Source organism: Podarcis tiliguerta (assembly GCF_965153285.1).
Source record: "Podarcis tiliguerta genome assembly, chromosome: 10".
In the NCBI taxonomy this organism is placed as follows: domain Eukaryota; kingdom Metazoa; phylum Chordata; class Lepidosauria; order Squamata; family Lacertidae; genus Podarcis; species Podarcis tiliguerta.
Genome location: NC_139543.1, coordinates 55,123,549 through 55,411,906, shown reverse-complemented (window position 1 = coordinate 55,411,906; position 288,358 = coordinate 55,123,549). Strand labels below are relative to the sequence as shown.

General features: G+C 44.7%; 3 protein-coding genes and 1 long non-coding RNA gene across 11 annotated transcripts; 2 read left to right on the top strand and 2 right to left on the bottom strand.

Moving 5' to 3' along the window:
* Positions 1-29,529: 29,529 nt before the first annotated feature.
* On the top strand, positions 29,530-86,690 carry WASHC1 (WASH complex subunit 1). 3 transcript variants are annotated; one of them, XM_083401527.1, is made up of 11 exons: positions 29,530-29,685; positions 49,414-49,568; positions 72,517-72,628; positions 74,939-75,085; positions 78,162-78,298; positions 80,138-80,273; positions 81,045-81,249; positions 82,235-82,381; positions 83,136-83,294; positions 84,036-84,104; positions 85,897-86,690. In XM_083401527.1, exons 2-11 carry the CDS (start codon positions 49,420-49,422, stop codon positions 86,046-86,048), a joined length of 1,413 nt encoding a protein of 470 aa, XP_083257653.1. In that variant the 5' UTR covers positions 29,530-29,685; positions 49,414-49,419; the 3' UTR covers positions 86,049-86,690. The 3 variants fall into 3 exon arrangements, with proteins under 3 accessions (XP_083257653.1, XP_083257651.1, XP_083257652.1); XM_083401525.1 differs by lacking the exon at positions 29,530-29,685 and adding an exon at positions 40,165-40,230; XM_083401526.1 differs by lacking the exon at positions 29,530-29,685 and adding an exon at positions 49,040-49,135.
* Positions 86,691-88,101: 1,411 nt separating this feature from the next.
* Positions 88,102-122,263, bottom strand: DDX11 (DEAD/H-box helicase 11). 6 transcript variants are annotated; one of them, XM_083401440.1, is made up of 28 exons: positions 122,117-122,246; positions 120,517-120,614; positions 116,635-116,781; positions 115,829-116,047; positions 114,620-114,706; positions 113,950-114,107; positions 113,262-113,313; positions 112,591-112,698; positions 109,760-109,847; positions 107,919-108,124; positions 106,912-107,064; positions 106,736-106,782; positions 105,805-105,884; positions 104,393-104,437; positions 103,739-103,806; positions 102,137-102,175; positions 101,261-101,381; positions 100,539-100,673; positions 99,998-100,110; positions 96,275-96,347; positions 94,539-94,642; positions 93,738-93,887; positions 92,322-92,390; positions 92,057-92,157; positions 91,235-91,319; positions 90,044-90,119; positions 89,428-89,582; positions 88,102-88,255 (listed from the first exon to the last, which is right to left on the bottom strand). In XM_083401440.1, the coding sequence occupies exons 2-28, from the start codon at positions 120,535-120,537 to the stop codon at positions 88,208-88,210; spliced, it is 2,748 nt and encodes a 915-aa protein (XP_083257566.1). In that variant the 5' UTR covers positions 120,538-120,614; positions 122,117-122,246; the 3' UTR covers positions 88,102-88,207. The 6 variants fall into 6 exon arrangements, with proteins under 6 accessions (XP_083257566.1, XP_083257565.1, XP_083257564.1 ...); XM_083401439.1 differs by lacking the exon at positions 120,517-120,614 and having other exon boundaries at positions 122,117-122,263; XM_083401438.1 differs by lacking the exon at positions 120,517-120,614 and having other exon boundaries at positions 122,105-122,253.
* On the top strand, positions 94,649-95,734 carry LOC310658984. The gene is made up of 2 exons (XR_014502564.1): positions 94,649-94,798; positions 95,163-95,734. It is a non-coding gene; the product is annotated as an uncharacterized lncRNA (long non-coding RNA).
* Positions 122,264-131,136: 8,873 nt separating the features above from the next.
* On the bottom strand, positions 131,137-287,930 carry TMTC1 (transmembrane O-mannosyltransferase targeting cadherins 1). Its single transcript, XM_083401442.1, has 20 exons — positions 287,388-287,930; positions 275,332-275,509; positions 269,749-269,822; positions 264,418-264,594; positions 262,823-263,029; positions 226,512-226,593; positions 225,904-226,007; positions 215,134-215,323; positions 205,095-205,216; positions 192,465-192,629; positions 190,658-190,771; positions 173,098-173,241; positions 159,154-159,262; positions 153,486-153,588; positions 146,925-147,060; positions 146,175-146,319; positions 144,640-144,777; positions 143,566-143,688; positions 142,787-142,864; positions 131,137-141,687 (listed from the first exon to the last, which is right to left on the bottom strand). Exons 1-20 carry the CDS (start codon positions 287,714-287,716, stop codon positions 141,553-141,555), a joined length of 2,853 nt encoding a protein of 950 aa, XP_083257568.1. The 5' UTR covers positions 287,717-287,930; the 3' UTR covers positions 131,137-141,552.
* Between the last annotated feature and the right edge of the window lie 428 nt (positions 287,931-288,358).

Genomic DNA, 288,358 nt, shown 5'->3' with positions numbered 1-288,358 from the left:
CTTGAAGATACATTTTGAAGCAGGCCTCCTGTTGGAGTTAAGACAAATAATCTTGCCATAGTTTGGTGTCATCTCTAGAGAGATTTAGAGTTTTGTTTGAGTAATGAATGTGAGGCCTTTCTTTTACGAGTGTACTACTTTCGTATCAGGATCCTGCAATGTTATGAATGTTGATGCTGAAACTTCATATATTGTACCAACGTTATTCAATATTTGTTTCACATGTATCATTTTATTTATAAGGGGCCACTTTGTTTCTCTTCTTTACCTTGTTTTGTTATCTCTTTTTGGATTTGGTCACTCTCCACTGTGTTTTGGATTGCTCAGTGCTAAGAGCATCTGCTTCACCTGCAGATGGACCCAGGTTCAATGCCTGGCATTTATTTATAGGGCTGGGAACACTCCTCCCTGCCTAGAACCCTGGAGAGCTGCTGCCAACCAGTGTACAGAATACAGAGCGCAATGGCCTTTCTCTGTATTGGGCCACATCCTCTATTACTTCCCACACCCTTATATTCCCTGATGCAGCTGTAGCATCTCTTGCCTACTACTGCTGTCTTCTTCTTTCTTCACCCTTGCCTTCTGGGCAACACACCTGGAGCCTTGTTTTTTACAACAGGTGGGGAGGAAAGAGGACCACCAGATGGGAGAAACTGCAGCTGCTGAATTGTCTCTCACTGTGTTGGGAAATTTAAAGAGACAGTGAAGATATCTAGGGCCCAGCAACTCAAACTAAGCTCTCTTCACTTAAGATTGGCTCTTGTTCTTTTAATTTCCTCAGGAAAAAAGAAGGCCGGATTTCCTTCTACGGACCACTTCTGGACCAGTCTTCTTACTGTGCTCCACTCCTTATTCCTGCCCCCTTCAATCTGGCTTTGCTTACCAGTTTGATCCCTCTCCTCCTACGTATCTCTGCTTCAAACCTATTGGATGGATGCCTAAACTAGCCTCCAGTTTTCGCTGCTTCTTAATGTGTTTCTGGTTTTACTGTTGCTCAATACTTGTGCCCTGATCCTGCTTGCAATCTTGGCAATGCTGATCCTATTACACGTTGACCAACTATCTGCCACTCAGTTCCTGTTCAGCCTCGCCCAGCATTGAACGAGCTCCCTTAAACATTCCTGCATTTCATGGATACTCATTCTCCCATCCATTCTGAACAAAAGAGAAGCCCAAAGAGTTTTTCTTTCTCGAGGAAGAATGGCAGTGGTTGATGTAGGTGCCTTTCTGCACTTTGGGTGACTGGGGCAGTGGGGCAAGCTTGCACTGTTTCATTTTCTTCTCGTTAGATGTAGCAGCCATTCTGTGTTATGGTACACACCATGGTAGCCATTTTGTGTCATGCCATGCTTCCTACAGCAATCATTTTGTAATGGCTTTTGTAATGTTTTGTAATTTTGTAATGACATCCATAGCGCTTTCTCAAGATTCATAAATGTACCAAGTTGCCCAAAATCGCTGGCAGCTCCTGCTGCACAAAATGGACAAGAAACGAGCTTCTGCTCTTGAGTAAAAGTTCTTGTAGGCATTAAAGGGAGTGGTTTGAAAGTGAAAGGAAAGCTCAGTAATTCTAAGCACGGTTTATGAGCAGCAGTGACATAAGTCATTTATGGTAATACTTCCTTGAGAGCTTGGCTCAGCACAGGATGTAACAAACCTTTTAAGTACATCATTCATTTTGGGGCCATTAGTATCAAAAGTGCTACTCACAATCTTGACATTAAACATGTACAAGAGCACCCAGCCAAATCCAGAGGATGCCAATCTCCTTTTCACTTCAGTGGGATTCTAGGGAAGCCTTGATGTGCATTTGTATTAAATTGAAATATAAAAACATTTAGTATTTTTTTCTTTCTTTTTTACCACATCTATTTCATCTTGGTTCAACCCCCAGTATCTCCAGGTTGGGACTGAGAGAGAACACTGTCTGAAGTCCTAGAGACCCACGGCCAATCAATGTAGACAATACTGAACTAGGTGGACCAATGGTGTCACTCGATATTAGGCAGCTTCTGATGTTCCTATGACATGCCTTAAATCAGTTCCTCTATTCACAATGTTTAGATGAGGAATGATGTTGCTGGTGCAGCCAAAATGGCATCACATACATAGGGGGGTGGGGTGGGGAGACCTGCAGGCTTAGAGGAAGTACAAAAAAAATATGTTGCGGGCAGGGGTGGAAAAACCTTTTAAGCCTGAGGGCCACATTCCCTTCCAGGTACGCTTTCAGGGGCCACTTGTCAGTGGTGGGTGGGGGCAGAGCCAAAAGTGAGCACAGTCAGAGGCAAAATGGGGGGGGCGGGTTGTATCAGATGTGAAGTTTACTGGCAGCCCATTCAGATGGGCAGAGTACAAATAATAAAATATCATTATTATTACCTTTGTACAGTAGGCCAATTTCCGCACACACTCGCACACCATCCAAGCAAGCCAGGGACTGCAAGGACCCATTTTATTGGGGTAAAGCCACTCCAGGAGGGAACAAAGCAGGGCTGGTGAGGGGTATGAAGGGCCAAACGGGGGGCTTCATTTGGCCTGAAGTTCCCCATCCCTGCTTTAGGAGGGAAATCTAAGCGGATGGGAGGGAAACCTGCAAAATAGCCTAATGAGGACTAAAGATGCTCAGTGGGCACGAAATTCTGAGGGATTGTTGGGTGTGGGGAATGTAATGGAGCATCATGGAGGAGGATGTGGCTGGCTGATTAGAGCAGGGTACTGGAGCACACTGTGTTCCAACGTATTTATGCAGGTCCTACTTTTTACATAAGTTATTCATAACTATCAGAATGGTAAGTGGTGAGTGTTCTGCTCTACAACCCTTCCCACCATGCTAGGTAATATCCCTGCCACTCTGTCCACTGGCATTAATACTCCATCACCTGGTGAAAGGTTGGGTGGGTGCTTATGCATAAAGAAGACTATGCTATACAGATTAAACAGATTTAATGAGAACAAAGAGGTAAAAATAAAAAGAATGAAGACAAGTAACTTGCAGCGCTCTTCACCCAGTATTAACTTCACCCACTACTCTTTCGGTAACTACTGTATTCATTCAAAGTGCTAGTTTTGACCTAGAGTGCTCAGGACTCCAATATCTTCTGGAACACCTCTTGCAATATGAACCTACCTGGACCTTTGATCTTCTGAGGCCCTTCTCCAGGTTCCCCCTCTGAGGGAGGCTTGGAGACCAAAAGGTGATGAGAATGGAGAGGATCTTTTCATTTGTGGCTCCACAACTGTGAAACTGTCCCTGGTGAGATATACCTGGTGCCTTCACTAACATCTTGGTACCTGGTTAAGGCTTACATTTTTTCCTAGCTAGGCATTTAATTATTTTGGTCTGCTGTTGTTGGACTACAACTCCTATCAGGCACAACCAGCAGGGCCAATGGGCAAGGGTGGTGGGAGTTGTAGACCAACCATATTTGGAGGGCATCATGTTGGCTTTGCCTGCAATGTTGTTGTTGTTGTTTAGTCGTTTAGTCGTGTCCGACCCTTCATGACCCATGGACCAGAGCACGCCAGGCACTCCTGTCTTCCACTGCCTCCCGCAGTTGGGTCAAACTCATGCTGGTAGCTTCGAGAACACTATCCAAACCATCTCGTCCTCTGTCGTCCCCTTCTCCTTGTGCCCTCCATCTTTCCCAACATCAGGGTCTTTTCCAGGGAGTCTTCTCTTCTCATGCGGTGGCCAAAGTATTCACGATCTGTCCTTCCAGTGAGCACTCAGGGCTGATTTCCTTAAGAATGGATAGGTTTGTTCTTCTTGCAGTCCAGGGGACTCTCAAGAGTCTCCTCCATGCCTGCAATAGATTGTATGAAAATTAGCCAGTTTCAGGGTGGGCTGTTTGCCTGAGCAGAAGAAGCAAGGGTAAGCTACAAATAACATCACCCAAAGTGCAAAGTACCCATCTCCTGGGATGCTAGAACACTGGATTTGTTCATCAGCTGGTAACGCAGTGTTTAAAATATGCATACATCCATGTACCAGTAGTCAAATAAGCTATTTTAAAAAAGCATTAGAGAAAACAAATCCTTTCTGGTTAACATGCTTCACATTTGTCTAATTTATAAAGCAGTATGTCTCCCCCTTGCTTTGGATATTTTTTCCCCCCTCATAACCGAATGAATTAACAATGAAACAGCCCCATTGAGCCTGTATCCAACATACTGTGGAGTTTTGTGGCAATATTTTGAGGAACTTTGCAGAGAATGATGGAAATGGCAGGTTAGAGATCAAGCACGCATGCAGATAAAGGAATCTCACATACAGAAGATGTTATTAGAATTGGGCTAAACACACACAAGCAGAGCTTGCTTCTCTTGGTTATTTGGTTAAATAAAGAAGAATTCATTTGAACCTTAGATCCAAACATGGGGCAGAATTCTCTCCAGTAACAGAGATCCCCAGCAGAGGTTTAAAAACACAAAACATGCAGCAAAGGAAAGCATGGGACTATAGGCTGTTAGATCTGTTAAATGTTCCATTTTATGTCACTTACGGTGTTTCCCCTTTCTACAGAAAAAAACACGGTTTGGTACGTTAAAATTGTTCTTAGTTACAAACTTTTTAAAGGTCAGATTCATGCATTTCTCCATACAGCAGCAAGAAAATACAGGCAGAAATATTGTGTTGTAGAATATGGTGAGAAGCTTCTGAACACGTGGTCTGAGATTATAGCAATCAAGCTCACACATCATATCTGGTTGGGTTCACATGGTGGAAAAGAGTGAACAAGAAAACCTGACATCCTTCCTTCCCAGGTGAGAGGGCGTGACCTAGTTAAGTCTAGGAGAATAGCTTACTCTATGGTCTTAACTCCTTCATGTATTAACTAGAACTAAGCATGTTGGTTAAAATGATGTTGAATTTCCCACAACTACTCCTTTCAACCTCCACAGAATCCTCCATTCAGGTCCTACCTGTTTCCATTGGCCCTGCACAACTAGATGAATGCTCAAGAATGGGCCATGCTAGACAGAATAAACACCTTTCTCCCTCCTTGTTATAATACTACCAGGTATGTGTGGAGCCTGTACTGGGCATAGAGCAAGATCCAAGATGGAAGCTCACATTAGGACAGAATTAAAGGAACATGTGGCCCTCCAGGTGTTGTTGGGCTCCAACTCCCGTCCAAATCCCCAGGCATCATGGCCAAGGGTCAAGGATGATGCAAGTTGTAGTTCAGGAACATCCAGGGGGGCAGTGGTTGCCAAATCTGCAACAGGACATGTGTGCCATCACCTTAACTTTGGCAATGAATGCACAAGGCAGCTGAATAGGCAGCAAAACACAAAGACCTGGCTTTGTTTTGTTGGGACATTTGTCAGGATAGCTATAATTACATGTGATTTCCAGCCATCCTCCAAGTAACCAAAGGCAGAATACATGAGGAATATTCCATTTTATCTTAAGAACTCTGTGAAGTAGATTAAGCTAAATAGAGTAGGGCCGACTCTACCACTAGGCAATAGAGTTATGTGTCATGCAGTTTGTCTTACATCCCTTAGGATACCTTGCTGCCCTCCGGTACAGTGAAGTACTTTGACCCAGGAACAGCATTGAAGTAAAATTCATCTATCACTCTGCTCAGCTTCTGCCCATATAATGGGGGAGGCTTAATCTTGTCCTTTGTCTCAAGCAACAAAATTTATTGAGCCAGTCTAGAGAAAGTGGCAAGCACAAGGTACCCCATGAATAAAGATGGAGAATGTTGAACTTGGACCAGGGAGATACAGGTTCAAATCCCAAGTTTGTTATCTTCACTCCCCCCCCCCCATTGTTTTGGTTTGTTCCCAAACAGTAGTCTGTGGACTGCCAATGGCCCATGGCATATCTGTGGATTTGTGGCAGAAGTTGGGAGAAGGCACATCTATCACATTAAATATTCATCTTGAATTTTAATTGCTTCTTTTATTTCTTATGTTGCATTTTATTGTTTTACGCTTGGAATTCCATGGAATATTATAAAAGACAGTGTGTAAGAAATAAAAGAAGCAGTAAAAATACAACCGAAAATTATACATCATCTACCACAGCTCATGATATTTGCCACAACGGGTGAAAAACCCATTAAGTGGTATGCCCAGACCGTCAGCAATTTACTAGCTGTGGAGAACAGGTTTAGGAATCAATCCACATTTGAAGTACATCCAATGCATATTTAAAACATATGACATTCCCCCGGAGAATCAGTAGGAACCATTTTTTGTTAAGGGTGCTGGTAGCTCTGTGAGGGCTACAGATCCCAGAATTCTCTGGGGGAATCCATGTGCTTTAAACGTGGACTGGATGTGCTTTAAAGATCAATGCTGAAATACACTGTAGTAAAGTTAGTATATTCTTAAAAGCCATTCCTTGGTCAAGTAAGGGAGTGAAGCCTTGTGGGAAACCAACAAGCCACAAGGACCCTGGGAAAGGAATTCTGTTGCCTTAACCCTAGACTAACAGGCGTCCAAAAGGAACAGTTATGGTAAGGGAGGAACTGATTTACTGAAGGATCTAACACCTGGGTCCTACGCTATTCGCATTTTCTCACTGATGTTATCTCCTAAGTGGTTACATCTGCATACCATTCAGGAAGGGAGGATACCCCTTGATCTGGCTCTGGGTTCTTAATTGCTCCAGCTGTCTAATGTTAGATTGATTAATCAGCAAGTCAGTCATTGGTGAATTTGAAAATAATCTAAAGTTATGATTGGTCTTGGGGGTCCGTTCCCACGTGTGTATTGGGGATAAGAGACTTGAGAAATGAATGGTCAAGTGCGCTATGCAATCCGCATTGAGCCCGGCTAGAAGCTACATCTAATTAGCCGCCTATTGTGATGGAGAATTGCTGTTCTTTTCATTTACGGACTTAAAGACTTTTCTATCCCAACCAACAAGTGTGTGCTGTAAGTAGAAAGTTAGTTATATTTTACAATGTTCTTATTTTACTTCTGTAACCCTCAAGTGATGTGCCTGCAAGTTTGCAAGTGTTATTATGTTCTTCTTTTTTAAAATAAATCTTTTAAGAAAAGAAACTGTTTAGTTGTGTGCCTTTCTGGGAATTAGCTAATCCTTGCCTTACGCTCTGTGACGCCTACTGTATGTATTTCTGCCTGTAGTTACAAACTGCAGGGTTGGGGGAACCCGGCACTAATTTGAGGCGCAGCCTTTCCCCTTGAGGCTGTGGCTTGGAGTTCCCCAGGTTAAAGGGGTGGTGGCAGCTACCAGTATATTTTGTCCTGTTTTGAAAAAGACGTAACCTCCGCTTGCCTGGGCTACTCAGGGCGTCCTGTCTTGCCGGAGAGCAGAGACTGGGTAGTGTGGCCGAGTGGCAGAGGGCAGGTGGATGGTAACGTTACTACATGTTGGCAGCGTTGTGGGATCAGGACATTCACAGAAAGGCACTTTGATTTTTTAAAGCAACAACTGGCACGTATCGCTTGTGGTTTACAGGTGGTTTGTTATTTTGGTTAGAGATAGTCAGGAAGGATGGAGGAAACCGGAGGGTTTCAGGAAAGTACCATGAAAACATTGGATCAGTGGGGAGTGGTGGGAGACGATAACTCTCTCCCGGTAAACCAACCCCAAGCTGCGCGTTCCCCAGAGAGATCCGCTTCCTGGTTTTCAGACGGCCCTGAGTCCGAGGGGGAGCGGGAAAACGCCAGCCAGTTAAGCACAGTGCGGAAGGGTCAGCGAGAGTCCGGAATCGCAGAAGGGGCGAGGGGCCCGCTAGGAACCCAGCACGAGGAAGTGGGAGCCGGGATGGCCGCCGCACGTCCTAGAGAGAAGCCTTTTGTCTACACAGAGCCTGGAGGGATGGAGTTCCCAGAGGACTACGATCTGGAGTGGGTGAGAGATCCAGAGGTTGGTGGATTCCGTTGCCGGGAAAAACACCCAAAGATCGGCCAGTCCATTGTGTTGGCACCGAGGGCCTGCCGGACGGCAGGGGATACCCAGCTGCAAGAGGTCAGCCGGATGGCGTATGACGACCAAGTGTTTGAGAGGACTGCGGGAGACTGCCGGCGAGAGGTACCACCGCCTGATGCTCGCCGGAGGGTGAGACAGCAGTTTAGCCCGGGCAGAGTCTACTCGCCAGTCAGGGCGCAAGAGATGCGCGTGCCAGTGCGACGGTATGTTGCAGAGGCAGAGGAGGAGGAGTTTTTTCAGAGACCCAAGCGTGAATACGCAACGGCTGCTGAACCGCTACGTCCAGAAGGGCGGAGATCGCGACATCCTGCGTCCGGACAAATGCCAGACCGCCAGGAACCGAGGTATGAATATGTTCCGGTCAGGGGGGAGAGTCAACGCCAGCAGTCCCCTCCTGGAGTGACTTTGAATACACTAAATTGGAGAGTGTTCCCAAAGTATCAGCCACCCACTGATGTTCTCAGTTATTTGAACCTCTTTGAAGAGACTTGTAAGGACATGGGGGTTACCCCAGACTTGTACATGGCTGTTCTGCGTCCCTTAGTTTGTGCGGACCTGGCAGAACTCATGGGGCAACTCCCCTCAAAGGAACGTAATGACTACGAAGGGTTCAAACGGCTTGTCATGCAGAGATATGGTTTGCACCCCGACAAGTATCGAAAAGCTTTTCGGAAGGTGGAGAAAGTGGGGCTTACTGACAGCATTGCCGTCCATTCAGCTAAGATGGCTCAGAATTTTGAACTGTGGCTCACGGCTGAGGGGGTGTTGGAGGATGTTCAAGGAATTAAACAGTTATTCTTAATTGAACAACTAATGCGTTCCCTGCCCTCGGAAATCGCCAGCCTGGTTGCAGACCAAAAGCCACGGTCCTTGGCGGAAGCCACCGCCCTTGCTGAGTCATTTCGGCTGAACCGCGAGCACCTGGCTAATAAGGGACAGAGTAACGCCTACAAGCCGGCTGTTTCGATGGGAAGATCTGCCCCTCCCATTAAAGAACAAAGCAAAGGGTTCCCTACCCCTGCAAAGGATTTTGTTGCTACAGGGGGGGAACGGGTTAAGTTGTCCCCGAGCTCTGGACTGTGTTTCTTATGCAAAAAACCGGGACACGTGAAAGCCGCTTGCCCTCAGCAGGGTAACAGAAAACCTCCTGTTTTAACCTCCACCCCTGCCGTACGAATGATTCATCGGCCGGAGGAAAATTGGGAGGAGGAACAGCTGACTCCTGGATTGGGAGAGAGCCAAACCCTGGAAGAGAAGGGTGGGGTGGTTTCTGATGTTGCTAAGGTTGAAAATCTTATAACACCTGAGCCAGCTCTTACAGTGGGGCCTATAAGTACGGGGCGTAAATTAAAGTTCCCTCATGTGAATTGGGCCAATTTGGAGTTCTCTGCCCCTATTGAAATCAATAAAACTGTTGTACAATCTTATCGGGATTCAGGCTCGGATGTGACCAGTGTGTCCAGGGATTTAATTCTGCCTGGCCAAATGCAGAAAAAACCCTTGAAAATCAGTCCTTACGGGGTGGAAGAGATCTTTCAGCCAACAGCTATAGTTTCTCTGAAGTATAAAGGCTACAGTGGGGATCAGCTTGTAATTGTGCATGATCCAGAAGTCTACAAAAGCCCAGTTTTGGTGGGGAATGATCTCGGGTTCCAAGTTTACCTGTTGCAGCAGTCAAAGGAGAATCCCGTTGCTATGGTGACCCCCCCCACTCCAGCCCAGTCGGGAATCTCGGCTGAGTCAAACCCAGGGCTGGAGGGAAAACCTGGAGGGGAGGGAGAGTTACCCATTGTTACTTTGGAGCCCATGAAAGACTTTGATGCTCCTGATGAACTGGGAGATCTGGGGGAGTTTGCAGCCGAACAGAGAGCAGACCCCTCCCTGCAGGTTTGTCGGGAGGCGGTTGATGCTCCCCTCCGAGGAGCAAAGAGGGCTCAATTTGTGTATAAAAAGGGACTTTTGTATCGCCAATTTGTACCCACTAAGAGAAAAGACAAAGACTTGGTTTTGCAATTGGTGGTTCCAGAAAAGAAGCGCGCAGCTGTCCTTAGCCTAGCTCATGAAGATGGCTTAGCGGGACATATGGGTGTGCAAAAGACATTAGAGAGACTGACTCGCTATTTTTACTGGCCTGATGTGTACCATACAACTAAAGCGTATGTGCGTTCTTGTGTGATATGCCAGAAAGTAGGGAGTGACCGCGATAATTTGCCCAATGAGTTACAAAGTGTTCCCTTGGAAGCAAATGTCTTAGAAAAATGGGGAGTTGATTTGGTGGGTCCTTTACCTAAGACCCGCTCAGGAAAGCAATATCTGTGTGTAATAATAGATTATGCTTCACGTTATGTTTGGGCAACGAGTTTAGCTAACACTTCAGCTAATAACCTGGTGAAAGCTTTGATCACGGCCTTTTGCTCTCTGGGAATCCCCAAGGTTTTGGTGAGCGATTTGGGTACTAATTTTATGGCTAAGTTAACTCAAGAGGTTTTGCGATTGTCTGAGATTCGACACCATACCTCTATTGCGTACCAACATCAAGGAAATGGGTTGGTGGAAAGGGTGCAAAAGACCTTAATTCAAATGTTGCGCAAGTATGCCCTGGCTCATGGTTCCAGTTGGGACCAGGATTTGCCTTTGGTAGTGTCTGCTTACAACGATGCACACCAGAGGAGCCTGGGGTTTGCACCCAACCAGTTAATTTTTGGCAAACTGCTGAATACCCCTCTCTCTATGCTCCGTAAAGAGTGGGAAGGGTCAGAAGAGGAGATAAAGCTGCCTTCTGTCAGCGAGTATTTTGCCCAATTAAAAGGAGCTCTGGCAGATACTTGGCAGTTGGCCAAGGAAAATTTAGAGAATGCCCGACAACAGCAAAAAAGGGTACATGATGCAAAGGCAGTGTGTAAACAGTTTGAGGTGGGAGATCAGGTATGGATTTTGAGACCATCTCGCCCCCACAAGCTGGCGGTGAAATGGCAGGGTCCGGGGGTTGTGGAGGCAAGACTGAGCTCTGTGCGTTATCTGGTGAGCTGCAAGGAATTGCACCCCACAGCTCGCGAGTATCATGTTAATTCCCTGAAAGAATATGTTGAACAAAAGATCTCTGTGTTAACCATCTCTCGGAGTCAGGAAGAGGTACCGGCTGCACCTGCTGACCTTTTAACTGAATACAAGGAGGCAGGAGATCTTTCCACCGTGTTGCAGTTGCCCACCTTAACTGAAACTCAAGCTAGAGAGCTTTATGAAGCACTGCAACCTTACAGCAACGTGTTTAGCACCAGGCCTGGCAGGACTCACTTAGCCCAGCATCATTTTGTTACCGGGGAAACCCCCCCTATTTCCTCACGTCCTTATCGAGCTGGAGAGGCTCATATGCAAAATATTGAGTCTGAGTTGAAAGAGATGCTGGAGCTGGGAGTTATAGAACCGAGCCAGAGCGCCTGGGCTTCTCCCATTGTGCTGGTTCCGAAGCCTGATGGCTCTATTCGTTTTTGTGTGGATTATAGGAAAATTAATTTAGTCACTGTCCCTGATGTGTTCCCCCTGCCTAGGATTGACACGTTAATTGAGAAACTGGGACGTGCGAAATTCATCACTGTTATGGATTTGACAAAGGGGTATTGGCAAATCCCTCTATCCCCAGAAGCTTCTGAGAAATCTGCCTTCATTACCCATGTAGGCTTGTACCAGTTTAAAGTGTTGCCGTTTGGACTACGAAATGCTCCTGCAGCCTTCCAGCGGTTAATCAATACTTTGATTCATGACATGAGTGAGTTTTGCTGTGCTTATTTGGACGATCTAGCCATTTTTTCTGAATCGTGGCCTGAGCACCTTAAGCATGTACAGAGAGTTTTGGCCCGGTTGCAAGACGCAAATCTGACTGTTAAAATGTCAAAATGCCAGTTTGCTCAAGGAGAAGTGGTGTATCTGGGATTTAGAGTGGGGTCGGGAAACATCAAATCTCTGGAGGCCAAAGTGCAATGCATCCAAGAGTGGCCTCGCCCTGTGGTGAAAAAAGATGTGCAGTCTTTTATAGGGTTGGTAAATTACTATAGGAGGTTTGTTAATCATTTTGCCACATTGGCTACTCCTCTTACCAATCTCTGTAAGAAATCACTGCCTGTCAAAGTGGAATGGACTGAGGAATGCCAAAGAGCTTTTGATCTGTTGAAATATGCCCTTGTGAGTTCTCAAGTTATGTTAGCCCCAGATCAGAGACGTCCGTTTGTGGTACAAACTGATGCCAGTCAGACCGGATTAGGAGCTGTGCTGCTCCAAGAAGATGCAGAAGGAAATTGGCGACCCGTGGTTTATCTGAGTAAGAAATTGATAACCCGGGAACAAAATTATTCAACCATCGAAAAGGAGTGTTTTGCTTTGGTCTGGGCTTTGACCAAACTAAGGCCTTATTTGTGGGGTAATATATTTGAAGTTCAAACTGATCACTCCCCACTTTGTTGGCTAGAAAGAGTGAAAGCATCCAATCAGAAATTGCTCAGGTGGAGTATGGCCTTACAGGATTTTCAGTTTAAGGTCACCCACATTGCTGGGAAAGACAATGTAGTTGCTGACACCTTGTCTAGGATGTACCAATCTGTTCAATGAAAAAAAAAATATGGTTGAATTCTCAGTTGGAAGAACTACTGATGTTTATTGTCCTACTACTGTGTAAATATCAGACTGGGGATGCTGCTAATGATTTTTTTTTTTTTGTGCTGCTGTCTCCCCAGCCTGGACCACTACCTCAATGTATATAGAGAGAGATGGGAATTATGGGACTTTACCCTATAATTCCATCTTAGAGGGGAGGGTGTAGTAAAGTTAGTATATTCTTAAAAGCCATTCCTTGGCCAAGTAAGGGAGTGAAGCCTTGTGGGAAACCAACAAGCCACAAGGACCCTGGGAAAGGAATTCTGTTGCCTTAACCCTAGACTAACAGGCGTCCAAAAGGAACAGTTATGGTAAGGGAGGAACTGATTTACTGAAGGATCTAACACCTGGGTCCTACGCTATTCGCATTTTCTCACTGATGTTATCTCCTAAGTGGTTACATCTGCATACCATTCAGGAAGGGAGGATACCCCTTGATCTGGCTCTGGGTTCTTAATTGCTCCAGCTGTCTAATGTTAGATTGATTAATCAGCAAGTCAGTCATTGGTGAATTTGAAAATAATCTAAAGTTATGATTGGTCTTGGGGGTCCGTTCCCACGTGTGTATTGGGGATAAGAGACTTGAGAAATGAATGGTCAAGTGCGCTATGCAATCCGCATTGAGCCCGGCTAGAAGCTACATCTAATTAGCCGCCTATTGTGATGGAGAATTGCTGTTCTTTTCATTTACGGACTTAAAGACTTTTCTATCCCAACCAACAAGTGTGTGCTGTAAGTAGAAAGTTAGTTATATTTTACAATGTTCTTATTTTACTTCTGTAACCCTCAAGTGATGTGCCTGCAAGTTTGCAAGTGTTATTATGTTCTTCTTTTTTAAAATAAATCTTTTAAGAAAAGAAACTGTTTAGTTGTGTGCCTTTCTGGGAATTAGCTAATCCTTGCCTTACGCTCTGTGACGCCTACTGTATGTATTTCTGCCTGTAGTTACAAACTGCAGGGTTGGGGGAACCCGGCACTAATTTGAGGCGCAGCCTTTCCCCTTGAGGCTGTGGCTTGGAGTTCCCCAGGTTAAAGGGGTGGTGGCAGCTACCAGTATATTTTGTCCTGTTTTGAAAAAGACGTAACCTCCGCTTGCCTGGGCTACTCAGGGCGTCCTGTCTTGCCGGAGAGCAGAGACTGGGTAGTGTGGCCGAGTGGCAGAGGGCAGGTGGATGGTAACGTTACTACATACACACTTCTTGCCTCACAGCTCAATCTCTACTTTTTTTTACGTTTATTACCTTTTGATAGAAGGTTAGTCATGGACTCCAACACACTTTAGATAATGGCCTTTTGTAACTCTGGAAGCCAGTACTTACAGGGTTTAAAGCTGCCTTTTTCTTGTTTTGTACACGATTAAATCATTGAAGGACAGATCTGACTAGGAAACAACTCTGGGTGCATTTATTTTTTGCTTGTGAATTTCCTGTCTGCTATGTTCTCTTGCAGAGATCAGCACATGAATACAATACCCATTAACGGGGGGGGGGGGGGGAGTCATCCAACCATGACAGAAAGAAATATGATAAAGACAAAACACATTTGCAGAAGGGGGAAAAATTGAAGCCCATCCGAAAGAATAGATGCCTCTCTAAATCATGACCAATGAGTGTAATTAGAATAATAAGCGCATCTTATCTATGGCAGAGCCGTTCATCACAAACCCTTCCATAGATAACAAGTTGCTTATTCTTCCTGCCCTCCCTTCATGCGGAGAATCCCAAAAACAAATTTCAGTTTTCTAGCCAAGTTGACGTGAAAATGGCTGCCAAGGCCGACAGTGTAAATCCAATCCATCTCTCAAAGGGAAAGTCATGTTTATCAAATTAAATGAGAGTGGAGAAAAAGAGAGGGAGAACGAGAAACCAGCTTTTGTGTTCTGCTAATAGGATACATAATGCGTATCATATGCATATAGCCAGGGAGGCCAAGAGTGTAAAGAAAATGTTAGTGGTCCTGGCACGCTTAGAGTGTTTTTGCACTTGGCAGTTCGTCCCATCCCTGGGTTACTGCTGAGCATGCTTCTGCCGCTGGAAGCAGCAGGAATGGGAAGAATTTGGCCCTCAAGATGTTGCTGGACTCCAGCTCCCATCAGCCCCAGCCAGCATGACAGATGGTCAGAGACGGTGGGGGTTGTAGTCCAACAACATCTGGAGGTCCCAAAGCTTCCCATCCTTGCTTGGGCTTGATTGTGTTGTTGTTGTTTAGTCATTTAGTCGTGTCCGACTCTTCGTGACCCCATGGACCAGAGCACGCCAGGCACTCCTGTCTTCCACTGCCTCTCGCAGTTTGGTCAAACTCAGCTTCAAGAACACTATCCAACCATCTCGTCCTCTGTCATCCCCTTCTCCTTGTGTCCTCCATCTTTCCCAACATCAGGGTCTTTTCCAGGGAGTCTTCTCTTCTCATGAGGTGGCCAAAGTATTGGAGCCTCAGCTTCACGATCTGTCCTTCCAGTGAGCACTCAGGGCTGATTTCCATAAGAATGGAGGGCTCGATTAACTCAGCATTAAATTACTTCTGGGATGTATGCAGTGTGTGAGTCCTCTATTTCTGTCTCCCCTCTGCACTTTGCCAGTGTGGGTGACTCCCTGGTCCTGAATGGGGTCCTCCCCTCCTGCACAACCCAAAATTGGCATTGGGGGGTTGAGAGAACCCCCCCCCAAAAAAAGAAACACGTTGGGGGGAAGCTGCAATGCTTGCACAGATAGGATGTTCACCACAGGCCAACACTGAATGCTACCCATAGAACACAGTGATACAGCAAGTATAATAATTCCCTCTGCAATTTCCTTCCATGACAATGAGAATAAATACAGAGATAACAACAGTATAAGCTTAGTCTACATTGCAAGGTTGTTGTGGGGATTAAATGAAGAAGGGAGCAACTTATGTACACCACATTGAGCTCCTTGGAGAAAAAGCCTCAGGCAATTTCACTCTCTGTGAAATATTTGGAAGCAATTCATATTTATGCAGGGGTGGGTGGGGAGGAATCTAGCCTGCTGCTAATTTCCTGTCTGAGTGGTGCAAAGATGTCTTTGTTTGAATGACAGTCGAAATTAAGCTGTAAGCAATTTTTTGCAAGCAAGAGCCCACAGGGGAAGAACTACTTTGGTATGCTAAGCCATGCTGGCCTTGATCAATGCCTAGCAAACTGATCAGTTGAACTGAAGCAGTCAACACCCCTTGAATGTCCCAGAAATCTGAGGAAAGCATGGACGATCAGCTGCCTAGGGGCAAGCTTATTCCACATGCAAAACTAATCCACTAATTGCTTTCACCAAAATGGAGGGGGGAATGTTAGCATAGCTTTGTGACAGTAATTGAACCTAACCACTAGTCATGATATAGGGTGAAAATCCCCCCCCCCCCACTTACTATATATATACAGGGGCAGTGCGAACAGCCTTTAGAAAATGTATTGTTCTATAAAATTAATGTGCAACATAATAGATGGCCAAGAAGTTAAACTGGGCAACTGTAAAGCATTACAACACTAGTCAAAATCAAAACTAGTAATTAACATCTTTTCAAGTGACAGTCTCTAGGAAGCATGTAAATTTGTGCACATAGCTCTCCAGGCATGCTAACATTAGTATGTTAATCACGCTAAGTACTTCATGGATTTGTGTCCCTAAACAAATATTTCAGGTGAACTTCTTTTGGCTATTGGGATTTTTAAATTTATTTTTAGATATTTACTTAGTAAATGAAATTAAAATAGCATTCTTTTACAGATTTGTTTGCTAAATAAGTCAAATCTACAGATTCCACTGATTTAAGGCAGTAGAACGTCATCTGACCGCGCCCCTCCCAAAAAAAATCCTGTATCGCAGACCTCCAGCAGTTTATACCCTTCCAACGCAGCATAATATCTCAAACTGTGTGTCTGATCAAGCTTATTGTTTTGCAAAAGTTTAGAGGAGGACCTGAGGTGGATTAAAATGAAATGAGGTGGTGAAGCTAGCAAGAGGTCATCATCTCTGGGTGTCTATTGCATTCACACATCACGGTAAGCCAGCCTTCCCCAACTTGTTGCCCTCCATATGTTTTGGATGACAGCTCCTAGTATCTCTGACCATTGACCATGCTCACTCTCACAAGATGTAGCAATGTCCCCCAACCTGAGTGGCTTTAAAGGAGAATTAAGCTAGCCATGATGGGTATGTTCTCCCTCCACAGTCAAAGGCAGTATGCCTCTGAAGTCCAGTTGCTGGGAGTCCCACGTAGTGAGGAGAAGAAGAAGAAGAAGAAGAAGAAGAAGAAGAAGAAGAGGAGGAGGAGGAGGAGGAGGAGGAGGAGGAGGAGGAGGAGGAGTTTGGATTTGATATCCAACTTTATCACTACCCGAAGGAGTCTCAAAGTGGCTAACATTCTCCTTTCCCTTCCTCCCCTACAACAAACACTCTGTGAGGTGTGTGGGGCTGAGAGACTTCAAAGAAGTGTGACTGGCCCAAGGTCACCCAGCAGCTGCATGCGGAGGAGCGGAGACGCGAACCCGGTTCCCCAGATTACGGGTCTATCACTCTTAACCACTACACCACACTGGCTCTCCAAGAGTGCTGCTGCTGCATTCAGGTCCTGTTTGTGAAATTCTCTTTATTTACTTTTTTCAAAAAAAATTATTCATTTTATAACACAAATAAAAAACACAAACAGAAAAGGCAAACAATACAAACAAATTCTTGTCATATCCTTATTTTTCTAAACATTGTTAAGTGGGCTTCCCCAAGTCCCACCTATCTGATTTTCATTTTACTTCATCTTTAGCAGTTTACATATATCATAATTTCTAACCATCTTTTTTTTTAATCACACTTAAAATAACTGCACATTTTATCTCTTACAAATAATACTATTTTAAAATACCCTATCTTCTACTTCTAACCCTACAGCCTATATCCACTTCCAAAGCCATTCTAAGATTTAAATATTAGCATATTTTTTCAAATATTCCTTAATGTGAAAATCTCATAGGCATCTAGTTGACCCCTGTGAGAACAGGATCCTGAACTAGATGGTCTTTTGACCTGATCCAGGAGAGTTATTCTTATGTACTCATAGGACAGCCACAGAGACGGTAGCAGTCAAGGTTTTCAAAAAGATTTGATAGTCCAGATGAGTCCGATGCAGATCTGTTCTGGTGTTGCCCAGAGCTGTCTGTATAACCTTATTTAAACTCTTTGCTTTCAAAAAAATGCGGACTTTTTTATTTGACTGTGTTTCTTTTTTAAAAAAAAATCAGTACATTGGCACTTTCTCCACAAGGCTACTTTTGCAGTCGCTTTGTCCTTAATGCTCTTTGACTTTGCTGTCCGAGCCTTATCAACGCCCAGCCCACTTTGCCATTTGCTGAAAAGGTCAAGTTCCAAAGTTCTTTTGCACACACTGCTTCCCATAGAAGGAAGGCAGATGGAAAGAGCTCCAGGGGATTTTGTGCTGGAGAAGAACCACCTTGAATCACTGCTCAGGAAAGGATGCAGCTTGACTCCACGAAATATAGGTGACAGTTGCAAGGAACAATTCTGTAAACCCCACGCTTACCCTGATTGCATGATAAATTATTGGGGACACCTTTTAGTTGGTCAAATGTTTTTAAATGGGTTGATCTAACCGATGGATGTTTTAAATGTTGCGTCCCTATCTCAAATGCTCTTCCTCTTCCTCTTCTTCCTCTTCTTCTTCTCCTCCTCCTCCTCCTCCTCCTCCTTCTCCTTCTCCTCCTCCTCCTCTTCCTCTTCCTCCTCCTCCTTCTCCAGTGTGGTGTAGTGGTTAAGAGTAGTGGACTCATAATCTGGTGAACCAGGTTCGCTTCCCTGCTCCTCCACATGCAGCTGCTGGGTGACCTTGGGCCAGTCACACTTCTCTGAAGTCTCTCAGCCCCACTCACCTCACAGAGTGTTTGTTGTGGAGGAGGAAGGGAAAGGAGAATGTTAGCCGCTTTGAGACTCCTTCGGGTAGTGATAAAGCAGGATATCAAATCCAAACTCTTCTTCTCCTCCTCCTCCTTCTTTGGCGATCACTTGTAGCTGAGTAAGATTGTCTTCCATAAACACGGTTTTAACAATGAGTCCGTAAGTGACTGTGGAGGCCAATTCTGGATCCACACGTCCTTCCACAGTGGGGACATTGGTTTCTGGGCGGGAGTTGATCATGGTGTGGATTTGCCAAGTGTCTTCAAAGCACATGACACCTTTGGGGTAAAGGCTGTTCTCCAACTGGAGCGTTCAGAGGCCAGTGTTTCCCAGTTGTCAGTGTTTATGCACATGCTATAGCACAGCCGCAGCACTGAAAGATAAGCAAGAGGATTCTGCTCATTGCCAGACTAATTGCCACCCTTCACCATAAGGTCCCAGGGCAGGTTACAACAATATATATATAATATACAAGTTTGAAATCATGCTAAGCAATTTGACTAAGGGCAGATCCACACCATGCAAGTAAAGCACATTTAATGTACACTGAAAGCATATGACTATAGCTTTCCCCACAAAAAACTACAATTCCCAACACCCTTAGCAAACATATCCTCTGCTACTGAACTTGATGGATTAATGCATTAATTAATTATAACTCATATGGTTAATTGATCAACATTTTGGGTTGCAGCCCAGATTTTAAGTCCGTACATGTTGACCTTGAGTCTTCTTCTTGTTGTTGTTTTTGCTGTTATCATGCAGAAGTTTATAGGATGAGCCCAGTCCTAGTTCCTTGAGATTCCTTGATGCAAGGATAAAGGCAGCCAGAATGCTCCAATTCTAAGCTCTAACAAGCTACAGTTCCCAGGATTCCTTGGGAAGAAATCATGTAGCTTTGGATGTATGGCATGCACACAGCCTTAAATATCAGATGAACTGAGCAAGGCCAACCTTGTTCAGGATTTGTGTGGGACTAGTAGATGGATATCAAGGGGGAACACTGGAAAAATGTTGTGCTCCTTCTGGGGTAGTTTGCCCACCTTTGGTCCCCACCCTGCACTCAGCTCTCACCGGCGGCTCCTAGAAGCTATCCATATGCAGCAGCGGCCACACCCTGGGGACAGCTTCGACAGGCAGGCTAAACCAGGTGAGGGTAGCCAATGGGTCTCAAACCCTCAGCAAATTAGGGACTTCTTCTGCATGCAAAGACAGACTCTGGGCAACTGAGCAGATGAGACCAATAGTGGGTCCAATGGTCAAGGCAGTTTCTGCACAGGAAGTGAGGGACAGGTAGGATTCATCAACCTGGGAAGGTAACCCATCTAGGAACAGGACATTTCTGATCCTAAACCTCCACTGCCTTGCAGGATATCTTCAGGGAGTGGGGAAAGCTAAGGAACAAACTACACAAATCTGGAGTGGAGTCCCTAATACGGTTAGATGGCGCCTTATATGCCTCCTTTGAAGCGCAGTCTGGTTCAAGTATGGGTTCAACAAGGGCAAACAGGGCCTTTGAAGTTTCCTAACAGCAGTCAGCACCTGAACAGCAAATTAAACAAACCCACTACAGGCCTGAAATAGCATTCCCCACCCCACCCCTCTGACCAATTAGATCCATTCTTCTTCCTTAAAGAAGGATGTACATGATTACTGCTCTAATTTCTCCAATCACTTGCAAAGTTCTTTGCTTTCTTTCTTGTATTCACTGGTAATGTTTCTTTATAAACATTTATAAATTGCCACTCTGCTATAAATCACTCGAGGCAATGCACAGTATGTGAAAATCACTTACAGTTTACAATTCTTAATTATTTTTTTAAAAAGAAATCCCGGTAATACAACAACCTGCAGTGAATGAAAGAGAAGTTGCAATTAAACAATCTCCGTTAGGTACCGCCAAAGGCCTGTTGGACAGACTTTCATTTTTCTAAAACTCAAGATAAATACAGATGCCCATATAAATCAGGGTCCACTGCATCTCTCCCCAATGGCTTGAGCCAGGCTTCTGTTCCATCTGCCATTGCAATGTGTTTGACAAGCACAGTGACCAATGCATGGAAAGCAGATTTGTACTTCTGTTGTGCCCCTGCTTTGATACTTCAGGCAAGCTGTCTATTCTTTTTATTTTTATTTTTATTGTCATATGCAAATTTATTAAATTAAACATAGATCAATCTCTCGCCTTTCAATTTTGTTTAAAGCTGAATCAGTTTCTGAAACATTGAAAGATTGCTCTGGGGAGGAAGGGGAGTGAGTTAGTGGTTTCACCATTTCCCAGCCCAAACAGATTTGGTTACAGGTGGAATGTGAAGTGCATTTCTCATTTATTGTACAATTCTCATTTATTGAATGGGTTGAGGTTTGCATAACAAATTTGGGAAGTAAGGGCAGTTTTACCCAGAATAGACATATTGAAATCCATGGACATGAGTTAACTTACTTGAATACCAGCCATTGGCTCTATTATTCCCATTATACAAATGAGAAACTAAGGTAGAACAAGAGCAATATGTCCAAGGCAGAAGTTGAAGAAAAGCCAGGAGTGGCCAGGAAATCTCTTAAGGCAGGGGTAGCCCTCTGGATGCTGTCGGATTACAATTTCCATCATCCCTGACTGTTGTCTGTGTTCAACAAAATTTGGAGGACACCATGTTGGCTATTCCTGTTAAGGTTTGTATATTTTAAAAAATGAAATCATAGGGGCAGAGGAAAACCCAGTGATCTCCCAATAGCTTTTCAAGTGAATGAAATGAGAGCTAAATGACATGTTACTCTGTGTTCCAGTTGCAGTTTGGGATCTGGAAGCCTCCAGGTAACTTTGATCATGGGACAGTTCTGAAGTAGCTGGCCTGGATGGGTTAAGCAAACATCAAATCTATACAACAAGAAAAACACACACACAAAAAAATATATAAATAAATATTTTTTTTAAAAAACAAATCTTTTATGCAAAGGCTAATTGAATGCACCTGGCAAAGGACAAAGAATGAGCAGATTGCTTGTCAATGAGCATTAAATATCACTGCATGTACCAGCCAAGGGGGGCTTTGCACAACCCTTTAAGCAGTAAAGGAAGATGAGTTTCAGGAATCTCAGTGGCCACCAGCATCACTGGCCATAGGTGTTGCCATGGAATGCATGGTCCTCAAGGACCCATCCTTCAGTCTGTCAAGCTCCAGACCCCACAGGCTGTGGAGAAGTTGAATGAGGGCCGAGGTGGACTGGCATCTATCTTGTCCCTGCTTGGGGCTTGTTTGCTCAAGCAAACTGTCAGGGCTGGGACCTGGGCAGCCATCTGGAGCGAGTCGAGAGTGGAGAACTGGGAGTTGGGGGGCAAAGAACAATCCAGTGGTGCTTCAATGCGGTCACTATTTTTGGGTGGATTCAAATGTGTACTGGCAAATTCCCATCATCCCTGACCACTGGTCCTACTAGCTAGGGATCATGGGAGTTGTAGGCCAAAAAACATCTGGAGGGCTGAGTCTGAGGAAGCCTGCTCTTATGCAACAGACCCACAGTGGAGCTCTCCATGGTCAAAGGTTGTAATACTTCTCAAGAACAGTTGGTGGGGAGTGCGCTCTTGTGCTCAGCTCCAGCTTGCGGGTTTCCCACAGACATTTGATTGGTCACTTTGAGAACAGGTCGCTGAACTAGATATGTTACTGGCCTGATCCAGCAGGCTCTTCTTATGTTCTTATATAACCCACATTCCTCCCCAAATTGCATGTAGTAAACCTTCACCCATGACCCAAGCACAAGAGCATCCCCCAGTGCTTTCCAGAAACTAGCATTCAGGAGTATTGAGGCTTCTGATCATGGAGGTAGAGCATAGTCATCATAGCTAGTATTAATTGATAGCCTTATGTTTCATCAGTTTGTCCAACGCTCTATTAAAGCCATCCCAGTTGGTGACCATCCTGTGAGAGTCAGATCCATTGTTCAGCTATGCAGGCCGTGAAGAAGGACTTTCTTTTATCTGTCCTGAGTCTTTGGACATTCATCTTCATTGAATGTCCATGAGCTTTCGTGCTGCAAGAGAGGGGGGACAACTGTACTCTGTCCACTTCCTCTGCACCGTGCAGAATTTTATGAACTTTTATCATGTCCCTCTCCTTTTCTCTAAACTAAAAAGTCCCAAATGCAGCAGCCTTTCCTCAAAGGGGAGCTGGTCTATCCCCTTGACCTCCCAGAAGAACAAGTCAAGAGGAAAGATGGGACGGTGATACCAGGGGGGAAAGGATGTTAGAACTCAAGTAGACCTTGATGCTCAAAGAAAGACCCACTGAGAAACCTGGGCAAGAGTGATATCATTTCTGCTGGCTCAGGCTCCTTGGTTCCCACTTGATGGCCACCTATGGCTCAGCTCTGCCTTTAGCTCAAATCTTGGAGTCGTTGATGCAACAGGCTGTTCTCTTTTGATGTCCTTCTTCCAAGTCTCCCTACATGTCTTTTGCCATTCTACCAATTGGCATCTCTTCAATGGCAGTCCCTCATGTCAGCCTTCTGGAGATCTTTTGGCTCCTCCAAAAGAGCCATCACAGTTCATTGATGATAATTGCATTCTGCCCGTTTCCTTCCTTGCTTGCTCTCTATCTGTTCCATCTCCAACGTCTCAAGTTGAATATTCAAAAGTATTGATTTTCTCCAGGCCACTGACATTTTCAGCGCAATCCAGATTGTTTTATCCCTAGCAGGCTGACAACGTGGTTGCCACTGCAGAAAATGATGTCATCTGCGTATTAGGGACACTGTGCACTCAATTCAGCGTTTTTACAGTTTCTGCAGTAACTGAGAGGATTATCTAGAGATGTCATGTCAGGGCTAGTTCAAATATAATCAGCAACAGGTCACGCCACACTAGACTTTCAATCACCACAGCATTGTATCATAATGCATTTGGCAACCAGCTTCCTCTTAACAATATCACCTATACCCCATAGCTGAAAAGCCAAGGGACACACACAAAATGGTGGGGACCAGTCCTACCATCAGGCAAAGTGAGCCAGCTTCGTCCCTGCTGAGGGCAGGGAGTAACAGCAGGGTGGCAGAAGAGAAAGGTGTTTGTGGCATGTGGTCCACCCTTTGCACTCTAAACAAGCCTGCTGCTTTGGGAACAATGGAGGGTGTTGTTCCATTACCACTGCAATGGGCCAGAGACTCAACTGCTAGTCTTCTGAGCTTTGTACACAACTGACTCTCTCTGTCTTTTTCAACCTTAGGTCACCAAATGTTGTTGGACTACAAATATCATCCCTAGCTAGCAGGACCGGTGACCAGGGATGATGGGAGTTGTAGTTCAACAATATCTGTGGACCCAAGGTTGAAAAGGGCTGGAGCGGGGAAGAAAGAAGAGAGAGGAAACATTCCACACAGTGCTTCACCACAGGTGACTGAACCTAGTGGGTGCCTTCGGATATGTATCATAGATTAGTTGGCTCTTAATCTCGGGGCAAAAAGATTCCTGCATTGCAGGGGGTTGGACTAGATGACCCTCATGGTCCCTTCCAACTCAACAGTTCTATGATTAGGCACCCATAATTCTTACCAAGAATTTTCAGATCGTTGAGGCCTGAGGCCACCTAGCAAGTTCACAGCAGAGGTGAGATTTTAATGAAGTACTTTCTGGTTCAGCTTGGCTGCTGTGCTAAATAATTTCTAGGATCTCATCGTACACGTAAACACTACAGCCTCAGTTCATTGACTCTAGTACAATCAGGCAATTAGATATGTTAAAGGTACCCCTGCCTGTACAGGCCAGTCTTGACAGACTCTAGGGTTGTGCGCCCATCTCACTCAAAGAGGCCAAGGGACAGCGCTGTCCGAAGACACTTCCGGGTCACGTGGCCAGCGTGACATCGCTGCTCTGGCGAGCCAGAGCCGCACACGGAAACGCCGTTTACCTTCCTGCTAGTAAGCGGTCCCTATTTATCTACTTGCACCCAGGGGTGCTTTCGAACTGCTAGGTTGGCAGGCGCTGGGACTGAACAGCGGGAGAGCACCCCGCCGCGGGGATTCGAACCGCCGACCTTTCGATCGGCAAGCCCTAGGCACTGAGGCTTTAACCCACAGTGCCACCCGCGTCCCACGATATGTTACTGATAGCTTAATACCCATTAGATATGTTACTGATAGCTTAATACCTTGATGGTACAGTGTTAATTCCCTGTAGCCCAGTTTTTTGGGGTTTTTTAATGAAATATCCCAACCTGCCTCATTCTGGGGTTTCTTTCTATCACACCACCGGCTTCCTTCCCATTCTCAGCAGGGTCCTGTGGTCTTGACAGCTGCCAGTTCCCCCCGTCCTCTTAACGTTGGGTTTTCTGAATTGGATTGAATTGGATTTTTATCTGAAGTAATTGTGAAGCACTTGAAGAGCTTTCCATCAGCCACAGAATAAATAAAAATGGGTTGGAATAGATTGGATTACTGCTGCTTCATCCGCTCCCTTCTTTCTGGTTCTGACAGGCTCCTACACCCACACATGTGCTCCGTGCTCAGAGTTGCTTACAGCTCGTTGTCTTGCAGGCCTGGTCAAGACACGCAGCAGGATGAGGTGGCGGAATGAACTGAATTTTTTCTTTGGCTTATGATTGCGTTTTTGAAGGCTCTCCTGGGCTATAGAGCCCTCCAAGAATAGAGGAGGAGGAGGATGGGCGAACAGTAAGGGAAGTTCTTATGCCACCACATGATATCCTGAGCTTGCAGGGCTGGTTGTGAGGACATTCCACCTCATAAGGATCCACCTTAGCCTCATGACACCTGTCCAAGCATGTAGAAGCCTACCCCTTTGGTACTTTGCCTTCCCCTACACCTGACTAAACTACCCTCCTTTTACACCTCACCCATCCCCTCACCTTTCCCTTCCCAGCTTGCCCCCAACATCTCTGTGAAACGCCTCTCACCACCTTCCTTAAACAGCTTGCCTGGGCTGCCTGCCACCCTGTCGCCATGCAGACTGCAGCATGATGGCAGACTTACATGTCTGTCTGTCTGTCTGTCTGTCTCTCTCTCTCTCTCTCTCTGTGTGTGTGTGTGTGTGTATTGCTTTCAACTACTCTTTGTGCACCACACCAGCCTTTCAAGTTCATGTTCCACTATTATTATTATTGTTATTACTACTACTACTACTACTATTATTATTACTATTAATACACCACTGCTAGGTCGTTCATGGGAGAGCTGAGAATCACTTTTAAAAAAGGATCCCCCTACCTGCAAATGAATCAGTCAAGGAACTCAGCCAACTGTTCATTTATTTCAAATGCGTTTTAATTGCTCGGAATCACAAAGGAGTTCTGGAGGGAGGAAAGAGCAAGCACGTGAATGAGAGTCACCGCTTCCCAGCGACTTCCTTCATTTCTTCTCTCTCTCTTTCTCCCCCCCACCATTCAAAGCAGTAGTACACAGAAGTGGGAAGACAAAAGGAAAGGAAAGCAGAGGGGATACTGTGCTGCAAGCTGCAGGCCCCCAGAACAAAATAGGAAACAATGCGTTTGAGAAAAGATGGGTTCTGAGAATGCCAGCACACCTACCTGCTCAAACTGCAGCAATTTACACCCACGTTGAACATTCCTTTCTTACTGCTGGTATTACCACTTCAACGGGGAACAAAACTATTTCTTTTTCTCTCTGTTTTATCCCAGGCTGCAAAGAAAAGTTTTGTCTTGCTGGCAGTGGCGTAGCGTGGGGGGTGCAGGGGGGGCCGGCCGCACCGGGCGCAACATCGGGGGGGGGGGCGCGCTCGCACTCGCAGCTCTCTGCCCCTACCTGGCTCACTCACTCTCTCTCACTGCAGTGCTGGCTGTGCGAATCTGATCCGAGCCGTCGGGTCGCCGCCCACTGTGGAGGGGAGGGTGCCAGACGTGCGGCGCGGTGCGGTGCGGAGAGAGAGCGAGGGCCTATCTGGGGGAGGGACAGTGCAGTGGGGGGGCGCAAATTACTGCCTTGCCCCGGGTTAGGGGGCGCAAATTACTTGCCTTGCCCCGGGTGCTGACAACCCACGCTACGCCACTGCTTGCTGGTATTTCCCTGCATCGAGTCGGGCCAGGATTACCCACAAAAGCCTTTCCCCCCAGAACAGTAGCCACACACACCTCTGAATTGCTTTGATTTATTTTATGTATGTAAAAACATTCATATACAGCTCTCCTTCCTGTTAGGTTTTCTGGGTGGTGTCCAACCAATTAGGTTGCAATACAAAAAAGCAGTAGTAAAAGAGAGACCGCTGTGATGGACCATAAACGAAGTGCTGCTGCCCCTGCTTGTTCCACTTGCCTGGGTGGAATGTGTCACTGAACTGTGATATTACTTGTTTACATTAATTAATTAATGATAGTGTCTCCAGCTTGCCTGGGTGGAGAGAGAGGTGCATGGAAATCTCTTGACTTTTGCATAGCTGGAATGCAGCAGACTGTCCATAGGTAAGAATCACATTCATTGCTCTATGCCATGGGTAGGCAAACTAAGGCATGGGGGCCGGATCTGGCCCAATCGCCTTCTAATCTGGCCTGCGGATGGTCCGGGAGTCAGCGTGTTTTTACACGAGTAGAATGTGTCCTTTTATTTAAAATGCATCTCTGGGTTATTTGTTGGGCATAGGAATTCGTTCATTTCCCCCCTCCAAAATATAGTCTCCAAACAAGGTCTGAAAGACAGTGGACCAGCCCCCTGCTGAAAAAAATTGCTGACCCCTGCTCTATGCCTTGCTGCCTCTGATCCCAACCACCATTGTCACATGGTTTCCAAAAGGTTCCTCATGTGCACTATGGGTTTAATGTTGAGTATAAACATAAAGCTAGCTGTCAGAACACTAAGGCAGGAGAGATCGTATTGATCAAGAAGGAAGTGCTGTATATCCACTTCCACCAAAAAGTGATGTCACCATACTTGTTTTGTGGACACAACTAATCACCTGTTGCATTTTTGCTCACACTACAGCTGTTAAGAACAACAGTGTCAAATTTCTTGCAACATAAAGAACAAAAGGCTAGCATTTACTGTGTTAAATGTGGCCTAAGTGTTTGTGAATCAGATGCATAAAATGTTACCCTTAGTTGGCATATACAGTGGTACCTCAGGTTAAATACTTAATTCGTTCCGGAGGTCCGTTCTTAACCTGAAACTGTTCTTATCCTGAAGCACCACTTTAGCTAATGGGGCCTCCTGCTGCCGCCGCACCGCCGGGGCACAATTTCTGTTCTCATCCTGAAGCAAAGTTCTTAACCCGAGGTACTATTTCTGGGTTAGCGGAGTCTGTAACCTGAAGCATATTTAACCCGAGGTACCACTGTAATCTACACAAGGAGATACTGATAGGGGTTGGGTTAGGAACTGTATCCTGTGTGTCTTTGGAACCCCTCTACCTACAATTTCTCTCTGTGATGTGTGTGTGTGTGGGGGGGGAGATCTGCCAATGGCGACAATTAAGAGCAGCCTTCTGGATCAGGCCAATAGCCCATCTAGTTCAGAACCCTCTTCTCAGTCATCAAACAGATGCCTGTGGGAAACCAGCAAGCAGGATTCGAGGACAAGAGCACTCTCCCGCTCCTGTGGTTTCCAGCAACTGGTATTCAGAAGTATTGCTGCTTTTCACTGTGGAGGCACAGAATAGCCATTGTGGCAAGGCCTCTCCTCCATTAATTCATCTATTTTAAAGCCATCCAAGTTGTTGGCCATCGCTGCCTACTGTGGGAGCAAGTTCCATTGTTTATGTGTTGGCTTCATTTGTTTGATGAAATAAGCTTGTTTAGTCGTTCAGTCGTGTCCGACTCTTCGTGACCCCATGGACCAGAGCACGCCAGGCACTCCTGTCTTCCACTGCCACCCGCAGTTTGGTCAGGTTCATGTTCATGAAATAAGCTATAGTTCATGAAAGTTCATGCCGGATTAAGGCTGCAATTCTATACAGTACACATTTACTTGGGAGTAGGTCCCGTTGAACTCAGTGCTGGGTTTCCCTCAGAATAGACATGTGTAGGGGTGCACTGTAAATCCGTTATTCTTTGGCACACCACATTAAGGAACATAAAGAGAGCCATGCTGACCTGTAAGCAAAATTCCAAAATTCATAATAGGGAAATACATTGATTAGGCCAACCATAATAATAATAATAATAAATTTTATTTATACCCCACCCTCCTCAGCTAAGACCGGGCTCAGGGCGGCTAACACCAAATATAAAAACAATTGATTGAAATACAGCTTAAAAACCAAGATTAAAATACAACATTAAAACATTAAAATGCAGCCTCATTTTAGTGGAAACTCAATCAAAAACCTTTTTGGGGATAAAAACGTCAAGTCTTCACCAAGGCTAACTATCCAGACTGGTCCTACATGGGCCAGAAAAAAGCCAGGGATGTCCCCAATTAGGAGTTCAAACACAGAAGGAGAAAGGAAAAAAGAAAAAGGGGGAGGGAATCAAACTGATTCCAAGCCAAAGGCCAGGCGGAAAAACGTCCACAAAATAATGGGCAAGCTTTCCAGCAGGGAGGGGAATTGGCAGCAATGAGGCTCTGGTTGCACCAAGACCTGCTGAAAAGAAGAAAAATACAGCGGTTGATATTTCTGGCTATAAAAGCCCCCTAACTTCTCTCATAAATTTTATTTGTATGCTAACTTTCCATAGTTCAAGCCATGCCCAAGGCGGCTTGGAATATGAAAAAAGTGCATAAGTCAAACATAACAAAAGTAGTCATAAACATCAAAACATAAAAAATACACAATTTTCACATAAATCTCAAGACCTAAAAAAACACGTAAACAAAATTAATACCGATAACAGCAACAATTCCCAGGCCCTTAAATTACCCCTGCCCAAGAGTCTCTCTCCCTGAAAACAGACGGTTGCTTATTCTTATAAACTATACTGGCAACTTTGCTCCGCGCTTTATACTGTATTAAGAAGGTAGGCTGCAGAAACGTGAAAGGCACCACGCAGATCGCAGCAAGAGGACGCCGAGACCGAGTTCGAGAGATCAGGTCTTTTGGGACCTTCGAGAATCCGTAGGCACGCGGAGCCTCGGCAACGGCGGGCGGAAGCAAGAGCCACTGGAGCCGGTGAAGCAGCCGAGAGCCCTTGTTGGGGCGGAAGTGAATTTAAGGTGTGGGCGGAAGTCCCGCGTCGTGCTGCTTCCTCGCTGCGTCCCTCACCTCCTCGGTTGCTAGGAGCGGGGCGGCCTGCCTCGAGTTTCTCCGTGCAGGTGAGAATCCGGGAGGGTCTCTCGCAAGGCTCGCCCACCGGGGCCCGAGCTCAGACGGGGCGGCGGCCTCGCCCGTTCACCTCTCTCTCTCTGGGGCGGCGAGCGAGGGCCTCTCGTGGGGCAGGAGCAGCCGCTTGGGGTCTGGCTCTAGGGCAGGGCGGTCGGCTGCTCGTTTAGGGCAGCTGCCTTTGAGGAAGGTTTGGATGCGAAGGGCCGGAAAGGGGAGCGGGCTATTGGGAAAAGGAATCCGCGTGCCCTTAATTTACCACGCCAAGCCACTTTTTATCCGTGTTTTATGAAGAATAGTTTCCCAGTGCCCGTCGCTCGAAAAGACAGAATTCCAGCCTCCCTCTCCTCACCTGCAATGCATTACAGAGTGATTTTCTCTCTCACACCCACCCTCGGGTGTCTTGAGGAAATAGGGCTGCGCTGCTGTTGTTTTTAACAACAGCGTTTTTCCTATAAACCGGCAGCCTTTTGCAACGTTTTGTCCCATGTTGTTATTATTGTTGTTGTAGTTTATTAGATTTGTATAGAGTCGGACACGACTAAATGACTAAACAATAACAACAACATACCCCCCCCCCTTCATCTGAGGATAATAGGGCGGTTTACAATCTTCTTTGTCACCATATCTCTACACTACAAACTGGTTCAGTAATTTTCTCCCCACCACCACCACCTGGGGAACCCTGACAACGGTAGTTCTGTGATGGAGCGAGAGCTATGTCTTTTTATTTTATTTTCATGATTCATAGCTTGCTTTTTCTTTTGTGTCATGCAGGTGGGGGACCTGTGGCCCTCCAGATGTTTCTCCCATCATCCCTGAACATTGGTTGTGTTGGCTGAGGTCAATGGAAGTTAGGAGTCCAGCAACATCCAGAGGGTCACATATTCCCCATCCGTCTATAGCGTATTTGGGGCTTCCCTACAATATCGCACCTGCTGACTGGCCCCAGTTCAGCTTACGCTGCAATCCTCTTCACACCTATCTGGAATTATGCGCCTTTGAACTCAGTGGGATGTGGTTCTGAGTAGTCAGTAACAAGCTGAACGCAAGTTAGTGCTATGGTGTCATTGCAAATGAGGTTAATGTGATTTTAGAACCATTGTTTTAAAGTTATGGGAAGCAATAGTTCCACTTTGTTCTGACTTCATCTTGAGTACTGTGACCAGGGTTTTTGGCACCACACTGTAAGAAGGAGTTGCACACTAGAACAGGTTCAGAGGAGGGCCTGCAGTGCTCATTAGCATGAAGAAGCATGAGGAGAAATTGAAGGAACTGGATATGTTTAGCAAGAAGATGGTGGAGGGGCTGATAGTATTCTTCTAGGGCTTGGAGGGTTGTCATGTAGAAGAAGGTAAGGACTTGTGCTTCCTCAGAGGGCAGTGCTAGGTCAAGTTTCAGAGGGTATAGTTTTATTGAACTTCTTGATGTTAAAATCAGTTTGATAATGGAACAATTCAGAGTATTGGGGGCTCTTGCTTACTGGAAGTGGGTCGAGCTGTGTGTTGGGAGCACCCTATTTGGATTTCCCGTATCAAACAGGAGGTGGACTGAATGGTCTATAAACTGGATGGCCGATATCATTCTATAATCTATTTGTAGGATTGTGCTGTTATCTTCAGCAAGCCTGAGATAAAATATGCCTTTGAGACTGTCCCATGGGACATGGATACCAAACAGAGAATCCTCAGTATCCTTGCCAGTATACATGATTCGTTGGGTGGCACCATGACAATTAATTTAGTACAAAAGCAATGTGATTTGTGCTGTGAATGTGTTGTGTGTTTGTGACTTGACTTGCACAAGGCTGTGTGGGCTGTTGATTGTTTAAAGGGCAACTTGTATGAACAAAACATTGACCCCTCGTAGCTTATAGGGCTTGTGTGTTGCCCATAGAGTGTTACCCTAACAAGATGTTTCCATGTGAGAGTTTTTTTATTACTTGTATTATTTGCAATGAGCATGGGAAGCCTACATGGTTACAGTGTACATCTGGTTGCCTTCTGTCCCATATGGATAACATTTATACACACATGAAATTGCACTGGATAATTTCAAACATGTTTTTTTTTTAATTGTTTGGAAAAGCCTCAAACAGATTTTATGCTATAGATGAAAACTAATATAGCTGTTGAGACTTCCACTCTCAAGAACTGTAGTACCTAGGATTTCTGAGTGAGAAAAGTTCCTTTTAACTTGTCTTAGTGCTAGCGTAATAACATGGAATTTGGATGTAATGTTAAACCATAGTGTAGTGCTACGCAAATGAGCCTTAAGTTCATGCTCATGGCTGTGCTCTGGTGCAGAAGCAAGGAAATCAGAAGCATCTGTTTCTGTTTTCAACTAGCCTCAATTTGTCAAAGGGTATTTTCTGATCTTGGATGGTTTTGGAAAAACAGTGGTTAAAATAACTACAGTTTGTCCCAGTTCAGGTGAAATGATAACCTGTGGTTAGAGAACTGGATGCTTCCAATCTTCTTGTTTCTGTGTTGGGGTGGGGGAGGTATGCATGAGTCTCAGGACCATAAACTGTGGTTTAGTGTTGTATCCAAATGCAACTACAGAAGCCGCCACGTGAAATAACAGAGAGCACTCTTTGTGTTTGCCCACTTTGACAGCAGTCTCTGAAGTCTCTACCAACTTTTGTTAACTGAGAGGTCAGAGACTGAACTTTTAGACTTTCTGCGTGCAAAGCATGTTCTTTGTCAATGAGCAATGGCTCTCCAATATTGCATTGGCATAAATGCTGGGTGGTTGACCTTTCCATGTTGTTTCGGACAGCTTGGATAAGCTTGGACTCGCAGGCATTGGGAGTTGCTTAAATTTATTTTGATTTTGTTTGAGAAATTTTCTTCACTATGATACTTTTAAAGAAGACTTTTTGTGTATTTGGAAAAGTTGTCCAGATGCTGAGGTGCATCTCATTGAGTGCACGCTCCTACTAAATGTGGCATGAGTACCTTCCCTGGGTCCCTCTCTCATCTTATTTCTGTGTGGCTTCTTGCTCTCATCTAACATTCATGGTTCCGATTGGGCTGCATTTTGTTCCCAGGCCTAAGTGCTCTCACTTCTAGTTTAGAGGAACAGTCGCCTCAGCCACAGAAAGAGGATTTAATGTAATTTGTGCAAAGCCATGTTGCCAGCAGTTGCGCAGAGTCAGAAATCCACATATTAACCATTGAAGTTGTCCATAATTACCGGTATTTTCTTACAAGATAAAGGCAGTCTGTGAAATAAATACCATGTGTACTGTCGTTTAATGCGGCAGCAAAATTATTGCATGTGTTGTGAAAGGGATTTTCTTAGTGGCATAAATGCAGTCCTTTTGAAAAGGAGTCCGGCTGGCTTATTTAGTAGATAATCATGATTATCTGAGGTGCTAGTTATTTGCCCAGAGGTACGTTAACTGAAAACAGATAGCCTGCAGAAAGAATGGAAATCATTTATAGTGTATATACAAAATTATTGTAAACAAATTAAGACGTTAGCAGGCTTAATATAAAATGTGCAGCAGTGGAAAATAAATGTATATGGAACATAAGGGATAAATAATAAATTGGTTTAATTTGGAAATGCAGTAAAATATTATAAAAATAAGGAGCCACAGAAAGAGGGGGAGGGGAGTCAAAATAAGATAGATATGATTAATTGTTTGCGTTTCAAGTTTTTTTTGATGTTGTAAAACTAATTTTGTAAAAAAAAAATTAAAAATGAAAACAGATAAACTGCACACAGGGTTTGAGTGCATTTTAAAGCCTATCTCTTACAATTCAGCAAAATGTTTACAGAGCCAGACTTCAGTCTGAAGATTCTAGCTTGTCCATTCATTTCAGTGGGTTTTCTCTATGACTTAGTCACATACCACCCACTGTATAGTCACCTACCCACTGAAATTATTATTTCGTGCATCTGACAAATGATGGCTTGCTTCACAGTACCATATCTTGGTCATTCTTTCCACGGTCCTGTAAACCAATTCATATTCTTTTTACCATATTATAGATAATAGGGCTGCTGTGGAGAGATGTTGGCTTACCTCAGGAAACTATGGTTGAGCAAAAATCTGGGACTTTTTATATAAGCAGAGTCTTCCTCCATGGCTCTTTTCTCGAATTATCATCTGGTTTCCTCATCAATATTAATGTTACTGTTCTATTATACCTATTATACCTGCAACATATATCTTACCTTACACAGCTTTGGGCATAAGAGATTGTACTTGTTGTCTCCACAGTAATTCTTTTAAAAAATAATAAAGAAGAACCACCACCTTCATAGATTAGCCTAAAGCCTTATCTATGAATATATTCTGTTTCCCACAGTGACTAACCAGATACTTGTGGGAAGCCCATTGATAGAACATGAGGGCCATACTTTCTCCCTCCTGTTCTTGCTCCCCTGTAGCTGGTACTGAGATGCCTACTGTATTTATGAGACATACAATCTGATTCACAGCTCAGTCTCTTAACCATTAGAGCAGGAATGGGAAATCTCTGGCCCACCAGATGTTGTTGGATTACAGTTCCTGTTATAGCTCATCATTTGCCATGGGATTTTGAGTAGACGAGCATCTGGAGGGCCACCGGTTCCCCATCCTTGGAGAAGACTAAGCCACCTGAAATAACGTTACTAACCACTGATGACACTAACTCTGCATTTTGATCCGCAAACACTGGGGATCTCAATCAACCCTGCCTCTATCCTCTCATTACTAATGTTTATAAAATGAATACAGGCGCTGCTATGATGAATGCCTTTGTTGTGATCGAAATTCTCCACTGCCTAAAGTAAAATAAAAAAAAGAAATGACTCGGTGAACTGTTAATAGCATTTGCAGTGGTGTTAAATTTTAGTTTTGTGCTCAGAGGGAGATTGCTGAAAGGCAGACGTGCTGTGGAAAATGCTGTTACAAAGCCCACATCAGCAGAGGTGGGCACAGCAAACACTTTTGCATGCTGACCCGTAGATCTGTGTTGAGATTTTTGTAATGTATGTGGAACTCTTGAGAGGCTGAACAATACCCTAAAGAGGCGAGTTTAATACTGCATCTTCAGAGTCCTTGAGAGGAGTGGTTCTGTCACTGGTAAAATAAAATAAAAATGTGGTCTCCAGATCTTTTTGGCAACTTGGCTGTGTCTGCTACTTCTTTCTTTATTGAGGTAGATTTCACTATACAATAGCTGTCCTTGCAAAATGAGACAGTCTACACAATGACCACTATCAACAGTGCTGAGATGAACATTTCTACTATATTCTACTAATACTAAACTCTGAGTGTCAATCCTTGAAAAAGAGGAGTTAACATCAGGCTCAGGGGAAACCTGGGGTTTGTTGTTGTTGTTTAGTCGTTCAGTCGTGTCCGACTCTTCGTGACCCCATGGACCAGAGCATGCCAGGCACTCCTGTCTTCCACTGCCACCCGCAGTTTGGTCAGGTTCATGTTCGTAGCTTCGAGAACACTGTCTAACCATCTCATCCTCTGTCATCCCCTTCTCCTTGTGCCCTCCATCTTTCCCAACATCAGGGTCTTTTCCAGTGAGTCTTCTCTTCTCATGAGATGGCCAAAGTATTGGAGCCTCAGCTTCACGATCTGTCCTTCCAGTGAGCACTCAGGGCTGATTTCCTTAAGAATGGATACATTTGATCTTCTTGCAGTCCATGGGACTCTCAAGAGTCTCCTCCAGCACCATAATTCAAAAGCGTCAATTCTTCGGCGATCAGCCTTCTTTATGGTCCAGCTCTCACTTCCATACATCACTACTGGAAAAACCATATACGGACTTTTGTTGGCAAGGTGATGTCTCTACTTTTTAAAATGTTGTCTAGGTTTGTCATTGCTTTCCTCCCAAGAAGCAGGCATCTCTTAATTTCGTGGCTGCTGTCACCATCTGCAGTGATCATGGAGCCCAAGAAAGTAAAATCTCTCACTGCCTCCATTTCCTCCCCTTCTATTTGCCAGGAGGTGATGGGACCAGTGGCCATGATCTTCGTTTTTTTGATGTTGAGCTTCAGACCATATTTTGCGCTCTCCTCTTTCACCCTCATTAAAAGGTTCTTTAATTCCTCCTCACTTTCTGCCATCAAGGTTGTGTCATCTGCATATCTGAGGTTGTTGATATTTCTTCCAGCAATCTTAATTCTGGCTAGGGATTCATCCAACCCAGCCTTTCGCATGATGAATTCTGCATATAAGTTAAATATGCAGGGAGACAAAATACAGCCTTGTCGTACTCCTTTCCCAATTTTGAACCAATCAGTTGTTCCATATCCAGTTCTAACTGTGGCTTCTTGTCCCACATAGAGATTTCTCAGGAGACAGATGAGGTGATCAGGCACTCCCATTTCTTTAAGAACTTGCCATAGTTTGCTGTGGTCGACACAGTCAAAGGCTTTTGCATAGTCAATGAAGCAGAAGTAGATGTCTTTCTGGAACTCTCTAGCTTTCTCCATAATCCAGCGCATCAAAAATGCGCATCAAAAATGGTTTACAGCACTACAAAAATGTTTTGTTAAAGGAAAAAAATGCATAAAATCCCCTCCCAAACTGCTCAGTGTCTATGGATGGGTAACTCTGGGGTGGGGTGGGGGCACACAGAAAGCCTGGGAGGAAATGCAGTAGAATATCCTGGCTAGAACCTTGCAGAGGAGCACTCCATGTGGCAACATTTTTTTCCTGCTCTCCGTAGCACAAAGTTTCTCAAGTGTTTCTGCCAGCCCTCCATTCACAGGCCAGACTGACCCTCTGCATCCAACCACGGACGGTGTGACAACTAACCTTTCTGTACAATCTCCTATTGCTGCTGTGGCTTCAACTAGGCTTCAGGCCCTCATAGGTTGGCTATGAGATGTGTGAAAAAGCACATGAAAGGTTTGCTGTGCATTTATTGTAATCCTTAGATGAGCATCCTTGTGAGACGAGCTGCAAACTCACCAAGGAGTTGGCAAGCACCGTGGTCCACTCTAGATCCTGCTCACTTGTCTTAGTGGCTTGGCCACTGTCATCAGCCACAAGCTGCTAGAATGAGGATCAGAGGTTGACAGGACTTTTCTCCTCATGGCAAACCTTACAGGACAAATCAGAATAACTTATGAGACAAGCACTTTGGGAACCTATTTCCTTGCTTGTCTGCCTGCATTTTTTGGTGTCCATAAAATGCAAACTCCTGTTTCTAAGCTCTACTGCCTGCGCTAATTTGCTCCTGTTGCCTTATTTACATTGATTACTTTGGCTCCTTTGGTTGCTTTATACTTTGTTGGCTGATTTCCCTGGTTCCATCAGATCTGTTCTGCTCGGCTGCTGTTCCATTGCCTTTGGCAAGTTTACAATTGTGGCTGACTTGTTGCTGCTGAGCATAACTTTCCCCTTCTGTATGTCCACAGAATACAGTGGTACCTCAGTTTACAAACTTAATTCGTTCTGGAAGTCAGTTCTTAAACTAAAGCGTTCTTAAACCAAGGCACACTTTTCCTACTGAGGCCTCCCACTGCCAGTGCCCTTCCACTGTTCGCTAACCGGAACACCTACTTCCAGTTTTGTGGAGTTTGTTCACCGAATTGTTCATTAACAGGGCTGTTCGTAGACCGAGGTATCACTGTATATCGGAAGTGTTTTCTCTCCCACACCCAAGTTTTTGGGTCCCAGTTCTCTCTTTCGCCTCCTATCTTAGAAATACAGCTGCTTTTTCATTTGCAGAAACCCACTGCTTACTTAAATATAACTTTAATAAGCATGTGAGTCATAAACTATGGGACAATAGTACTGTGTTTGAAAAAATCCGGGTGTAATATACATCTATTCTGTTTCTTTTCCCTCCCACCCACAACTTTTGGGGCCCAGATGGGCTTCTCTCTTACATTGGTCCACTAAATGTACAGTTTTGTAAATCTTGTTTGTCCCTTGCATGGGGTCTTAACAAGCGTGATATCTCTGCTGGGTGTGATATCTCTGCTATTCAACTATTTCATTATCCCACCTGGTTCCTTTAAAAACATTTTTACTAGTCTAAAGCTGAAATATTAGTGGAGCTAGACATTTTTTTCCTCACACACCAATGGTATTGATTTTGTAACCTCATTTTTTTTCTCCTCTAACCATGCCCACTTAGTACCTATTCCTAAAAAAAAAAAAGAAAAAAGATAATTTTAACTTCTAAACATTATAATTGGCACCTACCACTAAACCTTATGACTGCCTGCAAAGAGAATACATATATTCTCAGGAGTGGCCTATTAATAAGTACTAGCAAAAGAGCTGCTGCTGGGATGCTTATGTAAAGGACAACTTAATACATAGCGGATAATGTCCTCTTTCCCACTGAGCCCCCAAGTGCAGAAAGTTTGATCAAAAGGTGTGTTACAGGATATCCCTTCCAGAAAGACAATGTATATATACCGAGTACAAAGCTATTAAGGATTTCCTTAAAGGTAGCATGGTAAAGGCTATAAAACTTTTGGCCTGGAGAAATAATGTCCTTTTCAACTGGGAACAAGCCACAATGGCCAGGTTTGCACATTAACACTAAGCCAGAACTTATTTGATCATGTTGCAAACCAAGTCCAGCCGACTATCTATGGTTTGTTTCAGCTAACAAGCCATGATGTGAAGCTATGATTTGTTGCTGATATATGATCCATGGCTTACTTTTAACTGTGGTTTGGTGTTACATCTGAATACAGTATTAGCCTTATTTAACCATGGTTTGTTTAGCTACCCCACCCCAAACACTCATCAAGTTACAATGGCCCAGGGCAAGAGCTGCTGGAAAACAGACAAAGCTTTAGTGAAAAAAGATGTGACTTGTCTGTGGGACAACTCATCATATTATTGCATGCCATCCCAATCTCTGAGGGGTATGAGATTCCAGGTATTCTAGGAGCTTACCCTAAGGTTGATGTTTCCTTTGGAATGAGGTACAGTGAAGACTGTGGTGTCTTTATGATATATGGTTTATTTACAACCTGAGCCTCCAATGGAGGGGTTCACAGCATTAACACCCCAAGATGATCTGTCTTCTCCTATAGCCATAGCCTTGGATTTCAGCGGAAATCGCGCATGGCTCTATCTCTCGGTCTTTTCAGTCTGCCCCTTTCTCTTCCGGCTTTTAGCTCACATAACTCAAGTCTCCACTCTTGCCTTTTGTCTATTCCAGCAATTGAATCAATGCTGGATCCAGGAATTAGAAGCAGAGCTCAGGCATACAGCTTACTCCTGCTCCAAAAAAGCAAGCAAGCAAACCCCCAAACCCTCATAGCGGTATGTTGAACAAACCAAGACTAAAATGGGCCATAGCTTAGTATTATGCAAAAGCAGTCACTGGCAATGTGATATACATCCCATATTTTGAATAAAAGGAGACACCCCCCCCCCTTTGAGCAGCTGTTTTACTTTACCTGGCAGATTACCTTCATAATGTTGCAGAACTCTCATTGCCTATGTAGGTCAGCTGTCTCTAGCAGCCAATACTTTGTGTGGGTAAGCGTTCTCTGATTCATCCATCTGATTATATTTCCTCCCTTGGATTTTTCTGGGGAGATTGCCAGCATGGGTCTTGTTGGTCCTAGGGGTTTGTGTTCTCTCGCACCACAGTCTCACACCGTCCAAACAAGAAATGCCACATCTCATTTTGCAGGCTCAAGGAATCCCCACGTTTACGTAAATGTGTGATTTTCTTTTTCCATCTTTCACTTTTCTCCCCAACGAGGGAATGGGCAGGGAAAGAAGCATGCAAACCCAAGACTTTCTTCCCAGATACAATTTGAGAGTGGCAGAAAACCTAAGTGAGCCTGCACCTTTGCAAGCGCACTGCTGTAACTGTCTGCTACTGTAAAATGTATGCTTTTCCAAATTGGAGAAGTTAATGAAAACGTCAGAAGCTTTGACACATTTCATCTCATGCATCAACATAATATAAACCATTCAGCTGAAGCAAAATATTTAACACTTGTCAAGTGTGCTTGTTGGAACTTCATTTAATGCCCCATCCTTGGTAGCTGGATTCAAGTCAGTCTAGTTCTTGCTCAAAGGTACAGGCATTAGTTGTGAAGATCCCAGGAGAAGCACTATTAAAGGGATGGACGCTCATGGTTATATGAAAGAATTGCTGCTTGCAAGATGAACTAGGGTAAAAGTGGGCAACATCTTCCATACTCTCTTATAACAGTGAATCATCGGGTATTCACAAAACATTTCGCAGCATGAAATGTTTTTCTTGTAGAATGGGAGAAGGGGTATTGTTTTCCAGGTAGGTAGTCATGTTAGTCTGTTTCCGAAAGAGCAGCAAAGAGTCTTGTGACGCCTGAAAGGCATAACACATTTTATTCTGACAAAAACCTTTGTGGACTAGATATCCATAAAATGTCCTACGTTGGGAGGCATGTATACCCATGGTTTAGGAGGGATGTGTGAGAATCTTAAGCTTTGATACTAGTGGGGTAAAAACCCATTATCTCTATTCAGGCCACAGGTGATAGAACTGAACGGTGGTTTCATGCTGGCTTCTCCCTTTGAAGTTCCTTTGCTCAAGAACGGCCGCTTTAAGGTAATTATATAGGTGGAATAGCTCAACACTTTTGCTGAAGTATAGTCAGCGCTGAAATTTTCATAGGAATGGGAGCAGGAATGGAAAAAGATCTGTTTGAATGTAGCAAAGTATTTTTTTAAAATGGTTAAATCTCATGTAGGTCTCTAGGGAGCATTTAGGCCTCAAGGGAGCACTTATGCTCACCTTTTGCCTGATGAATGAGAGACAGTGCTTACTTGACTTGTAAAATACAATGTAGTAAATTGGGGTTGTTTACAGCACTACATGCACATTATCTCTGTAATCCTTATAGCCACCGGGAAAGCTAGGCTAGTATAATTATCCTCTTAATAGTGGCTTTCTTAAGGGCTGCTTGTGAGTTCATATCTGAGCTATTTGAACTGGAGGGTTTCTGACTCACTTAGCTGTAGCTTGTGAATTTTTATTTTTTAACCCAAAATGCAAATTTGGCATCTGTTTTTTTACAGTCAGCTTTCTTTAGCTTTGTCACAGCTCAACAGGCAGCTGCCTGGACTGGCAGAATTTTAGGAGCACCAGGGTTATCATCCCATCCCAGAAAAACAGGGATTCTGCAGATTTCAGTTCCTTTTTCTGCTCTATGCAGGTAATGGGGATTTTAGTGAATATGGAGCAAAGAAGGCAAATCATACTGTCCTTTGGTTCCCCCCCAATGCTTGAGATACGCCAGATTATGCTTCATATCTTAAATGTGCCCTTGTATTCAAATGAGGGATGGGACGTGGCTAGTTATTATTTTATTTATTTATTTATTTAATAAAAAGATATACCGTATTTTTCGCCCTATTGGACGCACTGGCCCATAGGACACACCTAGTTTTTTGGGGGGGAAATCAAGGGAAAAAAATTTATTTCCCCCCCAGGTTTGCGCAGCCATCCCCAAGCTAAAAGAGGGAGACGGAGCGCTCCGTCTCCCTCTTCTGCCTTCAGGGACAGCCCCTCTAGCCTCCGTGGGGCAGCGGCTTGCCCCGCTGTCCCCCGAGCTTGTGGGGCTGGCAGGGGGGAGAAGCAGGCTTGCTTCTCCAACCCCCACCAGCCTCCAGATCAGGTCGGGGAATAGCGGGGTGGCGGCGCTCCGCCTCCCCGCTATCCCCCGAGCTTGTGGGGCTGGCAGGGGGGAGAAGCAGGCTTGCTTCTCCAACCCCCACCAGCCTCCAGATCAGGTCGGGGAATAGCGGGGTGGCGGTGCTCCGCCTCTCCGCTATCCCCCCGAGCTTGTGGGGCTGGCAGGCTTGCTTCTCCAACCCCCACCAGCCTCCAGATCATCTCGGGGAATAGCGGGGTGGCGGTGCTCCACCTCCCCGCTATCCCCCAAGCTTGTGGGGCTGGCAGGGGGGGAGAAGCAGGCTTGCTTCTCCAACCCCCACCAGCCTCCAGATCAGGTCGGGGAATAGCGGGGTGGCAGCGCTGCACCTCCCCGCTGTCCCCCGAGCTTTTGGGCTGCAGGCTGCTGCCCGCAAGCCTTGCGAGCCCACGGGACCTCCCGTCGGGCTTGCAAGACTTGCGGATAGCTTCCTGAAGCCCGGAGAGCGAGAGGGGTCGGTGCGCACTGGGATGCAGACAAACACATGCCATGATGCCCTGAATGCCCGTGGCTGGCTAGTGTAGTGATATTCAATTCCACATTCTGTGATCTATGTCAAACGCATGGCAAAGCAAAAACCCTTGCCACATAAAGCAGGAATAGGTTCTGTGGAGAGGCTGTTGGAGAAGTATCAAAACTGAGTTCTTACCGCTGCCCCACGCTGCACGTTAGAAAAATTAAAGTAAAAGTGTCATATGAAGACACAGTAGAGTCCATATCTAGATAAGGAACATGTCGTCTTCCCAAACTTGGCTTCATAGCTATTTTCTCTCTCCAGGAAATCCAGGAACTAACAGTCATGTGAAGTTGCAGGAACTCTCGTTCAGTGTTTCAGTTTTGGGAGGGGAAGCCACTTTAATCCAAAGCTGATATAGAAGTATGCCCCGCCAGTGTAAAATAGGCCTGGTTGTTTTTTTAATAGTTTTCTCCCTTCCTTTCCCATTCACGCTTATTTCCTACAAACCAGAGAACATTCCCTCTATATCTAGTCACTGCCAACTAACCTGTAGACACTGCATTGAGTACAGTGGTACCTCGGGTTACATACGCTTCAGGTTACAGACTCTGCTAACCAAGAAATATTACCTCGGGTTAAGAACTTTGCTTCAGGATGAGAACAGAAACCGTGCTCCAGCGGAGCGGCAGCAGCAGGAGGGCCCATTAGCTAAAGTGGTGCTTCAGGTTAAGAACAGTTTCAGGTTAAGAACGGACCTCCGAAACGAATTAAGTACTTAACATGAGGTACCACTGTACAGGAAACCCTATGCAGCCTGACCATGGCCAAACCCATTATGCTCATCCCACCAATCTTTTACACTTGGCACTAAAGAGAGAATCTGTGCTCCTTACAAACTGAGGCAGCCCTGAGTGCTTCTATATTCTCTCTCTCTCTCTCTCTCTCTCTCACACACACACACACACACACACACAAAGCTGCAAGGAAGTGGGTCTTAATAGCACCTAGCAATCACCAGTAGGAAACACCCCAGTGGGAACGGCTGCCAAGGGACGTGTCCTATTTCTTCGGGCCCAGCTTTTTATTTGCCCTGGAAATCAATAAGCTAGAAAATAAAGGCAGGTTGGGTTGCTTCTGGACAAAGATTATCTCAGGATGGGGTCAGCACCGAGGTTATTAAGAGACAAAATTGCTTTCCAGCACTAAAAAACAATTTGCTTTGCTCTCCTGCTGTGCAGCCAAAGAACACAACCTTGCTGTTTTCTTAACAGTTTACTCTCGGGAGAAGGAAGAGGAAGGCTATAACTCTTGTCCACCCTCTTTAAGCTACTGCAAGTGTGTGCTTTATACCTGAAAGTTAATCAGACTGGTTCTCAATGAGAATAATAAAGATGCCACAGAATACCCACGCCACATTCGTAAGAACTCGATAGTTTAGTGTGGCAGCACCTGCAACTCTGGAACTCCCTGCCTATTGAGATCAAGCAGGCGCCTTTACGGTACTTTTTAAAGCACCTGATAAAAACATTCTTGTTTAGGCAAGCCTACCCAGATGCTTAGAAAGCTGGAGTAATTTTAATCTGTTTTAGTATTTTAAATTTTGTATGTTTTAAAGTATGGCTGTGATTTTTTCTCAATTTTATTGTTTTATCTTTTTGTGAACTGCTGTGAGGTTTCTTACAATCAAGCAGTGTACCGTATTTTTCGCCCTATAGGACGCACTTTTCCCCCTCCAAAAATGAAGCTTAGGTCAGATACAGAAATATAACCACCATGCCTTCCAAATTCCAATGAAAATCGCTGAGAAATGGGTACAATGGTACCTCGGGTTACATACGCTTCAGGCTACATACGCTTCAGGTTACAGACTCCACTAACCCAGAAATAGTACCTCGGGTTAAGAACTTTGCTTCAGGGTGAGAACAGAAATCGTGCTCCAGCGACGCAGTGGCAGCAGGAGGCCCCATTAGCTAAAGTGGTGGTTCAGGTTAAGAACAGTTTCAGGTTAAGAATGGACCTCCGGAGCAAATTAAGTACTTAACCTGAGGTACCACTGTATTCTGAATTCACCTCCTAAGAAAAGCCCTAAAAGGGGGATAGCCAATGTGGTGCCCTCCACATGTTGGACTACAACTGCCCATTGGCTCTGCTGGCTGGGGCTGATGGGGGTTGGAGTTCAACAACACGGACTGTCTTTTTCTTAAAAGCGCTTTTTAGTGTGGGGTAGGGAGTTTTGTGTCTGACTGTGAGGCCTTGGTGCCTTGCATCCATGGGACCAGATAATGGGGAAGTTAGCTTTGAAGCTGGCCTTTTCCAGTGTCTTGTCAATTACTGAAGAAAATAGGAAAGGATGTCAAAATGGCTAAGGTGTTCCTTAAGATCGGCACTTATCTGTCTGGAAGGAAGTATATTGTGATTGAAAGGACAATGAGGGTGAGACAGCTCTTGCTTCACTGCTCTCTTTCTGAAAGGTGATATGCCAGCTTCTTTTCAATAAAATACCTGGGCAAATTTTTAATTTATATGCAGGTTAGTGGAGTCCAAAAGCCCCGCCCCTTACAAAACGGAGATCCCTGTGTTGAATTTGATCCATTCAAGACTGGTACATACCACACCACACCCTGACAAATCCGCTAATACTCATTGGCTCCCCCAAACCTGGCTGGAATTTGCTCAGCAGCAACCCCGGGGAACAGGGATTTTAAAGCTTTACCAATGAAAATCACAGACTCAAGGGTGCACCTGAAACAAATCACTTAGGTTTTTTTGTGTTCAGAGCTTAATGGTAACATGAAAGTTTATAGAATTTATAGGAGATAGGTTACCTAAGATAAATATCTGAAAATAAAGCAAGTTACGTATGATGAAATTCATAGCATCTTAAAACAACTGGATATAACACAGCAATGAATTAGTGGTTTAATAATGGTATGAACTAATGAATAGTATTGGCAATGCAATCAGTCTCCTAACTCCGTTCAGCTTATCTGGTTGTGAAGCAGTTGTATGTTTCCTAGTATATTAGATTAATAAAATTCATAGTTACCAATCGAAGGTAGTAGGCTAGGCTTTGTGATGTCCAATTGGGTGAAGCATGCAAAGCAAGGCAAATAACACAGCAAGAAAGAAAGAAACCCTGAATATACCAATTAGTAAGAGAACCAGGAGGGTGGACTTTTCCATCAATTTTGCATTGATTTTGTTATGGGTACATCCATTTAAGATGTAGACTGTGAAGTACAATAATATTTGTTGATGGGGGAAGAAAGTAACTGGGACCCCTTCTTTATCAGTGGGTTTCCACACAGGACACTTTGACGCATCCCAGCCTTGGCTTGACAAAACATTATATGCTTTCACCTTTGTTTTGGCTTTGTGACAGTTTTTCTGCTGCTGTTACCATGATGCCAGCATTTCAATTAGTACAGCAAAAAAAATTGCACAGAGATCCAAGCAGCTTACCCAAACATGTCTCAGACACAACAGTGGCATCCATCTTGATCCATCATGGCTGCTCAACTTGCCGTCATAACTGCTGGTTATGCATGCATAGCTGGGCCCAGGTTAACACCCTGATGGGGTCAAGGAATGGCTGGACTCCCTTGTGGAACTGGGCCTACCATATCTGACAAGGTTATGAAAAATCTGCTTGTAGCAGCCAATGGAAGATGCTGCTGGCACTTGAAGGTCACTAATACTCTTCATGCAAAAGAAGGAGGGATTTGAAAAGAGTGGGGAAGCTGTGGCCTTCCAGCTGTCATTAGACTTCAGCTCCCACCAGGATGAGAGCCATAGTCCAACAGCATCTGGGGGCCAACAGGTTGCCCACCCCTGTCTTAAATGTTGAGCTGTTAAATAGATTGACAAAAAGCCCAGATGCCCTTCACAGCCCTACAAAGTACTCTGGTGGGAACCAAGAACTGACTTGTCTAAAGCACTCATGGGACACACTGTGTTAGCATCAGTTATTTAATGGAATGGGAGATAATTTGAGGCTTTCTTCTCTGATAGACACTGACCCACAAGCATACATACAAGCTAGCAAGCTGCTTAAGAAAGGAGTTTCCTGGTTGTAGAATAGATAGAGTCGGTCAGCTTTACTTGACCAAATACTTTAGAAATCCATAAAGTTTCTGCCACGGGGAACACTGAGTGTGTTCAAAATGAGCCCCTGAGCTTAAAACGTCTCTTTTTTTGTTGTGTGTGTGCATGTTGCTACGGGTGGGGAGAGTGATGTTGCACTCGGGTCTTGCTGGTGGATTTCCCATGGGCATCTGGTTGGCCACTGTCAGAAAAGAGTGCTGGACTAGATGGGCCTTTGGCCTGATCCAGCAGAAGTCCTTCCTTCTTATGTTCTTTTCTTGTTTCCTATTTGATGTCAGCATAGCTATAGCCTTCTAAGGGCTGGGGAAGCTATTATGTAATGCTCTCATGTGACCACTCATTTGAGAAAAGCCGACATGAAGATGGCTGACGGGAACCTATTATGTAGCTAAATGGGCCTCAGGAGGATCCTTCTCCCACCATCCTTCACAGACACACTGCAGTCCACCTTGGCGAAATTTGCAGCCACCATTTGGAAACTCATGGTTTAAACCATTTGTATGTGAACATTTTGTCTCCTGTGTGAATCAGGAAGTTAAACCTTCTGCGTTCCAGCTGCCTGCTTGTGGGACACGCTTTGAACTACTGGCTTTCTGTCAAGGGAAAAGATAACCACCATCTCTTTGAAAGCTGCAGAACTGTTTGCCTCTTCTGCCAGCTCCTCTGTGTACTTGGACGGGCTGTGCCTGCCCAGTTTAATTAGCTCATCCTGAGACTTGGGAAGGAGGGCACAGCTGGAGATAACAATTCCCTGTTGGGGCACTTGCCCACTTCAGATCTTGGGAGGCTAGCTCCACCTGGCCTCCCTTGCTGCAGAACAGTGCATTTTGACAGTGAATGTGGCCCAGAGCTGTTTGAATTAAGTTGATGTTGGTTCTTAAGATCTTTATCCAGGCTCTGCTCATCAGCACAGAAGCTGTATTTAGAGAAGTGCCAGGTAATGAGAACAGCCAAACAGCCTGTGAAGTGCAATCTGCTGGAGGGCCTAATTACACCTATACTTATGCTTTTTCCCCCAGCTCTTCCTTCCACCCATCAGATGATGATTAGACCTATTTATAGGGGCAAGTTTCTTATTATTCAGTGCAGTGAAACTCATGCCAATCAAATCAGTACCATCTGCATCTTTGATTGCTGCTTAATAACACCATGGAACACAGTTTAATTAAAGCAGGGTATAAATAGACTTCAGCTCCCCCCCCCCCAAAAAAAAACCCTTCTTCATTTTGTCTTACCTAGGTATCTGCCACCTCCTTGCTTATTCTAAATAAATGCAAATTGAAGGTTGCTTGACTTGGAGATCAACACATCTCCACCCTCAAATAGCTCTGCTGAATCAAGAGTTTATCCTCCACTCTCCAAAGATTTATCTATCTGATTTGTGCTCCTTCAGGACAGAATACATAATGCTTTCCCCCATTGGATGCAAATACAGACAAGAGGACCAATAATCTGCTGGGCAACGCAGATAGGATTTGACAGAATGGCAGTGTAGCTTCGTAAGGATTTGCATTATCCAAAAACTACACGCAAATATCAAACTGCTAATAGAGCACTAAGGAACAGCATTTTGTGGGTGTGCTTAAGAAAGCTTGGGCAGAATTGCTGGATGTTTTCTGTGTCCACAAAACTTTCAAATCTGAAGTCTACTACCGTGAAGGGCTTGTGACAACTATCCCCTCACTCCTTTTTGTCCAGAGCACTTTTATTTATCTGCGGCACAGTGAACATTACAAAACATGTGAATGGTACAGATACCCACAGTCACAAATTGGTAGCAGATCTAAACTGCTAGGACAAACACTAGGGAAGCAGGGACAATTCATAGTACTAATATGCAATACTAAAAATTATCAGTACAAATTGAGATTAACACCACCAGCAAAATACTACTGTGGATGATCCTCTTTGCGGTTCATAGGGGACATCTTTAGAAAATTGCAGTGAATTTGTTGCCTAAAGGTGGCGACCTTGTTTGTAATGGTTTGATTGTGGTGCACCAACAGATCACAAAAACTATCAACAGGGTCCAGCCAGTTCTTGTCCTCAAAAGGTTCTGAGATCTCTCTACAAGGGACTCGTTATACCATGTAGACTGTGCCTGCACTTTCAAGGATCCTTGAATAACCAGCCAAGCGGACGCAACCTTTACATGGACAGTTTGCATGCACATAAGTCCTCTTGGACACTGTGCTAAAAATTTGTCTCAAGTGGGATCAAAATGGCTGGTTCTGCTTTCTGTCCATTCAAACAAAAGGTTAAATACACTCTTATATTTCCCATTTGTGTTTGCTACTTCCAGAACCTCAGCACAAGTTGCTGTTGTTTTTCAAACCTGAGGAAGCCCACTGCGGTTAGATGTGTTCCAAAAAAGCGTTCCAGTTCTTCTACTTGACATCCCTGTTGTCCTACTACTTCTCATCTGGAAGCGAGGTGTAGCCCTCTCAAAAATGGGCCACTGCTTGGCCCACTTCTGTCTGTTACAAGGGGAGATAAAAGCCTCTTTGACAACTTTTCATTTTTTAAAAAAAAACATTGCAACTTCAAGGGTGTTTCTGGCTTCTCCTGCCAGTCTGTCGTTTTGAATTGATACTGCTCAACACTCCTGACTTATTTTGATGATGGAGCTGCCAAATCCTATGACCCACTGTCTGATGCTCTCTTTATCACTTCTTCATGGGGGGAACAATCTCAGTACCAGAAGGTGGTGGAGTAAATTCCGGTTTGTCGGATGAACTCTGTTGGCGTAAGCTTTTTCCTTTTGTCTTACCAGTCTGCCTTCATCTCCTAGTAAGAAATGAATCCCACTTGGACTTCTGGGCATGTGCTTCTAGAGGAGTGGAGCTGGTGCTAGAGGTTTGCTGGGTCGATCAAATGCCTGGGGCCCTGAGGTTCACTTTGATCTTCCCAAGCACCCAGTGGAAAATGAAGGGTTGTGTTCCCCTCCCCAAATCCTCTGTAGCCTGACAGTCCCCAAATCCTGGTACAGGCCCTGCAGAGGAGTAAATCGGGGAGCTCTAATTTCATGTAGAAGCACTTGGATTTTCACAATTACTAATATTGTGTACAAATAATGGTTAGAGGCACTAGTTGGTGCATAGGTTGTGAGGATGGGCAAAACCAACTAACTCACTAATGCAGTTGCGTCTGTGAATTTGATCTGCTCTTGCATCTTTGAAATAATTGCCATGGGCTTATGATCCCAGACCCTCTAGAAGTCCAAAGGGATGGACTTGGAGGTAACAATCAACACTATCAAAAGCCTTCTGCCGTAGAGCTTTCCATGGCATTAGAAAACTCGGGGGTTGGCAAGGCAACCTTTTGGAGCTGGTTGTTGGAGTAGAACTCCGTTGCCCCTGGCTATTGGCCATGCTGGCTGGGGCTGATGGAAGTTGTTGTCCATAGCATCTGGGGGGCACTAAGTGTGGGGAGGCTAGAATAGAACTCTACTCCCAGGAATCAGGATGCTGACATGGGCATGAATAAACTTTTAACAAGCTGTTGGTTGTCTTCTCAGGCAAAAATGGCTACTGTGACCCGGAAGTATTTCCTTGAGGGACAGACGTACTCTGTTCCCCTCATCCAGCCTGACCTCCACAGGGAAGAAACTATTCACCAGATAGCAGATGCACTTCAGTACCTGCAGAAAGTCTCAAGCGATATCTTCAACAGGTATGGTTCAGCCATATTGTGCGGTGGGAAACGGAGAAGTACATTGTGTGTGTAGGGGGGGTGCTTAATCACCCACTTAGGTTTTTTTAGCCGCTTGGTGTCTGGCAGTCCAAGAAGTGGAGAAAGCTGGGATCTGAATAGGCCCAGATTGCTGCCTGCCCTCATATCTCTGTGTGATGGATCAGTGTTGTGAAAGCAGCAGCTCTGTGAGTCCAGGCAGCCCTTGCCCCTGCCTTACCCCCACACACAACTGAGGAGGTTGATTAATGCCCAACAAATTAAGGATTGGAAAGTCTCCCCCTGCCCTCCCCAAAAAAACCAGATGATCAAAATTCTGGTAGCTCTCCCAGCAACAATAATATGTTAGGAAAGTCTCCTGTAGCCCCCCTGCTATTCAGAAATCTAGTCCAGGATCTTTTCCACAGGAATGTTGACGGTAACCAAAATTGTGTTCCCTATTTTGCTTGGTACCACCTGTTAAGATAGTCTAAAAAGGCCCTGTTCTGCATTCCTTATTTGCGTGTTGTTGAATATCTATAGCAGGCATGGGCATCCTGGCCACATTCCCCCATGCTCAACCTTCTGGGGCCATCTAGGTTGGCCAGACATGCTCCACTCTCCATGCTGGCAAACCAGAGGCCTTATCACAGGACACATTCTAGTTGCATGAAATCAGTAGAGGAGGGTGCAGAGCGGGGCCAGTTAAGAGGTATAGCAAGGATGTGTGTTGCTTGGGCAGAGTCCCAAAGACCATGCAGAAAGACCTGGGGCCACATTCAGAACTCCAGGCCTAAGGTTCCCCACCCATGACATAGCAAGTATCAGGGCATCACAGCAGTAGCCTCATGTTTATGGAGCAATCTCCATCTGTGTCTCCCCCAGCAGCTTTTAGGAAACATAGCAGAGCCTGCCTACCTTGTAAAATGAGACTGAATTACAATATTGGGCAGTTATTGCATTATGATTTGAATTGTCACTGAGACACAAGTGTTACTCTGACGTTGCTTAGGTTTTTTTAGTCTATTAAGTTGCTTCTGTTCTTAAATGGAGTGTTGTGTATCTATTCGTGGGCTGCCTCGAGCATATGGAGACGTGGGATATATAAATGGTCTAAATTAAACAAATCAACCTTCCAGTTGCAGAGGGGCTGTCAGAATTTGGAATACCGCAAATGGGTGTTGGGGTGAGGGTGCCACTTTCCAAATATAATTCAGCTTTCAAGAAAGCGGGTGCGATTTAGACTTCAGGCGTTCATTGTTCTTACAGTGTTAATTCTGAGCACTGTTAGGCTGTGACAAATTAAGTGCTGTTGCATCAACAGCTACACTGACTGCAAGATCTTATTTCTGTACCCTTGTCTACATGCACATCACAAATGTAGCCTTGGATCTGTGTGGTTTTAAAACAGTACAGTGGTACCTTGGGTTACATACGCTTCAGGTTACATACGCTTCAGGTTACAGACTCCGCTAACCCACAAATAGTACCTCGGGTTAAGAACTTTGCTTCAGGATGAGAACAGAAATTGTGTTCCGGCGGCACGGCAGCAGCAGGAGGCCCCATTAGCTAAAGTGGTGCTTCAGGTTAAGAAAAGTTTCAGGTTAAGTACGGACCTCCGGAACGAATTAAGTACTTAACCTGAGGTACCACTGTAATGTGCACTGAAGAGGCTAGTTAAGGTAAGTGCTGAGAAGTGTATAGCAAAGGCACTCTTTTCACCCACCCACCACAAAACAAGTAAATGTTAAAAATGCAAACATTCCCAGTGGCCAGGAATTGCAAGTGGAGCTTGTGCTCTTGCAGTCAGGTCCTGCTTGCCACAGGCCTGTCAAGTCCAGCATTCTGCTGTCATAGTGGCCAACCAGGTGCTTATGAGAAGCTCACAAGCAAGACATGAGCTTAGCAGCTTTCTCATGATCCCCAGAAACTGCTCTTCAGGGGCATTCTGCCCCAGATGCTTCCCCTTGTACAGTAGCAGAAGGCAGAATGTCAGGAAGGGATGTCTGCAATATTATGACAAAAGATAGAGGCAGGACTCCAGTTCACAGGTGGCCCTTTTAATTGAAGTGGTCTTACACTTTACGCTGGGGTGACTAACCTGCAACCCTCCAGATATTGCTGAACTACAACTCCCACCAGTCTCAGCCAGCCCAGTCAGGGCTGATGGGATCTGTAGTCTGGCAACATCTGGAAGGGGGCCCAGGCTAACCACCCTTGCCTTCTAGCCACAGGAACGTATGAGTTATTTCTGTATACCGCAGTGCCCCTCCCATCCTTCCCCAGGAGGAAGGGCTCCCTCTCTTAGCATGCCTGTCACACTCAAATCTCGGAACGCCAGCCGTGGCACTGCTCCCTTACTCTTGAGTGCACTTCTGGCTTGTAATTACTAATTCTTTCCTACAACAGGAGAGACTCCATCAGGCCTTTTGTTTGCTTTGCCTTTCCTTGGAGCTCTCTGATATAATTAATAATGATTCGGTAATTATGCAGGCGTCTGATTAAAAGTTCCATAACCTTGGGTGTTCTGTGCCAATCAGAGGGAAAGCTTTCAAGGTGAGAATCTCACCACTTAGCAGAGAATGACCTTTTCTTTCTGCTATCTTGAGATAAGGTGTATGGATCTCACATTTGGGGGAGGGGGGGAGCTCTGGCTTATCAGGGTGAAGTGTTAAGCTTTGAGCCTTCAAAAAGAGAGTTGTGCTGAGGGTATGGATTGGAGTGCCTCTGGTGCAGCATCTGCAGTGAACTGGTCGAAAGGACTCTGGGCCTTATATCACACCATCACAGGACTTCTTGGGGATGAATGTGCACTAAGATTTCCCCCTCATCCTAAAGGTGTGTTTGTCTGTAATGCAGGACTCTGTGTCTGCTGGTGTTTTACTTCTACCTGAATGCCAAAAACTGCAGAAACTTAGAATCATAGAATCATAGAGTTGTAAGAGACCACACGGGCCATCGAGTCCAACCCCCTGCCAAGCAGGAAACACCATCAGAGCACTCCTGACATATGGTTGTCAAGCCTCTGCTTAAAGACCTCCAAAGAAGGAGACTCCACCACACTCCTTGGCAGCAAATTCCACTGTCGAACAGCTCTTACTGTCAGGAAGTTCTTGACTCCCAAGGCTTTCAGTTTATGTTTTGAAAAGTTTCTAGATGCCGTGTGTAAAGATTTTATTGGAAATGTGTGTTGAAATCTTGGAGGCCAGAGGAGTTGAATAGCATTCCAGTGATCAGAGGGTGTGCTGCAGTAGCCTCTATGTAACTTATTGTCTCTCCCCATGACCATCACATACCTGTCGCTGAACCATAAGCTTCTTAATCCATGACCTGCAGAATAAATGGCGCAGATCTGCAAGATGTTGGGGCTGCTATTTAAAAGCCCAGTACATACACAATCCTTCTTGTGTGTTCCATGATAACCAGTTCAAGAACTCTTTGCATAGGCCAGGGCAGGTATCCAGCAACAAGATACAACCCAGATGCCTCTGAGCTTGCAAAATAGGGAGGCCACGTTTCGTGCTTTACAGAGGAAAGTCCTCTATTTGAAGGGCTGTCAAACTCGAGTGCAGTTTAAAGATAAAGCAGTTCTAAGAAAGGGAGGATGGAAGGGTTCCTGAAACAGCCCATCAATGGCTAGCACTTGGATTTCAGACTGAGCAGGCAAACAGGTCACATGCTTCACAGCCTTCCCTGCTAAATACATTAGCATATTACAATTTTATGTTTATTTGTGCCCTGTCCTGCCCTTCTTGGTGATCCGTAAGTCACCACTCTATTGCAAAATGACTACCATGTGCTCCAGTAACACAGTAAGAAGGGGGAAAGTGGGAAGCTGGAGACAGAATGGTTCCTGTCTAGGACATCTGCATCAAGAGTTGGACAACTTTCCAGCATTTTGAAGTGAAGCATTGAAAACCATAATCGGTAGTAGTTCGGATGTCTGCTGGTTGGCTATCATTATCCAGGCAGGCCAGCGATCCCGCACACAGAGGCATAGGGAGGTCAGGTGGTACCCGGTGCAGAAAATTTCTTGTCACCCCCCCCCCCCAATTGATTTGATTTTTTTTTTTGATTTTTTTTTGCCTGCAAAAATGGTTTTACATTATTTCATATTTTCTTACAAAGGAATGTGGATTCTGAGCCTCTGATAACAAGTAGGTGACTATGGACAGATACTTAAATCTACAAGATGGATTGTGTTTTGGCTTGTGTTATTTTATTTATATTTATTGTTTGTTTATTTAATAAAATTTATTTTTAAAAACCTGCAAAGTGGCTTACCAAAACAAAACAAAAAAAACCATAGCAGTAAAATCAAGAAAAATTAACAATCCTACTTTAAAACATGTTGTTGTTTAGTCGTTTAGTCGTGTCCGACTCTTCGTGACCCCATGGACCAGAGCACACCAGGCACTTCTGTCTTTCACTGCCTCCCGCAGTTTGGTCATACTCATGCTGGTAGCTTTGAGAACACTATCCAACCTATCCAACTTTAAAACACTATCCAACTTTAAAACATACAAAAGCTAAAATATTAAAGATTAAAATTACTTCAACTTCCTAAGCATCTAGGTATGCTTGCCTAAAGAAGAATACTTTTAGCAGGTGCCCGAAAAGAGTCTGGCAAAGGCACGTGCTTTGTTGAAATTTCAGCCTTCACGACATAGGAAAACAGCCAAGTAAACAGCTATTTTCGTGGAGGAGGGTCGAGATATTAACTGATATGCATGCAATTTCATATGCAGCTATATAATCCCTAGTGCAGTAAGATAAGACCTTTGGAGCAGGCATTTTTTTTTTTAAAAAAAGTTTTTTATGAACCACCCTAGTAGGGCTGTAATTGTTCCTTGATAATTTGTCACCCCCCTCCATGATGGCACCTGGGGCGGACCGCCCCCTGCCCCCCCTTTCCTACACCCCTGCCCACACAATGACCTGATTGCTTGCCTCCCTCAAGAGAGTTTCCACAGCACCTTGGGAGACCAATCCTAGCTCGTCCTTATAAATTGCACAGGACTCAGCCCCCTCGTATCCTGGGTTCCAGCACTTCAGTTAAACAAATGTTCCGAAAGACACGCTGAGTACATGAGTTGCTCAATGTAGGTAAGTGGCTGACCAGAGTCCGAGCTCTTTTTTAAAAGCACATAAAAATGTATGAATTAGGTTTTATCATGCCACAAAAGAAGTTTATGGTACGATGCATTTGTTAGTCTTTAAGGTGCTAGGAAGCTTTTCGTTGTCCTCATGGCTACCCTTCCAAAATGGAACACTGTCCCTGCTGCCAAGCAATACCTGCTAAAAACTTATTGGGGAGATTTGTACTTGCCACCCTTGTTAACCGTAATGCTGTGTACATTACATGCTGTGTAATGCCAAGTGACACTTGATCGAAGCCACGTGCGTTTTGAAGAGTCTGGGATTTTGCAGGCAGGACTCTTTGCTTCCGAAAGAAACTGAAGGAGGTTTTTAGTGGCACTTGAAAAACAAGTGGCCTCTGTCTGTAGCCTGAGACCTTTGGCCTAAGCCGATTATCAGATCAACTTTGGATGCCACCAGGGCAGTGCTGGCATAGTAATTTGGGGGATTCTCCCTAAATAAAGAGGCGGCTATATTCTCACATGGTGGGCAAGGGGAAAAGAGAGGAGCAAGTCATGAGAATTGTGTAGCATATACAGACTTCAGCCTGGATTGGGTTCAGACACATCCACCCAAATATGAATTTCCAGGAGTGGGCATCCTTGGATTTATTTCCGCCTTGGCCCTTCTTACTTTGGGTGTCATATTTTTCCTGACTTCCCATGAGCATCTGGTTGGCTGCCATGCTGAACTAGGTAGACCTTTGGGCTGCCATGCTGATGTAGGTAGACCTTTGGTCTCATGCAGTGGGGCTCTTCATATGTTTTTTAGGGCAATGGTCTTTAACCTTTTGAGGCCCTAGCTTTAAAATGGGCCTCTATGTTGCAGGTAAAATTGCATTTTTTTACCTGTATATGTGGTTCTCTTTCTCCTCCCAGCAGCCACAGTACATGGTATTTGTGGTTTCCCTCTTCATGAATCCTAAGTCAGATGGAAACGGGGAAATATTTGGAAACCACACCCTTTGCAGTCAGGGCTGGAGTTAGGTATGATGAGGCCCTAAGCTACTGAAGGTAATGGGGCCCTTTATATGTCCAGCTGTCCTTTGCCAACATCGAATTGTCGCTGTTTTTTGTGTTGAATATTTGCTATATGGTAATTTATGGACCTAAGAGGTATCTAAAGCCAATTGCACATAACAAATAGGTTTTATTTTATTTGTTTTTTATCTTATATTTTGGAAATGTACATCCAGTTTTTTCTTTCCTTTAATTTTTTTTTTGAGGGGGCAAGAGAGTGGGGCCCTAAGCTATAGCTTGTTTAGCTTATACGTAAATCCGACACTGTTGCAGTGTTGCTGGGGGTGCGGAAAATGAACGCTGCAGCTGGTGCCAGAAGCAGCCTTGGAGCCAAACCAGTACAGCTTGTCAAAACATTAATATCCCACCTTTCTGTCAAAAGGTCCCCCAAGCCAGCTTTCAGTCCAGTTGTTTAAAACGATTGATTTACAAATTGCCAATGTACAACAGGTAGAAGAGAAACTTGAAAGCAGCCAGAAGAATAAGCAGAGCAGCAGCAAAGAACAACATAGCTCATTAGATGAACAGGGGCGGACTTTGGTCTTTCAAATTTCTGTGAGGCCAAAATTGAGCACTCCACTTCCTCTCACCTTCCACTCTGCTCAATTCACGGCATCTTACCGTATTTTTCGCACCATTGGACGCACTTTTTCCCTCCTAAAAAGCAAGGGAAAATGTGTGTGCGTCCTATGGAGCGAATGCAAGGGGGAGGCAGGCGGGAAAAGCCCCCAAGAGCCGCACACAAGCTTCGTGCGCTCTTGCGGGCTTTTCTCCAGGAGGAAGAAGGGACTGACTGGCCGCATCGGTCCGTTCTCCCTCCTCGGTTAAAAGCCCCAAAGAGCGGCGCCCTCTTTAAAGGCTGCGCAGCTCCTGCAGGCTTTTCTACGAGGTGGGGGAATCCCCGCACCTCCCAGAAAAGCCAGGAGAAGCCGCTCAGCCCCTTTAAAGAGCGCACGGCTTCTGCGGGAGGTGGGGGAAGCTGCAGCAGATTCCCTCCTCCCGCACTCCCTTTGAAGCGACAATGTGGGAGGGGAGCAGCTTACACTCGTGTAAGCAGCTCCTCTCCCACTTTCCTCCTTCAAAGCAACTACGGAGGAGGGAAGGAAAGGGACCATGGATCCTCCGCTGCTCACGGCTGCAGCGGATTCCTCCTCCGTGATTGCTTTGAATCAGGAAAGTGGGAGGGGAGCAGCTTACACTCGTGTAAGCAGCTCCTCTCCCACTTTCCTCCTTCAAAGCAACTAAGGAGGAGGGAAGGAAGGGGACCATGGATCCTCCGCTGCTCACAGGTATTTCTCCGTGATTGCTTTGAATCAGGAAAGTGGGAGGGGAGCAGCTTACACTCGTGTAAGCAGCTCCTCTCCCACTTTCCTCCTTCAAAGCAACTAAGGAGGAGGGAAGGAAGGGGACCATGGATCCTCCGCTGCTCACAGGTATTTCTCCGTGATTGCTTTGAATCAGGAAAGTGGGAGGGGAGCCGCTTACACTCGTGTAAGCAGCTCCTCTCCCACTTTCCTCCTTCAAAGCAACTAAGGAGGAGGGAAGGAAGGGGACCATGGATCCTCCGCTGCTCACAGGTATTTCTCCGTGATTGCTTTGAATCAGGAAAGTGGGAGGGGAGCAGCTTACACTCGTGTAAGCAGCTCCTCTCCCACTTTCCTCCTTGAAAGCAACTAAGGAGGAGGGAAGGAAGGGGACCGTGGATCCTCCGCTGCTCACAGGGATTCCTCCCTGATTGCTTTGAAGCAGGAAAGTGGGAGGGGAGCAGCTTACACTCGTGTAAGCAACTTCTCTCCCACTTTCCTCCTTCAAAGCAACTACGGAGGAGGGAAGGAAGGGGACCATGCATCCTCTGCTGGCGAATGCAGCAGATTCCCTTCTCCCGGGCTCCCTTTGAAGCAGCAAAGTGGGAGGGGAGCAGCTTACACTTGTGTAAGCAGCTCCTCTCCTGCTTTCCTGCTTCAAAGCAATCACGGAGGAGGGAAGGAAAGGGACCATGGATCCTCCACTGCTTGCGGCTGCAGTGGATTCCCTTCTCCTGGGCTCCCTTTGAAGCAGAAAAGTGGGAGGGGAGCAGCTTACACTTGTGTAAGCAGCTCCTCTCCCACTTTCCTGCTTCAAAGTGGAGGGAATCCATTGCAGTTGCGAGCAGAGGATCCATGGCTCCGCTTCCTTCCCTCAAAGCAGGGTGCGGGGGTGCAGAGGGGAAAGAGGGCAGGAAATAGAGGCCAGGCAGGAAGACACAACCACACTTTGACCACTGAAAGTCCACCTCAGCATCCCCAGATTTCCACTGAGATGGCTAGGCTAATCTCAATGGCCATAAGTCAGGCTCAGCATTATTAACTGGACTTAGATAAGCCATGGTTCCCCTTCCTACCCTCCTCTGAGGCTCCATTTAAAGCAGCAAAGTGGACAGGAGCCGCCCGCTTTGCTGCTTTAAATAGTTTAGTGCAACATTTGATTCAGAATATTTTTTTTCCTTATTTTCCTCCTCTAAAAACTAGGTGCGCCCTATGGTCAGGTGCGCCCTATGGAGCGAAAAATACGGTAATTGCAATGCCCCGTGGTGCCCCCTAGGCTTTTTTCTTAGTGTGGCAGCAGGGGCAGATTTACGGCAGTGTGAGCAGTGTGGTTGTCAAGAAGGGCGCCTTCTCAAAGCCCATTAAGCGCTTGCCCAGCTTTGGGAAGGAGATAGGGAGGGCTCTAGGACCCTGCCAGAGCTTCATGCTTCCTTCCCAAAGCCTGACTTCAGGGCTTCAAATGGCCTTGTACAGGGCGGCATATTACCAAGGACCTCAGTGATGGTGGAACCAGTTGCGCTGCCCTAAATCCGCCTCTATAGTGAGCCATCCTGCCTGCCATCTCTCCAGAGATGGGCATTGTAATCATAGAAGCAATTGACATTAGGAGAATAGAATGGATGTTTCCTGCTGTGTAGACATAACATTCCGTAATGGCTGGCAACACACAGCAGCACCATTTTATAAGCCTTACCGGCATAGCCGCTTGTGGGGCTTACAGGGCATTTTGACTCCTTTCCTGTCCTTTCTATATTGCAGTTAGCAGGACCTCAAAAGCAGCCCCAGGGATCTTGGATGGAATTGCAAATGGCATCAGTTTATTTCTTAAAATGCAGCATAGATTTCAGAACAAGAGTCAAATGTCATTGAATGAGAGCCATACGCCCACCAATTAGGGACCAGTGCCCTGGGAGAACAGAGCTTTGTATCGCTTAAGGACGGCTTGTTCTGGCATCTCTGCATGGTGACTCTCAACTCCCCAGGAAGGCGTGTTACTCACGGCATGTGTATGCTTGCTGGCCCCTAATGTATGTATACCCTCTAAGCAGCTCAATAGCGTAACGTCTCTTAGGCCAGCAAATTGCGTTCTGGGAAATGCCAAGTGCAGAAGGTTGATATAGTTAGCCCCTACATGCTTTGACTCTAAATGCCTGGTGTGTTTAGCAAATCTGGCTGCAGTTCTTCCTTTCCCCATATATTATACGAAGGTCAGGCTTCAGAGGAACGCTCTTCAGCTTGCTAGGATAGTTAGCACTTAAATGGCAGGGAAGGGCCAGAGCGGAATGGTAGAGTGTCTGCTTAGCATGCTTGCAGGATGTCTCAGCTTCAGTTCCAGGTAAAGCTGGGAAATACACCTGTCTGAAATGCTGGAAGGGTGAGCTAGTGGGACCAGTGCTTTGACTCTGCACAAGGCTCATACATAGTACATCCAGAGAGAAGTTGTGTCCTTAATCAGCTTTGGCTGTGGCCAACTTCCTTAAGTGTGGAAGGGTCATGCTTGTCTGGACAGGTTGCTCCAGGGTGGGGTCCCCTGTCATGGCAGCTTGGTCTGGAAGTGTTTGGCTCATTCAGCTACCCACTCAAGGGCTGAAACTGAGGAGTCCCTAGAGGAACCACTCACTTCCCAGGAGGAAAGAGTCGTAGAGATGTGAAGGCTCAGGAAAAAAGTGGGGAGGGAACCCCATTTTCCTTAGTTTTTCACCTGAAGCCTTTTGTTTACTTTGTTTTGCCCGAAAAATTGGACTGCTACATGTGAAAGGATAGAGAAGGTTGCTTCAGTCCCAGCATACCTTCAGTTTTTAGAGGTCCATGCCTGGATAGCTCAATTGGTTAGAGCATGGTGCTGATAATGCCAAGGTTGCAGGTTTGATCCCTGTGTGGGACAGCTGCATATTCCTGCATTGAAGGGGGTTGGACTAGAATTCAGGGGTCAGCAACCTAAGCGCGTGGGCCAGAAGCGGCCCATGGAGGCCATTTAACTGGCCCGTGAGCTGCCCCCAAAGCGAGCCGCCCATTCGGCGATTCCCCATGCTAAACCAGCACGGCGCAGGGACTCTCTTCCGCAGCTCTGGAAATCGCTTCTGCACATGCCCTGAGGCCGGGAATTGCATCTGCGCAGGTGTGATTTTCAGCATCTGGGCATGTGCAGAAGCGATTTCCGGCACTGTGGACACGCGCAGATGCGCTTTCCGGCATCATGCTGCTCCAGCCCGGCCCACGGAGGATCTCCGCAGGAGTGATCCGGCCCATGTCCAGTAAGCCTTGCTGACCCCTGGACTAGATGATCCCTAGTGTCCCTTCCAACTCTCCAATTCTGTGAAATTTGACGAGAAATGCAAAGAAGCAGCCACTGATAGTGATAGCTCAGCAAAGGAGACTGATTAAATTGGTTGGTGCCTGACAGAACCTTTATTTGGGAACTTGGTGTGAAGGATGTATCTGGTTTGCTCAGGTGAAAGGGGGGGCAGTGGGTTTTTTGTGGCAGGCAGTGCTTCTTTTCCATTATAAAAAAACCCTTAGATATTAGCAGTTGTGACCAAATTTGACAACCATCGCAACATCAATGCTATCTGCACACTCCTTTAAATAATTCAGCAACACTCTCACCAAGGAAGTTTATCTCCGGTTGCATGATATACCGGCCCCCTCCCCACCCACTTTTTTCGGGTCTCTTGTGATTTGCAAGAAGGCATCATATGCAGGTTTCCTTTGCCAGTCTTGTTTATCTTAATAAAAGCGGGAAGGCCTGCCTTTCCCCATCACAGTCAACCCCTAAGCCCTCCCACTGGAGTTCAATTTCATGTTCTTTTCTTATGGGTGCGTTTCTTCCATTCATTGGGCCCCCAAGGAGCGGATTCAGAGAAGTCACTTCACTTTACAGGCTTGACTTCAGTCAGAGGTTTGGTGAGGAGGGAGCTGTCTGGAAATATAACACTCTGCAGCTTGAAATATCTCTTGCTGCAAACTCCCAGCAACAAAGTGGGGAGGGAAGGGAGAAGAAGTGCCAAAGGTCTGCTCTTCACACTTGGATGGAAGATTACGCTATCTCTCCCTCTCCCTCTCTCTAGTCTTTCCTTTTTGACTAAATGTACTGTCAATGGGCCGTGTCTGAAATTAGAAAGGGCTCGGAGGCTGGGGGGGGGGGGCACGTAAAGTCTTTTGTTAACAGACTCATGAAAAAGGACAAATCTCTCAGTAGTTTGGGGAGAAGAAATTTCTCTGTGACCGGAGAGCACCAAGGATGTCAGGAGAACAACACAGTACCCGTAACTGCATGGACAGATTTACTACCGTATTGGCCCAAATATAAGCAGCACCTGAATATAAGCTGCACCTTTAAAATTCAAGGGGGGAGGGGAGAGAGAGAAAAGACAATACCTGAATATAAGCCGCTCCCTTAAAATTCTGCAGGCATTCACACCTGTTCCATTTTACCGTATGTCTGTTTCAGCAGCGATATCGTAAAAGCCAGTTTTTGTAAGGTCGCGAATTTAAGCTACACTTTAACTTTTTATGGTAAGAATTTGGAAAAAAAGTGAGGCTTATATTCAGGCCAATACAGTATGTGTGAACACAACACAACTTTATTCAGGGAGGTAGCCATTTTAAAAACCAGTGTGGGTGCCAGAGGCCTTGTTAGGGGGTGGCCTAGGGACTCCAAGCCCTGGGTCTTTGCGGCAAGATGCCTAATCTTCAATTCTTACCCTAGGGTTGCCACACATCCGCAACTTCCTGGACATAGCTGGTATTTTGCCCTCGTAAACAGTGTCTGGGTGGAAAGTGTAGATTTTGTCGAATTTCATTAAAAATAGCTCAAGAACTCTTTCTTGTTGAAGAAGCTCAACAACTTTGGGCAAAACTCAACAACTGTTATGTCCATATTTCCACTTTTTTAAATACGACAACCCCATCTTACCTCCTTTTAAACTTAAATTTTGTTTTCTTGCTTTAAAGGGTGGGTAGTTGTGTGGTAAAATGCAGTGCTAGTGATACCCAAGTTGACTATCTTATTTTGCCCAGGGGCACACAATGGATTTCATTCAGTACTCTCATTCCTGTGGATTTTTGGCGGCACGTTGGAGCTTCCCCTCCCTCTCTTTAAAAAGAGAACTTTAAATGAACTAACACCTCCAGCATTATTTTGCTTTTTAAAATGCTAGAGCAGTGTGCAAGACCCTTCAGATCAGGGATCTGCCTTGTGCTTATGCTGCTTTGTAAAACACCATGTAGACAGATAAACTAAAATCTTAAGAACAAACGAGCAGCTTATACTGACTACAAAAAGGATAAGGGAGTTAGACAGGAAGACCTATAGGAAGGGCAAAGATGAGGATGGAACAGCAGGCAGAAAAATCCAAGTCGAGCGGCAGAACGAAGAATGCAAACAAGAGGTTGGGAGATGAGAAATGGGTAAAATCAACAAAGAGAACATTGCAATAGTGCAGATGTACGATAGCAAGAGACGGCCAGAAGAACAGCAGCGTTGACACAGAAGGAAGACTGGATCTTAGAGATTGTGCAAATGGAAGTGGCAAACTTATGAACTGATTTGAAATTGAAGAGTGAAAAATACAGAGGAAGGAAAAGCTGCAGGAAGTTAGAAGTGTGCAGTCTACAAAGTGTATGTCAGAAGTGCTACTTTTTTTTATTTAAGAAAAGGATAGTTTTGCATCTCATCCTGAACATGGAGCTGTAATAATACTCATGTCAATGTCATTTAATGAAGGCTGACGCCGGAGTCAGCTTCCTTTTATATACGTGCTTGAGTATTGTTTAGCGCAGATTTGACAACCATCTTCCAGTCTCCAGTTTTCCAATAGCACAATAAAGATTCACAGATTTTACATGAAGGTCCCACTACTATAGATCTGTACAAGAAACATACGTTGGCATCTGTCTGTCTCAAGAGACAATAGAAGAGTGTGTCGTTGGGGGTCAAGTCAAGCTGTTGGAGAGTTACAATGCCTGCTGTGGCTGTAGAGACCAATACGGAAGAGACTTGTTTTGTTGCAGCTGGGCAGGCAGAAGAAGGCATCCGTGCTGATGCAAATGTACCATAGCATTTCTTCTTTCTACACTCCTCCCAATGGTCATTCCTCCTCTAGTCACTTCTGTGGATTCATGACCTGACTTATTGTCTCCAGGCGGTGTTGGTTGTTGAAATCTGACCTTACCCATTGAATTAAAGCTCGGTTAAGCAAAACAACTCTTTTCTGTGCATCTGATAAGATCCAATTCAGCGAGTGCGATTGAATTTTTACAGGGCACAGCCGTGGAACAGTAAGAAAAGCTCTTGGACCCGGGGGAATTAATTGTTACATAATACAATTGAAATACGGGTCAAGTGAAAGTGTGGGTGATCCCTTGGTGTCACCAATCCCAAGCTGTGGGATTGGGCAGGCATCTCTACTTTTGACTTCCAGGTGTCTCTTGAAGACTTTTTTAAAATGTCAACAGGCCTATGCAATTGTTTAACATCTTCTTCAGCATCCAGTTATTTTAATGATTGTTCTATACAGCCAATAACCATATCACACAAGAGTTCTGTTCCAGCCCCCCACATGTGTCAACAGGGCAGTTTTTTGCCCCGCCTCAATTTCACCTCCATTCTGCCTTCTTCTGGGTCCATTGCGTCAATTGGATGTGCCCAAAATGGCCTCCGCCCGTATTACTTTAAGAGTTTTTAAATGTTGCTGTACACCTTTCTGATGTTTTGCAAGAGGGCAGTATGTAAGAAATAAATAAATTAAATAGTTCTCCACACAAAAAAATAGTTCTGTACAGACTGAAAATTCCATTTGGTTGCAGGAGGGGAGGTTAGGGTAGAAGTCTTCTTCTATTGGACACACTGACTGTCTGAATGGGTCCCCCCCCTCTTGTATGGGGGAGCATTCAGTCACATGAGCCCCCACTTTGCTCCTTGAAGTGGTCCAGTCCAGGCAGAGGACTGGTTCTCTCTGAGAACCAGGGGCAAGGGGGCTGTAGCACACATTATGCAGCAATAGTGGAGCTGCTGGCTATCCCAGCTTCCTGACAAGTGTGCCAGTATGTAGGCTTATCATCTGTTACTTTTTCAGTGTACATATAAACAACATAATGTGTGAGGAGCCTTGTTTAAAGACAGCTTTTACCCATGACAGATGGCCAAGTTGACTTGCTTTTATACTAAAAACCTCCAGTAACTTAAACCCTTGCCTGTTTTTAAGTGTCATTATGATAACAAAAAATGGGTGAGCATGCAAAGGGGCTTTTTAAAATAATAATGCAAGTGAAAAGCTGAGTTAACAATAGATGCCTGCAACCGCAACTTGCAAAATGTATATAAACTGTTTTTTTCCAGAATGATAGATTTTGTGTACTTATGTAACTGTCTGTTCAATATTTCCAAGTCAATTTTACAATGTTTAATTCTTCAAAACAGTCAGATGAGATCTTGCTTTGTTCCATCACTGTTTCTGCATCAATAGAGAAGTTGCCCGTCAAGGTTATGAGCAGAATTGGTAAACATACCGAGAAGCACCGTAGATTTTCTCTCCCAGACCCATTTAAACTAGTGCTCTGTAGAAACTTGTTCTCTCAAAGGTGTTTCGTTGCTGCGAAAAAGGGCTTTCATTTTTCTGCTGCTTTCTCAGGTATTAATATTATTAATTGTCTTTCATATCCATCTCAAGGCAATTGACAAACATACCCTTTAAACAGTCACAATACAAAAAAAAACCCCCCAAACCACAATTAAAAATAGGCTTAGAAACAAAAATGAACACCTAAGGCAAAATAAGCACCTTTTAATCCAGCTGGAAAAATGTGCCAAAACAAAATGTATTTAATAGTTTCTGGAAAGTACACACAGTGGATTCTCTAGCCACACTGAAAGCCTTGCTCTCAGTTACTGTGCAGTAAGCTACTGATATTTTGGGGTCTTTAATGAGAAACTCCTGCAGAACGCAGGTTGTCTCTCAGGTAACCCAATCCTGATCTGGATAGGGCCCTTATATGTTAGTACCAAAAATCTTCCATTAACCCTTTTCCAGCTCCATCCTGTGCTCTTAAGGCAATGTCATAAATGAGCCCTGAACTGCCCGTAGGGAACCATGTCCATCATTCTCCCTACCCTACTCCTTCGATGGGCATCACCCCTCCCAGAAACTAGGGCAGTGCTTTTGGAGGAAGGAGCTGCATAGTGGACTCATGGAGTGTGGCCTAGGACAGGGACGTCCAACTCCCAAGAGATTGCAACCTACTCCCGGGGGGGAAAACTGGCAGTGATCTGGAGTTCAGAGTTGTTGACTTGGGGGGGGGGGGCTTCCCAAAGTTGTTGACCTTTTTTAAAACAGTAAGTGTGCGGAATTAAAATAAATCGCTCACCACCAACATCCTGCTAACAAACGAACACAGTGCTACAGCATACAACAAAGGAACAAACACTAAACGCAGTGCGAGTGATCCCATGATCGACCACGGTAATCTGGGGGTCGACCTGTCCATCGTGATTGACCAGTTGGACACCCCTGGCCTAGGATGTCTGACATTACCTGAGCATCGTAAGACGGAGAGGGTGTATGGGGTGTTAGGGGAGGAGGAGTACCTCTGGTGGGGGACACCTTGTGCTCTTTCTGGGGTACTTTGACCACCTTTGGTCCCCACCCTGCACTCAGCTCTCACCTGTGGCTACTAGAAGCTGTCAGCATGCGACAATGGCCGCACCCCGAGAATGGCTTTGACTGGACGGCTAAACCAAGTGAGGGTAGCCGATGGGTCTCAAACCCTCGGTGAGTTAGGAACTTCCCCTGCAGGCAAAGATAGGCTTTGGCCGGTTGAGCAGAGTAGACCCATCCAGTAGTACATCCAATGGTCAAGGAGGCGTGCGCATGCTGTAGAGGGAAGTGAGGGGCAGATGGAGTTTGTCAACCTGGGAAGGTAGCCCATCTAGGAGAAGGAAAGCTCTGATCCTAAACCTCCCCTGCCTTACTGGATATCTTTGGGAGAAGAAAAGGCTATGGAGTACACCCTGCACAAATCTGGAATGGAGTCCCTAAGATGGTTGGATGGCGTCTTGTACGCCTCTTTCTGGCAACTGCTGCAGCCAAGCTGGTGCCAAATGTATTGCTCTACTTTCCTTTGGACCACATCAGCGAGGCTGAGAGGGGGGTCTTGTCACATGGGCAGCCCTGGACCTCCAGGCACACTGCCCAGGCTTCCACCCCAGGAGGTCACTTAGGTGCTGCTAAGGAGCAGTTTGACTTCACCTCTGGAGGTGCACTCCATTGTTGCTGAAGACAGACGGATGCCAGCAACAATAAGATGATGTAGCCCTTCCCTACTGCAGCAAAATGAAGAAGATATTTTAAAAAGTGAAGGTCTGAGAACCTTTTTAACTCAGAGGTGAAGAGCAACTCTATTTAAACGTAAAGTTCGGAAATAAAAGCAAATAGGGTGAAAACATGCCCTGTTGAATCTGCTGCAGAAAAACCCCCACCCTTTCTCCATGTACTGGTAAGTGTATGGGTGAGATGTCTTTATGTCTGCCTGCGTTCAGCCTGACAGCTCTGATCTTTACAATTCCCCACAAGGCAGTTTAGCACCTCCCTAAGTGGGACTGTCTGCTAGCATTTCAGCACCTGCAAATCAGGCTCAAGGAGTAATCAAAGTGTGATAAACATTAATTAGGATAATCGCCAATAGCTTAATGGGGGTGGAAGAAGAAATCTTGATTACGTTTTTCCCTCATGGGAATTCTACCCGTCAAGTTTTTGATTGCACTTACTCAGACATGAAATAAGACGTGGAGAAGCTGCTTTGAATGTGAAAGGGGGGAAATAGGCAAACAAGTAGGGCTGGGGTGTTTTTCCCCCCTTGTGACCGAACACTTGAACTTATTTGGCTTCCCTGTGGGGAACACACACACACACACACACAATAATTTGTTGCCTTTCAAACTTTTGAGGGGAAATTGGCATTTATAATGGGCTTTAAATGCATCCTTGATCACCCATAAATTGGAAGTGTCTGCTGTTTCCCTCTGTGCTTTCACAAGCAAATAATAGACTGTATAGAAGAAGTTTTGTGCGGGCGTTTTATTGAATGTGCATCACTCTCCAAGGGCACGGCTGTCTCCAACTCTCTCCTGGCTCTGGAAGGCCATTGCCGGCCTCCCTCTGCCCCTCCACACAGGAACAGCAGTTGTCTAAGCTGGTACCATGCTTGAAGGAGAGAGAATCGTAGAATTTTAGAGTTGGGAAGGGACACCCAAAGGTCGTCTAGTCTGACCCCCTGCACTGCAGGAATCACAGCTGAAGCATCCATGGCAGATGGCCATCCAACCTCTGCTTAAAAACTTCCAATGAAGGAGAGTCCTGCAACTTCTGAAGAAGTCCATTCCACTGTCAAACAGATTTTACCACCAGAAAGTTCTTTCTGTTGTTTAGTCAGAATCTCCTTTCCAGAGTCCTGCCCTCTGGAGCAGGAGAAAGCAAGCTGGCTCCATCCTCCATGTGGTTTTGTATATATTGTGGTATTTTATGCATTGGGACTTGCAGTTATTTTTATTATTCATAGTTTAGTAAGTATTGTAATTATTAAGAGTGAATTTCTAATTACCATTTGCTGATGTTTTGAGAGTTAATTTTATAGCGTACTATTATATTCCAATAGGTTATTAAATATTACTTTATTTGATATAAGTCGTTTCATTTTGAAGTTAAGTTTTATTATTACCTTTTGTATTGGATCAGATTATTATAAGCTGTGTGTTCTTTGTGGTATATTTTGATGCTGTAAGTCGCCATGTGCATAGCAATATTGAAGGGCGGCATACAAATTAAAAGTGAAATGAAACGAAATGAAAATTCATTCTTGGCCCTGCACCCCAGTAGTGCTGTGGCTGCCCCACACTCTTGAACTCACACACACACACACACACACACCTCTCTGCCCACCGCAGTGCTGAGTCTATACTTCAATTCCCCCTTTTTACTGTTGCCACCCAAACCTGTGAGGTCGGGGGGTCTGTGTGTACACAATAGTTTCTGTCTGGAATTCAGCCTTGTGCTCACCCTTAATCTGCCATTTTGCATGTACGAAAGATGGGCTTCAGGAGCTCCTATGCTTGGCGTCTGCCAACCTGCAAAACCACAGGGCATTCCTGCTGGCGACTGTACGGTTTCAGCACCCAAGGCTGGCAGCTGTACAGACCACCTTTCCCTTCGCCTGCCCCCCCCCCTCTCTTTTACTGCTCTATCCTATACATATGCAGTAGGTCTTAGGGGGACAGTCATTTAATACTTGAGCTGTTTTATCCTCTTGTGCTGTTCATTTCTCATTTCGTTCTGTAATGTTCTTTCTCCTTGACTGATCATTTACTTTTCTACTTGAGACATGAAATTGGAGTTGCTTGGTATTCTGGGAAGGTCTACTTCGCAGCTTTCCTTGACGTTTCTGGTGCTCAGCTGTAATTGCCTAACCTCCTCCCATTCTTTCGGGGGCCCTCTCTTTATTGGAGTGAGTTATTGTTAGTCGATTTGTGCCTGCCTAGGACCCAGCTACTGATTACAAATGACCCTTCGATGACTTATCTGCCTCAGGCAGTTAGTGCCGGCTGGTCTCTTGTTTATCGAGCAGTTTGGCACATATTAATTGCGAACACTGACCTTCATTTCTGAGCCATCCCTAGCCCTGTATTGCCCTGTGAATCCAAGACCTTATAAACCACACTGGAGCTGGAGTTCACTCTCTTTAACTCCTAATATGGCCTCTCTATCTTATTCAGGCCCCTCTTCCATCACTGCATGCATCAAATTCAGGGGCAACAGCTGCTACCAGAGCATTGGTGCCTTATCCCATCAGACAAAAGGCACTGCATAGTTGTGAAGATCACCAATGAACAAAGTTATGCATTATGAGTATGGATTGACAAAGTTGCCGCAAAGCATGGAGATTCTGGAAATGCACTGGTCATCTGTATACAGGTTAGAATAGGGAGCTTATGAAGAGGCCAAACAGACAAATCCAGTGTCCATTTAAGTCCAAGGGTAGCCAATGTTTTGCCCTGCAGATGTTGTAAACTAACCTCTATCAGCTCTAGACAGGATGGTCAATGGATACATCCTGAGAGATGTAGTCCATATCAACCATAGGCCACCGTGTTGACTACTCTGATCAAGCCTTAGCATCCTGATTTCAACAGTGGCTAACTGGGTGATTCTGAAGGACCAGATAACAAGGGCATGCCAGCAACAAGGGCATGCCCTGCTATTTACCTGCTGGTATTCAGCGGTCCATGGAAGCTGAACATGGATAATTTTTCAAAGTCTTAATGCCAAGGTTGCTGGTTCGATGCCCATATGGAACAGCTGCATATCCCTGCATTGTAGGGAGTTGGACTAGATGATCCTCAAGCTCCCTTCCAACTTTATGATTGTATAAGGAGCTCAGGGTGGCATACACTTTTGTCTTCCTGTTCCATATTTTGCCTTCATAGCAACTCTTAGGCCGGGACTGGGGAACCTGTTGGGACTCCCAGCTCCCGTCAGCCTCAGCTAACATAGCCAGCGGTCAGGGATGATGGGAGCTGTAGTCCAACAACATCTAGAGAACCTCACATTCCCTATCCTTGCATTTGACTGTGAGATGGTGACTGACCTGAAGTCATCCAGTGAGCTTCATGGCTGAGTCGGGATTTGGACCCAGGTCTCCCCAGTCCTAGGTTGATACTCTAATAATCAAACCAGGGACGAGGAATCTCTTCTTGTTAAAGGTTGCATTCCCTCAGGGTTAAATTGAAAGGGGACCAGAGCCGAGCATGGGGGGTGGGGAGCCCGCCTTCCTTCCTTCCTTCCTTCCTTCCTTCCTTCCTTCCCCACCCAGTGGGCTAGCTGGGGAGGGTGAGATCACCCTCTTGCCAAAGATCTGGACAGATTCCTTGCAGAGCAATGGCTTCACAATTGGAGGCAGTAATGCTTCTGAATACCCGTTGCTGGAAACCACAGGAGGGAAATGTGCTCTTTTGCTCAGGTCTTGTTTGTGGGTTTCCCCTGGTTTGCTGCTGCCTGCTGTTTACCATTCTGCTACAGAGTCCTGGCCATCTGAGACCCTTATCGGTGCTCCCCCCATCACCACACTATCTCTGTCCTTCTGCCTTGAACAGATTTATATTCTAGTGCTTTTGCAATTCAGAGAAAAGGGGCAGATGTTGGTTTGTTTGAACTGTAGGTTGGACTCACACCTTTATCTGCCTCTTAAAGAAAGGACCTCTGCCGCTCTCTGTTTCTAAACGTGTCCTTAAGACTCACCTGAAAGGAATCCTTGATTTTTCATAGCAGAACTTCAGGCTGTACTTAGAGAGGAGACATAACACGGCATTCCAGCTGGTTAAGTCAAGGAAGCCCTAAATATAGTATAAGGTGAATATAAAATGCATGGCGGATCACAGCCCAACTACAATTGGGGTGCATGCAGATGACTGTTTGCCAAGTAATTTTTGCCATCCTGTTACACTGTGGTTGTGATTCCCTGTAACCACTTGGGAAGTAAGTCATCTTCATCTGCATTGGCTTGCAACTTGGGAAGGAAACCTTGGCAAGCTTCTGTATCTGATCAGAAATTTAAGGAGCATGAAGAGGAAGGCAATACCAGTGACCAGCTTACCAAGTGGTCACATGCATGATGTGGTGACTTCTCAATTATTAAAATGTTCTCTGTCTTCATCCTTAATTCCTGTTTGAACCCCATGGAGCTTCAGTTAGTCACAACTCATTGCCCCGGTGCTCTCAGTGTTGACATGCTTCCTTTGTGGATTGAGAACCCTTGCAACAATATCAGTATCATGTGGGAAGAGGACAGAAAGGAAGAATAATAGAATCACAGAGTGGTAGAGTTGTAAGGAATCCTGGGGGTCATTTAGTCCAACCCCCTGCAGTGAAGAAATCCTGCAATTCAGGAATCTATTGCCCAGCACAGGGCTTGAACCTGCAACCCTGAGATTATGAGTCTCATTGCTCTACCAATTGAGCTACCCCAGGAGTTAAAATGTGAAAGGCTTAAAGGCATGTGCTTTGCATATTTAAGATCCCAGGTTTAGTCCTTTGGGTTTTGAGTTTAGGGATCTTAAGATATCAGACCCGAAGGCCACAGAGAGCCTATTCCATTCAGAGTAGATAGAACTTGGGTGGGCGGGCTGCTAGTCTGACTTGGAATAAGGCACATATTCATTCGAAAATGAAAAGGTAAAATGATGCTGGCATGCTCAGCTGTGCAGTTTTTTTCCTTTTCAAGTGGAAGTTATTGGAGGTGCCATTGTTCACTGTGAGGCAGCTTTCGAAATCAAAGTGTTCTTGTTGTTGTTTCAATATTTTATGAAATATTACAAATACTCAATGACAGTAAATAGGAGGGAAAGTTCCAAACTATGGTTGAAATAAATAAAAATTTCTTGTTCATAGTCACACCTGTAAGTATAGAGCCTACTCTAGGATGCAGTGCAGAAGTAACAGTGTGTATCCCTCAGTTTCTTGGTTTTATTTTTAGGTTCTCTACAGATGTGTTGTGAATTTGCTGCCCTAGCAAGGCTGCAGTAACAATCACTTTGTACACCTCCCTTAGTCAGCAACAATTGGATTATTGACTTGGGGATCTTATATGCAGTTTGAGCACTTGTATGTGCCTCGGGCGGAGATTTTGCTGGCACTGGTGAAAAGCTCGGAAGGATTAAATTTGAGTGGGAGGGGTAGGTTTCTTAATGGGGGGAGGGAGTAAAGGCAGGTGCAAAATGAAGCAATGTTAGTTATTTGGCCTGCCCACTACATTGCCACTCCAGCAGAGCTGGATTCTAATATTTTCCCATCAAAACAAAACCAAGCACTGTCAGAGCCTCAACCCTGTCGCTTGCTCAATCCTTCTGTCATCTAACACAAGCAAAGTGTTCGCCTGGTCACTCAGCACTGCCAAATCTTGGAGGTGGTTTATAGAGGACAGTGTAAACAACCACATTGAGATCCAAGAAAGCTAAAATGTTTGGCAGACGCAAACTGACGGTAGCACAGGGATGGGGAACCTCAGACCTAGGACTCCAATACGGCCCTCCAGCCCTCTCTGTGTGGCCCTTGGAACTCTCTGCAGGCCACATCCTTCACTAGCCCAATTTCACACTCAAAGGGCCTTTGCCCAGCTTGAACTCTGATAATGCCTCTTGTTTTTCCAGAGAGAGGTGTGTGAATGTGTGTATAAAGGTAAAATTTGCATTAGTTGGTCTGCCCACTTTTGTCTCTGACCTCACCCACCACTGGCATGTGGCCCTCCAAAGGCTGCCCAGAAAGGAATGCGGCCCTCAGCCTGTAGAATGTTTCCCGCCCCTGCTGCAGACAAATGCAGAAATAGCAAGAATAGCTGGTTTCAGAGGCCACAGGAAAAGTCGGAAAAGTGTAGGTGGCTGAGCAGTTAAGTGGTTTGTTGGCTTAACAGTTGAGTATTTCGTCTGAACGTTGGATTCTTTCTTAGGATTTCCCAGCAAGTGGAGGCTAGCCGGACACAGCTGCGGGCTATTGATGAGAGAGTCACTCTTGCTCAAGCCAAAATCGAGAAGATAAAGGGCAGCAAGAAAGCTATCAAGGTACCGCATGTCTGCTATGGCTACTCTTCTGAAATCCCTCACACTGATTTGACTAAAGGGTCCAACTTATTAAATATGAGAATCTGGTGTTGGTGGATTCTTGCAGTTGCCCAGTCCAGATTTCGCCCCCTGCTCTTGGCCTCTGTACTGGAAGAAATGTTTTCCCTGACCTGATGGTCCAAATACATTCCCCGTGCAAGGAAAGCCAATGTGATGCCCTCCAAATATTGGTGGACCTCAGCTCTCGTCATCCCTGACCATCGCCCTTGCCAGTTGAGGCTGCTGGGAGTTGGGGCCCTATATGTAACACAGTGTCCCCTTTATGGACTTTAGTTATCCTTTGATTTGGGTCGGAGGAAGAGGAAGTTTTCACTGGCAGAAAAATGCAGGGCATTATTACAACCACAAATTCGAGGTGTTTGGAATTTTTCAGAGCTCTTATGCTGAAGCACTGCACAGCTCTAAGCTCATCTGCAGCAAGCCTCTCTTCTCTTTTTGGAGGAGTGTGGGTGGAATTCTATTGCCTTTAATCTCCCCAATTCAGTTTCTCCTATTAAATCCTAGAGCATTACTGAGCCCAAAGGATGTTCCTCAATAGATGCCCCTGCTTTCCAATATTCCAAAGTCCTCTTCTCTTATTATTTCAGCCGCATTTCTCCTCCTCCCCCAGTGCATAAAGTGCCTTGCAGTATTTCTATCTTTCATTCATTGGCAAATGGCTGAGTTTGAGCATTAGAAGTCAGAGATGAGGGCTCGCCCACAGTCACTGGGGAACTGTTAGCTGAGACAGGGCTTAAACTGATTTCCCCAGTCTGGAATCACATTGACCCACAAGGGGTCTCGCTAGTTACATTGCAAGTGCTCCATTCTCATATTATGCCTATGATTTTGAGTCCACTAAGTGCATTGTTGTAAAGGGTGCCCTTAGATATCCCCACCTACTCAGGAGTTCCTTGGAAGAGGGATGCTGAATGACCAGGGTAAAAACCAACCCTGCCAGGTAGTACCTGCTGCCACCTGTTAGTCCCCCAGCCTGAGCCAAGGGAAACTCAGGCTCTTTCTGGACATCCATGGGATTCTCAGAGGCAAAAGACAGGCCAATCGCTGTCCTTTGAGCCCCAAGCCCATAGTTACTCAACAGCATAACACCAAGCACCCAGGTACCAGATTTAGAGCCACATCAGGATAAGTGCAATACTTTATTCAGGAGGGTATAAGCATAAAACCCACTGCCAATAAAAGACAACTAAGAAAAGGCTAAGGACACGGGTGGCGCTGTGGTCTAAACCACTGAGCCTCTTGGGCTTGCCGATCAGAAGGTCAGCAGTTTGAATCCCCATGATGGGGTGAGCTCCCGTTGCTCGGTCCCTGCTCCTGCCAACCTAGCAGTTCGAAAGCACATCAAAGTGCAAGTAGATAAACAGGTACCGCTCTGGCGGGAAGGTAAATGGTGTTTCCGTGCGCTGCTCTGGTTCTCCAAAAGCGGCTTAGTCATGCTGGCCACATGACCCAGAAGCTGTGCGCCAGCTAATAAAGCGAGATGAGCGCCGCAGCCCCAGAGTCGTTCGCGACTGGACCTAATGGTCAGGGGTCCCTTTACCTTTAAGAAAAGGCTAATGGTTCAAAAATGCATTCAGGAATTCGAGTGCAGAGGAGGAAATAACAAAGCCAGCTTCTCTCACCCTAATACCAACCTTTAAAGTCATGGGCCCCACTGAGGCAGCAGGCAACACCCAGGCCTGCATAGAGGTTGCAATTCACAACCCTTCTTTGAGCCAGGGCCATCAGACCAAAGTTGGAGACCATTTTAATACAAAGCACTCTGCATATAGAGAAGGGTAGATTTTGCTTAGCCAATCAGGGTCTTGGGGCATCTCCCCTCTATCGCTGGAGGCTGTACGTTCAGGTTGACCATGCAGCTGCTCAGTTAATTCCTGCGCATAGTGACCTTGGCACCAGACACCCACAGGTGGCAAGATGAACTAATTAATGGAGCTTTTCCCCCTCAGTGGAGACTGTACTCTAATTCTCAGTAAAAAGCCATTTTAAAATGAGTCAAAAAGGGGGAGTGATTTCTTTGCAAGTATATTTCATATCTCAGAGTGCCTCAGCATGACTTGTAGGTTTATTGCACTGGTAAGGAATTGAAAGCTAGGAATTGAAGGCACCCAAATGCCATTTGAGTCCTAATTTTGCATTAACAGACTGATCCCATGTGTGCTCACTTTCCATCGCCACATTGAATGTGTCCAGGCAACATGCCCTTTTCCTGTTCGGGTTCTATTTCTCCCTTTGCGTTTGTCCTCCCAGGTGTTCTCCAGTTCCAAATACCCTGCTCCCGAGCGGCTGCAAGAGTACTCCTCTATTTTTGCCGGTGCTGAGGACCTGGATGCACAGAAACGACCAAGGCGCAAGATTCAGAGCAAGCACAGAGTATTAGATGAGAAAACTCTGCAGGTAAGGCAGACAGCTTGCCAGCATCCTGTATCTGCAGGGATGGGACTCCTCTTGGGTTTGGATTTTGAATGGCTGGGATGTGTGGATGAAAGCCTTATTTGGGGCGGCAGGAATAGCATTAGGAGAACCCTAGGGAATCAGAAGTATGGCAGAGAACCGGGGGGTTCTCTACCCCTGTTGCTGCATCAGGGTACCAAATCAGGGTGGCAAGTGTGTGTGTGTGTGCGTGCATGCACATGCATGCATCCGTGTCCCCTACTGATTGTGTCACCCAGAGGTGGGGGACAAACTGCTTTCTGAGTTGTTTTGGGGCCCACATGGACAGGCTAAGGAAGAAGAGAGGAAAGAAGCTCTCAGTTCCCTTGGTAATTGTCTACTTCTCCCAGGCTCTGGTCTGGAGGTTTTCAAACTCTTATGCCTAGGAAGTTCTTTGGATAGTTCTTAAGGTGTTCTCCATAACGTGAGCTTCCTGTTCACAAGGAGCTCCATTTCAGAGTGTTGTGCCCTCGCTAGAACATTGGAGCTACTGAACCAGAGTCTGTGCCCACAAACCTGGAGTATTTTTCCTTTTAGCAAGTAAGTTTTATAATGCAACTGGCAGTTCCTCCGGCTCTTAGGATTCCCTCTGGGATTCCCTTGTTGGCTGCGGAGAATCAGCCAGTTAAGTACCCAAGAGTTGCAAGCAATAGAGCTCACCAATCATTTTACAGGTCTTATTTTAGCCAGGGAAACGTTCTTATCCTCAAGAGGAATGCCAGCATGTGATGCTGCCTTCCTCGGACGTGGCTAACATGCAGTTCTGGGACCTGGACCAGATGGGAAAACTCTTCTTCTTCTTTTTTCCAGACCAGAGATCAACTATAAACTGCTTCTGGGCGCACTCTTTCTTTCCTCCTTCCTAGAGAACCCAAAAATAAAGCTGCCTTTGAATTATTCAGCGCCTTAAACTTTCCTGCAGTTTAATGGAAGCAGAGTCTGTCACAGTAAAAAGTGACATGAATATTTCAGACTGGGCTTGGAAGTCATGGGAAGTGTGCGGAGAGCTTGTTAGCCCACCCAAAGGCAGGGCTGCTCCCAGCTGCTCCCCTCTGGCCCTCGCTAGTCAGCTGGAGTCTGCCAGTGACATTTTTCAAAGGGAGGCTGATTAAAATAAGCTGTGTGCTTCTCTCTAAAGAACACATAGCAGGCATATCTGGAAGCATGTAGCTAGTCCTCACGAAGATAGCCATTAAACTCTCATGTATTTTTATGAAACAAATGAAAACAACACTCCCCACCACTGAGTTAAGAGTATTAGTTAGCAGATGGTGGGGAAAGATCTCTGCCAAGAATTTTAGTGAGCCACTGCTGCTTTGGGCTGGGTGGGCAATCTAGTCTGTTTCGCTTCCCATGTGCAAGGCTCCAGTTTAAAAATCCGGAAAGTATGAGTTGGGAAGACCTCTGTAGAGCTAGCACCGCAGTGGAGTATAATTCTCCATTTGATATTTGAATACTTGCTGAACCCATCACACCTATGCTGTAGCGGGGAGGCGAGAGCGAAGCTACACCGTCATGAGAGATGCGAAGCGAGACCCATCAGACAGAGTGGCAGGCATGCAGTGCTAATTGAAATTTATCAAAGGGAGGCTTTTGCAACCACTCGCTGCTCCAGGACTAAGCGAGGACAGGGAATGCTGCTAGCAAAGGCATCCGCACTCTGTGGTGCTTAAAAATTAAATGTTGATGCATGAATATTAATGCTCAGAGGGAAGGTTTTATTTCTGAAGTTTATTGACCCCTTCCCCAATAACAGTTCGTCCTTTCCTTTTACCTTGGAACATGTTAAGATGTTCATTTCTCAGTGTATTTCAGTTTATCTACAGAGTCTCTCTCTCTCTCTTACTCAAAAGTGTGTGTGTATGTGTACCATATATCATAGCATCATAGAGTTAGAAGAGACCCCGAGGGTCATCTAGTCCAACCCAATCCAATTTGAAACCATATGGAACCCTGCTTAGCTTTTTGCAAATGCACTAGCAGTTTTATTGCTGCACTACTAGGTATGTATGTGTACACACACACACAAAGAGAGAGAGAGAGTTTTATTGAGGAGATATAGCTATATTTCCAATAAAGCAGTACCATAAAACAGAAATACAACATAAAAACAAGTTCAATGGCATTATGAAAACGGATGAAGCAGGAATTCAGTAGTAACAGGGCCCAGTCTTATGGGTCTCACAGAGCCTGGGCAAAAAGGTATGTCTTTACAAGACATCTGAAGCACCTGATTTGTGCTGCTCAACGTACAGCAAAGGGAAGAGCATTCCACAGTGCAGGAGCAATGGGGGAAAATGAATATTTTGAGGGTCACCACCCTGTGATACTCTGAAGGCTGCAGTGCCATGGGCAAAATTCCCCAAATGTTCTGAGCTATCTAACAGATCTATGCAGGGGCAAACCGTCTTTTGGGTTTCCAGGTCACAGTCTTCCATGCTGATCACAAGACCCTGACCTACCCATGCCTTTAACCAACCAAACCCCCTATATCTTTAACCTCCCCCCACCTCCAAATCACCCATTTGGCTTTGGGAAGAGAGCAGGGGAGGCTACTGCAGAGTCAAAGAAGACATGTCAGGCAGCATTTGGAATAGGTGAGATGGTGAACTCCGATAGGAGGCCAGCTTGCGTGTCTTGATTTTTTTACCTGTGAAGTGTTAGAGGAAACGTCTTCTTCTTCCTTTCTTCCATCTAAGTACTTGGCTGTAATCATTCCTATGCATTTGTGGGAGGGGGGAATGCAGTGCTATATTTGGAGGACAGAGTTGCAGTGGGTGGGTGAAAACCTGACCTCCCACCTTGGCGGGGGCTGCACAGGGGGTTCCCTGGGCTGGAGTCTCTTTCAAAGGCAACCCCAGAGTGCACAGGGAAGGAGCAATCCTGTTTGACCCACCCACCCCTCTCAGCCCAACAGAAAGTGTGGCAAGCAGTGCAATGCGCTCGAGAGACAGAGATGGCACCCCATTTCCTGGGAAATGGGCAAAGAACCCGCCGCCTCGCCCACGTTGTTGACAGCTGCATTGCTTCTGTTTTGCAGGAGAAACTGAAGTACTTCCCAGTTTGTGTCACTGCAAAAGTCCATCAGGAAGACGATGCGGAAGAAGGTCTCGGGAGCCTCCCTGGGAATATTAGTTCGCTGAGTTCTCTGCTGCTCTTCAATACCACAGAGAACCTGTAAGTGTTGCCTGCTAATTGATGCTTTTTGCTAGTCCCAAGTGGACTGAAAGACCTGCTGTGAAGGACGGTGACACCCTCCTGCAGCCCCAACCCCATACGGTAGCTCACCACCAACAGATGAACCTCCCCTCCTTTTTTCTTTTCTTGCCACGACTCACTCACGGCAAGGGATGAAGGATTCTCACGGCCTTACAGTGGTCTTCTTGGGAGTCAGGAGACTGCCAGCCAAATTCAAAGCCTCCTGCCTGGTCCCTTTGGCCTGTCACCCCTTCTGATCTCCTACACACGTTAAACCAGTAGCTTGCCTTTTTTAGCTGACATAGTCCAAGCAACATGAGGGACAGTCAACACCTGAGTGTGCCCAGTAAGTAGTACAGCCCAGAAATCCAATTAAGCAGTTTATTTAAGAGGTGCATTTTTAAAAAGTGGAGAGAAGGGGGAGAAACAGAGAGTGTGCACAATCCAAAGGATAATAAAACACTGAACTGGACTAATTCATTCTAAACTAGGCAAACAAACCCAGCACACTGTAATATCTGAAGCTGGCAGTCCCTGCAGCTGGTTGCAGGATTGTTGGCAGCATTTTATTTGTAAGGGCTCTTAGCCTGGATGGGCTCCTGATTGACATGTGACTCCAGGGTAGCCAATCAGAGAGGCTACACAGAGCCAGGAAGGTGCAGACGACACCTTTCTGGAAATTCAGAGATTGGGCAGCTTCAGTGTTGATTCCTGCCCAAGTGGTCCAGCTTTCCTTGTAGACGGCCAGCTTCTCAGGAGGAGCTGTGACTTTTCTAATGGACATAGTGGAGGACTGGAGAGTGTGGCTGTCTTAAAGGAAACAGGCTAGGGCAAGGCAGAGCTGCATCACACCTGCTGAACTTGTTTTATTTCTGAAGCAGCCACACCTGAGAATCCCTCTTAGCCCTGTTTCTCCCTGTGAAACCCACCCATCTGAAGCCTGGTTTTCTTCCCAGCCTTTTCCAATTATGCGGAATCTCCTCCCTCCTTCCTTCCCACCCACCACCTACTTGTTCCCTCCCCCCCCCCTTTTTTTCTTTAGCATCAGCTGTGTGTGCATTCGAAAGAGATGTGTTCTTGGGGCAGTGGATTTGCCCTGGACAACAGTATAAAAAGTAAGAAATGAAGGGGGAGGGGGAGGTTTGAGCAGGAGAGAAGAAATGTCAACAGGTTGATAGATGTGTCCCTGCTCTTTCAAGTTCCCCTTTATGGTAACCTCACATCTCAGTTCCTGCTCTATGCCTGTGGAAGAATACTTGTCCTTGCCTTGAGCCCTAGCTGGTGCAATTTTATGCAATTTTGTGGCCCAGTGAATTAAATGTGAGCAGGGTTTTAGATGTTTGTCTCTGCTGCGGCTTCCTTGGGCAAGGTAGAATCTTTTAACCTTGGTTTTTCATCAGCAAAATGGGAACAGTGATGATCTGGCTAGAGAGCATGAACAAAATTTAAGGAAGTGAAGATACAGATGTTTCAAATCTTCCTCTGACTTGGGAGTTGCTGTTGTCTGACCCTTCAAGGTTACTGTTTTTGAAATTCTTTTTTAAATTTTTCAAATCAATTTTGTTAGTTCTCCCACAATAAATCGGAGGTAGAACCGCTGCTGTTGTGTTGTTTTGAGGGAGATCTGTGCAGGTTCAGGCTTGTGGCAGCATTTCTTGGCTCTGTGTGGAGTCTGCAAGAAGGTGAAATCCTGATAATTGGAGCAGGAACTTATTTTCCTTTTAGTCTGGCCCCACAGTCCTGGCTGCGTGAGTCTGCTGTGCTCTGGTTGAGATGGACTAATGTGATTCCCCCCCCCCCTTCCTTCTTTGTGGCCAGTTACAAGAAGTATGTTTTCCTTGATCCTCTGGCTGGAGCAGTAACCAAGACCCATGTGGCTCTGGCGACAGAGACAGAAGAGAAGCTCTTTGATGCCCCGCTCTCCATTACCAAGAGAGGACAGCTGGATCAGCAGGTGAGACATTCTGGGGTGTGAGGTTGAGGAGCCAGGGAAGGTTTAGGTTTCTTAAATGTGTGCGTTCCCAAAGCAATTTATAACCACAGTAGAATAATATTGTTGTGATTGAACCACACAAACATTATTAAAAACAGATTTAACAGTACTGTTGTTATCACTGATGCTGCCCAGGAATGCAAAAATGCATTTGCCTGGTGCTGAAATGACCAGGTTGGTGCCAGGCAGAGCTTTCTAGGGAAAGCATGCCATAAGTTGCAGGATGTTGCTGGAGAGACATCCCATTCTGTCATGACTCTCCACACCTCCCTCAGATGTGGCATGCAGAGAAGGACCTCAGAGGACTTATCTCGGGGTCTGGGGAGGTTCACAGAGGGGGAGGTGGTATTTTTTGGTGCAGGTGAAGAGATTCCAAATTGCCCGTCTTCCCAGGGCTAGGCTCCAAGTGTTGGGGATGAGGGTGTCCTCTGAAAGAGATCCATTGTCTCCCCACACCTTTCTGAGAGGCCTGTTGTTAGCCCTTAACTACCTCACATTTGATTTCAGAGAAAGAAGGGTCACCGTGAGCTTGCCAAGAAACCGGCAAGGGCCAGTTGCATGTACATTAAAAAAAAAGAAATGCCAGTTTATCATACCATATTTTTCCAGGTACTGAGAAGAGGGAGGGTCTGGTTGCCGTTTCTCCCCATGTTCCTCCTGGTTGTCCTGCTTGTGTGTGTGTGTGTGTGTGTTAACCACAACTAATAGTCTCACTTTTTGTGTATATTCCAGGTGGCTGAAAATTACTTCTACGTGCCCGATCTAGGGCAGGTGCCCGAGATAGATGTGCCTTCCTATCTGCCTGACCTGCCTGGCATCGCTGCTGACCTCATGTACAGTGCTGACCTTGGGCCTGGCATTGCGCCTTCTGCTCCTGGTCCCGTTGTACTGGATCTCCCCACCTTCAGCACCGAGACTGCAGAGCCCTTCCGGCAAGGTATTCCGCCTCCTTTTTTTGCCATTAACCAGCCAAGATGGCTATACTCTGCCTCCACAGTCACGGGAAGCAATGCTTCTGAATACCGGCTGCTGGAAACCGCAAGAGGGGGAAATTCTCTAGTGCTGGGGTCCTGCTTGCAGGTTTCCCACAGGCATCTAGCTGGTCACTGTGAGAATGGCCATTGGTTGATCCAGTAGGCTCTTCTTGCCTTAAGTAGAATCCTATGCAAGTTCTGCCTAACTTTCTACATTATTCGTTGTCTGTTGCTGAAGGGTAGGTGGAAGGAAAGGGAGAGCATACCGATGTTAGCTCTTTTACACACAAGCGGCATGTCCGAAAGCACTGTCTCTGTGTGCTTTCTTACTATGTCATCTGAACGCAGGGGAATGAATAGGGCTGCCAGGTTTGCAGACTGCCAACTCATTTTAAGTAGAAAGTGATGACCCTTGATCTCTGCTCCTGATGTAAAGAATTAGACCCAGAACACCCTTGATTTAGTTTTGATGGTTCTGGTGAACATTGGGCAATAGTGATTTGGGGCTGACTTGTATGGTGGTCCTGTTTCTTAGGAGGTTTGGGGTTGTGACGGTGTCTGATTTGGTTGCAGAAGGGTCAGACCATTTCCTTCTGCGAGTTATTACTATTGCATTCCGCCCAGCCCATCTGTGTGATAATTGTGTTTTTTCTTGAAACATGGGGGTACAACTAATTGCTGTCCTAAAGGCCTGCAGAACTGAAAACTTGGGAGCATCCAGGACAGGGTTGGGAAACTTGTGGTGCTCCAGATGTTGACTCCCTTCTATTGACTCCAGCTAGCATGGCCAATGGTCAGGAGCACTAGGAGCTGTAGTTCAGTAAGAGCTAAAGGGCCACAGCTTCAGCACCCTCCGTCTAGGGGGCAGGACTAGTGTTGCGGGAAGAGGGCTCCCGTTTGCACTCCCCTTTCATTTTGTTAATCTTTATTCTGTTGTCCCTCTTTCAGATCTTCAGGAAGGTGCACTGCCACCACCACCTCCTCCCCCACCTCCACCCCCACCCCCAGCGAGTGCCCCACCTCCCCCACCCCCTCCTCAGGCCCCACCTCTGTCCAAGTCTGAAGGGAGCAAAGAGAGCAGTGCCGCATCGTCAGGTAAGGCTGGCACTCTTCTGGGTTATTTGGAAGATTTAATTGTAATGCAATTGCATAACCCTTTCACGTGTTCATGAATCTGCACAATCTAATTGTAATTCTTACAACAGGGGTGGCTAACCTGCAGCCCTGCAGGTGGACGGGTGGGGAGCCTGCAGCCCACAGGATATGGCTAGAGCTCGACTCCCATCATCTCTGACCATTGAGCCATGCTGGCTGTGGTTGATGGGAGTTGGAGCCTAGCAACATCTGGTGGGCCACAGGTTCCACACTCCTGCTCATTGTTATCCCCCATATGACACATTTGGGGTGCAGAGGGAGTGGGGAGGAGCTGAGGCTGACAGTGACCTGCCTAAGTCCGCTCAGCAAGTTCAGGGCTGGGGTGAGAGTTCGACCGAGGACTTACTGGTTTGCAGCTCAGTCTCTCTAGCCACTACACCCAGCATTTGTTAATTTTGTAATTAGCTTGACCTCTCTTTTGAAGGAGATTTTCTCAAGCTTGGTCCCTCCCCTGGGATTTGCACCTAGAGAGCAGGGGGACCTTGAGGGAGGGAGTGGAGTGGTTTAACATGTGATGCTCAAAAAGCCACAACACAAGAACTCCAAGCTCCCAGGGCAAAAACAGCAGAGCTCTTTAGCAAGGCATCTTGTCGCATCCTTTTGGACTGGCCCCAAGGCCAATTCAGGCATGCAGTCCCTGCTGGGGACCACATTGCAGGCATTTTGAAGAGCCCATTTCTCTCCCTCTCTGCAGCTGCTGTTCAGGGGGCGCCAAAGGAGGTTGTGAACCCGTCGAGCGGCCGGGCCACTCTGCTGGAGTCCATCCGCCAGGCTGGCGGCATTGGGAAGGCCAACCTCCGCAGCGTCAAAGAGCGGAAGCTGGAAAAGAAGAAGCAGAAGGAGCAAGAACAAGGTGCTGGCTGCTCTCCCCGTTCTGTTTCCCCCCCAGTCAGAACCAATGGGTTGTGTCAAATGGGATCAAACATGGCAGAGCCTAAGCTGCCCCCTCCAGCAGACTGGGCCCTGTATTCACTGACCACATTTAACCTCCAACTGCAAGACTACACTACTGCATTTCCTCAGGAATGACTTGGCTGCTGGTTAGAAAGTTTATTATGGGAAGCATTCTCATACTGAGAACCAAGGAGGCAGGTTAGAGGAAGTGGCCTCTTAAAAACGTGGCTTAGCCTTTTTCGAAGCCCTCTTCACTCTCTGCTTGGGCTACATCACAGCCTTGCATTTTCTTAGGCTTGGTTCAAATAAGCTGTGTGGCGCTAATAGGGCCCATTTGGTCTGGTAGGGCAGGTGGCAGGGAGACAAGCACAAGGGAGTTTGAGTCAGCTAATGCTAGGTTTTGTCCCCTTCTGCCCAGCCATGAGAGCTAGAACCTTGTTGCTTTTTAAAAGGAAAGCGCTGGACCGGGTTTCTGTGCTCCTTTGGCACTGCAACACACTCATAGCCCTGCCCATGTATTGTATACCAATATTGCTATCGACTTTCACAGTGGTGCAGGTAGAGCAATCCCACCATTGTCTTTTTAAAAATGAAGTCTGTCAAGTACTATATATATATATTTGCCAGCAGACTTCTGCTACTTTCTGCATTCCTTTATCGTCTGTCTGATTTTGTATTTGTGGTTTTGTTTCCCCCCCAGTGAGAGCCACAGAGCAGGGTGGAGACCTCATGTCAGATCTCTTCAACAAACTGGTCCTCCGGCGCAAAGGTATGTTAAGATGCATCAAGCCCCCTCCAGGTTTCTAGCAAGGCAAAAGTTAGGGAGCCTCCTGACAGCAGGAAGTATGGCTTTCTTCTTGCAGTTGATCAAGAGGTTCAGAGCCAAGTTACACATTATGCAGATTTAGATTCCCCCAGCACTTTTTTCAAACCTTCAGAATCAGTTCTGTGTGAGAGATTCCCCATTGGGGGGGAAAGTCAGGTGCACTCCACATCCCAGGCCATTGTGGGGAATGCTGGACTAGATGGGACTTTTCCCCCCTCCTGCCAGCAGGGAGGGTCTCATGCTGACGAGCAGAATTACCTGCTGCTCTGCAAGGTCTGTCAACTGGGTGGCTTGCTGCTAAGAGGTATTTTTTGCCCCCGTCAAAATGAATTTGGATTCTCCAAGTGTTCCAAACTAATCAGTCACTCAGATAATGTCAAGAGGTTTCTCGAGTGTTGGATATGAACACTCAGATATCCCAGCTAAGCTGCTCTTCTTGCCCTCTGCTGCTTGTTAACTCTTCCTCCTTCCCCAGGGTTTTAAGGCCCTTTTGGGTGGGGGAAAGGGGCAGGGAGGGCAGAGCAGCAGGGGTGGCAAGGGCAAGCCCATCTTGAGTGGAGCAGTGCTCAATGGATGGCTCCCTTTCGCTTAAATTGGGGCTGACCTGTTCAAACCAGATGCACCCAGCCCTACTATGAATATTCACACCGTCTCTAGGTTTCATCTGTACTAGAAAAGTATTAATGTCACTCCCAAAAGATTGGCAGGGTTTGCCAAATCAAGCACAGCTAGAAGACTTCTGTAGTGGGTGCACTGCAGCAGCAGGACTCTTCTCTCGCCTCTCCACCACGACAATTCAGTTTGCTCCCAGATCTGTTACATCTGAAGCAAAATCTGTAGCTCCCTACCAATTGAAACAGGCTCCAACTGTGTTTCTTAATGTGAAACTCACTGCAACAGTCTGAAAATCCATGTGCAGCAAAATAGCACGGAATTGCTTTTTGCTGACTTGGCTGTACATAAGAGCCGCCTGCTGGATCAGGCCAATGGCCCATCTAGTCCAGCATCCTGCTCTCAGTGGCCAACCAGATGCCTCTAGGAAAGCAACAAACAGAACATGAGTGCAAGAGCTCTTTGCCCTTCCCATGGTTTCCAGCAACTGGTATGCGGACAAATTACTGCCTCCACAGTGACAGCCCTCCTCCTCCTCCATGAATTTGTCCAAAATCCTCTTTTAAAGCTTTTACCTGTCCTAAGTTATTCCAACATTCAGCCTTGTTGGATGTCCACAAGTTCTAGTGTTAGATAAAGAGAGAGAAAAAATCTTCTGTATCTACTTTCTCCCTGCCCTGTATAATACTTTTCTGTAAAGTCCCAGTATGCTGCAGGCTGGAGTTCTTGAGTTCCTGAGAAGGAAACATGAGCAGTGGCAAGACAAAACACTTGCTACAGAATTAGGTCCAGGCCTGACCATGGTGTTCTCTGAGGACTATGAGGCATTCTCCTCCCATTAAGCCCGTAATGAGGAATTTCTCTCTCCCATCACCCCTGAGAACTGGCTATGCTGCCTGGGACAGGGGGCAGCTATAGTGCAAAAGCAGCTTGGGGGGGGGGGGCAAAGGTTCTCTGTCTCTGCCTTAAGCCTTCCTTTCCTGGGACTGGCACTGGATTCGACAGAAAGCTTTCGGGTTCACCCTGCTTCTGTTTGCTGAGCCTAGCTTGCTTCCCTTGCCCTCTAGCTCACCGGCTGCCACTGGCTTCATGCAGTGTGTGCTTTCCTTTCCTCCCAATGCAGGCATCTCCGGCAAAGGGCCTGCAGCTGGAGGAGACAGCAACACCCCCAACGTGCCAGCGGGCGCCTTCGGCCGCATCTCTGATACGATCCCCCCTCTGCCGCCACCCCAGCAGCCGGCTGGCGAAGAGGATGAAGATGACTGGGAGTCCTAGATCTGCTCTTGGGACTTTGTCGTGAGTTCACTTCCATGCTGTTAACCTGGGACGGCTGCTGGGCTGAAGAAAGCGCTTCAGTAAGGGGCAAGCTCTGGTCAGGGACACACTGGTCTCATCAAGAGATCAGATGCTTGTCTTTCCCCTTCCCCGTTCTGGCTTGTTTCTAACTCTTGCCAAGTATTCTTATTGATGGACAGCTGCTGCTTCCGTCCAGCTGTGTGAACCATCTCAAGTTGCCCTCTCTGCAGGACCTGCTGCTCACGCCCAGAAGACCAAAGTCAGGTTAGTTTCTCTACTTCTGAGAAGAGCTGCCCCTGCAATGGGATGGGATGCATGAAAGAGCATCATCAAGGCCGTTCTGGTCAGCAAAAAAACATTTCCCTCCTTGGTCTGAGGCCTGCAGGGGGGAGTGATATGGGCTTTGAAGGGTGCCTAAGGACTGGGAGAGGTTTTTTATTTTCTCTCTCAGCCCACTTTTCTATGTAGTTGGCTGTGCAAGGAAGCAGCACCCTGACCTGTCAATGCAATAGAGTACTGATTTTTTAAAAGTCAAATGCAAGTTAACTGCTGATTTGTTTTCTGCTGTGTATCTTCAGTGCAGAATGTAAAAGACAGAATTAAAATTAAATTACCCAGGAAGACAGGGGTAATGCCACTTTTTTCACAGCCAGTGCCACTAAGCTTTTTGGGAACACTACACATACACCTTGCCCCATTTGAATGGCCACAGGAGAAGCTTAATTACACTAGTATTAAAAAACTCATTCTCCAGTTCTCTCTTCTCTTTGCCCCCAAACAATAGATCATCATATACAGGAGGTAAATCTACCTCTCCCCTTTCTCCTTACCCTCTATTATCTGTGGACGAAAGATTACATTTGCTTATGGTCACATTAGGTTAAGGCAGCGGAAGCTCTTTCTAGTTGCTCTGGGGAGCACTTAACGGCTGGATGCATCTTTAACAGGGACGTATAATTGGCCGGGAGTTCTTAGCTATCAAATGGCTATGTATATTACGGTCTCCCATTTATAGAATACTTGGGGAACTGTAAAAGGTGGGTCCCACTTTTAATGCATGGAGGGCTGTAAGGAGCAAGTGGTTTAATGAAGCCTTCCGTTCTTTAGTTCTTGCATGCATGCAAGATCTGTGCCTTCTTTCCTGAGGCTTTAAAAGGGATCCCACTCTCTTCCTTCTCTCCCCCTAAACACAGCTTGTCTTCTTCCCTGGATGGACCAGTAACTACTTCACCAGTCCTGTGGCTGTTGCTCTGACAACAGGAACTTTTTTGCTTAAAGTTCAGATAAGCAAGCTGAAAGCTTAGCACTCCCTTTGCTGAAAGGATTTATTCAGTTTAAACTTCTCATCAGCCTGGCTTACAGCTTCAAAAGCTGAAGTGACCCCAGTCAGTGTCCTCCTGACACACGTTCCCTCTCTTTCACTTTGTAGTTGGTCACATTCAAGCAGAGGGGAAGGGGAAAGAAGCTTTGGCTTCTCACGCTTTAAAGCATAGTTAAAACAGACCTCTACAATTCTCCAAAATCTCTGCTTGGGTTTTCTCTCCCTCCCATCTAAGCCAGTTCTAAAAAAAACCCAAAAACACGATTTTTCCATGGACTTGTCTGAGATCCAGGCATAGCCGTCAACTTTTCTCTTTCCTTGCGAGGAATCCTATTTGGAATAAGGGAATTTCCCTTAAAAAAAGGGAAATGTTGACAGCTATGGATCCAGGACAAAGTGCATCAGTTCCACTAATGAAAATCCCTGTAATGTCTGGGAAAATCCAGACTTTTGGCAGCCCTTATCTATAGAGATGACAAGAGAGAGAGGGGCCCAGAACCACCACTGGTACAAATATGCAAGGGGGGAGGGACTAATGAACAAGGGATACATCACGAGGGATACAGCTGCTCACTTACCCTCAGGAACAGAGCAACTCTTGTCTAGCACAAATAGAAGAGGACCCCTCTCCTCCCACAGGGTTTCTGTAACCTGAACTCATAGTGCAACATGCCTAAAGGCTTGGCAACACAAAACTCCTTGAGCATGAGGTTTGAAAGAATGCTTTAGCTATTGAGAAATTCAAAAACAATATTGACATAAACAAACCCTGAAGGCACTTCACACAGAGGGGATGAGGCAGCTGCAAGCATTTCCGTTATCTGAAGGGCAGAGACTCACAACTTGATCTCTTCTCCACATGAAACTGCAGAACAGAAAATGGAAATTACATCAGGTGTGGAACCACCAGAAGCACAATCCCAACAGCCGAGCCCTGAGCAGGCGTTAAGCACCTGCTGGAACTGGGGAGGGGGGAGGCAGAACTAACTAGTTCCAAGTTGTGCCCCCACCATTTCTCCCGCCGAGTTCTACAATGCCAACATTTAGGCGACACAGGAGGAAACTGCTAGGCAGGGCCACCCCCATGGACTGGATGCAGAGAGGTGACAGCCTAGGGGGAATGGAAAAACTCGGGGGGGGGGGGGGGCTTTTTCCAAGCCTTTTTTTTTTCCCCCTCAAAAAAATTGAAGGGAAAAAAGGATTATGAAATAGACCAGGTGTTTAATATATCTAGTCTCCTGAAATGATTTCTGAAACTCTTAACAGGAAGACTTCTTCGTAAAACTATGTACAGTATCGTTACAAAACCCGTACACCAAGGACAAGCAAGCACCAAGTTGTATTTCTTCCTCTTGGAGGGCACTGCCATTGTCACAAGAGAAGGCTTCAGTGCCTTCTTTGCTTGTGGCCCTCTCACTAGCACAGCCAGTACATATTTCTGCCCTCTTAACTAGGCCTCAAATAACTTGGAGTGGGAGAAAGAACTGAGCAACGTTAATATTGTTGCCATCCAATTCATGCTGCTGCAAATCTGTTGGGCCAAAAATTCAAAAGACAAAAACGTAAGCAATGGTAACGCCACTTCTGCATTTGACTGGACAACAAGGCCAAGGAATGCAGCCTGGAATTCTGCACATCCCTCCTGCAACATGGTGGCAAGAGCTTTGCTCAATACAGCCTCCAACTCCTCTTGCTTTCTTACACACTTCTTCCATTTTCTGCAGCATGTGGGGGAGGGAGAACCTGGCCTATGCTTGGAAATACCCCAAATCCAGAAATAAAATGACATGAAAAAAACTGGAGGAAAAAGTATTTCCCCCCTTTCAATAGCTTCGAAATTTCCATAAATTTTATGTCTAACTAGATTTAAGAAAGAAGGCAGGCATGTGATGATGTTGGTGAGCTGGTGTTCCACACATCCTCATAAACCAACCTCCATTGCAGGCCATGGTAAGAACCAATGCCAAGATTCTCATTCCATGGAGTGTGTGTGTGTGTGTGTTGTGGGAATAAGCAGAGCCTAGTATTGTGACTCACCTTTCTTAGTGCTGCAAAGGCTGGCCCAAAGACAGGTTTGGTCTGAGTCCTGCTCTTGATCCACTGAGGTAGTTTGTTGAAAATAGCTGGGCGGGCATACCTGTGATCTAAGAGCACAATGCTGGCAAAGTCCTTTTGATGGCGAATTGCTCTCCCTGTTAAGAGAAGCCACACACACAAATCAATCAGCTGTCAACTTATTACAGCAGGAGCAGCCAATGTGATGCACTAAGGCAACCTTACACATGTTCACAGAATTACTGTCCCCCCCCCCCCAAAAAAAAACATATGAGATAACCGCTGCATGAGAAAGAAAACTAGTTCCTCTTCTGGCTTACAAAAGCGTCCTTGCCCAGTTACTGCTATGGGGAGATTCTCTCTTACCATGAACAGCTAGGCATGTGGCTGTTTACAAGGCTGGGTTAATGTGACGGCAGCTTGAGGACTGCGCAAAATTATTGACAAGTTGGTACTTTTGTTCCTGTTGCTTTCACTGCTTGAGGTTCAGGCTACATGCATCAGAAATAGCTGCTTCTAAATTCTGCCAGCCCACAGGAAGCCACCATCACTGCTCTTTTGGAGAACATCAAAACCCACTTGCGAATTCTGCACTTACCTATTGACTGGTTGACTGCTTTCATGCACAAGTTCTCAATCAGAGTTCTGCCTGGTGCCTGGCCTGCAGTTTTTGGCTGGAGGAGGGAAACCAAGATGACAGAGACAGGTAACAATGAGCAAAGTTTCCCCAGAGTCAAGAGCCTTCCTGACTACCCACCCTCAATGCAGCAGTTTCAGAGGGCAGCACCAGAGCAGGTATGAAAGCAGCAAGGACTTGAACTACATTTTGGCCTGCCAGTCAAGTCAGGTTGCATATCCAGTCCTAGCTACAGCTGGGCTTGAAGAAAGGGTAAAAGGAGGAGTCAGTTTTCAAAGGCACGCAGTAGGGAGCTATCCTAAATAATGGGGAAACACCTGTCTAGCTGCTTAGCTTTCGAATAAGGTAATGACAAATGAATTTCAAAGCCTGAGATTCCATCTTGATTTGGGCCCTGCATAAGAAGCAAAAATAAGAGGTGTCCCAGGAACTGAGCATGGAAATGTGCTGCTTGAGGTACAAACACACCAAAGAACAACCCCACCCCCCCAGAACCCTTACATCATGAAAGCAACAGCACTATCTCATTCCCAAGCCAATAAACAGCCAGTGCTCTCCACGCACAGAGACATTAAGGGCAATTAATACAACATGCAAGGCTCATGCACGACGAGCGAATCGTGTCACAGTATCAAGGAGCGATGAATCAGCCACCTAAGAGGAACTGTGCACAGTTTCCCCCTCACCTCAGATGTAATAAAGTTTTCAGCTGAGGCTGTCTTATGAGCTCCCTGTGAAGCAGCCCTGAGCGCTGTTCTGCCTGATGCTATGAGCCTCTGTTACCAGCCACTAATTTGATACTGCAGTAGTTAAATTCCATTACAAGGACCAAGCTGTTAACCTCATGTAAGAATGGGGAGTAATTACAAGCCTCTCTCACTTAAGATGAATGAAGTGTGTGTGTGTGTGTGTGTGTGTGTGTGTGTGTGTGTGTGTTTAAGCACTTTGGGTTTCAAAGGAGCAACATTAACTTTCTAATTTGGGTGGTCAATGGGGGGGGGGGAGGTGGTGGTGGGGAAATAGCTCTTTCCCAAGAACAGCAAAAAGGTACATGGCTATGCAAAGAGTTATCCATAATGCAAGTGTGTCCCTAAGCTGCTTTGCCACATTGCAAAGCGGATCCAGCGAGAGTGGAAAGGGGTGGACAGTTACCATAGTCTTGTCAAGGTATGCCATTTTCTCTTGAAGTTCTGGAGACTTGATGTTGGGGTAAGGCATGCCCACCATGATCACACACCTAGGAATGGGGGGCGGGGGAGACAAGAGAGGAAGACAGACACCCACCCACCCACCACAGGTATTTCGTTAGCTTTTGTAATAATACCACAATGCCCCTTTTAGCAGGAAAATGTCAAAGAGGCCATGTTTCATCCTAACACTGCATTAATAGGATTGTGGAGCAAGTACATTAGATGCAAGACAGTTTTCCTCCTCCTGGAATTATGCATAAGAGCTCAGGAAACTTTCAAATAAACTGAAACAGAATTCGGGCAACCATTTTTTGCCGTGGGGGTGTGGAGGAGGTTTAATCTAGCGCAAGTTTGCTCCCTGTGAAAACCTGTGCCTCTAGTAGCACTTCTGGCTCAATTCAATTTCTGAGACCTATTTTAGTCCTCTAAGTAACAGTGGGGTAGGACAAGCCTCAAGAGGAAACGACTGCATCTTGCTCAAGGCAAATCATCGCTTAAGGAAGTCCTTCCAACATCCAGAGGCTGCAAGTCTCCAGTCTATGCATTTAATGATTTTATTATTTATATGTCACCCATCCGACTAAGCTGCCCCGGCCGTTCTGGGAGGCTTCAAGCAAAAACAAAAAACAAACTACGGTAAAACATTTCCTTTGCCCCTCTACCTCACTGCCAAATTAAAAAACTTGGAACTACAAGAAAGTATTTCAGCTGCAGAACTGCACAGGGGAGAAAGGGTTAATGGGGGTGGGATTTCCACATCTCCTATCACAAGCCAGTCATTTACCTTCCCAGGTCATCAGAAAAATTGATTCCTTCGCTCATTTTCCCACCAACGACAGAGAACAGCAGCGCTCCTGTCATGGGGCCTCCTGACTGGCTGCAACGCTGCATAAAAGAAAGCCCCGCCCCCAGGGGTGGGTGGTTAAAGGCTGGGAAATGAGCCCACCTCTGGGCCAAAGTAGCAGAGTGGCCGTTTGGCTGAGCTGATACAAGAGCACTGCCTTTTCCCACTAAGTACCTTAGCAGCCTGCCAGCCCCATGGCTCTCACCTTGATGCACTTGGCATATTCAGCCAACACCTGCTCCACCTGGTTTGCTCGCTTTGGTTCCTGAAATATCTGTTTAAAAAATGCAGAAAACATCAGTTGATGGAGAGATGCTGAACTTACACAAAGCACATTATCATTATCAGTTTACAGTGGTACCTCAGGTTACATACGCTTCAGGTTACAGACTCCACTAACCCAGAAATAGTACCTCGGGTTAAGAACTTTGCCTCAGGATGAGAACAGAAATTGTGCACTAGCTAAAGTGGTGCTTCAGGTTAAGAACAGTTTCAGGTTAAGAACGGACCTCTGGAACTTAACCCAAGGTACCACTGTAGTTGCATGTTGTCTTTCTGCACACAAAAATCATGCTGAAAGTTGCTTAATACAAGGAGATCAGCAATACATCACAGGATCAACCACTGCAAGAACAATTTCATAATAGCAAACAAACTTAACAGAATACAAAAAAAAAAAAAAACCCACCCCAGAATTTCAATTCAGTAAGTGTAGCAACAGTACACCTCCAGGCAGTAGCAAAAACAACTCGACCTTGGTCCAAAATATTCAAGCAGCTGTTTCTAAATTCACTACAGATTAGACAAGAATCAGGTGAATCTGACCAAATATGGAGGCCTCGGCTTCCCCACTGAGAATTAACTGCTCCTTTGGCACAACCAGTTCAGGCAGCATCATAGCAGGAAACATGGAGGAAGACGACAAGAGACTTGGTACCGGAATAACCCTCTTCAGACCAGTGTAGCATCTGCACCGTCACAGCAAGAGGATCTTCGCTATGCTTTTATTTATTTATTTTAATTAAAAACACAGATTTTGCCAGTAGGAAACTAAGGTTCAAATCCCCAATTGACTGTGATGCTCCTCAATTGAGTCCTGGGCAACCTGGTTATGAGGACACAAATTGAGAATCACACACACACAACTGAATGGGTTTTTATTATGCAATGCCATATGTCCCGTTTGCTCATGATTTGTTGTGCTCACAATGAACTCTCAGGATTTAGCTCTCCAGGTTACAGAAGCTTAATTTTCGATTTGCAAAATAAATTTCAAATGGCCCTCATCTCTGGGCTCTCGTCTGCCTCCGCTGCCAACGAGCCAAGCTTGCTGCGCTTTGAGAAAGCATGGAGCAGCGCTTAATCTAATTTAGACCCAAGTACACCAATCAGTCGCCCAGCAAGTATTGCTTATTCATTATTGGGGGGGGGGGGGCGGGAGGGGGGGGAATTGGACATATAAACAAACATCCTCTCTGCTTCACTGTGCAGGCAGCGGGAACAACTCAAGGAGAGGGAACAAAAAACAGAGCGGAGGACTGTAATCAGCCAATAATGGTTTGATTCCAGAACGAATGGGCTTCCGCTTAAAAGCACCGGCAGCACCAGGCCGAGCAATTACCTTCTTTTTAGAGGCCAGCTGGTTAAGCACCCCGGTCTTCTCCCAATGCGTATAAACCTGCTTCTCGTACTCGTAAGAGGGGAAGAAGCAGACCACGCCCCCAGGGACGACGTTGCACAGGTTGCAAAGGATCCGCCCCACCTCAGCCATCTAGAGAGAGAAAAGAAGCCACCACAATTTTTAGTGCACCGGATTCAAAAGCCACTGCCTGCTGAATAAACATTCACAAACTTCTTATTGATAACATCTAGATAGATAAATTAAGGATCTGCACAGTTTTGTAACATACAGAAAATAACATATGTTGATAAACCAGAAAGAGGAGCTGAGGGAAGTCTTTGGGGGGGAGAGGGGGGGCTATAATTGGGGGAGGGAGGGAAAAATAGGGGGGGATTTTTAAGGATGATATGTTTTTTGATAAACTGTTATGTTGAAATTACTAATAAAAATATTTTAAAAAACAAAACAAAAGCCACTGCCTGTATTAGGCCCAGTATTAGGCCCAGAGGAAGGGGCTAGCCCGCAAGCCCCACCCGCTACCCTCCTCTCCTTCACCTCATTTGTCCTAGCAGCGGTGGCTTATTATTTTGTACGAAGCGCATTGCCAGTTCTGAAAAGGCTATCAAAATGGAGTAAGTTTTGCTACATCCAAGCAGCTGCTGTGATAACAGAATGCTGGGCTCGTTGAGTGCCTGGTCTGATCCAGCAAGGCCTGTTGCATCTCCCCCCCCCCCCCCCCGGCAAGCTCAAAACATGAAGCGACATATCTTGAACAGTCAAAGGAGTGGGATGGATACTGACCATCTGAGGTAGGCCTCGCTTCTCATAGGTGAATTCCAGCTGCTGGTTGGATGGGCCGCTGCAGAGGATGATGGGTAAAATGTTGTCTGGGGGAATCACGTGACCTGACAACATATAAGCAGGCAGAAGGAATGAGAGGCAGTGAAGCTGAACAGCCATCCCTCTTCATAGCCGCTTGGAAGCAAAGCCGTATCCGAGCCCACCTCTGGACCCACAGATCACCAGCAGATCTTAGTGGTCAAGCAAATTGTGTGGTAAAGGTAAAGGGACCCCTGACTATTAGGTCCAGTCATGGCCGACTCTGGGGTTGCGGTGCTCATCTCACTTTACTGGCCGAAGGAGCCAGCGTACAGCTTCCGGGTCATGTGGCCAGCATCACTGAGCCGCTTTTGGCGAATCAAAGCAGCGCATGGAAACACTGTTTACCTTCCCGCTGGAGCGGTACCTATTTATCTACTTGCACTTTGACGTGCTTTCGAACTGCTAGGTTGGCAGGAGCAGGGACCGAGCAACGGGAGCTCACCCCGTCGCGGGGATTCGAACCGCCGACCTTCCGATCAGCAAGTCCTAGGCTCTGTGGTTTAACACACAGCGCCACCCGCGCCCCTAAATTGTGTGGTAGAGTCACCTTAAAGAGAGCCACTAAAAACACAAGGTGTAATTTAATCGGAGCAAGGATTCCTTACTCCCTGACTGAACGCTTGAAAGTCACAACTGAAGGGGTGACACGGAAAGGAAGGTGGGATGTGAGTTTGGCACTGACACCTGCGCATAACACAAGTAGCTGTGGATTCTCATAGCAAGCACTGATTCTGCCTGGGGACTGGCATGAGCCACACTGACTGCTGATTTTGTGACATTTCTTCTCAGCCTGGAGATCTGTAAACAGGCATATTTCCATGGTGACACCCACGCCTTCAAGATTCTCTCCTCCTAAAGAAACGGGTCCCTGAAACAATGCCCTGAATCACTCCTACTTTGGCAAGCAGGAGAGAAAGATCATTTGGCTCTTAACTATCATATGCTAATAGCAAATTCGATTACCCAAGTGTGAATCCTTACACAGCCAAAAGGGCACCACCCACAAACAGAATGGGGGGAGGTAGGAATGCTTAGGGAAACCCCAAGGTTTGAGAAGGACAAAAAGAGAGAGAGAAAGCCTAAGTGGACACCACACACACACACACACACACACACACACCAGTCCAATGCAGACAAATTCTCAGTGGGCAAGGAATGACAACTGTCTTGGGGGGCATGGATTGGAGTCTGCTGGAAGCAGGCATGGCTGGCTGGAACCCTGAATGGGAGCAGTGTTTTGTTGCAGGTCCCACTTGTCCCAAACATGATGTCCCTGTTCTACACAGTCATGTTCATATGGCAGGAAGCCCTAGTTAATTCACTGGAACCTGCAGCCATCATTGCATTTTCCATCTTGGGTTTTTTAAGTGGAGGGAGGAAGACAGCAGTTCTGGCCCTTTTGCTTTCAGCCTATTGCAAGTACAGCTGCATTTGCCACTGTGGATGCTGCCAGGGATTCCCCATGTAAAGTGATGCTGGAGGTGGGAGGCCACTGGGCTGCAGCATTTCAGCAGGCAAGGATGAAGCAGGGAACGTTTTGCTACACACAGTGCCATAGCAACAGGCAGGCAGGGTCCATCTGCCCACTGCAATTTGCTGGATGATAATAGTAATTTTAAAAGCACTCCTTTCCCTTCCCTGTCTCCCAGGCTCACCGCAGGAGAACTCCTCGATCCTGTCGGCACCAACACCAGCGCAGACAAGCAGCTGCTCCCGGAAATCGGCCACCTGCAAGTCACAAGGCTTTCATAAAAATCTAGGAAGGCTCAAGCAGTAGGCAGGGCTAGATGGGCTCATGTGCTCTCCCCTTGATTTTGGCCAAGGTCACCCAAGTCCTCCTACCCAGAAACCAAATCCTGCTACCTATGCAGGAAGCTGCTGTATATACACCAGTTCATGCTACTTGTCCATAGAGCCCAGTATTGTCTACTCAGCTGGCAGCAGCTCTAAAGAGCTCTGCTAGTTGAGATCTTTTTAAGTGTAAATTGCAAGAACTGGACCTGGGTGTCCTGCATGCAAGGAATGAGCTCCCTTAGCAAACTATGGTCCAGTCAGACACACTGACCCATTGCACCACGGGAAGAAGCCATTCAAGAGACAGAACCAACCCTCTCAGCATATCGCTTCCCTGTTTCTGAGATGCCTACAGAACCTCCCAGAATCCCTTTCACCCACAAGGCAAATATTTCAGTGGTGCACTGTAGTAATATTCAGCTGTGGTTGCCAGCCTGCCCTGTGACTTTAGCTGCTGTCAAGCTAGCTTTTATGATTTATAGCTGTTTTTCTGCAATTTTATTGAATCTGTATCTTGTCATCTGCCCTGGGAATCTGCTAAAATGAAAGGTGGGTTATAAATGCACCTAATAAAATAAATAAGCAAAACAAAGAGCGGGCCCAACTCTTTCCATTGCATCTCCAGAGCACACGAGTAAGAGAACAACTTTCTAATAAATCTATCACTCTGGTGTGTGGTCTTTTCTTATTTTTGAATTTTTTGGAACTTTTAAAAAAAGTTTTAAAGTATTAATGTTGTATTATCTTGATTTTATGCTCTATAAATGCCTTGAGCAGACTTTGTTCAGAAAGGCAGCCTAAAATAAGTAACGTTCAAAAATAATATTCAGAAACCCTCAGTGAAAAGTCCTTCATATAATGCCTGCGTTGCAAGACAAACCCAGATTTGCAAACTACAGTGTTACCTCGGGTTACATACGCTTCAGGTTACATACGCTTCAGGTTACAGACTCCGCTAACCCAGAAATAGTGCTTCAGGTTAAGAAGTTTGCTTCAGGATGAGAACAGAAATCATGCTCCAGCGGAACGGCGGCAGCAGGAGGCCCCATTAGCTAAAGTGGTGCTTCAGGTTAAGAACAGTTTCAGGTTAAGTACGGACCTCCGGAACAAATTAAGTACTTAACCCAAGGTACCACTGTATCCTTAAGGCTGGCTGTACACCAGCATGTTGTCAACATCACAACTGAACTGTGACACCAACCAGCTGTATGCCACATCTGGAAGACCAAAGTGGTGTGTAATTATTAGGCTGCATCCAGAAGACTAAATGGCCACAAGATCATTTGCAAAGTTTGTGCCTTCCCACATTTCAGGAATACAGTGCATACCCTGACAATTTCTCTTATTTCTGTCCCATCTGACTTGCTTTTACAGATGGTGCAACTCTGTCTCCCTCAGTCCTACTGGCCATGCTAGGAAATGAAGTACAGTACTGCCACCAAGTGGCTCCTTCATCACATCATCATATTTTGTTTATTTTATTCCTTTCTATATTGCAAACAGAGGACCATTAGAGTTGGAAGGGACCCCTGGGGTCATCTAGTCCAACCCCCTGCAATGCAGGAAACTGCAGAACCCCATCCAGTTTGAAACCATACCAAACCCAGCTTAGCTTTGCAAATGTGCTAACTGTTTTATTGCTGCACTGCTAGGAGAACACTATCAGATCTCGGTTAAAAGCGAAACATCCTAAAAAACAAAAAACCGAAGCAAGATGTATTCAAGAAAACAGCAAGGACAAAATGGGCCATCTAACAAGGTTTTTTAAAAAAATAAATGCATCTTTTTTCCTTAAGAAGGTTTGCTGAAGTAACTAACCCTTTTATAGTTGGCACCTAAAGATCACAGCAGATAGTGCCAGCTTGATTTCATGAGGCAGAGAGTTCCACAGTCCCCATGATGCCACACTCCATGCACAACTTCTCGTCATGGACAGCTGACATGCCTCAGTGGCCGAATACGAAGACTGTGCAGTGGTCAAGGGAATAAGGTGGCCTTTTTAAGTACCTAGGAATCTGCCTTATACCGAGTCAAGCAATTGGTCCATCTAACTTAGTACTGTCTACACTGACCGGCAATAGCTCTCCATGGGACTGAACTTGGAGCCTTCCACATGCAGAGATGCTCTACCACTGAGCTGCAGTCCTCCCTCACAGTACACAGAAGCCAGGTTGCTTTGGGCTTTATAAACCAATGTTAAGGCCTTGGAGACAGAGAGCACTGGCAGCCAGTGCAGCTCCATAATCATGAACTAATGAAGTTGCACTGTTTTTATCCTAGTTGCAGAATTTGGAGCAGGAAGTATTATAACCTTGCCCAACGGGGGGCTCGAACCCACAATGTCTCATGCTCTACCAACTGAGCTATGCGTTGTCAAAGCCCATCCTCCTCCCTCTTCCCCAGTTATGAAGGGGCTTGTACTGGCCTTGTATGGTACAGCTTAGAGCTATGGGGCTGTAAAGAAATCCATACCAACAATTTTCATACCTAGTTATACGACCATATGAAGCTGACTTAGACCAGATGAGACCACTGGGTTCATCTACCTCAGCATTGTGCCCACTGACTGACGGCAGCTCTACAGGGTTTCAGACCGTGAACATTCCCAGCCCTACGTGGAGATGCCAGGGATTGAATTTGGGATCTCGTGTGTGTGTGTGTGTGTACATGAACACACCTTAAGCAGGAAAGCAGAACAAAAACATTCCTCCCTGACTTCTGAAACAAGCAAGACAGCACAGCCCCCTTCCAACTGGGTTTGCTGTTTAGCTATACACCCAAGGTTTACTCCTTTCCCCACCCCCTATATTCTGCAGCTCCACTTATACGCTGCCAGCAGCTGGGGCTCAGATGCAAAAAGCCTGGCAGAGACTGGTCCTGCCACCATGGTGTTACTGAAATCCTGATTTTTCTGAAACGACCCCTCCTGGCAAGATCACCGCTTGAAGGTCAAACACAAGAGGCTAAGGATCCAGGACTTATCAAAAGCAGCAGGCAGCCTGAAGAAATAGGGCAAAGAAGCATAGGCTTGAATGTCAAGCTTCTAATAAATAATAATGATGATGATGATGGTGGTGATTATGTGAGCCAAAGACTCAAGGAGGCACCTTTCCTGGCTTCCATAAAAGTTATGGAGATTTAGGTTGTGTATTGCTTAGGTTGTGCACATACACCACCAGTTTAAAGTGGATTTGGGGCCTCTAGCTGTTGTCATCATTCCCCCTCCAACGCTTATTTAATTCAGATTTTCCTGATCCTTTGATAAAATGATAGGAGAGAAAAAAACCGACATAAAATTGTTACCCAAAGGTGGGCATTCTGGAAGTGCATTATGTGAGCTCTCCCCCCCCCCCCCCCTTTATGTTCATGGTGATTGATGGGTCCCATCTATCACCAAGGTTACAATACTTCCTGCTCCAAATTCTGCAACTAGGATAAAAGCAGTGCAACTTCGTTGGTTAACCTTCAGTGTGAGTTCACAGCTTCCTAAAGACAGCGTGTAGCCCCTTCTACCACTGCCTGCTTGTAAGCAACCGCTACTCAGACCAGACCAAAGTCTCGAGATGTCAAGAAATGTCTCTCACCGGCTGCATGGTGCCTCCAGCAATGACCACGGCCCGACACTCCTTCAGCACCTGGGCAAAGTGCACCGCTGGATTCAGAAGAAGAAACTTGAGGCTGCTCAGAGCTAAAGTGCCTGGAAAAGGAACACAGAATCATAGAATTGGAAGGGACCCCAAGAGCCATCTAGTCTGATCCCCAGCAATGCAGGAATCTCAGCTATCCTGACAGTGGGCTATCCATCTACCCAACACTGTAATTTCGCCTAAAGATACATTTTGAGAGCGGGGGGGGGGGGGGGGGTTGACAGCACCATTGCTGCCTGTACCAGAAGAGCACTGTTGGTTTTCCTGTCCCACGTCTGGCTCCAAGCAAACAGATCCTTGCAGATTTTCAGGCTGCGTTGAACTAAACTGGGGGGAAACTCTCTCAATGAGAGAGAGTGGCTTCTCACAGAAGCAAGGGGCTTTTCAATCCTTGTGGCCCAGGCCTCATCTGTACCAGCAACTGCAATTTTAGTTAAATAATGTACTTAAAACATACGCCCGTCAACTTGCCCCGTACCTTGCCGGGTGAGGATGACTCTTCCATCTTGGTTTGCATTTGTGAGCGCAGCCAGGAACCCCTCAATGTGCATTAGGGGAGATGCCATTTTTGGCTGCTCATCCTCAGCCTCTCCAGGGGAGCTGTGTTGAGTCCCTGCAGACCAAAAGAGCAACCTCAGCTGGTGAACTTAGTGCCACAAAGCCAGGGGATGCTCAGCAGCTAGGAGGGTAACGAGCTCAGAAGACCATTTTCATTCATACCACATCTGAAAATTGTTAATGATATCAAGCAGAGAAAGTGATGAAACTCTTGCCAATGCAGGTTCTCTGCTCGTCTCGGTCTAAGTGTCCTGTGTAAAAATGCCCACGGCCCCATCAAAACTTAATTTATTTTGGAAAGAAGGAAAAAATTCAAGCTGTTTCCCCCTAACTGAAGAAACGGCATTCAGGAAACAGCTTCGGTAAATTAATTTGCTCCCCAGGGTGGAGTGAACGGACACACCCTGGTCCACATGGACCTGAAGCTCTTGCATGCTTGAAAAGGCCCCATTCATTTCCACAGTGAGCAATCCCATACATGTAAAAGAATACATGTGGGTCGTCTGATTCCATTGAGAGGAAGGGCAGCACACACAGGCAGAGGATACACCAGCATCCCCATGGGGTTACAAAATCACTGCACTGGCAACCATTATAATTGGTTCTGCCTTTTCTAGCCCATTTCACAACACCTGAGCCCACCTTCCTTCTCTTGCCTCTTGTTCAAGGTTTGCAGGAAATTCTGCAAGCCCGATATCTTCTGGTCTTCTTTCCGAGTTTTCAGAGCTCCAGACGCCCCATACCTTTCGACAAAGCCAAAGAGCTGCCAAAATGTAGACAGTATTAAGGTATTGCCCATAACAACTGGTTCTACGCTCAGGGACCTTTCCTGCAAAGTCTGCAGAATCTGGCATGGTAAAAAAGAACTTTAGAACCCACTGCAACTTCTACATGCAGACAATGTACAGGTTTGGCTATAAAGTGATGCCCAATCGGCTGGGATCACTGTAGAAAGGAGATGAAATGTATTTTATGCTATTCATTCTTTGTTAAGCTTGTTGTTGTTGTTGCTGCTATATTATTATTATCTTGCATTTTTATTCCTCTTTGTGGCTGTTTTAATTATTTTTTTACTTTGATGTTCTGCTTGTTACATTTGCAAATCTTATAAAAACATTTTTTTAAAAAGAGTAAGGAGACAGAAGCCCTAACCAGGAATAAAATGGTATCAGCAGCAGATATGGGAACAGACAAAAAAACACAATATTTTCATTATTAATTTCCACCCCCAGAAAACAGTCCCTTCCCCAGTGCTACCTTTTTGCTCTGAAAATTCAAACTGGCAACCATTCAGAGCAACTTCATATAAGTGACCTTTTGTGTGAAATTGCAGAAACCAGTTCCATTAAGTTCCTCGGATTTACTTTACAGGGGAGAAAGGGGGGAGAGTTTCTAGTCCCCAAGACTGCAGAGAGAAACCTGCAAAAATGTTGCAGCAACAAGCAGCTTTTGTACAGGCATCTGAGCAAAAAGTACCTGCCCCCATTCTAGCAGAATAAAAGGCAGAAAGAACAATACCTTCCTGCTGATGAGGCTTTTTGCACAGTAGTGTTGAACCTGTTGGAAGAGAGAGAGAGAGAGAACACACAATGGAACGCCTCTTACTCATCTTATTTGCTTAGCTCGCTCCATATCCCAGCCGCCTCTGTTCAACTGTCACAACTCAACTACTTTTATTAGTTGCTCCAGCAGAAGACTGAACTACACTTCACTTCACAGGTTTACGTTAGAGGTGGATTTGTAAGAGGCAGAAGCAAGCAGCCCTCCAAAGGATTCCTACCACGCTCCAAGGATGCTCAAGCTTCGAGAGTTGCCACTCTGCCACTGCCAAGCATGTGGCTGGCTCTTCTAGGAGGAGAAAGTCCTTGATCATTGTTAAGTAACACACACATGCATTTTCTTCTAGAGAGATGGAGTATGTTCCTTGCCAGCAGAAAACCAGCCCAGTAGAGAGGAAGCAAGTCATTGTTTCCTGCTTGGCAGGGGGTTGGACTCGATGGCCCTTGTGGTCTCTTCCAACTCTATGATTCTAAGAGGTCTGTTATAATATCCAATTTTGCATATTTAAAAGATTTAGATCCCAGCCTCAAGTGCAGCCATTTCCAGAATGCGTTACCTTGCCTAGCTTCTCCTGTCTGCCTTTGACACCTGACACTCATGTACTTTATGGCCCACCCTATCGCTCTGTTTGTAAATTGTTTGAATTGCTTTTAATATTGTGTTTTTATATTGTTTTCACCTGCCCAAAGACCTTATGCTGATGGACAGGGGAGAAAATCAAGAAACCCTATAAATAAGTTTTTAAAAGTGTAATGCTACAAACAAGTGTAGATAATATCTATTAAAATAAACTCAGAAGATGCTGCGGATGATTCAAGCAGACCTATCTCACATAAACACCTGGGAGAATGGGTTACGTTTTAAGCTGGCACCGAAAGGAGAATGTTGTCAACACCAGGGCAGGGCCAGAGCTCAGGGGTGGGGAATCTGATTTGCATGCAAAAGGGTCCCGGTTCAATCCCTGGCAGCTCCATTGAGGGATGGGAACATCCTATGCCTGAAACTCTGGAGAGCCATTGCCAGTTAGTGTAGACAATACAGTGCGAGATGGAACAATTTGGTATAAGGCAGTTTCCTATTGTCCTTATTCCATGGGGAGGGCATTCCACAGCCAGGAATAGGCCTTCTCACATGCTACCGCTCACTTTCTCATCCCTGAATATCAAGAAGCCCCCCCCCCCCCGCACTGTGGATGACCGCTGGAACTTCTTCTTCATGAAAACATGGGGTGCTGGCTAAAGGGAACACCACCACCACTTTACACTTCGTTGCTTAGCAAGTCCAGAGGAGGAAATAAAAACACATACTGGAATGCAGTATGTTTTGATTTGGAAACAGAACATATTATTATTATTATTATTATTATTATTATTATTATTATTATTAATTATACCAGCCTTCATCAAAAGATCTCAGGGTGGTTCACAAGCTAAAAATACAAATAAGTAGTTGAAACAAAAACAACAAAACACTCTTCAGAGCTGGGACCTGAGTTCTCAGCTTCACACAAATCCTATCAGAACAATTCCAGACACTGGAACAAACCAATCCATTCCTAACCTTGAAGAGGTTGATGTTGTCAATCTGGCACTGGAACAGAAAGTCATTGATAGATTTCAGCTGCACCCCTGGGGGGACAGGAAAGAGAGAAAGAGAGAGAGAATTATCCTAGAGAGATATTCCTTATTCACTCCCAATTAGGTAATAATAATAATAATAATAATAATAATAATAATAATAATAATAATAATTTATTATTTATTATTTATACAGTGGTACCTCGCAAGACGAATGCCTCGCAAGACGAATGCCTCGCAAGACAAAAGAGTTTTTTATTTTTTGAGTTGCTTCGCAAGACGAATTTCCCTGTGGGCTTGCTTCGCAAGATGAAAACGTCTTGCGCCTTTTTCTTAAAACCGTCCATGCATTCCTATGGGAAACCGTCAATGCATTCCTATGGGAAACCGTCAATGCATTTCCTATGGGAAACCGTGCTTCGCAAGACGAAAAAATTCACAAGACGAAAAAACTCGCAGAACGAATTAATTTCGTCTTGCGAGGCACCACTATACCTCGCCCATCTGGCTGGGCTTCCCCAGCCACTCTGGGCGGCTTCCAAAAAAATATTAAAATACTGTAATACATCAAACATTAAAAGCTTCCCCATATCTCCAGCTGACCCGTGTCATTTCAGGCATTGGAGGAATGACGTACCTGCTTGTGGAATGCTCTGAGTGTTTGGATTCTGATTTATATTTCCTGTAGAACACAAGAAGAGCAGAGCAATGAGAAATGGTTTACAAAAAAAGCCACTCTGAATTAAAAGCGGTGTTTCCCGAAAAATCCTAAACAGGGAGCTGAGATGACAAGGGCAGAATCCTAAGTGCACATATTAGACCACGCGTGCCACTGAAAGCAGGGGGGGACGTCCGAGTTGCCATGCTTAGAATTCTGACATAAAAAGAATCATTTACAGCTGCAGACAGCAGCTGCCTAGAAACTGGTACCTGAAGTACCGTGTCTACTTCCGGGTTCAACGTATGATTTCTGTTTATTTTTTAAAACTGGAATATGTCCAGAAGTGAGCTATTGGGTGAGGGACCAGGAAACCACATCTATATGAAGGAACGGGTGAAAAATGTGGTTAAGATACTAAAGGGAGACATGAGAGCTGCCTTCAAATAACTGCAGATGAGCAGACTTGCCCTCTGTTGCTCCAGAAGGACTCATAGGTGGAAATGGAAAGGAAGCAGATTTCAGCCAAACTTGAGGAGACACTAAGAACAGCAAGAGCTATTTGACAGTGGAATAGACTGCCTTGAGGTGGGGCAGGGATGATGGGCTCTCCATTGCAGGGGATGGCCAACCACTTGTCAAGGATGCTGTAGTTGCAGACCCCTACACTCAGCAAGAGGCAGAAGTAGATGATGTCTAAGAGGCCATGCAATTCTGAAGTTCTGTCACTCTCCAAGGCTGCCACCTAGAAGGAAACATTTCGTTCCAGTGCTGTGCATTCACGGCTGTATCCCCCCCCTAAACACAGATTCCAATTTGCTTCTCATTAAAGGGCTTATTGCATTTGTACATGCTTAAAAAAAATAATTCAACAAGCAATTTGGAATTTGATTACATTAAGCTGGTAGCAAGTTCGGTAAATACAGGAAGTTGACTTAATTATATGGCGTATAGCCAGAGCACAAGCAGACACCTGGGGAGGGGGGAACCCACGTGCAATAAGCAAATTCCTCTTTATGCACCTCTTAAAAAACCTTCATTTAGCTGCATAGTTTCCTATTAGAATGAACAAAAATGGCAACCGAGAAAAGGTTGAGGCAGAGGTGGAAGACAGAGGTGACCGAAGGAGGACTGGGTTGGGGAAAGGGGAGAAACAAGGTCAGTACAGGCAACTGGGACTGTTCAGGCTCAATTTTTCTCTTGCATATTCACACACAAGATAATTCAGAGGCTCCCAGAGCAATGGGAGCCCATATAATGAGGGATCAGCTTCACCTCCCTTGAGACAAACACTGTCTCTCAAAGTCTGGTTTGGCTTGGTGCCTTTGAGGAAAGTAGCAGGAACCTGTTCCCAGCAGAGTAGAAACCAACAAACCCACATTCTCTCTTACCTCCAAGAACAGCCACAAACTTCTCCAGCAGAAACAGAATCTGTTTAATGTACATCAGGTTCTTTGCTTTCAAGCGCTTCCTATCACAGAAATCAAAGGGTGTCTCAATGCAAACAGGCAGTGCTCCTGACACAACAGAGCTACGTTGGGCTTAGAATTATGCCCCTAGTGAAGAGAATGAAGCCCTTGGTGGTGAATAAACACTGCCACATATAGACGGACAACTATGACTGTAACAGCAAACCACGTATTGTTGTTTCACAGATGAGCAACCTCATCTTGGGACTTGCATGCTCCCCCTCCTTTCTTCCACATGCAAAGGGAGAATATAGTTTTAAATTGTTTTACACTATCTCTGCGAGAAGGAAAGTTGTGTGCTGTGCTTTAGGCTTGTTTTTGCCTTTCCCCACAATTGAATTTTTAAAACATGGCTGAGCACGTGTGAGAAAACATGCACTGCAGTGCAATGTTGCTCTGCTGCTGCTATGCTATCTGAGGCGAAGCCATGGTTTAGCCTAGTGCCACATCCAAAACTAAGACTGTGGGTTTGTCTCACTCCAGACAAACCAAGACCAGTAAACCAAGAACAAACCTTTAGTCACAGCTCATGGTTTGTCCGGAGTGAGACAAACCACAAGTTCTGATTTGGTAAGCTAAACCATGGCCTAGTCCTGCCTAGCACAGGGGCAGCAGGTCCCAGGGAAGAGGGTCGTGGCTGCCATCTTACATCCAAGAGCCCACATGTTTGCTCATTGGTGCAAAGACATGGTTTGGTTTTAGGCATACTGTCCAAACTGGGCCATTTATGATGCTTGTTTCTACTTTGTAAGCCGCCTGAATAATTTTATAGATTGGCAGTCATGTAAATAGCAAAAAGCCCTCGTTTTACACAGTGCTCAAACATGTCAACCTGAGTTGTAAATAGCTTTACCTGTAGCGCTCCATGTACTGCAACAGCTGAGAATGGGCGCAGCACAGCTATAATAGAAATAAAATGTTGGCATTGAAGGCAGCTTAAAAGAAAAACCCACCACTGTGGAAATGTAAACTCTACGGTGGAAGACCAAAAAACACACAGCAGAGCAGGGGCTCTGAGGTCTGGCTCACCTGAGAACCGCTAACCTGGGCACTGTAGATGCAGGTGAGGGTATCTATCAGATTGTGGGCTTCGTCAATGATCACCACCTGATCCTTCAGCTTGATCCCAGATGCACTTCTAGTAGCTCCATGCAGAAGCATTTGATATGGCAACACCACCAGCTGAAGGAGGGACACAGGCTCGGGTTACAAGGGTGATTTGTCACATTTATGGGACTAAAGGTAAGTAAGGTCCACCACACATGGTGCAAATGCATTCCCAAAACACACACACAAAAATTAAGTGTGAACAGGAAGTAGGGGCGAGATGCGTTTGCAAACATGGACTACTTTCTAGTCCCCACTGAGTGCACTTTCAGTGGCAAACCCAAGGTTGCCAGTGCATAGCTGGCAAAAAGGTCCTGGGAGAGGCATATAAGGTAGGAGGCAAGAAACGGAGCCCTTTTCCTCCATAGTAGAGTTAGGCAACAGGGTGCCCTCCAGGTATCTTGTACTACAACTTCCATCATCCCCAGCTAGCAAGGTCAACGGTCAAGAATGATGGGCGCTGCAGTCTACGTTCGCTACCGCTGCTCCAATAGGGCAACCATTCAAAAGGCAGGCACTATCAGGTTTCTGCTGCCAGGCAATTAAATCACTTTTGGTTGATCTGATCTGGGCCGTATCCAACAGCGTTCCCTCCACCGACTGAAAGCACTTTAATTAATCAGCAGCAATGGGGTGGAGGCAATTTCTGTAATTTATCTATCTCCCAACAGGACTAGGTCTTTCATATAGCCAATTAAGGCAACTGATGGTACTAGGAGAGGTAAACTATTTAGATAATTCTAACAATTAGCAAACGTGAAGTCCAGGTTTGTGTACGTGGCTCTAAACCTGCTTTCGCCTACTTTATTTATAGCCCAGTGTTTGAGACACACACAAATGCAGCACCATGGTTTTCACCTGCCTTGCTCAACAGCTGAAGAATTTGAGGCTAAAGGAAAGCGGCTGGTTTGCTTTTTTGTGGGGCTCACCTGAGCAGCTGGGATAGCATATCGGCTTCCATAATACGGGCAGGCCTTCATTCCCTTCCCCAGAGTCACCAGCTGCTCGATATCTTTCACCTCAACCAGAACTTCATCCCGAAGGAGCTGCATGGGCTCATAGGAGTAAAATGGACAAACTGTTCGGCTCACTCGCCTTTTCTTCCCTTCTGCCTCCTCTCCTGCGTTAGTCTTCTCTGGAAGCGAAAAAGGTCAGAAAGAAGAGCTGTGAGAGCCAAATGGAAAGAGGCATTCATATGAACGTGAGTGAACGCAGTGCAAGGGGCCCTTCCTACAACAAAGGTGGGCAACCTTTTTTCTCTAGAGGGCCAATTCCCCTTGAGGCTGCAAGCCGCTGGTGAGCAGAGATAAAAGTGCTCTGGGGACATGGCTGGCTGGAACCCTGAACAGGAGCACTCCATGCTGCAACATTTTATTGCAGGCCCCACTTTCCTGATGATGGTAGAACCTGCCATTGAATTGCACTATATAGTACCACCAAGGCAACTATCTGTGAACAAACAATAAATGTCCATAAAAATGGCAAGTCATTTTAACTAACTGAAGGACATCATCCTCTTTCTATGCTCCTCCCGATGGGAATATGCAGATGGGGACAGATATACCCCTGCTTTAAGTCATTTGCATGCTTTCTTTCTTGTATATTATTTACTACAAAGCTCAATGACTAAGGTCTTTAGTGATGTTGGAGCACTGAATCACTGGTATATCACAAGTGGGCTCTATTACTGTGTTTATAATTGTTCAAGATAAGATCTATTTTGGAAAGAGAAGAAATGAGCACTGAACCACTGATATAATACAAGCGAACTCTTTATTTACTGTGTTTGCAATCGTTTAAGATAAAACCTATTTCAGGCACATACCTCCACATGTGGTGAGAGTGCCCCAAAATCCAACCATTCTGGACAACAACCATATGAGAAATATGTAAAATAACCAAGCAAGTATTAAAAATCACCCCAGAATTGGTCTTACTAAACATCTTCCAAGACAATAATGCCCACTTACACCACAAAGAACTCATAACCCACCTACTCTCAACAGCCAGAAACATCATAACCAGACACTGGAGAGACCTGTCAGGAGTAAGCATGGACCAATGGTACCAAACAGTATGGGAAACAGCCTTACTAGAAAAATTAACCAATAAACTGAAACTGACATGGGGACAAATAGAAGAAGACGCACAGCCCAACAAGACAATGACAAAAATCCACCAACAGCATACAAATCAATAAGGCTAACCTGATCCAAAACACCCACCCACCCCACTCACACACAAAAACAAAGACCACCACAGCCGACCACAAATGAACAAGCACACCCTAGGCCAACCCCAACCTCTCTCACCAACAAAAGAACACAAGTGAACACAAATCTCACCACAAGTGAACAGCAAAGAAGCTGCACAAACAACGCTGACACCAAACCCTACATATATTAAGTAAAATAGAAACATCGTCACCCAACCCCCCCACCCTTTTTTCCCTAATGTCTCAACAAATGAAACTGATTTGTAAAAATGTTACATGGGGGTGGGGGGGGGGAATACGAGACATTGCACATACTTTTGTAAATCAAGAAAATCTTTAATAAAAATACATTTTTTAAAAGATAAAACCTATTTGGGAAAGAAACTACTTTTGCAATTTTTATGGATGTTTATTGTTTGTTTACAGATAGATGCCTTTGTGATATTATCTTGTGTCGATTGCAGTAGTCATTGTATCACCAACCTGTTCCTTGTTTTATTGAAATACACTAGGCACCATTTAAGTCATTGTTCCCAGCATGTGACACTTTCCTACCATGTTTATTCTTCTGCATCTCCATGCAACGGTCATTGATGAGCTGGACGGCTCCCAGGTGCCTCACTTCCTCATTCACACAGAGGTTCTGAGACAGGGTAAGGCAGGAAAAAGCAGAAACCAGTTACAAAAATAGAGAGAGACACTCACAACATACACGGAGCAGAATTACGAGAGGCAAATTGTTTGAGGTTTTCTCGCGGTCGGGACGAAAAATAACAAACATTGAAAGACTTTATTACAAATCTATAAAGCAGCATGTTAGAATAATTACTTATAAATAATGAAATAAAAGTAATAGGATTATGTTCCACAAGAATAATTGATTCATAATGTATGGGTTGTATTCAACCAAGATCTACTGAAATTAATGAACCTAAGTTACCGTATTTTTCGCCCTATAGGACGCACTTTTTCCCCTCCAAAAATGAAGGGGAAATCTGTGTGCGTCCTATGGGGCGAATGCAGGCTTTCGCTGAAGCTTGGAGAGCGAGAGGGGTCGGTGCGCACCGACCCCTTTCACTCTCCAGGCTTCAGGAAGCTATCAGCAAGCCTGGGGAGCCTGCGGGAGTTCCCGCAGGGCTCCCTAGGCTGCGGATAGCAGCCTGCTTGCCCGGAGCGTGGGGAGCGCTGAAGCAGAGCGCCCGCACTTCAGGCAGACATCGGGCAGCCCCACAAGCTCGGGGGACAGCGGGGAGGCGCAGCGCCACCATCCCGCTGTTCCCCGACCTGGTTTGGATTCCCCAACCTGGTTTGGCGGGGGGAAATAAAGAGATTTTCCCCCCCTTTATTTTCCCCCCAAAAAACTAGGTGCGTCCTATGGGACGAAAAATACGGTAGTTATGCCCATCAACTTCAAGGGCTCTACTCAGAATCGGACTACCACTGACTGCCGCCCTGTATAGTTATATACTTTTTTGTGTGTATGTATAGGTAAAAAATTAATAAACCATATTTAAATGTTTCCCCCTCCAGCACCTCAGAATCTTTGGAATGGAAAACTATTTGTGACTATCATTTCTGTGGTATGAAGTGCCATAAGCACTGCAGACACACAAATCCAGGACGAAGGGTGTTCAGTATTTGTAATATCACAAGGGTGTCATGCTGCTCAGTATCCAATTCCTTACTCAGAATTTGTATTTCTGAAGATGGATTTTCTGGTTTGCATCTTGAACATTTTAATTAAATAATTATCATTTCCACCCGCCCTTCAGTCTAAGGTCCCAGGGTGGGTTATGACAATTTAAAATGCAAAATTAATAACAATCTTTAAAAACAACAGAGAATACAGTCACAAAAGTCAGGGTGGGTCCTAAAAATACAACAAACCGGGGGGGGGGGGGGGAATGCAGCAATTCATAACCTTGTGGCATTCCACTATATATATATATATATATATATATATATATATATATATATATCACACACACACACACACACACAGAAAGCACTAAGCACTGTTTCAACTGTTCCTAAGTGCCACCAAGAAACTATTTCCATGCTAGGGAGTTCTAAGAATAGACACGATGTAGAGCACAAGGTGTTCCCACAATGACAATACATTCAGTTCCTTCTCTTCTCCTCATAAACGTTTAGAAAGGGAGACACGTGACATAGCATCATCACGCCAAGTGTTCCCTTGCCCCATTTTATTGACTGATGGGGGCAAGATCGCACAAGGCAAGCAGGATACTCCATACCCTTACTCAACAGCTCCACAGTGGTACCTCGGGTTACATACGCTTCAGGTTACAGACTCCGCTAACCCAGAAATAGTACCTCAGTTTAAGAACTTTGCTTCAGGATGAGAACATAAATCGCACGTCGGTGGCACTGCAGCAGCGGGAGGCCCCATAGGCTAAAGTGGTGCTTCAGGTTAAGAACAGTTTCAGGTTAAGAACGGACCTCCAGAACGAATTAAGTTCTTAACCCGAGGTACCAGTGTATTAAAGAATTCAGCAAATGGACGGGGAGGGCACATACCACGTGTGGGCTGTGCCCCTCACCCTCGTCCCTGACCTTCACATTTTCAGCCCATTTTGAAGCCTCTCTGTAAGAGGATACACTGATAACAAAGTGGGGTGGGCAATCACCATAAAGCTTTCAAGTGCCTTAGGCTGAATGTGGTTAGAACTTCCCTTCAGGAATGGAGGCCCAGGGCCAGTACGCAGACTGATGGTTGGGGCAGGGGCAGTGTGCACAGCCCTCACACATGTGGCTGAACACCTGGATGGACCTGGGAAGGGGAGGAGGAACTGGAAAAACAGCTAGCTAACTTTGATGGCAACCCAGTGGTCAGCATTGTCTGTTGTTGTTGTTGTTGTTGTTTAGTCGTTCAGTCGTGTCTGACTCTTCGTGACCCCATGGACCAGAGCACGCCAGGCACTCCTGTCTTCCACTGCCACCCGCAGTTTGGTCAGATTCATGTTTGCAGCTTCGAGAACACTGTCTAACCATCTCGTCCTCTGTCGTCCCCTTCTCCTTGTGCCCTCCATCTTTCCCAACATCAGGGTCTTTTCCAGGGAGTCTTCTCTTCTCATGAGGTGGCCAAAGTATTGGAGCCTCAGCTTCACGATCTGTCCTTCCAGTGAGCACTCAGGGCTGATTTCCTTAAGAATGGATGCATTTGACCTTCTTGCAGTCCATGGGACTCTCAAGAGTCTCCTCCAGCACCATAATTCAAAAGCATCAATTCTTCGGCGATCAGCCTTCTTTATGGTCCAGCTCTCACTTCCATACATCACTACTGGCAGCATTGTCTAGTTCCACCCATAGGGAAATTTCATTAGCAACCCAGCTTGCCCAAGGAAAAGCAGAGGGCTACGCACCTGCCTAGACCCCAAGGAGACCAGTCGTGTCTCCTTGCCGAAAGGGCTCTTCTGAACCTCATGCACAAACTGAGCCAGCTGCGAATGCGTTCGGCTGCAGTAGTAAATCTGAGGAAGAGAAACAGAAGAGAAACACAACCGGGAACCAATTCATACAGGTCCAGTTTAGATGCGATAGAAATGCAGGGTTTGTGCTCTCTTCCCCTTGCTTCTGCAGTAGGACAGAGGCATCTGCAAGGCCTGCCCAACAAATACAAAACTTTGGCTCCTGGGGGGCTCACTCTGGCCCAGAGTCTGCTCTCAGGCAACTGCTTGGGCCCATGCATCTCAGAAGGGACCAAACAGCCGGAAGGGAAACATTTTGTATGCAAGAGCATCAGCCTGACCCTGGGCTCACTAAAGCCAGATGTGAACATCATTTGAAAAATAGGCAAAACTCTTCCACTTGGGATAGACTTCAGCAACTGAGATAGTGTCTGGACTGAGGGTAGGAGAGTCAGATGGGATTCTCACTGGATTTTAACTGTATTGTGTGTGTATGTCTGTGTGCAGTTATCTAATTTGAGCCTTAGAAGCTGGAGGAATTCTTGCCAATTTGTCATGAAACTTCCCACCTACAGATTTGAAGGACAGCTGCTGGAGCAGGAACCAGATGCCCCTTGAAGCCTTACCTTAGTTACGTGCTCCTCCTCTATATCTTCATCATCATCATCTTCACATAACCTAAGGGGCAAAAGCACAATGGTGTCTCTCTTTCCTGTAGCCCCTCTGAAACATTTGTGTCATAATCCAGAGCACGTATGACACCGTCTCTCCTATGAAATATTTTCTTTTACAATGAGTGAAATGCTTTTCAAGATACGCCATAAAAGACAATCCACAGCATTAGAGGAGGATTATTCTGGCAAATCCAACCCTTAAACCCAAGTTGCACTTCTGCACCGAGAGGGTGCTGCCATCTTCATGAGAAGAGCAGACGGGGCCTTCGCTGCTTGTGATTTGCTGCTTCCTTCTTCTTGGTGACCACTAGGTCTAGTATGCGATCGTAGGACCAAGTAGAAAAGAAGAGTTTGGATTTGATATCCAACTTTATCACTACCTGAAGGAGTCTCAAAGCGGCTCACATTCTCCTTTCACTTCCTCCCCCACAACAAACACTCTGTGAGGTGAGTGGGGCTAAGAGACTTCAAAGAAGTGTGACTAGCCCAAGGTCACCCAGCAGCTGCATGTGGAGGAGCGGAGACGCGAACCCGGTTCACCAGATTACGAGTCCACCGCTCTTAACCACTACACCACACTGGCTCTCAAGTAGCCTGCTTCTGCTGCCCCTTTATCTTGCCATCTTATTGCCGTTCTTACCTACTTCCCACTTTCTTCTCCTCATCGCTCTCGTACTCTGCAAGGATCAGATCTTCCTCACTCCGATCCAATGGCTCCAAAGTACCCAACTCATCCGGGTGAGACAACATGTCCTTACTGAGCTGGAGTAGCTGCTCTGCCTCTTCCTCCTCCATCCTCTGAAATAAGCATAATGGAACTGTCAGCCCCTCCAAGTCAATTAGCTCACTGTCCTATAAGGAAAGGCTTGAGAGAGTAGCCTCCAAACCCTTAGTGTTTAAGGAGCTTAGTGTTAAAACCCCCAGAAACCAGAGAAAAATGCAATTTGTACTCCCTGAAATTTCTCGGAGAACACAAGCAGTAGGCAGCTACTGTGTCAATAACAAGAGCAATCAAAGCAAATGGGGGGAACCCAACCACTCAATACAGCAGCCTTATAAAGAATAACAAGTGGCGCCTTCAACAAGTGCAGAGTATTCCTCTTTAGGGTGCCAGTCATTTTATTCTACTCCCCTGGCTCAGTTTTTTATCATTTTCTCCCCACCAATACTTAGTTAGTGTTCACTACACGAACCATGGAACTCTCAGCATTCTGGGAACCACAACTTATCAACAAAGCTGCAATTAAACATGGTTGGGATTGTGCTGTTGGCAACCGAAGGCTAGGCCTTTGGTATCTGAGTCCTCTCACCTTTCTTTTAGAAGTGTATTTCAGCTGCGCGTTGTGGCGAATTTGCTCCAGACGTTCTTCTCGCTTCTTCCTCCTGACCTGCTCCTCCTAAAAATTGAAACAACAGTCTGTGAAACTCAAGTCCTGGAACGAAAACAGTACCCACTGTGAATCCCAAGCATGTTAGAGCCTCCCCACTTCAGTCTTTCCTAGATTATATATGTTTTTAGACCACCTGGTGCATAAGGTTTTAAAATAGTAGCTGTAACCCAGTTTTCACACAGGTGGCAGGCTCGTGAGAAAATATCCCAGAAGAATCTTTCACTTTATATGTTTCTCCCATTTCTAATTCACCTTGTACTCAATGGGCAGGCAGAATAAAGATGGTTATGCAGTAGTACAAAACACTATAGATACTGTCATATTTAACAAGGAAATGTAGCACCTGGTACATTTCAATAAGATGTTACTAACCAGAATCTCTCTATTTTTTAAATAGCTTAAGTAGCATTTTCTAAGAGAACTTTTGAGTAAAGTGAGACTTGTGAGCAAATACTTATTTAGTTCTCTATTAAATATTTGCAACTTTTTTTGTTCTTTCGGTGTTGCAATACCATCACAGTTTAATGGTATTTGAGGTGGAAGGGCTGCCATCTTATACTCCTGTGGAGATAATTTTCCAGCTATTGGCTCTATGTGGGACTGCAGCCATAGGCCATGAGTTTTAAACGTTTCAATTAAGTATTTTCCTTATGGTTTGGACACCATTCTCTTTCTGGCTTGGAGTTACATATTATTATTCTATATTGAACTAGTATTTCTGGGTTCTTTAAAGAGATGGCACATGCAAAAGATTTAAGCGTGATGCTAAATGTACACGGCTCAGAGAGAAGAACTGAAGCTACAAGATGAAAAATGACCCCTACATCCACTGTCTGCTGACTGTGCCCACCTCCACTGTTAGAGGCAGTATGCCTCTGAATACCAGTTGTTGGGAATCACAGGTGCGGAGAGTTGCTGTTGCGCTCTGGTCCTGCTTTCAGGCATCTGCCATAGGCATCTGTTTAGTACTGTGAGAACAAGATGCTGGACGAGAAGAGCCTTTGGCGTGATCCAGCAAGGCTTTTGCTATCTCTTGATTATTTTTTAATGTTCTCATTATTCTTTTACAGTTACATCTCTGAATTCGCCACCTAGACAGGATTTGCTCTAATTAATAAGCAGCATTACCTTCAGCCTGTGGACCATTTCCCGTTCTTCTTTCTTCTGCACAAACTGGGTGATCCAGTCGGGCTCTCCGGCCGATGCCTGGCTTCCCTTCTCAGGCTGCTCTTTTGCACTCTTTCCATTACTTCCGTTTGCAAGCAGGCGGGCCTCTTCCTGTCTCTTTTTCTCTTCAAAGTCTCGGAGCCACGAGAGGGCTCCACAAATGAGACTCAAAGATTTCCCCTAAAAATAAAATTCAGAGTTGCTGCTGTTGCCTTAGTACCACTTATTCAAGAATCTAGGCAGCTGCATTTAAATTTAGAATACAAAAGCCCAGACATTATTTACAGTTCCCAACAAGCCAATGCCTGTTTGTTGTCTATTCATAACGACAGATTATTGCTGCAACCCACAAAGCCAAGCATTCTGGGTTGCTACAGCACTTTGGGGAAGGGCTGTAGCTCAGTGGTAGAGCATGTGCTTTGCACACTAGGCTTAATCCCCAGTATTTCCAGGTAGGACCAGGAGAAACAGCTGCTGCCAGTCAGTGTAGACGACACCAAGCAAAGTGGGCCAATGGTCTGTCTTGCTGTGAGACAGCTCCTTATGTTCCTAAGCAGCAAACCACACTATTTCTCCTGTTCCCTCCCCTCCTTCCACAGCACCCCACTCCCTGGCTGCAACCAAGTTCTGAGAGCCTTTCCTCCATATTGCAAGGCATTCCTTCGGCAGCCACATGAAGCTCCCACAGCCACCTTGAGGCCTAGGTAGCAGAAAGATGAGGAATTGTCAGCGCTTCAAATATTATTAAAAAATAAAGAGAGAATTACTGTGCCAGTTGGGCTTTCAAATATACCAATCTTCCCAGTCTCCAAGACCTGATAAAGTTTAGCCATGAATTCTTCTTGAATGGGGTATGGCACATAAGGAAATGGAAACTTCGTTTTGGCGGCTTCTTGGCTCTCCCCAGCCATCTCCTGAAATGAAAAAGAAACCCATAAAACAGTATTCTGAATCACCTTAACCCTGACTATATATAAACTAGCATTTCTACAAAGGCGGGCAAAAAGGACATTATCAACACAGTTGAAATAAAACATTACACGAGCCCAAGGGAGGCCCTGTGGAGGACGGTAAAGATGGCCCTCTCCCATTATGTGTGCATCTGAAGTTATCCCAGGAACCCAGCCAAGAATAGAATCTATCAAAGATTACACCAAATACCTACAAGGCATTCCAAACCACCTTATTATTATCATTATTTATTACATTTGCATCCCGCTGCCCCTCCAAGGAGCTCAAGGTGCTGCAACTTCCTTTCCCCCCCTCTTCCCTTTTTATCCTCACAACACTTTGAGGTTAAATTAGGCTGAGAGACCATGACTGGCCCAAGGTCACACACTGAGTTTCATGATTGAGTGGAAATGTGAACCCTGGTCTCCCAGGTCCGAGCCCAACACTCTAACTCCTATGCCATGCAGGCTCTCAAAAGATAGAAGCATTGCTAGATTCCTCCTACCAGGCTAGACCATTAGTTTAACTAGCTCAGTACCTTGACTGGCAGTGGCCCTCTGGGGCTTCGGGAAAGGAGCATTATCTGGGGATGCCAGGGATTGATCTTCTGCATGCAAAGCAGATGAGCTATGCAGCTTGTGTTAATTGTGCCAACAAGGTGGCAAAACGCTGCTTACCAGTGCAGCATTCTACACAACCAGCTTCAACTAAGATTGGCGTAGGTCAGGACATATCTGGAATACTGCAGCTGGCAGTAGCGTCCGGGCAGAAATCAGCAAAAATGTCTGAGGAAATCCGGACGTATGGCAGCCCGTGTCAGCAGTGTTGTTTTTGCCGATTATCCATAAAAATAGCTCAAAAACAGCATGTTTCTTGCAATTTTGCCAAAAAAGCTCCACAACCTTGGCCAAAAAAAGGGCAACTGTAGCTTCAGCCTTAACACTGGGCCTACAGTATGCTGCTTAAAGTGGTAGAATTCTGGACTCTCTCTCTTCAAGACTGCTGGTGGGGGGAGTTGGCATCTCTGAACACTCCCTCTATACACACACACACACACCTCCCATATGCCCCTCAGCTTCTGTGCTGCTTCCTGTTTCTGTAATCAAGGACAAACTACAGTAATTCCAAGATATTCGAGAGACAGGGCGAGGCTGCATATCCACCAGTGCGCCATGGAGCATCTGTCTCTTTCATACTCTGTACTTGTTGCACAATTGCCCAAGTACTTAAAACAATAATAATATAATTTAATAATAATTTATTATTTGTACCCCGCCCATCTGGCTGGGCTTCCCCAGCCACTCTGGGCGGCTTCCAACAAAAAATATATGCCATTCTGCACACACATGTATATGACTTCATTGCAAGTCCTGGCTAACATCTCAGGAGACGAGAAAGTGGCATTTTAGAGACTCCGTGTTGGGGGGCAGGAGGCTCCAGAACCTTGTAGGGCTGGGCTTGCAACACAATCCTATGCAGGGCCACAGCGTTTTTCATGAAAAACCTCCCAGGTTCTAACCTTGGCGCCTCAAGTACGCCTGGAAGAGAGTCCTGTTGCAAATCTTGCACAGCTGCTGCCAGTCAGCGTAGACTACGTTGAGCTACCAGTCTGACTTGGTAGGAGCTTTCCGCGTCCCCCCCTCCCCCCAAAAAAAAGAAAGGTCCCGAGCACAGGATTCCTGGAATCCCAGCACGTTTCTATTTCCCTCCGCGAAGCGCCCTACTCAGCCACCTCTTACCCTTTGCGGCCACCATCTAACCCGCACCCCCCCCCCCCAATATCCTGCCGCCACGGACCCTTCTGGAGTTGCTCGAAAGCGCGCCAAACTGCGAATGGCTGCTTCGTCCCGCCTCCCTCGCCGCTGACGTCAGAGGTTTCCTGAGAGAAAGAGAGAGCCACTCTGCTATTAAGGCCCCGCCTGACGGGGCGGGTTGGGTTTTTCTCCGCCCAAATTTTATTGGCTGGGAAAAAGTCCCGTGAGCCAATCGAGTGGGCCGCCCGGGGAAAGAAAAACAACAAGAACAACATGACGCCGCCTCCGCGCGCGCCGTTTCGTCACCAATGGGAAGTTGTCTCGCAGCATGTACACTCAGAAGTAATCCCCGTTTATTTATTTTTTATTCTATTTTATTTTATTTGCGCTAACATCCCATTCCTCCAAGAGCCCGAGGTAGCATGTACATCCCTTTCCTCATTTAAACCCCCACAACAACTCTGCGAGGTAGGGATACATTGAACTTCATGGGATTTGAACCCTGGTCTCGCAGGTCCTAGTCCCACGCTCTTATCCGCTACACCAGGACGACTTAATCCTAGGGAAAGTTTGGTATAGGTTTCCCAGTCAGTCTTACTGCAAAAACCAACAAAGGATGGCATCAGAAGCTGCTAAGACTGCAGTCCTATACACACTTTATTTATTGCGTTTACATTCTGCCTTTTCTCCAAGAAGGACCTACATGGTTCTCCCCATTTTGATTTGATACATCGCAACATCCTACACACACATAATAATAATAATAATAATAATAATAATAATAATAATATGAAACAACAATAGATGAAACAGTAGAAACCTAAACAAAGGGACAGACTTAAAAGCAAAGGGATGGAAAATCATAAAGCTGCAACCCTAGGTGGAAGAGCAGGATTTATTTCTGAGAAAAATACCATGGGATATCCATAAGAATACTTCCAAAGGGACGATGTTTAGCATTGCCCACTCAGTGTGGGAAACCACTGTATGCTTTGTAACTGTCCATGCTTCAATAGGCACCTGCTGCTACCTTTTTTCATAAATAAAGTATAAAAAAATAATAATTCCTTCCTGCAGCACCTTACAGACCAACTAAGTTAGTTATTGGTATGAGATTTCGTGTGCATGCACACTTCTTCAGATAACACATGCACACGAAAGCTCATACCAATAACTAACTTAGTTGGTCTCTAAGGTACTACTGGAAGGAATTTTTAAATTTCTTTTGTATTGTTTTGTTTTGCTTTAACTACGGCAGACCAACACGGCTACCTACCTGTAACTAGAACCGTTTTTCATGACAGTGATAAGACAAAATAAATGTTGCAATGCCACACTAAAGTATCTAGTATGGACACAGCCTAAGACTGCCATCCTATGCCAAGATTCCCACCCCAAGCACATGTCCCTGGTAGCAAGTGCTACTGAACATAGTGGCATTTACTTCTGAGTAAGCATGCACATGGGACACGGGTGGCGCTGTGGCTTAAAGCCTCAGTGCCTAGGGCTTGCCGATCGAAAGGTCGGCGGTTCGAATCCCCGCGGCGGGGTGCGCTCCCGTTGTTCGGTCCCAGCGCCTGCCAACCTAGCAGTTCGAAAGCACTCTCGGGTGCAAGTAGATAAATAGGGACTGCTTACTAGCGGGAAGGTAAACGGCGTTTCCGTGTGCGGCTCCGGCTTGCCAGAGCAGCAATGTCACGCTGGCCACGTGACCCGGAAGTGTCTCCGGACAGCGCTGGCCCCCGGCCTCTTTGAGTGAGATGGGCGCACAACCCTAGAGTCTGTCAAGACTGGCCCGCACGGGCAGGGGTACCTTTACCTTTACCTTTAAGCATGCACAGGACTGCACTGCGAGTTAGGTGCACTTCAAACCACGGATTTAAATCAGTTTTAGCAATACTTTTCTAAACCTTCTGTTCTCAGGTGGAAATTCAATCACATACCAGAAAATTCGGGTCGTGCCATTACTGTTGATTGGGAGGTCTTGCACAACAAACTTGTAGAATAAATGTTCGTTAAGTAGCCAGCATTGTGAAATTTTCCTGTAAACAAATCAGAATCAATGCTCAATGCTACCTGGAAGCGCTTTAAGGGCCTAGACTCAAATGCAAAAAAAAAAAAGGGGGGGGGGAGAAAGGAGGAAAGACCTCTAACCCCCTCATTGCAGTTCATCCTACCTTTTAAATATGAGGTTTTCTAAATTGTATTCCCTCCCGCCTTGAACATTAACTCTTGCCTGCAACCACTGCTGTATTCTCTTGTTTTATTTAATCCCTTCAGGTGTTAGCATCTCTTATTTACATCCTATTTGTAACCTTATTTATTTGGAAGCAATCTCCACTGATTGTAATCAAATTTATTTGCATATAAGTGGGTTTGGGATTGCAACCAAAATTACTTTGTATTGCTTCCAGCTTTGCATTGCAGACTGTGCTTGTAGTTTTTCTTGTAGTTTTATTTATACCTTTCACAGAACAGTCAATCTTCAGTTTGTCACATATGACAGTGCACGCTATCTAATATAGAAATGAAAACCAGGGCATGTTGTTGTTTTTACAGCACACTGTGCTTTTAGATGTTTTTGAAATGAGTAAGTAGCCCACATAAGTAAATCACATAGGAAGCAACCCTACCTTAAAACTGCAACCCCAAAAATATTTAGGCTTATACAAGCCCTACAAAATGCAATAGGCTTGGCTAATAGGTTCAGGCCTACAGGCTTGCCTGTATTATTAGGTCTATTAGGTTTGCTAGTTTTCTACACACATACCCAAATAATATATATATTGCAAGGGCTAAGTTCTCTCATTCAGATATATCACTCGATTCTTTTGTGCTTTATTATGCTGTGTTTGACAACGCAAAGCTAATGTGTGAACTAACTGATAGAAAAAGTACACAGGAACAAACCTTGGAACCAAGTCAGAACATTGAAACAGCAAGCATTATTGTGCATATTCACAGGTAGTAGTTATCCTGAGTTTCAGGCAGAGGTCTCTTCCTGAGCCGGTGTGGTGTAGTGGTTAGAGTGTTGGACTTGCACCTGAGAGACCAGGGTTCAAGCCTCCACTCAGCCATGAAGCTCACACTGTGACCATGGACCAGTCATAGACTCTCAGTTTAACCCTACCTCACAAGGTTCTTGTGAGAATAAAACAATGAGAGTGAGAACCATCTATGCCACCAGTTCCTTCGAGGAAAGTTGGGATATAAATGTAAATAATTATAATTATCATCATCAGTTTACAAAGATCAAAACATTTCAACAGATATAGGCCAGAATTGGCCTCACTGCTCCTTATGCTAAGTTGCAAAGAGATTGGCCACTGAAAGACTTGCTGGGAGAGGCCAGGCAGGCCATAATTCTCCATAATTCATTTTGCAGTCCCTGTGATACCCATACATCAGAACATAAGCAGTTTAAAAAAATAATACTGTAAAGGGTTCTCAGCCAGTCTGATTAAAAAATTGCCCCCACAGATTTAAAACTGGTTGATTAATTGACTGATAAAAAGGTTGTAGCCGAACTCACAGGAGTACTCACCACCATCCTTATTTCTTGAGAGAGATGACAGCCAAGTTCATGCCCAGCTGGTTCCGCCATCAAAAGCGGCAAGTTTCACACGAGGAGAGGAAGCAACGCAGAATCAGGCCACACCATTTCACTGGCAAAGATGCGAAGGGAAGAACCTTGCTGCCCAGTGATGTCACAAGCATTCCTGGTTACCTAGGCCACGGCAGGAGCTCCTGGTTGGCCTTTCATGCCGCTTCCCCTTGATACCCCACCAAAGCAGTGGTCCAGCAAACAGAATAAAGTGAGGATTCAAAAGAACCCAGGAACTTCCTTTATCTGTACAGCCTGCTAATGGTTCCTCCTTTAGACCGACCCTGTGCCCAAAGCCTCAGCAAGGAAGATGAGGGGGCATGCAGCCACACAGGTGTCCCTGTTTGCTCTTGGTGAGTGAGACCATTTATCTGCTCAAGCCCTGGCCAACCTAGGGCTCTCCAGATGTTTTAGACTACAAATCCCATCAGCCCCAGCCAGGCGCTGACTGGGGCTGATGGGAATGCTGGCTAGGGCTGATCTACACATTTCCTTACTCCATGAACCTACAGTTTAGAGACAGGCCACAGAATCCTTCAGTCAACATCGTCCCCTGTGGCCAAGGATGCTCCAGGTCTTTAAAAAAACCAGCGCTGGCATTCAAAGCACAGCAGCCCAGGTTGTGGGATCTATGCCTTGCAACCTTGATACACATTATAGAGGCTTAAGCCAAGGCTCACTCCTTTGCCTCTTTTGTTTGGTCTGCGCAGTACTCTCAAAATGGCTCCTCGCTGCAGCAGACACACAGATACAAGAGCCATCGCTAGCTGGAATGCCACTCTCAGATGCCGAATATGAGCACTTCTTTAGCATCCTTCGTAGCCCTCGTCGAATCCGTGCTGTTTGCTTCTTAAGAGCCATGTATGGCTGCCAGAATTCCTTGATCCGGGCACTGGACCAGTATGAAAACCATGGAGTCGTTCCTGAAGGTAAGCAATAAGAATGACAGGGTTGTCTCAGCTTTTCTGTAAACCGATTGGGACTAGCCTTGAGGAAACCCCAGCTCTTAGATCGTAACAGAACTGCTGGCAACACTTCAGCTCCTCTGAAACCTTCACTAAAATAACTTTTGCCAAACCTAACTGGCAGTCTTGTTTTGGATGTGTTTAAAATCAAATATGGGAGGAACCACACTTGCATCAGTGCCTACTGCAGAGATAGCCAATATGGAGCCCTACAGATTGTTGCATACCCTTCAACATTTCTCTGATGAAAATAGGAACAACTTCCTCTTCTTCTTCCTCTTCTTTTTCTTCTTAGTATTATTATACCCCACCCATCTGACTGGGTTGCCCCAGCCAACATATATAAAAACATAATTAAACATTAAACATTTAATAAAACCTTCCCTATACAGGGCTGCCTTCAGATGTCTTCTAAAGATTATACAGTTACTTATCTCCTTGGCTCGGGAGTCCCATAACTCTGTACCTGGCAACATTAAATTTTGGATAAATTAAAATGATGGGGCAACCATCACCTGCTCTTCTCTAACTCTCAGCCTCTCTCTCCTAGGGCGGGTGTGCTCTGACTTGGAAGAACATTCAACTTTCTCAGATTTTTGTAACCTTGCTTTTTATCGCTGCGCCTTGAGGAAGTACTATGTGAAGGTGAGGGAAAGAGGCGAGCCTGGGAAATCTATTAGGAAGAAAGGATAGCCCAAGAAAACAAGGAGCTATGGCAGAGGTAGATAAAAAAGAAGGGGAGAGCCTTTCAAGGAAAGTAGGTTTGATCCCACTATAACTTAGGTCTCACTGAATACACCATTCATTCGCTCTGCACATAACACTTAACCATAGTTAGAAACTATGGTTTAATTGGATTGTCTGAACCAGACTTGGGGGCTTCACCAAGGTTTGTTAACCATGAACAAACCATGCTCATAAGTCATGGTCTGCTCTTGGTTATCAATCTTGCTATATGTGAACAATGGCTGCCAGCCAGTTTGTGGACAGTACTGAGCTGGCGGACCAGTGGTCTGACTCAGTATGAGGTTATATACATGTTCTACCTTTAAAACACCTTTTCCCCTCAGAGAATTCTGGGCACTGGGCTTTGTTAACAGTTGCTGGGAATCATAAATACGTGAGAGTTAAAATACAGAGCACAGAATTCTTTGAGGGAAAGGAAGCACTTTTAAGGTGTCATGTTTACACAGCTTAAGGCAGCTTTGTCTGTTCCTAGGCCTTGTGCTCCCTAAAGTAGTTGGCTCCCCTCAGCTGTGGTGGAGGATGTGACCCCATCTCTACTGTTGTTGTTAAGGTGTAAGGTGAGCTTCTGTATGTGGAGTGAGAAGGGTGCCATCTCTGCCCCAGGCCTCGAGAGGAAGGGGTGGTGGTGATTGAAAAAAGGATGTTTGGTTTTTATGTGGGTCAGTTCAATCTGTTTCTGAAAGCTTCAGATGTGAGGTTTTCCCTTTTGGCCTAACCCTTGGGGAAGGGATGCAGCTCTGCAGTAGAACACAAGTCTTGCATTCAGTAGGTCCCAGGCTCAACCCCCCATGTCTCCAGGAAAACTACTGCCAGTCAGTGTAGACTGTACTGAGCTAGATGGGTCAATGGTTCTGACTCAGTATAAAGCATCTTCCTAGAGAAATAAGGAGGAGTCCCAATGTCTGGCTGTATGCAACACCAGACATTTAAAGCACAAAGCTCCTCACCCCCAAGACTCCTGGGAACTGTAGTTTCTTAAGGGTGCTCTGTGAGGGGAGAACTAGAGCTCCCAACAATTTTGCTTATGGGGTATACACAGCCTCGTTCAAAAGAAAGGCAGAGAACTGATAGCTTTGATGAGCTGCAGCACCCCAGAGAAAGATTTTTGTTTCCGTTTTGCATGCTGATTTTATTTTTCTGTTTAGAGGGTTCCGTGCCCAGGTGACAGGAACAAAGCAAGGACATTTTTACATATCATCAGCCCCCCAACGGAACCTGATGAGATTGTGCAATCATCTATAGAAGAAGCTTTGACTAACCTGCTCAGAGCCTCTCCTGCAGCTTCCATGACCACCCCAGAGTTGTTTCCTGAGCTTCTCGCAGCCATGTCACCCTCTACGACAGATGCTGCTAAGTTCTATTCTGAGCTTCTCCGCGCCCCTGCTGCTCTGGCTGCCACAGAGTTGGCTCCTGAGCTTCTTGCTGTCACTTCTGACAAAGCTACTACAGAGCCCTTGCCTGATATTTTAGAAGAGCTTTCCCATGTGTCCTCTACAACCACCACTGCAACTAAATCCCCATTGGAACTTATCAAAGAGTCTTCTCTCAAGAACCTCGCCCAAAGTATTGCCACCATTGCAACAGAATCTCTGCTGGAGCCTCTTGTCACGACCCCTGACCCAACCACTGCAAAGTCCTTTACCGAGCCCCCCATGGCCACACCCACCTCTGCCACAGGGACCACTCCTGCATTTCTCACCACCACTGATGCTGTTGCCACTGCAGAGTCCATTTTCAATATGACTTCTGCCCCAACCACTACAGAGCTCTCACCTGGAGTACTTTCAGGGTCTTCTCCTGACCCTCCTGTATCCACTGCTACCTCAACTGCTGCAGACCCCTCACCTCAGCCCCTCAGCCCCTCTCCTCCAGTCTCAGCCAGTGGGAGTTTTCCTGAACCTCTCACCACCACTGTGGCAACGTCCACAGAGTCCTTTCCTCAGTACAACTCTACCTCTGCTGCCATGGAACTTCAAGAATTTGTTGATGAGCTTTCCACCTCCACCTCCACCTCCACCTCCTCCACCTCCCTCACCCCTTCCCCCACCTCCCCCACCTCCCCCACCTCCCTTACCCCTTCCCCCACCTCCACCTCCACCCCTTCCTCCATCTCCTCCCCCTCCCTCACCCCCTCCCCTTCCCCCACCTCCACACCCTCCTCCACCTCCTCCCCCTCCCTCACCCCTTCCCCTTCCCCCACCTCCACACCCTCCTCCACCTCCACCTCCTCCCTCACCCCTTCCCCCTCCTCCACCTCCACCCCCACCTCCATTACTACTCACTCTGCCTCAAACGCTACTGAATCTCCCCCTACACTGGACACCACCACTGAACTCTCCACCTTCACAGCATCCTCTCCTGATCTTGCCACCACAGGATCTGAACCCACGACTGCAGCATCCGTTCCCATGAGCCCTTCTGCCACAAAAAGTAATATAACCACTGATGCTCCCCACAATACTAGCATTGCCACAACTGCAGAGCTCTCTTCTGAGCCTCCTAACAGCACAGTCACCACTGCTGCGGAAAGTTCTGCCACACACCCCACTACTACTACCACTGCCGATTCCACAACTACCACTGCCAAAGCTCTGTGCATCTGTGTCTCCGAATCTCCCACCCTGCCCAAAGAGGCCACCACCACCAAAGCGCCCACGGCGACCACGTCCTCCACAATCACGACTTCTCCCCAACCGCTTGTCTCAATGCCCTCTGTTGCCCAGAAAGAGACTCCCCAGTCCAACTCGAGCAAGCCCACTGTCATCACCTCGACTTCCACGGAGCAGCAGAAAGCTAAGCCTGAGGATGTGGTTGGGACCTCAACTCTGCTGACGTCTGCAACAAGCCCCATTGTTGTCACGCAACAGGAGGTTTTCCCCAAGCCCCAAGAGTACCTTCAACCTACTGCCAGCTTGGCGGACCTCTTCTTCCGAGTACAGGATAGGAAAGTGCAGCAGTTGATGCAAGCAATGCGGAATCTGCTGACCAAAAGGAGAAGAGAACAGCAGCAGCAGCAAAAACAGCTGCGGCCTACATCTTCACAACTGCTGAAGACACCGACTCATGCCAGCAGGCAGAAGACGACTAAGCAGTCACCAGAGCTCAAGGACAGACTTCAAAGATGAAGGCATGCAGTGTCTTTGGTGTGAAAGAAACAGAGTCCAATGGACAGGCTCCAGTCTGGCATTCTGGAGGTGGAACTACTCTAGGGCTGTCTCCATAACGGGTTGCAGCTCATCCGAGTCAGCTCTGAAGTCTTCCTTAAAGCGGATTCCCCATTATCTTGAAGCAAGGCTGGGGACCAAACTGATAAAGGCTTAGGTTTTGGAGTTTTGAGAAGACAACGGTGCGGATGGGGGTTTGGAATTCTGTGAACTTGCCCTGGGGCGTTCCCGGTTTCAGCCTAATTTCCGTGGAATGAAGAATTTCTCTCATTAACAGGCCTTCTTTAAGGTGGCTGGTCCCTGAGTGGAGGAGAAAGCAGGGAAATGACTTCTTCTCCTCTTTTGGGTTTCCAGACAGGACAATAAATAAATGCGGTGTTTTGCAGAAAGGGTTGGAGGTCACTTCATGGGATCTAGAGGACACTACATGGGCCACCTGCAAAGTAGATTAATTTCCCCCTCGCATATGGAAGAACTGCATGTCTCATGCTCCTCACAACCTAGCGCATGGTCAGCCAACATGACAGGGAGGAGAGAGGAGGGAAACTCCTCCTGTAGCTGGTTGTCACCTTTGTTGCTGCTCCCGCTCAACTGACAAAGGGAAGGGTGCAGAAGGTTGTGACAACTTTCAGTAGTGGGAAATGTCAGCAGCAGGAGTGGCCAGTGGGGAGAGATGTGGGGGCAGGGAGGTCAGGGCTGCTTAGGTGCAAGAGCAGGAGCTTGGTCCACTAGTGTCCCCTTATAGCCCTAGTGTCCCTACAACCTCCTCCTCCTTTGTGGTAAGTGCCAGCAATGCCACTCCTGGAACACCAGGTCCACAGAGGTGCCCCTCTTTGCCAACTGCTCCTGGGCAAGAGAGATGGGTCAGAATGCTTCTCTGAGCCGAAGAAGAATTCAGCTCATAAAAGTCACCGTTCATCTTGAGATGGGTGTTACATGTCCTCAGTTCATTTCCAAATCTGCTCAGGAGAACTTTTGACAGTATTTTAAAAAGTAAAGACAGCTGCTTAGCAACAGAACCATCACGCTGAATCTAAGATACATGCACCTTTTTAGTGCTCATTAGGCCAGAAAGCAATGAAACAGTAAGTGGACAGGTGAGGATTTGCATGCTATGCCTGGGAGGTTTATTCTTCAGCATTGTTTCCCAAAGTCACAAATTACAACTCCAAAGTGTGTGTAAAGTGATGGTAATGCAGCCGGATTCTTACAGGCACCTTGATTGGCCACTGTGAGAACAGGATTTTGGATTAGATGGGCCAGTGGCCCCATCTAGCAGACTCATCTTATGTTCTTATTCCCTTTTTCAAATGCTGCTTGTAGACAGAGTAGATTGCTATAGCAAAATGTGTGCTCTAAGGGAGAGGAGTGTTAGTCATTGGGTCAGTAGGGTCACATCCAAGACACAAGTTGTGTGTTTAGGGTTCAGGGAGAAATCCAATTTTGTTTGCATTTTAATGGGAAACTATCTAATTAGCACGTCTTGAACAAATGCTTGAACCAAAACAAAAGATGCATTTGTTAGTGAAAATAACATTCAGGCTGAACTATATTAGGGGGAAGTGCTCGCAAACTGTGCACATTAGTCAAAACAGCATACAAAAATGTGTGTTAGGAGAAATTCACACCAAAACAATGGCAAATTTTCATGAGGATGTGGAATAACTGAATTTAAGACTGAAAAAGAAAGGAAAATGGACAGGAGCTGAAGTTGATAGATTTATCCATCTCTTTGTGTGCCGCCCCCCAGCATGTGCTTTGCGTATGCAATATCTCAGGTCTCATCCAGATAATTTCAAGTTATAAGAATTGTCTAAACCACGGCACAATTAAGTGTCACCACTTATTTGCCAAGGAAGCTTTGCCAACGAGGCAAGATTGGACATGTACATATTCCAATTAGCGGCAAATCTGAAATCTGGGAGGCACAGTTGACTTCTAATCTACAGTCTCTTTACTTATTCAAAGCACAATCCTATCGACCTGATTGTTCCCCCCTTCCGAAAAACCACAAGGCGGCAAAAGTAATCTAATTCTAGCTCAATTGCTTAGTGACCTGCATTGCTAATGCTTTAAACAAAAAACTTTTATTTTTACAACTGAGTAGATTTCCTTGCAGGGCTGTGTGCCTTGGGACTACAAATGAGTCTATAAGAAGCTAAGAATAAATATTCATAGCCAATTAATAAATATTAATAGAAGTATTTGGAGATGTATTTGCTCTTGAAGGCGGAAGACAGTATGAAAGAGATCATTATATATTAGGACTCCGATGAATAAAAATAATACGATATAAGGTACTTGTCTTCAACTGGTGAGTTGGGGCAAAGGATGTATAGATCTGTCAACTTTCTTTCAGTTTCTCATTTTCCCAGTCTTCAGTTCTCCACACTTCCACATCCGTTTACAAATGAAGATTTGTCAGCATTTTAATGCATATTTCTCCTAATATACTAATTTTAATGCAATTTTGCCCGATACATACATTTCTGCAAGCTATTTCCACCAATTTAATACATTTCAGATGAGTTTTTCACTGATATACAATGGGACCTCGGGTTACATATGCTTCAGGTTACATATGCTTCAGGTTAGACTCCCCTAACCCAGAAATATTACCTCGGATTAAGAACTTTGCTTCAGGATGAGAACAGAAATCGTGCTCTGGTGGCGCGGCAGCAGCTGGAGGCCCCATTAGCTAAAGTGGTGTTTCAGGTTAACTGTTTCAGGTTAAGAACGGACCTCCGGAACGAATTAAGTACTTAACCCGAGGTACCACTGTATACACTTATATAAACTTATATGTTTAAAGCAGTATCATTCTTATCACTTTATACATGACTTCCTCCCCAAAGAGTCCTGAGAAATGTGGTCTGCCAAGGGTGCTGAGCGTTGTCACCCCTATTCCCCTCACAGAACTACCGTTCCCAGAGTGGTTTAACAATCAACCCTTCTTCCCAAGTAACTTCGGGAAATGGATGGAGAAGGATGGAGAAAATTAAGTTTTGTTGGCAAGTTGAAAGTCACCAAGTTAACAAAGGTGATACACTTGGCTGGCTCCCCAAAGTGTGTGTTTTGCCCTTTCCAAATGGAAGCCACTGGTGACCACTATACAATCTTGGCCAAACCATGGTTTAGTGCACCCAAATGGGTTCCCAGAGCGATTGCAGCTAGTTTACCCCTTCTCTGGTCCTGCTGATCCACCACACTCAGATTGGTTCATATTGAACTTCCCCCATGCAAATGTGTTCATGGAGACATGTGGAAAATTCGTGTAAAATGGGCTGCATGTGCAGAAAACTGGCAGACATCTTGGAGCAATAGGATTCGGTTCTGTAAGAAATATGAGGTTTTCAATAGTTCTCAAGTTCTCAGTTTGGGGAGGCTAAGGTAAGGTCCTTTCAATCACTGCCATGCCCCACTGTTATTTCAATAATTACTTCCACTCACATGGGGTCATTTTCTCTGTAAGTGTTGCCCCAAAGTTGCAGAGTTAAATGGAAACCATGAAATGCAAAGCCCCAACTTTTTCATTATAGAATGACATTTTTGCTGAAGCCCTGCAACTTCTGGTAATATGGATTTCTGGGTATTCTCTGTGCAGGGCATCTTGTACCCTTAAGTTGGTGTACGTACTAGCTGGTTCCCAACTCCCATCTACCCCAGGCAGCATATCTAATGGTGGGGGATGATGGGAACTGTAGTCCAGAGCATCAGGTTGGGGAAAGCTGGTATGTTACATTAATAGTGAAGAATTGCTACATTTGTGCTCCTCCCTATAATGCATATGTTCATGACGATTGGCCTGTATGAGAAACAGGGCTTTTTCTGTGGTAGCCCCTTGTAAATGGAATTCTCTCTGATGGAAGATACACCAGATATGCTCCACTGGCCCTTTAGAATGACCATGAAAAAGAGCTTTTCTGCACTGTGAGTTACTAGGAGTTAAGATGACTTTTAGATATTTCCTTCTCATTGGAATCTTTGTGTTTGCTTCTATTTGGTGATTTCTTTAAATACACTGCAGCCCTCTCAATCACACACATGAAAGAACACAATGAAAGATTCAACTGCACCAGGCTAATTGAAAAGCAGTCTGGCAGAAGGAACTCAGACACGTTTATATTGTTTTTATATAAAATAGACATCTATATACATTTGCTTTGTTCAAAGACTTCTTTGATCATAACTTCTGTAGGCAAAATTCATAATTTGACAATGAAAATAAAGGACCTTTCAAAATCCTGTTATCACTGACATACATCCCACTGCTAAATTGTGCATTTAATTGATGGAACAAAAACAACTGATAGTTCATAAAGGCAAAAGTGATGGAGACAAAAGACAGAGAAACACCACAGCTATGCAAAATTAACTTCTGCTTGTTGAAGTAGATTAACGGCATCCAGTTTCAGCAGAGAGATTTCTATATTCTCATAGAAGCCACAGCCGCGACCCAGAGACTTTTTCAGAAAAAAAATAATTTTCAAACAAATTCATATAAACATCACAAGGAAGTTCAGCACATATTTTCAGAGATTACCATCATCAATGGTGACACTTTTCAAACACCATTAACAGCCAAAGCAGGTTTTCTTGTTGCTGCTTGTTATTAAGTGTACATAGAAGCAGGCTGCTTACTTGATAAAACTATTGCACATCCCCCTTAAGGCAAAAAGCCCTTTAGGACTAAATTTTCACAGATGAAAAAGCAGGTGAGCAATAAGCTGAAGTGCAGTGCGACTGCAAACAAGAACCAAGATACAGAAGGACCATGGCAGGTTCTTAGATGAATCAATCAACTTATAGGCTGTGAATCAATGAATCAATCAACTTATAGCTTCCCAGAGGTGGTGTTCGGAAAACTCACATGGCGTACAACATTAAGTTTGTTCTGAGTCCCACCAAGGTTGCTTGTCAAATTGATTTTGAAATTTTCATACCACTCAGTGCTAAGGGACGGATTCAGCTACCCCATTCCAGTAGTGAAAGAAGCACAATATAACATTCCCACCCATGCATCTCCCCTGAATCTGCTCTGGAGGTTCGTGAGAACCCCTAGATCAGTGCACCCCAAAATGTGAGATCATTCCTTCAGGCAAGCAGAAATGCTTGTGCTGATGGGAACCATCTACTTAGCACTACACTGAATTCCAGCCCATACCTTTGCCACAACTAGGCCCCACCCACCACCAAAAGCATAAGAAAGTGCTGATGCACTAGGCACGTGTACATCTTGTTGCAGCTGTCATGGGCACCTATTGGTGGGAGACCTTAGCTCGGTGATAGGGCACCTCTTGCACACAAAAGGTCTCCAGTTCAGTCCTGGGCACCTCCAGTTTTAAAAAAGGACCAGGTTGCTATGAGAGCTGAAATGCAGGTATCTCTCTAAACTTGCACATAACTGACGCAATGCAGTTCTCCAAACGAATGATGTTTACAGAGATGCATGTATTAGGGGAAAGTGTGCATAAAAAAAATCAACATATAAGTAAAAAACAACAGAAATGAAATGTATTATGAGAAATTGCTTGCAAAAAATGTGCATTTTAGTCAAAACTGCATGCAAATTTGTGTTTATCGGGAGAGATTCACACTAAAATGCTGAAGGAATTTTCATGAGGATTTTTTTTTTTAAAAAAAATGAAATTAGGAAATTGCTGCAGAAAGTGAAGAACTAAATTCAAGATTGGAAAAATAAGAAGAGGAAAGAACAGAAATGAATAGATTACTTCATCCCTACATGAGACCCCCCCGAGAGCTGCTGTCCCATCAGAATAGACATACTGGGCTAGATGGAAAAATGGTCAGTTTCTTGCGTTCGTATGAATGGTGTCCATAAAACGTAAGACATTTTTCACCCCTACCCTCTACCTGGTGCAGTACTGACATTTTAAACTCAAGATGCCACAGATAGATCCTGGGACCTTCTATATGGGGGGGGGGGGGAGAGAGCCCTGGAGCTTACTGTCAAATCTTCTGTTGCCATGGCCACTTAGGAGAAAGACCTATAAATTCCTAGCACTTCCCTGTGTTCTGCAAAGCAGGACCAACAGGCATGATAAATCTGCTTTTCAGGGGGACTCCCCTCCCCATTGTTGATCTTCTATTCAAGGAAACATGCATGTGCTTCAGAGGAACCCTAAGAGTCCCTAAGGACAGCAGTTTGAAGACTACAGAGAAAACCACCGCTACACAGGCACACACATCTGGCACACCAATTCATGCTGTACTGCTCTAGATGTTGCTGCACTACAACTCCCTCACTGTGCTGGTTGAGGGCGATGAGAGTTGTAGTCTAACAACATCTGGAGAGCCTCAGGTTTTCTATCTCTGGGCTACGTGAATGCAGCACTTTGAAGACCTCAGGAAAATGAACTAAGAACAAGGGGGGAAAGTACACAGAGGTCCTGCTATTCAAACGCCCGTTATATATAAATTCACTTATCCAAACACAAGGAATTAGTACCCAAACCTCGCTATACACACCGCAGGTTCAGATCTCCAAACTGCCAGACCTGCGTGTAGTGGTGTAAACAAATCAACAGACTTAAAGAAGCTTCTTTTGTGTGTTTTGCTGGTCCGTGGCAGTTGTTTCATCAGAAACCATGATGAGAGGGAGGGAGGGAGGGAGGGAGAGGGACCAGATGAATAAGAGAACATTTTGCCCTTCCTTGTTAGCTTTTTGCAAGGTTTCAGAAGGTTTTCACATCATTTTATGGTCAAAATCCCATGGTTGGGAACACATTAGAAATTTCCCCATAGGAATCAATGAAAATTGTCAAATCATTATGCAAATGCTCACCTAACAAATATTTTCCTGAGAGCACATTGCATTCGGATAGCAGGACCTGTGCGTATGCTATTTGTAGACTGGAGCAATAGAATTTCCCCCTCCTTAATAGCTTGCTTTCCTTTTTAAATAAAATATAATCCTTCACAGTGACACAGGGAAGCAGGAGCGCCCTTTTCAATGACTTGCCACTTGATATGATACTGAAATATATATAATCTCCATACCCTGAAATTTTATCCTATTCCCCCAGAGCCATCCCTTCCTTTTGGATTTGGCTAGCGTCTGTCTGTACAGGTCTGCTTTGAAAACAGTACTTAAGCAATATAAGAAGAAAACCGCCAAGCAACATCATTATTATCTGTAATGCAAAAAAGGTGTCCATAATACATGCTGTGCAGGCTAAGTATATGGCAGTAGCAGGAAAGGAGCCAGAGTATTTATAGCTGCATTACGTCGGTGAGCTATGAGGAAAAAAGAAAGAGGAAGAGCTGCCTTATATCTATGAGAACAAGATCAATTTTATTACCAATTAACCTGCTCTATTAGTTCAGCAGAAGTGGGAGAGAAATCCATTGTAATGTAATTAGACAAATATGAATCCTTATTTAAAAGTGAGCCTTTCACCAAGACTTTCCTGATTCACCCAGCAAAGGGGCCCGAATCAGACCATCAATGGAACCATTCCTGTTATTAAAAAATTAACACATGTGATTCTCTTGTGTATATAGAGTTTGGTAAAACTGCAGTCACGGCATTGGGAGACAATACACAATTAAATGAATTGCTGCATTAGTTGGCATGAGGTTTTAAGCCTATAAACTGTTACTGCAGGAAAGGTGCAGCAGAACAAGAAGTATAATCCTAAAGAGTGTTCATCTCTTTTCTCCAGAAATACTGCAACTTGTCTGATCCCAGCTGCATTTCCAAAACATGTCAACTGCATTGACTATTTTATATACCGTATTTTTTGCCCATAGGACGCACCAAGTTTTCGGGGGGGGGAATCAAGGGGAAAAATATGATTCTCCACCCCCACAGCTCTGGGAGCAGCGGACAGGCTGCACGCAGCCTGTGCGCTACTCCAAGACCTTCTCCCTGCTTTTGCGGGAGGTGGCGGAATTCCCCCACCTCCCGCAAAAGCCCACAGGAGCCGTGCGCGACTCCTACGGGCTTTTCGACTAGGAGGGAGAAGGGACGGACTCGGCCAGTCCATCCCTTCTCCCTCCTCGGGGAAAAGCCGCCAAGAGCAACACGCTCTTTAAAGGCTGCGCGGCTCCTGCGGGCTTTTCTACAAGGTGGGGGAATTCCCCCACCTCCTAGAAAAGCCAGCAGAAGCCGCGGAGCCCCTTTAAAGAGTGTGCGGCTTTTGCCTGCTTTTGTGGAAGGTGGAGGAATTCCCCCATCTCCCGCAAAAGCCCACAGGAACATTGGAGAGTAGCGGGATGGCGTCGCACGCCTTCCCGCTGCCCCCCATCCTCTGGGGCTGGCGATGGGGGAAGCGCTGCTCCCCCCCTGCCAGCCTCCAACCCAGGTTGCGCGCCTTCCCGCTGCCCCCCCATCCTCTGGGGCTGGCGATGGAGGAGGCGCTGCTTTCCCCCACCGCCAGCCTCAAAGAGCAGACTCTCCTGGCTTCAGCGGAAGCAACGCAAAGCCTCCGGAGCGCAGGCTTCGTAGGCTTCGTGTTGCTATCGCTGAAGCCAAGGAACCTGCATTCGCCCCATAAGACGCACACACATTTCCCCTTCATTTTTGGAGGGGGAAAAGTGCGTCTTATAGGGCGAAAAATACAGTATACTGCATTTATATCCTGCCTTCCTCCAAGGTGCTCGAGGTGGCATACATATTTCTACCGATTTTGTCCTTCTCCCGATTTTATCCTAACAACAACCCTGAGAGGTAAGTTAAACTGAGAGTGAGTGGCTGGCCCATGCCATAATTGTGGCTGGGTAGCAGATGCAAAAGGAAGTTTATTCTGGGTTGGGGGGCATGGAAAAAGACAGCATCTACTTCTGCTTACTGACGGCAAAATCTTAACATATTGAGGAATGTACACGGCTTGAAAGTGGCTTGCTTTGTTTTAGGAGGGGTTGGTTTTAACCCCTGGGAAAAGCAGCTGTGAGCAAGCTGGATTAAAAGTAATTTTCGCCATCAGACTTGCAAGCCAAAACATGTAAAAGTGAAGACAGAAAGGCTGACAGGAAAAGATTGTGACATGGATGCCTTTTAGTTAAGACTAACTCATATGACGGCTCTGATGGGCATCCTTGGGTTGTATTCAATTGTTACTCTAGAGTAGATCCACTGAAATTTAACGGGGCTAAGTTAGTAATAACCATGATTTCAATGCATCTACCTCTGAGTAAAAGCTCATGGACTACAATCCTTTAATACTATTTCAGGTCTAATGTACAGAGGGACCGCTATCTTTTCTGCAGCCACAATGGATTTTGGATGGTTTCTGATTACATGTACAAATCTGCCCAAATCTAAAGCCTTCCCTTCATCAGCTCTCTCTGCCTCCTTTTGAGATTCAGGGTGATATTGTGTGGGTTGAATGATTCCACTTACGGAACTTTTCTTCCTCTCCTTCTCTGTGCACACCCTGTGCCATTCCCCAAATCTACTCTGGAGGGGTGGGGTAACCCCCAGAGCATACTTGGGGGAGGGTGCCAGGGGAAGGAGAAAGTAGCATTGCACATGCAGAAGTCGTTCCACTTGCACAGTTACGTAACCAAATACAACCCTAAGTCCCCAGTGTCAACACCTGGCAAAGGTAACTGGATGAATTAAAAAGTGGTAACCATACTATACAGGAAAGCTTTACTTAATCATTATCATTAAACTAGCAAAGCAAAAACAAAAAAACTTGTATTATCTCAGATCAAGGAGACAGATTTTCAGGACGCCATTCCTTAAAAAAATAATGTGTTTTCCTTAAGTTATAAAAATAAACGCAATGTGTACATTCTGGATCTATGCAGCTGATATGCAGAATGATAAATAATGATACTTATGTTCAGTGCTTTTTTCTTTCTTAAAAAAATGTTTAGGGGTACTCTCATTTTGACTCAAGAAAATCACCATTTTATAGTTCAGATCAGGGGGAAATAAATACAGTAAATGGGCAAAAGTATGAAGATTCACAAAATGTTTAGGGGTATGTGTCCCCCTGCGTCCCCCCAGGAAAAAAAGCACTGCTTATCTTGTTTTACAAATCTAATTTCTTCTTGTCTTTCAGTTCTCAGATATGTTACAATTAGGTTTCTAAGTATTATCAAGAAGTATTGGCTTACAGGGAAAGCTATAGGGGCTGCGATCCCATACTCACTCACCTGGGTCTGCTCAGCGAGACTAACTACAGAGTAGAAATGTATAGGATTGCACTGTAGAGTATGGATGCTTGAAAATGAAATATACATTTGTGGCACTGTAGGTCTCCAAAGACTATGGTACAGATCCAGCTGCAGTGAGCAAATCATAAGTTAGGCACAACTTGTTCCGTTGTTTTCAGTGGGCTGTAGTCACACCTTATGCCAAAATCACAAGTGCATTTTAATTATCACTGGGGAAAGAGATTTTAATTTTCACTCTGGATTTTTCTCTCACTCCAGCTAATGCAAATCTTACCTTTCAAAAGTTATGCTCCACTGGTTTTTAAATGTCACTGCAACCCTTCCCCGACCAGCTACTCTAGTTGCAAATCTATGTAGATTACCCTGCAACTAGACTGGGATATCATCATACACAAATTCTTGTCGCTTTCCATATGCCACATTTCCCCCCCCCCCATACTTTCTACCACCCATTCTCCAGTGAAACTGTAAAGTAGCCTTGCCAGTTTTTCTTTCCTTCTCCCTTACTGAAGTAATTAGTGTGTGCTGCAGGTACGTACAGTGGTACCTCGGGTTACATACGCTTCAGGTTACATACACTTCAGGTTACAGACTCCGCTAACCCAGAAATAGTGCTTCAGGTTAAGAACTTTGCTTCAGGATGAGAACAGAAATTGTGCTCCGGCAGCGGGAGGCCCCATTAGCTAAAGTGGTGCTTCAAGTTAAGAACAGTTTCAGGTTAAGAACGGACCCTCAAAATGAATTAAGTACTTAACCCGATGTACCACTGTATATGCTTTCCTAAAGGAAAAATAGAAACTTCCCCACTCTTCAGCAGTAGCCTGGAGACAGGGAAAAGGGCCGACATTAGAGAAAAATAAGTCCGCAATTATGTTAGTTTCACTGGAAAGCAGAGAGGGCAGGCACAGTGAGGAAAACATGCATTCAGGAGATTGATAAGCATTCCCCACCCCAGTATCAATTTCTCCGTAGAACACAGGTGGGGGTAGTGCAATAAATATTTATGGATGAAACTGACAACGCTTCTCCCGCGCTTTGGTGCAGGGAGGAGAGATGAGAATGTGAAAAATGCATCCCAAATGTGTTTAATTCGAGAGAGACAGAAAAAGGTAGGCGGAGGATAAAAAATGCATGTCAACTAGAATGCATCAGTTCACAGGTGATAAAAAAAACAACCCCAGGAAGGTTGGAAGGTGATTGTAAATCCATATTTCTCCATGGCTGTCAATCAATTTAAATGACTGATACAAGCACATTTAAAAATTGTATTCCTGTCTCCCCCAGGCATCGCAGCAATGGGAGTAAAGTTCATGCGGATGGATGTGAAATCTGTCCAGCACAAGTTGGATCAGAGCCTAGGTGCACAATCTACCAATGAGTTATTTCAATGGGGTTTGTTCAACAGAACTTCATGCTGGATTGTATCGCATCTCCCACAATAGTTTTACTGGGAATATCTATAATCATTGGGCTTACACGCTTTGCCAAGAACAACAACATTTAAAGGCATGCTAAAAGAAATGCAGGTGATCAAATGGACCTTAGATAAAAGTTAACCAACTTCAGCTGCCTTGAGGCCAAAAATTAACAGCTGGAAAACTATTCCCACCCCCAAACCCCTCTAGATTTTTGCCCCGCCCTGAAAGCTCAGGGTGGTACAAAGAATTTAAGCAAGCAAAGGGACATTTACCAGTAAATCTTTAAACCTATTTCTGCATCTCTTGATGCCCCATCATATCTACTCTTTTCAGCATTCTTAACTTGTGAAGTGTCTTGCTGCATTTGCCGTCACAACAACCACATGTAATAAGTAAGCGCTATACACATTTCACAGATGGGGAATGGGAGCTAACATACAATGACTTGCCCAAGTCCATAGCAGAAGTGCGACTTGAACCCAGGCCTCCAAACTCTCAACCCACTGGGGCACACTATCTAATTATTAAGGCCACTCAGAGTAATGATATTTTTTTCAATAAAGATATTGAGGTCCACTTCCTTTGCCACTCTAGAATGCCTTGAGGCATTTAACAATTTCTGCCAAAGTTTCCTAAGCTGCCCTTTTGCAGACAACAGTGATTAAGTACTGGCAACCAGCAGCCACCAAATAGTGCATATGTGGGGGGAAGGTATTGCCCTGCCAAATGATGGGCATCTGCCATTCTCCAGATTCCTTAAAGTGTGGTAAATTACCAAACAAAGGGCGCAGAAAGTAGTTACATGCATATCGCGATTACATTATTAACTGGTAAACAGTCATCAGTATTCGTTTGACAGAAACTCTAAAACAAAACAGACACAATCCTCGTTGAGGCCAATGTCTAGCAAGAGGTAGGAACAAGTTGGACTACAGCGCTTTGTGTTTTAGTAAAGCATTCGCTGCCTGTTTCTCAGCTGCAGACTTGTTCGCATAGCAGAGGTCTTGCTGACGGAGGGCCTCTTTACGTGACGTCATGAACCCCGTCAATGCACACGACGTCTGAGCTCTTTATCGAGCACGCGGAATCCTCGTTTTAGTAGGATTTAACTTTATTCAATCAATGGAGCAAACAAGGATTGAGAAGACAAGAATCTTTAGAGCTCTGAGGCATCTGAAATATGCTCTGAAGAGGGGGTCACCAATGTGGTGCCCTTCAGACGCTGTTGGACTACAAATCCTGTCATCTCCGAACAATGGCCATACCGGGTAGGCCCAACGGGAGTTGCAGTCCAGCAAAATCTGGAGAGCACCATGTCGGCCACCCTTTAAAGGCTAGAAATATTAACAACTATTCACATACATTCCCCCTCTGTGGTTGCTACCTTCTCTGGCTTCATAAAAATAAGAGCAACATCCACAAGTTTAGCTACATTCCCAGTAGTGAAAGATATCACTTATTCTGCAGAGAAAAGTTAAATAAATAACGCTCAAAAATAAACACCAAATCCCTGTGAGCTTTCTTCTTCTCTACCATATTTATCTTTTATCTCAATTTTTATTCAGTGGGAGAAAGAGAATCTCCATATGGAGATGGGCAGAATAGGCCTCAAAATCCCTTTCTTCACTCACTCCCCTGTGCCTCGTGCACAAATCAAGTCCAAAGACCATTGGAAAATGATCCCATCATCTCTGTCTTCAGCTGAGATCCAAAGAGCCACTGGTGTGTGCTTAGTGGACCTTCTAAGGCCTTCCTTCCTTCCTCCTTTGGAGGAAATTCAGTTCATTGGCTTTGCACGCAGACAGGTTCAACCCTCACCATCTCCGGGTAGGACTGGGAATGTCCCCTGTCTGAAACCATGGAGAGCTGCTGCCAGTCAGTGTAGACAATACTGGTCCGACTCAGTATAAGGCAGCTTCCCATATACTCCCAACAACCTATTGTGCCACTACCTTACAAGCTGTCCTGAAAACTTAGGATTGCTCCTGAGGTCAGCCTCTGAGGCAAAACAAGGGTCTATGATTTGGGGGGGGACCCAGTGTGCATGGGTTCAAGCGCAACTTGGGACCCTAATATCATTGATATGGGAATAAGCCATATGCCAGGGGTTTTCCAGAGCTGTTTCCCTCCGTTCCCCCATCTGGCGCTTTCGTTCTCTACAAAAACAGCAACCACCCTGTTATTTGGATCGAAGAAAAGCAGAGCTACTAAACTTCTAACACTGTGTGAGACCTTCAGTACAAACTGCAATGAAAAAGACTTTTCATATGAGTGACTTCTTCTGGAACTGCCCTCATGATCGAAATATTCAGCTGAGAGCTAGTTGCACCCACCTCCTCTGTGGGTGATGGAGAATTGCTTTCCGGGAAATGCAACCAAAATCCTTATTGGGGCCTAGAAGGGGGCTGCTATTTCTTTACCTCTTTGGCTGCTGCCCACTATCTTCTTGGCCAATCAGGTGCCTGGCTTTGGTAGGCCTCTATGGTAAAATATTCTTTATATCAAGACTGAATGGTGGGGGCTGCCTCCTCCGTTCCTTGCTGAATCAGGCCACTGTTTCACTTCTCATAATCATCCCAGTGCTTGATGATGATGATGATGATGATTTTTAACAAGTGAGAGACATGGACGTTATATAAGCATTTCCTACTGTCAGCACTAATGGAAAGTAGCATGAGGCAAACCCAAATATAATTCTGGATTATGATGAGCTTTGCGCCCATCCTTCGGCTCATCCAGAGAGAAGCAGCAGGACTCCCCACAGCTTTCTGGCGACTCCAGCATGATTCCCATGTGCACCCTTCTTAGTCTGGGTCACCACTGCCTCCCCGCTTGGTCCTTTCAGTTCACTTCTGTCTTGTGTGGGCTTCGGGGCTTCCACAGTTTCTGCTCATCTCCAGGAGACATTGCACACCACTGGCTGTCCCCCATTTTTATCCCCTCTCTTGAACTTCCTGCAGCCGTTTCTCCAAGCGATCCAGTTTAGCCAGATTCTCTTTCAGAAGCTTGCTGTTTGGAACCAGCTGCAAAGCTTTCTTATAATAGCCACGTGCCATGATGTAGTTGCCCTGCAGAAGGAAAGGGGGAAGGAGGAAATCATAGCACCCGTTGCAAAGCTCCTGTTGCTGAAATGCCATTCCTAACAGCCCTGTCCTAGTCTCACATGCCAATAGCTACAAATGTGCTGACAGAACCAGCATGGAATTGTGCAATAGTGAAGGGGTGTAGCCTAGTGGCCAGGACACCCAACTTTGTCCCTGGTTCAGATTGACAAAGTAGGAACTACGCAGACCTATGTCTCAGGCGGTTGTTGGGCAGAGGAATCTGCGCTATAGAAAGCCAGTGTAATTTACGCTGGGGTAAATTATGCAAGTGTAATTTCCCCCAATTCCAAACACCTTTCAGGAGCAGGGTTACTGTCAACCAAGCCAGCCTGAGCCTGGAAGATGGAATACAAGCCTTTAAAATAATTCATTTTTGCCAGGTTAACTTCTGTTGAGTTTCTAGGTCCTATGACCAAACTGAAAGGAGTTTGGAATAGGGATAAGTCCCCCACTGCTGGCTTGCCCCCCTCCACACCACATCCTTTTTGCAGGGACTTACTCAACCCCTAGGGGACGTGGGCGGCGCTGTGGGTTAAACCACAGAGCCTAGGGCTTGCTGATCAGAAGGTCATCGGTTCGAATCCCTGTGACGGGGTGAGCTCCCGTTGCTCTGTCGCAGCTCCTGCCAACCTAGCAGTTCGAAAGCACGTCAGAGTGCAAGTAGATAAATAGGTACCGCTCCGGCGGGAAGGTAAACGGCATTTCCGTGTGCTGCTCTGGTTCGCTAGAAGTGGCTTGGTCATGCTGGCCACATGACCCGGAAGCTGTATGCCAGCTCCCTCGGCCAATAAAGCGAGATGAGCGCCGCAACCCCAGTCACTGGTCACGACTGGACCTAAAGGTCAGGGGTCCCTTTACCTTTTTACTCAACCCCTTCTGAGCCTTACACCATCAAAGTACACTCTGAATAGAATATTCTAATATATATATGCCAAAATGAGTGATTTGATGGACCTCCGACTCCTTTCTTAACCCTGCCTAGTTATCTCTGAATCACTTTCTTCCCTTCTTTGTTCCTCAGCAAAGGACCACTTCCACTGGCAGAGCTTGCAAATCTTCTTACCTTGATATGCTCAATCCCTCCCATGTTCATCCAGGCTTGTGCTTGTTCCGGGTTGAAGTCTACAGCAACTTTATAGCTCTAAATTAACATGAAAAACAAAACAAAGCCCAAATGTTGGAACAGTCCTGCCCACAGTGTGGAAATCTCAAGAGAGGCCAATAAAGGAATGTCACTAACATGCCTTTCTGAAATCTCCTCAGAGCTACAAGTGATTTCAAAAACTGCTTCACAGTCTTAGGTGCTTACAATAGGATGGTACCATTCTGTTAAGGCTCTGAAAAGCTATTTCTTGGGAGAGCAGGCGGGGGAGGCAGGGGCTCAGATTGCAAACTAGAACCTCGGGAGGTTATAATGCTTGCACTGAATTGGAGGAGAGTATTATGAATCATAGAGATTGTAGAAAGGAGTGTCAGCAACATTCCTCCAGAAGACTGGGTAATAAAACACATGCTTGATCATAGGAACGAGGACACACAGTGCTGAATCTTAAACAGACCAGATTTACAGGATGTCTGCCTGCATCTCTGGCTTCACTCCTTTGCCACATAAATCGAGCAGCAGTTTCAGGGCACCCAACTGGGGGAGCAGGGATACAGGATTGCTAAAGTGCCTTCTTCATGGGGCACCCCATTTGCCTCATTATCCTCAGCTGTGTGGGGGCCCACTTGTATGTATACCAACCAATCTGAAGAGCTGTGTGCTACATTAAATGAAACAGGTGGCTGGTGAGTTAAGACAGCCATGTGGTTTTTAATTATTATTATTATTATTATATTTACCTCAAAAGCTTTGTCCAGGTGATTTTGTTCTCTTAGCTGGTTTCCTTTAGTGAAAAAGAGTTCTGATATGACTTTGGGGTCCTTTGGTTTCAGCTGTAGAGCTTTGTCTATGGCTTCAAGCGCCTGAACAAACACACAAACAATGATAAATATGGGTCATTTGAGCAGAACTCCTATAATATTTTGATATTTACTCTTAAGTGCTGATTCACACATGTTTTTAGGTGTACACATAAACACATGTAATGTATGAATGAGACACATTTGTATCATACAGGTATTCTCATCACAGAACCAGAACTGGCTGTGGTTTTCTGACAAGTGTCCAGCCGGTCACAAACTTGGTTTTGCTTCTCCACAATGTGTGGAACTGATCCAAAGTCAGAGGTGAACATGGGTGAAAATGCTTTTGCAGACTTCATAATATTTTGTCAGTAGTCTGTACCTTGATGTTCCTGTCCCCTTTTAACACTGAGGAAAACATCCCTACTTCATACTGAAAGCACCAATATTTTTGTTCTAGGACATACAACCCTTCCCTTTGCTGCACTACTGATCAGGCAATTTGTGTAGCTAATTGGTGCCATGTTTTTATGGCAAGAAAAGTAACATTTCACCAGCAGTTGGATCCTCAGTACCACTTGCTGAAGGAAGTTGGAAAATGGAGTCTCTCCTCTACTTCTCCAGAAAAGTCTCTTCTGAGAATCAGGGAACCCTACTGGGTAAGATTGGTGGTTGATGGGAGGTTGATGGGAGAGGGTGGAATTACATCAAACTAGGCAGAGTTGAGGATGGTGTCCTGAACATCTGGAGAGGCTTCTTGAGATTGCTGAAGGAAGGAGGGATGAGAAAAACTCATTCCAGCAGCTTTCTTCTGCAAACGGTTCTTAGACCCAAGCTGAGATCTTAACACTCAGTGACAATACATGCACAAAGCCACATGATGTCTGGGTTGGCTTAAGGGTTCTTGCTATCCATCATTTTAGGACTAACTCCACCTGATGGGTGGACAAAGACTGATCGCCTAACCAAGTGCTTTGACTGGAAGATTTCCCACCAGAGCAGCATTCCTACCTTGTTGTAGTTCTCTTGCTTGCTGTAGATGGCTGACAAAAGGCGGTAGCACTCCAGGCATTCTGCCTCCTCAGTCACAATATGATTGGTCATTTGTTCCGCTTCCTTGGTTTGCCCCATCATTGCTAAAACTTGAGCCTACAAAAAAAACCCAAAACAAACAAACAAACAAACAAACAAACAAACCCTAAAAGGTGTTCTGATTGGAGGACCTCATATTTACAAGCATTCTGTGCCATCACAGGAGTTTATAGGATGACTTTCCAATTCTATCAGAACGCCTCACATACCGATGGCAACTACATCAAAGGCATCTCCCAAAATGATACCTCTGACATGATCTGTCTCCCTTTTTCTCTTTTCCTGACGAAGAACAGGATATTTTAATGCTATCATCACCACAGAGGGGTGTCTGTGGAGGGGATATATTTATTCAAAATGTCCAGCCAACCAGATTGGTAGCTGGGTTCCTACTGAGGATATTTGGCAAGCCAACGTGACAGTGATGTGGGATTGAGGAGTGGAGTGATCATTTTGTGGTATTATGGCAGCGGACAAAGCTGCATTGCAACTTTTGAATAAACGTTTACTTTAATTTTAAAAAATCTTTTTTGAAAAAGGGGGATGACTTTTTAGTGAGTGAGCATTGCAACACTGGGACCTCACTGGATGAGATGTTACCATGGAGAAAGCCACACACCTCAACTCAGGGAGTGGGCACCAGAGCTGGATGATAATAATCTGAACTCCTGGCTGGTTTATATGGGAGCAGGCCATTTTTCAAATGCTCTGGTCTTAGCTCATTTAGAACTTTATAAGGCTAATGTCAGCACTTTGAATTGAGCCCAGAAGCAAGCTGACAGCCAGTCAAGATCTCTAGGTACCAGCATTACAGTTGTTTAGACTAGCTGCTGCCAAGGCATTGATAGTCAGATCACTTCTCAACATCAGCTTTGGGAAACTTGGACTCATATACTCCTTCCACATTCCTCTTCCAGCACGGCTGCAAGGAAGAAATCAGAAGCTTGCATTTTTTCTTAGAATGACCACAGTTTAATATTACATCCAAACCATAAGCTGTGGTTAATTTTAACCAAGGTTTGTTGAAACAAGCCAACTTCTTAAGCTATAGTTTGAAGTTGCCTTGTTTCAACAAACCATAGTGACTATTAGCGACAGTCTGTGGGGTTTGAACGACACAGAAAGCTGTGCTTAACTGAAAACAGAAGCAGGAGTCTCCAAACTCTTCTTCATAGTCATGCTGGAAGAAAAGTGGGAGTGTGCAAACCCAAGGCTTGGGGATGGTCATTCTCATAATGCAAAACCATGGTTTAGCAGTACATCCAAACAGTCCACTTCCTCTCCTAGACCTAACTGCAAGCGGAAGCAACTGCAAAGCTGAAATCCACTGACCTTCACAGAGTCAGGAGTAGAGGAACCGTTCCTTTGACATGGAAGGACAGTTGCCCTTGCTATGGTTCCAGTGGTCAGTATGATATAACTCCCCCTCCTCTGCCACACACACACACACTCACCAGAGCCAGCCGAGTCTCCTTGTTGGATGGTTGAAGTGCTGCAGCTTCCCTGTACACCTTTAAGGCGTCTTCATATCTCCCTGTGTTATAATACAGAGCTCCAAGAGGAGACAATATTTCAGCCTTCCGTGCTACTTTCAGTGCCCTAAATGTTGGCAACCAAAAGGAGGGGAGCGGTGGAAACAAGGAAGCAAATAGCATGGATTGAAATGTGCCTGCTGTTAGGCTCCAAAACAAATACACGAGCAGTTATATAGGATGCTGCCTTATACAGAGTCAGACAATTGGTTCTCCTAGCTCAGTATTGTCTATACCATTGGGATTGAGCTTGAGACCTTCTGCATGCAAGGCAGATGTTCTCCTACTGAGCTACAGCCCTTCCTAAGGTTCACAACAAGGCTTTCTGCCATCGGGGGCAGGGAGGATATTTCATCCAGTCTTCCCCCTGCCCCTCCTTCTGTCATCATAATCTCTACTCCCCTCACCTATTGATGCCTTCCTTGTGGCTTTACTTCCATGGCAACAACTACATTATTCTGCATTTCAGGAAGTAACCCAAATTACTACAGTTGCAATAAATGGCATGAGCCAAGTGCATTACGAAGTTATCGCTTACATCATTTGTTCAGAAAACTGGCATTTACATTTTCCTTTGTACATATCTGGGATTTCTTACAATTAGACGCCTTGAACCCCAAGAAAGGAATTTGACACTATAAAGTGGCACTCCCCCATTCTGCCTTGCCTTACCGTTTGTACCAAGTTTCAGCATCTTTGTTCTGCCCCAAGGAGCGGTACAGCCTGCCGAGGTTCACCATGGCCACATGATGATTGGGGCTAAGCTGAATGGCCTTCTGGTAGTGGGAAACTGCAGTCTCTGGAGATCCTAGGAAATAAAGTGGGTTTGGTTACGGCTTCTCTTTACATATCTTGCAAAGCTATTATGGATTCTGTTCGTGCTCATATATTTGGGAATGCATATGAAAACCAACCACACATAACTGTGTTCTTCAACCCTAGGTCACCTGCATCTCTTGCATCATTTGTAGAATGTTTTAAACCCACCTTTCCTCCAAGGCAACCAGGATGCCACACATAGCCTTCAACACATAGCAAGGGACTATGAGACACTGGGCAGGGAGCTGAAGAGCTGCGTGGAGAACATGGAGAAATGCTCTTGGGTGACAGAGAAAAGGCGGAACTCCTCAACACCTACTTCGCCTCTGTCTTCACCCAAAAGGAAAGTGATGCCCAGCCTGGTGATAACAGAATGATGTAAGGAGGGAGCTGAAGCCCAAGATAGGAAAAGAGGTAGTAAGGGAACATCTAGCTACTTTAAATGAATTCAAATCTCCAGGGCCTGATGAGCTGCACCCAAGGTACTAAAGGAGCTTCCGGGTGTAATCTCACAGCCTTTATTATCTTTGAGAATTCTTGGAGAACAGGTAAGGTCGCTACAGACTGGAGGTGGGCAAATGTTGTCTCCATCTTCAAAAAGATGAAAAAGGAAGACCCAGACATCAATACTAGGGAAGGTCCTAGAACAGATAATTCAACAGTTGCTCTGTGAGCATTTAGAAAAGGATGCTGTGATTACTAAGATCCAGCATGGGTTTCTCAAAAATAAATCACGCCAGACCAATCTGATTTCTTTTTTTGATGGAATTACAAACTTGGTGGATCAGGGAAATGCTGTGGACATAGTGTATCTTGATTTCAGTAAGGCATTTGACAAAGTCCCCCATGAGGAAGCTGGTAAAATGTGGGTTGAACGAGGTAACTGTTAGGTGGATTTGTAGCTGGTTGACTGACCAAACCCAAAGAGTACTCATATACAAAGATTCTCCAAATACACACAAACATATTTATCCTCACAAAAACTATGTGAGAGACGTTAGGCGGAGAGATGCTGATTAGTCCAAGGTTACCCAGTTCAACTTAAGAACCTTCAGAAAAGCCTGCTGGAGAAGGCCAATAGTCCAGCATCCCGTTCTCAAGTGGCCAACCAGATGCCTATGGGAAACCAGCCAACAGAACATGAGCACAAGAGCCCTCTCCCCTCCTGTGGCTTCCAGCAACTGGTGTTCAGAAGCATTGCTGCCTCCAACCGTGGAGGTAGGCCATAGCCTTCATGGCTAGTAGCCACTGATAGCCCTCTCCTCCATGAAAAGAGAAGAGCTGTCATAGAAGAGTGGGGATTTGATCCTGACACTTAAGTGCAGGATCCCTAATCACTATACCACACAGGCCAGCCTAACTGACCCCATAGGGCTGATGTGGGGGGGGGGGATGCATTGTTCATGGAAGTTAGTGGGTGTGGAGATTACTTGCTCAAGGTAACCATCTGCACTTGAAAGAGGTGGTCTTTATTTATGATGTAAATAAAACCATAACATACTGCTCTAATGATGCTTAAAAGCAGCTTGCAAGAAAAGCTTTTTTTAAAAAAGACACTAACATTTTTTTAAAATACACTAACATTAAATAGGAAAAACAAAACAGCACAGTTACAGGTATTTTATTCCTTCTATCAATAAATAGATTGCTTTGGTTTAAAGTGTCCTTTCGTGGCAAAACCTAAGACTGTATTTATGCATCGCCACAGGATGGAGCTGCTTGACTGTATTTTTCATGGACAGACGTGACAGATGAAATTTTGGAGAAATCCATTACAGCAGAGAAGAAGAGAGCAAGAGAGCGCTCAAGCTGTGTGTAAACTGATTAAGTAGTATCATTCATCAGTGTCTTATGCTTAAAAAAAAGCCAACAACCCACAACCGATGTGTTGATGTTAATTTCATCCTGCAGAAAAGTGACAGATTGCTAGCCTTGGGAAGCAAACAGCTATTTAAGATAAATTTTGTACATGAATCCACTGCCTGTCACATGGAAACATCTTCCACAGCAGTATGCATACATAATCTGCATGTGAAATGCAAATAAATACGTCAAGGTTAAAAATAACCAATGTTTAAGAATTGTAAAATAAAAGGGGGGGGCCCTCTTGTTAATTTCACTTTATTTGAAACTTTCAGTCATGCCCTCAAGGCCAAAGCATATTTACAGTGATTCAAGACCCTTCAGGTGTTTTATTCACTGCAAACTCACATCTCTCACAGCAATAGAATCACAGAATTATAAAGTTGGAAGGGACCCCGAAGGATCATCTAATCCAGTGTTTCCCAAACTTGAGTCTCCAGCTGTTGTTGGACCACAACTCCCATCATACCTGACTGCTGGTTCTGCTAGCTAGGGATGATGGGAGTTGTAATCCAAGAACAGCTGAAGACTCGTGTTTGGGAAACACTGATCTAGTCCAACACTCTGCTACACAAGAATATGCAGCTGTCCCATATGGGTATGAAATCTCAACCTTGGCGTTATCAGCACTACACTCTAATTAAGGGAACTATCCAGGCCAATCTAGATGACTGTAATTAACTCTACCTTGGGCTCCCCTTTGTGCTTACCTTCAATGCTAGTCCTGTACAGAGCAGACCTACTGAAATTAATTATCTTAAGCTAGTCATGTTCATTAACATCAATGGGTCGACTCTGAGTAGGGGTAGCACTCGGAAGCTGCAATGGTTACAGAACAAAGTGTCTTGCCCCTTGGCAAGAGTGCTAGGAAGAAATGCCGTCTGTGGCTATTGTACCTGTGTTGGTGTTCTGTAGCTTTCAGGATATGAACTGTGATTCTGGTTTTGATTATAAACCTCTAAATGTCTTAGCCCAGAAATTTTCATGCTTTTTGAGTCCACAGCTCCCTTGACCAACTACATTCTTTCTGTGGCACCCCTGTGGGGCTGAGGAGCCCGATTATGTCACCCTTTGCCTGCAGAGCCAGCAGCCCCTCACCCCTTTCCAAGCACTCTCCCTTGTGGTGTGCTCCCTCAGCCTCCTCTCTTATCCCCTCTCCTTGGGACTTCTCTGGGAAGCCGCCGCCCCTGGTCTCTGAGCTGCCCCCTCCCCCAAAAGAGGTGCTTCTTCACATTGCCCCACAGGGGCCAGGGAAGCACCTCCTGGCCAGCGCCAGAGGCACCATTCGCCTGGGAAGCTTGTAGCCAGGGCTGCTGCAACAATCAGTTGTGCAAGCCTTTGGGAGGCAGAGCCGCGAGAGGGAATCAGAAGAGGGAGGGAAGGAAAGAGGGACAGAGGCCAGTGTTGCCCACGGCACCCCTGACTATCATTCAAGGCACCCAAGGGTGCCACAGCACACTGGTAGAAAACCACTGTCTTTGCAAGCCACTTTGACTTTACTTATTTTATTTTTATTTATTCGTTGTGCTTATATTCCACCTTTATCTCAAAGGAGCTCAAAGTGGAGTACATGGTTATCCCCCCATCCTCATTTAATCACAACAACAACCCTGCAAGGTAGGGTTAGGCTGTTTGTTCCGATTCTGCATTAAAGAGTGGACTTACCTGGGGGAAAGCTAAGGGGCAAACCAAAACAAACAAAAGCACTAGGACACTGACCGGGAAATGCCTAGAAATGCAGAGCAAAGTTAATTGTGGACTCATCAAGAGTATCTCTTATACAATCCATCTGAATACTGAATCCATGTAACAAGAGGAATGTACAAAAGAATTACCAAGTGTTTGGAGTTCAAGGAGCAAGTTAAACCTGAGCAGCTTCTGAAAAGCAAATTAAAATGTTCCTGGCTGAGCCACAGTTAAGCTAGTTAAAGCTTCATATTATTGTAAGCATTTTATCCCAATGCCTTAACTTGAGGTTTTGGAAGAGTCGGGGTTGAGAGTGACAGGCCTCTCAGTCACCTCCGCTGGCAGGAAAGCTCAGATGGCAACAGAAAGATTTGTCACAATCCCCAGCACTTTTAATTGCTGTGCTTTCCCCATGTGCTGTCAAAAGCATCTTTGGGGAGCCTGGGAGCAAGGAGATATATGACAGTATGAGGGCAAAATTGAGTGAGAGACATATTCCTCAAACCGTCCGTGTGTTTCTTATGCCTCTGACTTTGGAGACGATGCTAATAATCACAGTCCGTGAAAGGAATAAAAATGGCCCCTTTTATCACCTATCCAGGCTTCTTGAGGCAAGGCTGTGCATGCAACGGGCTTCTCAGAAAACTACTTTTTATTTTTCTAAATTTAAAGCGCTGAGATTCTCTACCCTGACCTCATCCAAGACCTTTGCAGAAGAGAACAGACTTGCAGCCCGCAGGAGCAGGTGCCTGCCCTCTCGTGCAGAATGCAGATCAAGGCAAAGAGGAAGAGATTCTCCCAGCACAGAAAAGCAACTCGGGCACTGCTTGGTGTCCAGGGGCTATTCTGAGGCTACAATAAGCTGCTTAAGAGAAGGCGAATGGAATGAACCCCAACAAAGTAGGGATATTAAAAATACATATATAGAAAACATCTACCCTACATTTCTGTCTAGCAAAAAATAGAAGACAGCTCATTTCATTGCAGTAAAAGAAAGGCGGGGGTTAGGTTTCAGACTGGCTGAATTTTTAAATTTTATTTTAACACAATAAGGGTGGAAGAAAGAGAAGGCGGTATTATTCCAAAGTGCATGTGTGCCAGGATGAATCTGGGGAGGTTTTGGATCTGCTGGATCTAAGGTTCTCCCACTCCTATAAATCCTACCCCCAAAGCCCACCTAGGAATAGGTCTGAGGGTGGGGAAGTACAGCAGCATTAAATATGGCGTATTTCTTTTCCCTCTGGCTACCCCATCACTAGCATACTCTCTGGTTGGTGGAAAACTGGCTGGACTCAAGATTTGATAGTTCTTCTACCACATGGTGCCTGTCACCACAATACAAAGGCAGCAGGATCACCAAAAGTTATTTTTTCTGCTGTGGCTTTCAGAAGTGTTAATGTGCACCTTCTCCCTTATTTTATCTCTGAGAAATGCTTGCTGCAGCAGTTGGAAGCCCAGATAGTTATGTAACCTTCCCTGTCAACAGCTCAGCCAACTGTCTGAAGTCTGTTTTGGAAGGGGCAACCTGAGAGCCAAAAGGAGTGGTTTACTTTCTTGGTCCACTATTCAAATTCAAGTCAATGTATGACGTGCCATTTGCAGTGACTACTTCTATTATGTGTGTGCCAAGGAAGGGAACCGAAGCTACAGAAGCTGGATCTGAAAGACTCCGCATTCTGCCACGAGTCCTTTGCTGAGAAAACATATGTGCCTCCTTTTCCAAGTCACAGCATTTGTGTTTGCACAAAACAAGTCCACTGCAAAGCCAGGTTTTCTTCTGTAGCAGCTGCACTCTTCCTCTAGGAGCTGATGAGGAATTCTGAGCCACCACTGAGCTGCAGCAGGAAAGCCTGGGAAGTGGCTGAAGCATACATGGTTTCAAAGTGGTCATAGTGCATCACCATCACCAACCCTTTGGTGGCCTAGACAGAAAGCAGGGCAACACTCTGCTGGCTTGAAAAGACAAGCATGTACCAGGAAGGTTGCCAGCTGGACATCACTGCTAATTGCAAACCCTTCCAAGCACACTTCCAATGACCACTCGATGTGGATGCTGACTCATGAATTTATTCATTTGCAGTGCGATCCTATACACGCCGATCAGAAATATGCCCCCACTGAGTTCAGTGGAACTTACTCCCGGGAAAGTGTGCATGTGATTGCTTGGCTGGGAGTAAGCCCTCTTGAACTCAATGGTGCTTTGTTCTAAAAGACATGCACAGGTTTACACTGTCAGTTACCTAGGGTTTTAAGGACCTTAATGTCTAGTGCTCACAGCACACCTGCCCTGATAACCAGCTATGCATCTTTCTGCAGGTGGGAGAGACTATGCTAACACACACACACCATTGTAAAGGTTGGAGGGGGGGGGTGTAGGATTGCACTGTTACAATTCTTCTCCTTTCATTATGCTTGGCCTCATTTACCCTCCCTGACATTTAATCTCTCTGGTTGTGGTTTCATTTACAAATGTCCATGACATCACCAAGTCACATGTAACACTGCAACATCATAGACAAAACCGGACTGGTCACTGCAGTTAATCAGCGGGAGGTGAGGGCAGATGAGGGCAAGAGGGAAAAGAAGGTAAATGCAGAAAAGGAGCAGCAGCTGACGGGGGACCAAAAGGATGCTGAACAATTTCGAAGTAATTCGGGTATGGTTGCAGCAGGTATCAAAACTGCCCAAAATGGGAAGGACTTTTCGACACATACGAAAGTTAACTAAAGACAAATTGAGACATTTTGGTTCATTTTCACAGATGGCAACAAGAATGGGCACATTCGCTTTTGGGCATTTTGAATTGCACAGATTAAACTAATTGTCCAGAATATATCTAATAACCCCAGTGCAGTGTGTACTTACCTGTGTCTACTAAGAAAACCCCATAGTTATTGTGCAGATCGGAGCTCTCAGGACAGTTCTCTATTCCAGCCCGGTATACTTCCTCTGCTTCTTTTAATTGGTCCTTAACACAAAAAGAGTTAGCAAACGTGGTTACCCAGAGGGCTATCAGCCTCGCTACTCATGGCTACTTGTACATTTCTTTCCTGGAAATACTTATGGGCTTATTGGGGAAGGGTTCGGGATATTTCCTTCTGAATGCATAGGAGACTGCTTGAGAATGTTATGCAAGCCGTTCTGAGCTCCTTGGAGAAAGAGCAGGGTTGCCATATAAGAGACTGAAGTACATTAATAGCACTGATGGAAACATAATGTTCCCATGAGAACAGAAGCTCCTGTGATATGCTTGAAGGTGAGCATGATGCTGCCGCTGCCCCAGATAGGCTCAAGAACAGAGGGAAACGCTTTCTGCTTGCACGGCAGCTGCGCCTGCACTTCAAAGAACAGTGCGCTGTGAGGCATAACGCTGAATCATATCCATGAAAGGGTCTGCACTCAACGGGGTCAAGAAGTAGGCAGGCAGGTGCTGTGTGAGATATCATCATCACACATGGTGAGCTTGAGAATAATCTGAGGCCACAGGAGAGATTTTCACAGCTAAGCTGCATATATTCTAGATGGGGGCATATGATGTGCTAAAATCCTTTGTATTTAATTGTGCTCAGATTTTTGAATCTGAATTATGCAAACTGAGCATATCTGTACATTTAAGGATTTTACAGCATTTATTCTCCTTCTGTTAATCTTCAGGAGGGACAAAAGCTTTGGGAGCTGCTAGGTCCTAAAAAGGCACAAAAGTCTTCAGGACACAAGGAAAATTGGCTGTTGGTGTAAGTGAACCACTCTGGAGTTTTGGCAGAAAATAATTATTTCATTTCACAATCCATGAAAACTCGGCAGAATGGAACTGGGTGGGTTCACACATCCCAAGCAAATATATTTATATTATTTTACTATTTTATTTAGAAGCATTTACATGCAGCTTAGTATTTCAAAAACTTCTAAGCAGTGTACAGTTTAAACAATATAGAATTAAAACAAAAATGCAACTAAAACAGCAATAGGCAGCCCTGTTCAGGGAAGTTTTTAATCTGTGATATTTTAGTGTATTTTTGGTTTCTATGGAAGCCGCCCAGAGTGGCTGGGGAAACCCAGCCAGATGGGCGGGGTACAAATAATAAGTTATTATTATTATTATTATTATTATTATTATTATTATTATTATTAATAGAAAAAACACAAAAGCATATAGAGGCATTGCCGACATGTCAAACAGGGTCCAATCTTACAGGCCAGGGAAAGCCTGGACGAAAAGGCAAGTCTTCCCAATATAGTTTTCTAAGTTGCTCATCAGAGAAGAACCCAGACATAGATCAAAACGTTCCTGGTTTAGACCCCAGGTACTGATGTTGGCTACAACATGTTTCCTAATTTCCAGATGAGAAGCTGCATTGGCCTCTTGCAGCTGTTTCCTGCAGGCTTTTTGTTACTCACGTTCCTCCCCCTCAGGGATTTTTAAAGCACCCACACCTCACAGCTCTTGTGGCCCTTTAAAATGCACTACATGAGCCTTCCATCTTTGCTTTGCCACGGTTGCACCAGAGAAGCTTGAGATGCCACAGCTCTGAGCCCCTGCTTTGCAAGCAGAAGGTCCCAGGTTCAATCCCTGGCATCTCCAGTTAAAGGACCAGCTATCAAGTTGTGGAAGAGTCCTCTAGTTGGGACTCTGGCAGCAGTAGATAATACTGGGCTAGATGGATAACAGCTGGAAGGCAGCGTCTAATGCTCCTTTGACTCCAGAAGGTGTTTTCTGGGGGAAGAAATCTGCACGGACTGCAAATATTGAAGCCCCCCAAGTCTCCGCCAGGAACGCTTAAGTTCCCCTGAATCATAATTGTCAGGGAACTGCCATCGGAGCGGGAGGCGGAGAGGAGGCTCCAGGACGATGGTGGAGAGGGTCCTAGTAGGAGGAGGGGTAGCCCATCCGCTGGGGAAGGAAATCAGCGTAACACCAGTGGAGAAGGGGGGCAGATGGAGGAATCGGAGAGGTGGCTCCAGGACTCTTCGCAGGAGACCAGCGGAGAGGGCATGAGTACTCCATTGCCCACACCCACCTTGCGCAGAAAACTTCCGCGCAGGCAAAGGGGGAGGAGACTGGGCGTCAAACAGCTTTTATGCTGGAAGAGGTTTAAGAAACGCCCACTGATGGATTCTGCCAGCGACTGAGGCAGCCACGGAACTTGAGGCTGTCCAGACAGAAACGGTTCAACCAGGCAACCTAGCCAGGAGTAATGGCAACTTACGCACGAGCAACCCCTAGAACCATTACAATAATCTTGTAGTTTTCAATCCTCAATAATACAATATGCTTCTGAAGGAGGATTCCTGCCCAAGGCATCCATTCTGGCTTCATTAAAAAGCAAAGCAAAACCTCATTTGATTCTAGATCAGGGGTCAGCAACCTTTTTCAGCCATGGGCTGGTCCACCGTCCCTCAGACCATGTGGTGGGCTGGACTATATTTTGGAGGGGGAAAATGAACGGATTCCTATGCCCCACAAAGAACCCAGAGATGCATTTTAAATAAAAGCACACATTCTACTCATGTAAAAACAACAAGCAGGTCCCACAAATAACCCAGAGATACATTTTAAATAAAAGCACACATTCTACTCATGTAAAAACATGCTGATTCCTGGATCGTCTGTGGGCTGGATTGAGAAGGCGATTGGGCCGCATCCGGCCCACGGGCCTTAGGTTGCGTACCCCTGTTCTAGATCAACCAGAGACACAAGGTCAGCTGCCCAATGCCAGTATACAACCAAATCAAGCCACCTTCTGAACTTCGATGTCTTAAGCATTCCAATGGGAACAAGTTTCGGGGGGTTGGGGGACCCAGAAGAAAAACAGAATTGGAGAGTTGGAGAGGACGATAATCATTTGGTCCAATGCAAGGGTCTTTCGCCCAACGCAGAGCTTGAACCCACAACCCTGAGATTAAGAGACTCATGCTGGATAGCTCAGTTGGCTAAAGTTTGGTGCTGATAACGCCAAGGTTGCAGGTTTGATCCCCGTAAGGGAGAGCTGCATATTCCTGCATTGCAGGGGATTGGACTAAATGATCCACAGAGGCTCTTCCAACTCTATGATTCTATGCTATCTCTGAGCTATCCCTATAGCGCTTTGAATTCCACAAGCATCACAGGAGAAGCAGCTTTTCTTAAAGGTACAGAATCTTCAAAAGCAGCGAAGTGCTCGGAGTTAAGTTTGGGGCTCACTACAACACTGGCTTGTGTAATCGTCCTCCCTTTGCAAGTCTGCTCTCATTTGAAAATCACCTTTCGAGGGGAGGACAGGGTAATTACGCTGACTTACAGCCCAACTCCCTTGAGCATGGAACATTAATCTTAAGTGCCCCTTTTTACAACTACTGGAGCAAAGGAACGTCAAGGCTCATTTTAGATTCTTACATTGCAAGGGGAAACGTGCTGTACAGGATCAACTGAATCAATCAGAAAACTCCCTCCTCCTCCCTTTCCCAGATTATAATAAAAATAAATCCAGAACCCACAATTAATCAGTCTGCTTACTTCATAGTAGCTGCAGAGAGTGTGACTTCTACCGCTTGACCTGATCCTCCTGTTAGTCTGGCAGCGTGGGAGCGCTAGTAGCACTGCTGCTTTGTGCGTCCCCAGGTAACTTGCGAAGCCCCACACCATGCAGAAGGAGCCTTTGCTGCAGCTCCTGTGCACTCCCAAAACTAACTCAGTCTACCAAGGGATGGCACTGGCAACAGGGAGGAGTCAGAGCTGCACATGTTGCTAGAGTGCAGCCTCCCCAAACCTGGTTCCCTCCTGGACTACAACTCCCATCAGCCCCAGCCAGCATGGCCAATGGTCAGGGATGGTGGGAGCTGAAGTGTAAAAAAAATATCTGGAGGGCACCACGTTGGGGAATGTTACCATGGTGGAAGGAGAAGAAGTGCATCAGTGACTCCCATCCCAGTGGGTAGGGATCTAATAAGACATTGGGGCTCCCTTGTAGCTACTGAGAGAAGATACTTTCCTCATCTATTTACAACTGAGCCAATGCTGCTCCTCCCACAATGTGGACACCATGTTCACATGCCACAAAGTTGTGGGGAAGGACCTTTCAATGGTTCTGGGGGCAATGGCAACCCCAACCATGAGAGTCATCCAGTTCAACCCAAAAAACCCTGAGATTAATAGTCTCGTGCTCTACCGACTGAGCTATCCACTTGCAGCACATCTATTGCCCTGGACCATTTTTTAAATTAAAAGTTGATGAGTCAGTGAAGACCCGTATATTTTATTTATTGATTAAATTTCTATATCGCCTTTCATCCAAGGATCACAGGGTGGTTCACAAGTGACCCAAACATATGATTCTAACAGTTCACCAAACTATTCTTTACTGACGCTTCATGTTATTACCTCCTCAGATGAGATAATGCCTTGAGGGAACAGGCAGATCGAGAATGAGCCTCTCCTATTACCTTTTCTATCGCTGTTGCAGACAAGAAGTTTACTGCTGCTAGGGGACAACTGTTTTTGACTCGCAACCTCTTTGACTCAATATTAGTTATTGCTCTAATGGCCTTATGACCGGTGCTCCACAGTATTGAAAATCCATACTCTTTAAGTCTGTTGTCACTGAGAGCAATTAATTTCGTTTATTCTCTGGAGGTGGTTCAAAATGAAGACAGCCTTACACATGCCCCACCTGCAAAGAGGAAAAATCAGTATGTGGCACTGGCTCCCAACTCTGCATGCGATGATAAAGCAACCCAGCATCAGAATCCCAAAGGCAAAGCCCTGGTTTCCTTATCCTTGCACTATTTTCCATATGCCTACGTAGATGTAACAGTATACCTACAGTGAATGAGAGAAAGGATTCCTGCCTACGACAGTGCTTTTATTGACATAATCATTCATTTTCCATAGGTAAACACAAATAAATGAAAACATTTCAGAGATGCTTCTGACATGTTTTGCATATTTGCAAAATGGGGCACCTGCCTCATTGGGACAGGCAATAGGTATATCTTCAAAAGTTGTACGCTGTTTGCCAGCCCTAACACTAACCCTATAACCCTTTGCATCCACATTCAGTCCCAGGTATTATCTAACTAGGGCTGGGAAATATTCTCTTGCCTGATATTGCAAGTCTGTGTAAATAGTACTGAGATACATGAGCCACAAACGACAGCTTCCCATGTTGTACGTGCAGCAAGGAACACATGAATGTGCCTAACATCCCTTGGCGTGCATGAGACTTTTGGTGGGCGATTATGCAAGTTTAGCAGCTGTTGCCTTCACAGCTCCATGCCTCTCCTGAGCAACAGAATAGGAAAAAAAAATAGAATACGGCGGGGGACCACCACAATATAAAATGCATCATTTCTACAGGTGGTATAATTCAGGTACAGAAACCGACACACAACTAGGGCTAGGTTAGTATAGAATTGCCTTCATTTTTAACAATTTCATGGTTTTTTCCTGCGTGGAAAGTAGACATCTCTTATCACAGGCATGTGTCCAACAGAGCTGAAAATTAGCATTAGTATACAGTACAAAGCATAGGTGGTGAACTGGAATGGAACTGGTTACCTGTTCAGCCAACAGTGAAGCGAGGCTGGAGTAAGCATCTGCAAAATCTGGTCCATACTGAATGGAATCTCTCAGTAGGAGAACAGCTTCTTCCTTCTTCCCCCGGGACCTGTAAGTCATAGGAATTTGAATGGGGGAGAGAGAAGGCAGTTCTCAGACTTCCGGAGGCGGCGCGACCGGTAATGGCTGCCTTCTCCGAGTAAGGAGAAGGGAGCTCCGCTGTAAACGGGTCGTCCGCTACGGCGAAGCGGAGACCCATTCAGGAAAACCACAGGTGGCAGAAGCCTGTGGTCTCGGGACCCGGCGGGCGCCAGAAGCAGCCCCCAAAACGCTGAAGGGACCCCGTAAGGGGCTCCGGATCGCGGAGGGGGTAGCGGCGCTGTGGGTCGTTGCGCAAACAGCGAAGTGAAGCCGCGTTGCTGTGGCCGGTCAGCGCTGTCCTTTCTTCCTGCAACTTTTCTGAACTTTGGAAACTACAACCCGTGAGTAAATTTGGACATTGAAAACTTTCTGAAACTTTTGTCAACTTTCTGAAACTTTTTGAGAACTTTCTGAAACTTTTAAAACTTTTTTAAAAAAAGTTGAAATCTGGCTGAAAACGGAGTGAGGATAAGCAGGAAGCCCATCTCCCGCTATACTGAACTTTAAGCAAAGAGCAGGAGGAGTGGAGACAAAAAGTTATGCGTTAACTAAATGCTGGCACCCTGTTAAAGCAGTTTTCTGAGTGAAAGACTTTGAGCTATTGACTTTTGCTGGTCATATTGGGGGTGCATTGATATCCCTCTTCTGTGGCACCAGTGGATTACAAAATAAATAAGAATCTCTGGTGCTGGAGCTGCCTGGATGAACACCAGTTTGCAACTTTGGATACATTGAATTCAGGTTTTGAAACATTCTGAGTTGGAACTGGATACTTTGAAACTGTTGCAGTCAAGGCACTGTAAGAAACACTGTTTTGCTTTAAGTTTTACTCTGCTAAAAATAATACATTGTGGAGGCGATGGACATGGATTTAAATTTATAAGTTTAACTTGGATTTGATCTTTTCCCTGAAGACGTATTGGATTTGATCTTTTCCCTGAAGACGTATTAAGCTCCCTCTAGAGGATTTTGGATTTACAGCAGTGACTTTGTTTTACTTTCCCTTTCCCGGCCTCTGTTTGACTATTGTATCTGGGACTCTGCTTTCTCATGGGAACAACTTGGATTGACCTTGGATTACAGATAACTTTGGAATGAGTGGCGCAAGGAGAAGAGGAAGGACCAAACAAACAACTCTAACTTTATCTGCAGCCTCACAGCGTAGATCTTCTGTGCCGGCCTTGCCTTCCACTTTGCCTCCAGACATAGAGGCGGCCTCCCTAATACAGGCAGGGGAGGGTGAGACAGAGGAGCTGCACCTGGGAGATATGGCTTCAGGGACAAGTAGCTCTGTCTTGGAGAAAATTTTGGAGAAACTGGAGGCTCTGGACAAGAAGGCTGATTTGCATACAGCTAAAATTGAACAGAACACAGAAAGCTTGAATAAGCTGACTGGACAAGTTGCACAGAATGCCCAGTCTATTGGAGAATTAAAGGAGGCTGTAGGTGAAAATCGTAAACTGGCTGAAGATACTAGTCAAAGACTGGAAGAACTTGAGAAAGAAGTAAGACCACTCAGCAAACAAGTTGGAGAACATCAGACTTACTTTTCGATGACAGAACTGCGAAACAGGGAGACCAACTTGAGGATACGGTCAATACCAGAGGTGGAAGAAGATAATTTTATTGAATTTCTAACTAAGGAATTTGCCAAGTTTTGGAAGTTAGAGGAAAAAGACTTTAAAATCGTATCTGCTTTCAGGCTTGGCAGAGTCAGAAGGACAGAGAAGCCCAGAGATTGTTTGATAACACTGAGATCAAAGGAGGAAAGGGACAAGATTTTGGGCCTGCACTACGAAAAGTCACTAGGCATTTTGGGCAAGAAAATTGAAATCTACAAGGACATTCCTAAGCAGTTGCTGGACCTTAGATCTAACTACACGGAATTGGCAAGACTGTTGAGAAGCAACGCAATTATCTTCAGGTGGGAGTTTCCACAAGGATTATCCTTTACCTACAGAGGGAGAAAGATCAAAATCAAAACAGTGGAAGATAGAGACAAGTTTTTGGGAGCACACGGAGAAGACCTCCACAAAGGACTTGGATTGCCAGCGCCAGAACTTCCAGGGGAGCCCGCCCCCTCGGATCCTCAAGGACCGGAGAACAAGGTACCACCCCAGAAAGAATAACCAGACCTATCCAGGATGTCTCTGCAGCTTTTGAGCTGGAACATAAATGGCTGTAACAGTCCTGAAAAAAGGTCTAAAATTTTTCATATTTTAAAAAAGGAACAATTGGACATTATATGCTTACAAGAAACACATGTGATTAGGCTCCATAGAAAGGTGTTAATAAATAAAAGGCTTGGTCAAGAATTTATATCATCGGATACAGTTAAAAAGAGAGGTGTAGTGATTTATGCAAAAGAGAGCCTTTCACCAAAATTTCTTTTTAAAGATGAAAGTGGAAGAATCCTCGCAATAGAAGTACAGTATCAAGGAGAAAAAATTTTGATATTAGGAATTTATGCTCCAAATGAAGGTAAATCGGATTTTTATAAGAAGTTGCACGAGACCATGCTGGATTATCTGGATTACAACAACGTCATCATGATGGGGGACATGAACGGGGTCGCATCAACAAATATGGATAAGTCACAGAACCAGAACATTACTAAAGAGGGAAGACTACCTAAGACCTTTTTTGAAATGACTGACAATATGGACTGGGTTGACATCTGGAGAGTTAGAAACCCCTTGGGAAGAGAAGGAACATTCTTTTCTGAAGCTCAACTGACTTGGACACGAATCGACCAAATATGGATAACTAGAAGTCTGGCACCTAAGGTGAGGAAGGTGAAAATCTGCCCTAAAACATGCTCCGACCATAACGCCTTGAGAATGGATATGACATTGATCCCAACCGGCTCCTTTAGATGGAAGATGAATGATGGCCTGTTTAGAGACCAAAGAATTGTAAAGAAGGCCCAAAAAACTTTAAAGGACTATTTTGAGATTAATTTGAACACTACGGTGGAAAAAAGAACTATCTGGGATGCAAGTAAAGCTGTGATGAGAGGGTTCTTGATTCAACAGAATTCTTTAAAGAAAAGACTGCAAAATGAAAAGAAAGATAAAATTCTGGAAAGTATCAAAGAGTTGGAGAAGAAGTTAAGATCTAACCCGAAGTCCCAACCGATTCTGAGAGAAATTAAACTTTATCAGGCACAATATTCCAAACTGATAAATCAGGAAATAGAATGGAAGATTAAAATAATGAAACAAAAAACTTTTGAATCGGCAAATAAATGTGGGAAACTGCTAGCCTGGCAGTTGAAAAGGAGACAAAGATTAAATACAGTAACAAACTTAGAGGTTGAAGGAAGGAACATTCAGAACCCGGGAGAGATTAGAAAGTGCTTCCAGAGGTATTTTAAAAAGTTATACACTCAAGGGCCACAAGATGAAATAGAGATTACACAATTTTTGGAGAGAAATGGATTAGCAAAGCTGTCAGAAGAAAATAGAATAATTTTGAATGGCAAAATAACACGACAAGAGATTGAACAGGCCATCCAGAGTCTGAAACAGGGCAAATCACCAGGGCCAGATGGACTGACCTCTAACTACTATAAGACATTGAAGGATTATTTGATACAACCTTTGTTGGAGGTCAGTAATGAAATAATGGAGGGGAAGAAGGCGCCTGAATCGTGGAAAGAAGCATTTATCACATTGATTCCAAAGTCAGAAACTGAAAAGACACAACTCAAGAACTACCGTCCCATCTCCCTTTTAAATGTGGATTACAAAATATTTGCAGATGTTTTGGCACGAAGATTTAAGAAAGTTTTAAGTGAGATAATCCATAAAGACCAGGCAGGCTTTCTCCCGGGCAGACATATGTTTACTAACACGAGGAACATTATAGACATATTGGAACTTTTACAAACAAACATAAACACTAAAGCAGTTTTAATTTTTATAGACGCGGAGAAAGCCTTCGACAACATATCTTGGAAATTTATGAAGGGGAATTTAAAAGAAATGGGAGTGGGACGGGGGTTTGAGAACGGGATTGAGGCAATATATTCAGAACAAAAGGCTAAACTGATAGTTAACAATGTGGTTACAGAAGAGTTTAAAATTGAAAAAGGTACACGACAAGGCTGCCCGATTTCCCCATTACTGTTTATTTCGGTTCTGGAAGTGCTCCTGAATATGATTAGGGGGGACCGGTTGGTGGAAGGGATTCAGGTCGGAGCGAAACAATATAAACTTAAAGCTTTTGCAGATGACCTAGTTCTGACATTACAGGAGCCGGAGTCTAGTTTGAAAAGAGTACTACAACTGATTCAAAACTTTGGTCGAGTGGCAGGATTTAAGTTAAACAAGCAAAAAACTAAAGTTTTGGGGAAAAACTTGACAGATACTGAGTTGGAACAGCTTCAGAAAGAGACAGAACTAAATGTGGTTAAAAAAGTTAAATACCTAGGGGTAAACATAACAGCAAAAAATCTGAGTTTATTTAAAGATAATTATGAAAAATGCTGGTCAGAGACTAAGAGAGACTTGGATAGTTGGTCAAGACTAAATCTTTCTTTGTTAGGCCGAATAGCTGCCATCAAGATGAATGTATTGCCAAAAATGTTATTTTTGTTTCAGACACTGCAGATTGTAGACAAGACAGAGTGCTTTCGGAAGTGGCAGAAAGATATTTCTAAATTTGTCTGGCAGGGCAAAAAGCCCAGAATCAAATTTAAAATATTAACAGATGCGAAAGAAAGAGGGGGCTTTGCCCTGCCAGATTTAAGGTTGTATTATGAAGCTGCAGCTTTCTGCTGGTTAAAAGATTGGTTACTTCTTGAAGATACGGATGTCTTGGATTTGGAAGGTTTTAATAATGCGTTTGGATGGCATGCATATCTATGGTATGATAAAGCTAAGATAAATAAGGCCTTCAAGAACCATATTGTCAGAAAATCAGTTTTTAATGTCTGGACAAAATATAAAGACTTACTGGAGAATAAAACTCCGAGGTGGCTGTCACCCCTGGAGGCTAAGGCTTGGAAAAGAGCCAATATGGAGGCCAACTGGCCAAAATATTGGGAGATAATAGAAAAGGATGGTGACAACTGGAAATTGCAGAGTTTAGAAAAGATGAGAGACAAAGTGCGAGACTGGTTACAATATGCTCAGATTAAAGAAGTGTTTAAAAATGACAAAAAGCTAGGATTCCAAGTGGAAAAGTCAAAGTTAGAAACTGAACTGTTAGAACCTAAGACTAAGGTACTTTCAAGAATGTATAACTTGCTGCTGAAATGGAACACACATGACGAAATGGTAAAATCAACAATGATAAAATGGGCGCAGGATATTGGGTATAATATTATGTTTGAAGATTGGGAAAGGTTGTGGACCTCTGGGCTGAACTTCACTGCATGTAATGCGTTGAAGGAAAATGTGATGAAAATGATGTATAGATGGTACATGACCCCTGTTAAACTGGCTAAAATATACCATTCGTCTGATAGCAAATGTTGGAAATGTAAGGAAAATGAAGGAACTTTTTTTCACCTCTGGTGGACCTGCCCTAGAGTGAAGGCCTTTTGGGAGAAGATATATAATGAATTAAAAAAGGTGTTTAAATACACCTTTACTAAGAAACCAGAGGCCTTTCTCCTGGGTATTGTCGGCCAGAGTGTGTTAAAAAAGGACAGAACATTCTTTATGTACGCAACAACAGCAGCAAGAATATTAATTGCCAAGAATTGGAAAACTCAGGAGCTACCCACTGTGGAAGAATGGCAGATGCAACTGATGGACTATATGCAATTAGCCGAGATGACCGGCAGAATTCGAGACCAGGGAGAAGAAAGGATGGAAGAAGATTGGAGGGAATTTAAGATTTATTTACAAAAATATTGTAATTTGGCTGAGTGTTGAATTGGATGCCAGTGCAGATAATTGTCTACCATTAAATTAGATTTAAGGTTGAATTATATGTCAAACCAAATTAAGATTATTAATTAAGATGAGTTAAATGATAATTTGTTTGAAATTAATTTAATAATGATGTAAGTGTATGCGGGAGGTGTGGGGGAGTCCCATGTAACAATTGAGAGATGTTAAATGGACAATGACAAGTTGTGCTTATCTAATATATGCTTTATTTGAAAACTTCAATAAATATATTATAAAAAAAAAAAAAAAGAGAGAGAAGGCAGTTCTCTTAACAACTTTCTCAGCTCACCAATTGATTAAAAATACCGTTAACAGACTCGAAAGTGCCTGTCTTCTCCTTTTCAGAAAGGGCTAGATAATTAAATTTTCTTCTATCGAGCGTCTCCTGGGGCAATATCATATTGCACAGCCTGACAGCACAAAGAGGAGTGGGAGCAGCCACTGGATAGGAGCTACGTTGTGTGCCTTGGCACCTGCTGGCAAAGTTTTCTGTAGCCTGCTGGCATCACATCCAATCCCTACAAAAACCCCTTCCCTCCCTTGTCAGCACTTCTTTCCATTTGCTATTGTATCGGGGCAACACAAATCTCCCAGGGAACCTGAGTGAAGCAAACAAGGCTGATGGAAAACTCAAAATACTGGGGGGGGGGGGGGGGGGATGAGGATCTGTATAAGGAACTTTGTGGTTCTCAGTGTGAATCATGCAACCCAATCTTCTCAGTTTCTGACTGGTACTCCAGGAAGGAGGCAGGGGGAATCGTTTTTCTCTACTTTTGAAACTCCACATAAACTAGAGATGCTTAGCAGTCTAATTTTACATGCTGGTTCTCCATATGTGTGCCAGCGTCATGCTGGGAGGAAGAGGACCGCAGTGAGCTGGGTTGGTGTCGTTAAAACATATAGCTAGTCAAATCGCACATTGCGCATTTAAAGCAAATTTATATGGCTTCTCCCAAAGAATCCTGAGAACTGTAGTTCACCTGCCACAGAGCTACAATTCCCAGCACCCACCACAGGCTACAGTTCTCAGGTTTCTTTGGGTATCTGGGGTTAAAGCTAGACTTTATGACATATATGTGGTCGAAGTTGAAAATGACAGCCCTGTGCCACCTCCTCTCTCTTCTCTATAACATTTTATTAATAAAGAATACAGAATTATTCTGAGAATGTGACTTCATCGTGCTTCACGTGTTTTGTATTACTATAGACATTACTGCGGGGGAGACACTGGGCAGCTGCTTTCAGAAAGCAGACAGGCCTCTCTTGTGTCCTAGCCTCAGTACACCTGCAGCTGCCATTTCCTGCTTTAGAAGGAGTGAAACTGAAACAGAAAACATTGTGCCCAGCTATGCAAATAGGTCAACTTATATACATCACAGCCTATTGCATGTAAATCTGACAGCAAAGGAAAACACGTTGAAAGTCATATACTGCCAAGTGCAAATGTTTAACCTGGGAGGGGAAAGTTTGCGGTTTCTTTCAGATGCTCATGCTATCCTTAGCTAACAGCTCCAGATGCTGGTGGAATATTGATGTACTGTGGAAAAAGGAGTTGGCAGGCCCAAAGCACGTTCAGTAATGACAAACCATAGTTTATTGTTACGATTAAATGCAGCTAGTGTCATTTTGATAAACGCTAACTCTACAAGGATCTGGTGTAGGATGCCTACCTTCTTCTGGCTTTCCACCTGTTCCAAGTTATTACTGTCCATAAATTCCACTGTGGTCCACCTTTTAAAAAATCAGCTGCAATATTTGCCTTCAGAATTGAAGTCCCTGAGAAGGGCAAACTACAAATTGCTTAGTGAGACCTGGGCCTCCCGTGAATCAGCAGGAGACGGCTCAACAAATGAAAAGTTCCCCAGAAGCACTGATTAAGGAGCACACTTGCCCTCTGGGAGCCATTAGCTTTAATATCTTGGACTAAAGTCATTTACTGGTAGTCTCTCTCTCCCTCTCTACTTCTGACTCCCATATCTATAAAACCAGCACAGGGCATTGTAAGCTCAAACAGGCCCCATTTTTTTTTCATGTCTGAGGTTGCCGTAGGGAAAGGCAGGGATATAAAAGCGAAGAGAGGAGCATGATGAAGCTCAGCAGTAATTGAGGAAATAATGAGCGGGAAATGACACTGCTTCTGTCACTGCCTGCCCATGCCGCCATCTTGGCTGCTCATGACTGAAGAGCATAATATGACATTGGACTCCCTATCGGTTGTCTCCCAGTCTGTGTGTGAGGAAGGCTTTCTAAAGTTAGATGCAAACATGTGCAAACAAAGCACTAACAGGCATGTAAAGGAAAATGGCTGAGGGAATCATTTTGAGTGTTGAAGTGCCCTTCTGTTCAGCCATTTCCCCTCCATCTCAGCTGTCTTAGCTTTATGGCATACATTTCTATGTAATGAGCAGTCTTCCTCTCAGACTTCCAAACCCAGGGATTTTACTCCTTGAGGGCCATTTCCCAGAGCGTATTTTAAACCAGCTGGAGCAGGCTCACAAGGAACTTCCACATTTAAAAATGCAACAGGGGAATGGTTTGTGTGTGTGTGCTGCTTCAAGAAAAACTATATACACGGATGCTTCAGCAAATCATTTCCTTTCTTAGAAGTTGGCCTGTGTGGATAGACCCTTCCCATACCTACTTCCAAAAAAGAGACAACTATGCCAGAACCTGTCCCTTCATCTCCTGCTTCCAATGTAGAACATGGGAAGAGGCCACAGCACAGTAATAGAGCATATTCTTCTCCTGAAAATGGTCCCATGTTCAGGCCCTGGCACCTCCAGTTAAAAGGATCCAGTAGCAGGCGAGAGGAACGACTTTTGCTAGAGAACCTGGGGAGCCACTCTTTGTCAGAATGGACGTACCAAGCTGGATGCGCAAATGCAGAAAGTACAAGGCACCTTCCTATGTGGTTTGCTTTGAACCAACTCACTTGCTCTGCAAGTTCTCTTCAATGTACTACTCTTTGCTTGTAATACATTGTATGTACAAGGGATGGGAATGCAGAATAATCCTTTCTTGGGACAAGCGGCTTCGCAAGGAACCTGTGGCCCTCCAGATGTTACTGAACTACAACTTCCATCAGCCTATATCCCCTACTTTACACTTACAAAATAATTGTTATCAGAAAATTAATGGCACGCTGGTGTTTCCTGTAAAGTACAGACAACACACCTGCATCTTTAAACACCCATGGCTCAAGCAGGTGCAGATACCTGGTTGTTTAACACTTGGTATGTCACCTACATTTTCATGATGGACTACCCAGAACAGTAATGTCTGTTGCATACATTTTCATGATGCATAAAATCAGGGGTGCACTCAACAACACAGACAAGCTATCATCTCTTTTTTTTAATAAGCTGGGAAATTTAGAAGATCATATTTGTGGCTTTGCAAATATTATATATTGCCCCCCACCACCACCACCACTCGGTTTTACAGCAGGGAGATTTCTTTCTTTATAAAGCAGCAGATAGCTAACCTACTGCTCTCCAGAAGTTGTGCGACTCCAACTCCCATCAGCCCCACTAACTAGAGGTGATGGCAGTTGTAGTCTAGCAACATAGGAAGGACCATAGGTTAGGCATCTCTGGTGAACAGCAGTTGCTTTGGGGAAGGAATGCCACAGTACAATATTGAAACTAACTTATCGAAGCCCTGTCAAATGAAGGCCTATGCACCTTCCCCTATCCTGCTGAATAATGAAAGGTCAGCTAACTTGTCAATTTATAGATCATCATCTGAGGCCCTTCCTCATGCGCCTCCTCCACGAGAGGGTGGCAATAGGAGAACGGGCCTTTTCTGTGGTGGCCCCCCACTTGTGGAATGCACTCCTCTGGGAAGCTCGCCTTGTACCTTCATTACATATATTTAGGCGCCAGCCAAAAATATCCCTCTTCTCCCAGGTCTCTGGCTAATTAAACAATCTATGGCCTTTTAAACCGTTTTTTGGGGGGGGGGGATTATTGTTTTTATTTGTCACCATGTTATGTATTTTTCTGTTTTCATACTGTAAAGCACCCTGTGATCCTTGGATGCAGGGCGCTACAGAAATGTAATAAATAAATAAAAATTCAAATTAAAGCATCTGAGGTCACCGGCTTGAGTATCTGTGGAACATTTCAGTGACATGGAAAATTGATGACTGCTCTGCCAAAAGATTTGGCAAGAGTGAAGGAAATGCCAGTATCAGAAGTTAAAGGATTAAGAAACCCACCCAGCAGCAGTAAAAAAATCTTTATTACCCACAGGCATGCTTCTTGAGCACCATGTAGTCCTCTTAATTATCCTCTTTTTTCTGTTAATGGCTTTTTTTTTATTTGAACAGAGAACAATGTGCATTTTTAAAAGAGATAATAAAAAGATTATAGCATCCCTTACGTGGCAGCCTGAATTACATATGTTGCTCTGGCCCCATTCCAGACAGAGGCTCCGTTTTAGGCAGAGAAGCAGCTGACATACAATTGCACACAATCAGTCATTACAATCAAGACTAGATAAATGTGGTCCAGTAGACAGGAAGTTGGATTTAGATTCGGAAGTCTGCCTCTGCTACATTGGCTTGTTTGAACCTAACACTAAATTATGGTTTATAAAGTATGGGAATGAGCCTTGGGCTTACATGCCGGTGCATTAGCTTACTCAAGAACAAACATTGGCCCATTTCAGATGTAATGATAAAACATAGTTTAGCCACACAGGAACAAGCCTTAGAGTGACACCTCCACCCCTCTGGTGTGGTCATAAGGAAGAAATTAGAAGTTGCCACTGCTTGGTTTCAACTAACCAGATTTTCTTGCTACATCTGAACTGGGGATTCTGGTTAGCTTAAATTATGGTTTGTTGAAACAAGCCAGAATCATAAAGTGTAGCTTGTTCTTAGCTTGTTTCAATAAACCATGATTTAAACCAACCGCAGTTTCCCCCTGTTGCCCTCCACCTCTGGGAACATTCAAGGCTGTTGCCTGGCTCACAACCCAGTGAGGGTTCTGTGAAGGCAATGATGGTATTAGCAGGCTCTGTCACATGGGATACAGGGCTGCCACACCTCGCACAATGGTGTCAGTCTGAAAGGGGGATGTTTCTTGTTCCCACTTAAAGGTAAAGGGACCCCTGACCATTAGGTCCAGTTGTGACCGACTCTGGGGTTGCGGTGCTCATCTCGCTTTATTGGCCAAGGGAGCCAGCATACAGCTTCCGGGTCATGTGGCCAGCATGACTAAGCCGCTTCTGGCGAACCAGAGCAGCGCACGGAAACGCCGTTTACCTTCCCACAGGAGCGGTACCTATTTATCTGCTGGCACTTTGACGTGCTTTCGGACTGCTAGGTTGGCAGGAGCAGGGACTGAGCAACGGGAGCTCACCCCATCGCGGTGTAAGTTCCCACTTACACACATACATTTCCACAGTGTGCAGCTGCTGACACATACAACTAGTATCTCCAGGAAATTTTTCCTGGCTTTTGATGCTGCTAGCATTTCCATGTGGCCCCCGAGGCCTACTAGTGCAGGCTATCAGTTCTGTTGAACAGGGCAACTTCTTTCATTGTTAAGTTTCCCATCTGCTTGGTCCACCATATGAAAGAGTTGAGGATGAAAGACAAGCACATGATTGCACAACACACTGCAAAGTCAAACAGTATATAAACATTACTTAGCAGTAGTCCGGAGAATTATGGGCTACGAGGCTCTTCCTGCCTGTGACCGAGGGATCTGCTGCGGCGGGGGGAGATCACTCGGAGTATGTGTTTGTTTCCTGAGGGCAAGACATATATTGCAGGAAAACAAAGAACCTAGCTGGCTATACTTCCTACCTTCTCTGAATTCACTGAGTGACCTCCTGCCAGGAGCTGCTGGGGCAGAACCAGGAACCCCCAGATCTGTGCTCTGCTGCCCTATAAACAGTTCCCTGTGCTATGATACCTTTTCTCAGTTCACTCAGCCCATCTTGTCTGTTGGATTTCCCTGACCTACTAGGGCGTCTAAAGTCTCCCACTACCTGGCTGTTAGACCCGGCTCCATAAGGGCATGCAATGGACAATCACATCAACATAAGAGAAGGGCATCATCTCCTCTGGACTGGAAACAAGCTGAGCTATTTTCTCTGTGTGAAAGAGTATTTCTCAGTCAAGCTGAATTTGAGTCACAGAAACCCTTGATCCCCCAAATCCCCACTTCTCCCCATAACACATGCCCAGTTAGGGCAGTAGCTCTCCAGCTGTGGGGAGACAGAAAGAGGGAGGTTTCTCTCTCACTTCCTCTCCATTGTGCTACTGACGCTGCAGTCATAACAAGGAGCTCCTAGTGTGCAGATGTGTGCTAGGTGAACTACAGACACCTGCCCACCTCCCATCCAGACTGGAGCTGTCTAGGAGCTCCAGTAAGAGATGCTGAAATTGGAGAAGGCAGAGGAAACAGAAGCAGCAGTTTAATCAGAGAAAAGAAAGGGAGGCATGAAAGGGGACTCTGAGAAAGCAGGAAATTAATAGTCTTGCTGGGGAGAATGGGAAGCTGTGATTGCTAGGACTAAGCTACTAAAACTAAGTGATGTGGAATAAGATGGCAGAATTAACTGTAGCACTTCAGGTTGCAGGTGGAGGGTTTTTATTTTTTAGAAAGAGATGTTCAACTATGAAAAATTTCCTGCAAGTAGAAAACCAGCACAGTTACGAGAATGCTGGTCTACAACAGGCAACCCCAACCTTCGGCCCTCTAGATGTTTTGGCCTACAACTCCCATGATCCCTAGCTAACAGGACCAATGGTCAGGGATGATGGGAATTGTAGTCCAAAACATCTTGAGGGCCGAAGGTTGGGGATGTCTGGTAAACAACCTCTTTCCCTTCATTATGTCTCAGTTTTCAGTTATCATTTGGATGGGGGACTATGCAACACTCAAAACTAGTATCCCCCTACCTGGACTCTCAGGTGATACAGTCAGTTCTATCACATTCTGCTTAATGTACTGCTCTGGCCAAAGGTAAGGAGAAAGAATGACAACTAGTGTTCCTTTACTCTTTCAAAGCTGCTCAAACTTTGCTGAATATTCACACATAAGGTGCCCCCTCATCCAGGGCATCCTATCTCAAAATCCAACAGAACAGAGAGCACTTTCTTTTCATTTTACACCAGAATGACCTTCTGCACTGATTCTCTTCCTCTTCACTCTTTATCACATAGGGAGGAAAAGAAAACGATATCACAAGTTTTCTTAAGAAGATAGCTGGAAACAAAGCCAAGGATTCGTAACACGCTTCCGATCTAAGTGCAGTATCTAGTCCACAGATGGGCCCTAAGGCAAAACTGGAAAACTGGAAGTGGTTTTGTTTTCACTGCAAAAGGGAGAATGCATCTAGCCAGAAATATTTTATCTGAAACAAATGTACTGATTACAGGGTAACTCTCTCTGGAAACATAGATCATTATGACTGATGGTTATCAGAACGCACATGGGAGCCAAGTATCCAAAAGTTAATCATAAACACAACTCCCTCAGTTCTGAAATTCCAAGTCATCTAAGCTCCATACTGATGGTGGAAGTTAGTGATATGCTTACAAAACAGTTTGGGCATGCCCTCAGATGCAACATGGAACCTGCAGAGCTCCAGATGTTTCTGGACACCAACTCCCATCATCCCTATGCTATCTGGGTCTGATGGGAACTGGAGTCCAGCAACATCTGGAGGGCTCAGAGGTTCCCCAGCAGTGTACTTAGCAAAGAAGTGGTTGACTAGAAGTTGTAACAATATGCATTTGAATAATTAAGACTTACCTAGGGCTGAAGATGGAAAGGTTCTGAGGACTCAAACATCCTCCCAAGGCAGTCAGACCTGGCTTTGATTTGCAAGAACAATTTTCCAATTTTAAACCTACCGGGGACTGAATGAGACCATAACCTACTTGAGCAGATTTCCAAGATTGAAGAGGGCCCGGTTGTGCTGTGGATTCAGCTGGAGGGCTCTGCTGTAGTATTCCTTTGCCTCTGCCAAGTCTTTGGTCAATGTCCCAAGGTTGTTCAGGGCACTTGCATGACGTGGGTACAACCTGAGGGTACAAGAAGGAAGTTGATTGTCTTGTTGTAAACAAAGGAGACCATCAAACCCATTTCAACACAGCCTCCACTCTTACAAACCCTAAAGCTGTTCCAGCCCAGTTACTTCCCTGCCTCAGTGTGCAATCCCATACATTGTTACTTAGAAGTAAATGTGTTCAATGGGGCTTAGTCCCAGGTAACTGAGCATAGGACATCAGCCCTTTTATGCAAGTATATGAAAGTGAATAACACTAGTTGCTTGGATGCAACAGAAGACTGCTATTGACTGTCATGTCCTGCTCGTGGACGTCTCATGGGTATCGTGATGATCACTGGCTGCTGTGCAAAGCAGGATGCAAGACAAAGGTTGGCCTTTGTCCAGATGCAAGAGGGCTCTTTTTAAGTTCTTATGGCATCAGAATGTCTGCTCCTCCTCTGCCACCATTGCCTGTCGGTGAGGCCCTCAGTATGCCCTCTCCCTCTGTGCTTGATCTAGGCAGCCACCCAGAGAAGGCAGGTGGAGGACGCTGTTCCATCTTGTCACTCTCCTCCGTGTTCACATGCTCAGGGAATTTCACAAGAGCAAGACAACAGGAAGAGAAGGCACAGCAAGGCCAGGAAGCTCCAGGGTTGGCAGCAATGATGGCAAGCCAAACCTAAGCTTCTCCCATTATGGTGCAGGGTTAGGTCCTTGACCACTGGGCATGCTGATTGGAGGTCGCAGTCCAATACAACTGGAAGGCACAAGGTTGGGGGAAGCTGCCCAAAACATCACATTTCAATGGAGTTTGCCAGGGGGTTACTGGGGCTCCATTCCTACTCTGACTTTTTTTTAAGGGGAGAGTCTGCCTGACATGATCTTGCATCCTGATTATGGGACAGGATACAGCCTTCATTCTAATCTACAGCTCTGGTGCCTGAAAGGAGAGACAGCCAGTTTACATTTAATCCTGTCGGCTTTGTTACGAAATACAGCTTTCCCATTTGGAGTCTCTCTGAAAACACACATGCGCGGGCACATGCACAACGGTATATATGTCACCGGTAATGGCAACCATCTGCAAGCAATATCTCTCTTGCTATGTATCTCATTAGGCACAAACTCCTCTTCGCTTCACCTAATCAAGTGCCAAGTGCTGCATTATTTATGAAAGAAAGCTGAATTTCATTAACACTCTCACTGGGGCATCCAGTTTTTTGTTTTATTTAATTTTTAAAAAAAAACCAATCAATTTCCCCATTTATTTATTTTTTTGAAATCCCAGGCATTTGCGTTAAGAACTTCCTCTCCTTCACAATTATAGCAAAAGGCTCAAAACAGTGCAATTCATTATGCCACTGGAAAAAGAAATGGAAGTAATACTTTAAATCAGGTTCAGCTTTGATTTCTGTACACAAGAAAAGCAGGATGTGGCCGGGGGGGGGGGGAGGAAATGAATTATTCAGAAGACTCCTTCAGTGGTGCCACTGCAATTGTCAGGATAAATTTAGGCAGCCCGGCCTTGAACTATCAGAGGTACCACATACACTGCACAAAACTTCCAGCATCAATTATTGTCGCAGTCCTCCCCACACCATTGTTGCTAGAGAAAAGAAGTCTCTTTGGCTGCCAAAGAATGGTGAATTGCAGCTTCAACACAAAAAAGATGTCAAGCAGAAATGGATTTTAAATTTTTAGAGAACTGTTAACTGTTCTTCTGAGACACTTAAAAGTTTTTTCCCATTGCTGTTTGACATCTCAGTTAAACTGGTGGCGGCAAGGCAATGCCAAACTCAACCAGGGTGGAAGGGAGGAAGGAGGAACTTGTTGCCATGGATACCATCTAAAATCAAGCAAATATACTATATTAAATCATCTTTCGTTTGTGTCAGGAAGCCGCTTAGGAAGCGCTGCACTGAGAACGGGCTGTGGAACTGGCCAAAGTTTAAAGGAGCTCTGAATTTAGGTCAAAATCCAGGGCTAAGGTTAAAAACGAATGCTTATGAGGTTGTCAGTTTTCATTGGTGAACAAGTAGTTCAGACTGGAACTCAGGCAACGGGCAGTATCCAGAGCTGGTGTGCAGAAAAGGGCAGGAACACAGATAAGCATGCAGTGGAGCAAAACAATTAACTGGTTTTGCAATGTTACGCAAGAAGAATAAGAATAACAGAACTGGAAGGGATTCCCAAGGGTCATTTAGTGGGGTCATCTGGGGCTTTGGAGTACGTTGTCAGCAATATGCTGATGACACACAGCTCTACTTCTCCTTTACATCTGCTGGTGAGGCAGCCGAAGTGCTGGACCAGTGCCCTGCCTCTCTAATGGACTGAACAAACCGAAGCTCAATCCAGATAAGGATTGAGGCACTGTTAATGGGTGGTTCCCTAGTTTGAACGGATGGGAGGACTGCCTGCTATTGATGGGGTTACTGAGCAGTTATGCAGCTTGGTGATACTTCTAGATTCATTGCTGTCACTTGAGGCTAATGGCACGAAGCACTTTCCATCAGCTTGGGTGACCCAGCTGCTCCCCTATCTGGACAGGGATAACCTAACTGCTGCCGTCTATGCTCTGGTAACCTCTAGGTTAGATTACTGCAACATGTTATACGTGGGGCTGCCTCTGAAGACGGTTCGGAAACTTCAGCTGGTGCAGAATCCAGTGGCCTGGTTGCTCACGAGGGCAAGCATGAAAAGGGAATAGAGTAGCCTTCTTTACTCCATCCTGAACCCCTCCCCCATCCTTTTTGTGTAATGACAGGGATTCAGAAATGTAGCAGTAGCATGCTAGATATTGCAAACCTGTTTCATACTAGCACTTTTTAGAAAAGAAAACCAACAAGGAAGAAAGCAAGCAAGTGCAAGAATAAGAAACCCATTCATTCACTTTCGGATGCTTCCAGACAGGGGTTTGATATTGTAAACAGCTTGTTCAGATATTGCAAACGAAGACTTTTTTTAAAACATCAGATTTCCCCCAGAGAGGAATATTATGGATTAAACAGAGGGAGACACAGGCTGACATTTTTATGCCAACAATGTTGGACGAATGCTGCAAGAAGAACATTTTATGCATGAGGAACATCCATCCCACAATGAACCCCCATCTGAAAGAACTCTTTATGTTAAAAGATAGGCAGGTGTTTGGATTGGGGGGTGGGGGGAGTCTGTTTAAAAGCTAATCGGAAAAAGAACTGGGTAGGGCTTCCATGGAAAAAGTAGTTTTCTTATACTGGACCATGTCAAGGCCGGTTTGTATAAACCTGTGCATGGTGTGGGTGGGTGTTTGTATGTGTGTTTCCCCATGTGAGTCCAGCCCAGTTATTAACGTGGCATTAAGCTTGTGCATGGGAACGCGGGTGGCGCTGTGGGTTAAAGCCTCAGTGCCTAGGGCTTGCCGATCGAAAGGTCGGCGGTTCGAATCCCCGCGGCGAGGTGCGCTCCCGCTATTCGGTCCCAGCACCTGCCAACCTAGCAGTTCGAAAGCACCCCTGGGTGCAAGTAGATAAATAGGGACCGCTTACTAGCGGGAAGGTAAACGGCGTTTCCGTGTGTGGCTCTGGCTCACCAGAGCAGCGATGTCACGCTGGCCACGTGACCCGGAAGTGTCTTCGGACAGCGCTGGCCCTTGACCTCTTTGAGGGAGATGAGCGCACAACCCTAGAGTCTGTCAAGACTGGCCCGTACGGGCAGGGGTACCTTTACCTTTACCTTTAAGCTTGTGCACACCTGAAGTGATTGCTCTGGGGCCATCCCCAAGTGTGAATGACTCAGCCCTTTTATTTAACAGCTCTCTGAACTCACGTAGGTGTTTAAATCACTGCCTCCTTTCACCCATAGGTGAAGGACGGAACATCACAAAGATCTCTCTTTAAAACATTACAAGGAACACAACTACATATCCACTGTGTCGTCCTAGTTATGTAGGACCTGAAATACTGTGCGACAACCCCATCCTTGTCTTGGCATCCTGAGTTGTGTCAATCAAGGACTCTTCAAAGGGTGGAGTGCTTGATTCCTCCCGGTGCAATCGAGTTGGGGGTTTTCAACACGGTGCAGTACGCAACTATCTCCGTCAGCTCAGTTGGGGTTCTCTTAAAGGTAAAGGTAAAGGGACCCCTGACCATTAGGTCCAGTCATGACCGACTCTGGGGTTGTGGCACTCATCTCACTTTATTGGCTGAGGGATCGGTGTACAGCTTCCGGGTCATGTGGCCAGCATGACTAAGCCGCTTCTGGCGAACCAGAGCAGCGCATGGAAACGCCGCTTACCTTCCCGCCAGAGCGGTACCTATTTATCTACTTGCACACTTTGACGTGCTTTCGAACTGCTAGGTGGGCAGGAGCAGGGACCGAGCAACGGGAGCTCACCCCGTCGCGAGGATTCGAACCGCTGACCTTCTGACTGGCAAGCCCTAGGCTCTGTGGTTTAACCCGCAGCGCCACCCGCATCCCTTGGGGTTCTCTTAGGCAGCACTATAATGTCCAGCCTGCCTTGATTCCCCAGCACAATATACATTCATGAATAACGGGCCCCAGTCTGTTGTGGATGCCTTTGCAATGAGACAGAATTCCAGCAGCCTCTTCTCCTCTGGCATTGATGATGAATAGAGTCCCTAACCTTTTTTTAATGGCCCTCTGTTTTTGCCCCCATATTCAGGTAATCTAAACCATATCCACAGCCTTCACAGCCCCTCCCAACTTTACAGCAGTTTCTAAATTGACATCCCATGGTAGGTATGATGAGGTAGGAGAGAAAGCAGCCATGTAATATGGGCGGGGGAGGAAAGTGGTGAGCTGAGGCATAGGATTACTAAATAAAATACCATTTAACACCAGGCTACATCTTCCCGTTCTTTAAAATAACACCCACACAAACACAGCAGAGGATCCAGTTTCCTTCAAAGCTTCTCCATGAGTTTTTAAAAATTTATATTTGAAACCAGCGTGTCTGGGTTCATTTAAACTTCATTAAATCTCTCTCTGCCTTTACACTCTGAATGCTTTTCAGCAAAGGGCTGCAGGTAACCTTGGACACCATCTGGGATTTATTTCTGCAAAGAATTAAAGTGCCAACACCTTTAGTCAACTTCTGTTTTTGTTGTTCCTTTCTTTTTCTTTTTTTTACAAGAACTCAAAATGTTCTCCGCTGCTTCATTTATGAGAGCCATAGCCATCCTTGTTCCTAACGCATCAAGTACTATTATGGGACCGGGATTAGTCTTTTGGAATCATTTATTGGAGTTTGGCCTTGGTTTGATTTTATGTGTGATTGCACCAATATTCCTTTTGTGCCATGTTTTACTGAACTGTCCCTGTGCATTGGTAAATAAGCACATAGGAAGAATCCAGACACAACCTATGTAGAATTATATCAAGGTTTTCTCTTTTCTTTTTGTGCTATATATCAGTGAAACACCCACATAAGAATCTTAATGTGTATGATCACATTAGGAATGCTTATATATCAGTAACACACCCACATATACACAGCAGTCTGTACAAAATTCAGAATTCAGAAACTAAACCAAACCTTAAAAATGGGAGATTTCTGATGCACAAGTTCCACTTCAGAGACATTGGAAGCTGCTTTATACTGAATCAGGCAGTTGATTCATCTGGTCCATCTAGCTGAGTATTGTTTCTACACTGACTTAAGAGCATCTCTCCAGTGTTTCAGAGGGGGGCATCCAAGCCCTATCAGGGATGCCAGGTCTTGATCTTCTGCATGCTCTGCCAATGAGCATCAGCCCTTTTTGATTGATTTGGAATTCCAAAATCAAATGATAAATTGGCTATTTCAGAAGTATCCCTACACTGCTGTAGTACATTGAAGATTAAGATGGAAAAAAGTAATCCTGTCCAAGGCTAGAATCTCATCAAGAGCTTCATGGAACTCCTAAACTCCAAGTGAACATTTCCTCATTTTCAGCATTGGAAAAATGCATTTTCAGCATTGGAAAAAATGTGTGTGCCATCTCTGTCTCTCACGTCAAAGGAGAATGGGACAATGCTGAGCTCTGTGTATACATTTCTGTCCCATCCTGTGTTCATCACAACAGTGCTGTTTCTATTCTGCTACAGACTGGCTTCTGCTAAAACCAACTTTGTTCGCATCACTATGGCCAAGACTAACATAATTTATTACATAATCAGTTTCAATGGAAGGGAAACATTGAAAACAATGCAGAAAATAATGCCCTTGTTTACATAACATTTGAGAACTATAAAGTCGATTTCTGTTCCTGACCTCCAATGATGAATTTCAGCAATTTCTGCTCCTTCACAGATTACTGTGAAGATGATCTTCATACCTAGCTTTATCCCAATGTGTGGATTTCCCAATCCACTAGTCACTAGCACAGATTTCAGGGGAGGGGACATCAAGATGATCTGGAGTTGCTCAGCACCCAGAATGCTTTATGAGCAGTTGCCAGGAAATCGTCACCATCATCATAGTCACTACTACACTTTGGTCAAAATGTGGGATAGAGAGGTGACTGTGGTTACCCATGAGAATCATCCTAATGTCTTCCAACCCAGCTTCAGGGGCAATTGGCTCATTGGTCTACCAAAACACCAATGACAAGGATGAACAGATAAGAAGGGCACAGATGGCAGAGAACCTGAGCCAAATGTTAAAAAGTTCACTAATTTGCTGTGCAACTGAAGACATACAGAAAGCTGGTGTCCTTGCACCAATGCTCATAATAATGCTTAAGAGGCATGACATTGCAGTAGCTCTTCCTTAAGTAAAAGCTATTATAGCTTCAGAGATGTTAAGTACCTCAATGGTATGGAGCAGGACTTTATATATTGGAGCAAGGAAAATGTATGAAAATTGTATGGGTAAATCTAGGTCCCAACGTTTGGGCTTAAGCTACTGTTTCTCCTATTTTTATGAGCACTCCAAATCTGCAGTCTAGAAAAAGTTCCTGTGCTGTGCAATCCTATGCATGTTTACTCAGAAGTAAGTCTTGCTGTGTTCAGTGTAGGTTACTCCTAGCTAAAATAATCTTTAAAACAAGCAATAGAAATGGTCAGCATTTCCTTGTTCACCATTCTTCCCAACATAAAAAATGTTTACATTTGAAATTTTCAACACTTCAGTGGGGAATGCCTGTGACACAATGTGACTCAACTCCAAGTCTGGGCAAATGAGTGAAATGCATTTAATGAATTCATTTTGTTTCAGCAGTGCCCACTGTGTTTTGAATTTCATCACGGTTAAAACGAGACCGTTTGCGTTAGATCACTTGGTAAGAAGCAGCCTTTTGCTGCTGACAGGCAACTGCAGCCAGAACTCAGGAAGATGAAAGACAATTTCCTTCTCTACTTGCAGTAGGGGGGCTGGAGATTACATTTTAGGGTTGTCTAGAAACTCTGTTGTGCTTTTCCCACTTCCCTTTAGGCCCAATAAGAGTTGGTGTTAATTGTATCATTGCAGCTAATACGTCTAGCATTTTTCCTCTTTGAAAAGCTGCCTGGGGAATAGTCTTGTGACTGTGGTGTGCAGGAAAAGTGGGATTAAAAAACAAAACAAAACACCTCCCTTCCTGCTGCAGTCTCCATGAAAAGCATCACCCAGGTGCTATTTTTTCTGGGAGAGAAATATCCATTGATCCCAATGAAAAATCCCTCCTAATGAGAACAGCATAAGGCCATTTTCACCAGGACCATATTGAGAGGGATTAAAAACAAACAAACCAAAAACAACCATGTTTTAAACCTTCCCCACATAACATGCTGTCCTAGCCCAAGTACCTAGCCAAAATCCTGCAGCTGAAGGACTATTTAATCATACGGAAGATGCCATAAATTGCATTTCAACCACCACTCCATAAAGCTCAGCACAGGTGCCAACTTAAACAAAATATGGGGGGCACCTGCCCACCCTCCCTTCTTCCCACACTTCTCTGGAGAGCACTTTCCTCCTCCACATGCAACTAGGCACAAATCTCCCCTTCCCCCAGTCTCCCACAAGAAGTTTCTGCCTACTCACCTGCCCCACACCTGTTTGCTTCTCCTACCAGCCTGCTAACCCACTTGCCTCTGCCCAGCTACCCTGGGCTCAGACACGCTCGGAAATGGCGCCGAAAGCTGAGAGCCAAGTTGGGAAAAGAGTGTAGCACCCAGCTTGGGGGGGGGGAGGTGGCTGCCCAAGGGGGGGGTTAAATATTTTATGGGGGGACCAGGGTGCCATAGAGTTGGTGCCTATGTTGCCCAGTACTGTCTGCCCTGAACAGGAAGCTTCTTTGTGCCAAATCCGACACTTGGCCCATCTACTTCTGTATTGCCTACACAGGCAGACAGTGGCTCTCCAAGGTTTCAGCCTGGTGACTCTCCCAGCCCTACCTGAAGATGCCGGGGATTGAACCTGGGACCTTCAGCATGAAAAGCAGATGCTCTACCTCTGAGCTATGCCCCTTCCCAGTCTTTCCCCAGGATATCAAGCTGACAAATCCCGCAGCCCAAGTTAAATCAGGGAATTAGAAATGGACGTTGGGACTCTTCTGTAAGCAAAGTGTGTGCTCTGCTTCTGAGCTGTGGCCCTTGCCCAACACGTAGGAATGGCAGCACAGCAGTGAGCCACAGCAGGCAGAGATAGCAGCACCAAGCACTGCAGCTAGAAAGCAAGGAGTGTGCAGCGCTGCTTATCAGCAATGCTGCGTTTTAATGAAGAGGGAGAGCCTGCACACATTCTAATAAGAAAGGCTTCAATGACACATTAAACATTCAGCGCAGCACTAGAAATTGAGCATCCCAATATTCCTATTCAATCTTACACACATTAATATGCACACACTGTGATGATTAGTCGTACTTTGTTTCATCTCAGATGAATACTCTTTGATCTCCTTGCAGCCGGCGTCTCCTGCAGAGCTGGCAGCAGAAAACCAGCTATAGTGGCAAGGATTTTAAAATTAACCTTAGGGGATAACCTTCACCTTTCAACAATCTGCACTTTTCTTTTCTTTTTTGCAGCCTCTCTCTCAGTTTCTTTTCTTTTCTTTTTTTAAAAAATAGTTCTGCCAAATAGCATGATTCTCTTCTTTTCTGGGGCCAACTACAGCACACCTGGCAAACGACCAGAGAACTCTATTGCAATGATTTCTCTTTATTGCTTCACTGCAAGTAAGCTTAAAGGTTTATAACCATTATCACCATTCCAGAATATCAACCGCTCGTGAACTCTGATTTAGACACAGCTCAGTTTGCATTCCCCAAAAGAATGAGCCTTTCAAGTTACACTTAATTTCCACCGTCTGTGCTGGGCACACAAGAAAAGAGTTTTTGTCCAGACCAATAAATTTGCATGTAGAAGTTTGCTTTACCTTAATTATGGCTCCCTCCCATGCGGTTCCATTTCTGAGACCCCCACAAGAATTTTTGCAATCGTCTTTGGTGTTATATATTGTAGAACAACTTTTTAGCCTACCATGTCTCCACATTATGCCTTTTCTAAAAAGCAGACTGTCACCATGGCCAGCACATGCATTTCCTAATTAGACTTAGCTACACTAGTAGAAAACAACGTTCTAGAAGCCTTGCTTAATATGAAAGCATTACAATTTAATTTAAAGCCTGTCCCTCTCCTTTGAAAACAGATGCCAGTGTTAAGCTGGCCTTTGCAGCAGAAATATGGATTTGTGTTTGGAATGTGAACATTGTGTTCTGTCTCATGTCACAATCTTTGAGGGAGAAATCATGTGAGAAAGTGGATATTGGAGCACCTTCCACAGCGTTGGGAACATTTTTTGTGTGGGCAGAGGGGGGAAGTGTCTAAGGGGGGTCATGACTGAGATACATAAAATTGTGCATGGTCTTGAGAAAGCAGATATAATTTTTCTCACACTTTCCCATAATATGAGACTCTAATGAAAACAACTGACCAGAAATTCAGGACAGCCAAAGGGCATTACTTCTTCACACAACACTCATAATCTAACCTCTAGGTTAGTTTATTGCAATGTGTTACACATGGGGCTGCCTCTGAAGACAGTTTAGACACTTCAATTGGTGCTGAATTCACCGGCCAGGTTGCTCACAGGGGCAAGATGCTTTTGAGCATATAGCACCAGGTAAAGGTAAAGGACCTCTGGATTGACTGGATGGCTAAGTCCAGTCCAGGGCGACTATGGGGTGTGGCGCTCATCTCTCTTCAGCCCAAGTGAGCTGGCATTTGTCCACAGAAGCTAGAGCACACGGAAATGCCATTTATATAGCACCAACTCTGGCCCAAGAGCACTGGCTGCCAATTCATATCCAAGCCCAAAATTGACCTATAAAGCCTTAAATGGCTCAGGACTGCAATACCTCAAGGACTGCCTCTCCCTATATGACCTGACCCAGACTCTGTGATCATCATCTGAGGCTCTTCTTTCATGTGCTCCATCCATAAGAAGTCGGGAGGATGGGAGCATGAGAACGGGCTTTTTCTGCAGTGGCTACCCACTGCAGTGGAAAGCTCTCTCCAGGGAGGCTTGCCTGGAGCCTTCATTGCATATCTTTAAGCACCAGGCAAAAACATTCCTCTTCTCTCAGGCCCTGGGCTAATTAAACAATCTGCGGCCTTATAACTTGTTGGGGCAGTACTGTTTTGTTTGCTGTTAGGTATTTCTGTATTTTTGTACTGCAAACCACCCTGTGAGCCTAAACTGAAGGGCAGTTTATAAATTTAAAAATTAATAAAATAATAAATCATTCATGGAAATTTGCCAACCCCAGATGCAAGAGGAGGAGGAGATCAGGTGCCAGAAAGCAGACACCCAGGAATAGAGCGGAGAAGCCCCCACCTCTGTTTCTAGATGTCAGACAGAAACGAAAAGGGTGGAGATAGCTACCCTGCTTAAGCCCCTGGATGTCATCAACTGTACTAACATGTCTCAAAAAGTCCTGCCCAATGAAGTTTCAAGTTTGCCAAGGTGGTAGGAACATGAACCACATCCTTTCTCAACTCCTGTTCCTGTCTGGGCCCCGTGGAGGCCTGGAAGCAGTTAGATAGAGGGGGCAGAGTCTCTAGAGAAGTGACTTTGTTTGGGGAAGAAACGAAGAATCAACAGTTATATAAGGCCAGCCAGGTACCCTTTTAGCTTTCCAGTATCATATTGCCTGCCTGAGCTGCAATAGCAATTTCCAGCCATTATCTGGGTGGTGCTGCAGCACAGCAAATATCCGTAAGCTAAAATGCCGGGCCCCTGCTGCCAGATTCCTTGGTTTGTGCCTCAGATGCCTGACATCTCTGGCATAGGGCTAGTGTGATGCCCTTCAGATGCTGCAGGACTACAATCCCCACCAGTCCTAGTCAGCAGGCCCAATCATAAGGGATGGCGTGGGCAGTAGTCCAGCACACAAGGAGGGTACTGCTTTAGCTACCTCTGCTCTAGGGGAACTCCTCTTCCGAATCATGCAACCTAAATGGTACTTGAAGACTCTGTGTGTTCTTCTATGACCTATTCCCACGTTCCTGCCCAATACAGGACCGACCTATGGCCAGGCTTCGCAATCTACCCTTCAGCGGCAAATCCGCTTCCTAAAACACTGACTGCTGCTTGCTAAACTCCCGGTGCTGAATCCCTGATTTACGTCTGCTGACATTCTGGCCAAGGCTACTCGCTTCCCAGCTGGCTGCACCAATCTTCCAGCTGCAAGGAAACCGACATAGTAGCATGAAGCTATGTTTATTTTGCCCACATAACTTAGTTGCTTGAGTTGAAAAGGTAACAGATCAGAGCCGGCAACCACGGCTTAATTCCAAGTTGCCAGGCAACCGCACATCCGCCAGTGAAGTACTTTCAGACAGCGCTACCAGCAAGTTTGGAAAACGGCGCTGCTGGCCCTTCATGGGGCCATAAAGCACCGAGCTGGATGATGCTCACAATGCTCTGTAAACAAGATCGTTGTGGGCTATATATCTAATGATGCTTAATTAACACTCCTGGCAAATCAATCCTAAAAACAGCCTCCTTCATAATTAAAACTCTGCCAAGTAGGAGACAGCACCGGAGCTATGGCAACTTGATGCTTGCTGAATTAGGGGAGGAAAAAAGAAACGAGGGAGAGAGGGGGGGACTCTTGACAGCAATTACTGTGTGCTTAGACTAATTCACAAGCAGATGGTTGCACTTAAGCGCCAGTGAAGGAGGACTGCGTGTTACTGTCAGCAGGATGAATAGAGAGGCTGTGTCGAGCAGTGGCTAGCTTTCCATCAGAGAAGCCTGGGGCAGGCGAAAACCATTATTACTTACTATTCATACTCTGTCATCAGCATACATAGAATCATAGAGTTGGAAGAGACCACAAGGGCCATCGAGTCCAACCCCCTGCCAAGCAGGAAACACCATCAGAGCACTCCTGACATATGGTTGTCAAGCCTCTGCTTAAAGACCTCCAAAGAAGGAGACTCCACCACACTCCTTGGCAGCAAATTCCACTGTCGAACAGCTCTTACTGTCAGGAAGTTCTTCCTAATGTTTAGGTGGAATCTTCTTTCTTGTAGTTTGGATCCATTGCTCCGTGTCCGCTTCTCTGGAGCAGCAGAAAACAACCTTTCTCCCTCCTCTATGTGACATCTTTTTATATATTTGAACATGGCTATCATATCACCCCTTAACCTCCTCTTCTCCAGGCTAAACATGCCCAGCTCCCTTAGCCGTTCCTCATAAGGCATCGTTTCCAGGCCTTTGACTATTTTGGTTGCCCTCCTCTGGACATGTTCCAGTTTGTCAGTGTCCTTCTTGAACTGTGGTGCCCAGAACTGGACACAGTAGTCCAGGTGAGGTCTGACCAGAGCAGAATACAGTGGCACTATTACTTCCCTTGATCTAGATGCTATACTCCTATTGATGCAGCCCAGAATTGCATTGGCTTTTTTAGCTGCCGCGTCACACTGTTGGCTCATGTCAAGTTTGTGGTCAACCAAGACTCCTAGATCCTTTTCACATGCACTGCTCTCAAGCCAGGTGTCACCCATCTTGTATTTGTGCCTCTCATTTTTTTTTTTGCCCAAGTGCAATACTTTACATTTCTCCCTGTTAAAATTCATCTTGTTTGTTTTTGCCCATTTCTCTAATCTGTCAAGGTCGTTTTGAAGTGTGATCCTGTCCTCTGGGGTGTTAGCCACCCCTCCCAGTTTGGTGTCATCGGCAAATTTGATCAGGATGCCCTTGAGTCCATCATCCAAGTCGTTGATAAAGATGTTGAATAAGACCGGGCCCAAGACAGAACCCTGTGGCACCCCACTAGTCACTCTTCTATGAGTCCCTTACAAGCTAAACAGGGAGGTCACTGCCTCCAAAGGAGCCCCGTGGAACCACTTTAGACTGTCATGGCTTCACCCCAAAGAAGTGTGGGAAATGTAGCTTGTTAAGGGTTCTGAAAGTTGTTAGAAGACCTCTATTGCCTTCAAAGAAGGACAGTTCCCAGAGTAGCTTAACCATCAATCCCTAACGATCAATCCCTCTTCACAGGCAACCTTTGAGAACTGTAGCTTGTGGGGAGGAATAGGGGTCTCCTAACAACTCTCAGCACCCTTAACAAACCACTGTTCCCAGAATTCGTTTGGGGGAGCCATGGCTGTTTGAAGTGGTATCGCTTTAAATGTGGTATTGCTTCCCTCCCCTGATTCCCTCTGAGGCTGGTAAGCCGTGAGGAAGAGTTTGGAAGGTTTCCGCTAGTTCTCTGCTGCCCCTTACCCACCCGCAGCCCCTCTGGGAAAATCACTAGCTACGCTACTTGTGAGCAAATGGCTGGTCCAGCAGCTTCTTCCTCACATGAGGATAAGCCGCAGTACAGGCAGAAACAATGGTTTTTGAGGAGAGCTTCAAAAGAAGGAAACAAACACATTATGGAAGAATCTTTCATATAAGGGGGCATCAGCAAGGAGGGATGGGAGTAGCTGTTTAAGAGAGCTGAGGAAAAGCTATGGAAAGCTTTAAAGGAAAAGACATGGGAATCATTGCAGGATATGGAAGGGTATGGGGAAGCCGCTGAACAGAACTGAAGAGGGACTTCACTAGAAAGGGGTATCACTGCTTCAATATCCTCTCTCTCTCTCTCTCTCACACACACACACACACACACACAAGCACATCAATTAAGTCCCAAGCGAGATTGGCTGCTCCTTGTAGAATAAATGAGGGTGTGGTGATGCCACATTTCAAATTGCTAGATGTTATGGGGGAGAGAAGAGGAGGCGAAGGCACTTGTGTATCTGCTTCTGTCAGCTGTCAACATCCCGGTTCATTCTCCAGAAGGTGAGGCTGACAGGCTTAATTACAGAACTATAATTAATACATACTTGTGTTTAATAAATATTACCTGCCAGTTTACACGGCACTTCAGATTTGCAAGGTGCTTTGCAACAGAAGGGTGTAATCACAATAACTCAGCGCTATGGATAGATGGATGAGTCTATTACCAGCCCTGGCCAATTCTGTATATGCTCATTCCTAAATCAGCTCTGCCCTCTTTCTGCATTAATTTGTGAGTTTCCTTTAAAAAATGAATGAAAATACATAATTTTTTTTCTCAGTGCACACAATTCTAAAAGTATTTTATCCTAAAATGTGCATTTTGTAATGCATGTTAGTATGGTTTTTAAGCAGAGAGATGTATTGCAAATTTCAGATAACTGCAAAATATGAAGGATAGTAGCATTAGTCATGCATTAGTCTGGGAGGTGTGAAACTGGCCAGCTCACATTCTTCTAAAGCATTTTCAGAAGCACACAGCTTGTTTTGTCCTCAGTGATTTTTCAAAGCTTCAACATTTTCTGCTCAGCCACTAGAATGAAGGGGAACTGATCAGTCAAGCCAGAAAAAATTATTCTGAAATGCCTGCTTTGGCTTGTTCTTATGCACAGCTCATTAGGGTAGCTAGCCTTCCTAATTCTTTGTACTTTGGCCACAAGCAAGGACAAAAATCCAGGAGGAAAAGCAGATAGACTCATTTGGGCTCCACATTCAACATTTTTTAAATGTCTGGTAATGAAATGCAAATAGTTGGCTGTGCAAATTTCTTAGCAGCATCCTGCTGTATGGAAAAGCTTTCCATGTGACCTTAAAGGCATTTGGCCCAGAGCCAAACTAGAGTTACACAGGAGATGCGTGAACAGTTCCTTAGCGTTTATTTATTTATTTTTTGAATGAAAAGCAGCTGTGGGAGGCTGCCAGTCTGAGCAGAAAACAAGAGGCAGGAGGGGTTGCTTAACCCATTCCCCTTCTGCTATTTGTATGCTCACAATCAACATCCTTAATGAGTACCCCCACCTTCACAAAACTCCCAAGGGTTCTAAAAGCAGCTTGGAGAGGAGAAATACGGAGATGCTTTTCTACTTCTAATCACGGCTACCAATACTTTGTTTCAGTGGGTTTAAATTAAAACTAAACTAAACTAAACTAAACATTTCAACTATCTTTGGTTGGTCAACAGAGTATATTATGAAAAAGACCCCCAAAAATCCATTGGTGTGATATGACACGCAATTAGCAATATCTGCTAATAGCTCTAAAAGGTAAAGGAACCTTTGACCATTAGGTCCAGTCATGGCCGACTCTGGGGTTGCAGCGCTCATCTCGCTTTATTGGCCAAGGGAGCTGGAGTACAGCTTCCAGGTCATGTGGCCAGCATGACTAAGCCGCTTCTGGCGAACCAGAGCAGCGCACGGAAACGCCGTTTACCTTCCCGCTGGAGCGGTACCGATTTATCTACTTGCACTTTAACGTGCTTTCGAACTGCTAGGTTGGCAGGAGCAGAGACTGAGCGACGGGAACTCACCCCATCGTGGGGATTCGAACCACCAACCTTCTGATCGGCAAGTCCTAGGCTCTGTGGTTTAACCCACAGCGCCACCTGTGTCCCAATAGCTCTACTTGGAAACTAAGTAAAGGTAAAAGGGCCCCTGACCATTTGGTCCAGTCGCGGACGACTCTGGGGTTGCGGCACTCATCTTGCTTTATTGGCTGAGGGAGCTGGCGTACAGCTTCCGGGTCATGTGGCCAGCATGACTAAGCCACTTCTGGCGAACCAGAGCAGCTACATTTGTGTAATTAAAGAGACTGCATTTAAACTTAAGAATCCTCTGTGAGTACTCTTGTAAACTTGAAATGTCCAGGAAGATATTTTATCAAGACACTATATTTAAACATAAGCACTCTCTGAGGGGGTTTATGTGATGTTATGAATTCCAGAAAACCTACAGAGTTGCAGTTATCTCTTTCTGGGAATTAATTTGCCAACAGACTAATTTGCTATGAGAAACATTAATTCATACCAACCTGTTGTCTATGTAAATGAAAAACTCTTGTGCCTGTCGTATGAATTTATGCAGATAAAGCTTTTAGAGGAGTGAGCATTCACTGCTGATTCCCCAGAGCATCCTGTCCGAGGCAAGATACACTGCCTGCATACTTAGGTTCTGAATATAAAGAAAGACACTCCGCAGGAGGCATAACAAGGAGCTGGGCACAAGCTATGAGCATTTCCCAAACACATTTATGAGGAAGTCAGTCCCATTGAACTAACATGAAGGTTTAGGGCAAAATAAGTTAGTTCAGGGTGGGACTTCTTTGCTATTTGCACTGATCATGTCTGCTTGGATTCTGTCTGCATGGACGACTAGTAATCAGTAAGGGGAACTGCACAGCGGCTTACATATATCAAGTAGGGTGATTCTGTGTGCCTGACACTCACAGATTTAGCTCAGTCTCCCAGGCTTGCAGTAGAAACAGAGCATTTGGAGGTAAGGTACTAGAGCCTCATGCTATGAGTCCCATTTGAAACACACACACACACACATACACACATTTCCATAGATTGTAGTGGCTTCAAGTGCAAGAGCCTAACTCTCTGTTAAGACATTCGCTGATGTACCTGAGGCAAAGAACACCATCTAGAAAAGGTCCCTGAACAAAACAGCATATGCCCCAGGCCTGTACAGAATAAAAACAAGGCATATACCCAAAGTTCCAGAATCACTGGTAATAAACATGTTTTATGGTAATAAAGATGCTTATGGACCTCCTGGACCAACCAGCTTGTGAGAAGACACAGCATGTGAGAGTAAAGAATAACAGCCGCAAAATACATTAGAGGTAGGGTGTTGGAACTGGCCTGTGGGCCAGATCTATAATTCCCTCAATCCCCACAGGTGGGTGGGACTTCCCACCTGTCTACCCCTTGGTGGCCTAATGATACTGGGAGCATGCCCTTCAAAGAGGTTCACTGTAACTTCCAGCCAGCTAACCAGCAGTTACAGGGAGCCTCTTTGAAGTCCTTTTGGAGGAAGCGGTTCCGTATCAAAGCGCTTCCCCTCCATGAAGTGCTCCGAGTCCCAACGGCTTTGTCTGCAGAGGGGGAAATACTTCATTTGAAAACATCTGTCATGTTTGGTCATTGATCAAAAAAAGGCAAGAATGAAAGCAAATAGAACCTTCCTAAGAACTTACTTGAGGGCTGTTTTGTAGTGGTAGATGGCTTCACTGTCACGACCTTGGTCTTTCAAAAAATTGGCATAGTTGTAGTGCACCTTGGCATTATGGGGCAGAGTCTGGATGCCTGACCTATGAACGAGAAACCACATAGGAACAGTAACAAACACAGTTTTGCTTTTTATTATTGGGATTGCGCCTCTTGATAGCTTGCCGTAAAGGGTACTAAAAATGAGGCATACTGGAAACCACGTACTTGGAAGAAACATAGTGTACCTCTCAAACCAAACTGTAGTTTTGTTGAAATATATATGTAAAAAAATAATAAATGTCCAGTAGCACCTTAGAGACCAACTAAGTTGGTTCTTGGTATGAACTTTCATGTGCATGCCCACTTCTTCAGTCTCCCCCATTCTCCTATGAATGCCTCAACTAGAAATATACCACCAAGCCATCACTGCCAAAATCACACTGTATGCACACACTTCATAGCCTGAAACCTGGTTCCTGACCCACTTTGGAAATTATTCTCTAATTAAAAGAGGAAATAATAAATATTCATACCCCCAGCCAAGTAGGGAAAGGTGGGGAACAAATTACAAGGCAACACAAAGTGTTTTTCCCATTTCTACTTCCTTCAATCTTGCGACTAATATTTTCCATGCACATTTGCCCAACATGAATTCCTAAACTCTAATATTGTTGCTCCAGAAAATACATAGCAATTGAACTGGCTGGGGGTGAGGGAGGAAAAAACACACACCACAGATCTGAGAACAATGTCCCAGTGTGGTTTCCTTCCGCACTGATTGCTATGGAGTTTCTCACAGACCAACCTGCAATATAGTGCGTTGGCATAAACTACAATGATGTTAATAAAGCCAACACAGGTGATTTTAAAAAACATTTTAGGGCACATGTGATCATAAAAGAGGGTGCCAAACACAGAATTCTCAAAACTCTCACAAAACTACAATTCCCATTGCTGAGAGATGTGTCATACAATTTAAACCAATTAAAACTGGGTACCATTGGAAAAATATAAGGTGCTTCCAGCTCATCTCAAATGGGTTGTTGGTGACAGGTTTTTGCATATTTTCTGCCAAAAAAAGAGGAATTAAATAGGGGGGAAATATAAACTGGTATTTTGATGCTGATGATGTCATGTGCACACTATATAAAACCTTGCATACATCAACAGCACCAATCCCCCAATAAATACCCATGTGGAAGCATCCATACTGAGCGTGACATTATCACCCCTCCGTTCTGTAAATCATCACCACCAGTAATAAAGTGTTCCACCATGATAAACCGTTTGCTGTGCAACCTCCTGTTAAATTGTTGTCCATTGATCTTTCCCAAGTGTATGTGTTTGGAACCTATTACATAATTCTGTTTGCAAAGCACAAAAAACAAGCGGGACTACATGCATCACGCTGCTCGTTCTGCAGAGGTAACGTGCATAAATAAAAAGAAGCAAAAGTGTCTTTTCAGGGGTGCAGAGGGAAATCATTCCTAGTCAGCACATTTGGCTCACGGAGCAGATTTACTGATTAAGGATAAGCTATTTTTAGAGCACCATTTTAAAGGTTTAATCCCCAGTGGAGGAGAGGCATTGCCTAGCGATCCATTCTCTCTCTGTCCCACACTATCACCTGCTTATAGAGTGGCTAAAACACATATTGTACTGTTCATATTCCAAGTAATATGCATTCTCCAGGTAAGGTATGAAAAATATTACTGGTGGGCCTTGGAGAACCCCAACAAAGCCAAAGTGTTTCCCCAGCCTTGCTGCCCGCCCCTCACCTTAGATCAATCTTACCTGAAAAGGGACTCTCTTGACAGCCAGATTTCATTCTGCTTCACTGTTTTCCATGAGAACAGCAAGAGCAGCAAAGCCGAGAGGGTCGCTGCAGTGGCTCCCCATTTATTTAGCCACATACAAAGCTTGTTTAAGCCGTGGACCAAGAGGATGCAGTACCCCATACTGAAAAAGCAATCAGGGAAGGAGGAGGGAGAGAAAGAAAGAATTATAGCAAGATGCAATGGTTGAGGTTCTTTCACAGAGGTTAGCATAACCAGCAAGAGTGCAGGTCCCTTGCATTATCTGGTCTTCTCTCATAGTGGGGCAAGATATTGCTAGATGGAGTCATTACTCCTCTGTGTCTCTTTGCTCACTCTTCAACATAACTAACTTAACACAATGCATGCTGCAATTTCACTACATCTTGCCCAGCTTCCACTGCCTAAGTCAATGATGTGAGGTAGGGTAACGCACTGTGAGGTGACATCCTGTCAGATGTTTCATTAAGCTAGACCAGGGATGGGGAACCTTTGGCCCTCTGGATGTTACTGAACCCCAACTCCCATCAACTCCAACCAGCCTAGCTCAGTGGTGAAGGAAGATTAGAGTCCTGGCTCTCCATATGTTGCAACTGCCATCATAATTGGCCAGCCTGGCTGGATCTGATGGGAGGTAGAGTCCTCCTCATCCCAGAGTCCTCATCCCTTAGTTGAATGTTATGAGGGAGAAAGTACCAAGACAATCAGTGTGGTTCCTGCTCCTTCTCTCTTGGCAACATCTAGTTGTACTTTGGTTCTTAAAAAAAAAACCTGCAGAACATATTAGGCAACTCCAGAAGTTCAATTTTATGATGCAAATATTAAATTGGGGTAGCCAAAGTAGTGCCTTTCAGGTGTTGCTGGACCACAATTCTCATCAACTCTACAGGGAGCTTTAGTTTAGCAACAGCTAGTGGTGGCTACCATTGGTTTTAACTGTCGGGGGCAGGAATTGTAATTCTGCAGTATAATAAAGTTGTATGAGAGTAGCTTCCATCATGGCTATAGAAACCAGGTAGCCAGTGTACCCGGGACAAAAGAACACAAACACACACATATACTCTGTCCTTTGGATATTGTAAAATACATACTCTCCCCATCACAGAACTTCCGTGTTGGAAAAAATAATGAGGGAAGCAGCTCCCCATGGGTGTGATCCAAAGTCATAGTTCCTGGGGAAATTGTCCAATGTCAAGGTTTTCAACTATTGCCCTTGGCAAACAGTTTTTAAATCTGGAAGAAAATGCTCCTTCAACTAAGGTCCTCAACTTTAGTCTACCTCACACTGGCTGGGAAACTCAGAACAATATAGGACACGTCTAAGACTTTAGCCTTTTCTGACTATCCATTTGGTGCCACAGCTTTTAAAATAACAACTAAATAGCCAGGGTGCGGATGAGGGGAGAGAGATCAGGGTCATAGGATATATTTATTTTGGAGGAGGTTAACCTTTTGTCAGTAATGTTCCAGTTCAAAGCTGAGTATCACCCCACAGGCTTGCTATTCACAATGGGAGGAAAGTTCTGTTCCCACATGCCACATAATGAAGGGAAAATATGTTAAGTACACTACATTCTGTTAGTAATTATAAGATATAGCTCTGTCTTTTTTGCTATTGCTTGCTCTTGTCTTCTGCACACTTATTTGCCTAATGCTGACATATGGTTTAACATAATCTTGAACCAGGCCATTTCTTTTGCCCCGTTTTGGTTTTTACTGCCTCTCTCCCATGCTAAACTGAATTGGTTTTTAACATGGTTTAATATAATTTTTAGCATCATTGTTATTATAATTACGTATTAGTTTTTTAATGTATTGTTGTTTAACTGGAGCATTTTGTCTGGAGCATTTTCTTCTTAATGTAAGCTGTTTGGGGCTTATAAAGGAAAGGGGGGGGAAATCTACAATAATCTGTCTTAATAGTGAACTCTTAATTAGTTAAATTCACCAAGTTAATATGATCTTATGAATCAAAAGTCTCGTAATACGCTCAATAGATTTTTTTAATAAAAACATTCACACTGAACTTCTGGTTCAGTTTTTTTTTAAATACAAATATAGTTTTTATACAATTTTCATGTGTTTCCTTAAACCATTCCATATTTAAAATAACAACCAACACTGCTCCATCTAAACTAATATGCAACGTTATTTTCCCTACAAAACTATCCATATATACTGACTCTATCTTACATATTGCCAAAATATAATTTTCTTCCCAAAAAGCTGTTTGCTAAATCTACAGTCGCAGCTAAATCTACAGTCCCTGCAGATAGCACCAGAAGCTAATCTGCTTTTGTTCTCTAACATTCCTTTGCTTTTATTCCAGTGTGTTTATTATAAAGCAACAGCATCCAAGTATCTTGACTTTTTATGAAATCAAACTTGCTATTTGATTTCTCTTCAGAGTGTTTGATATTAATGGACAAACAGCTAAACATTCGAAGTCTGACTCTGGACAAGAATAATCTCAAAGAAAGGATGTTTGCAATGCTTAGTAACTTAACTATGTTTTATCTGATCAGAGAGCTAGAGAAACAGGAACTAAGCCCAAATGCTAAAATGGCATTATTTCTTTCCTTCATTATTAAACATAAGTGGGAATTGAGACTGTTTCACAGTTGATTCCTGCAAAGGTGCATATATTTGATCCTGGATGTGTTTCTGCAGGAGACTGTGTAAGAGCACTTGCACATCATCATCATCATCATCAACAACAACACCAACAAAAGGAAACGTGCCACCAAAAAACAAGATAATAGATGTTCAAAGAATTTCCATATTCCGATTTACAGTGGTACCTTCGGTTATATACGCTTCAGGTTACATACGCTTCAGGTTACAGACTCCGCTAACCCAGAAATAGTACCTCGGGTTAAGAACTTTGCTTCAGGATAAGAACAGAAATTGTGCTCTGGTGGTGCGGCGGCAGTAGGAGGCCCCATTAGCTAAAGTGGTGCTTCAGGTTAAGAACAGTTTCAGGTTAAGAACGGACCTCCGGAACGAATTAAGTACTTAACCTGAGGTACCATTGTTCTTAACCTGAAACTGTTCTTAACCTGAAGCACCACTTTAGCTAATGGGGCCTCCCGCTGCGCCGATGGAGCACGATTTCTGTTCTCATCTTGAAGCAAAGTTCTTAACCTGAGGTAATATTTCTGGGTTAGCAGAGTCTGTAACCTGAAGCGTATGTAACCCGAGGTACCACTGTATATGTATAGATGCAAATTTAAGCAGAAGCACATCTCACAATAATGGGGAAGACTGTAACCTGGTGGCTGAGAGCTGATGGGCAACTTCAGTGCCCCTACTGCTCTCCCTTCTGAGGGTTCTAGTTTCTTTCAAGTTTCAAATGGACTTGGACTGGACTTACTGACAAACAGATAACTCCTTCAAACAGTGGACTATCCTCTGTAAAGTAGGAAGCATGACCACTCTGCCTACCAGGCTATCAACCAAAATGCAAATACTTGGAGCATGCATTAGTGTGTGGCATTTTTTCAGACGCTGCCTTGGTACCAAGTGGCGGGAAGTCAGCTAGTCAGCCTGAAGTTCTTAAAGCATATGAATTGAGGAAACTGGATACATTACGTGAGTACGCCAAATTCCCCAAATGATCAAGGGGTTGAAGCACTTTCTTTAGAATGAAAGGCTGAAGGTTTTCGGACTTGTCAGCTTAGAAAATAAATAGCTACTTAGGACAGTGTGTGTGTGTGAATGTGTGGAATATGAAATACAGAATTATGGACGGCATGGGAGGCAGAATAGAAAGACATCATTTCTCCCCCTTGCATCGTACTAGAATTCAGGGTCACCTAATTAAGCTGATTGGCAGTAGATGCAGGAGCGACAAAAAGAAGCAGCTTTTCGCACAGCGCAAAAATGGATAATGGAAATTTACCACCTCAAGGCTGCTGATGCAGCACAGAGAATGGAAGTGTGGGATCACAGCTCAGGAGTAAAGCTCATGCTTTGCACATAGAAAGACCCAGACTCTGGCATCACCAGTTTTAAAAAAGAACAGGGGAGCAGGTAATGGGAAAGATTTCCGCCTGAGACCCAGAAGAGCTGCTGCCCATCAGACTAGGCTGCAAATGACCCATTAAAATTCGTGCAGCCACCTGAAAATCACTGTTATAAGATCTGTTTAGGTAAAAACAAGCCTGACTACAATTAACCTCAGCCTGCAATACCTCAGGATTGCGGTACCCTCGGTATACATTGATAAAAGTTGTTAATAAATGGAGCAGGGCAGCTACAAGTGTCATTAATTTCAACAGGTGATGCTTAACTCTATCCCAATGGAATCTACAGGGTTTAAAGAGGAGGGAGAAAGGTTGTTTTCTGCTGCTCCAGAGAAGCGGACACGGAGCAATGGATCCAAACTACAAGAAAGAAGATTCCACCTAAACATTAGGAAGAACTTCCTGACAGTAAGAGCTGTTCGACAGTGGAATTTGCTGCCAAGGAGTGTGGTGGAGTCTCCTTCTTTGGAGGTCTTTAAGCAGAGGCTTGACAACCATATGCCAGGAGTGCTCTGATGGTGTTTCCTGCTTGGCAGGGGGTTGGACTCGATGGCCCTTGTGGTCTCTTCCAACTCTATGATTCTATGATTCTAAAGGTGCACAATGCAGGCTGGATCATGCCCTTTCTATTTAGAAAGAACTTTTATCTAACAATACTTTTGACAGCACTTTTAAGCCACAAGAATGTCACAATCCTTTGCCTACCTCACCACAACCCTTTGAGGTAGCTCAGAACTTTCCCCATTTTATGTTCAGAGAACTGAGAGTAAGTGTTCACACCTTGCCAGTGGTAATTCATGACAGAGCGATGTGCCAACCCCTATTCTCTCATATTCAAGTGAGGTTGCAATCTGCAACCACTGTTGAGACTTAAAGGAATATGATCTAAGGATCAAATTCTGGTCATTTACAAATAAAATGTGCATATGTTTTCAACTGATGACACAGTTTAATCCTTTTGGGTCAGGTTTTTTTTGGGGGGGGTGGCGTTCTTAAGCAGTTATCTACAGAAAGCGTATGTTGTATAAAAGTGGAGGGATTGCATTTGACTTCAATTGCAGGGGGAACGATACACAGGCCTTTCATCGAAGTAGAGGTTTTGTCATGTTCACAGTATTACCAATGATTTGCCAGAGGCATGGAGAAATTCAGATTTCCAGGAGTAAATTGAAAAAAATAAAATGGAAAAAGACTAGATCGGGCCAACAGCACACCAAATAAGCATTCGTAATAGGAAGTTAGGAGGAAAATATCCCCTAGAAGCAAGTGAATAATAATATATTCTCTTCAAATGAATACTTGGCTGGGGGAAAAGGGAGAGAGCTCTTTTGTGATTTTAAAGGGTCACAACCTCATAAAAATTTTAACTCTATTCTCACATCCTCATCACACTATGAATTTTAATTGCTATCGAACAAAATGCTATTAAAAGAGGTGAAATAAAATGGCTACAAAATCCATTTCTCTTTTTACTTCCAGTTCCTCCCCCCACCCCCATGCATCAAATCATCTTTTGGCCCATTACAATGTAAGCAATTTCCTTTTTAAGGAGTACATGGTGAATACAAATATGTGCTTTTGAAAAATAATAGGTAAGTATCATTTAATGCTGAGTGCTAGACCCCAAGCCATCTCAAGACATTCCATGGTGACCTGAATATTCCATAACCACCCCAAAACTTCACATTCACTAATATGCATTATTTAGATAAACTGATCTCTCGCAAACCTTGACAAAATGCCTTGTGAATATTAAGCACACACACATACAGGCTCCCAAGATCATCATCATCATCCAACATGTACAGCAGAGCCATAGCTGCTTTCCTTTAGCAGAGCGTACCATATTAACAGCAAATGTTTGACCCTCCACTGCTGGTCATAGGCAGTGGAAGTTCAAATTCTGCAAAATGCCAATGAAGTCCCAAGAGGCAGAGACCACCTCTTGGGACGGAAAGGTGATGTGGCATGGTCTGCCCAAACAAGTTGGTTCTAGTTTCTCAAACAAGTTCAGCAGACTAAACTCTGTGGGTCAATGGTGTGATCTAGGCTATAGTACCAGCCTGCCTAAATGTTGTCAGATGAACCATAAAGTCAGTCTGAATCCACTACAGGGACCTGATACCCACGAGGCACTTCTGAGGATGGATTTGATAACCCCAAGCACACCATCAGGAAGCGCCAGATACTACAACTAACTGTGGCAACACTGATGTTCTTGTAAATAAACACTGAGAACCAAACATGTCACAGGCATGAATACTTATACGTAACTTCATTCCTTTGTGTGCTCGTGGGACAAAACTGTGATAGCTAGATAAGCAAGCAGTTTTCTAGCACCGCTGGCTAACATGCAAGTTGCAATGTTAGGATTAAGTAGTTGCTACCATATAAATGTGTGCCTTCTTACGACAATCACAGTTGCAAAATCCATGGATCCTGTCCAAGAGGGAAAGTTCCCAGGACTGATAAAAAATAAGGGGGGAAATGACTTAAGCACATTAACCAGGAAACAATAACTGAGCGTTTCTGTAATTTGCTCATTGTGATATGGGCATTTAATGGGGAAATTCTGAAACCACACTAGCAATACCGAAGAAACCCACTATTGTTTTCAGCAGGGGAGTTTTCTGAGAAACAAGTTCTTTCAGAGCTAGGAGACAAGAACTCTTCTAAAAAGGCAGAACATCAGCCTTGAGTGTCAAGGCAATGCATCTAGCTCTGAATTACCTTCTCCTGAACATTCACCAATATGGGATACAGCTACTGTATTGTTATTCAAGCAGAATCTTAGCAGCTAGGGAGATATAAAACTATTTTAGTTCTAAGGCAGATGTAATGCAAGTCTGAACCTGTTTATTTGGAAGCAAATCCTTCTGAAACCAGTGAAAGTTTGTTTAGTGTACTGCAGCTATTGTGTTAATGTGAGTTTGGTTTTGGGTTTTTTTTAAACAACAGCAGCAGCACAGTATCCTGCTCATCAGTGCTAAGGAATATGGCAGAACCAGCAATTTGATCATGATTTAGTCCAAACTTCTCCAACTTGGTTCCCTTTACATGTTGTTGGACTACAACAAGCCAGTGTAGCCAGCAATCAGGAGTGATGGGAGCTGTAGTCCAGCGGTCAGCAAGATTGATCTTGCCTGGGCCGGATCGGTCCCACAGAGATCCCTCCGTGGACTGCATTGTGTACCCGTATTAGGGCGCATGCACGTGATTTTCGGCATCTGCACAGACGCAATTTCCTATGCCACGCAAGCGAGTCCCTGTGCTGCGTTGCGCCGGTTTAGTGCAGCATGTGAGCGGGCAGCTTGGTTCGGGGCTGGCTCATGGGCCGGTCAAACAACCTCCGCGGGCTGCTTCCAGCCCATGGGCCTTAGGTTGCTGACCCCTGCTGTAGTCCAACAACATCTAGAGAGCACTGGGTTGGGGAAGGGCTAATCTAATCAAAGCTAAGCACTTTAAAATCTTACTGACTTTAATGGGAGGATATTGCTTGCTATGACTTTAAGATTTCAGGATGTTACCTGGTTAACCTGCAAAACCTGGAAGAATAATTGAGGAAACGTTTTAAATTTTAATTGTTAATCGCTCCTTACTCCATTCCAGGGCACCCACATTTACTGGCTTTCCAAATAATTGCAAGACAACAGTGGATAGTTTGCAGAGATCAAGGAGAATCATGGACATTGAAATGCAACCAGTTGCCAATATGTACCCTGGTTTTATGGTAAAGAAAGATGCATCATCTGGGCTCAGGAGGTTGCGCTCTGCATGCAGAAGATCCCAGGTCCAATACCCAACATACCAAGCTAAGACTGGGAGAGACTTCTTTCTGAAATCTTGGAGAAGCACTGTTGAGCTGGATTAATTGACTCAGTGTGAAGCGGGTTTTTCTATGTTCCTGCAGAAGACCTTCTTATACACTTTCCTGCACAGGAGGAACCAATGGCCAGGCTGGATACAGTTAGTCTAGATAGAAGGTTCTGTAATGGCATAGCTTACCACATAGGGCAGTGGTCAGCAATTTCTGACAGGGTGTGAGGTCACAAGTAACCTAGGGGTTACCCAATGAGCCTCTGCTCTGCCAGCTAAACGTAACTCAAGAGATCCATGATGGGACCTCATGACATTTTCGTTCCTTCTCCTCCTGTTTTAATTAAATACAGCCTGTCAGTTTGATTGGAGGGGCAGTGCCAGCATGTGTATGCGCGTTTAAGCCTTCCCTCTCCGCCCCCCAGCTAGTTTTTTTAATTAAAAAAAATCACATACCAAATCCCTCCCAGTCAAAACTCCCTCGCTTGAGGTTGTTGTCTTCCAGGTGAGAGTGGGGAGAATAGGAGTACCTGTAGCCTAGGGCAAAGTGAATTTGTTTGGGAAACCATCATGAGAGTAAGGGTTAAGCAGCCCCTCCCAAGTCAAACTGGCCATCCTCCCAATCAGCATTTAATTAAAAAAATAAATCAAAACCTTTTATTGAATACCAGAGGGATGCAATGCAAGCTTTTATAAAATATTTTTTCTTCAAAAGCACAATAGTACAATTTAAAATATGAGAATTTGTAAATCTGGGAGACAGTCACAGATCTTCCACACAACATGTAACTTGGCCCTGAAACTCAGGTCTAACAACATCCAACTCCTATGTAAAGGCTTCTAGCCACTTCACTGCTGCTTTCCCAGAATTTGGCAGAGACTCTTACACTGTCCTCTGCATTTACATGAACAGAATTTTTTATTAAAAGATGTTTCATTCGGAAGGCCAAAGAAAGCTTTAAAGGACCACTACATACCTACGGGTACATTGCCCCCAACCACACTGGTTAGACATCCTCGTCTTATTCTAATTCAATAACTGAGACTTAAGAGCAGAGGTGGAAACAAAATCCAAGAAATGAATATTGTGCTTGGCAAGAGACGAAACTGCTGCTAAAAAAAGTTCTCAATAATGTTGTACGTCCCTGCTCTCATTATTTGCTCAACCATTTTATTGCCAGGCTCTCCCTTGGAGCAAAATTATAAAGAGGGGGTGGGAGGAATCTTTCTTGCTTTGCAGTGGCTACAAATTCTTGTTTGAGGAGAGTGCCACAAGACTGTATTCGAAATAAAACAAAAGAGATCATTGCTCACTATTCAGTCTTGTGAGCAGTCATACTTAGCCCCCTCAATACTCTAGGCCTGTATCAGTTTTCGGAGCAGAGAACACCTCCCTTTTCCTGGGGGAACCTTGGAACAACAAACAAGATCTATCCATTTTAAGCATAACATAGGAATTGGCTGCCATGCACATTTTTCATTTTAGATTTAAGTTCCAGTTCTCTGTCGATCTGAGGCACGGACCATTTTCTCCCAAGGAAATTCAGGACCCAGCAATCAAGAGCTGAAAGCAAGAGCTCCTGGCTCCCAGAGGCATAGTAAGCTCTGAGGAGGGGATGGGAAGGGGGCAGATTCTTTCCCAAAGAGTGTGAAGGAATGTGTCCCTGTCCCTCTAGGCTAAACTTTCTTGTGTAACACAGAAACATACAGTTGGGAGGGATCTCAAATGTCACCTCGTCCAACCGTCTGCCAATGCAGGAAATCCACTGCCACAGCATCCCTGACAGGTAAGATCAGGTGTCCAAGGTGGACCATCACAATGGAAGCTAAGAACAGACAGTTGCCCGATGCAGTGATGCTGTAGTGGATCAAATCATTGTTGCCCAACACTGTTCTTTTCCTGCAGGGTCTTCTCCCTTCCATGGGCATGAATCTTCTTTCTGGTGACAACTAACCAGACAAGCTAATCACCAAGCCTCATGATACAATATAGAAAAGATCTGAAATGTACTTTTTAAAAACTAGGGATGCAAGCTTTAAATCAATAGATTAAACATCTAAAGATTTAATTGATTAACCCATTTGAAGCAAGTTAAAGGCACTCATGCTCATTAACAAATAGCATGTTAGTGCAATAGACCATGAAAAGGAAAATATTACAGATCTAACACTAAATGGAAGCTTAGAGCTCTCTTCAGTATAGGGGTCTGCAACAAAATACTGCAGTGTGGATATTCAGGGCCCTTTTCCAGGGCACTTACTCTATGCTATCCTCCCTTCCCAGTTTTCAATTATCCCCCTCCCCAATAGTCAGTTCACATTCCATGCCTACTTCGCATGCCAATTCCTCACTGGACTGCTCTAGTGGGTGTCCAACCCAACCACTGCCAAGTCTTTTGTACTTCTGCAAACCTTGGGCTGCTTTGAGCCTCTTGGTCAGCAGTGGTTCATGAGATGAGGGGGAGGGTGGAGCAGCAGTGCCATCCTCCTGTCATCGGCCGTGATATCACTCTCTGGGTCAGAGATGGGGCAGCAGCAAAGGGTTGGTGGCAGCCCACAGGTGCATGCTACAAACAGCGATTTCCTTCCTATTCCACCACTGTTGTTACCTCCCTGCTGTGAATGGGCGGTGTGGTTTTGGTTACATAAATACCAGCACAAAGTACACTATTAGTATATGCAATATCAACATTAATGAGGTTTTCGTATCACTCTTTCTCTCTCATTTTTGTATACATCTCTGTTTCTTCATCTGACACGTCTTCCTACCTCTGCTGAGACAACGTGTTCTGTTCTCATTCCATATTACAGAAACACAAATGAGCCTAAGTTTTTTAAAAAACAAACTAGCCCTTCAACTTCAGTCACACCAATTTAGCAACTCATCTACTGATTAAATCAATTCGAATTTGTGAGATAAGCATAACGTTATTTTGTACACACTGGGGAGCAATCAACATCGCCCAATTTCTCCTGATCAAGACAGTGGTTTTCAATAAGCACTCTGGGGAACTGTAGATGCCCTGAAAGCTTATAATGGGTTCCCCGGTTTTTTTTAAAAATCAATAATGGCAGACAAGTTTCCTCTCAAAGGGAGCTTTGCCAGCGTCCAAAGCTACAGATCACCCCAACAATGAGAGCTCTGGATGAGCCTCACTGTCATTTTCAGCCATCTTAGTCAGTGCCTCACATGAACTGAAAGCCAAACCAGATGAGACACAAATCAAACAACTGTGTGATAATTGTTTTAAAAAGTAAATTGCAGGTGCAAAGACCCCAATCTAAATCAAGACCCTGAAATTGGGTTTTTATTGAATGTTCTCTGCAAAGTTATACTTTGCAACAGCACTACCCCTGCAATTTGTATTGTTGGGGGGGGGGGAGCGTCAGTTTACCCCACTGGGAATGTTTCTGAATGTAGATGCAACGTCCCCAATCCAGACTGGGACCATAAGGGGACAAAGGGGTAAAGCCCCCCCTACCTACCCCTCCAATTCCAGGATCCCACTGCAAATGGGGAGACTGTGCCTGCAATTTATTTTTAAAAAGTCATTCATGCAATTGCTAATTATGTGATTGGCATGTCATCTGCTTTGGCTCTGTGTGCACACGAGAAAACAAGACCAGAATCCTCTGGATTTCCATGAAAAGAAGTTCAAGAATTCCTTGGCAAATTAAAATGTTCCCCAAAGCTAAAAATGTTGAAAGACACCGCTCTAAGAGATAATAGGCCACATTTTCCACTTTCCCAGAACGGTGTGCATTTTGTTTGTTCTTTAACAGTATCTCTCTAGATGTCTACCCAACAAAACGCCTGTCTTCATTCATTAAAATGTCAGGCTAGATCTCATTCTGTGGCTTAATCTGACATTTCCAGTATCCTCCTTTTTTTTTTATGTTGAACTAAGAAAAACTTGTGATTCAAATGCTTTATATCCAAACAAAATTGCTGAAATTCCCAGGAATCCAAATTACAGTAAGACAATGGACTAGGTATCACATCTAGTACATTTTGAAACGGAATGCCATTGTTTACCAAAGCTCATTTCTCCCACCTCAAATTTCACTCTAAACTACAGTCAGTTTATCTAAGAATAATAGACCCAATACAGGCTGAGGTAACAGATCTAGATAGAAATCCAATATTTTTCTTTCTTTCCCAGTCCTATCTAATGTTTACAAATAAAGAAGACAATTCACCTCTATAGTAGTATCTAGGAAGATACCATTTTGACCAGACTTTGGGTCAGCTCACGGTCACAGCAGTATCCACACTGGGCCTATACATCACTGTGATTGGTGTAATTATGGCACCTTGAGAAAGGGCTGTTGTTACTGTACAAGCAACAAGGACCACATATACAATCCTTACATGAAGTCACTAGCAGTCACAGTCAAGCTGTTTGAAAATCACTGCCAGCATAGCAACTATTTCAGTAAAGCCCTTGAGTAGATCTAAGTATTGAACCATCCAAATCTCATTTTTACAGATTTACTTTAGCACTTGATGAGCAGCAGACCACGAATATCAGCAAAGTAGTTACAAATGAATGGGATTACACGGCATCACTGCGTACAGCTAGTTGAACAATTCTATCTACCACTGCCTGGTAGATGTTCCTCGACAAATTCTGCAGAATTTCTGAAGCGATAGTTCTAAATACTTGTACATATTTACTTGTGGGAATAAATATGGGCTGAAGACCTTAGTTTTTTAAATATCATAATTGAGAGTGTCATTTCAAAAGAATTAAATGTGTGAAAATTACCTAGGCATATACAGGACACGCTCGGCCACAACAAATCCCACCCTGAAGAAGAGGTTGCTAGCCGGTATGAAGGGGAAAACCAGGAACAACAGGCCAACTAGAACTTCTCTGTGTTCCAGTTTCTGCAACGAAACAATAATTAGAGACAAGTGAGTGAAAAAGAATGCCAAGTTCAGGGAAGATCATAGTTCCAATTCTAACGTAACAATATTCATACTCATATTTTTCATCATTTCATTTTATTATGGCACTTAAGCTATGTGCTTTAACAACAACAGCAAAACTTAAGAGATTGTACTGCACTGTATAGCATCCAAGCACTGGTTCACAGCTAAAACTTTTAGGTTCAAGCTAAACATTAAATGACCTCTTTATACAGTATTAGCCTTCCACACACATTTTGCAAATGGCAAACGGACAAGGAAATGATAACATCATATTATGAGTATTTTCCTACTACACGTTATTGGGGAGAAGTGAGAGAAGGCAAAGTTGGTGATGTCCAAGAATTTCCCCTAATGTATAATGTGTCACTAAACTATGCCAGCTTGTTTTTACTTATCTTGTATATATTCATCTTAAGCCAGTGGGTTATTGTCATTCCAATTTTACAGATGGAAAAATGAAGCAGAGGGATTACAGTTTCCGTGGCTGAGCTAGGATTGGAACATGGACCTACCAGATCTAAGTGTGCTACTAGCCCCATTCACAAGCAACAGTAAGAACAGGCTTCCTCAACCTCGGCCCTCCAGATGTTTTGAGACTACAATTCCCATCATCCCTGACCACTGGTCCTGCTAGCTAGGGATCATGGGAGCTGTAGGCCAAAAGCATCTGGAGGGCCGAGGTTGAGGAAGCCTGGGTAAGAATATCGTCCAAACTAGGCCAACATTTTGCTCCAACCCTGAGTTTCTCAAGGGAAGACTAAAGGCTAGGAAATAACATGTACCATAATATTCTACAATGGGAGGGAAAATCTGATGTACAGAAAGAAGAAATCTAATTGCCCTGTCCAGAACTGGGCTAGAACATTTAGCAATTCTCTTAAGCACAGTCAGCTGCTTAATGATCTCGGCTAACTGCTTAATGATCACAGCTAGTGACCACCTTCTCACTAAGCCAAAAGCGTTGAGATGTTCCAGCAGCAAGCTTCCTTAGGAATTTCAAAGCCTGCCGAAATAGGTCATTTGTTCAGCAGTTCCTACCAAACAGCCATTTCTTGCAACATTTAGGCTTTTCCTCTGAGAACTCCATTCCACCCACAGCAGCAAACATCCATATTTGATGCCTAATAAAACTAAGTAGATGTAACGAGGAACCGCTAAGAGGCTAGAAACATGAAAAATGCACAGTGTTATTTTTATGGCCACTTTTCAGTCTATAGTGCACCGGAGCATTTTATAGCACTCAAATTCTAAGAAATATTGCCTCACAGGCACAAGGACGCACACACTCATATTAAATACCCATGTGAGCATGCACAAACACAATAGTGGCAGCACCAGTGCCTCAATATCCAAACTAACCTACACAATTACATTGAGGCCCCATTCACTTTCAGCCGGCGAAATGACCATGCAATTTCTTAAAGAATCGTGGGAACTGTAGTTCAGGATAGGAACTAAGAACTCTCTGCAAAGCCCAATTTCAAGATGATGGCATGTAGGCAAGAACTTACCCATTGCATCTCATTTCAAGTAACCCTTACATGCTATGTATGCAATACTGGCACACTAGTGCAGCAAACCGTCTGGGTCAGGGATCTCTGGTATGCTAACACTGAATGAAGAGGCAAAACAACACGGCACAGGTAAGTTCCTCTACCTTGCTGAAATCTGGTTGCCTTAGGCACTGCATTCTTAGCTCCCTTCTCGGACTATGGTTGGTTCGCAGAGCAGCAAATTTAAGTATGTCGTGTAAACATGCTCTTACAGAACCTCAAACTCTCACCTTCACCCTGTTTCCAAAAACAATTCGGGGCAACTTTTACACAACCACACTTTGGCATGGGAATAGACAAGAGAGACTATATATTAATCTAACACATTTTAGACCCTTCTGGTCCCTTGCGGAAATCTAAAATCAATTTAAAATATTTTTAATTTGCAGAACTGACTATACTATACTATACTATACTATACTATACTATACTATACTATACTATACTACACTACACTACACTACACTACACTACACTACACTACACTACACTACACTATTGTTATAGGATTGGGGGATTGATTTGGATGACGCTCATGGGTACCAACCCAGGCTGTGGTTTTGCAGCTACACGTTGGGGGTCTGAAATGGCCAAAGCAGTTTGCATCTCTAGCTCCCAGGCCCAACAACTGCTTTCAAGGATTCCAGAACAGAAAAGGCACACTCCGTGTTATGGCCATCTAAAAATGACACCAGCCCGACTATTTTCACCTTTCGCCACTCAACTTCATTGAGAAATTCTAAATTCTAGTGTTATCATGGGGGGCGGGCCACGATCTTGCCTATGCTCTCCACGCCATTTCGAATTATATCAGTGGCAGAGCACGGTCTTTCCATGCACAAGATCCCAGCTGCAGTCCTGGCATCTCCAGTTACAAAGGCTCTGAATGGCAATATGAATGGCTGCAACTCTTGAGATCGGTTGTCAGGCATGGCTGACAATAATGGGATAGAGAAGCCTTCAGTCTTACCCGCTACAAGGCAATTCCTTATCCATTCAGTATTCAAACTACAAGGCAGAAGTGAAATTTTAACAGGAAATTTTTCAACAATGGCCTTTCATCAACCTTTTCATCCTTTTTAAGACACAGATGGGACTGACTGTGTGTTAATCAGAGCCTAATCTTCATTTTTGGGTATAGGCTTTTCCCCTCCTCCTCCTCCCTTTTGTTCCTAGCAAGTCTGTGAAGAATTGGTTTGATTCTATCCACTTAATCCTACAAGCTCTAATGGTACTTGAAGATTTTTGCTGAACAAATGCAGACAATGACATAAGAAAATAAAACTCTAAAGACAAACTGAGTCTTAAAAAAAAAAAAAGAGGAATTGGCCTTTATAGCCTTTTTCTTTTGAAGACACTAGATTGCTCCCGTGTGCAGAAAAAATTGATGCAAGAACATGCTCACCCCCTCTTTTTCTCTCTCTTTTTTTACAGATTACAAATAGCAAATAAAAAGGGAAAGTCAAACTAGGAAGGAGGACAGGGATTAAAATGCTTTTACCATACAAATTGTTGACACAGATACTTTTCTAGCTCTTTTATTTGTAGAAATATAAGAAATCACATGCAGATGGTATTCTGCCTATCGAGATGTGGGGATTATTGCGTTCGTTTTACTGGTAACATGCTAGTGCTTTTGTCTCGATTCCTAACGTTCCTTTTTTGCTGCAGTACCTGTTGCATTATGGAACCATGGCTTTTTTATCAATATGTTGCTGTGTTGCACAAAATTTTAAACAGTGGGAAAGAACTGCATGTCAGGAAACCAGCCCAAATTTCATTACATGAAATTAGAACACAATATGGCCATAACCTTCCAGGTTAACCAGGTTGCAAAAGAATTTTTTTTTCTGGAAACAACACAGAAATGAGCCCTGAACTTCCATTAGATTTCCAGAAGTGGCTTTTATGCTATGTGAAAGGTCACATGGAAATTAACAGGTAAGAAAATGTCGGGGAAATGCAATAACATGCTGTCCAAATGCAGCCCGAGCAGCAATCTAATTAAATAGCTATAAAGTTATGCACTACTCAGTGGTCTGAAGATCTCATTGCTTTTCTACATTTTAACACTTGGCTTATAATAGCTTAGATATCTGATTGGACATATGGACAGTGTATATTAATTTATACATTAAAGTTATTGTTAATGTCAGCAGGCAATGTTCAAGCTATATGTGTCTTGGATCCCCTCCCCCATCTTTTGCTTTATCTTATTCGGGGAACAAGTTGGCAAAACCACATTAACATAGTGCCAGCCTATACTTATAAAAGAAGAATACCCAGCACTAGCTTTGATTTTGTAAATAGATATATAGATTCTATAGAAGTTATTAAGGACCAAACATGACAGATAACAGTTGTGGAATGTGTTTGCATTTGTGTCCATCTTTGCCATTTTGGCAGATGAGAAGCAGTGGCATATAGGACTGCTTATATATGGAGCCCTAAGTAAGACGCAGGTGGCGCTATGGGTTAAACCACTGAGCCTACGGCTTGTCGAAGAGAAGGTCGGCGGTTCAAATCCCCATGACGGGGCTCGCTCCTGTTGTTCAGTCCCAGCTCCTGCCAACCTAGCAGTTCAAAAGCACGTCAAAGTGCAAGTAGATAAATAGGTACCACTCCAGTGGGAAGGTAAACGGTGTTTCCGTGCGCTGCTCTGGTTTGCCAGAAGCGGCTTAGTCATGTTGGCCACATGACCCGGAAGCTGTACGCCGGCTCCCTCGGCCAGTAAAGCAAGATGAGCGCCGCAACCCCAGAGTCACGGACGACTGGACCTAACAGTCAGGGGTCCCTTTACCTTTACCTTTAAGTAATGGTTTAACTTTAAACACATCCTTTCATGCCCTCCCTTCCAAAAAGAAAAAGTATTTTAATCCAATCCTGTGGGTCTGTTGATCTAGAATCATACGAGGAGATGAGCCTGTAGCTGCTTCAACATTTGCTACTCCTTAAGGAGTTAAAATTCACAATTTTAAAAGCTCAGTTAATCTCCTTAGTGTTTCCTGTGCTCCTGTAAGTCAGTTAACAGGGCAGGCGCGCAGTTTATGCAGGGAAGGAGGGAGAGAGATATTCTTTTAGCCAGCCCCAGGGTCTCTTGACTTATTGCTTTCTCTTCCTGAAGCAAATGCTAATGCAATAGTCATAGAAAACCTCATTGCCAAAGCACCAGGAACATCAATAGTGACCTTAGCAGGGGTGTCAGGAAATTCAGCAGGCCCTCAGGAAAATCAAGGAAGGATTGATTCAAAATGGGTCTTTTATGAAAATGAAGGCATTTTCCAGAGAGTAAAATGCAAGAAGTCAATAAACAGCCCTGCTCACCTTGTATATCTTTGGTGCATGGGGGGATAAGAATTGTTTGGGAAGGGAGAGAAAGATATGTGCTTCCAAAACCTTGTCCATTTTGGCCTCTAGGAAACGCCCTTACCGCCAAGGAACCGTAGACAGCCATTTGTAGATGAAAAGCCAACTGTAGCAAGGTATGCAAGGTCTTTTATTCACACAGACTTAAAATGGTGAACAGCACCCTTAGCTGCTTTTGTAACAGGCGCTAATTCATTTGCTGCTAGGTCACCTTCCGACGCAGATGTTCAGTTCACATACAGATGTAGAACAACTTAATAGAAAGCAATTTGATTACAACTTAATGCAAACCAATTTGATTAGACACTTAATATAAACCAGTTAGACTACAAAAACAACTGAAAAAGCACTATTTCCAAATGCTAGGCAAAATAAACATGCTTCTTCTACATGTCTCCAAGACCAAGCAAGAAAACAGTTGTAAAATGCAGTGCAGTGGAACAGCCAGATACCACACCTCCATGCTCAAGGGAGAGAACTGCACAGGTGTGGATTGGGGTGAAGTGAGGGACATAAGAAAAGCTCTTCTGTTCTATCTCTGATGCTGGAAGAATTCATGGAAACTGGAGGAAATGATGTATGGCAGGCTAACGGGCTGAAATGAGTACCATCTCCTCCCATGAATGCTTAGCCTACTCAGGAGCCTTTAGTAAGGGACTTCATAAAAAGCTTTTTGAAAACCTAAGTACATAATGTTGACTGGGTCACCACTATGCAGGTGCTTGCAGACACTCTCCAAGAGCTCTAAGTTTAGTGAAACAGGAGTTATCCTTACAGAAGCCATGTTGGTTTTCTTTCAGCAAGACCTGAAGGCTTGGCCATTCTAGATGATCCTTGTGGTCCCTTCTATGATTCTATCTTTAATGCTTTCCACCAGCTTCCCCAAAACAAATGTTACACTAGCCAGCTTGGATCTCTTCTGAATCGCTTCTTAAGAAACTGGTGTTGCACTGGTCTTTTTCCAGTCCTTGGGTATGGGGGCTGGTTTTAGGGGCAAGTTACACATTTTTGTTACAAGATCAACAATTTAACATCTCTTTAAGAATGCTCAGTTGTACCTGGATATTTGCCACTTTTTAATTTGCCAGCAATGCCTAGAACTTGGTCACTTGTCACTAATGCAGGCGATGACCATTTTGCATGGGGGTTCCATTCCTGGCCCCCGCGCACATCAGCAGAGTGCGCATAAGCCTCTTGCTTCCCCATTCTGCCTTCTTCCAGGTCCAAAAGGACCCGCCCATCAACAGTTGCGCATCAATTGGACACACTCAAAATGGTTGCAGCTCCTGTATTTCCCTGTTTCCACCCTGAGAAAGTTGGCTCAAGCACAAAAATCTGCCCTACATAAACAAAGAACGAAAGAAGCACATATATTTTATCATAGATTATTCCTAACTTTTTACCTAATTAAATATGAATATTTTTGAAAGGGCGAAGAATGATTATTCTTGAAATATCTCTTTGCTTCGTATGAACGGAAAAGAAATTATATATCCTCTGGCAAGGACTATGACCCACAAGCAGGAAACAAAAGAACTTATGGGAACTGGTTTAATTAGACTTTGCTGGATATTGGGAAATGAAAATTGTAATTCCTTCCTTCTTACGAGAAAGGATACATCAGAAGGATACCAAGGGAAAGCTAAAGAGCAGGAGCACTGCTAATTTCCTGAAACAAATAAGCTGATAATACTGGAGAGCTGCTCTTGCATTCTAGGCAACCTTCTCTCCAGCGAAACGGCACATGGCCCTATTCCAAGAGTACCGTAAGCAAAAGCAAGACCTGGAAGAGCCACAAGGCGATAAACCTATATTCATTCTACATTATGAATATAGAAGTATTCGGCAAACAAAACTGAGCTGCCTGCCTTGGTAGTTTATCAGCACTGCACACACATTCCAACAATGCAATTACCCAAATCACAAGAGCTGACAACAAATTAGTCTCACTTAAAAATTCAATGGTAACAAAATAATCAATCCCTTAGACATATTCTGTAATTATATTCAATGTAACCTGTCTTCCGACTCAGTATGACACGAGGAACCGTCTCCCTCCGGTGCTCTGCAGTTTGTGCAAACCTGAGGAAGGGGATGGCATCTGGTTGCTGTTGGGGACCCAGACACAAGACCAGCTGCCCCAGCAACCAGATGCATATAACCCTGTTGCGTGAATTTTACTGGAGGTACACAGCATATACACTCTATGCAGGCTTGGGGCAATAAACACTTTATAGGACACACATTGGATATACTGCAGGTGCAACTTGGTCCTGGTCTAGCAAGGGTGAAAAATTTGCAAAGTCTGTGGGTAGATAATGAAAGATTTAATGGGGGTGGGGGTGTAGAGCTGTTCTAAATAATTTTGATGCTGGGTGCATCTTTAGGTGAATGTAGGGGTACGTATTTCCAGCTTGAGCCCTGCCTTTTCTGTGCAGCTAGTGGTTCATTACTAGAGCTGAACCAAGGCCACTGTACCCACTAAACTGACATAAAATGTGAGGCTATCCTGAGTAGCTGGCATACTCCAACTACTGGTGGGATATGGTCCAACCGTATGACACCAACAGCGCATCTCTCCGTATATGCACACACACACATCCCTGGCCTAGAAAGCAATTGCAAACCTGGGAGTGTAAGAAAATGTATTCTATTTCTTTCTCTGAATGGCTATTACACCTAATGATGGCTGTACTACTTTTGGAAAACTAGTTGTTCAGAAACAAAACACATGCTCCAAACGTAACATTATATAATCTCTCTTAACCAAGTCGCTCATTCTATGGGCCTCTGTACACTGGCTGGAAAACTGGATATAAGCTTCATCGGATCTGCTGCTTTGATTTTGTGGGGCAGAGGAAGGGAGGTTATACCTCTGCAAGGTTGACAGAATGAGACACATTGGTTAAGAGAGATGAAGCAATGTTTCATTTGGGGCTTTTGCTTTGTTTTTGATCTCTCAGTGGTTCAAAAGTGTTGTAATCATCATTTAGCGTAGAGAAAGAAATAAAATCCATTTTCTTACCTTTTCCAGGTTGACAAGTGCTGTCTGGGTATTTTGTTTTAATGGCAAAAAGCAGTCCAGAGAACAAGTAGGTCCTTTGTTCTCGGAGCAGCAGCGTGCAATATTTCTGACTGCTAGCTGGTATTACTTCACCTATTCTGTGTCTCTAGAGTGTTACAAAGCATTCACGATTAAATTCTCACACAGCTCATCTTTCTCCCCAGGTTCATTACCAACACACGACTCTCAGCTTGTTTGTGGAAAAGTGGATAACCAACCCTAAATCGTCAGCTCTGTACCAATATCCCCCCCCCTAAATTATATATATTAAAAGCAGAACACTTGATGACTTTTTGCTTCATGTACTGATTTGAGTCGTGATGGACAAGTTCAAAGTGACCCATGACCAAAGCCATAGGAAATCTGATTAGGATAGAAGAGGCAAGAGGAGTAAGGAAAAGAGGTGGAAGTAATCAGGAGCAGATGGAGACACAATGAATCCAAGGTTTCCCAATATACAAGAGAAGCAAACCTTAAGTTCATTCATGTCACAATACTCGCCCTCACCTCTTCTCCCTGCCCTGCTCCCCTTTCCCAAAGCCCTCTATATCTCCCCTCTTTCCATTCTGCTACAAAGAGATCCCAGGTACAAGAGCCACCTGATATTTTGCCAGTTCATCCATTACACAGGTAAATTGTGGTGGGGGTAAGGAGTGGAAGGGGTGTTCATGAATCAGAGCAGGTTGTAATGGGGAAAGGGCCGGACTCTCAAAAAAGTGCTCAGACTCAGCACTTTAAATCACAGGCTTGTTCCTAGAAAGCATGGGGCAAAAGGTAACTGCGGATGAGCCTGGGTTGTATGCGTGGAACTTGGGATCACATTCACTCGCCTCAAACAAATGTTTTCTTACAGGTGCAGCTCCAGTATGCACACTAGCTCTCCTGCTCACAAAACCTGCCTCATCTGTACGAAGCCAAAACTCCATTGCTTTGTTTGTGCTGATCCACTTCTTCCATTAAAATAAATGGGATAGACAGCCCACACTAGAACATACCGAACGCCCAGACCTCTTGATCTTCTAGGTAAAGGTAAAGGTAAAGGTAAAGGTACCCCTGACCATTAGGTCCAGTCGCGGACAACTCTGTGGTTGTGCGCTCAACTCGTTCTATAGGCCGAAGGAGCCAGCGTTTGTCCGCAGACAGCTTCCGGGTCATGTGGCCAGCATGACTAAGCCGCTTCTGGTGAACCAGAGCAGTGCACGGATCCTCTACTCACCAGAAATTTCTCTTTTAAAACTGCTACCAACTCAATGGTTCACAATAGTCTAAAGACCTTCCCCAAGGTTGTGGGGGCACAAAGGGAGACAAGAGTGCTTGATTCCTCCTCTCCCTCCCACTAAACCTTGATTCACACACAGGTGGAACAGGATTTTCAACTACAGCATCAGAGAGTTGTTACATTCAAACCTTTAAATTAGCCCGTATCACTTCTTATTTCATGTTCCCTTCAACCTAAGGTTTCAGGGCAGGTTATAGCAATTAAAGAACAATATTAAAAACAGTTCAAAACAACATAAAATAACAGAAATAAGGTGGCTCCTAAAAATATACATCTCTCATGTCAAAAGCCACGGTAAAGAGATACATCTTCAGCATTTGCCAGACGCACCACTGTGGGGAAGGAGTTCCACAACTTAGGAGGTGCTGCCGTGAATCCTCTCTCCCGGGTGATACACCCAACACCAAGTTTCTGAGGGTGGTGGAACAACCAAAACTGAGATTATTCCTTGGTAAATAACATCTGACCAGGCCCAGATGGGTATGTAGAAACAGAAACAGAATACTTATCTTTAGCATATTCAGGAACACTGCCTCCTCCGTTCTTTCAGGACAGAATTGTTTCTACATAATCAGTACACAAACAAATAAGTAGAGAAACATTTGTTTACCTTGAATGCTACTATGCAGTGCAGACCCAGCAGCAGCATCACCGCTGCCATCAGAAGTGTGGCAAAATTCCTCATGTCCCAGATTGATTCAACCAAAGGGATACTCCCAACCTGCCAGTCATAGCACAGAGTAATGGGAGCCAGTAGAAGCCAGGCATTGAAGGCCAGGAGGTAGGAATAAGTAAGAAACCTACAAAACAAAATGTGAAGTTCAGTTACTAGCATGCTGCTCGTAGGGGGAAAGGCAGGATTGTCACCAGTAGGTGGTAAGGACACTGATGCAAATCAGAGCCAAGTTTAATTTGTGAGACGAAAGAACAGTGAAAGAACATTCACAACTCTGCATTAATTTCCACACTCATATCCGTTCGGCAGTACCATATCACATTAGATGAGCAGAGATGGGCAATATCTTTACTAGGACTAATCAAAATGCCACAGAATAGTGAGTAAAGCTTTTTGAGTTTTCCAGAACACTTCATCATGTCGACTGTTACACAACCCTGCTTTGTGAAGCATCTAGGCCTAAGAGTTCAGGAGAACTGAAAAGTTTCCCTGCTATTATTTGGCATCCTGGTTGGTCCTAATAAAGGTGTTATCCAAATGTGATTTTTGAAGGTACCATTACAGATGCCTTTGCTTCTTATGTACATTCCCAATGGCATGCACTGGAGAAACCCAGGCAGATGGGCAGGGTGGAAGAAGAAGAAGAAGAAGAAGAAGAAGAAGAAGAAGAAGAAGAAGAAGATCCCATGCAGCAGTGGCAGCAGCAGGCCCTCTATAAACTCAGTGAGATACAATGGGCTATTCTAATGAGCCGGTTGGGCCAAGCCAACTGATCAAGGCAAAACCACAGATTCACAATACAAGCTCAGATATGTAAGCTCGGCTCCCAAAAGGTAGTACAGTCAGGTAAGACAAGTATGGACAGACAAGAAGGTAGTGGGAGTTGGCAGGGCTGTAGAAAAGGCTTGCAGGATCCTGTACCTAAGTAGGAATAGGCAGGTGCAGAGCAGGAGCAGAATCCATGCTGCTTTTTTCTTAACACAGCCCATTAACAGAAAGGAGAAGGACAAGAAAAGCAGAGAAAAAGCATAGTGCAGCAAGGCAAGGAGCCAGTAAAGTTAATTGGACCTAAGAAGACTTAGGGTGTTGCACAAGGCTGCCGTGTCCCAGGAAAGCTCCCAGAAGACCCACAGACTGAAAATTCACTTGTGCAATAAAAGCCGACATAGTGCAGCAGTTACAGCAGCTTTTGCCATCCCAGTGCCTTCCAGATGTTTTGGACTACAACACCCATGAGCTGCAGTCAACACTGTGCGGGGGGTTGTAGTTCACAACATCTGAAAGGTATCAGGTTGGCAAAGCTGGGTTACAATATTGGGCTAGGAGTTGAAATCCCTGCTCAGCCATGGAGCCAGTGACCATTTCCCAGCCTAGCGGATCTCCTAGGTTTGTTGTGCAGCTAAAATGTGTGTGAGTGTGCGCACATGCGCACGGGCATCTGCACAATTTTGTACACCACTTTGAGCTCCTTGAAGGAACGGCAGGATATAAATATATATAAGTAATTTAGTGTCTGATAACCTTGTGAGGTATAAGAAAGGTTGGTCATATAATGGAAAAACACCTTTTTGTTTCTGAGGCAGTGATCTGATGAAAACTGCTTTTCTGCAATCTGGTAGCATTTAGAAGCCAAGACAACTGAGAACCCAATATCAGACTGTTAATCTCAGCATCACACCCAGCTGATGTGGAAAACAACAACATAATGAGAGATTCCCTTGAGGAGCAGAGCTTCCAACATAACCCAGGCAACATGTAAGCAGCCCACAAGGATGCGGACAGCTTAGCTGCTGACCCTGCAACTGTTCTTGTGAACTATTATGAGCAGGCAAAGGAAACAGAAGTCCCCTCCCCATACCATGTGAGAACATTTACAAAGACGAATGATAAGACCTATTTGTACAGCACTTTCAGCAGAACTGATACGTAACAACAAACGACAGAAACACCAACCAAGTGGCTTGAAAATTGCTCTGTTCTGTCTTGGCACCACTTATGAACCTTCCAAACATTCTGCCAGCACAGCCACATATTGTTTTCCAAATCCTAAAACACTCGTCACATGCTGTGCATAGTTGGCTGGTTCACATCTCCGCTTATCACAACAGAAAATCTCTTGGCTGTTTTGCTCGTTGTCAAATGCTGAAAGCTCTCATTAAATTTGCACGGTTTAGGAAGCATTCGCCAAACATGGCGGTGGGACTAAAGAGAGCACTTATTGATTCGCCGCAAGCCTCTTTTGAAAATGCAAGGATTCCATCTGTGACAGTTTTTAAAGCGTAACAATTTGGATCGCCTTCCCGTTTTAATAGCCTTGAATAATAGCTTGCCGTTTGTGTATACCACAAAGCTAAGAGTGGCTGTGACAGCGGGCAGTAAGTGTGAGGCCAAAGAATAAAAGGCAGCATTTATTTTTAAGTAATCAACAACGTCATATAGTACCTTTCATCAGTAGCTCTCAAAATGCTTTGCAAAAAGTATAAAGGACCTGCAAACACTAAAATAGCTAATGCTATTAATCAGCTTTCACAAAAGCAGTAAGATACACTTGTTATTTCTATGAAGTAGTACATTGCCATTTATCATCCCCAAAACCTGCTGTAGGAGGTTAAGCTAGCGATTTGTCAAAGGTCATGCACTGGAACACACTTTACAACTGGTCAGATTATTTGTCCGTCTAGCCCAGTACAATGTACTCCAGGGGTGCAGAACCAGATATTGGTGGACTACAACTCCCACAATCCCTTTCCATTGGCCATGCTGACCAAGACTGCTGGAAGCTAAAGTCCAACATCAGAAGGGCCACTGGTCTCCTCTCACTGGCAGCAGCCCTCAGGGTTCTCAGGCAGAGGCAGATAACTTTCCCATCATCTGCTACCTCATTCTTTCAGCTGGAGATGACATGGATTAAGCCTCAGACCAGGGGTCGTGGTGCCTGGTGCCCATTTGGACTGGTAGGGCAGAAAACAAGGAGGCTAAGGATTTGGGGAGTTAGATCCACTGACATGCAGAGCCAACTAATTCTAGTTTTGTCCCCGACTTCTTCCCTGGTGAGTTTTACTAAGGCAATGCTGAAACTAAGATTTCCAGGCGCCACAAAATTAATCCAGATTAGCTACTTCCTTGCCTCTTTTCAGCCAGCACAGCAATGCCAAGAAATATTGGGTAGTTAGAAAACAGCATTCCTTCTCTTCCAGCCTGAACTTTTAAGTTTCACTAAGAACACTCTCCTAAATTTACTATCTACATGGGAAGTCAAGAAATAAGAGCACAAAGGCATTCTTGCTGGCTGCCTCTCAACTGTGGAATTTGCTCCCTCTTACCAGACTTGCCAAACCCTGAAATTGTGCTTCTCATAGTGATATTTTTATTCAGGTTACCTTTGGGTGACCAAAGAAAGAGTAAGATGATGATAATTAAACTCTAATTAATTACAATAGCATAATGTTACCCCTCTTGAGCTCTTGGCATAGGGAAGGCTATAAATCAAATGAAACTAATGAGCCCCCTGTTAATCTCATCAGATTTTAAAAAAGGAAAGTGAAGCTGTTTCGCCTCATGTATATACAGATTTTCATGACAGTATATAATTACTTATAATGCAATTTGCTCAAAAGTAAGTTCCCTTGGGTTCAATGGGGTGCTTGGTCCAGAGCTGCAAGAATTCAGCATTAAAAAGAAAAGAACCCTAAAACTAAAAGGAGAACTTGAAAGATGAACTTTCCAGTTACAGGCTTTTGCCATTCTCCATGTTAAAGCAAGGCCTGAGTTTATTCCCAAAGTTTGCATGATTTTATAAAAAAGAACCTCGGCAGCAACTGTTACTGTGGCATACTGGATGCTTGAATGCATTTAATCTAATGCTTTAAAACTAATTATAAATACTGCTTGTGCAACCAGATCTCTCTCAAGAACATAAAACAACCACCCTTCCAAAACACAGCTCTGAGGAAAGTGACAGCTTGAACATAAACACCGGGGACTTGCTTGCTTCCCTAGCTGCAATCTAGGTTGTTTATTATTTTACCCCAATCTATAGTTTATGCAGCTCTGGAGAATGTTCCCTAATCATTTGAGTTAATTTGTCTACTAATTTTCAGTATGCATTGCATTTCTTCCAATTAACATTTGCTCTTTGAATAACTGAGACGAACAGTGCAGATTAAGTCAGATGGCCAAAGAGCGTTTGCATTTTTAAAAAATTATTTTGCAGACTTCATGTAAAAGAAATATTTTTTTATTGCTAATATGTGGAGAAACTGCTTGTTTTTCTTTCTGGTGCCAAGGCATCTGGACTTCTAGCCCTAGATTCAAACAACGAAAAGCATCAAAGTTGAAGCAAAGTTAACTCTTTACAGCCTGGCAAGAAAGCAGAGGATCTTACTTTAGAGTCCATTTATCACATGGCACAGTTGAGAAACTGAATCACACTCACATTACTGCCTCGTCCTATGCAATTTCCCCCCCAACTAATTTCACTGTATTTAATGAGGCTCTCATTATACAGGAGACTCTCATTATACAGGAGGCAGCAACGAAAACCATCCCAATGAAAAGGAAATGCAAGAAAGCAAAGCGGCTGTCCAATGAAGCCTTACAAATAGCGGGGGAGAGAAGGCAAGCAAAATGTGAGGGAGATAGAGAAAGATACAGGAAATTGAATGCAGAATTCCAAAAAATTGCAAGGAGAGACAAGAAGGCCTTCCTAAATGAGCAATGCAAAGAAATAGAGGAAAACAACAGAATGGGAAGAACCAGAGATCTGTTCAAGAAAATTGGAGATATGAAAGGAACATTTCATTCAAAGATTACCATAATAAAGGACAAAAGTGGTAAGGACCTAACAGAAGTAGAAGACATCAAGAAGAGGTGGCAAGAATACACAGAGGAATTATACCAAAAAGATATGGATGTCTCGTACACCCCAGGTAGTGTGGTTGCTGACCTTGAGCCAGACATCCTGGAGAGTGAAGTCAAATGGGCCTTAGAAAGCATTGCAAATAACAAGGCCAGTGGAAGTGATGGTATTCCAGCTGAACTATTTAAATTTTTAAAAGATGATGCTGTTAAGGTGCTACACTCAATATGCCAGCAAGTTTGGAAAACTCAGCAGTGGCCAGAGGATTGGAGAAGGTCAGTCTACATCCCAATCCCAAAGAAGGGCAGTGCTAAAGAATGCTCCAACTACCGCACAATTGCACTCATTTCACACACTAGCAAGGTTATGCTTAAAATTCTTCAAGGAAGGCTCAAGCAGTATGTGGACCGAGAACTCCCAGAAGTGCAAGCTGGATTTAGAAGAGGCAGAGGAACCAGAGACCAAATTGCAAACATGCGCTGGATTATGGAGAAAGCTAGAGAGTTCCAGAAAGACATCTACTTCTGCTTCATTGACTATGCAAAAGCCTTTGATTGTGCCGACCACAGCAAACTATGGCAAGTTCTTAAAGAAATGGGAGTGCCTGATCACCTCATCTGTCTCCTGAGAAATCTCTATGTGGGACAAGAAGCTACAGTTAGAACTGGATATGGAACAACTGATTGGTTCAAAATTGGGAAAGGAGTACGACAAGGCTGTATTTTGTCTCCCTGCTTATTTAACTTATATGCAGAATTCATCATGCGAAAGGCTGGGCTGGATGAATCCCTAGCCGGAATTAAGATTGCTGGAAGAAATATCAACAACCTCAGATATGCAGATGACACAACCTTGATGGCAGAAAGTGAGGAGGAATTTAAAAACCTTTTATTGAGGGTGAAAGAGGAGAGCGCAAAATATGGTCTGAAGCTCAACATAAAAAAAAAGAAGATCATGGCCACTGGTCCCATCACCTCCTGGCAAATAGAAGGGGAGGAAATGGAGGCAGTGAGAGATTTTACTTTCTTGGGCTCCATGATCACTGCAGATGGTGACAGCAGCCACGAAATTAAGAGACGCCTGCTTCTTGGGAGGAAAGCAATGACAAACCTAGACAGCATTTTAAAAAGTAGAGACATCACCTTGCCAACAAAGGTCCGTATAGTAAAAGCTATGGTTTTCCCAGTAGTGATGTATGGAAGTGAGAGCTGGACCATAAAGAAGGCTGATCGCCGAAGAATTGACGCTTTTGAATTATGGTGCTGGAGGAGACTCTTGAGAGTCCCATGGACTGCAAGAAGATCAAACGCATCCATTCTTAAGGAAATCAGCTCTGAGTGCTCACTGGAAGGACAGATCGTGAAGCTGAGGCTCCAATACTTTGGCCACCTCATGAGAAGAGAAGACTCCCTGGAAAAGATCCTGATGTTGGGAAAGATGGAGGGCACAAGGAGAAGGGGACGACAGAGGACGAGATGGTTGGACAGTGTTCTCGAAGCTACAAACATGAATCTGACCAAACTGCGGGTGGCAGTGGAAGACAGGAGTGCCTGGCGTGCTCTGGTCCATGGGGTCACGAAGAGTCGGACACGACTGAACGACTAAACAACAACAACAAATGAGGCTCTAAATAGTTTAACCTGTTTAGAATTCCAGCCTTGAAGTCAATGGGACCTGCATAGGATTTTGCATAGGATTGTAAAGTGTGGTAAAGGTAAAGGACCCATGGATGGTTAAGTCCACTCAAAGGCTACTATGGGGTAAGGCTCTCAGCTCGCTTTTCAGGCCAAGGGAGCTGGTGTTTGTCCACAGACAGCATTCCGAGTCATGTGACCAGCATGACTATACCATGTAGAGTCATGTATAGTGTGGTGTAGTGGTTAAGAGCAGTAGTCTCGTAATCTGGGGAACCGGGTTCGCGTCTCCGCTTCTCCACATGCAGCTGCTGGGTGACCTTGGGCTAGTCACACTTCTCTGAAGTCTCTCAGCCCCACTCACCTCACAGAGTGTTTGTTGTGGGGGAGGAAGGGAAAGGAGAATGTTAGCTGCTTTGAGACTCCTTCGGGTAGTGATAAAGCAGGATATCAAATCCAAACTCTTCCACTTCTTCTTCTTCTTCTTCTTCTTCTTCTTCTTCTTCTTCTACCACTACTGGTGCACAGAGGACCGTGCCAAGTGGCAGAGTGCACGGAAATGCCGTTTACCTTCCCACCACAGCAGGAAATATTTATCTACTCGCTGTGGTATGCTTTCTGCTAGGTTGGCAGAAGCTGGGACAGAGCAACAGGAGCTCACCCCATTGCGCGGACTCGAACTGCCGACCTTCCAATCGGCAAGCCCAAGAGGCTCAGTGGTTTAAACCACAGTGCCACTCACATCCCTACTAGGATTGTACTCTTAGTCAAGAAGCAAACAACGTGAGTAGTCCCAAGACCATGAACTCTTAATTGGCTGCAGCAGATGTATAGGTATTTTTAAGATATACTACCCCATATAACAGTGGCTTCCCTTGGTGGGCCAAGCTCAGCCTGTGTGCCAGAGGTTGCCCACCCCTGAAACAGAATGAGCAGGGAGGCCCTCAGATGCAGGACAGTTGACTCACTCCAATCTGACACCATACATATGACTATTTAAAAGAGCTGAAACTCTTTTAATACCACCAGAGGCTAAAATTGCCTGGGACCAAGTATCATGGCTGTAGCAATTCTATACCTGGAATACGCTGGACAGACCAGTGCCCTTTATCCTATCCAAACTCAGCATTCACTTCTTCCCTCTACATGGGACCCAACTGATAATCTAATACTGTATATTATATATGTACCTTTACTATATGTCTGCATCTGCCTGTCCCTCTCTGTCCATTTTCTTTCCCCTCTGGTTGCCAGCGTCTCTCTTCTGCATTGTTTATGTGGCATTGCTGATACAACCAATCTTAAAACAAACAAACCCACACATACATACACAACCCTCTCTTGGGTTGCAACCTACCAACAGAACTTGGCCCTATAGCAGGTCCTCAGCCTGAGGGAAGTTGGGTGGGAATTCAGTCTGTGCCACCAACAACTATCCCCTGTGGCTGAAGGAGGAGCTACAGAGAAACCAACTGGACCAGCAATGAAGCCTCTTAACAGGAAGACAAGAGAACAGATCATATTGTTCTGCTTGACCTCTATTAAAAGCTTCTGGGTCAGGCTGTCTCACTGGTGTGGGATAGGATCCCACTACATTGGTACCTCGGGTTAAGTACTTAATTCGTTCCGGAGGTCTGTTCTTAACCTGAAACTGTTCTTAACCCGAAGCACCACTTTAACTAATGGAGCCTCCTGCTGCCGTCGCGCCACCGATGCACGATTTCTGTTCTCCTCCTGAAGCAAAGTTCTTAACCCGAGGTACTATTTCTTGGTTAGCGGGGTCTGTAACCTGAAGCGTATGTAACCTGAAGCACCTGTAACCCGAGGTACTACTGTACTACAATGGTATACAACCACTTTCTGCAGGCCCTTCCATACACAGAACAACCTGGTAGAAGTATGATGTCCACCAGTTTTATATGGGGTGTGGAGACAGACACACACACTCAAAAAAAAGCTGTTATCTTTTCAAAAATGATTCGGCTGACAAAGAGACAAGTATGCCGAGCTATATAGAAAGCGGGAAGGTTTTGCCGCATGGATGGGCTCCCTGATAGGAGCGCCTCAGAGTAAACAAACCAAATACGGCAGAGATAGGGAGCCCATAAATAACAGCACCTGGTTATAATTGCAGCCACATATGTTTTACAACATTATTATGAAGTGCCTTGTCAAGCGCATTTGATTTAGAGCTGTGAAAAAGATGGAAAGAGCCCCAAGCTAAAATAGCTTCAGCTGTAAATACCGAAGTGAAAAATTGTTACGCCTAATGAAGGGCATTAATAACATTTCCTCTCGGCATTTAGGAAGAGTTAAAATTCTGTTCGTTATCTGAGGAAGCCCACAAGGTTTTTAAAAGGAAAAGTTAATGGGCTACAAAACCTACCCCATGCTGTTCTTTTCCATTCCGCCCTCTTACATGACCCATGAGAACATTTGTATTTTCTTTTCCAGAGTCTCACAGTTCAATCTATAGCAGCCAGAGAGACAATGAGCTGCTTGTCTCTTCCGGTACCTTCCATGTTACAGCTTCTCCTCCTGGCTTTTTCTTCCCCTCGCACTGAAGTCTTAGGGATAAACCATGGATGTTGAGGCATTAGGCTTGCCAAGCCAGAAACCCAAGAGCCTTAAAGGCTTATATGGTGGTGATGCAGTTTCCCCTAATCAAGGGATTAGACAGAGTGATATTCAGGAATTAAGTACAACCCATGAAAAGCTTCCACAGAAAGCAAACCGAAAATGTGGCGCTTGCTTTCACTAGTCCTTCACTGGCTTCCCTACCCTTTTCAAAGAGACTGCCCAAATTTAAATGGGAGTTCATTGGGACTAGGAGTCTCCTTTGTGCTGCTGCTCTCTTGAGGAAGTACCCTGAGGGCATTTGAAATAATCAGTCAAAGCATTTAGCCAAGCTTTTAATGCTGTGGTGATTATCCTGGGAGAGCTCTTACTCCTAGTTCATGAGCAACTGGCAGCACCTAGCTAAACAACATGGCAAGGAATGTAGTCAAGAAATGAAACCCCAATTTTTTCTTACTTTCTTCCACCTACATAATTTCTATGTTCTATGTGTCATTTGACATAAGTGCTTCCTGTGTTCCAAATTTCTGACATTCTCTATAAAAATATACCGTATTTTTTGCTCTATAAGACTCACTTTTTCCTTCCTGAAAAGTAAGGGGAAATGTGTGTGCGTCTTATGGAGCGAATGCAGGCTGCGCAGCTATCCCAGAAGCCAGAACAGCAAGAGGGATTGCTGCTTTCGCTGTGTAGTGATCCCTCTTGCTGTTCTGGCTTCTGAGATTCAGAATATTTTTTTTCTTGTTTTCCTCCTCCAAAAACTACGTGCATCTTATGGCCTGGTGCGTCTTATAGAGCAAAAAATACGGTAAATGAAATATTTAGGTGTCGGAACCCAAATACCTCTTTAGAATCATTTATCTATATCAGGGTGAATTTCAAAAATTTGAGCACGGCCAATATTCATATTAATGCTAGGTTTGGACAAATCTGTCTATTTTGGTTTCTCTAAGTTTCTCACTTTTACAGCCTTAAAATTTGGTTTGCCCATTTCTGCATAGCCGTCTGAATTTTTTTAATGCAGCATAAAATGTAGTATTCATTTTTGTGCTAGCTTTCCCTAATACAGTGGTACCTCCGGTTGCGGACGGGATCCGTTCTGGAGCTCCGGTCGGATCCCGAAGTTTCCGCAACCAGAGGGTCCGCTTCCAGGTTTGCCGTGTTCGCATCCTGAAGGATACGCAACCGGAGGTGTGGGTATCCAGAGGTACCACTGTATGTACAATTTTGCTTGTAGAAGCAGTTTTGCAAGCAAATGTGCCATAACAGAATGCAGTTGTATATGTTACTTTCACTAAAATATGCATTTTTGCATGTACTCTGCACTAGAATACATATTGTTGCACACATTCCTTGGTTGGGCAACTCCATCGTAAAATCTGGGAAAGTGCACATTCACACGTGACTGTCAACAACCACCACATTTTGGACAATCACTGCAACATATCCACTGGAATTATTTTATGCATTTGAGTTAATCTAATCCCACCAATATTATGTGATTCCCAAGCATTATACAGTTAGTTTTATAACTGTAATTTTCAGGAAACAACAACAAAGATTAAGGCCTTGATTAGTTCACATTAAATGGAAAGACAGCATCAACCCAAACATATGTGGCTCCTGTTACCATACCTTGTTAGAAGATAAGGTGAGAATGAAGCTGGATTGTCCTGTTCTGAAAACGCTGGCATAGAACCTCCCATTATCCAGAAGCGAAAATACAAAAGTAGGATCACCTTCAGAAAAGAGGAGATATTTCGGTTATTACTACAAAAAGGCATACAATTCATTAGGACCAGGAAAGCAGAACCTATCTTAATATACCGGTACTTGAGACTCAGAAACATTTTCAGGTTAACTGAGATAAACTGTTCTAACTCAGCATAGGGGCGGACTTTGTTAATATGGTGCCTTGAGAAAGGACAAAATTTGGTGGCCCCCTTTTTCTTCTAATTTTCACAGTAATTCATTTTGATACAGTTGCTTTTTTATGGATCTTCTCAGTAGGTACCCAGTAGGTGGTTGTTTTGCACCCCTCAGCTTGGTGCCCTGTGCAGGAGAACTGTCCCCACCAACTTAAATCTGCCACTGCCCAGCATACAAATTCTTATGTTTGTTCCTATGGACCAACAAAGTAAGATACTTCTGTATTGGGCCTGCTCTCGAGACTGAGGAGCTACAATGGGATTCATCTGAAGAAATTAAAGTTAAGTAAGAATATAGTTCAAAGTAATACTTACATAGGTAAGTACCAAGGCAGCCCTTTTTAAAAAAGGACTTGTGATGTATAAGAACTTCTGTTTGTTGCTTATGGTCAGGTAACTGTAAAAAAAAAAAAAGAAAACATTTATGAAAGTGATTATCAGTAGACACCAATCTTTTAGAACTGGGGGGTGGGGGTGGGGGTGTTATTACAATTATAAACTGTCTTTCCACCAATGCATTGAAGGCATTCATGGTTTAAAACAAGGTTTCCAAATTAATAAACACAATATGCAAAGAGAGAAGGGACATGGATGGAAGAGGGAAAAATAAGCAGATAGACGGGGGGGGGGACTTTGCTGCCCCACCTCTCCAGCTGATACACAGCACATTCCACATATTTAGGCACAATCTCCACATTTAGGTAAGATCTATTGTTTTTGGGTGTGTAAATCACATGGGGTTCCTGGGATCCTAAGTTCTGAGGAAAACTGTACTCATGAAAGGAGTGCAAACTCCTTCCATGCTTGGAGGGAAGCTTAGGATCCAAGCCATTATTTCTCCGCTGCCTGCATTCCACTGATCCATAAATAAAAACATGTTCCTTTAGGTTGCAAAAAGTAAAGGTCTTTGGTCCCTGTTGTACAGTTTCTCAGGCAAAAAGGAACAAGGCGTCTCTATTGCACTAAGCATCTATTACACTCACCCTTCTAGTCTGGTTCAAGGAAAACTTTGGCTTAAAGGTTTCAGCCAAAAAAACAAATAAAAAAGTGCGCAGATTACAGTATTTCCCAGTTTAAAAGAAAAATGTCAAAAGCAGTCTTTTGATCTATGTCTTTACAGCAAACAGCAAGTAACCTTAACAACCCTTAAAATGTAAGGAAAAGCTCTGCACACCAACAAAGTAAGAGAGATAAAGCCCACATGAGATGGGTTTAAAATTTAAAGAGGAAAAGAAAAACATGGAGGGATCTGGGTGTGCTCCAGAAAACACACTGTCTAATCAAAGCAGTCTGATGAATGCCATGTCAAAAGAAGTAATAATAAAATGAGCCACATTCCACAGAGAAAAGCTAAATTGTCTCAGACATTTTATGTCTATTTATTAATAAATGTCAGCATTTGATCTTGGTATCCGAGCTAAATGCCAAGCTAGACTAAAAAGGAACTAATCTTACAAGGTCTTAAGTTTCCCAAACCTCCACTCATTTCAGACAGGCAGCAACTCCTCACTTTAAAAGGCAACTCCCAATTACTCTCCATATTTCACCTTGGCCTTGATGTGAAGTCGCTGGAGAGAACAAGCAGTTGATTTAATTAACCTGAGAGCAGGCCCTTAACACCTCCTGTTTGCCTGCTTATCTAAGAAAGCAGTAGAAGAGGTTTCTATAAACCCTCTTTGACTTTAACAGAATTTGGCAATAAAAAGAAAACTTACAATGCCAGTAAACCATTGGAAATGTCTCAATTCAGTCAGCAGCAGAACGCTGGCTCTATGTAGCCAGCCCCAATGAAGCATGCTAGTAACTCAAAACCACACTGTCAAACTACTCATGACCTCAGTAGCTACATATAAAAATCACACATCCTAACTGGAGTTTCTTAATTCATAATCACATTCAGGATACCACTGTGTCTTCTTCATCTTTGGCGATCACTCACAGCTGAGTAAGCATGGTCTTAGCAGTGTGTCTGTAGGTGACTGTGGAGGCCAGTTCTGGATCCGCATGTCCTTCCACAGTGGAGACATAGGTTTCTGGGCAGGAATGAATCATGGTAGGGGTTTGCCAAACATGCTTTCCTCTTAGCACATTTCTTCCTTTTGTCCTGAGTGTGAGTGTCTTCAAAGTCCATGGCACCTTTGGTAAAGGCTGTTCTCCAACTGGAGCGCTCACAAGCCAATGTTTCCCAGTTGTCAGTGTTTATACTACATTTTTTAAGATTTGCCTTGAGAGTGTCTTTAAACCTCTTTTGTTGACCACCAGCCTTACGCTTTCCATTTTTAAGTTCAGAATAGAATAGTTGCTTTGGAAGACGATAATCAGGCATCCCATCAACACGTCTAGTCCCAACGAAGTTGGTGTTGAAGAATCATTGCTTCAACACTGGTGATCTTTGCTTCTTCCAGTACACCAGCATTAGTTCACCTATCTTCCCAAGTGATATGTAAAATTTTGTGGAGACACCGTTGATGGAATATTTTGAGGAGTTGGAGATGGTGTTTGTAAGTGGTCCATCTTTCACAAGCGTACAGTAAGGTTGATAGTACAATAGCTTTGTAAACAAGCATGCTGGATTTCGGCATCAATGTCAGCCCAGGTAGGAAAAGTGATCAACATTTTCCAACCTTTCTGCTGGGATCTCCTCTCTCCCTCAGATTTTTTCGATGAGCTTGTTAAGTTGTTGTGTAAGTTCAATTCCGTCCACTTTGAATCCCATCAGGTCCACTGGCTTTGTTGTCTTTCATTTGGTTAATAGCTGTACACAACTCTCTCAATTTTGGAGATACTGCAAGCTCATCTCTAATTTGGTTTTGCAGAATTTGTGAGAGGACCTCGGCAGCTACGGGGGAGTTGCGGTTAAGGAGATGTTGGTAATGTTCTTTTTGGCACAATGCAACAGCTTCTTTATCTTTTAGAAGTGTGGTACCGTCTGTTGAGTATAGAGGGCATATACCACGATTTATTGGCCCACAGATGGTCTTTGTGGCTTTAAAGAAATTCTGTGCATCATGGATGTTGGCTAAGTGCTGGATCTCTTGAGCTTTTATTATCCACCAGGTGTTCTTTAGTTTTCTGGTTCTTTGAACCTCAGCCTTAGCGTTGGCATAGGTTTTTTTCTTAGTGGTGCACTTTCTATCTCTTTGCCAGATTTGTGTAAGGTGGCCATGTGTCCTAATGTACAGAGGAAGGCCTCTAATATAAAGGGATATCCTCTATTTGACAAGTGGCCCCAAGGTCATGCTGCTGCTCCACCCACCCCACAATCTTTGTCCTGATGTTGAAGCATAATTTCTGAAGGAGATATCTTTCTGTACACATGAAGGCTCTCTACCAAAGTTAAAACCCTAATTGCAGACAGACTGTACTCACAAAGCTCACTTTCTTGGAAGGTATTCCCCAACACAGCAACGATGGGAGAAGCTGCACAACAAGAGTCATTTACTAAGCATGCAGTTCGTTAAGTGTGCTGTGAACCGCCCAGGGGTCCTTTACCTTTTTACCTTTTATCTCAGGCCTTAGAACAGAAAGAAATGCACAAAAGAAGAAGAAGAAAAACAAGCCATACAACACTGGCAGGCATTATGGAACAGGCTCGCCATAAATACTAAGAACATGGCACCAGTCATCAGAGCAGTATTTTCTGTCTGCTGTACTTCATGCTTCGGTCTGTAGTAGAAGCTGACAGGCTGGAGGGCTCATAGCACCTCTGATTCCAGAACGTCTCAGTGCAAATGCCAAGATCAGTGCTGCAAAAATATTCAGCTGCTCAGCATAACTACCATATTTTTCACTCTATAACACACACCAGACCCTAACACGCACGTAGTTTTTAGAGGAGGAAAACAAGAAAAAAATATTCTAAACGAAACAGTGGATGTATGATTTTTGTGGTTCATGCTGTGGCCACAGACATGTGATCTGACGGTGAGTTTGGGGTAGCCCAATGCAAAAATCCTGAGGATCCATGTGGATCCATGCTAAAGTCGCCCTAAAGTCGCAGGGGCGCTGGGGGAGTGAACGGGAAGCAAGAGAAGGAGAACGATGCCTCTCACACAGACACACAGAGTATCAATCCTAAAGTTGCAGGAGAGCGCAGGGGCGCTGGGAGAGTGAACGGGAAGCAGGAGGAGGAGAACGATAGCTCAAGCACACACACTCACAGCCCCTACAGTGGCTAATCCAAAATCGGACAGCAAAAAACTGCAGGCAGGGACAGAGAGCCCGGGGTTGTTTTAAAGCAGCCAACCCCGCTCTGCTTCTCTCCCTCCTCCCCGGCTCCGCTTGCTGACAGGAGCCGCTTACACCCGCTTTGCAGTTTCAAAGCGAGCCATGGACTGCTCACAACTGCAGCAGATTCCCCTGCCATCTGTAGGCATTCGCTCCATAACACGCACAGACATTTCCCTTTACTTTCTAGGAGGAAAAAACTGCGTGTTATGGAGCGAAAATTATGGTACATGCTAAACATGTCCAAAATGCATCTTTCATGAAGGATCATTTAAACAAAACAAAACAAAGAACTAGATGGTGAAAAAAGCCAGCTCTACTCAAATGGCAGAGGTGAGGGAGGGGACCTATTTGTTGTACAGAGGTTTGTGTGTGTGTGTGTGTGTGTGTGTGTGTGCTTTTTTTTAAAAAAAAAAAACTTGCTTCCAAGCCAGCTTCTCCATAAGTCACTGTGTAATTACTTGGCTGCTTCCTTTCCTAAAATGCCTTTTAGGAATAAAACATAATCAGAACAACAATAAACAACACAGAACTGCTTAAAAAAGCAAATTCATACACACACACCCATATAGTTCAACGGGAGGCCAAGACAGAGATCTGGCAGCTGTGATTTCCTGAAAAGGAGAATTCATCACAAAAAGCCAATGACATCATCACTGCACTGAGACCTTTTTTTTATAACCGAAGACAGCAGGACAGGTGGCCCAATAAAACTCACAACCATGTGGGTTTACAGCAGTGTTAAAAGTTGCTGGTACAAGATGGGAGTTGTGTGGATCAAAACAAACCCCTTCTAAGGCCAGACAGATTGTCTTTGTTAAGGTGAAGAACTCAGATGCCTAATTCATTTAAGCAAAGAGCTACTTGAGGCCTGCTCCACACAGCCAGTCATTTGTCTGAAGAAGATGACAGCCTGGGGCATACCTTCTTCACAGAGCACTTCCATCTATAGAAACTCCTGCCAGTTAGGAAGAGAGCTCTGCTCAACATACCACCGCTTAGGGAGATTGTGTCATCAGCCAGAAGGAGCAGTCTTTTTTCCCACAGTAGAAAAGAGGCTCTGGAATGGAACTCAGCTTCCTGAGACAGTGAAACTCTTTTCACACGCCTTGTTAAATCAGATATTACTTTGCAAATCACAAAACCTTCGGACTCACGTAACATTGTCATTTTGAATGAATGAACATTTGAAACAGAGGCAGTTGTTGCAGGGAATATTACCATTGCTGACGGTGATCTGAAACAAACAGGACTTTAAAATATCAGGTGAAGGAAAACAATGTTCCTTAGACAGAACGACACCTTTCAGGACAGTTGCACCTATTTACTTAGAGGCACCCTGACATGGCCAAATATTATGAAAAACCTTGTAATCTGTGTGCGCTCAACAAGTCGACTGAAGTCCTTGCGATCCAAAAGGAACCTCTACAATCAACACACCAATATAAAAGGCAGAGCAAAGAGAACGTGTAAGAATTTTGGGCCATAGGCTTGTATTCACCTAACTTTTATTAAGAGTGGTCCCACTGAAATTAATAGACCTAAATTGGGTAAAGACCTCTGCAACACTCAAAGGAGCAATAGGAAGCTTCAATCAGTCCACCACACAATCAGTCCACCACTTCCCTACTAGACCAGCCTCCTAGTTAAACAGGGCAACTGTATGCCTGCAGAGCATCTATAAATATGTTGTTATGACTGAGAGCTCTTTAACAAATGAAATTAATATATTATTTTATTTTTGAAAACTGGTATCATTGCCTTGGTACCTGTGGCATCCTCCTCCAACCTGGGCTGCATTGATTCTTTGCTGAGGTTCAAAATGCTACAAAGCCCAATGGTTTAAGCCATATTTTAATGTTAAAAATTGGGCTATCGTGATATTTGAGGATTACTTGATTTTATGGCTTTTGCCTGAACAAGGTAATTTAACCACCTGAAGCTGCAGGAGAGGCAGGTCTGTTTAAATGTGTAGCAGCTCTTACTGGTCATATCAGCTGCTCAAAAGCTCTGGGTTCTGTCCCATCACTGCCAAAACTATCCGACGATGACCTTTTACAGGAACTGTAACTTGCTAAAGGCTTCCTCCTCCTTCAGCTCCCCACAAACTGTGCATTAAAGTCAGAGGATTCTCCACTGCTAACAGTTCGCATACACAAAAGGCAAGACAGCAAAAGGGCTACTTCGTGAAAGGTCAGAAAATACGCTGCAGTAAGAACAAATGGAATGAGATTATTTTCCCCCATCCCCTTTCATTCTATGACATGCTTCACAATGTATTTTCTATTCAAAGTGACCTACTGTTGTCCACCTAGATAAAACATAGATGAAAAGTGTAACAGAAACATACCCACAATGTGCCAATACTTGTATAGAAACAAGGAAGGGGAGAATTCCCTCATGCCAAGCATCCAATCAGCTGCCTGCTAGCTGACCAAACAAGGTTACAAGCTCTCAGCCATCCACTGACAGCTTCTCCCACTAGCTAAAAATCAGCTGCGGTCGTTGGTATATATGGCTGCCTATACATTTCTGACTTAAAACACAAGTAGGTTGTTCTTTTTGCTGGGCTGATGCTGGTTTGAAGGGGGTTAAGAAACACAGTATTTCATAAGAAAGCAACAGGATAGATACAGATTGTGGCAAACGTTGCATGTACACCTCTTCCCAAACCAGTGGTGGGAGTACATGGGATGCAGAATGAATGGGAGCATGCACACAGCCTCAGAATTCATGGATTCCCATCATATCCATTTCAACCCAAGATCCAGACTCCTAAGCTCCAGAAAAGAGGCAGTGCTTTATTTGTAAGCTGCTCTTGAGCTTAGGGCAATTTTTGATGTCATATAGGGCATCAGCTGATGTGCAGCGACTTCAATCCTGCTTTTTGCAGGGATCAGCAACACAACCGAGTTCCCCATAAGGAACTTGGTCATATAGCTGACGCAGCCACATTTCTACCTGCTCCACCCCTGAAGTTCCCCACCAGTAATAGATGCCTCCTTCAAAAAGTTTTTTCTCTCTTCATATTCTGCATCTTTTTATTCTGCATCTTTAGTTTTCGAATGCATAAAATTACAGATGCATTCAAGCTTCTTCTAAATGACAGCTTAAGGTATTTGGGTAGAAAAGCATCTGGGTTATGCTCAAGTGGCCATAATTTTAGAAAACAAGAATGCCATGTATGGTTACTTCTGGTTACTATAAACAATGCGTACAGGTTTTTCCAGTCCAAGGCCAATGATGTGGTTTGCATAGCAGGCTCTCTGGAACATGCAACTGAGCAGCTGCACTGAGGCTGGGATTTATGACATGTTTTTCCCTTGGACAGTTTCCACTTCAGCATCACAGCTCTCAACTGACCCATAACTTGAACTTTGCCACCTCTGCTTTGGAGGTAGAAAGATCCTGGAACACCAAGGATGAAAAGACAAATGGAGATCTTCCTGTATCATTTCATGAAGCCGCTGGTAAGAAACCACTCTTGCAGAGTTCTTCACATCCCTCCTGATGACTTCAGACACCAACTCCTATCCAGAAATTCCCTCAACTTCTGGTATGCTGCCCTCAAGGCCTGCTTGTGAACTTCCCATAGGGATCTGGCTGGCCACTGTGAAAACAGAATGCTGTGAACTAGATGACCCTTCAGCCTGACCCAGTAGGTCCCGGCTTATGTTCTTTGCCACTACACAACACCCAAAGCAGTACATGAGGAGACTTCTCGCTATTGCAGTGACCATGGAGGGTGCTACTATATGGAAGTGAACTCAGTGCTGCTCATGCATACAAGGTTTTTTGGCAGGTATTTGAGAAAGGCAGTCCTTTAGTACTTGGGGTAAATTTGATTGTCTACAAGTTTCTGCAAGCTCCCGAGCTCTTAGATTCACATTAAAGTAAACACCATGCTTGTTCCTTCTAATTATGGCTACTGGATATAATTCACGTGCTTGGCTACTAAAATGTAAAACTGTTAGTACAGAAGAATTATGAATCCTTCTAACTTTTTAAAATGCGTAATACAGAAAGAAAATATTTCCCATGAGGGATACATACACACACACACACACACACACACACACACAAATATATATATAGTAGAAGAGATCAACTCCCAGCTCAAGAAGGGCTTACAAATAAAGCTTTGTCACTTCTCTGGAGCAATAGGTGTCTGGCTCTTGGAAAGGAAGGGAGGTGATTGAAATCAATGAAGTCACGGTTGGCAATTACCGCACCTGGTTTTGTACAAGTAGGAGAAGCTGTGATTGCACGGCTGAGGGCTTATAACCCTGCTTGGCCTTGTTTGATCAGCTGGCAGACAGTCGATGGAATGCTTGGCGCGAGAGGAAATATTTTCCCCCCTCCTCTCCTGTTCTGTACAGACGCATTTCTGTGCAAGTATTGGCATATTATACATACGTTTCTCTTATGCTTTTCTTCTCTGTTTCATCCACGGGCACCCTGAGGGCACTTGCAAAAGAAATGAATTTGTCATAAAATAAAAAATGGGGAGGGAACCTCACTCCATTTGCTCCTACTAAAGCATGTTTCCTGGCCTTTCACTGAGAAGGCTTTCGGCTGGCTTGTCCTTGGAGGGAGAGTTTTTACTGCTTAGCCTCCTCCAATTGTGAAAATTCCTTCTGTCTCCAGCAGCAGAATCAATTTAAACATTTTCCACTATGTTGTGTCTTCAGCAGATGATAGGCTAGAAGGGAGTATTCCACTGAAGCTGTGGTATGAGATAGTAGTTTCTCCATTTCTGGTCTGTTTTCTTAAAACATTGTTTTAGTGGTTAGCTGCTTGTCTCTGGATTCATACCTGCTATTTCCTCCTTGGCTCTTTGTCCTCCAAAAGGGCTGGTGCAAAGCATGAGCTATTTCCTTAAGTATTGTTCAAATGAAGACCCTGCCTATTTTCCACAAGCAATTTCCTTTATCAAGCCAATATCTACTCTATATCAGTTAAATGGAGGCCAGTTCCAAAGCCATCAGGAAAACAGGCCCTTCCTGTGCAGAAAAGGGTCTAATCTGACATTCTGATCTGTCAAGCTCCCTTGCTCAAGTCAGATGAAATAAAGGAGGCTGTATTCATTCCACAGCAATGAACACACCCTAAATAGATCTGGTAACAAGTTTCCCTCCTTTTTTCTTATTTGGAAAAGCTCTGCTATTTTTATAAACAGTTTTCAGACTGATTTACTCCCTTTTAAAAAGACAGATGCAATTCCATTCACAATCTTGGAAGAGATAAAAATGATTCATTTGGGGGCAGGAGATTTTATTCCCCCCCCCCCCATGTTTTCTATTTTTGCAATAAATTATAAAGTCCAAAGAAAGCATCTCAAACTCCGACATACCAGCACTGCCAAGATGACTAGTTTATGGTTGTTTTGACATCTGACATGACAAGCCAGATAGTTCCTTCTCAACTGCACCTTTTCCATTTATTCATTCTCCTCGGCATCCTTTATGCTCTTAGGATTCATGTCTTAAATGTGGATTGATTTTATCACCATATTCTAACACTGGTGACACCTAATTTATATATTCCACAGAATTAGTAAGAATTGAGTCATAGGTGGCTAACCAGATGTTGGACTACAACTTCAATCATCCATGGTTATTGGCCATGCTGGTTGGATATTAAGAGTGGATATTGGCTTGATAAAGAAAATTGCTTGTGGAAAACAGCCCTTTTGAAGTTGTTCTCCAACATCTGGAGAGCCAGGCTAACTGCCCATTTATTATGTGTTCAAGAGCTGAGGTGGCAGAATATACTGTGTGACTTCAGGCTGTGTCATGGAACCTGTGGTGCCAGCTAGGATGGGACTAGATGACAAGATCTGTCAGAGGAGAAGTAGGATCCAGAGGCTGGAGATAGTGAGTGCTCAAGCAAGGAAAGGGTTTCACCCCATTGTTGCTGGACATCACAGAAGAGGAGGGGGAGCCGCTGGAGCAACTCTCCACTTCATCCCCTGAGAATGAAGTTCTCATGGTAGCTGAGGAAGTGGCCAGTGAACTGGCAGGGCCAGCCAAATTAGAAGATGGCAGTGAGTCAGAAGGTTGGACTCAGGTACCATCACCAAGGACACACCACCATATGCACTGGTGCAAACTGATCTGCCCTGTAGGGGCACACACTTGCAACCAAGGTTTTCTTACTTGGGATAAGAATCACATGAATGACTGGTCCTGCCCTACTCTTTAGAAGTAGGGCAGGAGGTCTGTGTCTAGTGTTGGGACAATGGCTTTGCTAATTATTGGTCAAAATCCTTATAACTCTGTCTGTAGACCTTAACCGTGACCCTGGGTTTGGACAATGTAGATGCAAGCTCCTCCCTGGGAGCCAGCAGGTTCATTGTTGTTGTTGTTTAGACGTTTAGTCGTGTCTGACTCTTCATGACCCCATGGACCAGAGCACGCCAGACACTTCTGTCTTCCACTGCCTCCCGCAGTTTGGTCAAACTCATGCTGGTAGCTTCGCGAACACTGTCCAACCATCTCATCCTCTGTCGTCCCCTTCTCCTTGTGCCCTCCATCTTTCCCAACATCAGGGTCTTTCCCAAGGAGTCTTCTCTTCTCATGAGGTGGCCAAAGTATTGGAGCCTCAGCTTCATGATCTGTCCTTCCAGTGAGCACTCAGGGCTGATTTCCTTAAGAATGGAGAGGTTTGATCTTCTTGCAGTCCATGGGTCTCTCAAGAGTCTCCTCCAGCACCATAATTCAAAAGTATCAATTCTTCGGCGATCAGCAGGTTCATACAGTCACAAAAACACATAGTTTGCCTAAATGTGATAGGTGAGCACGGCATTCTTACACTGTGCGATTCAGGATTCCCTGCTCCTCCTAACTACCATGGTGCTGTTCCATTGTCTTTCAGGGCTATTTGAAATACATGCTAGGTTTGGACACGTGGGTTTTGCTCTCACAAAAGTAGTGATGGCCTCCAAGATGGGTGGCTTTAAAAGAGGATTAGGCATATTTGTGGAGAGTAAGGCCATCAATGGTTATGGTCTACCTTCCACTGTCAGAGACAGTCTGCTTCTGAATGCCAGTTGCTAGGAATCATAAGTGGGGAGAGTGTTGTTGCATCTATGTCCTGCTTGCAGGCTTCTCATCGGGGTACATGACTGGTGACTCCAAGAGCAGGAATCTGGACTAGATGAGCCTCTGGCCTGATCCAGCAGGCTTTCATTTGGTTCAGGGAATCTGGAAATGGAGGGGTCTCTAATACTCTTGTTACTGGCAGACTGTGATCTGGTTGGACTTACACAGTTGCCACTCAGAATTTCTGTAGAGGTAGCAGATCAGTTCTGTTTAATGGTCTAGTGGTTTCCAAAATTCTCCTAGGTGTTTTTCCCCCCTGCAATGTTTCTACCTTCATTTGCAGGGAAACTGGAAGCATTAAAACACAAGTGGAGACTGTAGGCGCACAAAACCTGAATCAAATATATACAAGCACAATGAAATGCCCATTTTCAAACTATCAAAGAACAAAGTCTTTTTTCCCCTTGTCCATCCCCTTGTTGTCCAAACAGAGCTGTCCACCTGAGCGACTCCAGGTGGTAAATGTGCTTCTAAACGCTAGCACAACCTGCCTGGATATTGAGCCATCTGTTGCCTGCTTACAAGACACTTCTCAGATAAAAATCAATGTTATCCATTGCAATATAAACACCGCAACTGAGAACAGTGTATATACCAGAAGCATCATTAGCATCCCTCTGTTTCTATATTTAATGTGGATGAGCTGCTTCGAGAGGTCTTCAGAATCCCTTGAACCGGTACAAATTACTGAGTTCTACGGAACTCCTCCTTATCTCCCTCTTAATATTGCTGTCAAAAGAGAATTGGAGTGGCACTGGGCCTAGCTCTGACCAGCCTGTCCATTACATGTCCCTTCAAGAGAACTGCTGTACTGGAACACGTCAGACAACAGGAAAGTTCCAATGGAAGGCACAGAAAAAGGACACACCCAAAACAGGCAAATTGGAAACCAGAAAGACATAGCACTTATCCACAGAGCCTAGGACTTGTCGATCAGAAGGTCGGCAGTTCGAATCCCCGTGACGGGGTGAGCTCCCGTTGCTCGGTCCCTGCTCCTGCCAACCTAGCAGTTCGATCGCACGTCAAAGTGCAAGTAGATAAATAGGTACCGTTCCAGTGGGAAAGTAAATGGCATTTCCGTGCGCTGCTCTGGTTCGCCAGAGTCATGCTGGCCACATGACCTGGAAGCTGTACGCCGGCTCCCTCGGCCAATAAAGCAAGATGAGCGCCGCAACCCCAGAGTCGGCCACGACTGGACCTAATGGTCAGGGGTCCCTTTACTTACACTTATCGTTTGCCCTGCTCTTTCCAGACACATATCCACACTTTAAAGCTCTATGTCCAAGTGCAAACACCCGCTCTTTAAAGCTGAAACACAACAAACGGCAGTTCAGATTTTCTGCATTGTCCTTTGCTCCAACCTATTGGGTTATCCCTGTTCTGTATGGGAATGGAAAGATCCTAATTCAGAGAATTGGTGGTTGATGATGTCTAAAGACATCAATGTAGTAACCACTGTACACACAGCTCTTCATTCAAAAGAACATTTCATCATTTGAAGTTCTAGGGTTGCATATTTTGAACAGCAAAAAAAGAGGACACATTTGCCGACTTCTACTTTTAACTACAGATCGCTATGATGACTCTACCCATAAAAAAGAGGACCTGTCCTGGAAAAAGAGGATATATGGCAACCCTCTGAGCCTACCACTACTGACCAAAGCCCTACCTAATGTGTACAGCTTTAGCAAATAGCTAAGAGTCTTCATTATAAGCATTCCTTGTTTTTTAAAAAAAGTTGGCCACTGTAATAAGAGGATGATTCTACACCCAACAGATACATTTCCTTTTATTTAGAAAAGAACTTAGAAAAAACCGCATAAGCACTGAAAACTGCCAGAGTTTATCAGAATGGATAAATGAAAAGACAGCAATACCATAGTTCCTGTTCTTAACGACAGCCCAATAATAAACTTCACAAAAGGTGTTGGCACAGAGCATACCGCCAACCGTTTCTGGCATTTATTGGAAGGAATGCAAAATGTACATTGTATACTGCCATTCAACAACAACAATATCCTTTGCAGAAAATGGGTTGATTCTGGCTTTCACTGAAAGAGATACTGGACAGGCTTAGGCAAGCAATTCTTTAATAGATGCGCGCACACACACACACACAACTAGGCATTTAGATATAACAAATGCAACAAATTCTCTATAATAGGAATGAAAGTGAGAGAGCAAAGGAAAAAAACTAAACAGCACAATTCAGACATTGTGCCAAGCCATGGTTTCTGGTAATCCTAGTTATGAATTGACACCATAGTCAGAACTTTCAAATGTACAGAAGACAAACCTTGTTTTGAAGCTACTCGTCTGCTTTCATTTTGTATCTGCTCGGCATCGAGCTCCATAACGTTCCTCCCTTCTCAGTGTTGCAGCAGCCTTATGAAGCCAAAATTGTAGTTTGTGAATTCAGATATAGCAGCACAAACTGTGGTTTGCAAACCAACTCTGAACCATGCTTTGATATCCAAGTTCAGTTCCTTGCTGCCAGGGAACTGCCATCAGTGTCCAAGGGAGAGAGCAAGCTCCAAAGGGATCCCAGAGAGCGTCCCGGGAGTGGGAGAGGCAGCCCGTCTTCTGGGGAAGAGAATCAACGTAGCTCCAGTGGAGAAGGGGGGTAGATGGGGGAATCGGCGAAGCGGTCCCATGATTCCTTGCCGGGGACCAGCGGGGAGAGGAAGGGTCCTCCGCTGCCTACGCCCTCCTTGCGCAGAAGGCTTCCGCGCAGGGAGAGTAGGCGAAGACTTGGAGTCAAAGAGCTTCTTTGCTGGAAGAAGTTTAAGAAACACCCACTGATGGATTCTGCCAGCAATTGAGACAGTCACGGGCGAGTGGCTGCCCGGACAGGAAAGGTTCACTCAGGCAACCCAGCCAGAGGTTGGGACAAGCTTACGCACGAGCAACCCCTAGAACCATTACACTTGCAAACCAGGGTTTGTAAAGTGACAAAAATTCAGTCATGCAATCAAACCGTGCTTTGGTGGGATTTCTGAATTCAGCCATTAAACTGTAGAGATTTTTTCAGAGGTCTTTTATAGTTCCCAGGACAAACTGAAAGAGTACATACAACACATCCTTGCAATGGTGCATTTCAGGTGAGCAACAGTGGAGGACCAGCTGTCTTTTAACCATTGTGGTGTAATTAGAGTGTTTGACTAGGTCTGGAGAGAGCCAAGGTCAAATCCCCATTGAGCCATGAGGCTCAATGGGTGACCACAAACTAGCCACTGTCAGCCTAACCTACCACATAAGGTTACTGTCCAGCTAAAAGGGGGAGGGGATAACACCATACATGCAGCCCTGAGCTCCTTGAATGCATAGAAATATAATAAATAAAACAACTTTCAGAGAAACCTGCCAACCATTACTGAACTGAGGGACTCCTGGTAAGCTTCTAGGGAACCCGAGGATTCTTCAGGAAATCATTCTTGAAAGCCTCGGTACTGTACAAATACCATCCTTATGCCAAATACATTTTTCATTTTTGCAGCCAGATCCTAAGATGAACACTACTGAGCTTGAGGCAATTCATCATCAAATTTTCTTGGGATCATAGCATTAAGAAACAAACACCTTGAGCCAAAAGCAAAAAAATCCTGAGCTTGCCTGTATGGGCTTCGTATTCCCTCCCCAATATTATCTAGAAATCAGTGACCACATCAAAGAAATTCCAAAGCATACCACTAGTACGGTTCTAAAACAAAGTTGTTACTAATTGCTGTATCTCATTATCAGGGTGTTCCATCTGTGTGCCTTTGATTTATCCTATGGTAATTATTTCTGCCCGCAGCATTATTTCCCATTAAAATCAAGGGAAACCTAAAAAGGAAGGAGATCATAGAGCTCTTCATGTGCTCTGAGCAATATGGTCTTTCTACATATCAATAATCTTGAAATCAGTTGAAAAAAAATTCTCTGCCTTAAAAATAGACTTTTGCATCAGGCTGGAAAACAAATTGTGGCAAAATTCAAACTTTCAGCAGCAAAAAGTTGCCCAGGACAATGGAGTGCACCTCCAAGGGTGAAGTCAAACCACTGAGTTAGCAACGCTGAAATGACCTATCTGAGGTGCACGCCTGGACAGTGTGTATGGAGATCCTGGACTACCCAGACAATAAGACCCACCTCTCAGCTTTGCTGATGTGTTCGAAAGCAGAGCAATACGTTTCACACCAGCTTGGCTATAGGACTTGTCAGAAGGAGGGGTACAAGTTGCCATCCAACCATCTTAACAATTCCACTCCAGACTTGTGTAGGGTTTACGCCTTAGCCTTTTCTTCTCCCGAAGATATCCCACAAGGCAGTAGAGGTTTCGGATCAGAGTTTACCTGCTCCTAGATGGGCTTTGAGACCCATCGGCTCCCCTCACCTGGTTTAGCTGGCCTGTCAAAGCTGTTTCCTGGGGTGTGGCTGCTGTCACATGTAGACAGCTTCTAGGAGTCACAAGTGAGAGCTGAGTGCATGGTGGGAATCAAAGGTGGGCAAACATGTAGATAATGGATATACTGCTTACTTTGGGGGGAGGGCAGGAATCTTCAGTGTTTTACAAATATCATAAACTGTTACAGATATTATATGCTGCCAGTACAACAGATATGCCAGCAAAACTCCAGATTATATATTGTTGACTATGACTGGCAGCTGTTCTTGGGCTTGCAGACAGGGAGTCTTTCCTAGCTCTACTTGAAGATGCCAGGGATTGAACCTGGGACCTTCTGCATGCAAAGCAGATGCTCTGTCACTTAGCTTCTCCATATCCATCCTTAAGCAACCCTCCATGTTCTGGAGCAAGAACTGGACCAAGAGCTGACCAAGAGGAAGCTGTGCAAAGGAGTTCAGTAGGGAGATGAATCTCCTCCCTCCTGATTGGAACCCTGAACAGGAGGGTTATCTCACCTGACATAGCTAACAGCTGTTGGAAGACCTATCTTCCTTCATGAACTGGTCTAGCCTTCTTTTTAAAAATCCATCTAAAGTGAAAGCCATGCACCAGTGAATTCAGTAAGTTAATCATGCAGGGTGCTAAGCTAATGATATAATTGCCACTTAATTCTAGACACAAGCTAATAAGCAGAGATTAACTTAATGGCGACCAATTTAATATATACGCATATATATATATGTCAAAAGGCTGGACCTTTCATCTGATCCAGCATACTAATGTATTATTATTTGCATTTTTGAAGCCTTCAGAAAGTCTTGCCTCGTGAGCACTGCTATCCTCACAAATCCCCCTTCCTTCCTTCCTTCGTTCTTCTTTCCTTTGTTCTGAGTTGTAGTTACAAGTAAAGCCCACCTTTTGAAGACCGTCACCATGAAGACTAAAAATCTCTCCATGTGCAAATCTATAAGCAGGTCTTGGTTAGACTAGAATAGGGAAGATCCCTGTTCACATCTCTGCATAGCCATAAAGCTCCCTGTGTGACCTTAGATTCTACCTCACAGTACTGTTTAGTGTAAAAAAAAAAGTACCGTATTTTTCGCTCTATAAGACGCACCAGACTACAAGACGCACCTAGTTTTTGGAGGAGAAAAACAAGAAAAAAATATTCTGAATCTCAGAAGCCAGAACAGCAAGAGGGATCACTGCGCAGTGAAAGCAGCAATCCCTCTTGCTGTTCTGGCTTCTGGGATAGCTGCGCAGCCTGCATTTGCTCCATAAGACGCACACACATTTCCCTTTACTTTTTAGGAGGGAAAAAGTGAGTCTTATAGAGCAAAAAATACGGTAAGTAGGGAGCTGTTTATACTACTTTGAGTTCTTTAGAGAGAGGGCGAGATGTAAAGGGTGAGCTGCTTTGACACATAATGAACTCCAGAAAGAGTTCTACGCCTACGATCAAAAGCTTTTGCTCTCATCCCGGTAGAAGGAAAGTATCATTATTTAGCAGGCAGCTGAGCATCATTATGGCGCAGTGGCAGATTCAGACAATTGAGGAATCTGCTTATTTACAGATGAGCAGGTTTAGAAGAATCGCCTCAGCACTGAGATGATTTTTATTTTTTATCTTATTCACACCTTGAAATTAACTGAACTACCCAAAGGAACCAAGATGCCTTAGCAGCACAGATATATTCTTTCATTATTAAGAATGTCGTTGAGGCTTCTTGTTGGATTCTGACATTTCCAATCTCCCAGCATGTAACATTCCAGAGCCATTAAAATGACAAATGGACTTCCAAGAGGGGGGAGGGGCGGAGAGAGATAACAGACTGTCTTCAGACAACTTTAGCAACAAAAATATTTCAGCGATAGTCTGTCAAATGTTTGTTGCTCAATGGGACATAAGGCAGTCACGTGGTAAGCCACTCCGAGGCTGCATTCACATGGCAATTTGTTCTATTCCCCTGTTAATTTCCACATTATACTAGAGGTTTCCTATGACATAAAAGCCACTTCCAGAAAACTAATGGAATATAATGCATGTTTAGCACTCATTTTCATATTATTTGATTCCAGAAGAAATAGGTTTGCAGCTCCCAGAAAATCTTGGGAGTAAAGTGAAGACATTTGGGGCACGTTTCCGGCATACATTTTGTCAAGTTGTGGGTGAACATATCAGACGACAGAGCGATTCTTCAAACAGCTCTTGTTTATTCACAGGACAGGACAGAACTGAACTCAAGGGTTCAGCCAGCCTGCTTATATAGAGCTCCAGTACAATGTAACTGTAACAACTTTCTGTAACTATTCAAACACTGAATGTCACTTTCCATCCCTTATTTGCATATGTGGACCTGAACTATCTACAGTATCCCCCTGCTAGCCCAGGGTGAGAACTTCAGTACATAACATATTTCTTTCCTGTTGTTTTCATGGGGGAACAGAAGAAGAAGAAGAAGAGTTTGGATTTGATATCCCGCCTTTCACTCCCCCTCAGGAGTCTCAAAGTGGCTAACATTCTCCTTTCCCTTCCTCCCCCACAACAAACACTCTGTGAGGTGAGTGGGGCTGAGAGACTTCAAAGTGTGACTAGCCCAAGGTCACCTAGCAGCTGCATATGGAGGAGCGGAGACGTGAACCCAGTTCCCCAGATTACGAGACTACCGCTCTTAACCACTACACCACGCTGGCTCTCAGTATGTATGTATGGAAGCATGTATGTATTGAAAGAGAGGGGAAGTAGGGACGTTGCCCAATGATGTTAATAATAATAATAATAATAATAATAATAATAATTTATTATTTGTACCCCAGCCACTCTGGGCGGCTTCCATAGAAACCAAAAATACACTAAAATATCACACATTAAAAACTTCCCTAAACAGGGCTGCCTTAAGATGTCTTCTGAATGTCAGGTAGTTATTTATCGCTTTGACATCTGATGGGAGGGCGTTCCACAGGGTGGGCGCCACTACCGAGAAGGCCCTCTGCCTGGTTCCCTGTAGCTTTGCTTCTCGCAATGAGGGAACCGCCAGAAGGCCCTCGGCACTGGACCTCAGCGTCCGGGCAGAACGATGGGGGTGGAGACGCTCCTTCAGGTATACTGGGCCGAGGCCGTTTAGGGCTTTAAAGGTCAACACCAGCACTTTGAATTGTGCTCGGAAACAAACTGGGAGCCAATGTAGGTCTTTCAAGACCGGTGTTATGTGGTCTCGGCGGCCGCCCCCAGTCACCAGTCTAGCTGCCGCATTCTGGATTAGTTGTAGTTTCCGAGTCACCTTCAAAAGTAGCCCCACGTAGAGCGCATTGCAGTAGTCCAAGCGGGAGATAACTAGAGCATACACCACTCTGGCGAGACAGTCCGCGGGCAGGTAGGGTCTCAGCCTGCGTACCAGGTGGAGTTGGTAGACAGCTGCCCTGGATACAGAATTGACCTGCGCCTCCATGGACAGCTGTGAGTCCAAAATGACTCCCAGGCTGCGCACCTGGTCCTTCAGGGGCACAGTTACCCTATTCAGGACCAGGGAGTCCTCCACACCAGCCCGCCCCCTGTCCCCCAAAAACAGTACTTGTCAGGATTCAACTTCAATCCATTAGCCGCCATCCATCCTCCAACCGCCTCCAGGCACTCACACAGGACCTCCACCACCTGTTTGCTGTTGTGTCACACCACACCCACTGCTGTGAATGAAGTTTAGTGCAGCATGCCTGTATATCAGTTGAAAAGCCACAGTTCCATAATACAACAATACTGCAATGTGAAAGTAACATTAGGAAACATAATGCACTATGCATTGTGATCAGGAAGACTTATCACAACAGTCCCCAAGTCTGAATGCGACCTGGGTTGGAAGTTTCTTTTTCTCAACAAACAAAAGGAAGAAACAAGAATTCTTCCTTAGCCACCAGGGACCTAAACTTCTGTCAAGTCCCTCTGAAAAACAAATCAATAGTGGAGCACTCAAGTGTCATTAGCAGTAAACCAGTTTAAAAGTGGTTTACAATTTGGAAGGCAGATGTGCTCTAAGATATAAGAATAGCAATGACGCAAGTAGCAATGCTCATCGTTATCCTTAGCAAGCAGGTCAAAAGAAAGGAGAGATGACTGGGGTCACATTGATCCACATTATAAAATCCCAGGGGTGGAACCAAAACAGCAGACCCATGAGAGTAACAGTGACTTGCATTTTGCAGGGACAGACCTGAAACTCAAAACAACCGTGCAATGACTAATGAAAAGACCCAAAGACACAGACTTGTGAACCATGTTAGTGCATAACACTGATATACTTTGCTTGTTCCCAAATCTCAAACATTCCATGTCATGCTATTGTGTCAGTCTGTCTCAAAGTCACCGCTGAAGAGATTAGCAACATCCTTCTGGTTTCTGTGATCATCCTGCAATAGGCCCAAAGGATGCAGCTTAATCTCCAGAGGCCATTAACCTTCATGCTGCAACATCTGGATTGCACAGCACAGAGCAAACCAACAGGCAAAGAATCGTAAAAGAGACTTAACAAGCCAGTCTTTATATTGGGGTTGGACATCCGCTGTTTGACCTTTAAAGACCTAAATGTGTTAGAACAGGAGTGGTGGGGTTTGGTCCTTCAACTACCACCAGCCCAGCAAGAACGGCCAATGGACCAGGGATGATGGGAGCTGTAGTTCACCAACATCTGGAAAGCCAAATGTTCCCAAACCTGTAAGGCTTACAACCCGCTTCCTTAAGGTTCACCTCCTCGCAAACATGCCTAATCAGACCTTGAGATCATCTTTAGATGCCCTTCTCCCTGAGTGAATACCGGGAAGTGGCTACTGGGGAGAAGGCCTTTTCGGTTGATGACACTCAGGCTGTAGAATGGCCTACCAGAGAGACCTGGGGGTCATTTCTGAAATCCCAGAAAGCCACTGGCAGTCTGTGTAGATAATACTGAGCCAGATGAGCCAATGTCCACCAATGGACCAATGGCGCTGTAGAACATTAACACAAGGGGGAGGACAGTCTGCAAGTGCCCATTGTCTAGTGTTATGGTTTCCTTCCTTTATTTGTGGTTGTAGGCAGAACATGGCCAGCTCCCTTAGCCTTTCCACCCAAGCTCATTACACAGAAAAATCCTCATCCTGTTGTTGGATGAAACTTCTGAGTCCCAAACCCCTAAGACCTGCCAAATCTGCAAAACGTCTTGAAGATTTTGACCAGCACTATATATAGCCAGTTCCAACACAGCATTTTTTCCTCCAAGTCAGTGCTTTCAGAATTGACTCCCAGTGAGGCATCAAGCTAAAGGAAAGCATTACCTCATAACTGATCAATGGGGATCCTTCTATAAACTATCCCATATGAGGTCTTAAGAAGAACTGTGTTGTGAAGTTTTAACACAATGGTGAGAAGTGAGGGCAGATCAAACCAAATATGGAGAGGTTCATGTGGGACATATGCACAAACTCACAGCCCCTGTCTTCAAATTATCAAGATCCTTTTCTCTGAATCCTTTGGTACAATCCCTTAATTCCCATATTCAACTATAACAAAGCAACAGCATGTATCAGTGAAATAATCAAGACATTCTACCCCTGCCCCCTCTTCCTCGGTTATTTCCATTGCTTTGTATATTAAACTGTAAACTCCTTCAGGCAGAGACCTGCCATATTGCACTCCAGTAAAGTGTTATGCACACTGATGGCATGCGCGCGCATGCACACGCACACACACACACACAAAATAAGCCTGCAACATACATAGGGGTTATGTTTCAGGGATCACTAATATAGTCAAAACATGCTGGGCTCAATGGCAGGTGAGATTGTCAAAGTTCTTTTCCCTTGACAACCACCCCCTTTTTTAAAAAATGCCAGGTGCAGAAAGAAGAATGTGCACAAGTTAAATGAGTGCAAGTTGAGGACTTACTGTACAAAATCAAGCTTTGTTGTGATTTTCATTCTTCTAAGATTCTTTTATACTAGACTCCATCATAGTTGTTTTGTAGAGGCCATGAATTCCACAGACTGCATGTTGTGCAAAGAACGATAATTTCTTAGGTCTTAAATCTGCTACTACAGTGGTACCTCGGGTTACAGATGCTTCAGGTTACAGATGCTTCAGGTTACAGACTCCACTAACCCAGAAATAGTACCTCGGGTTAATAACTTTGCTTCAGAATGAGAACAGAAATTGTGCTCCGGCGGCGCGGCGGCAGCGGGAGGCCCCATTAGCTAAAGTGGTGCTTCAGGTTAAGAACAGTTTCAGGTTAAGAACGGACCTCCGGAACGAATTAAGTACTTAACCCAAGGTACCATTGTAATTGATTTCAGTGGGTTCAGGGTGTTCTGCATGGGTCTCCTCCTCCCTATTTTATCCTCACAACTACCCTCTGAGGGAAGTGAGGGTGAGAAACAGTGAGGAGTCCACGGTCACTCTGTGAGATTCATAGCTGAGTGGGGATTTGAACTGGGTCTTGAAAGTCCTGGTCCAACATTACTTTGTTTCCATGGAGAAAGCACAACCCAGGCTAGGTTAAGCACTCTTAAATGCCTGTGATATTAGTTTAATCCCGAAGTGCTGAAGTACTCCTCCTTGCTTAAAATGTTCAGTCCCCCTGATTGCCTTTTCTTGTAATAGTCCTATCTTGCAAGCTTGGAATTGCATACAAAATTTGCATGTAACGCCGTTTAATTGCCATAGAAATATGATTGGGAGACTGTATTAAAGATACCTATAATAAAAGAAATTAAATGCTTCCAACTGAGTTGCCTACTAGCTATAATAGGCTTATGTATTCTCTATATGTTATGAGTCAATTCTTCCTCCCACCAGATCCAAAACTTAGTTTCTATGCCTTGAAACAATCTTGAGACTTGCACTTTGGAAAGTGTTTGTGTAAATTTAATATGTATCTGAAATAAGCCACTGGGAAAGAGGTTTAATTAAGCCAGTGAACACAAATGGGATCCAAAGATGGCTACATTATGAAGTGGAAGAAGACAGGATTAAGGACAGAGGGAAATGCCCTTGGTGGGTGGTCTTTTTCTATACAATTGAAATTGCTTCTGTTCCATTATCTGGCATGAAGAACAGAGGGCACACAATGATAACTGGAACATCAGGACTGGGAAAATATAGCCAGTTATTTAAATGTTTAGGGGCCAAGATCAAATTTATCCACAGCTGAAAATATTTTCCAATCATTTAGATCACTTTTCCAGTCAAAAGAGCCAGATTCACTCAGTGCAAGCTTGTGCCTGTGTACTGTACAAGACTCACTGCGGACTCAACTATACAGCTACAAATAAAACGTTTTCAATGTGTTGTAAAGTGCATTAACACAAATGTGACAATAAGTGGTGATGATGTGCTATGGCAAATTCAATATATATTTTTCCAAAAAAAAATCACATTGTTTTTTATATGTGTCTACATTTCACCTGTGTTCCACTTATACCCTTGCAACTGCATTTAGAACAGCAGCCTCCACTAATTAATCAACTAAAAAGGCTTTGATCCTCAGTCTTTTAACCTATGAATCTATTATGTTTTTAAGAAACCAAAACCTTGACACAGAAGCCTTTTAGAAATATTGAAATGTTTTTGAAATATTGAAGGAATTAATAAATTTAATAAGCAAATGTCTAACTTCCATTGTAAGAGGGTATGCCCATTATTGCTATTTCCCCCCTTCCCTATTATAGGGAACACCAACATATCCTCAAAAACAGAACAAAAATGTGCCTCCAACTCATCACCTCACTATTTAAGCAGCTACAGTTTTAGATGGTCCATGAGAGGACTGTACCAAGAACCTGTAACACATACACAAGAAACATTTTTGTCAACTCTAAACACTGGGAAACACTGGCCTGGGAGTGCTCCAACTGGAGAACAGCCTTTACCAAAGGTGTCATGGGCGTTGAAGACGCTCAAACTCAGAACACAAAGGAGGAGGAGAAGAAGAAGAAGAGTTTGGATTTGATATCCCGCTTTTCACTCCCTTTAAGGAGTCTCAAAGCGGCTAACATTCTCCTTTCCCTTCCTCCCCCACAGCACTCTGTGAGGTGAGTGGGGCTGAGAGACTTCAAAGAAGTGTGACTAGCCCAAGGTCACCCAGCAGCTGCATGTGGAGGAATGGAGACGCGAACCTGGTTCCCCAGATTACGAGACTACCGCTCTTAACCACTACACCACACTGGCTTCTCAAAGGAGAAACGTGCTAAGAGGGAGGCACGCTTGGCAACCCCTCACCATGATCAACTCCCACCTGGAAACCTACATCCCCACTGTGGAAGGACGTGTGGATCCAGAATTGGCCTCCACAATCACTTACAGACTCACTGTTAAAACCGTGTTCATGGAAGACAATCTTACTCGGCTACAAGTGATTGCCAAAGAAGACGACAACCAAGGAGACGCAACTCACTTTTTGAAACAACTTAGAGAAGTTCCTGTGACAAATTTCTGTCAGACTAGGAGTGAGAAACCTGCGGCTTCCCAGATACTGAGGGATCACTGGCCATGCTGGCTGGGGCTGATGGGAGTTGGCATCCAAAAACATCTGGAAGGCCACAGATTTTCTGCCCCCTATATTAGACAATGCTTCAAATAATATATTCAGATGATGAGTTAGATGCTCTGTGGAGCCCTCCTTGCTATTTTATTTCTGGCCAGCAATATCTGGTGGCGAAAATCGCGGGTCTTGAAATTTTAATTGCAAAACGGCTCACAGCTGTGTTGCTTCCTCCAACATTTCAAGATCTCTTTCTCCTGCTATTTTTTTGCTGGGGCTGGTATTAGTAGAGGAGCAAGAATCAGAGCATCTTGTGTGTGTGTGTTGGCACCCATACAAAAAAACTCCAGTGTAAACAATCTGGTCCTATTGACCTTGGAAGCGCACACAGCATCCATCAAACGCAGCTGAATTGCAAATGCAGGGAATAACGATGAAATAGAGACAGCTGTCTTTGAGCCCTCCAACATTTAACTTCCTGACCGGAGCTTGTAAAAACCCTCTCCTCATAGATCAGCAAGGCCTATTATGCAGTCTGCTGGTTACGTTTAAAATAAAATAGCCACTCCCTGCTATAAATCTGCACTTTATAACAAGGAAAGAATCCAATGATGTTAGTGTAAGCCACAAATTTTCAAGATAAATTTCCCGTCCTTTTGGGAGGATTGAGATGGGGTGGAGATATTCCCACCAAATAAAATAAAATCTAGGAAACAATGAAACACTTTCTGCCCCAGATGACACAACAATCCCTGAACAGCAACAAGACTGTATTAGGTTCTCTTCTAAAAACAAACATAGCATGCCATGGAAAAGGGCTGTGTTTCAATGGGAGAGAAAATGCTTTGCAAGTAGAAAATACTAGGTTCAATTCCTGGCATCTTCCCAGAAAAGCTGTCAAGACGGACAGTACTGAGTGAGATGGACCAATGGACAAACCCTTTAGAAAGCTGCTTCCAACTTTCTTCTTCTTACTTCCACAAGTAAAGGTAAAGAAGAAGAGGAAGAATCAAATCAAATCAAAACTTTATTAGCAAAGCCAACAGACCACAGCTGTACAAGAGGTAAAAGTGAGAATAGGGATAAAAGGAAGAAAAGAACAGGCAAAAGGAGGTCCGTCGGATGAACAAGTCTGTCACTCAGATGGTGGTCCTCAATTTCGCAGCTCTCTCAATGTACCTCGCGACCTTCTCTGTTATCTGACTATCCGTATCAGATAATAGAAAATACAGTGTAATGTCTGGTGAACGGCCGGGGTTGGAGAGAATGAGTGGAGTAATAATCTCATTCCTTAGGTCTTTGTAAAGGGGGCAAGAAAGAAGGACGTGGGACACTGTTTCCGTGTTACCATCTCCACATGGGCAGAGTCGTTTTTCAAATGGAGTCTTTTGGTAACGACCTTCGAGTACAGCAGAGGGAAGAACATCCCATCTAGCCAATGTAAAGGCACGTCTATATTTTGGGATGGTTAGTTTAGACAAATATGAGGCTGGAGAGTCAAAATGAGAAGGGGGGAAGTAGGTATACCATGGGCACAGTTTCTTTAGGATAGTCAGGTTGTTTTGTCGTTCAATGTCTTTCAGGCGCTGGCCTATTAGACTCTTTGCTTTAATGAGGCCCATTGATAGTAGGGACTGTGGATGCAGACCGCATGTAAGGAGTTTTTGATGCACAGTTTTGAACCACTTGCTTTTGTAAGGGTCTTGCATTACTAGAGGCAGTAGACCAGGTGGATTCAGATTAAGACGAAGCCAAAAGTTGAATGTTCTCTGCCAGGTCCGAGTTTCCACAGATGGAAGGCAGGCCTCAAGTCGTAATGCTGCGTTTGGAACACAGGAGGGGACGCCGAATATCTGCCTTAGAAATTTAGACTGGACAGTTTCAAGACTGGAGCAGTGGTTCCCCGTCCAGATTTGCGCCCCGTACAGTAACTGCGCCAGAGGTTTTGCTTGAAAAACTTCAAGGGCTGCTGGGATGTATCTGCCCCCCTTCGTGTAGAAGAAGCGGGACAGCATCTTGGTACTTTGAGCTGCTTTTTCTTTGGCACATTTTTGATGGACATCCCAGGACCCGGTCGACTGGAAAACGATACCCAGATATTTGAAGGCTTTGACTTGTTGAATTGTCTGGTTATCCATCCTCCAGCTGTACTGTCTGTGTTTCCTTGCAAAAACCATAATTTTGGTTTTCTGATAGTTTATTGCAAGTTGCTCTCTCCTACAGTATGCTGAGAATTCACCTATGAGCCTATTTAAGCCTATTCTTGTTCGAGATAGGAGTATCGCATCGTCAGCGTACAAAAGCACTGATATTGCTTTGTCAGCCAGTTTGGGGGCGTGGAAGTCCGGAGATGACAAACAGTTAACCATATCATTGATGTAGATGTTGAATAGAACTGGGGCCAGGATGCAACCTTGCTTGACCCCCTTACTGACAGGAACTGGTCCTATAAGATGGCCATTTAACGAGGTTCTTACATGCAGCACCGTGTCTTTATATAAGCAGCTGATCAGAAATAATAGTCTTTTGTCTATACTTGATGTGCTCAATTTATCCCAGAGTCTTACACGTGGAATTGAATCGAAAGCAGCCTTTAGATCGATAAAGGCTGCATATAACACCCCACGGGATTTTTTGGCATATTTGTCAATTAAATAGGCTAGGGTGAAGCAATGGTCTATGGTGGATCTGCCTTGCCTGAAACCCGCTTGCTCTTCCGCTAGAATAGCTTCAGTTTCCAGCCAGCTAGTTAGCTTGGTGTAAAGATGTTTGGCATATAGTTTGCTGGGTATAGGCAGAAGGCTGATTGGTCTATAACTCGCCGGGTCTGTCATGGGTCCTTTTTTATAGATTGGGATAATTATTGCCTCAGTCCAACCATCTGGGAGTAAACCCGTTGAGTCGATCCAAGAAAATAAAGACGCCAGCAGGGGGGCCCACCAGCCAATGTTGGACTTCAGAAGTTCGGCAGGGATGTAATCATTCCCTGGGGCCTTGTTGTTCTTTAATTGTGCGATTAAATTCTCAACTTCCTTCGCAGTTACTGGTGGCCAATGGGGTAGGTCCTCCAATTGAATGCATAGTTTGTAATGTTTGGCTTCCTGGTCATAGAACAAAGATTGAAAATGGCGCAACCACTCCATTGGTTCCACTGTACAGATGGGATTAGTACGCTCCTGGTCCAGTAGACCAGATATGGTTCGCCAAAAGCAAGTAGTATCTTTCTCGTGCGATGCCTTAACCAAACTGTGCCATGCGGCTCTTTCAGCTTCCAGTTTCTTTCTCCTTAGTAATTGTTTGTAAGACCGTCTCAGATAAATATAAGCATTAAGTAGGAGGGCAGTCCCTGATTTCCTGTATCTCCGGTAGGCTGTTCTCGTTTGTCTCCTTGTTTGCCTGCACTCCAGGTCAAACCAGCTAGCTCCGTCCTTTGCCCTCTTTGTAGCGGAGCTATGTATCACTGTTGTTAAATGGGGTTTCAATCTTTCCAAAAGTAATTTAAAGCGTTCCATAATCACAGCTACTGAATTGCCTGATACAATAGCGGAGCGAATAAGCTTTAACTCCACTGACTGAAGAAGGAGGGTTAGATTTTCATTCAGTATTGGGGACCATTTGAGTCTTTTGGGGGCAGGTATATCCAAATTTACAGAAGGTATATATTGTGGCTCGGCAATAGAATAGTCAAAAGGCCGACCTGCAAGCTCTAAAATTAGAGGTAGGTGATCACTCAGAGTATTGTGGCCCACTTGGAACTTCCTTACAAAGCTGTGAGCAAATCTTGAGATTAGGATATAATCTATAACGCTTCCCCCAGCCTTGGAGAAATGGGTATATTCCCCGGGGCGGTCCCCCTCTATATTGCCGTTTAGTATCAGCAGTTCCCTCCGTCTGGCAGCCTGCACTAAGCAGAGACCTGGGAAATTACTTCTACTATCTTTGGACAGTCGTGTCGCGCCAATATCCGTCTGTTCTTCAGGGTCCATAAATTGGTTGAAATGAGTGTATAGGCTGTTGTCATCTGTTCCTATACGAGCGTTAAAGTCTCCACACACAATAGTCAGGGCAGACGGGTAAGTAGATTCGAGAGGCTCTAAAAACGCCTCTAGCTCAGCCCATGTAGCCTTGACAACGGGGTTTTTTTGACCTGGGGGAATATAGACATTGACCAGCAAGAGAGTAGTTCTCTTGAAGCTAAGTAGAGCGGCTGTTGCTAAAGAATTGCAGCTGGGTAGGGCTGTTAAAGAATGCGCCAGCTCCGTGGAAATGAAGCAAGCTAGGCCACCACTAGATCTGCCGCCCCTTAGAGATGGAGAGGCAGGCAGGTAGTGGCAGTTATACCCATTAAGAAGTATAGGGTCATTCTGCCATGTCTCCTGAAAGAAGATGATGTCAAATTGCTTAAGGTAACACAAAAATTGTTGATTATTTTTCTTGGCGTGCCAACCCGCGATATTCCAAGACAGCACTTTTAGGCCCCGGGCCCTTCGGGGAGCTGGATCTATGTTACCACCATGTCCAGCAATTCTTTGGTGTCTAAAAAAACACACCCGTTGGCTCTTTTCGAGGCTGACTGCTTAGAGAGAGTGTAGTGATCCTCTTTTCTTGGTGATTTGGGGCTAGATTTTGGAGTTGGGGGGGAAGCTAATTCATTCGGAGACAATTTAAGATAGCTGTGCCAGGAGCTTTGAGGTTTCACACCTTGATTTGGTCTTACTTTATTGTACATCACAGGGGGCTCAGATTGTAATTCCACGTCTACACATTTAAAGGTGCCTCCCACTGTCTTCTTATCCACCAGACATTTGGGAGATATGGGCTGCACATAAGGGTCCTTCATTGTCTCACCTTGATCATCCTTTTTTTCTAGTCTGCTTCGAAGTAAATCCAGTCTTTTCAGGATCTCAGTTTGAGCTGGAGAATGCAATGACCAGAATCGCTTTATCAGCGAGAGTTCTTCCTCCCAAGCGGAGTCCTCACTATCCCACGTGAGAGGCCCGACGCCAGTTGGATGTGAGGCTTCCTTTTTTTCATTTGGTGCTGTTTGGTGGGGATGATCCTGCTGGAACTTATGCTTTCTATTTCGATGGTTTTGGTGGTTGGTTTTTTCCCTATTGTGAACTTCCATTCCTATGCTCTTGGGCCCCATCAGAGAGGTTGCAGGTGCTCTATTTTCAAATATTCTTAATAGGACTATTCTTTCTTTTTTGAATAGGTTTTTAGCTCTAAAAATGAAACTAGCCAGATTATGATCTAAAAAAGTAATCAATGCTCGTACCGAGCAATCATCTTGATGTAGATACTCTATAGCGGCTATATCAGTTGCTTTTACTACCCCCGGTAAAATGCCACTTATAATGGACAAAAAGTGGTCTATACGGTCCAACCCTGCATAAAATCTAGGCGGTTTAGGGTAATTAGCAAAGACAAGCTTTTGTGGGATTAGGACTAAACTCCATTCTCTTTTGGGACACAACATCTGTCGAACTTGGGAAGAGTGGTTCCCCTCAATAGTTTGGGTCGCCTGCTCACCTCTGTCTACAGATTCTGTGCTGGCCATAAGAGGACTCTGGGGCGGTATAACTGCAGATGGATTAGTTCCTTTGTCCCAGCTCGGTGTTGATTCTTCAAAACTTGATTTAGATTCTTTTATGGGTGTATCTACTTTACGTGTCTCTTTGATGGCACTCGAGTTGGATTTGTTTGTTCCACTTGTAGAAAGGGATGGAAGAAGGTTAAAGAGCTTCTGCCAATATTTTTTACAGGTACGGTGAGTTGTCTTGAGCCGCCTTAGATTTCTCATGTTTTTGCTTTTCTTCATCTTAGGCTCAGCTTTTTTTCTCCGGGGTTTGCTGGGGAGTGGTGGGTCCGGGCTGGCTAGGGGATTTGTATTCTGGTCTGAAGCGCTCGCATGTTGTTTGAAATTATCCACTAGGGTCAGGAGCAGCCCGTTTGTTATCGCTAAAAATTTTTTAACGTTAAGGAGATCCTTAGAAATCTGGTATATCTGCTCCTGAAGATAATCACCCCACATTTCTGTTCCGCAGTCATTGGCTTTCAACCAATGGGTTGAAAGATTACCTCCAAGTTCCAGCGGTGACAAATGAGGATTGACATCAGGTGTGTTGGCTGTGTTAGCCTTTGTAGCGTTCTCTGCTATGGCAAGTTCTTGGGCCAGATTTGTTGGATGGTTTGTCCTCTTGTTGTTTGTTTGCAAGTCCTTTAGCTGTGTTGACCAATCCAACACTGTGAGTGGCAAAGGCATAGCTACATCTAGGATACTCTCATTCTGAGTTCTCTTGCTCGAGTCTTTTTGAGGAAAGTAGCTGGTAATTTTACTTTGTCTCCTTCGTCGCTCCAACGGGCTCTGTGGTGACCTAGGCAAAATTCCTTGGTCCTTGTATTTTTTCCTGGTGAGGACCATAGTGGGTATAGTGGGTATATGGGTATATATGGGTGTATGGTAGGGGGTGCTTGCTTAACGGCGGCTTATCTTTTGTTCTAAGCTGGAGTAAACAGTAGCAGAAGTGCCGATTTGTGGAAATTGCCTCCTAAACCTCTCCAACCTCTCCACTTGTTAGTTTCTCCGGCAATTTACATCGGGGCTTGTGAAGTATCAGTCATTTAAAGTGTTAGAAAATATTACTGGTCTTAAGCTTTCATACTGTGCCTTGTTTAGTTTAAAATTCAGCTAGGTCTTTCTCCCTCATTCAACAGCCTCACGACGTAACCAGTAAAGTAGCTAGGCAGAATGACGAAGCAGAAAAAAGAAAACAAAAGCCCCTTGGAATAATTATCGGGTTGAACTTGCCTTGTGTTTCTTGGGGTTATAGCAGCTTCAATTCCTTCCTTTTTTATAGATAAAAAGCTCGGCGTCCTTCCAGAGGAGTAGCTGGCCTCCCCCGTCTGCTAGTTACCAGCTTCGTGAAGATAGGGCGGCTTGCTGAGCTTCTTTTGGATAAAAATAGGCCTTTGGCACTTAATAAAAGAGAGTGATAATTTAAAACTGCTAAGCTCGATTAAAAAAGAAGAAAAAAAAAAAAAGGCTTTAAAAGTGCTGATAGATACTGATAAAACTATATATCAACGCGGAGCACAGAATAGAGCTACCACTAACGACGCCATCTTAGCTCCTTCCTTCTTCCGAAGAAGAGGAAGAGTTTGGATTTGATATCCCGCTTTATCACTACCTGAAGAAGTCTCAAAGCGGCTAACATTCTCTTTTCCCTTCAACGAAGTGTGACTAGCCCAAGGTCACCCAGCAGCTGGATGTGGAGAAGCGGAGACTGGTAAACGAACCCGGTTCACCAGATTACGAGTCTACCGCTCTTAACCACTACACCACATTGGCTCTAAAGGACCCCTGGATGTTTAAGTCCAGTCAAATTCGACTATGGGGTGCAGCACTCATCTCTGCTTTCAGGCCAAGGGAGCCGGTGTTTGTCCACAGATAGCTTTTCCAGGTCATGTGGCCAGCATGGCTAAACCGCTTCTGAAGCAATGGAACACCGTGATGAGTGCCAGAGCGCATGGAAACGCCATTTACCTTCTCACCGCAGTGGTGCCTATTTATCCCTTTATCTCTGTCACCCTCTTTCCCCCTGTTTTCCTCCTTCCTACACACATGAAAGGGTGTCAGCCTGCAGGTTACTCACCCCTGTCTTAGCTGACAAGCAGATTCCTATCTGGGGTGGGATTGTTCTTTAAGTATCTTGGTCCTAAACCACTTTAAAAGCTTTCAAAATAACGACCAGCACTTTGAAGAAAGCCTGGGAACAGCTAGACCTGAAGCAAGAAGTATAATTTGCTTGTAGGTCACGTATACTTGTTTTGTTTCAGGCACCATCTCAGAAAAGGCATTCTTCTTTTGTGTGTGGGCTGGGTGGGGGGTGCAGGGGGAGAGACAATGTGTATGAGAGAAAAAGAAGATTAAGTGCCTTTCTTAATATAGTTCTTGAAAATCTACAATTTTAATAAGTTATTATGTTAGTTTCTTTTTAATCTGCTGCCCAATTAATCAGAGATATCTTTTTAGCTCATTAAAGGATTTGCCAATAATTACATTCACTGCATCTGAATGCTGCTTTTCTGTAAAGATTACAATGAAAGCAGTCTAATAGATTAAAAAATTAAACATTACAGGCTACCCCCCCCAAAAAAAAAAACCCCACCACACATATCTCATTAGCAGAAGTTTGTAAATTCACTTGGCAAAAAAAGGCTCCAGGTGACTATGTAGGGGAAGGTTTTCAAAAACCAAGGTGGGTTTTCCCCTTTAAATGACTAACACAGGTATGTGAGAGCAGGTGAGTTATAATTTTTTAATGGACTACTAATTTTTGTAGATTTATTTGCAAGTTTACTTTGTTGCTGTTTAGTCGTTTAGTCATGTCCGACTCTTCGTGACCCCATGGACTAGAGCACGCCAGGCACTCCTGTCTTCCACTGCCTCCCACAGTCTGGTCAAACTCATGCTGGTAGCTTCGAGAACACTGTCCAACCATCTCATCCTCTGTCGTCCCCTTCTCCTTGTGCCCTCCATCTTTCCCAGCATCAGGGTCTTTTCCAGGGAGTCTTCTCTTCTCATGAGGTGGCCAAAGTCTTGGAGCCTCAGCTTCACGATCTGTCCTTCCAGTGAGCACTCAGGGCTAATTTCCTTCAGAATGGATAGGTTTGATCTTCTTGCAGTCCATGGGACTCTCAAGAGTCTCCTCCAGCACCATAATTCAAAAGCATCAATTCATTGGCGATCAGCCTTCTTTATGGTCCAGCTCTCACTTCCATACATCACTACTGGGAAAACTATAGCTTTAATTTAACTATACGGACCTTAAGTTTACTTTAGGGCCTTGCAAACAACAAGCTGTTATTTTAAACATCTGAGTAAACAATCCATTTGACATGGAGATACTGCAAATATCTGAACCATCTTTGATTCACTCATATTTTTTTTATTTGATGGCAATTTTTAAAGTATTTTTCCAAGTTTGATAATTTCATCTCTCTTCCATAGTTGCACATAACCCAAACTCCCTGTTGTAATAAATAGATATAACTTAACTTCTTACAAGACAGAAAAGACAAGAGCAGGTTATTAGCTTCGTGCTAAATTAAACGTTGAGGATATCAAGTGCACTCACCATGGCTCTGCAGAACTTAACTGCAAATTGATAATTGGAGGACTGTACAGGGGAGATTTGTAAAATCGCAAAATGGTAGTTAAACCTACCTTGCTTTCCATTTTAGTTCTCATTAGAAAACCATGCTTCCATACAACATTTAACTATGAGCAGTCCTCCATAAAGCTGTCAGTCTTTCAAAGGGTGGTGAATAGTTTTCTTTTATTTTTTATAAAGGCAAATGTTTCAAAAAGGTGCTCAACCAAGTTTAAAAGGCCTCATAAAAGAGCTAAGAAGACATTAATAACCTAACCATACTCCCTTGCATAGCAGAACACAGAATCTTGTGCTAGGCAAAGACTGGAGTTCCTGATGGGATTGATCCTGCACAACTGGCACTGTTACAGGTGCCACACAATACCTGTAATAAACCAACCTATTATTGTAGTGCCATCAACACTTTGGAACTCCCTGCCTATTGATATCAGGCAGACATCTTCACTGTATTCTTTTCAGGGCCTGCTAAAAACATTTTTGTTTAGACAAGCCTACTGAGAGATTTAGAATGCCCATGTGTTTTTAGTTTATTGCTGGTTTTGATTTTTTGAATGTTCGGTGGGTGATACGAGGATGAACAAATGAAGCCTGGGTTTGGCTCTGTATGGTCTCAGTTTATATTGTTTATTAACAATAGTACAGTAATCTCCATTCTGTCTCAGTCACAGCAGCCACTATGGAGAAATTATCTTAACGCCTTAGACTTAAGTATACCCTGTGGGTGTGAGATGAAAATGTAATGTAAAAGATTTTCCAAGTTTGTTTTGATGCCATGTGGATGACTGCATAAAAGTCTTAACATATGTGCATATATTTCTCTTTGGAAGACAACACTTTGTGTTTGGCAATTAAAAACAAAATTCAACCAAGTTTGTAATTAAAAACAAACACTTGGATTGGACCATTAAAGTTTTTTGTTTGTCTGTTTTACAAAATATTGAGTAAATGCCAAAAGCTACATTATAGATCACCTGGAGCGTTATGGTTCCAAACACTTTTCTAGTTGTGTCTTAACTGCTCCAGAACACAAAGACCCAAGGTAGCAGATATTGCTGACATCTTGCATAAGCATACAGCAGAACTACATGGGCAGAAGTTTTATCAGCAAAATTAGCTGTATCACTTCTGGATGCGAAACTCTTTCAGAACAAATGCTGAAATCTGGTTATATCAAGAGCCCAACTGCTAACTCCTTTGTATGACTAGCTTGCCAACACATGGACATAAGAAAATGTTATGCCTGTAATGTACATTATGTCTGTAATGAGAATAAGAATACATTTCTGGTCCGTCCAGCAACCAAAGACTACTGGGCAATGTACAAAAAAAAATCAAATACAATTCAATCAGTAAAACTATCACAATACAAAAATGATATAAAAACTCACAGCCCAACATAAGACAGTACCAAAAGAAGCCTAAAAAGTGACCATAATAAAAATTAGCAAAGAACCCAGCCTAAAATCCAGCAAATGGGAAAACTATTTGTAACCAGATCTGAATGCACTGAAACATACAACATAAAAGTATGGCAGAGTAAAATAGACCTTCACCTGGCCTCTCTGGGACTGATAAGAGCTGTGGGCCAAAACTTCAGACTGGGAAAAGCTTCTGTAGAGAGATACGCTATAGATGCGCTGTATAATCAGTGCATCTATAGGGCTGTTTGCATCACTGTGGCCTGGAAATTTGTCACATTGCTCCTTTAAGAAGTGTCTGCCTGGCTGTACACTTGTAGCACAAATCCTTGCTTTATTTTGCTATGACTGCTTAGCCAAACTCTCCACACATGGTTTGGCCCCATAGTTATACTGCAGTAGTCACTACCCTAATCAAGAAGTCCAGCATTTCAAGGAAAAGATCACCTGGCAAATGAAACACAACACCAGGAAACAAGCATATCCAATTAACAGCACTGTGCCCTATTAAGGAGGGATTAAAAAGGGATAATGGCTAATAAGACTTATTCACAACTCAATTACCAGCAGATGGGTAAGGAAACTTAGCAAGCAATACACATAAATCCTTAGTAGAAGGATGCTGTGCTCCACCCAGAGAGGAAAAACAGAAGTGACACAAAGCCCTTATTTCCTGTTCGCAAGTTGCCATTTAGTGACACAACCTAGGGGAAGTTGCTTTACTCATCTCTGCAGGATAGGGCCCTAAGTGCAGTGGCAGACTTTGGGCTCTCAAATTTCAGAGGCGCCCTACGCAACACTAAAATTTGGCATGCCCTGGCCTCTTGGCTCCATTCTACAGCATTGTTGTGGCGCCCCCTGCAGCATGGCACCCGGTGCGGCTGAACCAGTTGTGCTACCCTTAAAGCGCAGCCTGCTAAATGGTCCTCACCCAAAATACCACATTCACTTGAAAGCTAGGTATGCTGGTGAAACTGCACTGGGACATGTTGGCTCCCCTGCAAACCAGAGGGGAGAAAGGAAACTGAGTTGTGCTGTGTAGGAGAGCCACAATTCAGTGCCTGGCATCTCCAGGTACCAGGGCTTGGGTAGGAGGCAATGGGAGAGACCTCTGCCTATGACCCTAGATAGCCACTGCCAGTCAGAATAGACCCGAATGACCTAAGAGCAGGTTTCTCCAACCAGGCACCCTTGAGACTCCCTTCATCCCTGATTAACGATGGGAGATAAATCAGTCTGGCTCACATTTTAATGCAAATCTAATTGGCACTTCTCAAACCAACACATGAACCAAAATTTGCACCTCTTCAAATTTTGCACTGCAGTTTCGAAAACAATAAATGTGCACAAAAAGCATATTATTAGGGGTAAGCGCACACAAAATTTCCTACATCGGTGAAAATGACGTACAAAACCGCATTATATTGCTTGCAAAAATGTGTGTGTGTTGGGCAAAACACTATACAAAAATGTGTATTTTAGATTAAATGTGCAAGAAAATGTATATGAATTTTTATTCGGACTTTTAAACAAAATTGTAAACTGGTGCAAAAGTGAGGAGAGCTAAATTTAAGACTGGAAAAATGGGAAACAGAGAGAAAGCAAAGTTGGCAAGATTCATCCCTCCCCAAACCATTGGGCCATGGTGTCTGGGGATGAGGAGAATTGGGAGTCCACCAACATCAGGCTGGTGAAGACTAGGCCAAATGAACAAAAGGCATGGTATGGGGAACACAAACCCATGTTCACCTGCTATTCTGATAAAAGCAGCTGGGTGCACTTCCAAATTCCAAACATTTGTTTGAATATAGTACCTTAGCACAGCCCTCACAACTTTGCTCAAGACAGAAAGGCCGTTGTGCTGCTGTTCTTCAGGTGATGCCGGGTGGCAGGAGTTCCACGTCCCCTTGTGAGCCACGCGGTGCTTCCCATTTTCCCTGCTGGACGACGGAAATTGTAACGAAGCGTGTAGGGAAGCTGAAGGAGGCCGAGGAATCTTCTGGTGCACCCCTCCGTTTTTCCTAATTGAAAAAGGAATCAAAGCTTTTTATTAACAGACAGGTTTCCACGTACATCAAGCGGGGGCTACCTACAGCATTTATTTGGTTCCACCCGTGTGAAAAGCGGTGTTAGGATGATCCCACACCCAATATCATTTCTCTGACGGCATGACAAGAGTGCTCCTCTGAGTCATTCTCTATGGCTGAAAATGAATCGCAGAAAGGGATCAAATACATGAACATTCCCCACACCTGGGATAAATAATTGGTAGTTCTATGAACAGGCTTGTGTTCAATGTCAGTGCTACTAACGAGAGTCCATTAATTCCAGTGGGTCTGAGTGGAGCTTAGCTGACCACAACTCAGCAAAATTTTAATTCACTTTAATATAAATTTACAAATGTGTATGTGTACAATTATATACTTTATGACTCGCTGTAGCTTGTACATTTGCTGCTGCTCTAATGGCTTGATGTCTGTTGCAGCTATTGGTGCTGTTTCCATTATCGATCTTAAGTGTTGTTATCAGTGTAACTAGGTTATTTTATTTGGATGGAGAAATCCATCTCAATAAAGAGTGCCAGGGAAGAAGTATAGACATAAAATACTGAGCACTATAAACTGCAGCATTCACTCTGGATAACATTAGTATGGATATAAAGTTGTGCCACACCTGGGCCACACAGCCTAATTCTTGGAAGCTCTACAATACAGATGTGGCAGCTATATAATGTTATCGAAGCAATAAAACACAATCGTTAGCATCTGTCAGTGCAGGGAGCCCATCTAGGAAAGCAGTTGAAGAAAAGAAAGATTTTCACTGAACAGTCCTAAATATGTATCAGACAACCAAGTTCTAAGGTTTTTAGGGATGATTCTGTCCAAATGGAAACACTGTGAAAACTAGCTAATATTTTCCTCCAGGTAGCTTGGGACAGCATAGATGGTTTCCCCCCAGCCACCCAAAACCTTTATTCTCACAACAACCTAGTGAGGTAGGTATGGGAGTGAGACAGTGACTAAACAAGGTGACTCAGTAACTATGTGTTCAACACTAATCATTTCTCTATTTCCTCCCCCCATCCTGTGTTGTTCTAGGGGTTCTCTCGACATCCCCTAGAATCAACTGGGGAGGAACTTGGGGGGGTGCACAAAGGGAGAAAGGAGGAAGCCCCATTGCACTGGTGGAAGCACTTGCCTCATATCTCAAGTTTTTCAAATACTAGAAACTTCCTGTTTTAAAAAAATGAAAGCTGGGAATCTGGAAATTCTGGCTGATCCAGCGAGGGCAACTGCTCCACGTCACCCCACTGTGGACTGAATGTATTTATGAGCTGGTACATTCTGTGTGCTTCTATGCAAGATAGATATAGCCAAAAGACTAAAACATGCAAGTTATGTTTACTTACATTCTGAGTCTATTTTGAGAAAGCAAGAAGCCATCATACACCAGGCAAACACCAAAGACGGTGATCCCAGTTTCCTTCACCAGCATTGCACAGGTCCCAAGAAATAAACTAAGCAGCAAAAAGGAGGGGGAGGCAGTGGGGGGGAAATGTTCCCCAACATAAAGCTGATCCACACTCCTGCAAGGCAGAATGGAAATGGGAGAAATTACTTCAAGAAACCAAACGGCAAATGCATTTTGCTTCCTATTTGTCCATTAAGCAGATTTCTTTCCCTTAAGTTATAAAACCCCCTCCCTAGTACACTGTTAATAAACAAGACTGTCTGCATCAGCAAAGTTGAAAAACAACAACGTGCTTCTGTTAAATAAGCAGAGTGATAAGGCAAAAAGAAGAACGGGCAAAAAAGGAAGTTATCGTAAAAGGAGACGACGACATATGGTTCCTTATAGAGTTCCACAGACAGCATGCACATGTCTTTTCTCCCCCAAGGAGCATACAATCAACAACGGACAATAGGTGGGAAGAAGATGGGCAAATGCAATTACACATTGGGCAAATGCAACTACACAATAGCCCTATTGTGTAATTACATTTGCCCGTGTATTTCCCTCTCCACTACCATTGTACAGGCACTATTCATCCCATTTTTCATGAGAAACTAGCCTGTTTCCCTTCTCATTGTTTTACTTTGCCCCCCTCTCCAAAAAATTCCTATGGATTCCCATGAATTTGTGCCTACCCAAGATATACCTCGGCACCAAACAGTTGTGTACATGTGAGCTCGGAATTGCTCTCCAGCCCAATCCTTCCCGTTGTTGGAATACAGGCACTGTACAATTAAGGCCACTTGAGCTTGCAAACTGTATTTGGTCCAAAAAGGAAGCAGGGGGATATTCATTCTTGGGAAGTGATCATCTTCCCCTGACCTAAGGGTAAAGTACAACCAGTAGGGGCAGTGGGGGTGTGGCTTGTATGTGCAGTCCCCCGCCCCTCCACATAGTATGACTACATATGTTTTTTGAATGCATGAATGAGGCTATTTAGCCTCACTTCTGATGTTCCAAAAATGATAGAAACTTGGAGGATCCAAAGAGTATGGTTCATCAAAGGGAAGTGGGAGACCACGTCCCTTTTACCCTCTCCCATGTGGACACCTATGGGCACCACAGTTCAGTGGTGGGACACATGGTTTGCATGCAGAAGGTCATTAGAACATAAGAAGAGCCTACAGCATCAGGCCACTGGCTCATCTTGTTTAGCAGCCTGTTCTTGCAGTGACCAACCAGATCCCAAAATCAGGACCTGAACACAACAGCACTCTCTCCACCTGCAGTTCCCTCCCAAGTGGTACTCAGAACAGTGAAGGTAGAACACAGCCATCAGGGTCCAAGTTTAAGGCTTCAATCCATAGCATCCTCAGTTAAAAAGCACCAGGGAACAGGTACTGGGAGATATCTCTGTCTGAGAACTAAATAGTTTCTGCCAATTCAGAGGGGACAATACTGAGCAAGAGGGACAAACTGTCTGACTTGATTTAATAAGGCAGATTTCTATGTCCCAGTATAATCTTTATTGTCACTTCCTATACTTAACCTAAATTGGTTGTCACTACAAATGCCGAACTGGCAGGTCTATGGGGCTTTCATCATAGAGATGTTAAGGGTAGAACGATGCCCCTATTTGCATTCAGAGAAATCCATGGCTTATGACAGCTTTTCAATTCCGTATCAGAAATCTAGCGTGTCCATGTAGCCTTTCCTTAGGGAGCCCCCACCCAGTGGAAGCATTTCCTGACGGGAAAAGAATATAAACTGACCGCCATTAACTTTATTCCAATGACATTTCCTGGAACAAAGGACAATAAGAGTTTGCAACAGCTTCTTTCATTTATAGAAACTTCTGTGGTCTATTTAGGATGGAGTTAGCAATGTGAACTCCTGCCAACCTAGCAGTTCGAAAGCACGTCAAAGTGCAAGTAGATAAATAGATATTGCTCCAGCGGGAAGGTAAACAGCATTTCTGTGTGCTGCTCTGGTTCACCAGAAGCGGTTTAGTCATGCTGGCCACATGACCCGGAAGCGGTATGCCGGTTCCCTCGGCCAATAAAGTGAGATGAGTGCCACAACCCCAGAGTCAGTCAGGACTGGACCTAATGGTCAGGGGTCCCTTTACCTTTAGCAATGTGAATGTCTAGGGGTGGTCAGAAACAAAGCGTGGGATTTAATACTGCACTCTTCCAATTGTTTCATTTGCTCAAGCATTGCAGCTTGCCAGATGGAGCAATTCCCCTCTCTTCCTCTGCCTGCTATTCTGGGGGGGTCTCCCAACCCCATCAGAGCCATTTTTGGGGGGGAGCATAGGGAGAGACCCCCATTATGCAAATCCTTCCGCTGCTGGGGCTGGTTAGGTTAATCCCGCCCTATACGTTTAAGTTATGAGTACAAAACAAAAGGGACCATCAACATAATGTTGCAGCGTAGACTGTCCCAGTTCAGCATTTTAGCCACAGCCGCCCTATTCCAGGCATATTCTGCTCCATTCTTTCTCCACCACCATTTCCCATTCTTTTGTCTCCTCCATTAGTCAGTCAACATTCTGCACTCACCAAATATGCTGCCTTATACCAAGTCAGGCCATTTGTCCATGTAGCTTAGTATTTTCTACAATAACTATCAGCAGCTCTCTGGGCTTTCAGGCTGGAGAAATTCTCAGCTCCACTTGGAGTTGCCAAAGATTAAACCTGGATCGTTCTGCAGATGCTCTATCACTGAGGTACGGCCCTTCCATGGTAGGGAGGGAGTTTCTAATAGTGTTTTGTGATTCTGCAGACCCTGGCATTCTCCCAAGCCTGCTAATCCACCCTTCTTGTACATAGGTGGTACTACTCTGGTTACATCCGCACTCACCTCTCAACACTGGAAATAGATGGAAAGATACAGGTGACATCATGAGATGGAAGGGTTAAGGACAAAATCAGGGATCACGTAGTGAGGAAGGGAGATGACAGCACAATTCAAAGGGCTACGTAGACAATTAGATTTGGCAACCTAGTATCACCAGCAAAGGGTAAACGAAGCAAGGCTGCTTCACTGTGAAGGAACTCCTCCCTGCATTGCCAAGACAACCAGACAAGGCTACCTGTCTTCTTGTACTGTGCTACAGAGGCAGTTTTATTGCTTGTTATGCTCCCAGCACAATGCAGCAACAGAATGAGCTTTGCCTAGTTATTTGGGCACCATGCAAACATTCCTGGTTCTGTTGCACCCCTAATGTGGTAACAGAACCGCCATTCATACAATCCAATTCCAGAAGACAGGAGACATCATTGGGCTAATTTGGAAATCGGGGGGGGGGGGGAGTAGATGTGCTACCACTGAGCTACAGTCCCAGTCAGGGAAGGAACAACAGAACAGCAGGAGAGCATCTGCTCTGCATGCAGAAGTTCGCAGATTCACTCCCCAAGCATCTCCAGGTAGGACTGGGAGAGATGTCCTTCCTGAAATGGGAGATTTGCTGCTAGTCAATGCAGACAATACTGAGTTAGATGGGCCCAAGGGTCTGACTCAGTATAAGGCACCTTCCCATGTCCCTGCACTCTCTCCCCCTGCCTTCCTGCCACATTCACATGTACACCCGATTTCAGCTCATTTCTATAAACTATGAAGACAAATAGCTCACCTGTTGTGCTCGAGAGCTTTTTAAAGAGTAACCAAACATACATCTGAATGCTCCCATCAACAGAAGACTGGCCTAGTTGCCAAGGTCTAGGAATGACATTTTGAGCCCACACAAACCATTACTGAAGGAGCCTTTGAAGCCCTTTTAAAGCTACTCTCCGTTGCTGAAAGTGGGGAGACTTTTCAAAGGATGTGAAAATGTTCAGTGAACTCATCCCCATCCGATTTCAGCTCAGCTTCTCTAAACTCTTAAGACAATGCACGTTTTGCGTGAGACTTTAACAGAGTAACTGAATCCCCATCAAAGACACTGAGTCTCTCTATATATGCTGGAAAGATTTAGAGACTTGACCACAATCGTGTTTGATGTTAAAAGTAAAAAAGCTTTTAAAAGGGAGTAAGCACTCTGCAAGCCGTTTGTCTTCATTGTTGTTAAGTGCCAGCAAACAAATAGTTTTAAGAGCATGCAAATTGTGATTCGTTGCTTACAGCAGAGATTCTGTGAAGCATTCGCGGTAATTACAGGACTCATTTATTTAACTATGTAATACCCTTCACTTCAGTGGGATTATTAGATATTTCATCATGTAGCCAATTCAGCCACAGACTCAAGGGTCTCAGGCGAGTGGCGGGATTCTACACAACAGTTCCATGCCGATGTGGAATTTGTTTATCTAACTTGTTTAAAGCATGTGTAGCCCCACTGCCCAGCCATAACGGCTCACAAAGTGGCTTGCATATAATCAGGAACCAAGACCCGCAGGCATTACAATCTGAAAGACAAAGAGCAAAAGGAAAAAAGGATGCTGGGGGAAGCGGGGTGGGATGGGGAAACCAAGAAGGTATCCATTTTAAAAAAAGTTAAATAGCAGGTTTTATAATGATTGGTTGGAATAGAAACAATTTAAGGAAAGGAGGAGCCTGAGAGTTCATCCACACTTTTGTCTATGCCGTGGTTTGTAGACACAGTTCCAAGGAGAGGTTTTTGTTGTTGTCCTCCCACCATTTCCCCTGGGAGCAGGCTCTGCTTCCTGTCTCTCTCACTGCTAGAATTTCAGGCCACATCTGGCGCCTGAGTGACCCAAAGGCCTTCCCAGATTCACTGAGGCAGAAAGCTCTGTATGTGCAAAGGGATGCTTGCACAGGTCTCCCCCCACAGCTGGAATGAAGAGGGAAGCCTGCCTGTGCGAGAGCTCTATGCATTCTTCACAGTGCTTAAGAACTCTAAATGGGTTTTTCCTCTCTCTGCTCCACAGGCACTGATACAGGGCAGTTTTCCACACCCCCAAAATGGTACCATACCATATAACCAGGACAGCAGTTAACATCTCTGGGGAAAGCAGGTTCTTCCCACCTTCTTCCTTTGTTTTAATTAAAGAAAAAGCAGCTCAGTGGAGGGGGATAATACAGAGCACAGAAGCAGCAGGACGGCTTGACCCTTTCCTTAAGAGATCCAGCTTGCTCCTCCCCAAACCCCAACCATGAAGCTCAGTAAGTGACCTTGGGCCAGTCACTGCCTCTCAGCCTAACCTACCTCACAAGGTTGTTGTAGGGATTAAATGAGGAGGGACGCACAAGCTGCTTCAAGCTCCTTGGGGGAGAAAAAGGTGGGACATACTTTTTTAAGAACCCCATAAAACAAAAAGAGTCATACCTATTATAGGAGAGAAAAGCCAAAAGAAATAGTAGACAGGCCAAGACATCTGCTCTGCCTACTATACCCGTTACCTAAGGAGGGATGGGAAAAGAGAAACATTGTTAGAATTGTAATTAAATAAGGAAACTATACAGTTTTTCAAAGCTACAGCAATGACTAATGTTGTTGCATAGGACTGCAGTAGGACATACTCCCAAAAGCTCATGGTGAGAATTGCAGCCTTAGTTTTAACTAGAGGTTCATTTTCTGTATCCTCCCCTCTCCCCCTCAACTTTGCCATAAGATAAGCCGCAGCCACCAACATCTGGAGGGCAGCAAATTGCCTAGCCCTGGCTACCATGGCATGCAAATTAGGCTAATGAGGCCCTGAAGGATGAATGAAGTGTTTCTAGAAATGGCACACATAAATAAAATACGTGAGTTATTTCAAGAGGAGTTTTAGGGAAAATGTGAGTTCAGACTGAGAAATATATTGGATTTACATTAGAAACAGACACACAAACATTCCTCAAAAGGGCTGATTCACCCTACCCTAGGGAGGTGTGTGTGTGTGGTGGATAAGAATTGCATTTCTGGATCTAAGATCAATCCATTCCATCATTCTGTCTCCAGCAGCGATCGGCAAGACACCCCTTGGAAATTCGTATGCAGGCCATAGCAGCAATATCCATCCTGTTGCTTGCCCATCGCATTGTAAGTAACCAGAGGTATATGCTTTCAAATACGGAGGCTCGATTTCAGCTCCAATTTAGCCCCAGCATGTGGGAAACTCTCAATCCATGCTGAAACGGAAGGCGAACACACGTGTGTAAGGGAGGGAAAGCACGCACAACGTGCAAATGTGTGCACCGATAACCTGACAGTTTGCTGTTGCTGTTAAGGAATACAGCTTTGGAAGGGGCTGTTATTTTGAGCAGAGAAGTGTACTAAGAAGGCCCACAACCTCTTTCCCCAGGTCAAAGTGCCCTTCAGTCTGGCCTTTTCTTCCACATGGAATCTGTGGCCCTCCAGATGTTGATTGGAACATGGCCAGGGATGATGGGAGATGCAGACTAGCAACATCTGTAAGGCATTCAGGAAGCCAGTGGGTGGAATGGGGAAATATTGGGCACAGTTCCCCTTCATCATCCCTTCTCTGCCCACAGTCATATCCACTGGAAACACCTTTTCCTTAGCCGAGGAGAAAGGTTGCCAGGCTGCCAATGCACTCCTAGGCATGTAAGATGTGGTTTGGGCCTGAGGCTACTTCAGGTCAGCTGAAGGAGGAAGAAGGGGAAGGGATAAAAATAACTTGAGGGGCAGTTTGCAAAGATGCAAACACTCCAGAGATGGACGTAACTCTACAAGGACACATCCACATCATACATTTAAAGCACATTTAACACGAGTTCTCCCCCCCCCAACAGTGAATCTTGGGAACCACAGTTTGCTAATGGTGCTGGGAGTTGTGGCTCGGTGAGGGGTAAACTACCATTCCCAGGGTTCTCTATGGGAAGCCATGTGCTTCAAATGTATGCTGTGGATTCATCCACAGTTCTCTCTATATGTAGAGAGAGAGATTGTCTTTAAAAAATAAAGCCCTCCCCTATAGGCTAGCACGGTAATTCCTAACTATGATAAAGTTCACCAACAAAAGGTTAGGCAATTCTCAGTTCGTACATAAATTTTGACTGTCATGAACTGCTGCCATTTCCCGAGTCTCAAAACCTGGCAAACTCCTTAATGAATTTATTTGTGTTATTTCAACATGTTATCCCCTCTCAAAAATCAAGAAATTAAAAGCACCTCTCTTCGGCTATGTCCGAAGTAAGAGGAAGAACATGCAAGTGGTAGGTTCTCTGTGTGGGGAACATGGAGAAATGCTATTGGGTGACAGAGAAAAGGCGGAACTATTCAACACCTACTTTGCTTCTGTCTTCACCCAAAAGGAAAGTGATGCCCAACCTGGTGATAACAGAATAAATGATGTAAGGAGAGAGCTGAAGCCCATGATAGGAAAAGAGGTAGTAAGGGAGCATCTAGCTACTTTAAATGAATTCAAATCTCCAGGCTCTGATGAGCTGCATCCAAGGGTACTAAAGGAGCTTCCAGGTGTAATTTCACAGCCTTTGTCTATTATCTTTGAGAATTCTTGGAGAACAGGTGAGGTCCCTACAGACTGGAGGTGGGCAAATGTTGTACTCATCTTCAAAAAGATGAAAAATGAAGACCCAGGTAACTACTGACCGGTGAGCTTGACATCGATACCAGGGAAGGTCCTAGAACAGATAATTCAATAGTTGGTCTGTGAGCATTTAGAAAAGGATGCTGCGATTACTAAGACCCAGCATGGGTTTCTCAAAAATAAGTCATGCCAGACCAATCTGATTTCTTTTTTTGATGGAATTACAAACTTGGTGGATCAGGGAAATGGTGTGGACATAGTGTATCTTGATTCAGTAAGGCTTTTTGACAAAGTTCCCCATGATATTTTCGTGAGGAAACTGGTAAAATGTGGGTTAAACGAGGTAACTGTTAGGTGGATTGGTAGCTGGTTGACTGACCAAACCCAAAGAGTACTCATTAATGGTTCCTCGTCATCCTGGAAAAAAGGGGCAAGCGGGGTGCCGCAGAGTTCTGTCCCGGGCCCATTGTTGTTCAACGTCTTTATAAATGACTTGGATAAAGGAATTGAGGGGATGCTCATCAAATTTGCAGATGACACCAAACTGGGAGAGCTAATGCCTCAGAAGACAGAATCAGAATTCAAAATGACCTTAACGGATTGGAGAACTGGGCACAAGCTAACAAAATGAATTTCAATAGGGACAAATGTAAGGTTCTACACTTAGGCAGCAAGAACCAGGTGCACATATATAGGATGGGGGACACCTGGATTACTAGCAGTACATGTGAAATGGATCTAGGAGTCTTGATGGACCACAAGCTTAACATGAGTCTAGAGTGTGATGCAGCAGCAAAAATAGCTAATGCTATTCTAGGCAGCATCCACAGAAGTATAGCGTCCAGATCAAGGAAAGTAATAGTCCCACTCTATTCTGCCTTAGTCAGACCACACTTGGAATACTGTGTCCAATTCTGGGCACCACAATTTAAGAAGGATGTTGACAAGCTGGAACATGTGCAGAAGAGGGCAAGCAAGATGACCAAGGATCTGGAAACCAAGCATTATGAGGAGCGCTTGAAGGAGCTGGGTATGTTTATCCTGGAGAAGAGGAGACTGGGAGGAGATAGGATAGCCATCTTCAAATACAGAAGACGGAACAAGCTTGTTTTCTCCTGGTCTGGAGGGTAGGACTCGAACCAATGACTTCAAGTTGCAAGAAAGAAGATTCTGACTAAACATTCAGAAAAACTTCCTGACAGTAAGAGCTGTTCAGCAGTGGAACAGACTCCCATGAGATGTGGTGGACTCTCCTTCCTTGGAGGTTTTTAAACAGAGGTTGGATGGCCATCTGTCATGGATGCTTTAGCTGAGATTCCTGCATTGCAGGGGGTTGGACTAGATGACCCTGGGGGTCCCTTCCAACTCTAAGATTCTATGATTCCATGAAACCTGGCTCATATCACGAGTTCATTCATCTTAAGAATCCAGACATTTGCTTTGTTCTCTGCTAATTCTTACCTTAAAATAAAATTTCAAAGAACGAGTTCTCTACCCCCCCCCCTCCCTTTCTAACTTTAATGATCCCACACATACTAAAATGGTACATTATTTAAAGACTGGCTGATTAAGGCCTGAAATGCTTCGGAGGCAACTGGAAAGCTCAAGGCTCCTTTGTTATTAAAGAGCTAATCTTTCCTGAAAGGAACTCAGCAAAGAAAGCCATTTCACTCTTCCCCATCTTAAAATATTCCACATTGGCCAGGCCTCCAACGAAGTACCGGTTCGGAGGGAAATGTTTTGTAAATAATGCTGGCGATGACAAACTTAACTTCTGAATTGCGAGGGGTATTTCCTAAGCATCTTAAAACTAGCTAAAAGCCTACGGCTTTTGACATAATGGGGAAGTTCCAGGAGCCTCTGATACCTGTTAAGACTTCTCTTTCCATGAACTCTTCTTCAAGTTCTGTTTCTCTGCCACATGGAATGCTGAGAGGGTTGTGTGGACTCTCAGGCCCCCAATGCCCTAAACATTTAAGAACACAGGAGGAGCCCGCTGGATCGGGCCAATGGCCCTCTAATCCAGTGGCCAATGAGATGCCCATGGGAAACTCACAAGCAGGATCCAAGCACAAGAGCCCTCTCCCCTCCTGACAAGGCCTTGAAATGATATCTTTCAATGGAGTTACACCCTTGAAACAACAGTCCCAGGATTCTTAGTTATCCCGGCTTTTAGAATTCCAACTCCAGTTCCTGAAACTGCATCAGATTTATGTCAAATCGGAAATATTTTATCCATCCCTCGAAAAATAAAATAGAATATTGCACTCTTGGCAAACTTCAGTCAATGAACTGCAGTGTAATGGCTAAAAGACTATAAATCAGGAATCTCCTGGTAGGACTGGGAGAGACACTAGTCTGAAACCCTGGAGAGTTTCTGCCAGACGATACTGAGCTTGATGGACCAAAGGTCTGATCACTGAAACATAAAGGCTGGTTTTTATGTTCCTAAATTCACCATGTAGTTCAGACAGTCTCAGCTCTTCATTTGCAATATGAGAATAATTATACTGACCTCCTTTACAGTTTTAGGGATTACAACGTAGTATCTAAGTGCCCTGAACACTCTGGCAACAATACCCTAGTACACAAGTCTATGTAGAAATAAGTTCCATTGAGTTAATTGATACTTACTCCCAGGAAAGGAATGAAATCTTTAAAAAATCAGTATATAAGATATATTAGGGGAGCAGGGCTTAATATTAGCTGTGACATGCTGTTGCCAGCTCGTTTTAGAAATCAGTGCTGTAGTCACTTATAAATGAATCACAATGATTAACTGATCAATGTTTTCAGCTCTTCCAATTTGTAACCATACGCACGATGCAATCTGTGGGCATGTTGCAACATTCATTATTCTCTCAAGACGTAATAAAACTTGGAGAGCTTGTTGAATGCTGGGTTACTTCTTTGTGTTAAGAGAGAGAATGCTAGAGGAAGAAAAGGAAGCCAAACAATGTCTCAGCAGGACAGACATCTCAGAAGGAATTTTTAAAAAAATATATATGTATTGTGCAACTGCTAAGCGTCTCATTATTCTTCAGCGAAAAACCCTTGCTATTCATTCCTAGCAACACTGCGTTAGGCACTTAATCAGGATCATAATTCTAGCACAAAGGCATGTATACTTACAACTAAGCAAACCTTCTCAGGACTAGGAATTATCATGGAGAGAGAAAATTAATTCTTCCCCTCCCCTGCCACACCAGTCCTTTTCTCTAAATACGGTGGTGCAATTCTCGCTCATCTTTTGACGCAAGCGTGCCACAGTTATCATTACTAAGCTGCTTTCTACTGAGTCAGCACAGCTCTTATCGTGGAAAAAGGGTAGATTTCCAATTACTGGGAGGTCTGTGCTTCCACAAAGCTGGATTACAAGCCCCTTGCCCCTTTAGCTGCTTCTCCTATATACATACGGCCTCAGTGTGAATGGGGTGGACAGCGAAGAAGAGGGCCGTGACGAAAGCCAGGCGGCTGTCCTTGAAGACGGCTTTGTCACAAGTGTACATCAGCACAAGGGTCACCAGGCAGTGCAGGACTACATTCACGGCGTGGAAATAGAAGGGGTTCATCCCAGCCAGCAATATGTTCAGCCTGTTTTAAAAAAGAAAGAAAGCAAAACCAGAACAGTAATAAGATACCGAGCAGGAAACAGGAGTTTTGGAGAAGACAGAATATCAATTGACACATATTAAAGACGGCTTCAAATGAAGTCCACAGAAGTTACCACCGTATAAATATTTTACTGCCTGGTAGTCACACATACACCATGCCTCTGGGACAGGGCAGGAGCTATTTGCAAGCCTGGCTGCAGGTTGCACATGCTACATTGGTTTCTCATCCCCTTTGGTTTCTGCATAGATGGAAGTGGAAGGAAAGAGCTCAACAATGTACCAGTCCACTAGAGAATCCAGATCGCAGCAAGCAAGGCTTTGCAAAATTAGTCAGGAGATAGTGGTCACTGCTGGGTGGGGGCAGGACAGGGTGGGGGGAGGCTGAGAGCAAGTACAAGAGCCTAGGGTTTAAGGGCTGGCAATTCACTCTCTCCATCCAGTTGCCAGAAAAGTTAAGACAAAAGTCAAAAAGCAGTTATTTCCCCTTACTGGTGCTTTGCAGATTTTTAAGAACCACCATCTGATTTCCCCAAATCCTTATTCATTGGTTACCATTTCTATAGTAGCTGGGCTTCAGTACTGCTGCTGCCAGGGCAGCAAGCCAGTTGGTGTAACAATTAAACACAGGTTTCAAACAGAATTTTGTTTGTGATTAAAACAGGAGGGCAATTAAACAAAAGGGAGAGGGAGGAATCACGGCAGAATGAAAGCTAAGAGAGCTAGCAGAGGTTTAAAGTGCTGGAAAAATATAAAAAAATCTCTAGCCAGCTCTGGAAAGACCCAAGGATGGTACCTGCTCTCAGGAGTAGTGATGGGATTTTCATCAGGAAAGGGGTTTTCCAATGCAGGACAAGGTGTTCAAGGGCTGGCTTCCAACCGTTAACCATGATTAACAGAGAGGATGAGTCATGCCTGCCCTGCTCCAAAAAGGCATTGGTCTATCAATTAAAATATATCCATGAGGTAGGCTGAGGTAAGGCAATTCCAATAATGTGATTACTTGTACACAGAATGTACCAGGAATTCTAAGAAACCAGAAAATCAATGCAAATTTGAAACCAGTGGTTAATATCAATGCTGTTTTGAGAGGTTCAGACCGCCATCTTGATTCAAGATGGTGTCCAATGGTATCCAAGCATAGACTTGGTGTTATAGAGGTGGGCCTTTCCGCAAGCTGCTGAGATACAAGAGGCTCCATCTGTTACCAGCATTCCAGGGATGTTCACTTGATCTCTCAACCTGAGCCCCCACTTTAATAACTGTGTTGTTTTAATGAGATTATTGTCTTGTATATTGTACAATAACAATAATTTTTATTATATGGTCACAGATTCAATTTAAAAACTGCATGTTTTAATTATAGCAGATAATATTTCAAATGTTTTTATACCTTTAAACCACTTAGAAACCTATTTTGGCATTACAGTGGTACTCCGGTTACAAACTTAATCCGGTCTGTTTGTAACCCAAAACCACTTGTAACATTTCACTAATGGCGCCTCCCACTGCTGCCGGCATGCAACTTCCACTCGCATCCCAGGGCAAAGTTTGCAACAAGGGGCATCTACTTCCAGGTTAGCGGAGTTCGTAACCCGCAGCGTTTGCAAGGAGGACGGTACGTACCACGAGGTTCCACTGTAAAGGATACTGTCAGAGCTGGCTCCTGGTCCCAGCTCTCAGAGGACCAACGCTAGCCGGTGGTAATGTACAAAAGTCTTTATTGAAGTACAGTTTCCATTTCCAAGCCGCAGCGCCCCAGCTCTACGTCTAGGGTTTAGACCGGCGAAGCTCCATCTGAATCTCCGCCCCCTGTACACCAGTTTAAGACTCTAGCCTTACTCCACCTCTTCCGTCTCTCCTTTCTCCTCTGGGTCCTGCTACCCCCCGGGGTTCCTTCCTTCCTGGACTCTTCCGACGCAGACGTTGACCCCCCTGACTCCTCCCTCTCTCTTCGGCGGGCTTTAGGACCTGGCTCCCTATCCGGGCTGCCAACTGTGCCGCCCTCCTGTACATTTGAACTTGGCGCGCGCGCGCAGCCTTCAACCTTCCTCTTGACCGTTTCCTCGCTCCCCGACGGAGGCGTGGTCAATCCTCCCTCATGTTCTCCCGCTGGCAGCGCGCCGCCTGATCCCGATGCCTGGGACTCCTCCCCCCTACTGCACTCTGGTGTGGACGCTGGTCCGGATTTCCAACTGCTGCTCTCTGAGTCCCCTCTGGCCCCTTCTTCCTGGGGTGTCCCCCTGGGCACCCCCCTTGCCCTGACCATGGGAGCCCCTTTCTGTGAATCATCCGATTCACTGGAAAGACTCAGAGACCTCGGACCGCTGTCATCGCTGACATTTCCTTCGGACTCCTCCCCCTCGCTCTCCATTTCCTCCCTTCCCTGTGCCTCTGCTCCTGAACCCCTGACAGATACATTCACTAATTAATTAATAATATAAGTATAGTGTTATCCCCATGCTGCTACGGCTTCTCAGAACGGTAATAATGCTGGTCTTCTGATCAAGTGGTGGGAGTCTACAGTCCACCGTGTCCTAGTATGGCAACATTTCACATGCCTGCTAAGAATGAGAATCCACCCTGGGAGTTACTGCAACATAAGAGGGGTATAGCCACTGGGTTCACCTATCAATTCCAAAACCATTTTCCGATCGCACCTGTTGGGAAGGTTATTTTCTGCTATGCAGCACTGTATAGTAGGATTTCATCCCTGGTTAGATACACAACACCAACATCAGTAAAGATGCAGGAAGAGGCAGAAGACACCTAATCCTGCTCAGCATGTAATTGCCAGTATATGGATCATTGACAATGACGGACTTTTTACTCCACAGCATTGTAGCACTTACCTTAAACAGCAGTGGCATTTTGCTGCAAGAATTTCATTTGTGCTACTTGTCTCTTCTGAAAACAGGAATCATTACAATATAATATGCAATGTGTGCGCGCGCACATGCAAACACACACACACAGTTAATTTATGGCTGCGCACCTGCAGTCCTTAATTAAAAACTCTGAAATAACAATAAAGTTCCCTAGAACATCTGGTATTTGGGGGGGGAGTACGGCACTCCTATCGTTATGTTTGAGAATCTGTACCGGATAAAGGGACAGCTTCATGGTGCCCAGGAGACAGGGCCAATGAACCCCAAATATTTATACCCCATCTTTTCCCCTAATGGGACTCAAAGTGGCTTACACATAAAAATGAAAACGGATAAAAACAAAGGGAAAAAATCATTAAAAACAATTAAATGTCGTCAGAGGTAAAACTATCTATCTATTAAAACCATCCAAATAAAAACAGCACGGCACCAGCCCTTTCGTTAAAAGCAGTCATTTCCCAAAAGCCTGTTGGAACAAAAAAGTCTTCACCTGTTGGCAGAAGGACAAGGAGAAAGCCAGTCTAGCTTCCCCAGGAAGGGTGTTCCAAATGTCCATTAACCGCAGCTTGCTTACGTGCCTTTGGTTCATCAAGAGCAACCCTGAGACTAAAGGAGGAGAAAGCTGACAGGTAGAGCTACCCTCTGGACTAGTTGGAAGGAAGAAGCCAGATGTGCCCTGGTAGTGGGTAGGCTATGAATGGTGAGCCAATGCCCCATTCACTCTAATGCGGAAGCGCCCACCAATTGTGATGTGGTGTTGGGCCTCCACAGAGTCTGCCATCAACTCCTTACAATGCAAATTGCCACACACACAAAAACCAGATGCACAAGACTAACATCTGCATATTTCCCTCTGCTACAGGGAATATTCTTGGTAAGCACGGGTGTCTATCTCTCATCCAGGTTTTGTGGGGGGGTTTGTTTGTTTTGAATGGGGGGAGAATGTTTGTTTCAAGCATCCAGTACAGTATTTGGAGGCAAAATCTCAAGAGTCTCTAGGTTGATACAGGCACTTTGCTATAGCAGCTGAAATACACCCCCCTGTTTTCCATCCTCCATAACCACATGTCCATCTGGGATAGCTCAGTTGGTAGAGCATGAGGCTTTTCATCTCAGGGTTGTGAGTTCAAGCCCCACATTGTGCAAAAGATACCTGCATTGTAGGGGGTTGGACTAGATGACCCTCATGGTCCCTTCCAACTCTACAATTCTATGATTCAATGTCCTCTTTCAAGGCTCCAAATATATGGTTAAACACCTAACTAGATGCAAAGATTAAAGACCTTCACTGTAAGAGATTTCTGCTTTTTGCTGGATCCCTTAAGATGAACTGTCTAATGCAGAGATGGGGAACCTGTGGTCCTCTAGATGTTGTGGGATTTCACTGCATGGCCAGTGGTCAGGGATGATGGGGGGGTGAACAGGTTTTCCATTCCTGTTCTAATACATCTCAGGTTCAAAAAGAGAGTGTTTGGAGGTGAAGTAAAAAACAAGAGAGACGTGTTTTGCAGTCTTACAAAACCAAATTCTATCTACACTGCATTTGTCAACAGTTCTGAGAACGGGTAGGAAAGGCAAGGTGCCGCTTTGCTTGTAGAAACAAGTTTAAAAAAAACAGGGGAAAAATAATCCCATCTATTAAGCTGCCTAATGGGCAAATTACACATTATCCCAATTATATTAATGCACAGTTCAAAGCTTATTACTCGAAACCATATGCAGCTGCTTCTCTTGGATATTCAACGGATGTAACTAATGTCTAGTTCCCATGTCCCAGATTGCTGATTCCTTTCACAACCAGTTGGCAAAGTCTGCTTTTATGGAGAAAAGGTGCAAAATGATGGATAATGTGCAGCCTGGTAAAGATGCTTCTCTGGACGGCCTGCCAATGCAAAAGTAGAGGCTCCAAGTGGGAGGATACAGGAGGAAGCAACCCAAAATGGATTAAGACTATAAACTGGCTGATTGTGGGCGCTTCCAAACTGCCAGTGCTTTACCAGAGGGATTCAAACTCATACCAAGACATTTAGGTTTGAGCAATTAAAAGGGATTAAAGTGCTCTGCTACCCGCCCTAGCACAACAAATCCACTTTAAAAAAGAAACTGAGTCTTTGCAGTTAGGAAAGTGACGGGGAATTGCATTGAATAGTGTGTGCATAGAGTGTGTGAACCAATGATTAATAGGGAGACATATAAACACCCCAAAAGCTTTCAACACACCGTGACTCATCTCAAGAAAGCCATTCTTTCTTCCATGATCCTTCCCAGGCCTGAAATGCTCAGAAAGGGCCAAATACACACAATACTGTTGCCATTTTTGTAATACACAAATGAAACTGGTCTTAAGGATAAATTATCCAAAGCATCTTTGCAGATACGGCTATTCTGAACCGCACAGCTTGAACTATTCCTGCCCCCCTGAAATGATTTATCTGTAATAGATTTAAAACATACAAACAAACAAAAAGCTTTTATGCTATCTCCATAACTTTATATGCTGGACATTTGTATAATTTGTATGACTTAGTAATAGTATTTTATTTCAATGTAAAATTTGATACCTATTATGTAGGTATGGAGATGGGGGAGTTGTTATGTAATGTATCTGTTATGTATAAAAACCAATCTTCATTTTTTAAAGGGCTCATTGAAACAGACTATCATCAACCACTGAAAGAGATGATGAATGTGTACAGTGGTACCTCGGGTTACAGACGCTTCAGGTTACAGACTCCACTAACCCAGAAATAGTACCTCAGGTTAAGAACTTTGCTTCAGGATGAGAACAGAAATCACGCAGCAGCGGCGCGGCAGCAGCAGGAGGCCCCATTAGCAAAAGTGGTGCTTCAGGTTAAGAACAGAGCTCTGGAACGAATTAAGTTCTTAACCCGAGGTACCACTGTAAATGATAGGTCAACCAAATCCTTCCAGAGATAAGGCAAGCTCCCCCAACTTCGCCCCAATTCATTTACTGTGGCATTTGTGGGCTTCTTTTATTTTTATTTTATTGATTGCAGACAAGGAACTTGGTGCAAATGTTGCATCATGCTGCTAATCAGAACTACAGAGGTGTTTCCCTGACAGTACAGGGGCTTTCTCAAAGATAAAAAAAGGAAACCGGTCACAGGAACAAAAAGAAGTACACCATGTACTTAAAAAAAAATCCTAACACATTTTTGGCAGGATTAAAAGGTCTGGAGGGATGCCAGAAATAGAGAATCAATCTGGTACATTTTTTAAAGAGAGAGAGAGAAACCAGCTACATAGTGCAAGGGGATTATTTATATTTCTCCTTGCACTGTGTACTGCAACCCAAATAATCAAACAATTCCCCAAACACAGAAAGAACCAAGGAAGCAGCAACAGAAAGTCCCAGTTCCCTCTTCGCTCTCACTCAGTTATCTCCCTCTGCTCCTCAGTGTATCCTTGGAACGGCTGCCAACTACTGGAAAGTCCCTGCTACTGACTTCCATCGAATCCAAGATGCCAACCAAACCAAGGCAGAAGCTGGGCAGGTTTTCTCCAACCTGGTGACTCTCCAGGTGTTTTCGACTGCAACTCCCATCAGCCCCAGCCAGCATGGGGGCCAATGGGAGTTGTAGTCCAAAACACCAGGAGGGAGGGTATCAGTTTGCAGAAAAGAGTTAGGCGCTCCATGATCACATGCTGCTTACATCTAAGTGCCCTTGCAGTACACAGCGTCCCATTGCCGTGCACCAGCACACCTCTGGCAGATCACACAGCCACATCTAGCAGTCACGCAGGTACAACTGCACAGCTCAAGACCTTGTGCAATGCATATGGGTAGAGATCTGGAATGGGAGGGGTGAGGGACCCGCTCACTGCATCAGTCAACACTGTGCTCCCAGAGAACATGTATTAGTCTAAAACACCATACTCCAAACCCAGTACTATGGGAACAACAGCATAGAGCTGGGGAACGGAACCTGGTGCCTTCAAGATGTTCCTGACTACAATTCCCATAATTATTGACCATTCATCATACTGGCTGAGGCTGATGGGAGCTGTTGTCCAGAATATCTGGAGGGCACCCGGTTGCCAATGTTTGACGCAGACGCTCCACAATTGCACCCAAGCCAACAGCATGACAAAACTATTCAATATGAGATAGCCTAAGAACAAGAATAACCTATGGAAAAACACTGAGGATCCAAGAAGGGTCAAGTTTCACTCACAGATCACATGTTCCCCACCAGTACAAGTGTAGGAACGAACTGGACAGGTTGGAGAGGAGGATCACAACTAGACCCTTGTTTTTCATAAAAGGCCACAACCATTTCTAGAGCAGATGATGGCGCAGCCCCAGACTGCACAAGCGCCAATTCAAAGCATAGCAGCAAATAATCACCAGTATATCAAAGGCAAAACACAGTGAGCAATCATAGAGAAGCTTTGCCCAACCTTGTGCCTTCCAGGTGTTTTGGGCTCAGTCCCAGACAGCACAGCCAATGGTCAAGGATGAAGGGAGTTACAATCCAACAACATCTGGCTGGAGAACTTTGTAGGGGCCCCATACAGCCAAGCACAACTCATCGCAAATACAATGAATATGAGAGAGAGAGCACTAAGCACTCGATCCATAGACACAGATTGCTGAAGACTCCTGTATCAACCATTACCGAGTCACAAAGCAAGCAGATGAGCCAAGCAATAGAAAAGGGAGTCGCATTTATTTACTTACCACAGTTCTATGCCACCCATATTTATTTACTACATTTGTATACCACCCACACAGCTAAGATTTCTAGGGTGTTTACAGAGACATTAAAAATGGAAAAGGCAATCCAATCGACAACAAAAATACTTAGACCGGCTATGAAATAAATCTCAGCCGCAAAACCCATCTAAAAGCAGCATAATCACGCAGCCAAAACAATTTAAAACCAGCAGAAATCTTAGTAAGATGGGATAGATGTACCCACTGCAATGAAAAGGCATTCACCTGGTGCAGAGAAGGGCAGGAAAGCCTCGCTGGGGAAGGCGTTCTAGAAGTGGGGTGCCACCACATAAAAGGCCCTCTCCCTACTAACCACTCATCTAACGTCACTAGATAAAAGGGCTTCTGATGACAATCTCAAGATTCAAGCAAGTTTAGGATCCTTCGAGTAACCTGGGCCCAAGCAACATGAAAAAAGAGAAAGTATGGGACCTCTGATCATAGAACTGTAGAGTTGGAAGGGACACCAAGAGCCATCTAGTCCAACCCCTGCAATCATTTGTCCAACATGGGACCGGAACCCACAACCCTGAAATCGATTCTCATTCTCTACCAACTGAGCTATACCTAGATATCAGCTATCCCTGATATTCTCTCTTCTAAAAGGCAAACTATGTATCTGGAAAGGGGAACTGCATGGGAGACAGACCAGGTGAGCACACATCCAGTGAGAGAAAGAGAAAAGGAGCGCAGGCTAAACTTGGTTGTAGATCAGGGATGGGGAGCCTGCGGCCCTCTCCAATCAGCCTCAACCAGCATGGCAAATCATCAGTGATGATGGGACTTGTGGCCCACCAACATCTGGAGAACCACAGGGATAGAGTCACAAGGCTGTGCTGGTTGCCAGGGGGGGGAGACCATTCACGTCTCCTTCATCCATAATCCAGTAGGTTCTACCAATTAACTTGCACCCTGCCAAGACTTTCTAATAGCATGCAAGCACCCATCTTGTGCTCCCAGGAGTGAAGCAGGTCTTCTGACAAGCATCAAGGAGACAGCAAAGCAGAGCTATTGCCGCAGCACTGAGCCACTGAGCAGTTGGAAGACGCCATGTGATGCTGTCACCCACTGTATTCAACAAAAGCCTTAAGTGATGCAGCTGTGTCACTCTCCCCAGGGCAATGCGGAACGCAAGATGCAGAAAGCCCAGAACGCATTTCTGAGCAACTTAAACAGCAAGACAGAATTCCAATGGAAAAGAAAAACCAGCCCTGGGACACCCACCTCAATAACCAACCCAAAGCAGGCTTTATTAAATTTTAAAATTTAATAAGCCACCCTTCCAGAGCACAACTCTTCCCCAGAATGACATACAATGAAGTTAACACTTCCAGGGTGGGAAGCCAGATGCTGAAGCCCCTCCTTCTCCCCATATGCCTCATGGCCCATGCAGCACACTCAGCAGCTAAGAAGGGGAAGGGCTGCAGCTCTAGAGCACCTGCTTTGCCTGCAGAAGGTCCCAGGATCAATCCTCAGCTTCTCCATGTGAGGCTAGGAAGGTCTCTTGTCTGAAGCTCTGGAGAACCATTGCCAGTCAGTGGACCAGTGGTACAACTCAGTATAAGGCAAGTTCCTATGCAGGAATCCAAATCAAGTGCCAATTGTGTCCACGAAGAGGAAGAGGAAGAGGAAGCTGCTGTATAACAAGTCAAGCTGGAAGTAGCAAGGCATAAATCTAGAAGCTTCAGCATGCAAACCCAATGCTGTCCTACAGAGCTGGTGTCTCTTTCCCATTGTCCTTCCCAAACTAGGCTACATAGCCAGATGCCCAGAGACCCAAAGCGTCGAACAAAAAAAGTGTGATCCAGCAACCAGGGCATGACCCCAGCCAAGTCCACAGCAGGCTACAAAGATACCACTGGCCAGGCTGAATGAGACTGATGGGAGTTGGCATCCAACAACATCTGGGGAGTAGGAGCGGAGGTCCTCCCTTCCTGCTGTAAGGGCACTTGAGCTCTCGGTACAGGTGGAAGGAATCCTCAGCATCAGTTTTTAAAAAGTAACAGGTAAACCTCTGCCTTTGACCCTAGAGCAGGGTGGTCCAAGGCATGGCCCCTGAGGCCTTTTTTGGTAGCCCTCAGCAACATCTGACACCCCCTCAGCCCTTACACTGCCTTCCCAAAGTTGGGCCTTCTTAGAAGGAGGCGTGAGGGTTCTGACAGGGTCCTAGAGTTGCCCTGTCTCCTTCCCAAGGCCCAGTTAGGGCTTTCATAGCTTTGGAATGGAGGTGGGAGGGCTGGGATTTGTGTCAAATTTTGGCCTCGCTCCCCCCCACCCTACCCAACATGCAACAAGGCAGTGTGCAGCCTACAGGTTCCGTGTCAAAGCATTCATGCAGCCTACTTGGTATGAAAAGTCGGACTGCCCTGCCCTAGAGAGTCACTGCCAGCCAAGGTAGACAATACGGGGCTAGACCAATACGCAGACCTAGCCTGGTATGAGGCAGTTTTCTGTCTCTCAAATGCTACCTAGAGTCTAAGCTTACTGCTCACCGAAACAATTTGCAAGTGCAGTCAAGGATGGAGGCAGCAGGCAAAAATGAAAGTTAAAAGAGTGCTAATAATCCTATGTGTGACTTGCACTGATGAATTATTCACTTATGTATTCAAATATGTATAGGCCATTTGTTGTAGTTTATGCATCTAAATGTTGTTTTTTTTACATTAATAAATATGGAAAAACAGTCTGATCTAGCTTATGTCAGATTCCAGTTAACATCCCACCTTTTGACTGTGGCTCAGTGGCAGAACACTTGCTTTGCATACAAGTTCAATCCCTGGGATCTCCAGGTAGAACTGGGAAGTGCTGCCAGTCAGTGTAGACAATATTGAGCTAGATGGACCAATGATCTCACATGGTGTAAGGGCAGCTTCCTATGTTCCTTACAGACCAAGTGTCAACCACAGGGAGGTACTACAGCTGAAGAAAAGAGACTCAAGAGGCCAATACGAAAGAAGGGCAAATCAGTTAGCTTGACATTTTTCATCCCAGGCATACAGCCATATAGATCAATGGAAAGGGGGGGGAGCACTAAGGCTGCATAAACCTCTGGCCTTAAACTCCAGAGGGGGAGCCACCCCAAAGGAAAAAAGCCTGGGGGTAAAAGCAGGAAAAGCATCAGCATATTTACAACCAGTTAGGAAACCCTTCTTGGCTCAGGAGTGAGGCTGGAATTTGTAGCTTTGCACAGCTAAAGTTCACCCAGCAACCAAGAAAGCATCTTATCCCCACAGGGAAAGGCTGAACTGTGTTCTAAGCCTGCTCCAGTGGAAGCAAAGAGAACCAAAGAACTGGCTCAGAAGGAATACCAGCCACAGGGATGTTTCCAATACTAATCCTACTCAGAGTAGGCCTACCTGTGTTCTTGGAAAGGGCCAACTTGGATTCATCATTTTCAGTGAATCTGCTCTGCGTAGGGCTAGCACTGGATACAAACCCTGGCCAGCACCACAGGAAATACTTGGAAAGGCAGAGCACAATCAACTTTCCAGCAGACTTTATGGCCCAGGATTCAGCTAGGAAAGTTGCCAGGACTAGCCGTGGGAATGACTGCTGCGCCAGGGGGCAAAGACTGTGCTCAAATGAGCCTGGGGAAAAGAAGAACTCGAAGAGGTGAATCACAGAATCAAGACAACTGCAGAGATGGAAAGGACTCAGAGGGTCACCTGGTCCAACCAGAGGTGGTAAGATGGGCACAGGAACATTTACCACCTGAGCAAAAAACTACCTGCACACACAGCATCCCTGTGGTTCTTTGCTCTATCCCAAAACAGAAGAGAGAATTCATCAGTGTTCTTCAACTCCCCTCCCTCCCTATTTTCTCACCCACTGTCAACATTTTTTAAATCTAAGTTCCTCAGGGAAGGGACTCATTTCCCCCCTCCCGGTAAAGTCCATTCAGCATTGCCTGCCCTGGGATGTAAGGGTAAGAGTTAAGCAGCAGTATCCTTTCCCCTACGGAGTTAGGACTACTCCCCACCCGACTTTCAAAACTAGCTTCCTCTCCCCCAGGCATGTGCAGAGCGCTTTCACTTCTCTCCAACTGCCTCCCACAGTCTGGGGCGCAATGGAACTCCTGAGACGTAGAGAGGGCTGGTTTTGGCGAGAAGCGCGCCCGCTCCCCTAGGCATGTGCAGAGTGCTTTTGCATCCCCCGGGAGGCCAGGTTCGCGCCTCCCGTCTCCCGGGCGCTGCGCGGTTTTATGGAAGAAGGGCACCCGCTCCGCGCCCACTTACTTGAAGGTGAGGACGCAGAGCGGGCGGTAGGACTTGTGGCTGGTGTTCTCGGCCATGCCCTTGCCCCAGAAGTCGTTCCCGAAGGCGGCCGCCACGGGGGCCGCCGCCCGCGCGTCCGGGTTGTTGACGATCGCCCACACGTCGTCGTGCACGAACTCGCCGCGCAGGGAGTTCAGGTAGCAGAGAGCCGCCAGCAGCGCCGCGCCCGCCCCGGCTCCCCAGCGCCTGGCCCGGGCAGCCCGGCGCGGAGGCGGCTGCGGCTGGCGCAGAGGCGCTCGTGACTCCCTGCTGCTCCGGCCGCCGCCTCCCGCCGCCGCTGCCGCCCCCATCCCGCGGCCGGGCTAGCTGCCTTCTTCCTGCGCAGCGGCGGCGTCGGCGGCGTCGAGGCATCCCCAGCTCTGCGCCTCCTCGCCTTCCCTCCACGCCGGCATGGCGCCAGAGGAGAGCAGCCACGAGCCGGAGCAGGCAGCGTCGGCGCTGCAGCTGCTGCTGCTGCTTCGGAGGCTGCCCGCTCGCGTTCTGCCGCTGCTCCGCCGGCCCAGCTGCAAATAAACAGCCGCCTCCTCCCCTCGCCATCCCTCCCTCCGTCCCTCCCCCGCAGCACGCATGCTCCCTCCAGCCGGGGAGGCTTCCCTCCCCCGCCCGCCCAGAAGCTGGGTTCTCCTGGTGGGGTGGAAGGGGCGGGGAACAATCCTCTCCCTCCCGGGCATAGGTGCCGGCTCCCTGGGGGTCTGAGCACCGGCAAAATTCCCCATCAAGGGGCCGGGCGCCCACAAATCTCGCCGCCAAGGCCATGCACGCTGCATGGCACCCACAGCCCCGGGCACCCACGGTTGCCACCGTGCCAAGCTGGCACTTTGGCTCCCGTGCACCTTGTATGGCCACATGCATCCCCTCTGCACCGCGCTGCCCGCCCCAATTTCTTTCCATCAAGCGTTCCTTCGCCGGTGAATGAGCTCAAACAGGGCAAT

Bases quoted from the DNA above. Each gene is read 5' to 3' on its own strand.
- WASHC1 (XM_083401525.1), top strand. From the start codon at position 40,180: ATGCTGGCTTCTCCCTTTGAAGTTCCTTTGCTCAAGAACGGCCGCTTT. The intron at 40,231-49,413 runs GTAATTATATAG...TTGTCTTCTCAG, and splicing joins TCAAGAACGGCCGCTTTAAG to GCAAAAATGGCTACTGTGAC. The intron at 84,105-85,896 runs GTATGTTAAGAT...CTCCCAATGCAG, and splicing joins ACTGGTCCTCCGGCGCAAAG to GCATCTCCGGCAAAGGGCCT.
- DDX11 (XM_083401436.1), bottom strand. From the start codon at position 116,958: ATGGGAGAGGGCCATCTTTACCGTCCTCCACAGGGCCTCCCTTGGGCT. The intron at 114,108-114,619 runs GTGAGAGGACTC...TGCTTATTTCAG, and splicing joins AATACACTTCTAAAAGAAAG to AGGATGGAGGAGGAAGAGGC. The intron at 94,643-96,274 runs GTGAGCCTGGGA...ATATGTTGTCAG, and splicing joins GATCGAGGAGTTCTCCTGCG to GTCACGTGATTCCCCCAGAC.
- TMTC1 (XM_083401442.1), bottom strand. From the start codon at position 287,716: ATGGGGGCGGCAGCGGCGGCGGGAGGCGGCGGCCGGAGCAGCAGGGAG. The intron at 275,510-287,387 runs GTAAGTGGGCGC...TTTTTAAAACAG, and splicing joins CTCTGCGTCCTCACCTTCAA to GCTGAACATATTGCTGGCTG. The intron at 226,594-262,822 runs GTACTATATTCA...TTTTTTTTACAG, and splicing joins GTTGTGAGGGCTGTGCTAAG to TTACCTGACCATAAGCAACA.